Source organism: Heloderma suspectum, chromosome 17 (genome assembly GCF_057233095.1).
Source record: "Heloderma suspectum isolate Gila_16-S chromosome 17, 16-S_ref, whole genome shotgun sequence".
Taxonomy (NCBI): domain Eukaryota; kingdom Metazoa; phylum Chordata; class Lepidosauria; order Squamata; family Helodermatidae; genus Heloderma; species Heloderma suspectum.
Genome location: NC_139474.1, coordinates 8,449,360 through 8,681,340, shown reverse-complemented (window position 1 = coordinate 8,681,340; position 231,981 = coordinate 8,449,360). Strand labels below are relative to the sequence as shown.

The 231,981-nt window shown below is 50.2% G+C and overlaps 4 protein-coding genes across 23 annotated transcripts; 2 read left to right on the top strand and 2 right to left on the bottom strand.

Annotated features, from left to right (window-relative positions):
* The first annotated feature begins 9,308 nt into the window (after window positions 1-9,308).
* On the top strand, window positions 9,309-20,610 carry RCOR2 (REST corepressor 2). Its single transcript, XM_084823832.1, has 12 exons — window positions 9,309-10,186; window positions 12,875-12,931; window positions 13,647-13,727; window positions 14,702-14,754; window positions 15,288-15,449; window positions 16,507-16,631; window positions 17,361-17,430; window positions 18,014-18,229; window positions 18,416-18,493; window positions 18,634-18,691; window positions 19,122-19,360; window positions 19,457-20,610. The coding sequence occupies exons 1-12, from the start codon at window positions 10,072-10,074 to the stop codon at window positions 19,793-19,795; spliced, it is 1,593 nt and encodes a 530-aa protein (XP_084679958.1). The 5' UTR covers window positions 9,309-10,071; the 3' UTR covers window positions 19,796-20,610.
* An 891-nt stretch (window positions 20,611-21,501) lies between these two features.
* On the bottom strand, window positions 21,502-156,115 carry MARK2 (microtubule affinity regulating kinase 2). Of its 16 annotated transcripts, none has more exons than XM_084823822.1 (20): window positions 155,569-156,109; window positions 68,079-68,279; window positions 67,281-67,460; window positions 60,977-61,030; window positions 56,802-56,850; window positions 56,005-56,070; window positions 53,975-54,045; window positions 52,623-52,679; window positions 51,716-51,952; window positions 50,651-50,770; window positions 44,539-44,638; window positions 44,167-44,279; window positions 42,607-42,739; window positions 39,302-39,480; window positions 38,711-38,808; window positions 33,776-33,934; window positions 30,194-30,445; window positions 28,101-28,127; window positions 24,331-24,375; window positions 21,502-24,017 (listed from the first exon to the last, which is right to left on the bottom strand). In XM_084823822.1, exons 3-20 carry the CDS (start codon window positions 67,413-67,415, stop codon window positions 23,660-23,662), a joined length of 2,253 nt encoding a protein of 750 aa, XP_084679948.1. In that variant the 5' UTR covers window positions 67,416-67,460; window positions 68,079-68,279; window positions 155,569-156,109; the 3' UTR covers window positions 21,502-23,659. The 16 variants fall into 16 exon arrangements, with proteins under 16 accessions (XP_084679948.1, XP_084679949.1, XP_084679940.1 ...); XM_084823823.1 differs by having other exon boundaries at window positions 68,231-68,279; window positions 155,569-155,656; XM_084823814.1 differs by lacking the exon at window positions 68,079-68,279 and adding an exon at window positions 141,473-141,554 and having other exon boundaries at window positions 155,569-155,617.
* A 46,388-nt stretch (window positions 156,116-202,503) lies between these two features.
* LOC146334376 (dual specificity protein phosphatase 10-like) lies at window positions 202,504-209,292 on the top strand. The gene is made up of 3 exons (XM_084824363.1): window positions 202,504-203,683; window positions 205,342-205,641; window positions 206,342-209,292. The coding sequence occupies exons 1-3, from the start codon at window positions 202,504-202,506 to the stop codon at window positions 206,605-206,607; spliced, it is 1,746 nt and encodes a 581-aa protein (XP_084680489.1). The 3' UTR covers window positions 206,608-209,292.
* A 2,821-nt stretch (window positions 209,293-212,113) lies between these two features.
* Window positions 212,114-227,989, bottom strand: SPINDOC (spindlin interactor and repressor of chromatin binding). 5 transcript variants are annotated; one of them, XM_084824367.1, is made up of 9 exons: window positions 227,819-227,989; window positions 225,617-225,758; window positions 224,010-224,207; window positions 222,017-222,289; window positions 219,721-219,822; window positions 218,447-218,551; window positions 216,061-216,180; window positions 214,877-214,927; window positions 212,114-213,369 (listed from the first exon to the last, which is right to left on the bottom strand). In XM_084824367.1, exons 3-9 carry the CDS (start codon window positions 224,164-224,166, stop codon window positions 212,942-212,944), a joined length of 1,236 nt encoding a protein of 411 aa, XP_084680493.1. In that variant the 5' UTR covers window positions 224,167-224,207; window positions 225,617-225,758; window positions 227,819-227,989; the 3' UTR covers window positions 212,114-212,941. The 5 variants fall into 5 exon arrangements, with proteins under 5 accessions (XP_084680493.1, XP_084680491.1, XP_084680495.1 ...); XM_084824365.1 differs by lacking the exon at window positions 225,617-225,758; XM_084824369.1 differs by lacking the exons at window positions 218,447-218,551; window positions 219,721-219,822.
* Window positions 227,990-231,981: the final 3,992 nt, after the last annotated feature.

Below are 231,981 nucleotides of genomic sequence, written 5' to 3'. Positions count from 1 at the left end.
ACTATTTCGCTTTGCAACCTAGAAACCTGCAGCTATTGCTTTGTGAATGACAAAGCAGCTCAGGAAATGCAGGTATGGTATTCCTTCCCTGACTGCTGGTGGCAGACTGGTGGCGGGGGGGGGGGGGGAGTTCCTTGCACAGCCAGCTCATGTATCCAGTCTCCAGGGGAAAGGCCAAGGTGATGGCAGGAGGAGGGGAGGCTGCATTTCACCATGTTGGCTCCTTTCCCAGGCTGCTAGAGACAAGCCCCGGTGTCCTTCTTCCAGAGGGGAGGCACTCCCCCCCCCCAGTAAAAAAAAAAAAGAAATAACCAGCCAGAGGGAAAGGGGGCTAGTGGTTAATCTAAGCACCCCTACTTCCTAGCACTTCAGCAGCAAGCCCCAGGGAATGCCGTGCTCCCGCTCTGGGACTCTCCCATCTTCCTCCCCTGTCTGGTGTGAGCCACGGCAGCCCCCCACTTCCCCTGCTGGCGTCTCCAGGTTTGGGGCTTGTGCCAGTCAAATGCTACATCCTCTCTTGGCCAGCCTGAATGGACATGGCCAGAGGGACGGGCAGCTTGGATCTCACAGCTCTTCCCGTGCAATGGGCAGGAGGATGGCTTGGCACAGCTTGACTGAAGGCGCAGCTGCCACTGCTGAAAGCTTAACCCCTCCCGCACCAGGCCACGGGGCTTCATTTTCCCTCTGCCCTCAGGGAACAAAAGGGGCAGGCACTCTGCTACTGGGGGGGGGGGCTGCAGCTGTAGGGCCCTGTAGACGCATGAGACCCATTTGCTTGAGCAGGCAACCCTAGCTGCCTGCTCCTCTTGCCACGGATATAGCAGGGCCACACGCAGGTAAATAGCACAGGCCAGCGTCACAATCAGACTAGCTGGAGACGCAGGTAACTCCGTCCCCATCACATTGTGAATGTGCAAAGCCTTCATCCAGATGGTTTTCGGATTTGGGGGGAAAGGGGAAACTTGCTCTTCTCCATCCTCTCTGCCAGTCCAGCAAGAGCAGCCCCTTTCTTGTTTTCTTTCTCTTCTGGCAGCAGGGGAGGGGGAGGGGAAAAGTGTCTGTCTCTTTAAGACTGTCAGGTTGCAGGGAGCAGATGGCATCTGCTTCCAGTCCTTGTTCTTTGTGTGGCTGCACAAAAGAGGGAGCCTGTCTCTCCTGAATTTACCCCCCCCTTCTTTGTGTTGGGGTGGAGCTGGGTGCGGGGAGAATGCAGCTGGGGGAGGTCTGAAGCCGAGTAAGAAAGAAGGGAAGGAACCATATTGGGGAGGGGGTGTGGAGCAGATTTATTGCAAAAGTAAACTTGGATTTTCTGGACCTTTCTACACCAGAGAAGGGGGAAGCCAGGGGCTTCTTTTATGGTTAATCCAGCCCCACTGCACTGCACTAATGCAGCCTCAGACCTGCCTTTTCCCAGCCTTTAGATGATGCTGAAGTGGAAGGTTTAGTGGTTCAGCTGAAACCTGGGGACCATCCTGAGGATGGCAGGCAGGGTTAGCAAATGAAGACCTAAGCATGACGTTGAATTAAGTCATCCAACCAAACCCCAAAGTAGTGGGGTGTAGGTTTATGTAGGTGGGAAAGAACGCATCTACATATCAGGAGAGGGGTGACTATTATAAATGATAAATGGCATGCTAGTAGTTATAGGTACACTTTCCTATAGAGGTGGATCTTTCCGTCCTGGAGGATGATTGGAACAGGGTGTGTAGGTATTGTGGCTGAGAGTTGTATGTTGGGCGGACATTTGAGCATGCATGCAGAATCTTAATCTGGAGACATTAGAAGTAGAGCATAGAGATCCATACCTAGGTATGTACCTGTGTGGATGATTGCTGTGAGTATGTGGGATGCTTAGATGGGAAACAGCTGTATATGAACGGGGAGCAGCATCACCTGGGGTGGGGTGGGGTGTGATGCGACTCTGTATTCAAGGTGGGGATTGGCACAGTGCGTGGTTTATAAGCAGGAGGGTTGTGACTCTGTGTGAGGACGAAGTTTATGGGGCAGCAGCTGTGGGAGGAAATGTAGCTTGAGCCGGGTAGAGTAAGGGAGGAAGTATATGACGGCTATGTGATGGTGTCTGAACAGGGTGATGATGGGATAATAGCAGCATGTGACAATGGAGGGGGAGAGAGTGAGAGTGGTTCTTTGTGCGCACAGAGGAGGAAATGCAGGATGTGGAGTGTGACTGGACCTGGGGGAGCATGGCTGTGCTTTTTGGTGGAGGTGGGAGAGTGCGCTTGTGTGTTTCTGTGTGCGGAGGCAGGGGGAGTGTGTACGTGACCCCAACCAGGCCCTCCCTCTCCCCTCTGCTCTGGGCAGAGCTACAGGCCAGGCGCACTCCCCGGAGGGCAATCAGATCCTTTAATCTTCAGCAGGATGGAAAACGGCTGGGTCTGTTCAGAGCTCTCACTTTCCCTTGCATCAATTCCGTCCCCCTTCCTTGTCCTTTAGCTTTGATGTTCAGCTTCTCCATGGCGAAGCGGGCAGACTTGGGTATTCAGAGCCAGATCTGTATGTGAGCATGCATGTATAACACACACGCCGTACATGTACGATTAATCTGACAATGCCACAGGGAATGCAGCTCGTGCACTGCGAAGACGGGAGAGTTTGCAACACTAGTCAGCACCTACTCCATAGCCTGCGGGTGTCTCATCCCACCAGAGGGAGGGATGCGGGGCGGGCAGGCTGATGAACCGTGGGCTCCATGCTGACAGCAGACGGCCTGAATGGCCTCATATGCGGTGAAGGGACCAGGCAGGCCACTGGTTGGTATCTTCTAAATTTAGGAGCCTGATTATAGTTTGGGGCTTGGAAGGAGCAGAGGAAAATTCCCATCAAATAGAAATGGAGCTTTGGAGGAGAAGAGAGAAAGCACACGCTTGCATGAGCTCATATCACAAGAGACTTGGAGAACACATGCGTGGTGTGCGAAAGACACTGGCGCCCTCTTTTCACACACACAGAATCATTTATCACGGTCGCAGTCTGTCTCATACACGCAACACCTCTTATTGCCTGCTCTCCGTTAAACACATAGACAAGGTCTTTTCCTTGTGCAGTTACCATAGCTCAATATTCCTTCTGCTTCTGTGTTGATCCCCAAAGGAGAAAGGTGGCGATGTCTTTTAATGCAGTAATGTCTACGGGTGTCAGTAAGGAGCATACAAGCTTTGGAGCAGCACAGAACTCTTTTATCGAGCAGAATAAAGATAGGCTAAAGTAACAAAAAAATAATCATGTGTATTGCCGAAGTTTGTATCCGCTGATGCAATAAAATCTAATTTGTGTATGTCTGTGTACGTGAGCGCGCATGCACACACGCACACACTCACTGCCTCTCCTTCTCACTGTGTAGTCCCTGGCCTCAGTCAAACAAGGCAGCACTGCTGGCTTTTCCCACTTTTCATGCACTTTTGCTTTTCCCACTGGAGAAATTCGCCATTTATTGCATGATAATTCACCTCACTTCAAATCCAGGGTTGATATATGCCACACACCTGAATTTCTGCCTTTCTGACTGTTGCAGAACAGGGTCCCACTTTCCTTCTGATCACTGTCCAGTTCCTGCTGATGCACTGCGGCAGGGGCTGCTTCTTAGGCAAGCCCTGGCTGCGAGGAGGCCGGTGGCCAGATTGCACTGGCAAAAGATGTCTCACGGAGTGGCCAACTGACAGTGCTGCCCTGAGAAGGGAGGTGGCATTTCTCACACTGGAGCCAACATGGAAGCTGAACTCCGAGCTGGGCACTGAGCCAGCAGGGCTGTGCTACTGCCTGCAGCAGGAGATGCAAGCCGTCCCACCGCTCCCACGCGCAGAGATTGCGGGCCTGGTGTTAGCCTTGCTTGCTTCCCCTCCAGATCTTCTGGCCTGTCCCCACTGCAAGCAGAGCGAGTGGGTGGCGGAAGTATTGTGCTACTGCTGTCTCCCCACTGTCTTCAATGCACAGGGGCTTGCATGAGCTTTATGCATTGTCTAAGCGCAACCATCACACACCAGTAGAGCAGACTGCATACAGACAGCCCTCTGCAGCAAATCAGCTGTGCTGGGGCCTTGTCCTGATCGTCTCCATCGGTCCGAGGTCTGTGATAGAAGCGATAAAGAGGAAAACATGCATGCTTCTTGGCTGGTACTCTCAGCAGCTTGGCAACTGTCCTTGCTGGGTTAGTAGCCTGGGCTCCTGCTCCCACCCCCAGCGTGTCACTCAAATAAAGCAAAGAGGAGGGCGAGGCAGAAGTCCAGCAGGCCTGTGGTGTGTGGGAAGCAGGCAGACCAGTCCGCTGCTTTTGTGTTTGCAGCTGCGCCCTGACGCTTCAGCCTCCCTCGCTACCCGCCCTGGCATCCGAATTTTGGGCTTCCTTGCCTCTTCCAAAGAGCACTAGCCAGAAGGAAAAGGCCCCCTCCAGCTTATTGTTTCTTCTTACCCCCAACACTTTCCCCCATACAGCCATTTTTACAGACCTGTTGCTATGGGTGTGTGCGCGTGCGTGTGCGCGCGCACGCACGCAAGTGCGGCAAGTGTGCGGAAAAGAAGCAAGTGAGCAGGTGTCTGTTTAGACAATGGGCACAGTGTGGGTGGTGAGGGAAAAGCAAAAGGGAATGGGGAAGAATAAAGGTTAGGGGAGGCTGTCCCCTGTGTGTCAGGCTGTGGGCAATAGGGCGCTGAGCCACGTGCAGGTGGCACCTCTGTTTCTGTGACTCCTACGTAGGCTGAGGTAGACCTGCACATTTTGCAGGGTGTGTGTGTGTTTAGTAGGTATGGGAGAGACAGATGGTTGGAGGAACGACTGGAGGGCGGATGTGGCTCAAGAGAACTCAGATGTGCGGAGAAAGTAGGGACAGAGGCCTCTCCTGCTGTCTTTGATACACACTGTTATGGAGTACAGGCCTCTGTTTGAAGGGCTGCAAGGGGGCTGTTCTGTATTTTAAGATGGCCTCTGTTTGAAGGGCTGTCCAGTCCAAGTCTGGTCGCCTGGTCAGTCTTCCACACCATGGTGAGAGATGTGCTGTATTCCTATTAAATTATAAGGCTTATTTCTACATTTGCATCTATACATATAAATGAGCATATGCACCTGTTATGCAAATCGGTGTCCTCTTTCTCGGCGAGGCATTTCCTCTCTTTTTTTGGTGATTCATACGTGGCCACCCTATGTAGCAGGCAGGTCTCAAAATCTCAGGATGGAGGCCGAGTGAGAGAAGAGAATCATGGAACTGGTGTGTGTGTGTGTGTGTGTGTGTGTGTGAGAGAGAGAGAGAGAGAGAGAGAGAGACGGCGAGGGCGAGGGCGAGGGGGGCAGGTTGGTTGGTTAGCGACTGCCGGGAATTTTATTTCCCCAGTTTCAGTTTCTCAGTTGATCCATTTGCCTTCCAGAGGCCTGTTCTCTTTTTCATGCCTCTTGTGATGGCATGTCATTTCTGCTAGAGGATTGTATTTGTCTGCTCCTTGCTGCAGGAAGCAAAGTCCCTTCCATATTTGCCTGTATTTAAAGGATTTAGCCCTCGCCTAGCCTAAAAAATTTGTCTTCCTATCACAGCTCAGGCCTAGATATAACACCTTTTCCTCTGTTTCCTAGTGGCTACTTGCACTAGCAAATCTAAACCGCCATGAAAGCTGAAGGGACTTGTGGTGTTAGATTTGCTGTGCTGCAAGAGGAATGAGTTTCACCATGTGTGTTATGGTAATCTAGGTGTGTGTGCGAATGTGCACACACACTTTACAGTTTTGTATGTTTCAGGGCTCCACATTCACATTTTTAGCCACTTAGTCCAACTCCAGCCCATATAGTATTAAAAAAAAAACACCACACCATCTTACAGTGAGAGATGCAATCCCTGCTGACAGTTGAAAAGCCATAGATAGATCCGCCAGGTGGACTTGGGAAAATCTGATTCTCAGACTTTGATCTCCACCTGGGAATAACAGCGATGTGCCCGAATAAGCTTTGAGATTTTGTCCCTTTCGAAGACAAAACTTCCGTGCTCCTACCGCCGCTCCACTGCAGCTCCTCCAATGCCCCCCCCCCGCTAGCTCCCCCTCCTTTGTGCAGGGAAGAGAGCAGCCCCTGACGCTTCCTGGCTGGATGGGCTGCAGGTCCCTACAGTATGATCAATCAGGCAGGAACTGCTCCCCGTTCCCCCAGGCACATGGTTGTCCCCTCTTCTGGAGCCCTATCAAAACATGAATAATTCTAGCCAAGCACTACGACCGACTGAGTGGAAGATGTGAGGCCCCAATCCAGGGCGCAAATCCAGAGTAACTGCCCTCGTTTGCACAGGCGCCCAAGATAACAAAACCTGACCCCTGCATTCCATTCCGGCTAATTGACCAGGAAACAAACAGGACTCCAGCGAGGCAGGGTGGATGGCCTCAGTTCCCAGAGTCCTCCCTTCCTGCCAGCTCACCCTCTTCCCCACTGCGCTCCTCACCACCTCCACTGTACACAGCTGGAAGGCAGCCTAGGACCTCAGCTCCTTTGACATCAAAGGGCTTCAACAAAGAGTCTGCGAACAAACAGAATTCCCTACAAAAATTCTCCCCTCTGCTTCCTCCCCCTTCCAAGCAGTAGGGCCGGGGAGGATGCCATTGTTTCCCCTCTGCTTGCTCCCTCCAACCCAGCATTTCTCTGTGACAGGGCTGTGCTTTCGCACCCAGGCCCGGTTTCGTCACCTGGCATCTCTCTGTCACCCACAGCCACCCTCACCCAGCCTTTGTTTCATGGCCCTGCTCAAAATCCATGCTCCGCATGAGCCATGCGGTTTCGAATCTCCACGAGATTTTTTAGCCCTCCTGAATCATCCGTCTGGCTGCCTAGGAGGCTTGTAGCCTATCCCCGCGGTGAATCCTATTGCGAGTAAAATGACAGGAAACAGAGAGGCTGATATTTATGAAACAGAATAAGAGAACACTTGAAACAGCCAAAAGAGAAAACGGGCTTGAGCGGAAGGGGACAACAAAGTGAATTTCTGTAGAAATCAGCCGGAGTTGCTGAAGGCAGGAGCAGAGTTTTAAAACAGACAGTGCAGTCACAATCGTGTGGAAAAGGGGTAAAACTGTTAAAGGAATTTAAGGACGACTGATACAGATGGAGAAAGGTTGTGCAGGGGATATCATGGCAGACAGCGAGTAACTGGGTGGACAGCTGAGAATCCTGGAGGCACCATGTGCAGGATATGGAGAAGGGACAGAGTTAGATAAAGCTGGGTATTACGAGTTAGTCTATGGCATCATTTGAGGACACCCCCCCCCCCAAGCTCCTATTCCAGACCACATGTAATTGTTCTTCAGGAGCGTCTCCCTCTCTCTCTCTCTCTCTCTCTCTCTCTCTCTCTGTGTGTGTGTGCTCAGCTCAGGGGTTCACTGAGTGACTATTGCCATAGACATTTAAATGGGCCACTGTCCTAGATCATGCTTGCCAAAGACCCTGATCTCTTTGCTTCAAGGGGAATAAAAGGGAGTGGGGGAAGAGAATACCTTGTGTTGAGAACATTGCTATTAGATTTATATGGATATAAAAGAAATAATTTAAGGGCACAATCCTATGCACGTTTAGACAGAAATAAGTCCTATGACTCCCAGCATCCCCCAGACAGCCATGCTGCCTGGGGGATGCCAGGAGTTGTAGGATTTATTTTTGTCTAAACATGCATAGGATTGCGCCCTAAGTCTCTTATGCTGCACTCTTAAACGCTCTTACCTAGATGTAAGCCTTACTGAAAATAACGGGGCTTGTTGCTGAGTAGACACGCATGGGATTGCACTGTTCAATATGCTGCTGCCATTCAGTTTAATCCTGAATGTATCCAGGAACAAGATGGGGCCTTGCTAATCTTCCCCCTCCCTGACATGCTGAAATTTGAAATGTCACCCCTGCAAGGCATCCCTTGGAAAGACTGGTCTGAATACAAGTGGCTCCCTCATCTTTTGTATTTTCCCTGTACATCCAGTTAATATTACTCATCCTACAGTAGAGAAGGTTACCAACTTGGTTATATTTTAAAATTGCTCTTTTTCACTCGTGGGTTTTAGGAATGGTTTCTTGATATCTTTTTTCACCGTTATTCTCTGTGTGCGTGCGCGTGCAGAGAGGGAGAGAGAGAATGGACAAACACCACAAATGACACGTGTCCTTTCAACTTTGTGGCCAGGCTGACGTTCCATCCTTCTCCATGAGGAGGGCCACTGGGCAGAATCCGGGCAGAAGCAGCCCAGCTGCGAGGAAAGGTGCAGCAACGGGGCGTTAGGCAGCTGGTTTTGCTGCAGCAGACAGGGAGATGTTTTGATCTGACTTGCCGTGCCGAGCACATGGCCGCTGGAAATTCTCTTGCACAAGCTCCACTGAAATGAGTGGGAGCTCCTCCACAGCGCACAGCTCCCATTTGTGTCCATGAGATTGGCACCAGATAACTTCCTTCTGGATTAATTGTATCCCGGGGGGGGGGGGGTGCGAGATCGAGACTGAGAGAGAGAGAGAGAGAGAGAGAGAGAGAGAGAGAAAGAGAGAGCCATTTGGATTTTCTGCCTCAGGTACCAAAACACCCAGAGTTCAGATTTAAGATCTCCTATAAAAAGCAGCTCAGTCAATATGGGGAGGGAACAGGTCAAGCCGATATGGGGTGTGGGCTTCTCTTCCTCTCTCTCTCTCTCCCTCTCTCTCTCTCCCTCCCTCCCTCTCTCTCTCTCTGTCTCCCCCTCTCTTTGGAGCAGTTTCCCCTTTATCAACAACGAATGCTCCGCACAGCAAACACAAAAGGACAGCCAGCTGAAATTTTGGGGATGTTAGATGACTTTATACTGGGGGACGGGGACGGCGGGGGGAGATGCCGCTTTTGCGCTGCCACCCAACCGCCTCTTCCTTCTGGATGAGGGACAAAGTGAGAGAAGCAAGCGCGGAGCAGAAGCGATGGAGGGGGAAGACACATCTCCCCACGTGTCTCCTGCTGGGGACGGAGCATCAGCATCTCTCGGCGCCTTCTCTCCCTTCGCTCCAGGGGGGCTCCCTCCATCCTTCGCCCTCCCGAAGCAGCGGGGATCGCGTCGTGTTATCCCCCCGTGCTTTCAGGGCAGGGCAGGGCTGGCGCTCCCCCCCCCCGACCTTTCCCTCCCCACCCAGCACATCTGGCCTCCGCCCGCCCCTTTCTGCGCGCCTCTTGCCCCCGCGTGCCTCCTCTGGCCAGATGTGCGAGCAGGCGGAAGGGTCTGCGGGGAGGTGCTGAGGCGGGGGACTGGAACTACTTTCTCACAGCAGCAGCAGCAGCAGCAGCCGCCGCCGCGGGAGGGAGAGCGGCTCCAGACTCATTGTGCGAGAGGGAGGGAGGGAGGCGGCGGCGAGCGCCTGCGAACAATCCCGCTCCTGCAACTTTTCCTCGAAGCGCCGCGCAGGCACTGAGCGCGGCCGCCCTCCTGTGCCTTCCCCGCCCGGCCGGGGAGAGAGACGGGGGCTCCGGGTGGATCTCCCCTTTTGCACAAGTCACTGCCTCTCCGGGGAGGGGGAGGGCTGGCCTTTCGGGGGGCGCCCGGGGCAGATTTCTGGGGGCGAAAGCCTCCTTCCCCGCAGGCCCCCTTGGGGCGTGGAAGGCGATGCTCCCCGCTCCCCCGTCTCCTCCTTTCAGAGCGGAGCCCTCCGGGACCCGGGCTGGAGAAGCCGCCTAGTCTGGGAGTCGCCGCTCCGGGCTCCCGCGCCCCGCATCCCCCCCGGCGCGCCTCCCCCTCGGCGTCGGCCGGCGGAGTCCCCTCTCGCTCTCCATGCCCGTCACAAGGAAGTTCGCGGCAACTTCGGAGCGCGGGAGGCAACCGCGGAGAGGGGGAGCGAAGCCGGCGCCCTGCCCTCCGCCCCTGCGCCCGGAATCCGCCATTCAGGCGACGGTCCCCGCGATGGATGTGGCGGAGGGCACCGGCCGCCGCCACTCCGCGCGCTAGAGCTGGACGCCGGGGCAGAGGGCGGGCGGGCGGCGCGCCTGCGAGACGCGCGTCTCGGGCAGCGGGCACCGCGGCCTCCCGAGAGGGGCGCCACAGCGGGGAGGGCCACGCACCCCCTCCTCCGGCCCGGCGGTCCTCCGGGGCCGCGAGATGCCTTCCGTGATGGAAAAATCAGGGATCCTGTCCCGAAACCGGGCCAAGTCGGCCGCCAACAGCAACCACCAGAACTCGGAAGATGACAGCAGCGAAGAGGAGCATTCCCACGGTAAGCCAAGCCGGGCTGTCCTGCTGCGCGCGCGCGAGGAGTTGCTACAAGCGGCTGTCTCTCGGGACTTCACTGCGGTCGAGAGGGTGGGGGGCTCGAGCCAACGAACGTGCGGGTGGAAGGCCCACGACGCCCCAGTCCAAAAGAGGGTCGAGAGCGCACAGCGCTGCGCGGCCGTGAGACAAAGCGTCCGGCGGCGGGGACCCTCTTGGAGCTGGACGCGAGGCCGCCGGGCTCGTGCCACCAGCGGCCCCAGCTTGCCTCTTTCCAACAGGCCCCCCTTGAGCTCACCTTGCCCTCTGCTGGCCACAGAGTGAGAGCTGGGTGGAGGAGAACAAGGGCTGGTGGAACAAATGCCCCCAGGGCGGGGGCGGCGAGGAGAAACCTGAGCCCACGAGGGTCGTGCGCACAGGGGCTTCTCCAGCACCACCGTTCGAAAGCAGCACAGGGGCACAGCGGATAGAAAACGTACCTGTTGGGGGAACGTTTCAGAAAGTGGCTTTGTAAAGCAACGGAAGTGGGGGGGGGGTGAAGGACAAGAGAAAGAGAGAATGAGACTTGGCATCATTCAAAGGAAGAGTTGACGGCCGCCCTGGGTGATGGGGCATGATGCCTCAAAAGATGAACTGGGGGATCGGGAGTAGGCCTGGGTGGGTTAAGGTGTTCCCAAAGACCATTCTGATGTGATGTTGTTAGATGCATTACTCAAAGGTCAGCCCAAGCTGATGTCCCACCACTTGGGATCTTTGAATAAAACAATGAGATCGTGCCAGAGCATCTTGGCTAGGAGAGGCCCTTTCCCCCCTTAACCCTTTCCAGTTCCTTCTCACTTTAGTGATTATCCTTCTGTCTTACAGCCAACATTTGACCTTTTTTGCCTAGTCAGCCCCCAAAGCACAATGAAGCCCAGGGCTCCCCTTTCCCTTCTGTTCACTGCCTCCGCCAGGTCAACAAAGGCCTGGAATTAGGAAGTTGGCTGTGGTTTGCGCTCATGGCTTCATTGTCCCCAGAACCCTCCTGTCATCTCTGTCTCCACTCTGAACTCTGTTATGGCTTGCTGCACACCTCTGGCTTTGTTGGTCTTCCTCTCTCTTCCGATGTACGAGGAGAGAGCACCCCCCCCCCAGTCCCTAGGGGCTGTGCCAAGGAAGCCCCAAAGGACTCCACGCTTCCACAGCTGCAGCGGAGCATCTGCACTTTTGGAGGGATTGATTGGGCTGGATGGGAGACTCTTCTGCCCATCTGCGACTGCCTATGGAGAGGCATGCAAGTAAATCACCCTCTAGCCACCTCTTTCTCCTGGCTCCTCGAAACACACACCTGGGACAGAAGGTACTTCATTGTGCCACCCACGGCGCATACCCTGGTGGCATACCAACAATGACCAGCCGGCCATCAGGAGTTTTTGCTGTAACCTTCTTGGGCTGCTGGAGACGCCTCCTGACTTCTCCGATTCTCCCTCCTACATGGTCCTGCTTGGGTGACGGGGCACTGGGCACATGGTCCCAAGCTACTGCCATCTGTCTCTCCAAAGTGACACCCCACCCTTTAAAGATTCTGCCAGCAAACGCCCCCCGGCCATCTGACACCCCCCTGACTGTCCCTGTCAGACACACTTCATCTCTTGGGGGGGAGGGATAGATGGCACCCCCTAGACATAGCGAGAGCGCGGTGCCTATTTCTAGGTCTCCATCGCCAATCCCACGGCCATCCGAGAATCCTGCCGCCACCAAGAATACTGGTCTGCAGGGCATGCTGTGGATGAATCCCAGGATGGATACTATGGGAGCCTTTTGGCACACGCCCGGCCCCCAGTCCAGCGTGTGTTCCTTGGCCCTTGTGCCAGAAAGCGAAAGCTCAGGGGCTCCTTGGCATGACGTTGGCTAAACGTTTCCAGATTTTGCCTACTGCTCAGCAGCTGTTTGGTAGGTTCAGTGGTTTTTCCTTTTTTTTTTTTTTAGGAACAGGAGCTGAGGAAGGATGGGGGGGGCGCTGTCCAAACACAGTGCAAATGGTGCCTTTGCTGCCTGGGAAGGTTTCTCGGCACTATCTTTGCTCTTGCTGTTTCCCTGCTGGATTCCCCAGGAGCTCTGCCTCTCTAGAGCCTTCTCCTCCAGGGGTGGGATGCCCCGGCTGTTCACATGGAGAGTCTCCCTGCTCAGTTCGGGGAGGCTCCTACTTCTGGATCACCTCTTTAGACTGGGGCCCCTTGTCAAGTCACCACCCCCACCTTTGGGGATGAAGTGGGGCAGCAGTAGAGGAAATGTTAGGAACCCACAAACTGTGCCACAACCTCTCGAGCAGAACAAAAACTACTGAGCACGACAGCTGGCTTTGAGGACAGGGTGCTCCTGCTGGGCCTTCTGGCCCAGAACATGCATCTGCCCCTAGCCATGGAGGTGTCCCCCACTCCTGTACTGGGCCACTAAACTATTGCACTGGTACATCCACATCTCTTGAGGATTTCGGTTGGCATTCAGGGCAATTCGGGCAAGCAGGAACAGCCTCTAGTGATCCATTACTTTGTTAAGGTGCCAAAGCATAGCTTGGAATAGGGGGTGGCCCAACTCTTCTCTCTTAAGGGCTTGCAACTCCAGCTGCTTTGGGAGCTGGCCTTTGCCCTCCCTAGCCACCGGTACCCACAGCAGCAGCAGTTCCTTCAAGCTCGTCTTTTTCGTTCCCTTGCAGACAGCATGATTCGTGTGGGAGCGGATTACCAAGCTGTGATCCCAGAGTGCAAGCCAGGTAAAGGGGTGGGGGAGAGAGATGTATACAAGTGTAGATTATAGGAGGGGGTTAAGCCATAAAGCGATGACGATTCCAGCTCCTTCAAGTGCGGGCTCTTGCTTAACGGGCCTGAAGGATTAGTATCCCTTACGAGTCCTCTTCTTCCCAAGTAGAACCTGTCCACTTGCCCCCAAGGTGTGGTGGGACAACATGCCCCACCTTCCTCCGCACCAGGTGGCTTCCCTGACCCTCTCACACCGGGCAGCAGCCTGAAAGGTTACGGCAGCCGCTCTCTTCTAAGATGGAATCCGTGGTGTTTCCTGCTGCCACCACCCTGGCATCCTACAACTGCTAGTTTTGGGACTTGGGGGCACCCCCCCTCGGCTTCTGGGTGGGCAGAACTGCCCCCACTGGCTGGCCAAGTGGGATGGGAGGGGTCTTCTGAAAGGGCAGATCATGCAGGTGTGGACAGGGAGGGGGTGGAGTTGATCACCAGTCAGGAAAATGATGCTGCTGGGCAGATGGAAAGCGGTCAGAACTAGAATAGCAGGAGCTGCCGCCTGGGGCGAGAGGGAGCTGGGGGGGGTTATGTTCGTGTGTATACCCTTGCTGGCTTCCACCCTGGTGCACTCCCCTCGCCGGCTTGGTTTGGGGGCACCATGTGGCAGACCAGGAGGGGATAGGGCTCAAGGGACACGTGCTGATTGCCCTTGTTATCCTCTTTGCCATTCAGAGAGCCCAGCCCGCTACAGCAACAAGGAGTTGAAAGGGATGCTCGTTTGGTCTCCGAATCATTGCGTCTCCGATGCCAAGTGTGAGTTGCACCTCCCCCCCCCCCGTTATTGTGTAGAGAGCAGGAAGGCAGGGTCAGATCAATGGCTGTCTGGTCCCCGGGCACTCCTGTGCAGCTATCCCCCTCAGGCCACATTGCCCTTCAGACGCTCCCAGCATCCTTCCCCCGCTGGGCTGGATACTGAACCAGCTCCAGAAGCAACCAAGAACCAGCCTTGCTAAAAGAGGAGTGGGGGTGGGGAAATGCATTCCAGCTGGCAGCAGAGCGCCTGATTGACAGCTCCCCCTTCCCCCCCCCAGGACTCCTAGAAGCAATTACCGTGTGACTGGTATGCTGCCTCCGGCTCCTGGGTTATTAATGTGGCTGGTGCAGGCAGCCTAGGGGGTAGGGGGTGGGAATTGCGCCGTGCCTGTGCCGAAGCAGAGAGAGGCCCAAAGCTGGGGTTCAGCTCCCCTGGTAGCGCTGTTGCTGTTGAGGAGGGGAGCAAAAGAGGGCGCGCAGGCAATGGTCACCCAGACGCCTTTGTCATCAAGGGGGCGACATTGTTCTAGCACATTACATGCGCATAATATCCACTGAAGCGGCAGGGTTTCCACATTTCTGTGGCATCTCCCCCCTCCATCCCAAACCTGGATTCACGTGGGCCCTGCTATCAAAGATCTTCAGGCGCTTGGTCTTGGGCAGTCGTCCCAGAGCACAGCCCTCCTGTGTGCCGGACGCCCAGACGCAACTCTGCTCCTGCCTTCCTGACGAGGGCACTCCACCTGCAGAGCGCCCAGGTCCTCTCGTGTCCTCGCTCCCAGGAGCAGCTCCCCACTAAGAGCCGCGCAGGTGCTTGCGGGTGTCACGGGAGAGGAATGGGTCGCTCCCATGCGTGCCTGGTAGGCCAGCCGGCCAGCCACCCAGGGGAAGAAATGTCGGAAGCGGCATCTGTATTCATTTGATCTTGCTTTCCCTTCCCCCAGCACCTGATGTTTGCCTCTTTCTCCCTCTAGTGGACAAATACATCGCCATGGCCAAGGAGAAGCACGGCTACAACATCGAACAGGTAAGATGCAAAACCCGACTCCTTGTTTTCTAGTCTGCGCAACATTTCTTTGACAGGGTAATCCGAACCCTAAAAATTCTGCAAGAGCAGAGCCAGTGACACAAATGAGGCGACATTATTTGGTTTATTGGACGCTTCGCTCCATTCGGCATCAGGTGGGGGCCTGCAAAACCTTACTGGAGGCAATGCTACCCCCTCTCAACGTAGGTCCCCTCCTCAGAGCAAAGTCATGAGATAACACAGCATCAGAGGAGAGTTCCATTGACAAACAGAACGGGGCCAAGGGGAGAGTCAGGGAGCAGGAAAGCCGGCTTTCCTTGGGCGGCATTCGGCCTTTCGAGGCAATCTCTCTTTCTCCAACCCATTTGCCGTCACTGTCTTCATCTCTAGGGTCATCTGCACAACAAGGGCTAGAAACGTTCATTTAACAGAAGGGTCACCGCTTCAGGCTTCCGAGAGCCATATTTTCATGGCTTGTGGCCACATGCCAGCGCTGTCGCTGTCACTCCTGTGCCCCCCCCTTTCCCCAACAGGCTCTGGGGATGCTGCTGTGGCACAAGCATGATGTGGAGAAGTCCCTGGCTGACTTGGCCAACTTCACGCCATTCCCCGATGAATGGACGGTGGAGGACAAGGTCCTCTTTGAGCAAGCCTTCAGCTTCCACGGCAAGAGCTTTGCTCGGATTCAGCAGATGGTACGTGTCCCGCTCTCCCTGGTCGGATGGTGGGGTATCTTTGGGGCCCAAGGAATGAACCTGCCCTCTTCCTTAGTGGCCGTCGGCACTTTAGAGTACTTGTCACACGGGGCTGGTGTCAAGGCTGGTCCTGTTAGTCCCCTGCCAAGGCCCATGCCCCAGCACAGAGTCCGCCGGCTCTTCCCGGCCCTGCCGCTCCGTCTCCTTCTCGCCACTGCCTGTTTGCCTGGCCACCGAGCGAGCAGGCAGCGATGGAAGTGAGGAGTGGCAGCTGCCTCCATTCACCTCGCCCTCTTGGTAGTGGCGCAGGCTGGGCTGAGAGGAGGGGGAAATAAGTAGTGGTAGCAGCCAGGAGGAAGTGAGGCCACGCAGGGGGGCCTGTTCATGGTGCCTTGTCCAAGCACCCCCCAAACTGGCTATGTGACTGTACTGAAGTTGTCGCGTAGATATTACAGGACTTGATTTCAGAGTTTGCTCTTCGAGGAGTCCTGGGCTGGCTACACCATTATTTCCCACCTTTCCGTAAAAAAACCTCTTTTACCTCTGAGTGGGGAGACAGCCGCTGAATATACGTAGAGCGGTGGTGGGATTTGGACTAGGCCCCCATTTCTGTCCTCCTGTTCAGACACGTCGCTGTGTTCTGGCATCTCATGTCACACACTGGGTGTATGCCAGACCCAGGGCCAGGATCCTGCTCCGAAACGACAGAACGAGAGCTGGTGTGGTGTACTGGCGAGAGTGTTGGACTAGGAGTCAGGAGACCCGGGTTCTAGTCCCCACTCGGCCATGAAGCTCCCTGGGTGACATTGGGTCAGTCGCAGACTCTCAGCCCGACCTACCTCACAGGGTGGTTGTCGTGAGGATAAAACGGAGAGGAGGAGGATTATGTAAGCTGCCTCGGGTTCCTTAAGGAGGGGGAAAGGCGGGATAGAAATGCAATAAACAAATAATCAACACCGCTCCTAATTGCCCAATGACATACCTGTTAGAACCACCTTGAACCACACAGAATTCCGTTTGGGGCGCTCTTCTTCCACTCACCGGTCCTCCTCCGCAGCTTCCTGACAAGCTGATCCCCAGCCTGGTGAAGTATTACTACTCCTGGAAGAAAACAAGGAGCAGGACCAGCGTGATGGACCGGCAAGCCCGGAAGTTGGTCAGCAAGAAGGAAAAGGATGACAGGTCAGAGATGGAGAGTGTATGTGTGTCGGATGGTTGGGCTTTAGCTCCACGGTGGAAGGAAAGGGTTTGCAGCAGAGGCGGCTGCAGGGCTCCGGGGCCAGGCTTGCTACGGAACGCTTTTGCCTTTGAGACCACTTTGACTTCCACCAATTAATGGAGCAGCATAAATTAACCACTGGTTCCTTTGTTGAGGCAGGGGTCCCTCAGCCACATAGCCTGTCGAGATTTGCCCAGGAAGCCATGGACAGATCGGGTACCTACCATTCCAGGCCCAGGCAAAGTGCCATGGCCTGGAAGTGAATACCTTGCGTGGCAGATGCAAAAGCTGGGTGGACGCTGAAAACCCCAGGGCTCCGTGGGGCTCTGCTTTGGAGCTGACACTATGTTGCTTACAAGCACATCGCAAAGCTCCCTCTTGCAACTGAAGCCGCCTGTTGCCCGGGGAAAGGTGGGCACGACGACGGCCAGCTTGTGTTTCTGGGAGAGGTTACATGAGCTGGTGAGGCCCAAGCAGGCCTCGGTGAACAGCAGCACTCAAAGCAGGAGCCCCTTTCTCCTAAGAGGTGCTCAAAGCAAGCCTGGGAATAGCCCAGCAGTTCAGGGAACGCTCCTTGGGGAAAGAGGGCATAAAAAATACCACTTTGGAGAAACCAGAAGAAGACCCCAGGATGGGAAGCTCTCCAGGAGTGAGCAGAGTCGCTTCTAACAGCTACTACATTTCCCCTACAGTAACGATGAGCTGGAGGAAGGACGGCAGGCTAGCGAGGGTGAATTTGATGCCCTGGATCCCAAGAAGGAGGTAAGGGGCAATGGCTCAGCAACAAGCCTAAATTGAGGGTAGGCAAGGTAAGCCGGGAGCGACGTGGTTCCGGTACCGTCACTGACTAGAGGGGACGGGCAGCCGGGCCTGGAGATAAAACACGAGTTACGTTCAAGTCACTGGAACCAGCGCCATGATGTGGTAGAAGTCTGAAATCTCTCTGATTTTAGCATTCTGACAAATCTTAGCCTTCATTGTAAAAAAAAAAACAACAGTAAAGGTTCTGGCCTTTGCCTTGGTGTGGGGGGGCTTTTGCACACAGGGCACTTCCCGGGGGGAGACACCACTCGCAAGCAGCATGTCACCCCTGAGAACTGTGCCTGGATGACCGTATGCCGAGGAGACTGGGTGGGAGAGGACCGACCCCGGCGTCAGCCTCGGGGACAAGGCGTTACCGCTGCTGGGACCATGAGTGTAACTCCTCAGGGAAGGAGCACAAAAGGAGCATGGAAGCATGTTGCAAGAGCGGGAGATCCCGGGACAGCAACACTGGGTCAGTAAGGGTCGTGGAAATTTGAGGGGGACCCCATCCAGTTCCCTCTGGCATGCTCTCTCTCCCCAGCCTAGTTATCCGAAGCCACTGAACAGCAAGCCAGGGCCTGTGAAGAAGGAGGTGCAACTCTCGCAGTATCGACACCACCCGCTGCGTGCCCGTCGGCGCCCCCCCAAGGGCATGTACCTGAGCCAGGAGGATATCACCGGCCTGTCTGCCAGCCCGGACATGGCTGTCCTCACTTTGCGCCACTTGGACTCTCAGTTGGTTTCCCTCAAGCGGCAGGTAGCAAACCCTAATGCTTCCCCGGGCTTGTACCTGATCTCAGTGCGAACCAAGCAGTGAGCCTGGCTTTGGGGGCAATGGCCTTTCATCTTCCAGAGAATTGGGGCTCCCTCACCTTCCTGTCCCAGGCGGAGGGGACGGGCAGGAACACGCATCTCCTGACCTTTCAGCCTCTGTCTACGCTAGGTGCAGAGCATCAAGCAGATCAACAGCAGCATGAAGCAGGTGTTAGAAGGCGGGATAGACAAACTGCGCCCGCTCGAGGTGAGCGTGCATGGAGGCAGGCAAGTGCCGCACCACAGGCGTGAGCGGGGAGGGGCGGGCCAGCCTCCTTTCTCCAGCAGTGGCTTCCAGATTCCCGGGATGCATGTGCGGCTCAAACCGCACCCCCCCTTCTCTTGCAGACAAACATCAAGTTCAACTCGCGCTGGACGACAGATGAACAGCTGCTGGCTGTGCAGGGTGAGATTTCGGGGTCCAGCGAGGGAACGGCTGGGTGGTGTCACCTCATAGCATGGAGGGAGCAGGTGGGAGTCCACACAGAGGAAGCGGTGGCAGGCCGTCTCCCCCTTTAGCCCTGCAGGGCTAAATGTCACCTGGGAGACAGCTGGGCAGTTGATTAACCAGGAGGACGGACGGGTTCTTCCCCTCCGTTTCATCAGAGGACACTGTCCTCCCGGGAATGAGAGCCGGGGTACGGGTCACGTGCCCAATGACGGTGCTGCGGCAAATGGCACGACCAGTCCCCTGCTGTGTAGATTTGGCCCTCGGACACGCTACGGAAGCCACTCGTGTCGTGCTGCAGCTGTGTGGGGTGGGGAACGTGCCAAAGGGTGCCGTCGGCAGTGCGCTGCTGGACGAAATGACATCCCCCTCTGTTCCCGCCGCCCAGCCATCCGGAAATACGGCAAAGACTTCCAGGCCATTGCAGAGGTGATCGGCAATAAGACCGTAGCCCAGGTGAAGACTTTCTTCGTCAGCTACAGGCGCCGTTTCAACCTGGAGGAGGTGCTCCAGGAATGGGAAGCCGAACAGGAGGGTGTGGGCCCGGCTGCCCCCCAGGGCAGCTCCCCTTCCCAGGACCACAAGAGCTCCAGTGCTTCATTAGCGAGCAGCGAAGAAGAAGATGAGGTGAGGGGCTGGGCGGGTGGGCGGGCCAATGCCGCCCCGAAACAGAGCTCCTGTGCTCCTGGAGACCACTGACAGCCGCTTATTCTGTCGCTGCAGGTACAGATCACCGCGGTGTCACGTTCCTCCCAGGAGCAGCCGCCGCCGCCGCCGCCCCCCCCGCCGCCACTGCCCGCTTCCCCCCGGCCCCCGCCAGCTGCCCTCTCCCAGCCACCCCCCTTGCTGAGGCCCACGCTCCCCACGGCCCCCACACTGCACCGCCAGCCCCCCCCTCTGCAGCAGGGGCGCTTCCTTCAGCCCAGACTGTCGCTCAACCAGCCGCCGCCCCCGCTTGTCCGGCCGGCCACCTCGCGGCAGGCGCCCCGTGGAGGCCAGCATCCGCCCTCGCTGCTTAGTGGGACAGGAGAGCCCCCTCCCCCCAACTCCGGCTCCCTCTGAGGAGGGGCTGTGGCCGACTTCCTTGGCCATCCGTGAGCCTCGCGACACACCAGTCACAGCTGGGATTGGTACGACCCACCCCACCTCACCCCCAGCACAGAGATGTGGGTTTGCTGTGGTGGTGATGGAAAGCGGAGGAGGGGGGAAGAGAAAGGGACCTCGTGCTCCCACCGTCATCTGGCCCAGTTCAGGTAACTTCCAGAAAGCTGGCACTGAGTCCCAGTACCCTGGGGTGTGTTTGTTTTCTTGGGGGGTGGGGAGGGAAAAGAAGCGAAGAGGTAGGATTAGTAGCTCGGGGTGGGGATGGATGACGTTTACACTTTTGCAGGATCAGTTGTGTCAGTGCCTGTGTGAATGGGGGCTGGGGGGCGGGAGGATGCCAGGTGGCTGAGCTGGGCCACAGCTTGAAGCACTGCGGGGGTGGGGGACGGGGGAGAATGGCAAAGAGGCATTTACACCGGATCAGACTGGAGCGGCAACTTGCTCCCAAGCAAGCAGGCCCATCTCTCTGTGCAGCTGTGGCTTTGCGGCACCCCACCCGCTTCCAGGGGAGGGGGCCTGCAAGGCCTACCCGGAGACTTGGAAGGGGGTGAGGAGGAACGAGGAAGAGCTGGATTTGCTCTGCATGTGCCGCCTCCTTTGGCGCATGCGTGGGCAGGGGCCAGTGCCGGCCAGGCTCCCGGAGGCGAAGGATGGGTCGGTCTTCTGGGCACTCCCCCCCCCGAGGACCCCCCCCCCCCGTTGCTGGGAGTCTCAGCAGGGTTTTTTGTTCTGTTCTGTTCATGGAGCATTTTCAATAAAGGTATTTTGTTACGAACGGCTGGTCTTTCCACCCCGTGCCTGGCTCAGGAGCGAACCGGGAGACGGCGGATCGTGTGGGAGCTGTGCGGCAGTCAGAGTTGCCAAGTCAAGGCAGGAGAAGATAAAACTTGTGTTCTAGAGTAGCGCTGTCATTTCTCAAGGGGCACGGCGACGCCGCCTCTCCCTCTGCCTTTGAAAAAGAGGCCCGGCACTCGTGCTTTGCTCCTTTGGCTTTCATAAGAACGGAAGAGGAGGATTAGGCAGGCCGCGTGGTCAGCGGCGAGGGGAAGGTCTTCCCCTCCCCACCACATGCGTGCTGCCGAGAGATGTCACGCCCTCTCCTGTCACGGAGACGCCTCTGCCCACCAGACAGCCAGAGGAGGGCAGAAAGGCACCGCTCGAGCAGCAGCGTTCCCAGGTACTGACATGGCTGCCTGCCCCCGCCTGGCCCCACCCCACACGCAGCGATTGGAGGGAGCTCCTCACGGGACACCGGGACTCTCCGCGTGCAAACCCTGCAGCAGGACACAACGTGGCCAGCACACCACCCCCCTTACCCGGTTCCTTTGCCAGCTGCTGCAATATCACGGCACAGAGCGAACCAACACCAGCAAATGGGGAATGGGATTAGCTTGCCAGATGGAAGGGGACAGCCAGGCCCCTGGAAATGCCGCATCCCGGCCTGGCTTTACATCGCCGCCACAAACAGCACAGTTCCTCACCAGCTGGGCTCGGGACCAAACGTCCCCCGCTGAGCCACCCGTCTCTCGCTCTCGAGACGAGGCGAGGCACGTGCTCCTGCCAGTCCCACTCAGCCCTGGTCCCCACAGTTCGCAGCCTTCGGGGAGCGGGATCCCCCCCGCATGAAGTACGAGGGGGGAAAAACAGGAAGTCAAGGCCAGGGTGGTGCTTTCTGGAAAGTTTTAATCTAGAACCTGTAAAACTACATCAAACGGCAGCGTCCCTAGAGGGAGGGAGGAAGGGAAGGGGGTCGAACAAAAAAGGGACATGATTTTTCTTTAAAAAAAGGCATTTTGTGATCAGAATTAAACAAAAATAAAATAACCACTCACAAAACCGAGGTATCAGTACAGTTATATACAAGCCAGATTTGTGTGTGTGATGGTGGCAGGGTTAAAGGAGCTCAGCACAAACCGGGGTGGGGGAAGCCCAACCACCCCAATAAGGATTGAAAATACATTCTCGAGTGGTGATATGACAGTGAAAGAAACCCAGCTTAGGGGAGGTGGAGGTGGGAGGGAACAAGAGAGGTAACTGTAGCGCGGGTCCCATTTTTCTCTTGAGCTCTGGAAAGAGGAAGGAAGAAGTTGACCTTTCCAATGGCGGAGGGGAGAGTTTTGAAGAGGGAGGGGAGAGTTTTGAAGAGGGAGGGGAGAGTTTTGAAGAGGGAGGGGAGAGTTTTGAAGAGGGAGGGAAAGGCTGTGCTCCTGCTTTTGTGGGTGCAGAACTTAAGGTCCCCCATCGTCTGTCACAGAGGGCACAGTGGTGAGCAGCGGCGGAAAGCTGCAAGCGCTATATGTGGCCGGCGGGGTGGAGAAGCTGACGGGGTCTCCAAAAGTCCCTATGACGGAGCCCTTCAGCCTGTACCCGAACGGCAGCAGGGTCTCTCGCCCGTATTCTTGAACCATGGAAGCCCTGGGGTGAAACGCACCCCTGGTCAGATGGCGATGCTCGTGTGCAACTGCCAACGCCACTCTTGGGTACAGAGAAAAATGAACCTAGCGGGTGGAGGAGGCCAAGGCCCGGCGTGCGCCAGAGCATCCCGGTCACGAAGAACCACGCAGACCGTTACCTCAGCCTGAGAAATGCTGAGCATCCGAGTCTAACAGATAAACAGGGCGCCGGCAGGGCTGAAGGGGCAGCTGTCTAAGCACGACCCTGGCCGAGCTGCCAAGCCCATGACTGGGAAGGCGGCTCAGGCGGACAGGAGCCCGGTCTGCGAACAAAGCCCCCCCACCCCCCAGAAGCCCTTGCTGCTGCAACCTCCCCTGACCACCTGGCGCTCTCAGAATCTGAGAGGAAGAGAACAGGAGCAGCTGAAGAAACAGACGGACAGAGATGCAGACGCCCGCTAGACTTTGCTCTCCCGAGGCGGGAAGTAGCCCCTTGCGTGGCTGGGATCCCCCCTTTTCACGTGGCCTCAGGGAGAGGAAGGTTCGAGGGCCTTGGCGGAAGGAGTCGGGAGAAAAGCAGACTGGCGGAACGCGCCCGCTCGCCCGCATCGAAACGCAGGCTCTGGAGCTGGACGGCTTGCGACAGCCAAACGCCAGGCCTCGACCGCAGCCAGGAGCGGGAACGGCTCCAGAAGTGAGGAGTGGAACGAGCAAGAGCAGGGTGGGGACTAGAGGACAACCCCGAAGCTCCCGGCCTTGACCTCCCGCTGCTGGCCTGGCGAGGGGAACCGGGGGGGGGGGGAGACCATTGCTGCAGTAATGCCCATAGGAAAGCCTGACTCCCGCTTCTCCCCTGCCCAAGCACGGCCCCTGCGATTTGAGGCCCAGGACCCTAAAACCACCATCAGACACCGGCTCCAGGGAGGGGAAGGGGAGGGTGCATGTGGGAGGCGACTGGCATTTCGCGGAGGGGGAAGCTCTGGCAGAGGGGAGGGGGGGTCACTTTTTTCCTCTTTGCTTTTTGCTGTGTTTGGTAAAATTTAAAACCCTGTCTCATGTGCAACAACAACAAAAAAAGGAAAGTACCATGGTCACCACGGAGACCAAAAGGGATGCCCCCAACACAGTCACTATAGAGACCAACAGCCCTTGGTACGCTCCCACTACTGTTGCCACGGAGACCGGCTGGGTGGCTGCCAACCACTACCCCACGCACTTCATCTCCATGGAGATCTGGCAGCGGGGGGGGGGGGAGGGAGGGATGGAGAGGGGGATGTCCCCAAACATGGATCACCACCCCTCTTCCCTGCCCCGATCTCCTTCGTCCTGCACCAGGGTATCAAAAAATAAACCCTTCCAGAGTTAAATTGCAGCTTTACTCCTAGACCCCACCCCATGCGCGTGCAGGCCGGCCCCCCCGGGGGGCCTGTTAAAGCTTCAGTTCGTTGGCGATTTTGGAGGCAATGTTCTTGAAGGCCATGGAGGTGCCGGATATCCGCTTGAAGCGGACGCCGTTCAGGGAAAGGCGTGGGAGCTTGCACACTTCCATCTCCCACTGCACAAAGGCCTCGTGGCCCGGCGCTCCGTGCATGCACAGAAGCATGTACTTCTCCTGCAGCTCGCACTGGCAGTTGTTAGCGTCCAGTACTTTCCGGATCTCCTTCATCATCTCGTTGGGCTCCATGGAGCTCGTCGTCTTCATGCTCCAGGTGAAGCGCAGCGAGCGTGGCTTGGCCTCCCGGTTCTCGTCCCGCTCCTTATCCCCGCTGCTGCCCACCATGTGAGGCCTGAGAGGGGAGGGGGAAAAGAGAAGGGACAGTGAGGGGAGAAGGGCCCACCCGCCCCTCCGGTTGGCACCAGCGCCCAGCCCTGCCCAGCCCTGCCCAGCCAGCCACCAAGAGCTAGAGAGGGAGAGAGAGAGGCAGGTGGTGGTGGTGGTGGGGAGACGTCGTTTCCGGGAGCAGCGGAAGAGACAGAGGCACACAGATGAGACGGAGAGGAGGTGCCAGAGAGCAGCCTGGCCCTGCTGAAGAAACAGACAAGGACGGAGCAGAGTCTTTCCCAGAGGCCGGGCAGCCCCTGGCCCCGGCTGCATCTCACCTGAGCGTCTCCACGCGGTCTTTGCTTTCAGGCTCATGCAGGGTCCTCAAAAAACAGAGCAGGAGACAAGATGTCAGGCACCCTCGTGTTAGTGAATCCTATACCTGCTCTCCTTCTCTCGGGGGGGGGGGGGCAGGGGCATGGATCTCCAGTGGGGGCTCCCTCAAGACACTCCAGGGCTGGCCAAGGCATCACTGGGGCCGATGCCAAGCCAACAGGTCCTTGGCATGCAGTGCTCCGTTTGGCATGCAGTTTGCCGACACAGCGATGGGGAGAAGGGAGATGCGGCCGGCGTTCTGTCTCCTATTTGGGATGCCAAACGGCACGTCTCCCCAGTCCCTCGCCACAAGCAGAAGCCACATCCAAGCAAGGGAGGGGGGGAGGAGGCGGAGGAGATGGCGCTATCATGTAGTGGGCGAAGAGAGTGAGCTGTGAACCAAGACATCCCCGGTTCAAATCTCACGTCAGCCGGGAACTCCCAAGATGGCCTTAAAGTGAGCCTCTAGTCTCTCTCAGCCCCCATCTGCCACAGTACCACTGGCCTGCCCTACAGGGTTATTGCAGGGATGACCACGCTAATGGACACGAACACTGAAAAGTGCTTCGGAAATGCTGCAGTCATTGCAACAGAAGGTGGTGCTTCAGAAGCTCTCCCTGTGACTCAGTTCTTGAACTCCCTCCCCCCACACACACACCTAAAAATACGCTGTTCCAGTTCTGCCCACCCTCTTTAAAGCTTCCTTCGTATGTATGCCCATTACAGCCGACAGATGAGACAAGGCAGAAGGCACTGCACAAGTGCGACAAGCAGGGCTTCTCCTAGGGTGGCCCCTTTGTTTTCCCAGGTGTCCTAAGGACTGTCCCGATGGAATGCTTTTGGGACGTTTAGTGCATGGGAATGTTACAAGTCAAGTTCTGAGGGTTTCATAGTGCGACCCGTTGGGTTTTCAATGTGCAAAGAACAGTTTGAGAGCCAAAGGAAGTCTCTAGACATTTAAAGACGCGACTACTCCGCAGAGCTCTTCCAGGCTTTGATGCCAGGTGAAGACGTCCTTTTGAGTTGCCCAGGCCTTCTAGATTTCTGTTTAAATGCTAGCTGATCCAGGTGTTTGGCCTTGACTTTTATTTGCTTTGTTTAAGTGCTGCTGTTCTTTGTTACTAGCAAGTCCAGGAACCCTTCCTGGGGTGGAAGAGTGGGGTAACAATATCCAAATAGATCAATGTTCCAGCTATTCATAGCCATCACTACATCACATGCACTGCAGTGACTCCTGCTCAGATGAGGGGAAGAGGAGGTGAGCTGGGACAGACTCTTCCTCACAAGCCCACTCCCTGTTCACGGGGACCAACATCAGGCCAGAGGAAGGGCGGCCATTCCGCTACCCCACAATCCTTCACAGCAGCCACCTCCTCACTTTACTGTAGCACAGAGTTGGGAGGGGTCCTGTCTAGCACAACCCCTCCGTCCCCCAAGACCCTTTGCTGCGGCTCCCCCCCCCCCCGCAAGCCAAGTGGCTCCACTCTACTAGGGCAAGGCATGTGCTGCTGCTACGAGGGAGGGGGGAGGCCCCCAAAGCACCTCCAGCCAATTCGAACAGGTGGGGAAAATTCTTTCCTGGCCCCCAAAAGAAAGACATTTATTACAGGCAGAGAATTAAAAAAGAAAGAAAACCAGAAGTTTGAACGAGGAACGTTGGGAGTCTTGAAACACAGCAGGACCAAAGTGGGAAGGGCCACAGCTCAGCCGGAGCATGCCAGCTTTGCACCCAGAAGGTCCTGGGTTCGATCCCCGGTATCTCCAGGTAGGGCTGGGGAAGATCCCCAGCCTGAAACCCGGAGAGGGTTCTGAAGGGGTTGCACTCTCCCCCCCCCCCCCCCGGATCAGGTTCGTAGCTTGGGGGTGCTCCCGGACCCAGAACTGTCACGTGAGGCTCAGGTGGGATGGGGGCAGGGAGCCCCTTTTATCAGCTTAGGCTGATATACCAACTACGCCCTTATCTGGACAGAGGTAGCCTAGCTGCAGTGATCCGTGCTTTGGTAACCTCTCATCTGGATTACTGCCATGTGTTACACATGGGGCTGCCTTTGAAAAGGGTCTGGAAACTTCAGCTGGTCCAAAACAGGGCAGCGAGATTGTTAACAGGGACTGGCCAACGTGACTATCTTATGCCAGTACTTTTCCAGCTGCATTGGCTGCCATTCCATGTCTGGGGTGGATTCCAAGTGCTGATATTAACATTCAAAGCCCTAAATGGCTTGGCGCAGGTTATCTGAAGGACCGCCTCCTCCCATATGTACCCGCCCAGACCCCAAGATCATCTTCGGGGTTCCTTCTTCAAGAGCCCCTGCCAAAGGAAGTGAGGTGGGTGGCTACCATGAAGAGGGCCTTCTCAGCGGTGGCACCCCGCCTGTAGAATGAGCTTCCCAAAGAGGCTCACCTGGCACTTACATTGTCCTCTTTCAGGCGCCAGGTAAAGACCTTTTTATTTTCCCAGGCGTTTTAGCATTACGGTCTTTTAACTTTGCTGTTTTAAATCTGTTAAAAGGTAAAGGTGTCCCCAACCAGTCGTGTCCGACTCTAGGGTGCGGTGCTCATCCCCGTTTCTAAGCCGAAGAGCCAGCGCTGTCCGAAGACGCTTCCGTGGTCATGTGGCCGGCAGGACTGAACACCAAGGTTTAAATCTGTTACCGTATTTTAATTCTCTGCATTGCTGCTAGGTTTTATTCTGGTGGTACTTCATACTGTAGTTTTAAGCTTTTATATTTTATACTTTGTCATTTTAATTTTTGTGAACTGCCCAGAGAGCTTCGGCTATTGGGCAGTATAGAAACATAATAGACAGACAGATAAATGAAGTAAGAGCTGCTGCCAGTCAGGGCAGACATAGCTGTGCTAGATGGACCAAGGGTCTGACTTGGCATAAGGCAGCTTCCTCAGTATGAAGCAGCTTGGATCCTGCAGTGCGTTCCCTGACCCCTGGGATACTGCAAGCTCCATCTAAATCACAAGCAAAGTTCAAGGCACAAGCTGTCCACACATGTTGTACGTTTGTCTCCATGGCCATGAGGACTAGCGACCTCCCCCTGCTTAAAAAAGAAGACGACCCCCAGTATAACAAAAACAATAGCTAGTATCCTCCAGATGGTGCTCAGAACATCCGAGAGGCTAACACCCCGCTCTTCGGGGCCATGCAGATTCCTTGGCACTGCCCCCACCCCACCAGGCCCACCCTGAACCCTCAAGGCAGCTGCAAGCAAGAGAGCCCAGCTCCTCCTATCCGCCACCGTGCAGGGAGAAATGGGATTAGTTGGATTGCTGGGGGGGGGGGGAGAAGAAAAGAGAGAGGAAGGTTTTTGGTTAAAGATCAGAGGCACAGCCTGGGGAGCCAAGGAAGATGGAGATCACCTTTAGAGAGACAGCGTTCCCACATGGGGGAGGCCCTGCGTCAGGAGTACTGTGCAGCCCCTTCCGCCCTCCCTGTCGCTTCCCCCGCTGCCCGGCTTCCCTATCGCGTCCCAGGCCAGTCAATTTGCGGGCATTCAAGAGAGGCATGAGCCACGGAGGTCCCCCCTCTCCCCCGCAGGCAGAGAGCTAACAGGACCCCTGCTGTCCCTTTAAGTGTGCCCTCACGCTCACACACAGACACCATTAGCAGCCACAAGGCACAGGAGGGAGAGGAGAGGAGAGAGGAAGAAGCTGGCAGGGAGGGGGTTAGTTTTGCACAGGAGGAGGAGGAGGACAGAACAAAACCAAAGTGATGAACGCCTACCTTCTGGCAAACCTGAAAGACAGATTTCTAAAAGGGGAAAAAACGGGAAAAAAACGGTGGGTGGGTGGGTGGGTGGGTGGGTGTGAGCGAGGGTGAAAATGAATGAGCGCCGGGAGTACCAGCCGCGCAGGAGCAGACAGGTGCCCAACCTCCCTCCCGAAGTTGGGGTTGGGGGGCACGGAGCAAAACGCCTCCGCAGGCGGCCCCTCTCCCGAAGCTGGGGATGCGAGCCCCCTCTGTTGCTCCCAGACAGAGACAGGCAGACGGGGGGCTCCCCCCTGGCCAGTTGCTCCTGGAACGTCGTGGGAGGGGGAAGCAAGGGCCCCCAGGCGCTCAGGAGGCACCTCGCCCCCACGCCCGCTACGGTCTAAGCCTTCCCACAGAGCTGTGAACAGAAGGGGGGCAGGTGAAACATTTACAGCGAAGATAGAAGGGGTGGGGGTGGGGACAGGAAGTGCTGGGCTGTACAGAACGGCTTCCCTGCCTCAGACCCCCGCCCCACCTTGGGAAGAGAAAAGGCGTTCGAAGGAAGCGAGGTCCCCATCCCCCCTCGGGGCTGCAAGGGAACAAGGAAAGCCTTGTTAAGGGATAACACCCTCCCCCCGGAAAAAGAGCTGCCTTGAGGGACAGGTTGTTTTGGCCCCCAGCTGAAAAAACTGCCTGGCTGGATCCCTGGAAACGATTTGCCTGCGTTCAGAGGGCAGCTCCTCCTCCCAGCCTGCAGAAACACGTCACTTGGCAGCACCTGGGAGCTACTTTGGGGCTCAAAAGACCTCTAGGAAATGAGCTAGGGGGCCTGACGGCCACGCTGGAGCCTCTGCTAACGCCCAGCTCCCCGAAAGGCGGGCCGAGGCCACGCGTCCCTCGCAAGCCTCTGCTTCACTGCCCCACCCGGCCCCAGCTCCCGTTTCCACAGGCCTGGCCCTCCGGATGTTGTTGGGCCGCAGCTTGGAGGATCCCAGGAAGCGGCCTCATGCGAAGTCAGACCATGGCTCCACCCAGCCCAGTACTGTCGACACAGACTGGCAGCAGCTCTGCAGGGGTCCAGGCAGGGATGTTTCCAGCCCGACCTGGAGATAACCGGAGACTGAACCAGGGACCTTCTGCCGGCGGAGCAGGGGCTCTGAGCTCCTGCTGGGCAGCAACACCGGAGGGCCACGCGCTCCCCATCCCTGCCACCGGTTATGCACAGGAATCACGGTAGCTGGGGCTGGGGGCCACCAGCAACCACCAGCCAGGGTTACATGGGAAGGGGAGGGAGAGGTAGGCCTGAACCGCTCCCGTTAAAAGGCTCTGTGGGATGCCCTTTGGAGCTGCAAGCAGCGCCCGGGATCCCCTGGGAAGAGCACATGGCTGCAGTTCAAAGGCCTGACGCATGGCGCTGCTCTCGGGTGGGCCAAGGCACTCCCGGTGGGCCTCGAGCGCGGGTGCTGCTCCTGCGCCCCCCTGCCTGACAGAAGGCCACCCTCAACCTCACACCCAGTCCCCTCGCCTATTGGGAGCCCCCCCTGCCAGGGAAAGGGGCCTCTTCTCTGCCCCTTGACTTCCAGGAAGATGCTGGCAGGCTGGGAAGAGGTGTGTCATCGCACCGGCTGGCTGCCGCAGCAGAAGCACTGCTCCCCGAACCTCGCCGTGAGGCTGGTCCTCCCTAACCCCTCCGAGTGCCGTTCGGAAAGGACCCGTTTGTAGAGACCGCTCACACTCCTGCCCCCAGCTGGCGTGCGCAAGACGGCGGGAGGTGGGAAGAGGCAGGGTGGGGGAAGAGACACGAGGACTGTGGGCTGCGGTTATGATGACAGCGCTGGTGGTGGAAGAGGGCGCTTATGCGGGGAGGGGGGACAGCAGTGCACCACACACACTCAGACACACGACAGTGAGCAAGCATGCGGTGTCCCTGTGGAAAGAGGATGCTGGCTGCCCCCACCCCTCCGAACTGCACCACAGAACGCACAGTCCTGGAATCGCTGCCAATGAGCCACGAATGCCTGCGGGACAAGGCTCGAGGGGGCTCGCTTGCCCCCCGCCCCCATGGGCACTGCCAGAGTGCACAGGGGGTGCGCCCCAGCCCCACACGCACATGCCCTCCCGCTCACCTGCGTACGAACTTGGAGGTGAACTTGCTGAAGAGGCTCCCCGAGGCACCCCTCCTGCCTTGGCTGTTCCCGGAGGGCGAGGCGGGCGTGAGGCCGTAAGAGTGGTTCTGCTGGTCCCGAACCTGCCGGAGCTGCCCAGCGTGGAAGGTGCTGCGGCTGGGGACGCCCCGCGGGAAGTTGGTGAGCTCCGGGAGGGCGCTGCTGATGTTGTGCGCTGAGGGGGAGGCGACAGGGACCCTCTGGGGGGCAGTGCTGCGGGGAGGGAAAGGACCAGAGGTCAGGGAACAAGCCCAGGAGCAGGCCAAGCCAGGAGGCAAACCAGAGGATCCCTGGGCAAGCCGGCCCTTAATCGGCCACCTTTAAACAGTGACGGCCTCCGGCCCCCGGAGGATCCTGGGAGTTGTCATCCGATGGGGAAGTGCAAGAGTGTGAGCCAATGAAGGGACTCCTGGATCCCCAGGGGGCCTTGGGGAAAACCAGGAAGGTTCAACTGGGTTGCAAGCCCACCGAAGTCTGCAGTCTCATGTTGCCATCTCCCCACAAGGCTGCGGGTGGAACAGAAACCCTGGCCTAGAAGGGGATAGCAGAATCAAGCATTCTTATGCTCCCCCTCTTGACACAAAGCACACTCTGCAAATCCCTGGTCGGCAGCAACGATGCGGCCACGTTCTGGACGGAGGAATGGCTGAAGAGCCAGGAGTCTTGGCTCCTATATCATCTCGCTCCCGCACCAGGTGGGACGCAGGCAAGAGGCTTTGCGATCCCTCCCTCCTCCGTGTGAAGAGGAGCTCTCTGCCTTTAAAGCCTCGGGCCACGTTCAACATCACTCTCCCCCAGGGTGGGCTGGTCTTACGGCGAAGGCACCTCAAAGCCTCCTGGTCCACTGACTCCCTCAGAGACACAGCAGCTAGAAGCAGCCTCTCACGCCAAGGGTTCGTGAGGAAGACCCTGCAAGTTACAACACTGGCAGTCTTCAAACGGAGCCCGAAACAACTGGGGAACAGCTCGTTCGCTAGCGGAATTCTCTCCACCTTCACCGACAGCACAGACTGACGCCGGGCAGGTGAATAATCCCCCCACTGTTTGTCTCTGCCCAACGCACCAGAAGGAACAGTGCCTGCCACTGCGAAATCCTCCTCTGCTGTTTCCTCCCGGTACCTAACGCCAGCTCCTCTAGCCTTGGGCAGTGAAGTCAGTGGGAGCCTTTCTGGGGCTTGCGCTTAAGGGGGCAATGTGGGGAGAGGGGTGGGCCTCTTCCCTCCCCAGTAAGTTCAGTGGCTCCCGACATGCGCAGAGAGGAGCGGAGGCTGGCGCTGCCCACGTACAGAGCCGCTTCTTTCCTGCCTTGCTTCTCTCACTCCAGCGGTCTGGCTCTCTGCTTGTCTCCTGGGGTCTTCTCCACCTCCTCCTTCCCGTTTTTATCCAGTACTGGCCAGCCTTCCCTCCCATCATCTCCTTCGCCCCCTTCCCCTCCCAGATGAATCCCCTCATGGCGATTAACACACGCCTTGAGTGTGCGCTGGCTGGCGCTGCTATTCATTTGGGCCGCCACTGCTTGCAGCTGCCCTGGCATAGCCAATCTCCTTGAGCCCAGCCTTTGGGTGGGTGGGGGGCGCCCTGGCAACATCGTGAGGGGTCTGATGGATGCTGGGTAAGAGATGGCGAGCCCCACCGATCCCTCACACCCTGGAATCCTGGTTTATTAAGCCACAATGGCGTTGTTGCTGTTGAAGTGTAGGTTGCTGTGTTGTGTGAACCTAGGCATCCTAACAACCCATGGTTTGTTAACCACAAACAACCCACAAAGACAACCCATGGTTTGTTCTTGGGTTGTGAACTGTGGGTTGTTTGTGGGTAACAAACCACGGTTTGTTAGCGCGGCTGGGTTCACGCAGCACAACCACCTCTGGTTCAACGACAAGCCACGCTCAACCTTGGGTATGCACTGTCGTGTTGTGTGAACCCAGCCAAACTGAATGAGCCAGAGGCTTGGGCATGTAGCTTGTTTCACTCCCTCTTTGCTCCTCCCTTCATGTGAACAGGCAAACAAACCAGGCAGGGATAGCTTACTCCGACATCTGAACCCAGAATTATGGGGTTTTGTGCCCAGATAAGCTAGGATTCAAAAGCCAGTTTTAAACCATGGTTTGTTGTTGGTTTATGAATCTTGTCTTGTTCAGGCATAATAAGCCATAATTCTGAGCTCAGATGTCACAGAAGTTATCTCTGCCTTGTTTGTTTAGGAACACAGGAAGCTGCCTTATATGAAGTCAGATCCTTGGTCCATCTAGCCCAGTATTGTTGACACTGACTGGCAGCGGCTCTAAGGTCTCAAGCAGGAGACCTACCTGGAGATGCTGGGGATTGAACCTGGGACCTTCTGCCTGCAAAGCAGGGGCTCTCCCACTGAGCCTCAGGTCACCCCCGCCAACCTGCTCATGCAAAAGGAGAAGTTCCCGGGCTGCACACACAACCACACAGCCAGTTCACGTTGTGGTTTCCAGGATTCTTGGCTTAAAGTGACATGTGAAAGTGGCCTGGGTTTTGGATTTTTGAACGCACTTCAGCTGCTCACTCCTCTGTGGGAAGCCAAGACCACAGCCTGACCGGAGTGAGCATCAGGGGAGAATTTGAATTGTTGTTGCTGTTTACACTGGAGAGGAGGGGGTCCAAGCCCCCTTTGCCAGAAGCCCAGCCTGTGCAGCAGAAAGGAACTGAGCTGCATAAAGAAGTGTGTGGCGGGGAGACCTCTGGGGACGGGTGGCTATGCTGTAGGCCAACGGGAAGCTGCCCGCTGCCTGTCTGTGACACGCAGGACAACGAGACACTGAGCTCGTGCTCTGGCTCCCTTCAGGCCAGTCAGAACGCCACCTTCTCAAGCAGGGACGGGGAGCTTCGGAGAGTCCGGGGCCACTTTCAGCCTCCGGATCTCCCCACGGCCACACGCCTGCTGCTGCTTCTGCGACACCAAATTTGGAGGCAGCGTTGAAAAAAAATTGGCGGTTTGCTGCCATATTTCAGCAGGAAACCACTACGGAGCACTAAAAGGGTCAAATTTAGCTTGTTGCGAAGCTCAGTGTAACCCTTTTACCGGTCTGTAATGGCTGCAGAGCATTAGAAAGGTCAAAGTTAGCTTTAGAAGAAGGTAACGTTGACCCTTTTAGCATCCCATGGAACCAAAACTGCCTTTGGAAAAAAAAAAAGCAGCTGCTTTTTCCCAGCAGGGGTGGCACTAGAAGGCATGGAGAGCCACATGCAGCCCACGGGCTGCCCACCCCTGAGTGAAGCCCTAAGGCAAGCCCAGATGGCTGCTACTCTACCTGATGCCCCCTCCCCTGCGTTGATGCAGCGCTCAGGCTGCTGGGAAGAGAACGAAAAGATTCTCTTCACATCCCTCAAGGCATCTTGAGCCCGGCCGGGTAGCTGCTTCCCTCCACTTACCTCCAGGCCCTGAGCGAGCGCGCTGGGGAAAGCCGAAAGAGAGGGGAGCGATCTGGGTGCGGGGGGGGGGGGGGAGGCCAAATCGAGATGTCAGGGGGGCAGTTGGGGGAGGACATAAGGCAGGCACAGCTGCCCACTTGCCTGGGTCGCTGTGCCTCACAGTTACTGTCGGAAGGGGGCAGCGTGGGCTTGGAGGGGTGCACCGAGGCAGACATGGATTTCTGGTGCTGTCGCGGGCGCGCGGAGCTCACGGCGGCGGAAGCTGAAGCAGTGGAAGCCCTGGAGCCTGGAGTGGTTAGGCTATGGGGGGAGAAAAAAACAAGCAGGGGGAAGCAGAAGTTGAAAAAGGGAGGGGGGAATGGGAAGACAAGGGGGGGGGTCGGCTGTATCCGTGGCTGACCCCAATCAGACCTCCCTGTCCCTGCAGCCCTTTCGGAGGCACCATCCCACCCTGCTCAACCCTTGATTCTGACTTCTGCCATCGTAATTGCCAGAACTGCCCTTCCATATTCGGGGGAGATTTCTCAGAGAGTGTTCTCTCTCCCTCCCGTTCTTGGGTGGATCAATCCCAAACTCCTGGACTCAGAAGCCCATGCAGCATCTGCCCGGACTCCCCTGCTCGTCAATGTGGCAGATGCAGGGCAGCCCTGGCTGTGCAACAGGGTGGAGGGTGCCGAGCACTCCCGGCAGGCGACCCAGCGTTGCTGCTGCAGTGCAAACCCCGGCTCCGTCCCATCCCTGTGCCAAGCACGATCTCTTCCCGGAGGTGTTGGAAGCCCAGAACTGTGAACATGGCTAGTCCTCCTTGCCAATTCATCTATGTTAAACCATCGACGACACCTTTATTTTATTTATTTAGAAGATCTATATCCCACTTTTTTACCTGGAGTCCTCAAATTGGTCCACCACATTCCTAAGGGGTACATTAAAAAAAATCCAATACAACCAAACTGCCTAACTGGAGCAGGTCTGGGTCTGTCTCCTGCTCTTTCTCCATCTGACACTTTTCTCCCAGACAAGAAAAAATCCCTGGAACAAGTATTTCTATTCTCCACACATCCCTGCCTGTGACTATCCATGATTGTCTGTCCATTTTTCCTCCCAATGACTTCTGGGAGAAGGGACGTATCAAAGGGACATATCATTTTCTCTCCCTTCCCACCCCAATTCATTCAAACTTACATCTCTCTGGTAACCCTCCCGGCAGTACGGCCAGATTGGAACTTGGGGGCGGGGGAGGCAGGAGCTATTCCACCTTCTATTTTGGATCTGGCAGGTGCTATCAAATGGCCACCTTTCATTCAGTGGCTCATACCGTATCCATATGCTGGTCCTTCTTCAACAAAGCTGAACTCCTTGGAAACATTTCAAGCAGAAAGGAGGGCGGGCTGGGGATCTCCCCTCCCCAATCCCTCCCGCCACGGATACAGCCGCTAGCAGGTACATGGACGTCCCAAGGGAAGCAAATATACAATATACAACCTGGTATATGTGTATATGGGGCAGGCGCAACCTTGATGCGAGGGTGGGAATGAATGTGGATGGAGGTGCATGGAGGAGCAAGGCTGTTCGAAGCCCTGGAAGAGCCCTGTGGGGGTGGTCGGGGGAAAAGAAAAACGGCCATGCGTGTGTGCGTGCGCGCATGTAATGGATGAGAAATGGAACCGCTCCTTTCTAGCTGTATCGGAAGTCGCAAAAGGCAAAGCGGGGAGAGCCGCAGAGCCCTGCCTTTAACCCCTTGCCCCCATGGCACAGGCAGGAGAGGGAGTGAGCAGGACAGACGTTTCTCTCCATTCCTCCTCTGCCAATCCACTTGGTTTCCGAGCAGGCTTTTGAAGGGAGGGAGCGCTGGCCCTCAATTCTGTCCCTCCTCCGCCAGCCTGTTTGGCAGAAGGGCTTTTTTTCCTCCCCGTTCCTTGTCTGCTATAAGGCACCTGGGCTGTTCACACAACACACTAACCCTCACTCAGTGGTTGAGTGTTGTGGTTAGCATGTTGTCTGAACCCAGGACGTTTTCCGCAGGGTGGCTTGTTACCCAGGCAGTGTGGCTTGTTAACCACCCTGAACATCCCAACAACAAACCATGGGTTCTCAAGGCGGCTTGTTCGAGAAAAATAAGCCACACTGCGTGGTTAACAAGCCACCCTGTGGAAAACGCACTGCATTCAGACAACACGCGAACCCACGGTTCAACAAACAACCCATACTCGACCACTGAGTGTGGGTTAGCATGTTGTGCAAACCCAGCCCAACAGCCTGCATTTCCATGGTGGCTTCTCCTCTGTGGCCAGCACAGGAACAGAGGCTACTAGCCTCTTAGCAGGTTAATAAGAAAAAAAATGGTGGGCTAGCAACTTTTGTGGGCTTCTTTACAAGGCTGGCCTAAGGTCCTGAGCGGTGCTTGTGTATGGGGTTGGCTGAGAAACACTGGACTGGCCCTAAAAGCAGAAGGCCCATCATTCAGGCTGTGCCTGGCTCAAAAGGTTGCATTTTGGGGGGACAAGAAGGGTGTTGGTTCTTAACTAGGGATGTATGGATTGTGTAAAATCTGCTCTGCCCATGTTTCATGGATTGTCAGAAGCCTTTTGTTTTGTTGTCCAAACACCGATGGAATCAGATTTTTGTTTGTTTCCAAATTTGCGCAAATCCCCCCCAAATGCAAATTTTCACGCTTTAGCATATGGGGGAAGTGCACATTTTTTACTGGGTTTTTTTATTTTGCGTATTTTTCTATAATGAAATTTGAGCAAAATTCGGGAAAGTTAGAAAACGGTCCGCAGGTCCACAGAATCTGCCCGACATGGGGAAAGCCAGTCCACTGGGAATCTATGAATTGGATTCATGAAAATCCAAACTCATTTGGTTCCATTGCGGATTTCGGCGGCATCCCTATTCCTAACTCAGGCTGAATTCTCACTGAGGTGATCGACCTGTGCCTGGGCTGTACCGCTACAAAATGAAGGCAGGGGCTGGCATCAGGGAGAAGGCTAGGCTAGCAATGCTTCTTTCCTGATGTGCTAGATTTCTTCATGCAATGAGGAGCCTTTTGGGGCACCGCCATGGAGGAGCATTCGATTCCATAAGCCTTCCTCTCCTGCACGTTGTACAAGCCCAGACTCAGGTTGACTGCGTTAGTGAGAACTAGACCTGAGTTGCATCCTGAAAAAAGAAAAGCAGCAGCAGCAGTGATCCAGCCTGAACTCACTTTACTTCTGTTCTGAACGTACTTCCTAGCCCTTTCCGCAAACCACTCTGGGAATTATTCAGGAAGTGAAGTATCTCGCTTCCTGCATTGGCGTGATGCAAAGGGACGAGTCAGGGACAGGGTGAGTGCCGCGGACCAAAGAGGAGCATGCACCTCCACGAGTACCTCTCTTTTAATGAGCCAATGGATGCTGGGAGGTTAAGCAGTCACCATGCCTTAGCTCGGGGTTTCCCAACCTGGCACCCTCCAATGTGTTGGGCTACGACATAGCTGGCTGGGGGATGCTGGGAGTTGTAGCCCAACACATCCGGAGGGCGCCAGGTTGGGGAAGGCTGCCTCAGCCTGTAAAGTAACTTGGCACAAAGGCAGCTGCTTCTTCTCGTCTACGAGCGCCCTGAGCTGCGTGGCACGGAATACCCCGCGCTGATAAAGCCCCAGAGGGGCTTGCAAGGCAGCTGAGGGCTCCGTGGGGAGAACGGCAGCAGGGATGGAGGGCTCTGCAGGGGCACGCTGGGGGGAAGGTTAGCTGCCACCCGGCAAGGCTACGGGCCCGGATTTTGAGAACGTAGCTGCTCCAGGACATGCAATCCAGAGCAGCTCTCCACTGTTACTCATAGAATGTTCTTTAGGCATGGTTCCGCCTCACCACAAACAGAGAGGCAGCCCCATCCTTCGTGCGTGACATCTGGGGAAACGAGAACGGCTTTGCCCGGGCGGGGGGCGGGGGGCCTTCTGGGGACACAGCAGGCCCGGGGACCCAGGTCCGTGATCCAAGACGATCTACTCGACTGCCAGGTCTTAGGCCAGCATGACAGGCATGGCTGGCCCACAAAAGTCCTGGGAGCAATCGTCCGAGGAGGGCACTCGGAGCTCTTTGCGAAGGGAGCGTCCTGCCCCTCTCCGGCCTGGGCACCACTGTCAAATCAGCAGTGCATTCTTAAGAGTCTGAGGGCCACATGGGCTTGGGAAAAGAAAGAAGGCAGGGGAAATTGAAGAGGGGTGGGCGCGGGCGCGCATGCGGCTTGCTCGTTTTGTTTCATGTAGTCCAGCCTGGCCTAGACACAGATATGGTGAAGAAGAGCTGATCTTCAAGCAGGGGCTGGACACTGAGTACCCATTTGGGATGCTCTAGCTCTGGATATCCTGTTTTGAACATAGGGACTGCAAGGAGCCCACGCCCCTCTGTCTCCACGATTGCATCACTTCAGACGACAGGCAGAGGGGATGGCTTGGTTGAATGGTCCTGAGGGTGACAAAGCTACCTGCACCTAGAGAAGGGGCTGGGTCTTGCACCGTCTCCCACATACTAGCTTTCTGAATGCAGGGATTCTCTCCCCTCCGAACATTCACTGCAGTTTCGAGCGGAACATTCCAGGGACAGTAAAACTGCTTGTCTCCACCAGGCCTGAGTCCCACACAAGCCAAGAACAGCTTGTGAGTCGACAGAGCTCAGACTCCTGTGGGTCATTTAGGCCTAAGGAGAAGCTGGAATACAGTCCCAGGATGAGAAAGGGCCAATTCTTACAAAACCACTTTAAAAAGCCCAGCATGTAGATCGTCACATTCAACCATCTACACTTCGCTGCAGCTGTGAAGCAGCCTGAGAAGTCTGACATCTATTTCCTCTTCCTTCCCCACCCCTTTTTCCTTGTGTGTTGTGACTTTTTAGATTGTAAGCCTGTGGGGCAGGGACTGTCTTGTTTTACTGATTATATGTATGCCACTCCGGGACCCTTTTTTGACTGAGGAGCCAGATATAAATACTTTAATAAAATAAAGTAAGTATTCAGATTCACCCCACCCTAACAAACCTGTAAATGTACCCCTATTACCAAGCTGCTCATCCCCCCACTCCACCCCCCTCACCTTACCTATCTTTGCCATTCTGGATGGAGTTCTGGCCCAAGCTGGTGCGGTCCAGCATAGGTGAATTGCGGCTCCGGTTTGTGCTGGTTGAGAGGACGCTGTTCTGCAGGGGACAGAAAGACCGAGTGAGTGGGGCCCCTTCGTTGCCCCCTCCCCAGATAATGGTAAGAGGGAGCACAGCAGGCTTTCTCCACTCTGGTGCTTCCAGATGTGTGGGGTACCATTCCCAGAATCCCCCCAGCCAGCACTGTTGCAGTCCAACACATCTGGAGGGTACCAGGGCAGAGAACGTTGGAGTAACAGCTCCAAACATTTGCTTCTGCAAAGAGACGACATGGGCTGGCCGGGTCACTGCCTTGGGTCCCCCCCAAAGCCAGAAGGTGGACTTCCAGCCCGCACCCCCCCTTTCTCTCTGCTGAGTCCTGGACTCCTTTTCCATCTTAGAGCCGCCCGCTTGGTTTCCATCCCACACTTCAGCACACGCGCCCTCTTCTGTCCCCAAAGCCCCTCTCCCTGCAGCTGGCTGAGAGTGCTGTATCCAGGAGGAGGGCAACATCCAGCCACCCCCCCCCCCCCGGCAGCAAGAAGGGACTGACTGTGGAAGGCGTGGGGGTGCTCCTCTTCCTCTCAAGGCCTGGCAGGGGGCTGGCGGGCACTTTGGCAGTGCTGCCAGCCTTGGGGCGCCCAGCCTCCCGCTCCTCGTCGGGCCGCTTGTTCTCCGCGTTGGCTGCCTGCGTTTTCTTGGCGTACGAGCTGGAGGTTGGGATGGTTGGTACTGCGGCAGGAAGGGGATTTCAAAAAGAGAGGGTCAGTGTCGCAAAGTCTAGTTTGGGAAGGGGTACACAAGGTCCAATTTGTGCCCACTGGGCAAGATCCCAGTTTCATGGCTGCAGAGAGAAGGGAGGGAACAACAGAGTCCTTTTGGGAGTTGCTGAAGAGTTCCCTGTCGCCCCAAGTGCTGGGGGGGGGCAGGGAGAACAACAGACATCAGGCATTTTAAAAGAATCTGCACGGCTACAGTCACATGCTGGGCAGAGCAGGAGGCAAAATACAAGGTTGGTTTTTTTTAATGAGTATGTTTCTAGCCCTCATTGCAAGAAGAAGGGGAAGTGTACAGGGTTCCACTTGAGACTAGCAAGGTCAGAAAGCAGGGCTTCCAGTCCTTGGGGCAGGCAAACAAATCCATCTGCGACACACTCCTTGTGCCTCCCCTCGTTCTGATAGTTGTCTGGACTCTACACTTGTACTGGGCCCTCACAGCTCATGCCTCTACACTGCCCCTCCCGACCCCAAATTCTGAAAGCAAATCCAGGCTCTGGTCTCACCTTCCTCAATTTGGCAAGCAAATCCTCCCTGTATCCCAAATGCCTTTGCGGAGCTATAAGACTGGTATGTAGAGCAACTGGGTTTCTTTACTGCTCTTGCCCACCGTCTCTATAGCCTGGCGAAACAATCCACGAAGAACCCACGGTTCTGGTTTTGCATGTACTGGCAACCCATGGTTTAAACAACCCAGAGTTCACAACCCAACAACAAACCATAGGGTTTCTTTCTGGGTTGTTCGCAGTTAACAAACCATGGCTTGTTAGTGCAGCCACGTTCACACATCACGACAACCCAGAACTCAACAACACATACCATGGGCTAGTGGCCATTAAACACGGGCCACATTTGGATGTAACAATAAACCAGAATTGCGGAGGATTCTGGCTTCGCATTCATGAGCAGTGTGGTGGTACATGTTGCCCATCACCCCTGCTTGGCTCCTCCCATCTGCAGGTGTAGCTAAACTAACAAGCAGGAAACGTTTCCCATTTCATCCATACCTGGTTTGTCCCTCTCAACCAGGGTTTGAAGTTGGTTTGCCAGGAGCAACAAGCCAGGGCCAGGGTTCAGGTCTAACAGAAGCTTTTGCTTCCTTGTTAGTTTTTGATTTGTTTAGCTGCTGCCGCTGGCAGCGGGAGGCAGTCCGGCAGCATGCTGGTGCACGCAGCTTGCAAACCGTAAGCCAGAATCCTCAGCGGTTCTGGCTTATCATCGTTATAGCCGAATGCAGCCACTGCATTAATTAACACACTGACCATTGAGCACAATCGCTGGACATCACAGAGTATGAGTACAGAGGGACATGATCGACAGGTATGCTGCATTTCGCCTAGTCACTGCACACTGACTCCATGGAGAACTCCTCTGCTGGCTGGAAATGATGGGAGTTGCAGTCCCACACATCTGGAAGGCACTGGGTTAGGAAAGGCCTGGCCAAAGGATTTGGGGCTTTTTAGCTGAGGGGGGAAAATACAACTGAAGGGGGGCATGGTAGAGCTTTATAAAACGAAGCACAGGGTAGACAGAATTCTGGACAGACCAAAGAAATTACTTCACACAAATTAACTTGCGTTGTCTCGTTACCACAAGACGTGGTGATGGAAGAGGGCGTAGGCAGCTTAGAAAAGGGATTAGTCAGAATTCATGGGAGATTGGTTGGTTTGGCATCAATGGCTATTGGCCAGGACAGCTAAGTAGAACCTTCATATTCAGAGGCAGTATACCTCTGAACACCAGGAGCTGGGGAGCAACAGCAGAAAGAGGGCAACTGCCGTTGTGCCCTCCTTGCGTGCTCATTGGAGTCATCTGACTGGCCACCGTGTGCAAGCATGACGCGGGACTAGGATGGACCTCAGTTATGATCCAGGAGGGGTCCTTATGTTCAAATGAGGTTGGAGAATTTATAGGCACAAAAGCAGGAGAGCATCTCAAATAGGCTCCGGAATGGAGAGAAATGTCTCAGGTTGCTGGAGGACAGATTCTGTTCGTGGAAAGCTCAGCGTGTTTTGGCCTTCTCAGAAAGACTTCTCTAATAGACAGAATATACATTACAGCCTTCCAAACACTTTTTCCAAGTCACCAGGGAATTGTAGGAGGAGACGTTTGTTGTAGGAATTTCTCTGCGCATTTTTATAAGTAAGTAAGTAAGTATGCACAGGCCTATCTGCAGTATGTTATATGTTTTTCAATGCTAAAATGTACGCACAGGCCTACTTGCAACATGCAATGATATATATGTTTTACAATGTGAAGAAATTTATACTGTAGTAATGTGTTGTCCTATATTACTTTTACAGCCAGTGTAGTGTAGTGGTGAGAGTGACGGACTGGGAGCTGGGAGAGCCGAGTTCTAGTCCCCACTCAGCCATGGAAGCTCACTGGGTGACTTTGGACCAGTTACAGACTCTCAGCCCAACCTACCTCACAGGGTTGTTGTTGTGAGGATAAAACGAAGAGGAGGAGGATAATGTAAGCCACCTTGGGTTCCTTGCAAGAGGAAAAAAGGCAGGATATAAATGCAACGAATAAATAAATAAAGAAGGCCTTAAAATAAATATAGGCCGAAATATGTTGGGCATTTTACAGATAAAATCTTTTCTCCAGCTTCCTGAGATATTTCTCCATTTCTGGGTGGAGAATATATAGAACGTTTGACTGTCAGATTCTTCTACATATTGATTGCAGAGACTTTGCACATTCACTGGTCAGTGTGTGGAACACTCACGTCATCCAACCTTAACCGGAGGTTACACATCTTGACCGGGCAATGGGCACATGTCCCCTAATGAGACACCCGTTCTCTGCGACGCTCGGTGAATGTGCAAAATGGCCAGTTGCGATGCACATTCTCCTTCCGAATTAGATCAGCCAGGGGTAGGCAAGCGGATGACTTCCAGAGGGTTTGGACCACAACTCCCAGAATCCCTGACCATTGGCCATCCTGACTAGGCCTTATGAGAGGCACAGCCCAAGACACCAGGTTGCCTACCTTGGGCGTAAACCCTTTTTTTTGCCTCCACGGCAGTACCACCACCCCCGCCACAAGAAGAGGTGTGGTAGAGACGAAGAGACTCACCCTGGTCACTTAAGCGGCGTTGCTTGGGGTTGGCCGATACACTGCGTTGTACCTTCTGTGATGGGGAGGGGGCGGTGCTGTTGGTGTGTTCGGGCTGCGTCCGGGGCTTCGGGGTGACGCTGTCGTTGTCAAGCTGGAAGAGAGCGGGAAGAAGAGCGTAAAGAGAGGTGCCTCTGCCGCTGGGTGTTGCTCCGGGCAGGAATGCCCAAATCCGTTCGTTGCACTTTGCGTTTCGCCCAAGCGCAAGTTCATTCCGTCCGGTTCCTGCATCCCTTTGCGATACACACAAATACGCATAAGTTATCACACAAATACGCATAAGTTATATTAATCTTCTCGTGAAGCAGCCTTCCCCAACCCGGTCCCCTCCAGACGTCTTCGACTGCAACTCCCATCATTCCCAGCCAGTATGCTGGCTGGGAATGATGGGAGTTCCAGTCGAACACATCTGGAGGGGACCGGGTTGGGGAAGGCTGCCTTACGAGAAGATGGGAATGTCCCCTGTGAACAAAGAAACAGGCTTCTCTCTGAAGCAGACGAGGCACTACGGTGGGGTGATCGGTAATTCTGGCCGAGTTCTGCTTTGAGCTCTGCTCAAGCCTGGCACCAGACAACCCTGGATTGTGCGACCTGAATAAAAGTGTGCCAGTGTGTACTTGCTTCCCATAATTGATGTGGCTTCTGATGGTCTAGGACGTGGGGCGCAGCACTAAATCCCCCTGACTGGCCTTTGAACAATCTCATTCATGCCCCCCCACCTCTGGCTCCCTTTTATTCGGTGTATTTCATAGCCCACCTTTCCTCTGAGGAGTCCAAGGTGATGTCACGGTTTCCCCCCAGCCCCTGCTGCATTTTGCCTGCACATCTGACCCAGGGTCATCCAGTCAGCTTCACAGCCAAGTGGGAATCTGAACCTGGGTTTCCCCAGTCCTCATCCAGCACTCTGACACAGGGCTGGGAGCCTCTGCTGCCTTTGGCCTTGTTTCAAGAGCCCCTCTGCAAAGGATCGGTTCAGACCTCTGGCGAGACTGACCAGTCCCTCCGCCCTGCCCCACCAGCAGCCTGCTGAGTGGAGAGAGAGGGAGGGAGAGAACGAAAGAAAGAAAAAGCAATGGTCTGTTCGCTTTTGGCTCTTGCCTTGCCCTCTGCTGGCTTTGTCCCCTGACAAATGACCCCCGAGGGAATGCAGCCCTCAACAGGAAAAAGGCTCCCCACCCATGCTCTCTTGACTACGCCAGTCGTAAGCTGTATGAAACTCTGACAGCGAGGAGGCACCAGGGAAGGGAGGCACCCGGCTGCCATTTCCAGAGGCACAACTTGGAATCTTGCTCACAGCACACAAAATGGGCTTGGGAGCCTCACAACAATGCTGTTCCACAGATGGAGCTTCAAAGGGAAACAACGGAGCCCCGCATACCACAAGGAAAGCGCTGTGACCGACAGTATCAGCTGGGCCTCCTGTGGCCTCGGCATCCAAAGGACAGGATTCCCCCACCAAATTACAGTGTAATAACTCAGCAAACCACATGCGCGCACACCCCCAATAGCCAAAGCACCCACCTCTGAGCTTTTGTATCCTAGCAGCAGATATGTAGCCATGACATCGTTATACTTCTGGCTGACTAATGAGTCCTGGATTTCCTCCCGGGTATATCCCATGGATATCATGAGCTCTGCAGGACAACACAAGGGAGTATGCACACACGGGGAAAGGAGAGACACGGTCAGAGCGCCTTGAAGGACGAATAAATACATACAATCAAGTTAATAAAACAGAGGTGTACAGAGGGAGGGTGGTGCTGGGAGGCAGAGCGAGCTCTGTGGGTCTGTGTGGCAGGAAAGACATCCAAGCCACTGCCCAGGAGGTTCCTGAGCAACACCCGGCCATCCAAACAGGACCACCCAATCACCCCGCCTGCCCTGGTGCCATACCTGTCCGCCGGGGGTCCTTGTAGTCGGGCAGAGGTTCCATGTAAGGCTTCAGTTCGTCGTCCTCGTGCCCCACATTCATCCAGCGATCTTTCATGATTTGCTAAGGGGAGGAGGTGAAGGGGAAACAGTGAGCCGACATGTGGGGTGCGGCAAGGTTGGGGCAAGGCAGCAGAGTACTCTTTTAAACATTTCTGCTAGGATGCTCCTAGTGCAGCCGGAAAGGTTTCACCTTTTAAAACTGGAACCACTTGTGCATTTTAAACAGGCCTGCGTTCATCTTTTCTTACCCTTCACAGGAAGCCCTGACTGCGGTAAGGTTCATAGAATCATAGAACAGTGGGTTGGAAGGGGCCTACAAGACTATTGAGTCCAACCCCCTGCTCAACGCAGGAATCCAGGTCAAAGCATCCCTGACAGATGGCCTTGTCTTGAATGCCTCTAGTGTGGGAGAGCCCACCACCTCCCTAGGGAATGGGTTCCATTGTCGTATTGCTCTAACAATCAGGAAGTTTTGCCTGATGTTCAGCCGGAATCTGGCTTCCTGTCACTTGAGCCCATTATTCCGTGTCCTGCGCTCAGGGATGATCGAGAAGAGATCCTTCCCTTCCTCTCTGTGACAGCCTTTGAAGTACTTGAAGGGCGCTATCATATCTCCCCTCAGTCTTCTCTTCTCAAGGCTAAACATGCCCAGTTCTCTCCGTCTCTCCTCACAGGGCTCTGTATCCAGTCCCCTGATCATCCATGTTGCCCTCCTCTGAACCCTCTCCAGCTTGTCCGCATCCTTCTTAAAGTGTGGTGCCCAGAAATGGACCCAGTACACCAGATGAGGCCTAACCAGTGCTGAGTAGAGGGGAACTAGTACTTCCCGGGATTTGGAAGCTATGCTTCTATTAATGCAGCCCCAAATAGCATTGGCCTTTTTTGCAGCCCCATCACATTGTTGGCTCATATTCAGCTTGTGATCGATAACAATTCCAAGATCCTTGGTTACGACAGAGGTCTGTGACATATGAAGCTGGCCTGATACTGAGTCAAACCAATGATCTATCCATTTAATGTATACATGGATATTCTGCCTTTTAATCATTACTCCCAGGGCAGGTCACAAATAAGAACAGGACAGACGGGCAACTGCAGCCCATGCATCTAAACCTCACGTCCAGATTGCTGTTATGCGCTTCGTGTGGGGCTGCCCTCGTGGAAGCTGCCACTGGTGCAGAACGTGGCAGCCAGGATGCTGAGTGGCGCGCCTGGCCATGGACATGTTACACTAGTGTTCAGGCAATGGCACTGGCTACCTATGGGCTGCTGAGCCAAGTGCAAGGTCTTGCTGCTGGCATATAAAGCTCTGGACTAGGGATGTCGGAGAATTTCTCCACGAATCTCCGGGAGGCCGAATGCCAACGTATTCAGCCCCCCGAAATTGGTGGAGAAACGGTCCTCCACCCCCCCGCCCCCGCCCTGGGATGGGACTTACCTTGCGCGAATGTCCCTGGCGCTGGCGGCTCCCGGTGGCGGTTCGGCGGCCAGTCTTCCGACCGGCTGCCGCCGCCGCCATTTCCCAGTAAAACAACAACAACAACAACAAATGTGATAGGCTGTGTAAAGATTTACGTAGCCTATCGCGGCTAGATTTTCAAAAAAATCCTTACGTAGCCTATCACGGCTGACTTTGGGGGGGGGGGGGAGCGCGTATGCAAATGGTGGCGCCCATGGGCGCCGCCATTTGCGTTCCTTATTTGGGCATGTGTAGTCTACGTAAACATTTACGTAGACTACAGCGAAAATAAGAGCAACGCAAATAGCCCAAATAAGGGCAACGCAAATGTTTACGTAGACTACACGTGCCCAAATAAGGAACGCAAATGGCGGCGCCCATGGGCGCCACCATTTGCGTACGCTTTTTTTTTTTCCAAAGTCAGCCGTGATAGGCTACGTAAGGATTTACGTAGCCTATCACGGCTGACTGCAGGGACGCAAACGGCGGCGGCTACAGCCGCCGCCATTTGCGTCCCGGCAGGAGATGAGATTCACGGCCGGAGGGACGGGGAGCCTCCCCCCTGGCCAGAATTTCGGCGGGGAGGGATGGGGCGCCTCCCCCCCACCACGAAGCAAGCTGCGGGATAAGGTAAGGGACTTTCGTCCATCCCTACTCTGGACAGCTTGGGACTAGGTTCCCCGGCAGATCGCCCTCCCCAAGACAGACCTGTGCGATCCTGACATGCACTGGAGGAGGTTGTTGCTGACTGTACCACAGCCTGCAGACTGCCATCTTGCAGCAGCCAGGGAGTGGGGCCTTCTCCACAGTGGCACCCAATTTATGGAATGGACTCCCCCTGGTATCCGGAAGGCTCCAAGTATAAGAGTTTTTAAGCGCCATTTGAAGACCCATTTCTGATACTGAGGCCTTCCCTGAGTGAGTGTTCTGCCCAGTTGGTTTGTTGGGAGTTATGGTGTCGCAGTGGTTAATTGGTTTTAATGTTCTTATTAATATTTATATAAACATTTTAGTATTATGTATTTTAATTGTTTTAATGCATATCACGATGTATTTTAATGTTTTTAATTTTCCTATAAACCACTTAGATATATTTTTAAACATCGACAATGGTATAGAAATCTATTAAATAACTAGCTAAATTTAAAACACTACAATAATCAATCAATAAAACAGGAGAATGAAAACAGTGTTAAAACAAATCAAATGATAAGAATGTAAGAAGAGCTCTGGTGGACCAAGGGTCCCTCTAGTCCAGCATTCTGTTCACACAGCAGCCAACCAGCTGTCCACAGGAAACCCACAAGCAGGAGATGAGTGCAACCTCACCCCCCCACCCCCCATGTGCCCCAGCAACTGGTGCATGAAGGCAGACTGCCTCTGATAATGGAGGTAGCAGATAGGCATCAGGACTAGTAGCCACTGACAGTATTATCCTCCATGTTAAACTCTCATCAGACGTTAAATGCCTGGGAAATTAGATGGTCTTTGCCCAGTGGCAAAAAAAACCCCTTCATGTGGGTGCCAGGTGAGCTTCCTCACTACGAGAATTCTGTAAGCGGGACACCACAACCGACAGCAGGGGCACCCGGTGTCAGGGTGGAAAATGAGCCAACAGAACCTCAGAGCAGTTCTGATTCTGAGGAGGATCAGCAATCCGTGGGAGAGGAGCCAGCTCATCCCTCATAGGCACAGCAGCTGGCAGAGATTCCTCCTGCCGGCACTCCTGAGATAGATAGTGACCCTAGCAGTGAGAGAGTGCGGGAGGGGGGCTTGCTAGATGCTCAACACAGACACAAGGACTGACGAGCGATGGAGGGCGTGGAAAGGAGGCGTAGCGCCCGTTCGGCGTGCAAGCAATGGCCGCATCCCGTGGACCCAAGGGAAAGAGGAAGGATCTCTCCCTAGCCCATAAGTTCAGGGTCTTCAAGTGATTCTCCTTCAAACGGGGATCAACTGCCTACCCGGAGCACAGGCTACTCTGCTGTTCATTGCTTAGTCGCTGGTGATTAGCATCTGAAAAAGTCATTAAGTTGTAAAAGGATTAAAGCCTTGAAAAGAATCCTTTCGTCTGTGTCTTGAGTTGGCTACTGCAGTGTACTGAAAGAGGCCGCTAGGGTACTCCTGACACCCGGGGAAGGGCCTCTGAAGATGATCTTAACACACAGGCAAGAGGCTCCAGGGTCAGACGCCCCTTTGGGTTCCCAGTATTGTGCATTCCCCACTAGCAGCATCCCTCCAGGGCCTCAGATGGGACTCTGCACTGCTGACCCAAGACCCGTTTTTAACTGGAGGTGCGGGGGATCGGATCCGGGACTTTTGGTACGCAAAGCATGTCCACTGCTACTAAGCTATACAGACAGGGGGCAGCGATGACCCCAAAGGCAGCCTCCCTCCGAGGGATGTGCACCGTTGATCGGAAACCCCAGCTCGCTGTAATGGTGCGCCAAGGTCCTCTTGCAGCTGCCGTAGGATATTCCTTTCCTCTCCTAGCCCCCAGCCCACCCCCCCACATCATCCCTCAACATTTCAAGGAGAACCTTGTGTGTGTGTGTGCTGCACATCTCCTCCCCTGCTGGAGCATAAGCTGAAAGCACCCCAGCCACTCTTTTCCGCCCTTCCCTTTCCAAATCTCAGGGGACTCAACATCCGTAAAGCCTAAAATTGTTCCTGGAGGGCAGAGAACAGCAGGGGCTGTGGAGTTCCAACGCCAGAGGCCAAGCAGCTTCCCTCCTCAATTCAAGAGGGGGCCAAAGGGGCTGCTTAATTACCTGTCTACGCAGAAAAGGCAATTTCGGATGGCAGGGGCACTGCAGCCCAGCCAGACAAAGGCGGGAGCCAACAAACTGCGAAATGAGCCGGGACCTATCCACACGAGAATTGAGGCTGGAAGAATGTCTGTTGGGTTTTTCTCAAAATAAAAAGAAAAAGAAGACACACAGCATGCAAGAATAGGGCTTTCCCCTTGGCAAAGCTCTCACAAACTGGATGTGCCCTCTAAAAAATGAAGAAGGCGTTGATGAGATTCTATAGCCAATCGTTTTTAAGAAGATGCAGTTAGGAGCACAAGCCGTGGTTAGTGATGTGACTGGTCAAAACACACAACCGACATCAAACATTTTGAAAGGGTCCATTCACACATTATGTTTTTAGTGAGGAGACAAACGTATCTGGAAGGAGAGGGAGAGACAGACAGACAGACAGACAGCATGCGTGTGGCTGCGGATTGGCTGAGGATTCCTGCCATGCTCAGTTGGAAAACGACGTTTGCTGCCTGTTAACATGGAGGAAGCCCCCTCCCCAAATCATCAAGCACTCCAATCGCTGATTTATTAGGACTGTAACAAAGAGAGAAGCTGACAGCAATTTTTTAAGAAGTTGATTATGAAATTAGATTATGTAGAATTGCGATCAATTGTTATTTAACACGTTGTACAAATATAAATCTAGGCAAATGAAATGTGCATGAATTCAAGTGATTGAGCAGTTCTTGGCTTTCATCCCAGGGAACCAAACCATTACAAACCTTTTAAAAAATGAAATATCTCACGTGCGCGTGCACGCACACACACCCAACTATAAAAGCAAGAAATCTGCTAAGGGTGCAATCTTAGGCATGTTTAGACAGAAAAAAGTGCTACAATTCCCAGCATTCCTCAGCCAGCATGGCTGACTGGGGAATGCTGGGAGCTGTCGCACTTTTTTCTGTCTAAACATGTCTAAGATTGCGCCCTAACTGACTTTGGCTATTATTAGATTTCAGGCCAAGGGAGCGTGTGCATGTCGAGGGGTGGGGGGAGACCCTAACTCCTGCAGGGCTGGCAAGAAAATAGCCCTTACTCCTGCCTTTTCTATTTGATGACACTGTAACGCAAAAGCAGAGAGAGGCTGCTACCTAAGGAAGACATTCTTGGCTTCAAGGAATATTTGACCATGGCAATATTATAGGCAGTGAACTGACCACATGCAACCAGCGAATCAACCAGAGTCCCCTGCCCTAAGAGAGAGTGTCTCTTAAACACTGCCTGAGCAAGAAGCAAGCCTTCACACACTTCCTAACAGATGAGAGAGGAGGAGGTTCACACTGAGGGGCCTAGCGAAGGCAAGTGATTGAAGATAATGGTAGAAGAGCCTCTGCTTCACCTGCAGATGGTCTCGGGTTCAATCCTCAGCAGCTCCAGGTAGGGCTGGGAAAGTCTCCATTCTGAAACCCTAGTGAGGGGTAGTTAATACTGAACTAGATAGACCAATGATCCAGCTGAGTAGAGGGCACCTTCCTATATTCCTATATAAACCACGCTTTTATTGAGAACCATGAGGACTGGAGCCTTACTTTAGTTTTAGAGGAGGCCCGTAGCTCAGTGGTAGAGCACCCGCTTTGCATGCAAAAGGTCCTAGGTTCAATCCACAGTGCCTCCAGGTAAGGCTGGAAAAGATCCCCTGTGGGAAATCCTGGAGAGCTGCTGCTGCTGCCAGTCCAAGTAAACAGTACTGGACAAGATGGGCCAATTGGCACTCTTGGCGTAAGGCTGCTTCATAAGGCATTGGGCAGGAGCCCCAAACGGAGAGTGGTGTGTGAGTGCATTCTGGTGTGACAGCGGCTGCAAGGCTCACCTCTAAAGTGCCTCTCTTGCTAGGGTTCAGAATGAGGAATTTTTTCAGCAGGTTCTCACAGTCCGTGGACATGTAGAAGGGGATCCGGTACTTCCCCCTCAAGACCCGTTCGCGCAGCTCCTTCAGGAGGAAAGGGGAAAGAGGGCAGAGGATAGGCAATCATTCCGTGTGCTCCTTTGCTGTGAACAGCCCACAGGGCTTTGGCTGTTGGGCGGTACAGAAATGTAATAAATAAAACATAATAAAATTAAGACTGCAGTGGGATATGCCACCCCCACCCCAACCCTGGCCAGCCCAACGCTTGCTCGCTCAGGAGTGCTGGAAAGCACCGTTGATCGGAAACCCCAGCTCACCGTGATGGTGCGCCAAGGTCCTCCTGCAGCTGCCGTAGGATATTCCTTTCCTCTCCTAGCTCCCAGCCCCCAGCTCCCCCCCCCCGCATCATCCCTCAATATTTCAAGGAATGTCATCCAGCTCAGGAATGCTGGAAAGCCTTGCTATGGAAGAAGACAGATTGGCTTCTCCCTCTTGGAAGAGCTACCCCTGAAACTCAATGGTTCCAGGGCATAGTCTGAAGGCACATGAAGCAGCCACAGTGCTGAAGCTAAGCAGGTCTGGGTCTGGTCAGTGCTTGGAGGGGAGACCGCCTGAGAACCACAAGTAGCCACCTTGAGTTCCACAGTGGAAGAAAGGGGGGATAAATAAATTGTGCTTGCAAGCCCTTAAAAGAGGGGTGGGAAACCTCAGGCTCATGCCCTCTGGGGCTACCCAGAGAGTCATACCCCTTTCCCCCATAACAGCTGATTGTTTGCTGGCTTCCTGGCTTTTGTGAAGCCCCCCCAGCCAGGTGGAAATGCCTCTCCTAAGGCTTAACTTCCAGGCAATAAGAGCTTTCAGCTGAACTATGCTCGCATTTCGGCCCCTGTCCCTTGTGGCTTTGGCCCTTGCCTACCACTGGAAGGCAGCCCCCGAGAACCTTCCCCAGAATTGGATTTGGCCCTCGGGCTGAAAGAGGTTTCAAAGGAGGTCAGCCATGCTCCCTGCCCTCCACACCCCCCGTCCTACCTTGAGGTTCTGCCCATCGAAGGGCAGCGAGCCGCTGACCAGTGTGTAAAGAATGACCCCAAGGCTCCAGACGTCCACCTCGGGGCCGTCGTACTTCTTGCCCTGGAAAAGCTCGGGGGCGGCGTACGGAGGGCTCCCGCAGAACGTGTCCAGCTTGTTGCCAAACGTGAACTCGTTGCTGAAGCCGAAGTCTGCAATTTTAATGTTCATGTCGGCGTCTAAGAGCAGGTTCTCTGCCTGGGAAGGAGGGGAAAGGCGGTTTCAGAAGGGGCAAACCGATGCCCAGTGACGCCTCGGTATCCGTCTCCAACGGGCTCGTGAGGTTTGGCTGGGAACCAGGACACATTAAACGATGGGTCCAAACCTAGCTTAGCCTGCGTCCCACCTCCTGAAGTCTGTAACACTGTGGGTATGGTGTGGATGGAGCAGGAGAAACTGGTGCCACAGTCTACACCCCTTTGCTGCCATATTCCGCTTTGTTTCAAAAAACCGATGAGATACTTGGACTTTACGACTTTGATGCTTGAAAAAAGAGAGTGGCCTCAAGCTAAGAGATGCATTTTAATAACTAACAATGAACGGAAGGCCCCTTGAGATGCCTTTGGGGGAAACAGTGTCCACTGACCCAAGCCAGGAAGGACAAGCGTTGAGCACAGCACGGTGATGCCTCAAGCAGGATCATGCTCCAGGCCCGGTGTCCCAATCCGGCCCTAAGTGTCCCCCAGGGTTTCGAGCTTTTTGCAGCAGTCATGAGGACCGGATGCATGGGCCCTTCCCCATTCTGACTCCAAATGAAGACGAACCTTGCCTCCCAATTCCGAATTCTGCATTTGCGCAGCGCAAGCCCAGGTGGGCAGATTTCACATGCTCTTGTCCAGAAGCACCTTCTTTAATCGCTTATACTCACCTTCAAGTCTCTATGTACAATGAATTTTTGGTGACAGTACTGCACAGCAGAAACTATCTGGAAGAAGAGAGGACAAAGAGGGTTGTGAGGGCATTTCCGTGCTAAGACGACCGAGCGACTGCATGACCTGCTCCATATGGCCCCATACGGTATCCTCTAGACACAGCTCGCAGTCACGTGAGCTCCGTTTCCGCAATGTGGCCCTGGGACTATCAGTGAACGATGCAACTATTCAGGGGGTGGGGTGGGCAATTGCCTGGAACTTTGCCATAGAATCGGCACCGAGGAGGCTTAGACCCACATCCATCAGGCCTGTTGGTACTGTTGCACCATTTACACAGAGCTCCTGGTCCTGTGCGGGTTTGCTGTGGAAAAGCAGTTCCTATGAAGTCTGAGGGTTCATTCAAGGCAATCTATTTATTTACTTATTTATTACATTTTTAGAGTGCCCAATAGCAGAAGCTCTCTGAGTGGTTCACAATCTAGGCAGGCAGGGGTCACGTGTTACGGCACAGGGCCATCTAGCCTCAAAGGAGAGGGTTGTTTCCTCCCTCACACTCATCATGGTTCCAACATTCACACTTTGAGCTTAGTTTTTCAGCGCCCCACCTGCCATTTAAGTCTTTTCTTTTTTACATAACACATAATTAATTTCATTTTGTTGCCATATGATGTGGTCCTGGCCACTAGCCAAGATGGCTTAAAAAAGTTAGAGAACTTTGTGGATAAGGAGAGTCTGTCAACACTTGGGCAGATGGAACTGCCATATACAGTTGCAGTAGACCTCTGCACCCCAAATGCTGAGATGAAATGGGGAAGTCCACCACCTCTAAGACCTCCTCTCAGAGGTGTCCGGCCAGCAGCTCTTGGGAACCAAATACTGGGGACCCAGCAGAGTCTGTCTTATGTTCTGTACCCCCCACATCACTCCCAGATTCATCTGCATGCCATGGCAGGTCAGCACAGAAGGATAATATTTTCTTTGGAGCTGTACTTTCTTCATTGGCTGCCTGGGGTGAACACCTTCCCTTCCCTTCCCATCTTTCACCCAGCTTCTAAATGTTCACCAAGCATCACTCCCACAGTTACAAAGCTAAGGGCTAGGACCTTGATTTTTGTTTCAAATGAAATTGTCAAGATGCTGAATTCTACCAATAGTAAAATTTGCACTTCTGCTCCATGCCTGTCTGTCTGTCTGTCTGTCTGTCTGCCTCTCTCTCTCTCTCTCTCTCTCTCACACACACACACACACACACACACACAGAGCCATCAACGCCCCACTTTCCAAAGGCTGCTGGGGACCCTGTAACAAACTGTAGTTCATCACGGGCCAAGGGCAGCATGGCACCAACCTGTCGGAATTTCGCTCGCGCTTCCTTCTCTTTCATTCTTCCATGGGCTACTAAATAGTCGAACACCTCACCTGCAGGAGGTGCAAAAGAAAAGCAAGCTTAGTACTTGAGAGCTGGGCTGCCAGTCTGACAACAGGGTGGGGGTGGGCGGAATGTTATCGGATCCCCATTATGTTTGCTGCTGGAACAGAATCTAACCAGACACCTGGGGTAAGGAGGTGAAACTTTGCCCTCCCCGTTTTGCTGCCATTAAGAACAAATAATATTGGAGCAGATCCCATTTTGGCTGGGGGCGATGTCTGAAGGAATAGAGAGTTCAACCCAGCTCTGCCTGCTTGTCAGAGGCCTCAAGAACCATTCTCATCAGAGCACCTGCTTTGCCCGCAGAAGTCCCAGGTTCAATCTTGAGCACTGTCAGTTAAAAAACAATCCGGATAGGTGATAGGGCTCCTTCTTTGCTGGAGACCCAGGTGTGCTGCTGCTACTCAGAGCAGAGAATACTGGGCTAAATGTGATGTAAGGCCGCTTCTTGGGTTAAAATCTGTCTCCCAGCCAGCTGCTACAACTATGTTTTAAAAGACAGCAACACTCTGGGAACCGCTGTCTCCGGACACTGGCCACATTTGGAACAGGATGCATTTCATCCATCTGCTGCAATTGTTTCGGAGCCATCAGTAACAGCAATGGAGTTTCTAAAGGCCTTTGTGATTCCTGATAGATCGCGTGACATTCAGATGAAACTGGCAAGATTGCCTCCCGGAGAAAAGCCCGTCGTCAAGAGTTACAGAAAAAGAAAGGCGAAATGGAGCACCAACAGAAAAAAAAAGAGAGAGAGAAGAAAATCCCAACATATCAGTTTAAAACTCCTTATTTGGATCACCTATTGTAAACTGCTTGGACTCTCACTGAGAAAAGTAAAGAATGAACCTTCTAAAACGGGTGGGTCACATGTGCCTCCCCCCATGGCCATTTTTGTTAGCCCCCCCCGCTGAATTTTCTGTGGCAGCAAACCTGCCCCCCCCCCCAATTTTGGGAGGAAATAAGGGGCACGCTCCCTATGCACCTTGCTTGCTCCCTTCCAAAATCACCACTTCCCCACCACCACCATGGCAATTCCAGCAGCGACAGGGGTATGGGCCCTGCTGGGTTCCAGGGAGGGCGGCAATGAGGGCCCCCCCCCCGTTCTAAAACAAACAAATGAATAAATCAAATCAAATCAAATCTGGGGAAGGGCGTATAAGGTATTCATAAGATTTAAGTACTGGCTTTTTGTTTAAATACTACACAAAATGGTGTTCGACACTAAGATGGAACACTTTGCTGACTGCCAGATATTTCGGGGAGCAGAGTGGAGTGGAACCAACACGGAGAATTGCTGCCAGTTTTGTAGACAGTCCTGGGCTAAGATGGGCCACGGATCTGACTCAGTGTATAAGTAGTATGACATAGGCCATACAGCCCACCTGCCTCTCCCAAATTATTTTACAATCCAGACAGAGAACCAGCTGTGGTCCCTGCCTACCAAGTCATGTCCCCTGGAGATACATAACCTCCTGTACATCTTTTTCAGCCTCTGGAGTCAAAAGGGGAGAGCTGGCAGCGGGTCAAGGAATAAGCCGGCTCTCTCATTTATATCCCATCCTTCGCCCAAAGAGATCAGGGCGGCCCACCCTCCATTTTATCCTCTGAATAATGCTGTGAGGCAGGTTAGGCTGACAAAGAGAGTGACTGGCTGAAGGTCACCCTGTGAGCTTCATGGCTGACTAAGGACTTCAGCCTTGTGTCCTTATAATCTAACACTTAAGCCAAGGGTGGGGAGCCTGTGACCATCCAGATATTGTTGGAATACAACTCCCACCAGGCATAACAATTGGCCATGCTGGCTAGGGCTGATGGGAGTTGTAGTCCAACAACACATCTGGAGGATCACAAGGTACCACAAGCTTTAACCAAATGCACCAGGCCGGATCTCTGAATAAGGATCCTTCTCCCAACGTGTCTTTCAAACCGTCTTCTGAACAAACACTTACCCCCACTGGCATACTCCATGACGAGGTACAGTGTATTGTCTGTCTCTATGACTTCAAATAATTTAACTGCAAAGCAAGAGGGCAGAAGACTTAAGGGTAGGAAAGGCGACGGCAGATTAGACAAATTAAAAAAGGTGTGGACTAAATGAAAGCCCTCTCCTCCGAGCAATGAAACTGACTGGCAGTCAGATCAGGACAAAGAGGACGCTCTCCTTCATATTCGTGGGTAATTAATTTGTGGAATTCACGGCCACATGATGAGCAACGGTGGCCACCAGCTCAAAGGCTTTCAGTTAATAACTTCACTGCTTTGGCTGTATTTTTACTGTTTTAACGTTTTGATATTTCCACTGTTGTATTCACTATTTGATTGATATGCTGTCTTTTATGAACTGCTCCGAGGGCATCTGCTGGTTGGGTAGCACGTGCATTTAATTAATAAATACATTACCACAGGAGAACCGACGCCACAGGGCGGCCTTCCCCACCCTGGGGCCCTGCAGATGTGTTGGACCACAATCCCATAATCCCCAGCAATGGCCATGCGGGATGGAGATGATGGGAGTTGTAATCCAACATATCTAGTGAGCCCTGGGTTGGGGGAAAGCTACCACAGGGATTCTGAATGGTCGTTCTGGAAATGAAGCGCCCTAAGAGATGTGTGTGTGGGGGGAGAATGCTGTTTGAGAAGCGTTAGGCACATTCTCGAAGGGCAGGGACCCTCCTCATGTCTGGAGTATGCAACATTTATATTTGGTAGCAAATGGGACGAGGAGAACTGGGGTGTGAGCTCTCACCTATATTGGGATGATTCAAAACCTTCATTATTCGCACTTCCCGGAAGAGCTGGAGAAACAGAAGAACAGAAAACAGCAGGGTCAATGTGGATGGAGCGACAGAGGCTCAGATGGCCACACTCGCTCACCTTGAAGACATCGGGGGCTACTGCTCTGCAGGGGCTCCGTGCACTTTCTACCAGGGAGTGGTTGACTAATCCGGCTTTGCGGGAAGTAGCTAGATGCGACGACCCTTTGGAAGTCCATCCTACACTGTGGCTATAAACTGCCGAACAGCACGTTCTCCGACACCTCAGGCTGGGTCCGAACCTGCTCTGCCCAACCCCCACATCTTTGTTCTCACTGGATTAGGCATTTTTAAGGATAATGCGTTACAGTAATCCGTTGATTAAAAAAAGGCAATCCGATTGCCTGTAATGAGCAAGGGTAATAAGCTGTTAATAAGTGAGCCAAGGGACAGCTGGGTGATGTGAGTGTGCACATGCACATGCGCACCCCCCCCTCCCCCCAGCCTGGGCTTCAGCCGAAAGAGACAAGGGGTCAGGTTCAAACCCACCACCACCAGGTAAATAGGGAGAAACACTATTGTTCTTTTCCAGAATTACTTCCCGATGAACCTTTCCTGCAGAAATCGGGGGGGGGGGGGAGGGCTTTCGCTCAGGACCTGGCTGGAGCACACTGGGCTCTCGGTTGCGCAGCCCTAAAAGGCAAGTCCCCGTGGGTGCATCATCTCTTTAGCACAAGGAACAGATGCTTGGGCTGATGCAGAAGGGGAAATCCACAGCTGTCCCTTCCCCAGGCCTAGCAGCAGCTGTTCAGGCAAATCCCCTTGCTGCTGGCGGGGGGTGGGGGGGCGCAGCAGGGAGAAGAAGAGGACACAGAACTCAGATCCTGCTTTGGCCCAGGGGCCAGAGACAGATGGCTATTCCAGATACTGCTGCTGTATTCCCCCCCCCCCCACCAGCATTCATAAACCATGTGCCTAGATGCTGTATGCATATGCAGGTGTAGGAAGGGGCAAGGTGATGGTGAGTTCAGAAGGGGAAAACTCTGGCCTAGAGACAGCGACAGTGACCTTGCTCCAAATGCAGTTCTGTGGCTGGTCGGCCACTGTGTGAACAGAACGCTGGATTAGATGGACCCTGGGTCTGACCCAGCAGGGCTCTTCCTACATCCATATTTTATTGCTAGGATAGCGTATTCAGCAAAACTAAGGCCCAGATAATCGTCTGAAGGCTTAATCCATGAGAAGGTGGACACGACCAGGATGGGAGATGGCTCGGTATATACGGGGCTGAATTCTTTAGAATGAGACACAAACATAACTAACTCCCTCCTCCGACATACCTCCCCCGCCACCCAGTCCCCACGTTAATGACTTAAACTGTACGAGTCGGTCTTCGTATGAAATGATGTCTGTACTCATCTTAACGTCTGTTCCCAGAGGCAACCTTTAGCATCACCATCCCTGAGACCTAATGCCAGCTCTACCCCCAATGCTCCCCCCCACCCCCCCCGGCCCCATGCTGGTGTGAGCAGTCACAACAACGCCTTTCACAACACCTCCCTCTCTCCGGAGCGGCACTGTGGGGAGGACTGAAGTGTTTGCGAGATGATTGCTAACCAGCGAGAGGTTAACCGCAGGAAGGAGGCCTGAACTGTTTCAAGCGAGCCCACACCGGCACAAGCAGGAATGGCCTCCTGGGCAGTGACCCTCTCTCCCAAGTGCACTGTGCCTGCCAGTTCCCCATCCATCATCCTGAGGGGGGAAGGCAGGCAGCGTGCAAGCTGTGGGGATGGGGCGGGGGGAGGGAAGAAGAGAAAACCATTGCAGCTGACTTGGGGAGAGAGGGGAAGGGATTCATCCTTGCAGCAACATTCCAGCCTTGCGTGGAGGAGACCATGTGATCGCAACGCCCACACGGTCGAGGCGCCTGTGGTGGGAACAGCAGAAGGAACATTTGGGAGGCAATATGGGGACGGCTACCTTGCTACTGACGAACGGCACATTTTACAGCTCAAAATAATACTTGGTTTTAAAGCTGCAGTGCCTCAGCCCTCAGTAACGTGTCTCTCTCCCCTGTGCTGGCTCGGAGAGGGAGAAGGAACTATTTGCTTAAAGCCGCCTTCCCCAACCCGCTGCCCCCTCCAGATGTTAGAGGCAGGAAACAAATGAGAAGAAGCTTGAGGCTGTGTGAGAGAGATAAATGTTGCAGGGTAAGGGAGACTTAGGCTGCAATCCTATGCATGTTTAGACAGAAAAAAGTCCTACAACTCCCAGCATTCCCCAGTCAGCCATGCTACACCAAGCACAGAAGCAGTCCACCCCCAACCTGGGCCACTTGCTCTGGTTCACAGTGGTTGTGTATCCCCATAAGGACTAGAAACTTTGTTTTTTAAAAAAGCAGAAATCCTCAGAACGATGACATTTTACATTGGAAAGCCGTGCTCTGCAGTTTACAATGCATCTGCCACGGGGATCCTCAAGTATCTGACTAACATCCAGAGGTCTTCTCCTCAGTGGGACACTTGCAAGTGTTGGAATCAGCGTGTAATACCCATGATTATGTTGCTAGCAGAGATTGGGAGCAAACCTCCGGCCTTCCAGAGTCCCCCCCTCCCCTCCCCGTTATCTTCTCCATGGCTCCTTCTTTTTTTCCAGCTTTTTTTTTTTCAATTTTTCATTTTTCAATTCTAGCAGGTGGGGCCGTGCTCCAGACTCTTTTCAGCTGTTGCAAGATCCGGCCCCTTGCGGGAAGGCCGAGCTTCCTTTGCCGAACCAGCCAAGGGAGCCCTGTGTGCCGTCAAGCAGCCTCTGAAGCAGAACCAAACTGTACTCGAGATAAGCAGTTACAAGCCGGTCTGCCAAGGGGGAGGAGAGGTCAACCCAGCTTCAACCACCAGCATGCAGGAGGCAACGCCTGCAGACTCCCGGAAGCAGAGGCACGTCAGGCAATCTGCCCTGGAGAGGGAGCGAGGGGAGCTTCTGCTTGGAGCCAGAGTGTTGCTGCAGCAATGGAAAGCCCAGCTGGCTCACTTGGGCTTTTGTTCACTGCTGCCACCGCCGAGCTAAGCTGCGTGGGGCTGGCTGGTCGTGTCAGGCTCGGAATCAAACAGGACCCAAGTCCAACAGGCTCTGTGGTCATGTTTCAGGCTCTGGCAGCGGCTGACAGGCACGCTGCCAGTGGGTTGTGCACCACTGTGGGGACGGGGAGAGGCTGCTGCTGGGTCTCAACCAGAGACATAGGCTGACTGACCCTGGTGCGAGGCTGGGGGATTATATGGATGAGCTACTGAGCGGAGCAGTTGCGAAGAGGATGCAGATGGAGAGGAAGCGGGGGGAAGAAAGATCAGCCTGTGCTGGCTAATGGCCTGTTGTCTGGCCTTCCATCCTACAAGGCTGTGCAGTTTCCCCCAACAGGCAGAGCGGAGAGATGTACAAGGCACTGCACCTTTGCTGAGGACAGGGTTAAACACTTTGATAGAGGGCGTTAGTGTCAGGGGCTTCCTGGGCGATAGAGAGAAAGACTACCTGGGTGTGGGTGCAAGGTTGGCAGCCATTGGTTTGGGAGATCCACCGATTACGGAGGCAGCTGTAAAACAGGCTCGGTAGCAAGTCGGAACGCTTTGCAGCATACCGGGGAGGGGAGGAGGGGGACAAAGGAGGACAGGAGCTGAAGGCGAGGGAAGCAGAATTAAGTAGGGCTGGGTGGCTGGGAAAAGAGTGAGGGAATCCCAGGTTGTCAGCAGGTCACCAGTTCTAAGGCTGGCTGCTTCCCAGAGGCAGGACATTATGCAGAGCTCCAAGCTTTGCAAGACCTTTTCCTTCACATTGTCCCTTCATTTCTCTCCTGATTATTCCAACTGAGCCCTCCTCCCTAGGCTCTGCTTGCCCAGCTTCTCAGCCAATGGCAGCCAAGGCCCCCACTGTTCTGCCCCTCTGTGACATCAGGGAAACTCAGCCAATCACTGCTAGAGAGACTTCACTGAACACTCCCAGCTTTACACCCCTCTGTATTTACAAATAAAGACAAGCTCCCACCCCCCCAGCATGCAGGACAAGGCAAGCCACTTGGCAAGGCAAACGCAAGAAGATTACGAAAGCGTTCTAGACAATTTAAAAGAGGGTTCCTCTAGCAAACTTGCACAGTCAGAACAACCTGCACCCTCCTTACCTTCTGTAAGCTGGAGGAGTTCAGCTGCGTCTTGTCGATTATTTTCACAGCCACCTGAATGGACACACAGAAATGGTAATGTTAGTAGGCTTGCCTGTCAACTGAAGCAAAGGATGGATAAAGCTGACATGGACAATTGCTAGTGCTCGACGGTAGAACACTCTGTCCCTGTTAAGCTAAGCTGTAACCCTGTGCCGCAAACACCTGTGCATTTTCTAGCATGTCTTGCTGTTAGCAAAAAGAAGTTTAAAAACGACATATCGTGGGAAGCCCATTTCTGGACACAAGGTGTAGTGTAATGTTACAGGTGAACCAGAGTGCTGCAGGGGTTAGAGTGTTGGATTGAGGAGACTCCGGTTCTAGTCCCCACTTGGCCATGAAGCACACTGGGTGACTTTGGGGCAGTCACTGACGCTCAGCCTAGCCTACCTCATAGGCTTGTTGTGAGGATAAAATGGAGAGGAAAAGTAGGAACATGTACACCGCCTTGGGCTCAACGGAGGAAAGGAAGGATATAAATGTAACCAACAAGCCATATTAGCATTAACAGCAGACCTTCGTTTATGATTATTTTTTAATGTTGGTGGCAGCTTTAGTTCCCACCAAGCCCACCTCACCTCACCTCACCACCACCTGGGCTTGGTTGTGTGATGAGAACAAGAGCAGGGCTGAAGTGTTATAGGCCCCACAGACATTATCGCCTGTCCTCCCTCTGAGAGTGTGTGTAACTGGCCCAAGAAAATTCAGTGGGGTTCATGTGGGGGAAGATTTGAACCCAGGTCTCTCTGGTCCTGGTCCAAGCACTCTAGCGACCACATCACAATGCCTCCTAGCACTCAGACGGACCTTCTCCCAAATGTGCAAAGTGACTGCACATACATTACCCCCTCAAGAATACGAACAGCAGCCCTTCGGGACAACTGTTCCAGTGTCGGAGAAAACAGCAGCTTACCTAAGGCTGTGGCTCAGTGGCAGAACACACGCTTGGCATGCAGGAGGCCCCAGGTTCGATAACCCAGGAGGCTGGAAAACCTCCTGCCCAAAACCTTGGAGAGCCACTGCCAGTCAGCGTCGACAAGACTGGGCTAGACAGACCCAGGGTCCGACTCAGTCTAAGGCACCTTGCCATGTTGTTCCACCTCATGGGCTTGAGGTGGTCAAGGCAAGATTTCAGCCAGGGACTCATGGCTCAGCTCCTCAGCCATGACCCCACACAGGCAGTTCCATCTGCGAAGGAAATCTCTTGCAATGCATGCCTACTTCCCAGCCTGACAGAGAGAGGAGGTGCGTGGTGCATTTCGCTGCAGTTTCCCCAGACACTGTGCTAATAAGACACTCTAGGAGACGTATTCTCTGAGTGGGTGAATGTTCAAAAGCTCCCCATTACACCACTTGCTAAATGGCTGCCTGCACGGCTACCGCTCTCTAGACAGGCCATCACAGGGATGGGCAATCAGCAGGCACAGTGCTGGGTCCTCGGCCTCCTGGACGAAGTTTCTGGGTTGGCCAAGCTGGCTACAACATCAAGGAGCTTGCTTGCACATGCAGGAAAGGGAGCACAGTTTCAGAACCTGCCAGCATCACCGCTGGGAGCTTTAGAAGCTGTGCTGCAGAGCCAAAGTTATAATATCCTCCCAGCTCAACAACCCCCAGGTCCTGCCAAATGCTGGACTAGACGGACCTAGCGTCAGCCAGATGGGCCTCTGCAGTGAGAAAAAAAAAAAGCCCATCAAACCAATGTAACCAGCACTCACAACCAGAGTTCCTGGTGGCTGGTAACAGGACAAACCAATATACGGGACCCGGTGACAGCCTGGGGAGAAAAGGAGAGCGCGCCCCCTGCTCCAAATGTCACAAGAAGCTGCCTGAGTCTGCGATAAGTGCAGTCGTGGGGTTTGTTTGTCTTCTTTTAAAAGAAGAAAACCCCAGCCAACAACCCACAAAATGAGTGATGGAAGCAGGCCAGCTGCAGCGCCAGTCAACCAGAACACAGCTGGTAATTGCATCTCTCGTCAACTGGCAGGGAATGACTGCAACGAGGGGAGGCCTTGAACTGGTACCAATGCTCCAGTTTCCCTGGCTAGCGGAAGGATGGGGCTGCTCACACCCCCATGCCTGAAGAATTCTAATCCTGTTCCATGGAAACCCTAATCCTGCACCAATGCTTCTGGGCGGAAAAAAAACAAAGTATTTCAGCAAAGTTAGCTGATTAGGCATGGTTTGCTGCAAAAACCAGATTTTCAAACGTCTTTACAGAATTCTGGACCTCCCGTGGCAAAACAGCAGCACAGTGGTAGGAAGGAGGGACACAGGTTTGTGGGGAGCTTTAAGGATGCGTAGGTAGGAAAATGGGATGGGAGGATGCACAAGAGTAACGGGCATTACAAATTACAGAAATGGCAGTCTCTTGCAGCCACGGCCCTGGGTGTCTTTAAAAAGGTACGTCCACAAATGCTGAGGACTAGAAGCTGGGTCTCTAAGCGATTCTGGCAAACACCCTATCTGTATGAAAATTCTGCAAGAACGGCTGTCCAGGAAGGATCTTCAGGGCTTTATGATTAGACATGACAAACCTTACTATGGAAAGCCCTGATCAGCAACCAGGTTTGTTTCGAGAGCTGCTGTAAGACGGGAATGAGGAGTAGGTGGGCTTGCACTCCACTCCCACACAACAGTTAGAGGAACTGAATTGGGGGTCGGGGATCAAGCCCTCCGGGGCTCAAACTGGGAAGCCCTGACCCTCAGGTATCAGCTCCATGCTTATGGTGCCATCAAGACAGATTGCTGCAAAACAGAATGCTGACTGGGGTATGCTGGGAGTTCTAGTCCAACACATCTGGAGGGCACCAGGTTGGGGAAGGCTGCTTTAGGCCAACAGGCAACCTGCAGACAAGACCCCCTAGTCCCTGTCTATCCACGCAAAATAAACAGGTCATGTGAGATGGTGAGAGTGGACTGTACCACAGGTAGGTATCCCACTTTTAAAAAGCTTCCTCCATGTAAAAAGCTTCCTTCCAGAAGAAGAAGAGCACAGCAAGGAGAACCGTCCGAGCCAGCCCTCGGTCTGCTCTGCTGATTCTCAACCTGCAGGGAGACCCACCACCACCACCACATGGGGAGCATTTTCAAGTGATATCCCTCACCAGCCATTTGAAATGGTACTGTTCATTCTGCCATCTTTAGCATTCCGCCACCTCATTCTGCAGAATACGTAGACCGAGCCAGGCCGTCATAAGCGCACCGGTGCCTGCCTCATCCCGAGTCAGGCCCCTGGTCCATCTAACTTAGTATTAAACGCCAGTCTTCAACCTGGCACTCTCCAACTGTGTTGGACTGCAACTCCCATCAAGTCCAATGCATCTGGAGGGCACCAGGTTGGGAGAAGACTGGTCTGCACTGACTCTCCAGGGTCTTTCACAGCCCCACTTAGTGATGCCGGGACGTGGACCCAGGGCCTTTGGCACACCAAGCATGTGCTCTCCCACTGAGCTATGGCCTCTCCACAATGATCAGGAGGAGCCAACCACGTCCCGTTTCCTCCTATGCACACCCCAGGGCCTCGAGCTCAGCTTAAGCAATGGATTGGCCAGTGGAGCCATTCTGCTCCTCCTCCAAGCCTCTCTGGCCTCTCGTGGTCCGCCGCCCTTCCTTCCTGCTGATAGCACTGCATCACTGAGCGCCTGTCATGGCGAGAAAGGTGCCGGTCTGCCCCTCATCACGTTATGCACAAAAGCTCAGACATGGGGAAAAGGTCTACCCTCCTCTTCACACACACCCTTCCACACCTGAGGCTCTGACTCACTGGAGACCTCAGAGCAGTGTGGGACTTTATTTAGCAGGGGAAGAATAAACAAGGTGGGCAGGCCAGCCTCAGCTAAGTCAGCCCTGCTCTTCAGCAACAAGAGGCATTTCCCTCAAGGATCCTCATCAGGAAACTGTCTAGGCATATGTTTTAGCTGTGCTTGCTTACAAGCTTCCAGAATGCTGACCAACCTCATTGGTCTGCAAGCAACAAAAGGGTCCTGGAAGCTCAGTGCCTCAGAGGGCAGCGGACTCAACGCTGCCGAGGGCTGCAGATTCTCTCCTCTCTGTCCAGCACAGTCAGGAGGAGATGGCAGAGAGAACATCTGAAACGCAGCCTGGGTGCAACGGCACCACCATCAGCCACCATCTGCTCGGGGAGACAATAGAGAGAGCGCCAAAAACGGGCTCTTGGCAGGCTTTGCAAATGTAAGATTTGGCATTTTTTTAAACTGCGTGTTTGTTCCTCAGGATTAGCACTGGAAAAGGAGTGATGTGTGCGTTGGGAAATATGTTCAAACAGTGGCACCGTGAAGGCTGGACTTTGGAGCGCTACGTCCAGGCCCCCGTAGCCTGCGGGACCTTGAACGACCACCAGAGATAACGGAAGATTATGATGGGGGCAGGGTGGGGGGAAGGATGGCACAGTGGCAAACAAGCCCAGCATCAGGACCTGGGAATACCAGGGCTGGCACTAGCTACAACCCCCCACAACCCCCCCTTTTAAACATGGGGTAAGTGGAGTTGGGCAAAATGAACCATCAGCCAAAGTTCCTCCAGCTGCCCATCTTCATTTGCACAGAAACAAATGTTTTAAAATGTGTTGTTTTTTGGTAATGTTGGCAGGGGGGGGAGAGAAGGGGCAACCCAGGTGGTGTAGAGGGGAGGCCTTGGGGGCAACTTGCCCAGGGCCCCCTCAATCCTGGCAGCAATGTTGCATTCAAAGCACTTCTCTAACAGAAGGGAGGGTGACATAGTGGACCCAGCATGCCGAGGTCTCTAGTGGAAAATCAATACAAATGTCTCCAGCACAGTGATGCTGGTCTGGTTCAAGCATTATACATTTCTGTACATCTTTGGGAGGTGAGGTAAGATGTTCTCATTTGGGCATGCACTTATGTGACCAGAGATAAAGGTTTATTTTAGCAGCACACTGCTGCGACAAACTACTAAAATGTGGTGTGTGGTTGTTTTTTAAAGCCATAAGTAATAAGAGTATGCAAGTAATTAAAAAAAAAATGATGCAATGTTCTGGCTTCAATGCCAAGAACCGCAACAACATTTCTACCCATGGAACAGGGTTCTCTTGTGACCTATGCCTGTTGTGGCTCCCCAACTCCACCCCAATGCTGGTCCTGAGGGTCAGGAGTCACCCCGGGTTTGAAGCACGGAGGGATGTGGGCTGACTGTTGGAGCAACAGCAAAACTGCTCAAGGGGCTCTTGGGATCCAGGCCGTGTTTACAAAGGTCATCTGCCCAGAGCCTTTGCAGCTATGAAGGGTTACAAATCAACGCATAAAAGACTCATCTGCCTTGCCCCTTTACATGACTTCCAGTGAGTGCTGCTGTACTGGAGCGGCCAAGGGCACGAGATACCACACTTGAGAACTCACCCCAGCCATCAACTCACTATTTTATTTATTTGTAAAATGTATATCCTGCCCTCATCATACGTGATCTCAGGGCAGGTCACAACAATCACCAGGTGGTCTTTAGTCAAGCCACCGCTTTTCAGCCTCATCTACTACCCAGCTTTGCAGTCTGTAACATGGGGCGAATGCTAATCAGCTACCTTGCAGGTTTGTTCAACGGACTGAGATAATGTCAGTGAAGCTTTTCCAGCACTCGAAGGGTGCTACAAAAATGCAAATTATTACTAATTTGCAAACCTGAAAATCTTGGATTCTGTGTGTGTATTATAAAGATGGTTGTGGGATTCTTTGTAAAGGCAGGTTACTAGCCCTCAAGGTTATAGAGATATGGTGAACTTACAAGGCTCCAGTGTTTCTGCCTTGCCCCTTCTTCTCGGCCTCAATTTGTACTTTTTGCCAACTCACTCCCACTCCAAACTCTGTGCCAACCCTAACGGACCTAAACCTTAGGAGAGGCAGTCCAACCTTTCAGAATGGGGGGGGGGGGGGGAGAGAACGACTGCACAAAAGATGGGAAGCCACCAAACGCTTGGGGGGGGGGGCATGGCCTTCTGGGAAACCCCAGAGGGCTGGATTTGGCTCCCAGGGCCTCAGTTTCTGCACACACCTGCTCTATGAGAACCATGCCCCAAAGGAAATGCGTAGAAGAAGTTGCGCTTAAGTCTGCATCGCTGATATAGATCACAATATCCAGCTTTTCCTGTTGAGGAATTGGTTTGTCCCGCTTTTTAAGCCCTGAATACACACCGCCTGTCCTGCATTCACTTGGCAACCAGACTCTCTCCCGCCACACCCGCTGCTGGCCTAGCCGACTGTCCCATCGTTCCTCCCTTCCCTCAGGATTCTCTCACCTCTTTCCCCGTCAGGACATGCCGCGCCAACTTGACCTTGGCAAAGTTGCCCTTGCCAATCGTCTTCAACAGGCGGTAGTTCCCGATATGCGGCTGCTCGTCAGCGGAGGTAGCTGGGGCGCGGCCTCGTAGCATGTTGGACTTTGTGCTGGGCTTGGACTCTGGATGTCCCAAGGCCGGCTGCAAAGATGTTAGAAAAGAAGAAAGATATGTTGTGATTGTGATTTCTGGACTGTTCAAGTAGTTCCATGCAATGACAACCACCCCTTTTCGTGCCACCATCTAGCGCAAAAGTGATGGAGCATTAACCAGTTTCTGGCAACCAATGCTTAAACAGCAGCCATTCAATAACACCACAAGAATTACCAGTCTACAAGCCTACACCCATGAAGATCTGCTCATTTATTATGAATGTGTTATTACATTTATAACACGCCTTTTTCCCCTCTTCCAAGGATCCCAAGGTGGCTTATGTGCTCCTCCTCCTCTCCATTCTATCCGCACAACAACCCTGTGGGTTAGTCTAAGAGTCAGTGACTGGCCCCAAAGTCACCCAGTGAGCTTCGTGGCCAAGTGGAGACCAAAACCCAGGTTTCCAAAGTCCCAGTCTGATCCTAACCACACCACACTGGCTTAGTCTGCATAACGCATACCATGCTGCAGAACTGACCGAAACACTTAATTTTGAAAACTCACGAAGTAGACACAGACCTGCCTGCCATCATCCTACAGAACCTCCCTGCACCCTCTGGCAACAAAGCTCCCTGCAGTATCTTTAATGGGTTAACCAGCACTCACCGTGACATCCCAACACCAAACATCCAGCCAAAGCAAAATCCAGGATGCTACCAGAAAGGAGTAGCACAACTGTTGCACATGTCAGCTGTTTACTAGCCCAGAGTGAGCATCCCTTTGTGGATTACATCTCAAAACGGCTGTTTCCAACTCACCCTCAAGTAGATACAGGCTGACTAAAGGATGCAGGATCTTACTTACAGACTGTAAGGAAAAATAAAGGGCAAAGCATGCTTAGGAATACAAGTGATGCCACATCTAGTTGTTATTTCAATCTGCAGCTGATGCCACATCCTCTAAGGCAACGCCACTGTCTGCTTAACCCTGCTTATCACAGTCATCCAGCCATTATTATTCCCATTTCACACATAGGTAAATTAAGGCAGAGAGATTGCAATCTGGTTCAGGCCATTCAGAGTCCATGGCTGGGAGCTAGAAGGATCTGAGGCATGAATCCTCTTTTGGACTATATGTCATTTATGTTGCATATTCAATAACAGAAGTGAAAGAGAGGGGTGGTGGTGGTGGCAAACAGGTCCCTGCCCAGAGGAGCTTACAAGCAAAATTCCCTTCATTCCCTTCTATTCCTCTTACCAGCCCTCTCCCCCACTTCCAAATCTCTCCTCAAAGCCTACAACTCCCAAGCCCCAGTCCCCTTATCTCTGGAAGCCCTACACAGCCACACCCTTGGCCCTGCCCCCTTTAAGACACTTGCACAAACATTTCCACACTTTTAGCAAAAAGCCATAGATCTGCTTCTTTGAAAGAACAGCTTTTTATAAAACAACAAGCTAGCACTAATAGAAGATAGATACTTCGATCACACACAATGGCAATTCATGGGTTGTTTCACCCATGAATTGGCAGGGCTGTGCCAGAGGAAGTGAGCATGCTGTTTCATGTGTGCTCGCCACTTCCTCTTTGCATCCACTTTCATCAACAACCCATGCAATGGGTGAACTGGCAAATATGGGATGAACAACCCAGAGCTTTAACCCAACAATAAACCATGGGTTCGAACTCTGGGCTTTTGTCCCTCAACAATCCAGAGTTTCAGGCTCGCTGCTTCATAGCCCCAATAACCCTTGGGGCGTCATTACATGAGAACTGGGCCAGTGAGCTTAAGGAAGGAGCTGAATAATCACTAGTTTGAAACAAGCAGCACTTTATGTGAGTGTGCTCAGTTCTTTCAATCTCGTTCTGCCCAGTGTAAGGCCATTGGTGCAGGGCATTTGTTTGCCTTCTCCCAAGCAAAGAAGACGGTATTTTGTTTGCACCCTACCAACATGCATGAAGTAGTGGCAATATGATAGTGACTGAAGGTGACGGCGCAGGTAGAGGACTTGCCCAGACCTGACAGTATGCAGGCTGATGGAGGGCAGCATCTCACTACAGTCCTGGCTTCAGCTATTCTTTTTGTTTTTGTCAGTGGTTGTCCTAGGGCAACTGACCCTGGCTTAAAAAGTGCCCAGCTGAACCATCCTGCACTCTCCTTTTCACCAGATTTTCAACCCATTAAGTCATGCGCATTGAAATGCCAAGATGCAAATGTCTGCATCCCAGAGTAGGGTTTTGAGTTTTGTGCAGTGAGCCTGCAGATATACAGAACACAGGCAGGCCTGGGAAAGCTTTCTGCTCTGGAACCGTGCCCCACACTTGGCTAGCTCTTCAAGGACACCGTGGGCTGTTGCTCTCCTGGGTACACCACAACAGCTGAGCCACTGTTCCAAAAGGTACCCAAGAGGAGCAGAAGCAAACGCTGCATCCCTCATTTATAATTTACACCCGGGATGGGTACAGAAAGATGAAAAAGGAACACTATAAGCACTGACGAAAGATGGATCAGATCAAATCTTAACTCCTGAGAACGTTACTTGACTGCTTTGTTCGGCCGTAGTCCCAGGGGAGTATCCCATAGGTGGCCTGTCATTACTTGAGTTATCCTATGGGGCATCTGGTGGGATCTCAAGCTAAAACAGGGCTCTGTGAGGTGAACAGCAGAGTGGGAGCCACACAAATAGATGCTGGATGGTGAAAATAGAAGGTGAGGCTGACCTTAACTGGGGTCCATCTAATCTGGCATCCTGTTTCCCACAGTGTCCAACCAAATGCCTCTGGAAAACCCAAGAGCAGGACAGGACAACAACAGCCGTCTCCCACTGTTGCGCCCCAGCAACTGTTATTCAGGGGCATGATCCTGGTGGTAGTATGTAGCTATCGTGACTAGGGGCCATTGGACTGGTTTGCATGTCACAACAACCCACAATTATTATTTTTTAATTATCCTGAACAAGCCCAATTGCTCCCACTGCAACTGGGACTGTCTAAACAGCCTATGGACCTTCCGTCCACGGTCTGGTTAGTGTTACACACAAAGCAGGAACTCTAGCTTACCTCTCTCCCAACACTCCAAAAAAAGAACTCAACAACAAACCACGGGTTCTTTCTCTGGCTTCTCAGGAAGAAACAAGCCAGAGTTACTGCTTTGCACATAACACTAATCAAAACACAGATGAAAGGTCCAGGGTTGTTTACTCGCTCCCACATGTAGCAGGAGGAACAGGGCACGTTCACAATAAACCACAATTTATACAAAATTGTGGGCTGTCGTGACATGCTAACTACGTCATATCCTCCATGAATATCCTCCCTTAAATAAAACTATTGAGTCAAAAAGGCCACTTTAAAAAGGGAGAACAGAGCAACACAACTCCACAGCATTAAATCAATTTAAAAACACAATGGCTGGATTTGCACAAAATGCTATGCTAGAATTGTTCAGAATCCTGGCTTATCATTTTGTACAAACGTGGCCAGTATATTGGAATACAAATTCACAGAATTAAAACTGCCATATAAATTAATAAAAGGCCTTTGACAGAATTGGATTTTTTCCCCAATTTCCTGAATTTGCACAAATTCACACTTGCACAAATGCGCAAATCCACCAAAATGCCCATTTTCATGCTTTAGCCTATGGGGGAAATGCGCTTTTCGGCTGGTGTTTTTTATCTTATGTATCTTTCTAAGACTAAATTTGCTTAAAATTCCAGAAAGTTTTTAAAAACAGTCTGCAAGTCCACGGAATCCATGTGGCTCAGGAGAAGACGGTCCGTTGTGGAATCTGCAGGTTGGATTCATAGAAATCCAAACTCATCTGATTCTGTTGCGGATATCTCTGACACCCCTTCCTGCCAATGGAGTGCCAGTGGAAGAAGCGCAAGACGTGGTGATGATCACCAGTCTGGACAGCTTTAAAGGGGGATTAGACAAAGTCATGGAAGAGAAGGCTATCAATAGCTAGTCATGATGGCCATATGCTACCTCCAGTATCAGAGGCAGCCGAGCAGGTGGGTGCTCTTGTGCTCATTTTATTTTATTTATTATTTATTATTAAATTTATTAATCGCCCATCTGGCTGGGTCACCCAGCCACTCTGGGCGATGTACAACATACAATAAAAACAGTTTAAAAATTTTATTGTTTTAAAATATATATAAAATATATATAAAATTCTACAATAAAAACATTTTCTAAAATACCCTTGTTGTTGTTGTTGTTCAGTCGTGTCCGACTATTCGTGACCCCATGGACCACAGCAGGCCTTCCTGTCCTGCGCACTCTCCCGGAGTGTGCTCAGGTTCATATTCATTGCATCGGTGATGCTATCTAGCCATCTCATCCTCTGCCGTCCCCTTCTCCTTTTGCCTTCAGTCTTTCCCCGGCATCAGGGTCTTTTCCAGAGAGTTTTCTCTTCGCATTAGGTGGCCAAAATATTGGAGCTTCAGCTTCAGTATCTGTCCTTCCAATGAGCACTCAGGGTTGATTTCCTTTCGGATGGACTGATTTGACCTCCTTGCAGTCCAGGGGACTCGTAAGAGTCTTCTCCAGCACCACAGTTTGAAAGCATCAATTCTTCGGCACTCAGCCTTCCTTATAGTCCAGCTCTCACAGCCATACGTTGCTACTGGGAAAACCATAGCTTTGATTAGACGGACCTTTGTCAGCAAGGTGATGTCTCTGCTTCTTACTATGCTGTCTAGGTTTGCCATAGCTTTCCTCCCAGGGAGCAAGCGTCTTTTAATTTCATGGCTACAGTCACCGTCTGCGGTGATCTTGGAGCCCAAGAAAGTAAAATCTGTCACTGCTTCCATTTCTTCCCCTTCTATATGCCAGGAAGTGATAGGGCAAGATGCCATGATCTTAGTTTTTTTAATGTTGAGTTTCAAACCAGCTTTTGCACTCTCCACTTTCACCCTCAACAAGAGGCTCTTTAGCTCCTCTTCGCTTTCTGCCATTAGGGTGGTATCGTCTGCATATCGGAGGTTGTTGATAATTCTCCCAGCACTCTTAATTCCGACCTCTGATTCATCCAACCCGGCATTTCTCATGATGTACTCTGCATATAAGTTAAATAAGCAGGGTGACAATATGCAGCCTTGTCGTACTCCTTTCCCAATTTTGAACCACTCGGTTGTTCCATGTCCGGTTCTTACTGTTGCTTCTTGACCCTCGTACAGGTTTCTCAGGAGACAGGTAAGGTGGTCTGGTACTTCCATCTCTTTCAGAATTTGCCACAGTTTGTTGTGATCCACACAATCAAAGGTTTTAGTGTAGTCAATGAAGCAGAAATGGACGTTTTTCTGGAATTCTCTTGCTTTCTCCATGATGCAGCGAATGTTGGCAATTTGATCTCTAGTTCCTCTGCCTCTTCGAAACCCAGCTTGTACTTCCGGTAGTTCTCGGTTCGCATACTGCTGAAGCCTAGCTTGTAGGATTTTGAGCATCACCTTGCTGGCATGTAAAATGAGCGCAATTGTGCGGTAGTTTGAACACTCTTTGGCATTGCCCTTCTTTGGAATTGGAATGTAAACTGACCTTTTCCAGTCTTGTGGCCACTGTTGAGTGTTCCAAATTTGTTGGCATATTGAATGCAGCACTTTAACAGCATCATCTTTTAGGATTTTAAATAGCTCAGCTGGAATACTGTCATCTCCGCTAGCTTTGTTGTTACTAATGCTTCCTAAGGCCCACTTGACTTCACTCTCGAGGATGTCCGGCTCAAGTTCAGTGACCGCACTATCATGGCTGTCAAGGACATTACTATCATGGCTATCAAGGACATTTAGATCTTTCCTGTATAGTTCTTCTGTGTATTCTTTCCACCTCTTCTTAATCTCATCTGCTTCTGTGAGGTCCCTGCCTTCTTTGTCCTTTATCATGACCGTCTTTGCACAAAACGTTCCCTTGAGATCTCCGATTTTCTTGAAGAGATCTCTAGTCTTTCCCATTCTGTTGTTTTCCTCGATTTCTTGGCATTGTTCATTTAAGAAGGCCTTCTTGTCTCTCCTTGCTATTCTCTGGAACTCTGCATTCAGTTGGATATATCTTCCCCTTTCTCCCTTGCTTTTTGCTTCCCTTCTTTCCTCAGCTACTTGTAAAGCCTCATCAGACAGCCACTTGGCTTTCTTGCATTTCTTTTTCTTTGGGATGGATTGAGTTGCTGCCTCCTGGACAATGTTACGGACCTCTGTCCATAGTTCCTCAGGCACTCTGTCTATCAGGTCTAACCCCTCAAATCTATTCCTCACCTCCACTGTATATTCATAAGGGATATAATTTAGGTCATACCTGAATGGTTTAGTGGTTTTCCCTACGTTCTTCAATTTCAGCCGAAATTTTGCAAGAAGCAGCTCATGATCTGAGCCACAGTCAGCTCCAGGTCTTGTTTTGACTGACTGTATGGAGCTTCTCCATCTTTGGCTGCAAAGGACATAATCAATCTGATTTCGATATTGACCATCTGGTGATGTCCATGTGTAGAGTCGTCTCTTGTGCTGTTGGAAAAGAGTGTTTGCTATGATCAGCGTGTTCTCTTGGCAAAACTCTATTAGCTTTTGTCCTGCTTCATTTTGTACACCAATGCCATGCCTGCCTGTTATCCCGGTGATTTCTTGACTTCCTACTTTAGCATTCCAATCCCCTATGATGAAGAGGACATCTTTTTTTGGTGTTAGTTCTAGAAGGTGTTGGAGGTCTTCATAGAACCGATCAACCTCAGCTTCTTCGGCCTCAGTGGTTGGGGCATAGACTTGAATTACTGTGATGTTGAATGGTTTGCCTTGGATTCGTACTGAGATCATTCTATCATTTTTAAGATTGTACCCCAGTACTGCCTTTCCCACCCTTATGTTGACTATGAGTGCTACTCCATTTCTTCTAAGGGATTCTTGCCCACAATAGTAGATATGATGGTCACCTGAATTAAATTCGCCCATTCCTGTCCATTTTAGTTCGCTGATTCCCAAGATGTCGATGTTCAATCTTGCCATCTCATGTTTGACCACCTCCAGCTTACCTTGATTCATTGATCTAACATTCCAGGTTCCTAAACAATATTGTTCTTTACAGCATCGGATTTTCTTTTCACCACCAGACACATCCACAGCTGAGTGTCCTTTCGGCTTTGGCCCAGCTGCTTCACTCTTTCTGGCGCTACTTGGAAATACCCTCTGCTCTTCCCCAGTAGTATATTGGACACCTTCCGACCTGAGGGGCTCATCTTCCGGCATCATCGCTTTTAGCCTTGTGATACGTTCCATGGGGTTTTCTTGGCAAGAATACTGGAGTGGGTTGCCATTTCCTTCTCCAGTGGACCACATTTTGTCAGAACTCTCTGCCATGACCTGTCCGTCTTGGGTGGCCCTGCACGGCATAGCTTATGGCTTCACTGAGTTACGCAAGCCCCTTCGCCACAACAAGGCAGTGATCCATGAAGGGGCAGTGATCCATGAAGGGGCAAATACCCTAACCCACCCCAAATGCCTGCCTGAACAACAACGTTTTTAATGCATGATGGAAGCTCATTAAAGAGGGGGCATGACGGAGTTCCCTAGGGAGGGAGTTCCACAGAGTGGGGGCCACCACAGAAAAGGCCCTCTCCCTCGTCCCCACCAGTCTAGCTGTCCTGGCTGATGGGACAGAGAGAAGGCCATCCGAGGCTGATCTTGTTAAGCGGCCTGTCTGGTGCTGCTGGAGGCGCTCCTTAATGTCTTGCTTGTAGGATCCCTACAGGCATCTGGTTGGCCACTGTGTAAATAGAATGCTGGACTAGATAGGCCTTTGGTCTGATCCAGCATGACTGTTCTTATGTTCTTAAAGTAGGAGCCAGGCGGACCTCTCTGGGAAGGGCATCCCACAGCCTGCGGGTTGGGGCGCTGCTGAAAAGGCCCTTTCATGCATGGCCATCCCCTATACTTCATTGGCCAGGGTACTCAGAGAAGGATCTCAAAGGATTACAGAAGTGACCAGAAAGAAGATGCAATCCTTCAGGTAATGAGATCCCAAGGCATGAAGGGCTTTCTAAGGTCAAACCCAGCACATTAGGCTTGGAAATGGATCAGGAGCCGATGAAGATGATAAAAGTAACGGCATAATACATTCCCAACATTTGGTCCCAGTTACAGAATCATAGAATAGTAGGGTTGGAAGGGGCCTACAAGGCCATCGAGCCCAACCCCCTGCTCAATGCAGGAATCCAAGTCAGAGCATCCCCGACAGATGGCTGTCCAGCCTCGTCTTGAATGCCTCCAGTGTGGGAGAGCCCACCACCTCCCTAGGTAATTGGTTCCATTGTCGTATTGCTCTAACAGTCAGGAAATTTTTCCTGATGTTCAGCCGGAATCTGGCTTCCTGTAAGTTAGTACACTAGCAGCCATATTTCTGTACCAACTGGACTGCTATCATAGGCACCCCAAATACAACACTTTGCAGTAACCCAAATGAGAGGTTACCAGGGCTGGATCACTGAAGCCAGGGTAACTCTGTCCAGATAGGATGGTATGCCAGCTATGACCCAAAACTGGCAGAAGGCACTCTGAGCCCCTTGTGCCTCTAGTGACAAAGATGGATCGATGAGCACCCTCAAACTATGAACCAGGTACTTTAGGAGGAGCACAACCAACTCCAGAACAGGTTGAACACCACTCACGTAATCAGATAAACACCCCCTAACAGCATCTCCAACTCGTCTAGACTAAGCTGGAGTTTATTGGCCCTCATCCAATCCATTACTGTGGCTAGGCGCAGATTTAGTTCCCCCACTGCCTTACTTGGGTTCAATGAAAAAGAGGGACCGAGTTGGGTGCCATCTGCATTCTGACGACACTTGACTTCAGATCCCTGGATGACCTCACTCAGCAGTTCCATGTAGATGTTAAACAGCATGGGGGATAAGATAGAACTCTGGCGACCCTGAATCGCAAGTGCCATAGATTCGAGCAGAAACCCTCCAGTACTACATTCTGGAAGCAGCAATCCAAGTACGAGTGGAAGCGTGAAAGAGAAGTGCCGCCCACACCCAGCACAGCCAGCCAGCAGGATACCACAGCTGATGGTATCAAAAGCCACTGAGAGATCCAGGAGAACCAATGGGATCACATTTGCCCTCTCTCGCCCGCAGGGAATGTCATCCAACAGGGCAATCAAACCAGTTTCAGTGCCAAAACCAGGCCTGAACCCCAACTGAAACAAATCTAGAAAATCAGTTTCATCCAAGAGTGTCATCCAAGTTACCTGGCAACCACTCACTTGAGTAACTTGCCTTGGAGACGTTAGCCACTGGCCTATAGTCATTAGGCAAATAAAACCAAACCGGAAATATATCCCAACACAAAACCAAGAAGTGTTAAACCAATCACGATAAGCACACTGGTGAAGATAAATAATATAAAAAATCTTCTATTATTTTATCTATACAAACTAAAAACCATACATTCAAAGACAATAGAGGAGAATATAATTCAGGTGTGCAATAATATCCTGCAATACTAAGAATAACCTGTACTAGAAATGACCAAACGTGTTTTGACCTAAGGTCTTCTTCAGTGGTCTAGTATATAAAAATGGTCTAGTATGTAAAAAGGTTTATGAAATATAAATATAGGCTTGTATACACACAGACACGTTTCAGTCCTAGCAATAAAACATTCAAATATTTTATGGGTAAAGCACTCACCAATTCAGTCACAAATTCATGGACCTTGCCAAATCCAAAATAATGTATACACATGTAGCAAAAAACTGAAAAGGAGCCTTAAGCTCCACTATGAATATCTAGTTCTGGAAAAGGCAAGGAACTGCAGTAGCCCTGAAAACTGAATGCTGATCAAATTTGCAGATGACACAAAATTGGGAGGGATAGCTAATACTTTGGAAGACAGAAACAAAATTCAAAGTGATCTGGATAGACTGGAGTGCTGGGCAGAAAACAACAGAATGGCATTTAATAGGGACAAATGCCAAGTTCTGCACCTAGGAAAAAGAAACCAAATGCACAGTTACAAGATGGGGGATACGTGGCTCAACCACACTACGAGCGAGAAGGATCTTGGAATTGTCGTCGATCACAAGCTGAATATGAGCCAACAATGTGATGTGGCTGCAAAAAAGGCAAATGCTATTTTGGGCTGCATTCATAGAAGCATCGCTTCCAAATCCCGGGAAGTACTAGTTCCCCTCTACTCAGCACTGGTTAGGCCTCATCTGGAGTACTGTGTCCAGTTCTGGGCACCACACTTTAAGAAGGATGCAGACAAGCTGGAGAGGGTTCAAAGGAGGGCAACAAAGATGATCAGGGGACTGGAAACAAAGCCCTATGAAGAGAGACTGAAAGAACTGGGCATGTTTAGCCTTGAGAAGAGAAGACTGAGGGGAGATATGATAGCACTCTTCAAGTACTTGAAAGGTTGTCACAGAGAAGAAGGCCAGGATCTCTTCTTGATCATCCCAGAGTGCAGGACACGGAATAATGGGCTCAAGTTACAGGAAGCCAGATTCCGACTGAACATCAGGAAAAACTTCCTGAGTGTCAGAGCAATACGGCAATGGAACCAATTACCTGGGGAGGTAGTGGGCTCTCCCACACTGGAGGCCTTCAAGACGAGGCTGGACAGCCATTTGTCAGGGATGCTCTGACTTGGATTCCTGCATTGAGCAGGGGGTTGGACTCGATGGCCTTGTAGGCCCCTTCCAACCCTACTATTCTATGATTCTATGAAAACAATTCCTTACCACAGAATTCGCTACCTCCTGAATCCAGCCAACCATCCCCTGCTAAATGCAATGAGCCAGGAGGGGCAAGGGTCGAGCATGCATGTCGTTGATTGGAGTTGTCCAAGCGGTCTGCATCCACAGGTCCGACAGTGCCCTAGATGCCTCCACTAACTGATCTGTGTTAATTGTAGAGTCCAAATCATGGCAGATATGAGCCATTTTGTCCTTGAAGCATCTTGCAAACGTGTCACAATGTGCTGCCGAATGTTCCACAATATCTCCTTCTGGATCAGATTTCAAAAGACCCCAAACTTCTCAGAAAAGCTCCACTGGACGACAGTGTGTGGATGCAATGGTGTCGGGAGAATTTTTTTTTTTTTTTGCTACTGTCACAGATACTGGTAGGCTTGATAATGAGCTCTTACTTGCATTTCATCTTGTGGTAGAGACTTACTCCATCTGCATTCTAGCTGTCTCTCAACCTGCTTCATTTCCCTCACCTTACAGCCAAATGGGCTCTGCTCAGCAAGAGAGAACAGTTGGGAGCTATCATGTCAACCACTTGGATCATTCCCTACATTCCAGAGGAACCAATCATTCAACAGAAGCACCAGTTATACCTGCTGGAATATTCCCTAGAGCCCTCCAGAAATCCATTAGCCTCTGGGGCTGGACTATTCTAGTAGGTCCCTCACCCTTGCAGAGGGGAACAATTGCTGTAAGCCTAAACCTTAAAAGGAAGTGATCTGACCAAAGCAAAGGAACATACATAAAAACACTCAGATCATCGCCCTCCTGCCCAGTAGAGAAAACCAAACTGAGAGTGTGTCCTGCTGCAAGCATTGGGCCATCCACACATTGGGACAGCCCCATGGTTGTCGTGATGACCATGAGATCTTGAGTTACCCCATACATGGCTTCAGCATGGACATCGAGGGTGCCCAACACCAAACTTGAGACCACCTCCATCAGCTCAGGCAGGGAAACTGATGGGCAACAAGGTGCCTGGTACACCAGCAGAATCCCCAATCTGCCCCGAGCACCTAACACAAGATACAAACTTTCCAGATTGGCACTCAAATGGACAGGAAGCCTGGAAAGGGAGGCAGAAATCCTACATAGCACAGCAACCCCCCACCTCCCAGCCCATAAGTCAATTCTGATGCTGAACCAAGTACTCAGGAGGGCAGAGCTGGGAGAGACTGCCACACTTTTGTGGTGCGTTAAAGACCAAGAAATACACTGTGGCACAATCTTCTGCAGACCAGAACCCCCTTTTTTCAGATATATCTAGGTGAGCCTCTCTTCCACAGTCACTTATGCCACCATACATGTGGTAGTCTTTAAGGTGCCATGATTTCTGGAATTTGTCCCTTCTGAGCTTCTCAGGGGGAATACAAATGAGGTCTAGAAGGGGGAGCTTGGGGAAGGTGGTTCCAGTGGAGTAGTTTCAAACTTGGTTGCTCGGAACCTTATCAGGTGTTCCCTCAATGAGAACAAGCGGGTACTGGCAAGTAAGATGCCTGGGAGGCAGTTGCCCATTGTTACCAATCTTCCCCCATGATACGCGGCAGCAGGAAAAGTTTTGGGTGTGTTCCGAGTTGCGCTCTTGGGTCATACAAGTTAATATGAGCTGACCTACTTATGTGCTGTGGCATATGCCTGAACTTTCTATAAGACAGTGGGATTCTGTGGCACATCAGCAGGTGTTCTACAGCAGATGGGTTGATGCAGAAAGGATTCGCAGAAGATAGGAAGTTTCAAAACTACTAGGATGCCAAATCCCACTCCGTCCAACCTCTCGCTACCAGCCACGGCCAAATTAATTTGAAGCTCCTGCACTGACTAATTCGCCATTTGGCACGTGGAGAGTCACCTTAGAAGACTGCACATATGAGGTACCCGTTACTCCCGAATACCAGCTGCTGATACTTTCTGAGGAAAGAATGATTTAAAAACTCTCTCTCTCTCTCATTAAAATCCTGGGACCAGTAACCTTTGCAGCTGCAAATCTCAGGTTCCACTCCAGGAAGTTGGTGTGCTTCTGAGGACTGAAATGCTGTACCCATCTGCTTTAGATCTGTAACAGAAACCTGGAAATGCAACAGGACCTGCTTAATCCTGTGGGAGGAACCCGAGCGACTGTTTTCTTCACAGAACTCTTGATTCATCTTTAAAAAAAAGATTGCTAAATGCAGAATAGGTACAGAACTGCGCCTGAAACATGTATGCCAAAAGCCTAACAAAGAAAGACAGTTTTAAGGAGGTGCACTTGATGGCTAGGGGTCAAATGACAACCCAGCATCACCCCAGCTCCCACAAATGCACCCCCGCGGCCCCCCCCCCCCACACTGCTGCTTCCTGAACTGCTCAGTTTTCCCAGGCCACTAACACCCTAGTCAATCAGTGTGAATCTTTAACTCCCAGAATAGTATGCTCCCAGATTACTAGGCAACAGCAGCTCTTCCCATATCGGCTTCCCCCGAATGCATTGTGCCTTGTGGAGCATATCTAGGTGTGTTAGGGAATGCCGATCTGTCAAAATAGAGATGAATATGAAAAGGGAACCCTATGGCTGGGACTACACCTCCCCTCCCCCTGCCACAAGCCACCATGCCTCTTTCTTGTGGCGATAACCCTCACCTCCCTCACGTGGGTGGAGGTGGTTTAAATGAGTACATTTGTCAGCACTACAGATTTCTACCAAGCCTCTCCTCTGAATGTTGATGACAGCGGTTGCACTTTCCGAGTTGCACATTAAACCCTCTGAAGCACCCCAGTTCAGGAAATAAACTCCCAAATTGTGTGGAACGTGGGCTCTAGAGGCCAAGTCTGTTTAAACAAGGAGCAGAGTATGGGTTAGGTGCTTACTCTCCCCTCCCCGCCCCAAATTGGCAGCAAGAGAACAGCACAAGCAGGAAATGCAAGACTGCTCTTACAGCAAGAATGGCATCCATGCAAACCCACGAATATCCTATTTCACTTACAGCTGCGAGCCTGATTTACACCAGCCTGATTTACACCGTTGGAGGCAAGCTCTGCCATTAATTCTTGTTAACAAAAGGTTTCCAGAAACCGGCCCTGAAGGTTAACACACAAGATGCTGACAAGGAACTATCCTGCCTGCCAAGCTGCATTAAAACCACAGTGTAAACTCTGTGGCAAAGACTCACCAGGAGCAAACCAGGTTCCCACAAAGCGGCACCAGAGTTTATCTGGAGGAACTGACCACTCATAACCTGGAGCTGTGTGGTGACAATGACAGACTCAATAGTTTTAGGAAGAAACAAGAGGACACTGCCTGGCACTCTGATGACTTGGGCCTGGGTCTCACTATACCAGAGCTGTTTCCACTTCAGACTACAGGTGGGGGGCTCCCATGACTTAATGGCTCCTCCACTCAAATACATTTCCCTGCACACAGAAAAACAGTACGTCAGGGAAATCTGTTCTAGCCTAGCCTTCTCCCTGATATGCTAGTGTTCTGTGTGCAAGGAAATTTATTTGTATGGATGAGTCGTTCTGTCATGTGTGCCCCCGCCCCACTCCCCAGCTACAGTCAAAAGTGGGACAGCCTAGGCACGGCTTTAAGACCGCAGTGAGAGCTAGGCCATGATCAGGAAAGGAAGTTGAGATCTTTATGACCCACCTAACAAGCTCAGACCATTCCTCGTAATGGCAGAGGAGCAGAAAGGCCTAAGTCAGATGCATTACTATGTTCAAAATAATCTCTTCTTCAACCAGCCAGCAATGTGTTGCTTTTTTTAAAATGCTGCACTCTCCCAATTTTTATGCCACAAAGATGGATGTCATATGCTTCCACTAGGGTCTCAATCTTTGAATCAGCCAGTTAAATTTAATGAAAAAGTCAGCTGATTAATCAGTAACATAAAATTTTACAATCAGTTGGCCTACATGTCAAGGGCACCCTTTTCTCAGGCTATTTTGGTTCTGGTATGTTCCTGTTATAAAGAATGAAGGGGGGGGGGAGAGAACAACATTTTCTTCTTAAAATAAATAAAATAAAGAGTGACAGCTTGTGTTTATTAAATCATAACTTGCCCATTACACATCCTTTACTGAAGGATAGTTCTCAAAAAGACACCTATATTCAGGTTTTGGTAACATGCAACTTAATCAATTCATCCATTAAAAACTTAGATTAGTCAACCCAAAAAGGTATTTAGCAAAAAACGAAAGAAAAAAGATCAAATTCCTGATGTTATGTGGTTAAATCACCTAAAATAAACTGAAAGTAAAGGTAGTCTAGGCTACCCATTGTACGATAGTTTCATTTTAACCAGCCCATAGGAGACAGCCAGAAAGGAAGAAACTCCACACAGCCACATCCAAATTATGCATAGTCAATTCCTCATTGTTTTTAGGCATGTGCCCTTAGATACCTTGATCTGCAGTGAGAAAGAAGAGAAGGACACTTGCCCCATAGAATTTTCAAGAGGGGCACTCGTGTCCTTCTCTAGGCCCCCTGCTAGAAACCTAGCTCTCTACCTCCTTCTAGAAACTAGACAAGAATACCAGATCTTTATACCACCAACTCATCTAAAGATCCCATTTTGGATCTTTCAAGACAAGAGACTTACTACTCCCATTGTCACAGGCACGCTGTATCTATTCCCTCTGCTCATGAAACACCGTCTCCTCTGCCACCTCGCGTAGCAGCGCCCCTGCCTGCCACAGTATCTTCAGCTCCGGCGTGCCCGTTGCCAGCCAAAGGTTGTCTGTAGCTCATCGATCCAGCACTGCTCCAAGGGAGGCCAAGGAAGAACAAAGAGAGAGAAGACCAGGCCCTATTGTCTATTGTCCGTGCTGCGAAGGAACAGATATGCCAAAATCCAAAATTACTGCAAACAAGTCTGCGTGAAGAGGTGCCCTGTGGAACTCCAAGGGATCCGTTCCCGGGACAGGAGGAGTCAGCACGTTATGCTTTCATTCGTCAACCCAAAGTGAAAACTTCCCCAAAGAGCAAAGTACAGCTACAGCCCCAAGCCAGTGTGGCGCTTCCTCATCCAACCAGTGCCCAGTCTCCGCCTCCGATACCTGAGCAAGGCAACACCTTTCGCAATTTCCCCAGTCACTGAGCCAGGGAACACCTGGGCTGTTTGGCAAGTCCTCAGAGCCTGTTTTCAAGTTGCGGGCGTTGGGGGAGAGAAATATCCCCTTCTTATACATATAAAACCCTTCTCACACACACAAACCTTCTTCAGATTTAAAGCAGAGATAGCAGGCTATTCTAGGGTCCAATCCAGAATCTACTCAAAGAACTCTGCCTTGCTTTGGCCTCCTCCACCCCCAGACACCAAGGTAGGAAAGAAACCTGCACTTCACTCAGTGGGAGGGGACAGAAAGAGAAAGAGGGAGGGAGGGAGGGAGTGTAACAGCAACGTCATGTTTCTCCCCCACAGGAAGTTGCCTGCCCCACCCAAACAAGCGGCAGGCAGGGCTTTGGAAAGAGACATGGAAGGGAAGAAAAACACTTCTGGGGGAAAGAAAAAGAAAGAAAGGATGACGTTACCCCTTTGACCTGCCATCAGATGATCTGGAGCTCTGACAAGCCAAACTGTTGGCTGAGCCCTGATAAGTTCCCAAGGCAGGTTTTTTGTTTTATGTTTGTTTTTGTAAAGAGGCTGCCAGTTTGAAAGCGGTGGAAGGGAGTGAAAGCATATCAGCCACTCTGAATGGGGAAAAGTAGAGCAAGCAGATTCTAGGCAAGGCTGGGTGTGCTCCGAAATAGCGAGAGAGTCAGAATTCCTCACCAAGGAAAACTGGATCCTGCAACTGGCATAAATCATACCAATTCACATGAATTCTCAAATCCAGCCTAATTTATCCTGTCATAGTTTTTCCCTTGCACATTTTATTCTGTTTCTGTTAGTGTGTGTGTGTGTGGGGGGGGGGCTGTTTAGGGCTCTCAGAGCCCTGGAAAGTTTCTTTAGCCATTTCTCTGATTTCACTAGCCATTGCTCATGTCCTTGCAAGCACAGATACACAGCCATAAGGATTAGATGCTTTAAAAACAACACTGCAAAAGCTGAAATTCCCATGAAGCTGAATCTTGTGGCCAGAACGACAATTGCACAACTTCCCTGTGTTCCCACAAAATTGCAGTAGAAATGCCGACCGGCTCCTAGGCCACCTTTTTCAACTGTGCACAGCCACCAAGGGAGTCCAATTCACTGTATAAGTGATTTGCACAATATTTCATGCCTTATAGCTGCACTTGCTTGATCACCTGTGGCGACTAACTATTGCCTCCAGGTGGCCAGGCACAGCACCCACCTCTGCAGTGCATGAGCTCAGGGTATAGGTACAGCTGCTAAGGTATTCAAGCACAGTATCATCAGCTGGAGACTTACAGAGGCTCCTGGCAAAAAGACAGGTAAGGCCCAGATCAGCGGGAAGGCAACTGTGGAGTTTCTGACTTCCCAGTACCAGAAACACACCTGGCTTCTGGCTTCGATGTACATAGTCACTCGGTAGAGGAGCCATTTCTGGATACTGCATTTTCAACATGATGCATAGCTGCTGCTGCTGTTAAACAGGCCACACTACTGCAACAGGGTATTGCAACTTATGGCGGGAACAGCACAGCCAGACACGCTGCAGAATTAATCCAGACTTCAAGCTTGTTCTCCACCCCCGCACCACTGCCACAGGGATTGACTTTCTACTCCATTTTAGATGCCAGCTTCTCAGCAGCCAGGAGCACCAGGTGCCGTGACTGCACCAATTCATTCACATGGTGTTAACAACATTTGGGAGGGGTGCATCTCTTAATTTTAAGATCTCAAAAGCCACGCAAAATTTTATACACAAAGCTGTCTCAGACTAATGGCCTAACGCAGTGTGTGCATATTAAGCTGAGATATGCACAAGCCTTTCCCATACATCCAGGAAGTACCTAATTAACGATCGTTTCCTGTTTCATCTGAACCATGGAAATATAGTATAGTCAAGGGCGTCAGAACAAGTCAGGATCTTAAAGTCTAAACGCAGCACAAAAAAATTGGCTTTGAAGTTGGTTTAAGTCTTAAACCAATTTCAAAAGAGGTTCTTTTATGCTATCTTTAGACTCTTGTCCTCATAGTTGCAGAAACCAACCAAACAAAACCAACCAAACAAAAAATGCAAAGGAAATGCTAAAGATGTAAAGAAGAAGAAGGCCAAGTTTACCATGTCTCTCTAGGAATTTCAGAGTCCACAGATCAGCTTTTCAAAACCAGGTGTCTTCTAGATGTGTTGGACTATATAATAATAATAATAATAATAATAATAATAATATCAATATTTACATACCGCTCCTCAATGAACAAATCCCGAAGTGGTTTACAAAGGAATACAAACAATATACACAGAAGTATTATATTAGAGGGTGGCTCAAAGATAGCTCATAGCTGGGGTTAATCAAAGTAAACAGATATTTTTTCAGTAAATGCCTAAAACATGCCAGTTTTGAAGCCTGGAGCACCTCAGAGGGGAGATAAATCCACTACAACTCCCATCATCTCCAGCCAGCATGGCCAACACATCTGGAAGGCACCAGATTGGGGAAGGCTGCCACAGTGTGCTTTTAAAAAAAACCAAAACCAAAAATGGCTGTCTGAACATTTAACAGTCAGGGTAGGAATGAGAATGGTGCATGATAGGAAATGTCATAGGCAACCCCTTTAGCACCTTCCTGTCATGTTCATGAAAGTGCATGTATATTAAAGTGTGCAAGCAGCCCCAAGGCGGGGCTGCCCAGGGGAGGAAGCTGACCCAGCCTGAAGTTTGTACGGATGGAGCTCTTCTTCGCTGAAACTCCTCAAAGGCTGGGAATTTGTAAGTGCAGTTCCTAGGCTGTCTGGAGAAAGCCTCCTGCGGGCATGATATGCAGAGCCCCGGGTCATCCCCAGACCAGCATCTTCTCTAACAAGGCTCCACTGGAAAGACACTTAAATACCTCTGTCAATAATTTAGATGGCTGCTGTGAACAACAGGCATTCCAACACCAGCCCTAACTGTGCCTATATACATGTAGGAACACAGAGGCTGCCTTATACTGAGCCAGACCATTCGTCCATCTAGCGCAGTGGTGTCAAGACTGACTGACAGCAGCTCTCAGACAGGACTATCCCCCTGCCCAAACAGAGATGCTAGGGACTGGAACCGGGACCTTCTGCACGCAGAGCATGTGCTGTGCTATGGAGCCATGGGCCTTCCCCATAACTGCAACATCACTACATCTGCTCACATTTCATACCTTGCCTCCTCATCTCCCCTACCCCCATCCTCTGTTGTCTTTCCAGCCATCCAAGACTATACACTCCTTAGGAGCAGTGGCCTGTGTTGCTTGGCTTGCTAGATCCTGTAAAGTACATTGATGGCAGAAATTATAATCACCACCTCAGAGCTCCACACTAGGGTGCTAAGGCCTACTTGCACTGCGGCCACAGCATCCAGGGCTCAAATCCGCCCTTCTTTCACTGCAGTCTTGGAAGCGCTCTGCTCCATTCCATCAGGCCTACTCTGCAGTTTCATAGCCCTGGTTCACACACAAAGCTAATCCATGGGTTAATTAAACCATGGGTTGTTGAATTCTGGGTTGCCATAATGTATGAAACCAGCTGCACTAACCACGAACAACCCAGAAAGAGAAACCATGGTTTGTTATTGGATTGTGAACTCTGGGTTGTTTAAACCATGGGGTGTCATTATGTGTGAACCCAGGACCGCGGATTGTTCATGGATTGTTTTGCCAGGCTTAAGAGACAGTGGGCAAGAGTAGTAAAACAACAACAACAACCCAGCTGCTCTACATGCCAGTACTACAGCTCTGTAAAGGCATTTGGGATACATGCAGGGAGCAGGCAAAGGAGTCAGGCAATGTACAACCCAAGGATTGAGAAACCAAACCGTGTTTTGTTCAATCGTCTGCTGTACTGGGTAGGGGGTAACAAACCCTGGGTTAACCATGGCTTAAATAAACCACAGGTTAAATAAACCACGAATCACTGTTTTGTTCAAACCAGGCCATAGACATTCAATGAGGAGTACTTTAGCTATAGCCGCAGCACAAGGCAAGCATCCTCTGGCTCATTCACAGGCTCCGTCCCCTCTGTCCCCATGAAAAACAACAACATCTGCCACACTCCACCCATGGATATGGTCCCTTCACTGCCCATTAGACTTGCAAATGGGCCTGATAAAATTAGTATGTCGCTCCTTGGGCTTCTGCAGTAGCATCCAGGGATTTCCTAGCTCTATAAATCCTAGTGTGTTGTTTTGTTCAGCAACTCCACCTTTTATCTCATTTCTGCAGCCCTCCCCATGAAAACCTGGTGGTGGTGAACAGCATTCCGCGCACACCTTCTAGTTCCAGTCAAGAGTTACCTCCTCCCACCTTTTCTGTTTTCGACAGGACTCAGAACATAGGCACACAGGGAGGTTGGCGCCTGGTCCATCAGGCTTGTTCTGATGTTAAGGTACTCACAAGGGTGGATGTTTCTGGCTTGTCTGTTTGCCACCATTCTATGCAAATGCTGGTGCCCAACACACAACAGCTGGGGAGCCTTGCCAGCTGCTGTTTAACCCTGTTTAACCATTTCTAGGCTGTTATTTTCCTACTAAAATTAGTATCTCCAAAGATGCTTACAGAAGGTAAAAACAAGCAGACATGGAGACAGTAAGCACTTGAGATCTTTCAAATTTAAGAACAGAGATCAATAAAACTTAGCCAAAAAATCCTAATAGCAAGATAATGAAAGCTATAAAAAGCCACTAAAAACCACTAAAAGCTCCAGCAAATGGTTAACCTCTGGAAAAGTAGAAGACCACATTAGCTCACCCCATCAGGACCAGCCCACAGATTTACAAAGTTCTTGCAATAATGATGTCCGAGTGTTTGCCAAGTGGGTAAGGTGAGTAGCAAGCAGGGTGCTCAGGTTGTGCGCTTTGATCCGCTTGGGCTCTGCATCTATGGATTTTATTTTTTTATTTATATCCCCCCATATATAATATGGGGGGATATAAATATATTTATTTATATTTATATCTCCCCCCCCCTTGCAAGGAACCTGAGGCGGCTTACATGGTCCTCCTCCTCTCCATTTTATCCTCACAACAACCCTGCGAGGTAGGTTAGGCTGAGTCAGCGATTGGCCCAAAGTCACTCCGTGAGCTTTATAGCCGAGTGGGGACTAGAACCCAGATCTCTCGAGTTCCAGTCCAACACTCTCAATCACTACACCACACTGGCACTCATTTGCATTACACACACACATATGCACGGATGGATGCCTGGGCCTCAGTTCTCACTTGTTTCAAGCTTAGTCCACAATGTTAAATGCTAAGAATCCCTGAGTGGGGAAGCCGGTTCAATACATTCACAGCACTAACCTGTTTCCATGAACCTTTATCACAACATTTTCTCCCTTTTTAACCCCTACCCCCCAGAGTGGGGTTTTAAAAGCAAACCGACTCTCAAGGAATCTCTCCCCACCTCTCCTACTCACTCCCCCCGCCCCTCTTATATGAATAAGCTGTCTGGCACTGATCTGCAAGCCCTGCACCAGATGGTGGTGGTACAGACAAGGCTTGCTTTGCTGCAGGTGGGGCCAGGCTCAATCAACTCACCTCTCTCAGGGTCACCTGAGGATCTCTGCAACCTCCAGGTCTACCCAAAAGCAAATTCTATTCAGCAAAGCCAATATAGAAGTAGGTTTTGTGTCCTCAGGACCACATTTTCTCTGGGTAAACAATAATCACCACAAAATATCCCAGGAGTCATTCACCTCATTCAGCAATTAAAGGCTAAGAACAGCCTGCAGACATCTAGAGGAGGAGATGTAGGGCCACAACCCTAACCCACAATTATCCCACACTGCAGAATGACCCTTCTTTGCATTTTATTTGGGCCAGAATGCAACACCAATGTTACATTCTCATCTCTGTTGGGGGGGGGCGGGGCGGTAAGCTGTCTGGCCATGCTGGTTGGGGATGATTGGCACTGTAGTCCAAATGATATGGAGGGTGCCAAGGTGCCTACCTCTGGTCTAGGTTCACCGGCTCCCACCATCATCTCACACCAGGGGCAAGGAATTACCATGGTGGCAGCGTGCACATGCATCCCACCAAAAGCAAGCTGATGTTAGCGGCAGCCTGCAACTACAACACTCACACCAGGTTTTCATACAAAACCATGCTTCAAGAGCATGAAAGAAAACCGGGTTTTGAACCAGAGCAGTGTCTCTGGGGCTTCTTTAATGGGTCATGTATTCTGCAGCAGCCAGAAGCTATACAGTCACAGAATTTAGCTACAGCTAGCGCAGAATAGACCCTGGGGATACATACCTATGGTGTGCCTTAAGGTCCTGCCCCCATAGGAATAAACACAATTCTATCTGGATTCCTCCCTTCAATTGGCCTTGTCCTTTTAAAAAAAGGTAACATCACCGAAATCTCTCCCCGACACACACACACAGTCACCTTATCATGCACACCTGACACAAGCAAAAAAAATCCCTCACTTCCTGAATATTTCCTCCAGTGTTTTAGTTATAAAAAAAATATTCTTTTTTTTTTGCCCTAACCCTTCCTCCAAGGAGTTTTACAGTGGCATCCACAGATTTCCTTGTCATCCCCATTCTATCCTCATAGCCACCATATGAGGTACGTTATGGCTCAGCGGGGATTTGAATGGATCCACAAAGGGACCCCTGCCTACCCTCACGTTTATCTACACCTCCCTAAATGCCAAAGGTCCTTTGAAGGAGAGACTATCCAGACAGGTAAGAAGCAAATGAAAAAAATAAAATAAAGGGAGGACTCGCCTGACCACCTCCATGGTTAAGTTGTGTGAAGGGTGGGCTTGTTCACTACCTTGCCTAACTGTTGCCTTAAGAAGTCCTCTCCCCGCACTCCTTGGATGCCTTTCACTTTGAGCTGCATCACCTTAGAGAAAGTTCCACCCCCTTTAGTGCAACTCTTCCGGTCTCCTGCCAGAACGTGTTAGTCCGGTTCCTCCGCAGAACAACTCCAGTTATGTTTGCATCGCCCCAGCAGTATGTTTGTTCTGAATAAACACCCGCCGAAGAGTTAACAAAGGGAGATAAAGCTATTTCCCCCTGGAAAAGGAGGCCACAGAGAAGAGACTCGCTTCACTTGAAGTCACTCCTTACATAGGGGGTGGGGGGAGGGAATTAAGACACAACAATAAACCCACCCACCAGAAAGGCAAGTAAGGCTGCCAGCCAGGCTGCAGTTGATTCATCTCACTAACTGAAAATGTCTAGGGCTGCAACATCTGCCTGGGTAGGGCAGAATGATTAAATCTATGCTGGAAATAGGTTTCAGCATGACATAATGATTCGAGTATCAAACTAGCTCTGAGGGAGGCCAAGGCTCATATCCCCAATTCAGTCATGAAGCTCACTGGGTGATTAGGGGCTGGTCACTGTAGCTACCTCGCAGGGTTGAGATGAGGACAAATTGGAGAAGGGGAGAACCATGTTGGAGGTGTTTAAGCGGATGTTGGATGGCCGCCTCTCAGATATGCTGTACTATGGATTTCCTGCATTGGCAAGGAGTTGGATTAGATTACCATTTGAGGTCCCTTCAAACTCTATGATTCTATGTGAGCTGCTTTGAGCTCCGCAGAGGAAAGGAGGGATATACATGTAATAAAATCAAGTGGCTCATCTAGGACCCCTTGCTCAGGTCACAGTGGAGGTGGGATTCCAACTGAAGACTTGCACGCTCATCACTTAGCCCTTATGCTACCACTGTACATGTTCGAGAGCAGCCAGAAGCATCTTCTGATGCACAAATAACCTCAGGATTCTTAACATAACCTTTCAAGCTTTAGGAACTCTGTGCATTTTTTTAACAAGCTTTGTAGCGGTTAGTGTGTAGGACTATGACTAGGGAGACGCAAGTTCAAATCCCCACTCAGCCAGGAAACTCCCTGGGTGACTGTGGACCAGTCACTAACTCTCAGCCTAATTTACATAACAGGATTGTTTGTGGGGATAAAATGGAGGGGAGAAGAACCATGTGTGCCACCCTGAGCGATATGGAGGGGGTGGGTGGGATAAAATTGCCATAAATAAAATGCATTCAAACAGCTTTATTTCTGCAGCACCAACACTGGGCCCTGTTTAGATGATCAAGATCTAGGCTTAATAAGATGAGATCTGCATGAGCATCAGGCACACGGCTTCTTTGCTCCCCACTCTGTGTGAGCGAGCAAACAAGCTACAGTTAACTATAGCTTCCTGTTATGTCCAAAATGGGAAAGTATAATGAATGGCTTCCAAACTAGCTAGAATATGAAGCCATGGTTTAAAACTTGGTTTCTGGATCCTAGCTTGTTTGGAAGCCCTTAGCCACAATTCCCCAGTCTGGATGCCACAGGAAGCTATGGTTAACATTGTTTCCTGGATCGTTTTGTCACTCATGTAAGGGAGAAGCAAAGCTGCTGCATGGAGGTACTTGAAGCTTGTGGTTATCATGGCTTAATAAGACCTCCAAACATGTAAGGCACTATACAGAGGAAGTCTCCAAATGCACATAGCACTTTTACAGAGCACACGTGCCTGCCCTCTTGAGAAGATTTTAGATGGAGAAGCTCACCATCTAAAATCTGACACAGTGGATTGAATGACCGCTGTCTGAGTTCTAGCCACTGAAAGCCCAGAGATCCCCACAACTGAAGCAGGGAAGTACTTTGTCTGGCCACACTAATTCTCAAAGACACATCCTGCTTCTTGTAAGCAGAACTGTTGAAGTACAAGACAGTTCCTCCTCTTCAGGAGTTGAGGGGAAGGAGTGGGGAGTTATATAGTGGCTCAGTCCACGGGCTGCTAGAACCCAGATCAAAAGCAAGGAGGTTGGCCTCTGAGCTTCTGAACATTTCCATGTGAGGTATGAGGTAGAAAGGCAGCCTTCCCCAACTGGTGCCCCCCAGAAGTAGTCCAAGACATGTGGAGGGCACCAGCTTGGAGAAAGGTTGCAGTAAGATGTTCTAAACACGGTCTGAAGCTATTTCAATTCCTACAACAATATTTGAGGCACTTCAGATGAGGGGAAGCATGGATGTAGCCCCAGATTCCATCCAATTAAGGAATTTCAGGTTATATGGCTGACAAAGTCCTCGCAGAGACCCTGGATCTATCTTAATTGTCTTTCAAGGACCTGATGGAGATCTCTCACAAAACAATTCCTGAGTTCTTAATATAAACAGTGGTGTGCATTGGAAGACTTGGGCCTGCAAAAGGTGGTGGTGGTGTCCCCAAGTAACTTTTTTAAAATCCTAATTTCGCTGATGCTACTGCCATCAAACAAAGCCCCAAAGCTGGAATTCAGACTAGGAATATATTGCATGACTCCCCCCCCCCCTCCAACCCTCCCAAATCAAGTACTGAGTCTCATCACATTCATTCTTACAGCCACCATCTTAGATAAGCCACTAATTCTCCCAGATGAAATACAGAGGCTGAGAGACCAACATAACTAAACCTACTCATCAAGTCCACAACAAAGCTGGATTTGAATCCAGACCCAACACACTACTCACTGGACCTTACTAGTCTTGAAGAGTTTCTCTTCTCTGCTTGGAAGCTAGCTCCCTCTACTGCCAACAGATCTAGCTACACACTTTTGCAGGCTTCTCTACTGCTGGGATAGCGGGTAGCCTGTGGAAGATCATGTCTTCTTTCTATAATATTTTCATCTCTTATCTAGGCCCTAATTGGCACAAGGCTAGTCAAAGTCTGCCTCGCACGTACACGCGCGCGCGCGCACACACACACACGCACGCACACTTCTGCCTCAAGTGTTTTCCTTTGGAGAGAGATCACCAAGGACAACTGGCACCGTGCTTAAGCAACATGGCCGCACGCTCAGCTCCAAACAAGGGCTCCCAGTCCCAGCGCATTTCGATCCGAACTTCCTGTTTCCTACTGAGTCTAGCCATCTGGAAGGCGACGAATGCCAAACAGCCCTGGTGCCATAGAGACGAGAGTACAGAGTGACTGCCCTATCTGTGCCTGAGACATGCCACCCAAACGGCAGCTTTCAAAGGAGAAGAGGAAACAAGTGCTTTTATCTCTCTGGCTTCCTCAGTTCTGCAGCTCCAAATTAATGCCCAGCTCAGTCTGAACAGACACCTTTTTACTGCCCCCTTGGAGATTGGAGGAGGAATCAGAAGGCTGCTGGGAAGAGAGACTATTATGATAATGCTTTTTGTGAGCTAAACCAGAAGGTGCTCACAGCAAAAGCTGCCACCCCCATTCACAGCAGGACAAGAGGGGATGAGGCAGGGAGAGAGACAGTCCCATGTGGCTCCACTAGTTTCCATTTCCATTTTTAAAGTCAGTCTGGGCTTCAGCATACGATAGATCAAAAGTCAGTGAGATGATAAATTGTTTCCTATCGAAACACTCACGCACACACACACACACACACACACACACACAGTTTGTTCATCAGCCCAGCCTGTTGACAAAGCCTCCTGTGCTGGAGAATAAAATCAACTTTAAACATCAGTTGGGAGAACTCATAAATGAGCTCAGGCAAGTCCACACACATCCTGGGCAACTGATGAAGACCAGATTTTGGCTCACACATGTAGCAACCTGTGGCTGCTATTGGCACCAAGGAGGAACCAGGGTCTGGGAGAGGTGAGAACACGGCGTCCAGCAACAGTTGCATCCTGGCGGTGGTCTTGTCAAGTCACGCTCCAGCTGACATCTAACTGGCAGTTGTAGCTCTCGCCTTGACAGGCGAAGTGAGTGTGTGACCACAGTCAAGCTGCACCAACTGCTAAACTTGGAGAGCGTGGACCTGCCAGCTGTTTTGGAGGACCAGTTTTCCACTGAAAGATGCAAGCGATTTATTTTGAAGTTGGTGAAGACCAGGAGATGGAAAAATCAGTTGCAAGAGACCAATTTGTGTAACATACAATACACCGTTAAACTGAAAAGCGAGTGGATAAAAAACAACACACACACCCCAAATGTCTGATTAAGGAACTGAACGCAACGTGTGAATGTGGCCTTGACCTAGATGGCTGCGACTTCCTTTCCTCCTGGCTACTATGAACGCAATACAAATTCTCCAACAAATCACTTCCTGTACTGAAAAAGAGATATTTGTGTGCCTTAGCCCTAAATCTGACCTGACGTACAAGACAGCCGGAGTTAACTCAAGCAGGGAAATGTTGCAAAATTCTCACTGTAAGCTTCGTTGTACAGAAAACTAACATTCCTGCTACTAGAAGCTGATGTTTGTTGAATGCATTTATACCCTGACTGTCCTCCAAGGAGCTCGAGGTTGCGTATCTGGTGGTATACATGGTTTCCCACCACCACCACATTTTATCCTCACAACAAACCTGTGAGGTAGATTAGGCTAAAACAGCATACTTGGCCAAAGTCATCCAGTGAGCTTAGAGCACAGATCACACACACATCATTTCACCTACCCCTGAAAATACTGAACCAGGTTTTTAGAGAATGCCTTAATTCTACTCCAAAACCTTCTGGCAAGTCACACACAGGCTTAGTTGATGTGATGCTCCAAAACCATGGCTGGGAGACCACAAACAAGCCACTGGCTCCCCTCCCTCCCTCTCACTCTATCTCTCACACACACACACACAGCTTCCCACCTGGTTTCCTGTCTAGCTCTGATCTTAGTTTGATGACATCTGAATTGGCAAAATTATGCCACATGCTTGCCCTTCAAAGTGGGATCATAAACCCACTTCAAACCATAGCTCACAATTCAGTTTGGGAAGGGCAAATACTAACCATAGACCTGGTTCACACAACCCTACAAGCCAGAGCATGGCTGGAGTATGGGTTGTTGTTGAATTGTGGGTTGTTCTATTGTGTGAAACCAGATGCGCTAATAAACCATGGTTTGTTAACCGCAAACAACCCACAGTTCACAGCCCAACAAACCATGGGCTCTCTCTGTGGGTTGTTTGTAGTTAACAAGCTATGGGTTGTTAGTGCAGCTGGGTTCAGACAACACAACAACCCATGATTCAACGTTGACCCACACTCAACCCATATTCTGGCTTGTAGTGTTGTGTGAACCCAGCAATCGTTTGCCAGTTTGGTTGCTATGACAAACAACCGTCAGCACAAAGCAGGAAATGGAGAACAAAGCTCTGTGCAAGAGTGGATGAGGGAACTCATGAGCTTTGTAATGTTAACTATAGTTTGGAGTATCATCTGAACTGAGTGGCCCCCTACACACACACTGCAGCTAGATATCAATTTTTCACTATCATTTCCAGAGGAGGATAAAAACTTGCAACATGCCTGTGACTCACAGGGACTGGTGCTCTTTCCTAAGCGTGCAATTATAGAAACAAAGGTGCCTGCAGCTGAACTGGGATTTAAAATGCCAGTGGTTCAACGCAATTATGCACTAGGACCAAGCAGCTATGGGAAGCGGGCAGGTGTGGGCATTAAGATTCAGTCATCATCTCTTGACCAGAGGTTCTGGGAATCTGAACCATGGTCTTCAGAAACTGCTATGAGTTTAGAAAATGCTTCATGCAAACTGCTCTTTCCTCACCAGAAGTCATTTTAAAACAGACGGAATAGAGAAATATCTTCAAGATTTAGACCTGTTTAACAGCCATTTCCTGGAAAGCCTGGGAATCAGAGGGGTTTTTTGTGATGGGGCTGGGATTGAGGATCTCTTAACTGAATTCTCAGCACCCTCATTGAACTACAGCTCAAGACAATTATCGTGGATGCTGTAACACAGCCTTCCCTGAGCTGGTGCCCTCCAGATGTTTTTGACAACGGCCAGCATTCCTGACCATTGGCCATGCTGGCTGGGGCTGGTGGGAGATGAAGTCCAAAACATCTGGAGGGCACCTGGTTGGGGAAAGCTGCTGTGGCAGTTAAAATGGGCGTAACACGGATGCAACTTTATAGTGTAAGTATGTCCCAGCGGAGCATAATTACAATCACTACATTGTCTTGGAGAGCTGCTGAATTAGATCCCATCCCTAAGCCTTCCATCAGTTTACCACAGAAGAGGCAGTGTACATCCTTCCTACTCTTTCTCCTTACGGTAGATGCTCCCAGGGTATGAAGAGTAGTCAGTGAGTCAGTTGCTGGCAAAGAGTTCTGGGGAAAACAGAGGCAACATCTGCAGTTACCAATGACAAACCTGCCGAAGTGGATCCCCTTGCTAGGAAGGAACTGTAAACTAAGCGTGTAAGGGAGCAATCCTATGGTCCCTAGACAGTGTCTTGGGGGCCATAGCATATTTCAGATTTCTGGATTCGATGCTGGGGACAGCACTCCAACCTCAGATCCAGGAATCTGCGCCCCAAGACCCTGCAGCCAGCACAGAAAAAACCGTGCCGGCTGCCTCTCCAAGGTCAGAAACTCAACCTTGGAGAGGGGGTAAAGGGGGCGTTCCGGTGGGCGGGGAGGTGAGGAGACTTGAGAGGCCAGGATATGAGCTATCCTGAGGTCTGTCCAGCCTCCTTCCCTCCCCCTCTGGAGGCACCCCAGCTAGATGGGCAAAAAACCCCACCTAGTGAAAATGCAGAGCGGGAGGAGCAGCAGAGGCAACAATCACCTCTGCAGCTCCTCCCACTCTGCAGTGGATGACCATACGCCTCCAAGTTTAGGACAGGATAGGGCTGCACCTTAAATTTAGGAGTCATAACTCCTAAACTATTAGCCAGAAGTGGCTAATGTTTGCCCCTGCTCAGGCATGACCCAGAAGCAGCTTATGAAGTTCGCATGTCCCCTGCCCACTATCCTGCAGCCCCAAACGCTAGCCATACAAAGCCCTAAACAACTCAGGACCAGGATACCAAGCAGACCGACTTCCCCTATATATAGCCAGCCAGCCAGCCTTTAAGATCTTCAGAGGCGGCCTTGCTGGTCGTTCTGCGACCAACAGAATGTTGCCACGTAATATCTCAAAGGCGGGCCTCCTTGGTGGCAGCACCCACCCTCTGGAACACCCTCCCCTGTGTTGTTTGGGAGGCAGAAACTGTGGTTGCTCTAAATACCTCCTGAAAGTGCACTTCTTCACCCAGGCTTTCTCTGGCTTGTAATTAATTGCAATTAATCATATTCGGCTCCATCTTACCATTCTACTTGTACGGTTTTTTATTGTTATTGTAGCTGATGTTGTTTTTAATAGTGTATTTTAAATAGTTTATTACTTATACGTAAACCGCTTAGAGATATTATTATATTAAGCAGTATATAAGTAGAATGAATGAATGAATGAACGAATGAAGCCTAGCCAGACACCCCTCTGGAGTTCGACATGAACTCCCTTTTCCCTCGCTGCCAATTATGGAAAGGTCCCAAACTCCTGTTGGCAAAAGCTCTGTCTCTTCAGCCGTTTAAGCTGACAGTAGCAGCACTGGTTCCCTATTCTGCGAAAAAAAACAACGCCACCAAGTTGCGTCAAAGGAGATTCCATGCTGCATCATATGGGGTGTTTTCCCAGGGCAGAATTCTTAGATCCCTGTCTGTGAGCAACTGAAATATTTAGCATCACCAGCCGGGGAGCTGAGGGTGCGCATGTCGAAAGAAAGGAATCCTTAGCCTAGGTTTAAACAACATGTGAAATCAAGTGGGTACAGCGCACCAGCCATGCACTGTGGCCTCCCATGTGCTTGAAGAAGCACTTTGTGCTTGAAGTCCTGAGCAGGCTGCCCAAACAGGAGATGTAAGAAGCTCCCAGGGGCTGTGTGCAGCTTCAGGGTGGTGGACATTGCAGACGACTGCCTTAGGTTAACCAGGAATACTGCCCCACTCTTGGCAGGTTCCGGCCTGAATGCGCACTGAAAGGATCAACCTATGGGTTGCACCACTTCACACTGCTTGTAAGTAAGGGTGCCTCACATGGCTGTGTGCTCCTCCATACAAAACAAACAAATCCCAGCCGCTAGAAAACGAGCATGTCAGGGAGGAGGCTAAGCTCGGACTCCCACCTCTCCGTTTTTCAAAAAGAGAACCAGCCTACGGGGGCAAAATGCTCCTGAGCGTGTGTAGATTGCTTTATGCTTATTTGACTGGATACTGTAAAACAGCCTTCCCCAGCCTGGTGCCCTTCAGATGTGTTGGACTATAACTCCAATATGCTGGCTGGGGGTGCTGGGAGTTGTAGTCCAACGCATCTGGAGGGCACTAGGTTGGGGAAGGCTGCTGTGGAACCTGAAGTCCTACCCTCACCCTCTCAGCCAGCCTGCTAGGTCCCACAGGGGCTGCATCGCCTGAACAGTGGCTTGGGATTTGATGGCAGGCAGGCATTCAACTGTTAGGGAGAGGGCGCAGAGTGGTAGGCGGCAGTATTGCAACTGAAACTCTCCCCATGACCTGAGTTCAATCCCAGCAGAAGCTGGGTCCCAGGTAGCTGGGTCCCAGGTCAACTCAGCCTTCCATCCTTCCGAGGTCGGTAAAATGAATACCCAGCTTGCTGAGGGAAAGGTAGCCACGACTGGGGAAGGCAATGGCAAACCACCCCGATATAGTCTGCCACAAAAACGCCAGCGTAAGTGGTGTCCCTCTAGGGGTCAGTAATGACCCAATGCTTGCACAGGCGGAACCTGGACTCTACCAAGGGCTTGCTGCTTTGTCTGTACACAACTAGGTAGCTAACAACTGCTGTACATATGCTGCTAGTGTACACATTTTATTGTGATAGCCAAAGTTCATGACAAAAGGAGTTTCACATTAATATATCTATCTATCTACCCACCCACCCACCCATCCATGGAAATTAAAAAAGAGAAACAGATATACAGTACAGTGTGAACCATAGTCCCCAAGGTGCTAGTATAGTTTGCAATTATTTATCTGATTGTACTGTTCTTACTGGGCTGAACGTTGTCTGCAATTAGTTCCTGGGTTTTCTTTAGTCAATTGTATTTTTATGTTCTATGGTTTTAAACTTGTATTGATTTTATGTTCTGAATTTATATGTTGGAGGCCATCTTGGGAGAGTCTGGCCCTAAAAGGCAGCCTACAATTATTTTAAATAAACAAATGTACGCTGCAGAAAATGGTGCCGGCCACCTCCGTGGAACTCTCTGTGAGAGCAGAACTACAAGACAGGCAGGTGTAGCACAAAGCTCTCACACTGCATGCATGTGCAACATGCTACAAATGCAGCCACAACCCCATGAGATGCCGGAGTCCAGGCATGTGCATGCTACGACATGGCACAGCACATGCAGTAGCCCAAAACTGCTCAATTAGAACTTCTTCCGGTTTTGCATCCTCCAATTTTGGCGAGTGGCCAAGAGAATAAAAACCTGGGTAGATGGCAACCCAGTCCTGCTCCAGGGTACTTCCAGACCAGGCTTTTATATCATACAATCGCCCTGCCTCATTCATGGAATTCGACATTCTCTTTTATTTGTAATTCTTGTGTTTTTCCCACTGCTTCTTCCATTTTATTTTTCTTCCCACAAGCAATCCATTACGGAGGAAAAGGCAGAACAGTTGCATAATGCCATTTGATTGGTAGAGCTAGGAAGTGTCTGTCCGGAGGCGCCTCTAGTCCAAAGGATGCTTTGTATATGTTTGTCTCGTGCTTCCTTCCAGAACCTCATGCACTATGAACAATATGATCACCCAGGTAGCACATGGCCAGCATGGGAAGCCAGTGGCGGTGGGGCTTAAATTGGGGGCTGGAGAAAGCATAAGCTTTCTGTAAACTGCCCCCAGTGCTATTAAGCTGACACCGTCACCCAATAAAATGGATGGCTGCCACTTACACAAGGGCATTCTTGGGCAAGGGCAATAGCTCTTTAGTGCAGTATGAACACTGCATGCAGAAAGTCCCAAATGTAATCCCCAGCATCTCCAGGAAGGGCAGGAAAAACTCCTGATTGAAATCCTGGAGAACAGCTGCCAAACAGTGTCAACAATGCCAAGCTAGATGGATGGTCTGACTCAGTATAGAGCAGCTTCCTATGTTCCTATATAGATCAGATCATTTGATTGGTCAATTGACTGGCATTCCCATCGCAGCACTAAACTCTGTCCTATTTCAGAGCTCGCTTGAAAAGAGAAATCCTACATAAATCCTGCTCCTTGGACAACAATATGATCACCCAGGAACGCTAAGAAAGACTAATAAACTTGGTTTTCAAGGTTCACCTTCCTTCCTTCCTAACAGGATAATGCAAGTAAACCACACCTCCTTCCTTGTTTTTCTTTTATTTCCAACAATCCGGCAAGAGAGATAATGAGTAATTCCATTTTACAGATGGGAAACAAAGGTTATTTATTATTTTCCTATGGCTTCCAGAACCTGAATGGCTCTACACTGGAAGATATAACCGTATTCCCATGCCAGAGCTTCCTGTCGGCTGAACCACCACCAGTGGGAATTAAATGCTGGTCATTAATTGTTTAGAATTAACCGATTTACTATGATTGACAGAGGTTAAAGTAAAACTTGTTGACAATGGACAGTAATTGATAGTTTTTTTTCAATACTGAAGAGCTAAACAACTAAAAGTTAATAACGAGGTTGAATTTATGTTGAATTCATGATAATATGGCAGCGTTATCAGTGATAATATACGAATGGGGCTTATATCCTGTGATGCTTTGTATAAACAGTTGTATTTTATCTGCCATTTCTCAGCTATGTATTAACTTCTATGGATTTTTTTTCTTTTAAAGAAAATAAATACAGTAAAATGTTTAATTAAAGAGGAAGATGGGTAACAAAAGGCCAAACCGCTTTAAGGCAGTATTGTCCCCCAAAAGACTGGCCAAATTTGACTTGAGACAGTGACACTATAGTGCACACTACAGTACACACCTAACATCTCTGCCCCCGGGTGCCTTGGTGTGATTTTATTTACATTCCTGTGGTGCTGGAGGAAAATTCTGAGAGTGCTTTGGACTGCAAGAAGATCAAACCAGTCCATACTCCAGGAAATAAAGCCAGACTGCTCACTTGAGGGAAGGATCTTAAAGGCAAAACTGAAGTACTTTGGCCACATAATGAGAAGACAGGATACCCTGGAGAAGATGGTAGGGAAAGTGGAAGGCAAAAGGAAGAGGGGCCGACCAAGGGCAAGGTGGATGGATGATATTCTGGAGGTGACAGACTTGACCTTGGGGGAGCTGGGGGTGACGACGGCCGACAGGAAGCTCTGGCGTGGGCTGGCCCATGAAGTCACGAAGAGTCGGAAGTGACTGACCGAATAAACAACAACAACATCCCCAAAATTAGACTCTCAGCAATTATAATCAAAAACTACCACCATTAAAAATAAAACCAAGAACAGTAGTAATAATAAATAAAACCAGTGCCCTACTGTGAGGCTCGACTGAATAACACTGTTTTCAGTTGTGCCTAAAGGCACAAAGAGGGAAGCAGCCAGCAGAACCCCACACACACACAGCTGGTACACCCCCACCAAGAAGGCCCTACCTTGCATCCCCACCAAATACTCCCTAGGTAACTGATGGGCAGACTTTAGGCTTGCGGGATCCACTTGTTTTTTTACTGGAAGCCTAAGACCCACCAACCAGAGCCAGGGGAAAAACAATGGCTCAGGTGGGCAGATATGCGCTAAGAATTTAGGAACAGGTTGCTTCTGAGCAGATGCTTGGGCCAGGAATTGGCTCATAAGTCCTTTCTCACAAAAAGGCCCTTCCTGGATTCCCCCTAAGCATTCTCTCTCAGTAGCCTAATTGGGGTGGGGGGGATTTTTAGTTGTGGCCACTGTTAGAAAATTTGGAGTCAGAAATCCTTGCTGATCTACTGCAGATCACCCCAGAGGTCTACCAATAAATCCTGATCGACTTTCTGCACACCCTTGCCTTAGGTCAATGGGTAGGCAATCTGGTGCCCTCCGATGTTTTGGACTACAAATTCCATCAGCCCCAGCCAGCATGGACAATGGCCAGGGATTATGGGAGTTGCAATCCAAAACACCTGGGGGGCAGCAGGTTACCTGCCCCTGCCTTAGATGGTGGTGGGACACAGAGCAGGTCCCCCTCTGAAGACAGCAGTTTGCAGGACAGTTCAGATGGGAGTTTTTTCCCTTGCCTACTGAGCCAGTGGAGCAAGAAGTAGCAAGGATTATGAAATGCAGGCTGCAATGGAGGCCTGACTCTGTGCCACAGCCAGGCCCACGTTTCCTCCTCCTCCTCCTCCTCCTGGCCTAAACATGCCACAAGCCTCTGCAGTCTGCACTAAAAGTACTGCTTGCAGGTAAAGTATGCCTCAGTGAATCCTAGGACTGACTGAAATTTGATGTCATGTTAAAGCCCACCAGCTTCGTACTGACTTACTCTAAGCTCAATCATCATGTTCTTGTGGAAGGATAATCTATAAAAGGGGGAGCAGTGAGCATGTGCACACACTTCACGACAGGAGAAACAAACCTCCAGGCTTCTGCTCACTACCTTCACTGGGGATTAACAGACCACTAAGAGATACTCCCAGGAAGCGTCTTGTATGCCACTCAACTGAAAAGAGTCCCTTTGTTGTCATCCACTGTAGCAAATTTGATTTATTAGGACAAGAGATGTGCCCCTGAGTCACACATTAGTCCGAAAGCCAGTTGTGATGTCCTGTACATTCTGGATGTTATTGTTTTCAGCAAGGAAAAAAGGGACTCCACGCATCTTGTGGCGCTTAACCAGGTAAAGGGCAGCAATGTGGGAAAACACGTACCCTTTGCCCGACTTTTGGCCATGACGGTTGCTATTATCCTTTGAAATGCAAGGAAGGGCATGCAACGGGAAACAAACGTATTGTGGGGTGGAAAAGTTTTTTAAAAATCACCATCTGCAAAAGACCTCACCTTCAGAGGTAAGATAGGGGAGATGATCAGGATGAGCTTGTTTTATTTGTTTGTTTCATTTATATCCTACCTTCCCTTCAAGGAACTCAAGGTGGTATGATCCTCCTCCTCTCCATTTTATCTTCACAATAACCCTGAGAGTCGGTGACTGGCCCAACGTCACTCAGTGAGTTTCATGGCCAAGCAGGGATTAGAGTCTGGATTTCCCAAGTCCCAGCCCAACGCTCTAACCATGACACCACAGTGGAAACCCATGGCCTGCATGAGGCCTCCGACTTCTCCTGATGTGGCTCTTAACTTTGGAGAGAAGACCCCTATGAAAGCACAAGTTCCTGTGAGATCTTTCTGCTGGAGCAGGTAGACAAAAATACATTGAAAGGTGCAGATACCATGAGATTTGCACTTATAAAGGATGTCCTGTGGGGGTGGGGGGTGGGGATCTGGCCCACCCACTGCTCACTCTGGCCCCACCCGCTCTGCCACCCCCTGATACATTTCTGTGGCGGGAATGCCTTGACGTTGAAAAGGTTGCCCACTCCTGTCCCAGCTCAATTGATCATGACGAACGTAAGAAATGAATAAAACAGGAAAGGCAGGAAACAGAACAAAACGCAGCCCAACCTTCCTCCTTAAATGGCTGGAGGAAGAAAATCCCTTCTGGATAAATCAGTAGTTTGGAATAAACTGGATTACTGTTCAAGACAGGAGTTAAGGATGGCTGTGAGGAAGGGACCCAGCAAAGGCAGGCTAACGCAGAAGATGGAGATTCTTCTATGCAGGAGAAAACCAACACAACTGCACCCATTCAGCACAGAGAGAGAGAAAGATGTGCTACATTTGCATCTGAGAAACAACACAAGCTAAAAATAGGGAGCTAAGAATATGAACTTTTACTCAGTATCCATCCTAGCATTTGGCATATGTTCTCAGAATTCCCCCCTCCTTGTTTCCCACTTGTGTGGTTAGTTTTAAGCTTCCTCTGGTAAACTTCATTCCACCTCTCTTCTTTTTTCTGTCTCTCTCTTTCCCTCCCACTGGGATTTTTCTCTGCATTAAGCAGCAATTCTCTGCAGTGCCCACAGAGAGCGCAGAACATTCCCCCTTCGTTCATGGCACGCACAAGGAGTAAAGTCTGGAGGGAATGCCATACAATCCAGGCGAGGAGGAGAGGAAGGGTGCAGGAGGCAGTGTGCAAACCAGCAATGCAACCAAGAAGAGGGAGGGCAGCATGATTCAATTGAGCTTTGCTCTTCTGACAGGTGGGGCTGCCTTAAGAAGTAGAAAGGTGTCCCCCCACATGTATTTTCTGTTCCTATTCCATTGGCAGGGGCTTAGGTCCAGGAGGGTTCTATGGACAGGGCCAGAGAACACAACCCTGCAATTTTTGATTTTATTTTTCCATGAGTGTTCTCTGCCATTCACACCGGCAGCAGAAGGGGCTTACAAACTAAAATGTCACCACATATGTTTCAATGAAGACCGCAAAACAGCTGCAGTGAAACAGCAAGAACTGCACTTGAAATTCCAACTGGCTGCAATTGGAACGGCAAACAAAACCACGTTCCTTGAATCACTACTGCCCATCTTCCCTTGCTGCCCTTGTGCGCAGAAATCCCTCCCAGAACACATCAGTGGTGCCTCTCTTGCTCTGTCCCCATCACCTTCAAATCCCTCCTGAAAAGCACCTCTTTTGTTTAACCTGTTAGCCCCGAGTTTAACTCCTTAAGGACCACCACCTTCTTCCACATGTGCCCACCCCCAGTTCAAATCTCAGCCCTTGCTCCAGGTGTCATTCCCGGGTGAAGTTCAACAGCATTCGTCAGAAGCAAGGCCTTTTTGGTACTGGTGTCAACTCTACGCAATGCCCAAAGAGCTCCACCAAGCCCCAGCCAAAACAACGCTCTATTTCTAAATGCATGTGGTTAGCTGGCTCTTTTATTAGCATGGATTAGGTTACTGTTGCTGTGACTTTTGTCTTTCATTCTCTTCTGAAAAGGGGCTATCTCCTCTTTTGCTGATTGTGCTGTATTCTACATTTTGTATTTTGCATTGTTTTTATTGTGGCATCTTTTTAATTGTAAGCATCCATTTATCTTGGATGAAGAAAAGGGGGTAAGGGTATACCTTATTCAACCAAGTAAAAAGCTCACACCTGCGACTGAAACAATGCTTAAATCAGCATTCTCCCATCTGGCACTCTCCAGATGTCTTGGCCTACAGTTTAATTATACAGGTATTTATAGGCCGCCTTTTCCGACATAGCCCTTACCAATTTGTCTCTTGTTTATGCTCCCCTCTCCTCACTGTCTCCTCCACTGCCATATTTTACAATGTAAGCTCCTAAGGACTGAGACTCTTACCACCAAAACCTGAAGCTGTCACTGGGGCTCCTAAGCCAACCAGTCAATATGAAAGGGGTTTTATGAAGGTAGAAAGTTCAGAAAAAACAATATCTCAGTGGCAGAGCACATGATTTACATGCAGAAGAGCCGCTCCCAGTCAGACAGTATTGAGCTAGATGGACCAATGATCTGATTTGGTATAAGGCAGTTTCCTCTGAAAACCACTGAGACAGATGAGCAATGCTTTCAAAGGATGTCAAGAATACCCTAATCACACCAACTGGTGAGACTGAAAACCAAAATCTTGATCATGGTGGGGGGTTTTAATTTTATTTTTACAAATGTGTGTACAGCTGCTGAATTTGTGACTGCAATACTGACCTGGGACTGAAGAGCAGGAGGCAAGCACACTCTGACATCTGCCCTCAGCCAGGGGACCTAAGGCTGCCCCCTTGCCTCCCAGAACAGCAACAAGGCAAGACGGAGACCAACCTGGCCCTATCCGTCGGCCAGGGGGCTCACTTCCCCCCTCGGTGCCAGAAAGAACACTTGGCTCCCACTGCTACTTGCCCTGGGCCCACAGAAGCAAGGGGAAAGAGCGCTCTGGCTCCTTCTGTCAGCCAAGGGAACAAGAACCACCAGCTGCTATTCAAGCACCAGCACCACCAAAGGACGATCTGCCTGGCCTGAGCTGGTTATAAATGCCTGCTTATGGCTCACCACTTGAATTGATCTCCCTTCTCTACCCTTTTCCTCCACTCCCCTTCCCCTGTAAGTCTTGTCTTTTTAGTGTGTAAGCCTGGGGGCTGGGCCTGTCTTATTTTACTGATGTGAGCAGCTTTGGGAGAAAATAATTGTCTAAAAGCAGAACAACGTGAACAAAAAGAACAACAACAGCCTCAAACCCAAGTCCTTGATCCGCACAAGAAATGCGCACAAGATATCTTGCGTTAGAAACACAAATGCAAAATCAATGAAGGGATCCCTTGTTTCAGATTTGATATTAACAATAAGAAGAAATTGGGTTTACCATACCAAGATCAGCTAGGCAAGTTAAGAAACTGCCATACACACTGATGCTGCTATATTATAATCATAGTTACTCATGGAGCATGGAGCTTCCCAGCCCAGCAAGTGTGAATTAGCTGCTGAATTACAAGAACCCATCGGGCAATATAGTACAGACCAGAACCCCGCAGGCCATTGAGATCCGGTAAAATAATCACAAGGGTCAATTATTAATAAAAAATAATACATCCTCCAGCTGCATTAACAATCCACTTAAAAGCTTGCAAAATGACTCCCTGGAGAAAGGATATTGAGAAAGTTGCTTCACTGGATAAGGACACAAGAACTCACACTCCCAAAGAGAAGATATTATAATCTACATGCACTGGGCATTTCATATCTTGCTATTCAAGTCTTCTAAAGAAATATTCCAAAATCCATTATCACAGCAATACTTTACTAGGCCAAGTCAAAAGCCATGAAATACTTTGCAAGTTTTCAAGTTCCCCAGAACTCTTCATCAAGCAAAATGGTAAACAAAAGGGAGGGGGTGAATGATGTTCAAGTCATGGAGCCCGCATTTGGTTACAGTCTTAAGATGGAAAAATGGGAAGAGGCTGCAGACATTCAAATTAGGCTCTTCCAGATACACAATGGTTTCAGGTTGCACTTGGGACCCCCTTCTTCTGGACCGTACCCACTTGTTGCCTTTTTCACACTCTTTGGAATGCAACCACGGGCACTGGAGGAACTTGAGCGCAACTTTATACATTCAGTGAACATCAGTTCCTCAGTACATGCCTGTTCAGACTTCAGAGCACGACAAAGGGCTTCCTGAGTAGGAAAAGATATATATAATAAAGTAGCTCTCCTTCCAGATACTGATTTTTCCAGACTTGTACAAGACAGCTTCAGGTGCAGACAGCCCAGGGGTGAGGCAAGTGAGTTGCCTGGTTTCTGTTTGGAGGTGTGCACCACATGCAGTACACCTACAAGCCTGTACAGAAATGCAGCTCTGTCACCCCCCAGCTGTAGTTGTATTTCTGGCTGTACTTGTTCTAACAAACCTTCTCTGCTATTTTTTGGAATCAGCCGGGACAGACCTCTGTCTGTCCTCCCGCATTTCATTTCAGGTGACAGGAAGGTGTCAGCACCTCCTCGGAATTATGAACAACAAAAACAACACTATCATCCACTGACAAGGGGTTTTACAGCAGGGGTGGGGAACCTTTTTTCTATGGTCAGTAACACCTGGGAAGGACCAGCTGGGGCTCCAGTTAGAGGAGACAGAGCCAGAAGTGGGCAGAGCCACCCCCTTTCTCTCTCCCCCCTGAAGTGGGCAGAGCCACCCGCTTTCTCTCACCTCCCACTCAGAAGTAAGCAGAGCCACCCCTTTTCGCTCTACCCTCCATCCAAGAAGTGGGCAGAGCCACCCCTTTTCGCTCTCTTCCCTGCCCAGAAGTGAGCAAAGCCGCCCCTTTTCTCTCTTCCCACCCGCCAAGACAGCACCAGCCCCTGCTCAGGCTCCCCCACCCTGCTCAGATGAGGATGCCCTTTGAAAATGAGGTCTGATCAGATGCGTACTACTTTCAAAATGATCTTCTCTCCCACATTGAAAGGGATGCCTTTTGAGACCACAAATCCTGATTAGGATGACATGGCCTACATTCCCCACTACGGGTTTACAGACCAACAAACAAGAAACCAGGCACCTGCCCCCAGGAGCTTACAATCTAAATTTCAACATAGGTGGAAGCAAGCAACAGGTGGGGGTGGGGGAGAAAAAAGACAGGCAGAAGTAACAGGGGAAGAATGTGTTTTCAGTTCAGTTGCATGTACTTCAGCATACTTTCTGTAGACGGTGCAAACTACAAAATAAGAGTTTCTTTGCAGAAAATATGGTTTTAAGAAGGGATTTAAAAGTATAAAGAGAGGTAGCACCACAAAGGTGTTGTGGGAGAAGGCTCCAGGTGTGGAGAATGGACTCATTTAATGGGAATGGAGTCAGAATGGAGTCCTCAGAATGGAGTCATTTAAGATACCAGGAGATGCTCGAGGGGCGGGGGCAAAGGTAATGTTTATTCCATAACTCTATAGTACTGTTCAGATTCATATTCAAAACCAACTAATATGGATTAGTTACCTTTTACTTAACACTCTTTAAGCACCCTGCTGTACTCACAATCAGCAGGATAAAGGGCTTGATTCCCCACCCCATGTTAACCTCTGCCTGCAATTCTGAGGACAGAACAAGGAGATGGTTGTAATTCCAGAACAGGTAACATCCTTGTAGATTCACCGTGTGCATACATACAGTGCAAAGGGGGGGGGGTCCAGTTCACATGATCATAGGGTGGTTAACAAGCCACTGTTAATCACCCTGCACATGTTGGCGGCTTCCCGTGTCATCTGAACCCGGTGAGGGTGGCTTGTTGGGGTGGCTAACAAACCCCACAGAAGCCATGGCCTGTTGTAGGGTTGTGAACAACACGAGAAGCTGCGGCAGGGGTTTGAATTGGCAACTTGGTGCCTGTAGGTGCCACAACGCACTATGGCCAATAACCCACGGTGGGCTGCGGTGATTGTGCAAACCACATCAGAGAGAGAGTTTAAGATGTCGGGTGGCTCCCCCTGCCAGGCTCGCCAAGGAGAAAGACAGACACAAGCCACTCAGCAAAAACATGACACCTCTGAAATTTGGCTGCAGGATACAGAAAATCTGTCGGGATAGTTTACCTTTGGGAGAGCGGATTAAGCAGAGACAACTGTCTGGAATCTGTTGACTCACCCTGCATAATCAGTACCTCTTTGCCCAGGGCTCTGCCAGCATAGGATAAGGAAGGCATTCCCTCCCCTCACCCCCAGCAAAAAGTCCCTATTTGTGCAAATCTCTCTTCCATTCCTCTGTGTTGAATGAACAGCCTCCCCCCACCCCATACACACACACACACACACACACACTCTGAAGTCTTCAACAAAGCAAGCTGCATCTCCACAGCAACACAGGAGGATGCAAGAAGCCCTTAGATGAACTTTAAAGCAACACTACAGCATCCAAGGTGGGACTTTCCTACTTATTTTTTTCCCTTCAAAATCCACGTGCATCAAAAACAGAAAACCGGTGTAGCATAGCCGCTTTAGAACAAGAGTCTGGAAGTCCCTGTTTACAAACCTCACCTCAGCCACAAAGTCACTGGCTCAGTTAGGATGCAATGCCAAACCACAGTCTGACATTATGTGGACAAGCCTAGAAGGCGCCTCAGGCATGCACACTTGGCTTAACTAGTACTCTCCAGGCTACAGCAAGCCATCATTTTCCATTACATATGAAGCAGCAAACTACAGTTTGTGCTTGCCCTGCAAATGAAGGTCTTGCACATCAGGGTCAAGCCGTGATTTGCAGTGCGAGTGCAAGCCATAGTTTGTCAGTGTGGATGCAATGGCAAACTGTGGCTTGCTGAAAATCAGGAAGAAACTAATTCTTCTGAGTGTGCGAAAGGAGGAGGAAGTGTGTGAGCCAGACGCTCCTTCAAAGCATCTTCCCATGGCACCAAACCATGTTTTGTAATTTAGCCACTTCGGTAACCTTAGGCAAGCCACTATTCAAGTAACATACATATGCAACATATACGAAGCTGCCTTATACAGAGCCGGACCATTGGTTGGTCCATCTATCCCAGTACTGCCTAATCTCACTGGCAGGGGATCTGCAGGGACTTTCCCATAACATGCCACCAGATCCTATTTCACTGGGGATACTAGAGACTGAACCCAGAACCATCTGCATCCAAAGCACAGGCTCTACCACTGAGCTACGGCCCGGCCCAAACGGTATTGACCTGCTGTTGAAACGATTACTGATAAAATGTACATTAACTGCAACAAACGCTTGATGCCTGCCCTATAACTGCAGAAAGCATTATTGTTGGAATATTTTGGATGGCCCCTGAAGTTTTATGTGAGCTCTTCCCACGCTTTGCTGTCCTTCAGGACTCTCGTTGTCCTTTTTGACTCAAACGCTTTTGCCCTTGTGACTTTATCCTCTGTTGCCAGCAGCCTGGTAATTTGCCCACAAGGCCCAACCCATTTGGTTTGAGAATAGTCATAGAGGCCTCTGGTGTTTTCACACAAACCCAGATGTTCTGAATGCTTTTCAAGAGGGAAAACCCCAGCCAGGCACCAGTTGAAGCTATTATAATTATAGCTGTGTATACCGTTACTCTGGGGTTAAGTAGTTCTGCATAGAAGCTGGCAAGACACCAGTACCATAGAAATTGCCAGCTGAGGAGGAGGAAGAGAGAGGGAAAAGATGGACAACTTTCTATGCACCACAAGATTAACTGCACACCAGGCCGCTTGCCAGCTCTGCAGTTCTCCCTTGGATAGTCGCAAACAGATAGAGCAGTAGCCCTGAGCCAGCTCACTCTCTCTGGCCCATCTGAGAATGTTGCTTCCCCAATCACAGATTGTCACTAGTAGGGTGGTAAAATTAACCAAGCCTTTCAAACAGGTCTATGAAAGTGACTAGTCCACACATTTTTACTAGATTGCCTTGCCAACCATGCCTACGCCAATCATTGTGGCTGTAAAGAGAACCAGCTTTCATGAAGCTTCCTTGCCTGAAAATTATTCTTGCTGGAAACCATTCTGGTTGCCTGGAAGCGATTCTTGCTCACCTCAGGTGAGTAGGCTACAGACTACTTACAAGTCTGAGCTGTCACCTATGAATGCTTTTTTATTTGGTTCAATTTCTATTTTGCCTTTTCCAGGAAGAACAGATAAAAAGATGCAAACAATTCAAAATACCCCACTGAAGTTATCCCATGCCTACTTAACCCTGACAGTTGAATGCCAGCACAAATAAAGGAAGTTTTACAACTCTCCGAGAAAGCATTTTGATCAGCCTGTAGGAGTGGGGTGGGGTGGCCTACCGCGATCTGATCCTGTGCGCCCTTGCTGTCTGAACTTGGGGGCCACCAAGGAGGTACTCTCTGCCTAAGGTAAACACGATCAGCAAATGGCACAACTGTACAGCATCAAAGAAAAACTGAGAAGCAGCACAATTAAAGCAGACACATTACTGATCCAAAAGGGAACCCTGCAAGCCAAGAATCTGAGTTCCACAAGATGACCGCAATGAGCAGAATTCCACACGAATGCTGCGAATGCTGCCAAATGATCCAATAAAATCAAATCCAACCAGTGAGGCAAAAGACAGCTTAGGCAAGGCTATCACACCCATGCCAGGTCAGATCATTACGCCTAACTGCTCAGCTGCACAACAGTAAAGAAGGGAAGAGAGTAGGGGCCGTTGAACTGGCCCTAAAATCCATAGGGAGCAATGAGAGCCTGTGAAGAGCATCTCAACCGCCAACGAGAAGTTCTCAGCCCCTCTCAATCGAACACCTACCTTCATCTTCTGCAACTTACCTTTGCAACTATGAGAGCAAGAAATGTGTTTCTTTAGATCAGGGCTGGGCAACTCATGGCCCTCCAGATGTTTCGGCCTACAATTCCCATCACCCCTCACCATTAGCTACAAGTAACGGAAGCTGTCGGTCAAAAAATCTGGAGGGCCACAAGTTGCCCACCCCTGCTTTAAATGAATGTTGGAATTCTCCAGGAAGACAGTCACAACACAACCGTGGTGACAAAACTATTAAGAGTCCCTGTGTCAAAAGCAGGTGCCATCAGCCCACTAAATTCTGGACTTTAAAGTAGAAGCCTTTGGCTTTGGAGGACCAGATTAACAGCCAGTGGTTTAAAATGCCCCACCCCCCGAAAGCTCAGTGGCAGAGCACATGCCTAAGAGGCCCCAGCTCCAAAACCTGGCACCTCCACGTAGAAGAATCAGGTAGCAAGTGGCGGGAAAGACCTCTGCCCGAAATGTTGGAGAGCTGCCTGCCACCAGGCAGAATAGACTGAGCTACATGGACTGCCAGTCTGATCTGGTACCAGGGCAGCTTCCAATGGTCGTATATAGCCCTTAAATGTACAAATATAACATAGAGCTAACCCTGGAACACACGTCCAGCCTCGTCCTGCCCAGCTGTGCCTTCTTGCAGCTTTGCCAAGAGGTCTCCCTGCAGGCGGAAGCATCTTTGGTGCAGTGCGGACGCCGAACACCCTGGGCTGTTTCGAAAGCATCCCTGCTCACCCTTCTTGCTGTGAAGTGAAGCCAAGAGGGGTTTGTGCTGCAGTTCCAGGTCCTCGCTCTCTCCGCAGAGCCAAGCACAGCCAGGAAACAGGCCAAAAAACAAAAAAACACAGCCCCCCCAAAGTCGCGCAGCACGGTGGGCCAGGGAATAGATTCAGTGGTTTCCAGTTGTTTATAGCTCTCAGGAACAGCAGGCTCATTAGTTCCTATTAACACTCTCAGGCATGGAACCATAACCGCCCCATCTGCCTTCTGGGGGGAAAAACGAACGCATCCCACAGTATCTGGGACCAGAAGGCAGGCGCTCCTCCGTGCTGCACAGAACAGGAGCAACACCTGGAAGGTGCCTGCACAGCAATTAGTACCAAGGGACTCAAGCAAGCGAGTCAAGCCGTATGCCACTGAGGTTTTCAACTGGTTGTACAGCTTTTCACTACTAGCACAGGGCAGCAGCAAGAGAATGAACTGGGGAAATCCTGGTTCAAGTCTCACCTCTGCTAGCAATTTGCTAGGCAGCCTGGGCAAGCTGTTAGCTCTCAGCTTTGGGATGTACGAAACCCCTACCTTCCATCCCGGGGGGGGGGGGTCCATTCCTCCCCCCAGAATCCTTGTGGGCCAGCTCCGCTCCATGGTGATTCCGTGGAGCCGCCGGCCGGCTCTGTATAGCCAGCGATCTGGCCACCATTGCCGCGCCATATTGCTGAGGAAGGAACCTGGATGCAAATGGCGTCCACTACGCCATTCGCGGCCGTAAAGCTCTTAGTTGAGCCCATAAATGGCTGTATTTAGCTTAAACTAAGGGCTTTACGGCTGCAAATGACATCCACTACGCCATTTGCGTCTGTGGTTTTTCATGCAATAGGCAATGGCGGCCGTATCGGTGAGTATATGAAGCCGGCCGCGGAGAGGAGCCAGCTTCAAAGTGGATTCCCGGGGGGGGGGGGCGGAGGTGTGTGCCCCGTTCCACTGTGGACTCTGGAGGCCAGATTCCTTTGAATCTGGCCTCATTGGGGTCCACAGCGGATTTCTCTGACATCTCTAGCTTCCACCTCCACCCATTTGCAACATTGGGATAAAATTGGCCTGCATTGCAGACCTGTTGTAAGGATCTACATCCACACATAAGCCAGAATTATGGACAATCCTGGCTTGCTGTTCATGAGCAAGTGTGCTTGTGTCTGCTGACCTACTGCTCCTGCCTAGCTCTTCCTGGCAGTGGGCATGGATACAGGAAACAGAAACTGCCAGGAAGAAAAAGCTTAGTGTTGCATTCATGCCAGACTCCTGGTTTGTCCTTCCCCTAGCAAGCCAGAGTCTGATGCCAGGTATTGAAGTTGGCTTACAATTCCTGGCTTGTTTGGGAGCAGCAAGCCAGGAGTCCTGGTTCAGACAATAATGCTAAATGTTTTCTTCCCTGGTGAGTTTCCAGTTACTGTAGCCATTCCCTGCTGGTAAGAGAAGCCAAATGGGAGCAACGGGAGCATGCACCAACCAGAACACTTGCTTGTGAATGACAAGCCAGGATCCTTTGCAATTCTGGCTTACTGTTTTGTGTGAATGCAACCAGTGTACGTGAGGCCTTCTGAAAGCTCTATACCGTAATGTAAATTATGCAGATTGCTAAAAGTTAAATCAAATGTGCATCCGCCAACGTCAGCAGATAACGCCCCTCACCTACAACTTCCACAGCCTCAAAAGCCATCTGTACGTTATTCAGTCACATTTCGGCGGCAATCTCCAGCCTTCCGCCAGGACGCCTTTAAACTAGCCAACAGATTTGCTCTATCTCAAAGCCTGCCACCACTGCTTTACTCGAAGATAAGGGCCACTCGTGAGCAGAATAAGTATGTTATGGGGAAGTTGTTTACAAGGCAAGGGAATTAAACAGTTCTCACAAGGGAGAGATCGGGGGGGGGGTGGAGAGCAAATCCACCTTCAACCTTTGGGAATACTCAGATTTCTGCCCTCCCACCAGCTCACAATCGTCACCTAAGGCACCTCTGCTACAAAACCCTCCTGACTAATATGTGTGAGTGACCTTCGAGTCCCTGACAGGTCTGAGCTGCTCTTTGTGCTAAGGGCAGTAGAAAAAGTCATTGAGAAACAAAACATTCACTGGAGATTATTTGGTTAGGAGAAAGGAACACTAGCCAAGCATCAGAGGTTAAAAACTCAAGGGGGGGGGGCAGCATTAGCCCACTCGTGATTTAGCCATTGTCCCTACGACAATGGTTAAGCTCATGCAATTCAGCTTTCTTTTTAAAAAGGATGTCTCTAGCCCTCATGGTTATGGAGAAACTTCTGAAGCATACTAGCTGAAGCCTCAGAAACAGCCCAAGTCCTGCATGAATGTTTCAAATTCCTAAGTGCCAACAGCAATTTCTTGTAGGTGCCCAGGCAGCCATAAGCCTGGAAGGCTTCCAACTTTGCTCTCCGTCTTCAGTAGCCTGCATGGCTCATCATTCCTCTTCCACAGCTACCATTTCCACCACCTCCAGGGCACTGTTAATTGTCCTTTCTAGTCACACACGCTCCCCTCCTTCTAGGCTCAGCCCTATTGTCCTCCTCAACTCCGTTTCAAGCTGTTCCCTGGAAGACTGCCAGAAAGAAAAAGCATCAATGCCCAGGGGCTTCCTCCCCCCCAAACCTTATACCAGTGACGAGCAGGGCCAGATTAAATTTCACATGCAAACACACCACTCCTATACCCTCGAGGGTATACAGATGGGCTCCTTCCTTCTTGGGTCAGGCATGACAGCGAGTCACAGCACTTGATGTGAAGCATTCGCGTGTGAGGAACTCCCAATGTTTCCAGAGCAAGAAGACACAGAAGTGACGGGGGTGGCGGTGACGAAGCTGTATTGCAGTGGTTTTCAAACTTCCTACCTTTTCACATCAACCCATCTGGGCAGGCAGTCTGCAGAAGATTCTGGTGCATGTTTCAGGGCATGTGCTCTGTTCATGCTGGTTTCTGGCCAGGTGTGTGGGACCTGGTCACCCTATGTGAACCGAGAACACACACTAGGACGACTGTCCCTCCCTTCCTGGTCTTCCCACTGAGGAACATGATTTTCCCAAAACACAGTTTGAGGACACTGCCACACTCAACCATATTCAACACATACCTTGTAGGGAGGGGCAAAGAGCAGCACACAGCTATACCGTAAAGCTAAAAATCCAAACTCAAACATGACACAGAACAGGGGAAGCTGCCTTATACCAGACTCAAACTATTGCTGCATCTAGTTCAGTATTCTTTATCCACCAGTGGTGGCTCTCCAGGGTTTCAGACAGGAGTCTATCCCAGCCTGACCTGGAGAAGATGAGAATTAAGCCTGGGACTTTTTACATGGAAAGCATGTGCTCTGCCACTGAGACACGCCCCTTCCCGCCTGCTCTGGGATCTGTTTTTCCCTATAGCATATGGTAAGGAACTGTAAGTGAGCACCGGAGGGATATTTGTAAGTCCTCAGGGCACGTACCCTGCAGCTTCCGAAGTTTTGTGACACTTTGCTTTAAAACACGCCAGACAGGGAGCCATAACGTTTTCCCGAATTTGTGGCCAAATGCCGAAATGAAAGCAGCAACTAGGTAGCCAACCAGACATAAAAAAAAGTAGCTTATCGTGCACAGGCTGATGAGTAGTGCTGTATTTCAGACGTGCTGTGATATTTTGGTCTTATACTGCAGAACCACAGAGAAGATCTAGCTAGCCAGACAGACAGTCCACCCACCAGACAGACGACCTGCTAATATTCACTGGGATCTGAATTTACCATTTTACGCAGATTTCTAATATGAGTGTGAGCAAACATCTTCAAGCATTGTGAACAAACACTGTTTTCTAGAAGTCCTTGGAGAAACTTTGAGTTCTCCAATAAAAAAAAAAAACTAGGCAGGGAATCTGAAATCACAGACACCCAACCTTCCTGCCACCCCCGCCCCTCATCAAACATATAAGGCAGAGTGGCACAGCCAATGAGGGAGATCAGGATTCACATTCCACCTCTGCCACAGGTTCATTCTGGATGAGTCTGGACAAGACACATACACTCAGCCTCAGTTCTCCATCTGTAAAGTGACCTATTTCACAGTGCTACATGTGAAAACTGCAGCAATTTGGGTTTCTTTTTCATTTGCTTCCTCATTTTGCAGTGTTTTGGCATTCTTCTTACAGCCACGATGATTAGGAACACACTTTTTAAAAGAAGAGAGTAGGAAAGCTGAAAGCATCTGCTTTCTAAAAAGATCACCTGTGAGCTACTGGGGGTATCGGTGTGGAGGGAGCCATTTCAGGAACCATCAGTGGCCCATACAAAGCTCATTCTGGTCTTTAAAAAAGTCAAATTGTTCAAAACGTTTAAACAAAAGTACTTTTACAGCCCTCCTGGTTTTCCGCTATGCTGAGGAGGATGCAGGCGACAACGTGTTTGTAGATTATTCAACGACACCAAAATAAACCCCAGGCACCTCTGTTTTTCTGGCCACGCTGTTGTACGCATGCCATCATTAAAAATAGCTGAGGTATAAAAGGAACCATTAATAGCAAGACTGCTCAGACGCATACATTAGACAGCTCCAGCTTCTTCATTTAGAGATTTGTATACAAGATTCCAGGGTTCATTCAAGCTTTTCCCGAACAGGTTTGTCTTCTACAATTCCACTCAAGAGTCTGATGCCTGGACCAGAATCTGAACTCCTGATATCCACAGCTTTCACTTTAATTGATTTTGTTATTTTATTTTTTTGCAAAAAGTAGCAAGTTTGTAGTCCTCAGTGTTCTGTAGATATTTGAAAACTTGCAGAGTCTGCCTGCCACCCCCAAATCCCAGCACTGTTCTGAAGCAGAGTTTTTGAGCCCAAAGCCAACTGTCTACCCCTCCCACATACACACACAGCTATACACCACTATCGCCTCTGTCCACTTGTTTGCACCCCGCTTATGCCAAGGTACTCTTCACCACAATTCTAAAGCTCATAAACACCACTCTACATATTAGGTTCTGAATAAAATGGTGGAAAACGAGCACATTTATGACAAAGAGAGAAAAGAAAACCAAGCTGGAAGAATGTTGACTACTACGCAGGGACTTAATAACTGATCTTCAACCCAGGATCTTTCCAGTTAGAGAATATGAATTGTTACTGCCTCCAAGTGCAGGAAATCCTGGCTAACAGTATGGTTTGTTACAGATCCAAGACAGAACGCCACTACCCTGGTTTTACTGGGCTTCCAAGGAAAAGCTTCTAATAGCTTCTATCCTGTAAGACTTTACCTGGGCAGGTAAAGTCTTACAGGATAGCAGAAGGGGAATTATTTAAACAAATGGAAAGGGGAAGAGAAACACGAGCACACGCAGTCTCCATCAAGCCCAGGTAAACACTGCCAACTGGGCTTACTCCCAATGAACGGAGACACACCTTGCCACTTCGCTCTGCAGCTCCCCGGAGGAATGAGGAGAATGACAAGTGCAATTTAAGATGCCACACAGGATTTTAAAAAGCCGCCCATAAGAGTGGGACCGTCGCCCCTCCCCTCCTCTCAAGTACTCACTAGCCCATTAATTCTCTTCCATATCGCAGCCGTCATGAGGGAGCCGTTAGAAAAGGTTAGCTGCTGCTTCTCACCAGCCAGCAATCCCTGTTTGTCCTATTCCTTGAGAGGGAACCAAAAGGTTACTTCCCTGTGTACGGCACTGGCTCCACCTCTTCCTCCCTCCCTCCAAAAGTAGCTGGAGGGAGGTACAGGGTGGATGAGGGGGAGGAGGGAGAGAGGGGAGAGATCTGTTCGCATTTTAGAGAATGCTTCCTGCTGTTTGGCAGCATACCTCTTACTCAGATGTGCTGTGAGAAATCTGGAGAACATGCAAAGCTGCACACAGGAAAACTGAAACCTGTAACAGTACTCTCCCCCTGCGTCCCACCCCCATCCCAAGCTCAGCCCTGGGGGGGGGGGGAGGGCTGGCATGCTTCAAGAAACATAACATACCTTGTCACAAATAATGCAGCGAGACACCGCTGCAGCTGGGAAAGATCACGAGAAGCTGACATAGCAGTGGTATGACAGGATGCGGGAGAAGTTTAGCAGGGCTGAGCGTGCAAAAGAAACATAATTATGCAAAAAAAAAGAGAAGGAAAAAAGAGCAGAGTCTTGTTTCAGAGAGGCAAAACAAGCAGGGGAAAATGAAAAGCTTGGTCATCCAGTCCATCTGTCTCCTCCTCCATATATTAAACCACATCTGGTTTGGTGTAGTGGCTACAAGACTGGGCAATGAATCAGGATGCCCCTGGTTTGAATCTCATCTCTGCCATAAACTCGCAAGGAGGCGTCAGGCAAGCTGCTAGTCTATCAGCCTCAGTCATCCTACTGAGGTCCCAGGATTGAAAGGCAGCACAGAAATGTACTAAAGAAAACAAGCCAAGTCACCTATGGTGAGTAAAAATAGTCTCCAGGTGAGCTGGGAAGGACGTTTTTATAAATTCGATGAATATTCGTTTCTCCCTACACACAGGCTTTTGATAGGACACAAGTTACTAACATAGGCTAACTGTCCATGTATTTCTTTTATTCCCCCGCCCCCCAGTTTTTAATGGACATTCACAATGCTGTATTTTTCATACCTGGAAATTGCCTTTTCCCTTGTTTTGTTTATTATTTATTTATTAATAATACTTACATTCCAGTTTATAAAATCCCTAAGCGGTTTAACTAAGCTATTCTTGCCTTTTAGTGTCTCCTTTTCATTTAATATGTTATTATAATAAAATATATAGATATGATAAATATACAATTAAATAAAAATGTTCACTGGCAATTATCTTTTTTGCCAAGGTATTTATATAATATCTAAGGCTTTATGCAATATTTAAAATATCAGAACATTTCCATACGGTTTAAGCTGGTGCCAGTACTTCATGAAGGGCTCTGAGGTTTCAAGGATTATTTCCCTGTTTTTGAGCCCATCCCATCATTTTTATAGTAAGTTTATTTGTACAGTAATACCCATTGCCTTGGGGCACCTCCAGTCCAGGTACCCTCCATACCCACTTCCCGGTGTCTTTGTACAGAGCACTATAATGTGAAAGGAATTTAGAGCAGGGGTGAGGGGGGTAGAGAAAATACTGCCATAGGGCGATAGCTTGTACCAGACCTCTCCTTCCTCTTTGTCTATGGTTCTTTGCTGGGTTGAAGAGAGTCAGTTAAAACATGTATTATCCAAGCTGGAGAAAGAGCATTCTTTACAGATCAGCTTAAACAGCTGGTGGTAGAAGGAGAGAAAAGAATAAGTGTGTGTGTGGCAGAGGAAACCACCCTGACCACTTGACTCCAGTTTAATTCCTCAAGCTGCTGTCAAATTCTAGATGGCAACTAACAGCTCTTCATATGCACAGAGGCCACGTCAGTGACTCCTTACACAGAGTGCTGCATTTCCATCGAGGCGGCCCAAACCTACCTACCTACCTATTTATTTAATATTTATATATGCCGCCCTTCAGCAAAGCTTCCAGGGCAGTTTGCAAACACAAGATTAAAAAGAAAATCAAAACAAAATATAAAAAATAACAGCATGTTAAATACATTTTTAAAAGCCTGGGAGAATAAAAACATCTTTGCCTGGTGAACCAGTGTAGTGGTTACAGCGTTAGACTGGGACTCGGAGATCTAGGTTCAAGTCCCCACTCGGCGACTTTGGGCCAGTCACTGACTCTCAGGCTAACCTACCTCAGAGGGTTGTTGTGAGGCATTTCCATGAAGAGGAAATTCTGCAAGTGGGGTCCCACTGCTGAGAAGGCTCTCTCTGGTTGCTGGCTACCTTACCTCGAATGTTTGAGGCACTTGGAGGAGAGCCTGTGAAAGTGACCTCAACGCACAGGCAAGTTCGTATGGGAGATGGCATTCCCCTTTAGGTACACGGCTCCTAAGCCATATAGGTATAAAAGGTAAATGCCAGCACTTTGAGTTGTGCTTGGAAACAGACTGGAAGCCAGTAAGGCTTTTCAATGCCAGACGCAATTCAAGAGCTTGTCCCAAGCCATCCAGTTCTCTGGTGCAAACATTTAAAAACAAAAAAGGAGAGTGGGGAAAGGGAGAGGAGGCAGAGGGCCTCTCCACCAGCCAGAACGTTCCACACTCCATCCTCCCTGCTGGTCTCTCCTGAGCACAAGGAGAGCAGTTTGGAAGGTATAGTCTGGGGCCTACCGTCTCCTGTGTGACCTGTCTAGGTGCTAGAGCCAGGCTTCACCAGAGCTTGCTGGCAAACAGGAAGACCTATGCCAGACATGTGAGGCAAGCAGATTTGGGTGGGTGGGGTTTAACCTATCATGACAATTCCAAGCTAAGCCATTGAGCCTGGAAAGCCACAGCAATGGTGGGGCAACACAGTTTCCTGGATTGTAATCTAGTGCCAGGAAGAGGATGAAAAGTAAGGCTCGAACACCGCCTCCCTGGTCCAACTATATCGTAAAAATGGGGTGGGATGGCTTGAAAAAAAGGTTTCCAATCCCTCAGAACCAACTTACTCACAAGACTTTTTTTTTTTTTTCAAAAGTTAGACGTTCTTAAGGTTTGGGATCCAGTTTTTTAGGGACCCAGGGTGCCCAGGCGTCTGGGATGTGACAAGGGAATTCATATAGTCCTCACCTTCACATTTCAGAATTTATCCTGGGGTACTGTGCTTCCAAGCACCTCCCTGGACCCATGCTCACACAAGTATTCCAGGAAGTTGCACCTTTCTCTCTCTCGTGCTCTGTCAACGATCCTTTTACTGGCCATTTCGAGAAAGGGCCTCCCTAGAAGCAGAGGTTACAGCAGATCCCACTACGGAAGCTACCAGCAGTGTTGCTGGTGGGCGAGTGCCGAGCCTTAGATTCGTTGGCTGGTCTTCAAAGCTTGTACCGTGTAATCCGAGACTGAACTCATTGCCCTCCTTCTGCCCTCTTGCATCGTCTCTATTAAAAAACATGCTGAAGACAACCTCTTGCAGAGGGCTCAGACCTTCCACTCAATTTCTGCCCCCCCCCAACAGCAAAAAACATCTCTGCTCAAAAGGGGAGCAGGGCCAACATACTGCTACAATGCAGTATGCTTTGCTGATGAAGCGGGGGCAATTCAGAAGTACTGGTTGCCATGCCCCTCCTTCAGGAAGCCAGAGTGAAAGTTTTGGCTCCCAGCTAGACAGCTGCTAACTAGAAAAACCACTACTTTGAAGAAAAGGCAATTTGGGTGGGGTGGATGCAGAAAGAGACCAATAAGCAGTCACCGAAGGGGAAACATTTCAGCCTGCCCATCCTAAGGTCCAAATGTAGCACAGCTCAAGGAGGAGCCTCCAAAACCTAGCCACATTAAGTACCGCTCTGCTGATCGATCTGAACACGGTAACACAGGAAACTGCCTCATACTCAGTCAAACCACTTGTCTATCTAGCACAGTGCTGTTGACACTGACTGGCTCTGTGGGGTTTCAGGAAAGAATTTCTCCAGCCATATCGGGAGATGTCCGGGATTGAAGTTGGGACCTTCTTCATGCAAAGCAGGTGCTCTACCACTGAGCCACATCTCAGGCTGAAGAGAGAGTACCCCAAACTCATTGTATTTGAAATAGAGAGAATGTGGTGTCATGGGTAGAGTACTGGACTTGGAGCAGGGGTCTGTGTGTCACTTTCAAAGCCCACTCAGCCATGATGTCCATTGAGTGACCTTGGGCCCGTCTGTCTCTCCCCGCCCCGCCCCCATAGCCTACCTCAGAGGGTTACTGTGAAGGGGAATGATACAGGTATGCCACCTCAAGGTCCATGGAGGAAGGACAGAATAATCATAAATGGAAGTATATGAAAAATACAGGGCTCAACTTGACAAGAGTTAAAGCTTCCGAGAAGTCTTTCCACCCAGGGACCCAGCAAAATGAAGCTATTTACAGAACGACTGGGAACCAGCAGCTGCAACGGCAGCTCTGTTTTTCTACAAAGTCACCTCACAGAGATATAAAATGGGTTTCACAGTGTTATTTTGCTTAGCTCTGTATATCATCCCTTCATTTCTATCTTTTTTTTTTTTAAAAGAGGACTAAGGATTGGTTATTACTAGGACTGCTGCCCAATTAAAGAAACCTTAGTCAGTTAATTGCCCAATACATAGAATGACTCATTAAAATCTGCATACAAGAAAAAAAAAAACCTTTGAAGGGAAAAGCCAACTTTTTAAGGGCAGGTGCCCATGCATTGGAACAGGGATCTTCTTGGAAGAGGCATTACTCCCCAAAGGAGAAAGGGAGAAAAGAGAGGGGATGCTTCTAAGCGGCCTTTGCTATCTGATGATTTTTCTAAGGACTTTTATTTTAAAGGTTTTTTTAAAAAAAAATCTGCAGCCCAATTAAGCAGGGCTCCTTTTTAGTCATTTTTTTTTAAATAGGAAACTGTCTTCTAACAGGTCAGATGACTTGCTTGTCTACTGTCTGCTTCAGGGGTTGGGAGACCAAATCTGGCTCCTCAGTGTTCCCAAATGGCCATGCTCCCTCCCCCTGGCCCCGCCCCCTTCCCCAAACCATTGATCCTTTGACAGTTTCCCAGCATTTGTGCTGCTTCCCCCTTTTTCTAAAAGGTTAAAATGCCTCTCCTAAGGCTTAGTTACTGGCTGTAAGAGCTCTAAGCTAAAACAGGCTGGTATTTTTTGTGTTTTGGCCCTGCCCCTTTTGCCTTTGGCCCTGCCCACCACTGCAATGCAGCTCCCAAGAGCTTCTCTGAAATTGAATTCAGTCCCACCCCTTGACTAGTCTAGCAGCAGCAATCCAGGGTCAGGCAAAGGGGGTGCAGCCGTCTTCCCCATCACCTGCTACCAGATCACGTGTGTGTTTTTAACTGGAGATGCCAAGGGCTGAACCTGAGCCCTTCTACGCTAAAGACTTGTGCTCTCACATCAAGGTAGGGTCCCCAGTTAGTATCTCAAGGTGAATTACTTACAAGCTCCTGCCCACAGGACAAGGCAGCTCCACTCCCTTTCCTGGTCTCCTGAGGCCACAATGTGGTTTGACCAACCCTCCTAGCTTGGTTCCATCTGGCCCCAGACCCATCTGCCTGGGATGGGTCAGTTGTGGAGACACAGGAACATAAGAAGCTCAGATTGCTGGTCCATCCAGCTCATTACTCTCAACTGGCAGAACCTCTTGAGGGTTTCAGACAGGAGTCTTTCCCAGCCCTGTCTAGTAATGCCAGGGACTGAGTCTGGGACTTTCTGCATGCAAAGCAGGTGCTCTACCGCTGAGCTACATCCCTGCCCCAAAGAGGCTGACAGGACCTGGCTAGTGAGTGTTTCAGGTAAGAGTACCTCCCCGACACTTATCCTCCTGGCAGCAGCTGCTCCCTCTTCTCGGATCCCATCCCAAGGTGCGCGCTCATGGGAAAGAATTCACACGCTCTCATGTCTGAAGCTGCCTTCATGAGTGCACTCATGTGCACTCATTACTGCGACAGTGGCTGAGTAGCCAAGCGAGAAATTGGCCACCGATGAAAGACTAGCATTCAGCTGGATCCAAAACCCACGGACCGTGGAATCTCTCCTCTACAGCAGGTCTAAACTAACATAGCTAAGCTAGGAAGATGGTGTTAATGCCAATTACCACTGCTGAGAGGAAGCAGGCTTACTGTAGCTCTTGCATTTCAAGGCCTTTTGACCCCAGTGTTTACAATTTTTCCTCTCCGGACCCATGCATGTGCGTGTCTCTCTGCCAACTAAGGATAACATTTCATGTATCTGATGAAACGGGCTCTAGTCCACAAAAGCTTCTGCTACAATACGCTAGGCTGCCACAGGACTCCTGGTTACTTTTAGATGAATTCAACCAATTCTGTGCCCCTATATTCAGACACACACACCCCGGCCCACACACACAGAGGCACATCACAACTCCCCAGGCCCAGGTTGTTAGAAACCTTCTGCAGTATTTCACTTCATTCTCTCTCTCTCTCTCTCTCTCTCTCTCTCTCTCACACACACACACACACACACACACAGAAGAGTCTGGGTGTAGGCTGTCGTGGGAGGCTGAGTAGGGGAGACCCCAGCAACAGCACTGTACATGGATGCAGGGGCATCCACAAATGTTGAGAGTGAGCACTATGCATTTTATTTGCTTAAATTCACTTTAAACACAAGTTTGGTAACTGCTTAGTCTATGCTTGGGGATACTACCAGAATGAAGGAAGATCTGTTGCTAGTTTGCAGAACACGGGTAGCCAACCTGTTGCATGCATACTCAAGCCACGAAGTAAGAGTGAGTGAGAGAGAGACAGAGAGAGACAGAGAGAGACAGAGAGAGACAGAGAGAGTGCGTGTGTGTGAGTGAGAGACACACAGAGAGAGAGAGAGAGAGAGAGAGAGAGAGAGAGTGCAGCACACCTGTAGGAGCAGAATGGCCTTAGAAATACCCCTGCCTATACCTCAAAACACTTTGCTGCCATTCCTCGGGCACAACTGAGTACTACCAAAATTCATACCAAGGCGTGGGGTGGGGTGGGGTGGGGAGGTATATGGCTGCATGTGTAGATGCAGTATGTTCTCAAGCGCTCCAATCACATGTGTTTTAGACTGAATGACTGCCCAGCACCTGAGAGCCAGTGTGGTGTAGTGGCGAGACTGTTGGACTAGGAGTCAGGAGACCCAGGTTCTAGTCTCCACTCAGCCATGAAGCTCACTGGGTGACTTTGGGCCAGTCTCAGACTCTCAGCCCAGCCTACCTCACAGGGCTGTTGTTGTGAGGATAAAATGGAGAGGAGGAGGATTATGTACACTGCCTTGGGTTCCTTGAGGAGGAAAAAAGGTGGGATAGAAATGTAATAAATAAATAAACAATAAATAATTCATGGTTTGTTTAAATGTATTTATGTATTTAAAATCATTTCTAGGCCGCATTTGATGGTAGAGCTCATACAAGTACTATATAAATTTAAATTAATGTAATACTTGACCATATTTAATCAGTAATTTGGCCACGTCTATTTCCTTTTTGGACAGGTGCCAAATAGTCAAACCTTAATATAATTCTTTTGTAAATACCCGCTCAACTCTCTCTGAACCTACAGTTCTTTCAAGCATCTGTCTCCCCCTCCCGCCGCTTCCTTTTCTGATATTGCTTAATCAGTTTCACTACAATGTCCCACTGTCCGGTGCACAATGGAGTCAGCTCAGGCAGTAGCGAGAGAATCTGCTCTTCCATTTGATGCAAGCTCTGCTTTCTAGCACACTGTAAAGCTACATCATGAAAAGGGCGGGGGAAGCCACCTCCATTAAAACATAAGCTACTGAAAATGCTGAAGAGGAGAAGCAGGAGAGGAAGAAGCATAAGAGCAACAGGGGCTGGAAGGAGGGTGCAGAAAACCCTACCACCCCAAGTCACGAGCACCTGGGGCTGGTGAAGGTATTACTGTTCCAACGGCGGGGAGAAGAAATAGTTTACATCTCACCTTTCCAGAAGGATCAAAGCAGCTCACATTCAAACTTTGCACAATACCCTGTGTTAAAGATGTGCTACACAGATGTGTTACCACAGCCTGGTGCTTGTCAGATGTGTTGGACTACAACTCCCACCATCCCCAGCCAGCATGACCATAGGCCTGGCATGCCACTCTGAAAGCCACGAGGGAAATCATTCCCTATTCCCGGGGCCAATACAAAGAGAAAACCCTGTCCCTCGCCACAGACACCCTCACTTCACGACCTGAAGCTGGACCAGGCTCCTCAAGACTAGCTTCGGCAGGTGGGTGGGCTCATATGGAAAAAGACCATTTCAAAAGCAGCCTTTCCCAACCTGAGGCTCCCCAGATGTTTTGGACTACAACCCCCAGCGTTCCTGACCACTGGCCAGCATGGCTGAGACTGCTGGGGGTTGCCGTCCAAAGCATCTGGAGGGCGCCAGGCTGGGGAAGGCTATTCTAAAGGTATGTAGGACCCAGGCTACGGAGACTTTACGGAAGTTCAGGCCAACCCCTTGAAATGCACTCAGAATCCTACTGATCATCTGCACTTCAATGCCAATTCTAGCTGGTAGGACACTATAGTGGATGCCCTTTGGACACTCAGCTGGTTTGTGTAAAAGTCGCAACATAGGAAGCGGCCTTATACCGACTGGTCCGTCTCTCCTGGTCTTGTCTGTATACTGGTCAGCGGCTCTCTAGGCTTTTCAGACAAAGGTCTTCCCAGCCCTACATGGAAATGGCAGGACAGAACCTGGGACTTTCTGCAGGCAGAGCAGGTACTCTTCACTGAGACAGAATTGCATCAGGGCCCGCCCAACACTGAAAAGTGGCCCAATACAAGGGCACCTGTGCTCATGCTGAAGCTATGACTCTGAGCCCCAAAGACTGCTCAAGCTGCGAGACTGTTCTGAGACACCAAATCCACACACCTGGTCTTGAAAACCCAGCTCTAACCCAACAGAAGCATCTTAACTTCCACGAACAGTCAGAAGTATTTCATTTTAACGCCATCCTCTCTCTCCCTCTCTTTTAATAAACAGGTGTCACATCATGCTACAGAGGGAGAACTAGAATCACTCAGCTGGCATAACCGTTTGCTTTAAAAGTACGATGTTCCTCTCCTGAACCAACTTCAGTATGGTACATCAATACTATAATGAAGCTGTCACCACAACATACCTGGCAGTCTCCAACATTTACTGCTACTGCTGTTTTGACAGGACATGGTGTTTAATTTAGCTGCAGGGGACGGAGAGGATATGCACAACATGGAAGGGGGATTTTAGAGGACATATCCAAATTGCACTATTGACAGAACATGGTAGTGCAACCAGCCCTCTCCCCTTGGGCTAGGGGAAGGAGTCTGGTGGTGACAATGCTTGGTCGTGTCCACCACGTTTCTAGCTGCACAGACATGATGCTGTGTGAGAGTGAATAATCATTTATGTTGTTGTTGTTCAGTCGTTCAGTCGTCTCCGACTCTTCGTGACCCCATGGTCACGCCAGGCCTTCCTGTCCTGCGCTCTCTCCCGGAGCGTGCTCAAGTTCATATTCATTGCATCCGTGATGCTATCTAGCCATCTCATCCTCTGCCGTCCCCTTCTCCTTTGGCCTTCAGTCTTTCCCAGCATCAGGGTCTTTTCCAGAGAGTTTTCTCTTCGCATTAGGTGGCCAAAATATTGGAGCTTCAGCTTCAGTATCTGTCCTTCCAATGAGCACTCAGGGTTGATTTCCTTTAGGATGGACTGATTTGACCTCCTTGCAGTCCAGGGGACTTGTAAGAGTCTTCTCCAGCACCACAGTTCGAAAGCATCAATTCTTCGGCGCTCAGCCTTCCTTATAGTCCAGCTCTCACAGCCATACGTTACTACTGGGAAAACCATAGCTTTGATTAGACGGACCTTTGTCGGCAAGGTGATGTCTCTGCTTCTTACTATGCTGTCTAGGTTGGCCATAGCTTTCCTCCCAAGGAGCAAGCGTCTTTTAATTTCATGGCTACAGTCACCGTCTGCGGTGATCTTGGAGCCCAAGAAAGCAAAATCTGTCACTGCTTCCATTTCTTCCCTTTCTATATGCCAGGACGTGATGGGGCCAGATGCCATGATCTTCGTTTTTTTAATGTGGAGTTTCAAACCAGCTTTTGCACTCTCCTCTTTCACCCTCAACAAGAGGCTCTTGAGATCCTCTTCGCTTTCTGCCATTAGGGTGGTATCGTCTGCATATCGGAGGTTGTTGATAATTCTCCCAGCACTCTTAATTCCGACCTCTGATTCATCCAACCCGGCATTTCTCATGATGTACTCTGCATATAAGTTAAATAAGCAGGGTGACAATATGCAGCCTTGTCGTACTCCTTTCCCAATTTTGAACCATTCGGTTGTTCCATGTCTGGTTCTTACTGTTGCTTCTTGACCCTCGTACAGGTTTCTCAGGAGACAGGTAAGGTGGTCTGGTACTCCCATCACTTTAAGAATTTGCCACAGTTTGTTGTGATCCACACAATCAAAGGCTTGAGCGTAGTCAATGAAGCAGAAATAGACGTTTTTCTGGAATTCTCTTGCTTTCTCCATGATCCAGCGAATGTGGGCGATTTGATCTCTAGTTCCTCTGCCTCTTCGAAACCCAGCTTGTACTTCCGGTACTTCTCGGTTCGCATACTGCTGAAGCCTAGCTTGTAGGATTTTGAGCATCACCTTGCTGGCATGTGAAATGAGCGCAATTGTGCGGCAGTTTGAACACTCTTTGGCGTTGCCCTTCTTTGGAATTGGAATGTAAACTGACCTTTTCCAGTCTTGTGGCCACTGTTGAGTGTTCCAGATTTGTTGGCATATTGAATGCAGCACTTCAACAGCATCATCTTTTAGGATTTTAAATAGCTCGGCTGGAATACTGTCATCTCCGCTAGCTTTGTTGTTACTAATGCTTCCTAAGGCCCACTTGACTTCACTCTCGAGGATGTCCGGCTCAAGTTCAGTGACCGCACTATCATGGCTATCAGGGACATTCAGATCTTTCCTGTATAGTTCTTCTGTGTATTCTTGCCACCTCTTCTTAATCTCATCTGCCTCTGTTAGGTCCCTGCCTTCTTTGTCCTTTATCATGCCCGTCTTTGCACAAAACGTTCCCTTGAGATCTCCAATTTTCTTGAAGAGATCTCTAGTCTTTCCCATTCTGTTGTTTTCCTCGATTTCTTGGCATTGTTCATTTAAGAAGGCCTTCTTGTCTCTCCTTGCTATTCTCTGGAACTCTGCATTCAGTTGGGTATATCTTCCCCTTTCTCCCTTGCTTTTCGCTTCCCTTCTTTCGTGAGCTACTTGTAAAGCCTCATCAGACAGCCACTTGGCTTTCTTGCATTTCTTTTTCTTTGGGACGGATTTCGTTGCTGCCTCCTGAACAATGTTACGGACCTCCGTCCATAGTTCCTCAGGCACTCTGTCTATCAGGTCTAATCCCTTACATCTATTCCTCACCTCCACTGTATATTCATCAGGGATATGATTTAGGTCATAGCTGAACGGTTTAGTGGTTTTCCCTACGTTCTTCAATTTCAGCCAAAATTTTGCAAGAAGCAGCTCATGATCTGAGCCACAGTCAGCTCCAGGTCTTGTTTTGACTGACTGTATGGAGCTTCTCCATCTTTGGCTGCAAAGGACATAATCAATCTGATTTCGATATTGACCATCTGGTGACGTCCATGTGTAGAGTCGCCTCTTGTGCTGTTGGAAAAGAGTGTTTGCTATGATCAGCATGTTCTCTTGGCAAAACTCTATTAGCTTTTGTCCTGCTTCATTTTGTACACCAAGGCCATGCCTGCCTGTTATCCCGGTGATTTCTTGACTTCCTACTTTAGCATTCCAATCTCCTATGATGAAGAGGACATCTTTTTTTGGTGTTAGTTCTAGAAGGTGTTGTAGGTCTTCATAGAACCGATCAACCTCAGCTTCTTCAGCCTCAGTGGTTGGGGCATAGACTTGAATTACTGTGATGTTGAATGGTTTGCCTTGGATTCGTACTGAGATCATTCTATCATTTTTAAGATTGTACCCCAGTACTGCTTTTCCCACCCTTTTGTTGACTATGAGTGCTACTCCATTTCTTCTAAGGGATTCTTGCCCACAATAGTAGATATGATGGTCACCTGAATTAAATTCGCCCATGCTTGTCCATTTTAGTTCGCTGATTCCCAAGATGTCGATGTTCAATCTTGCCATCTCATGTTTGACCACCTCCAGCTTACTTTGATTCATTGATCTGACATTCCAGGTTCCTAAACAATATTGTTCTTTACAGCATCGGATTTTCTTTTCACCACCAGACACATCCACAGCTGAGTGTCCTTTCGGGTTTGGCCCAGCTGCTTCACTCTTTCTGGCGCTACTTGGAAATACCCTCTGCTCTTCCCCAGTAGCATATTGGACACCTTCCGACCTGAGGGGCTCATCTTCCGGCGTCATCTCTTTTAGCCTTGTGATACGTTCCATGGGGTTTTCTTGGCAAGAATACTGGAGTGGGTTGCCATTTCCTTCTCCAGTGGACCACATTTTGTCAGAACTCTCTGCCATGACCTGTCCGTCTTGGGTGGCCCTGCACGGCATAGCTTATGGCTTCACTGAGTTACGCAAGCCCCTTCGCCACAACAAGGCAGTGATCCATGAAGGGATCATTTATACAACACTGCTAAAACATAAGGTGCTTTATAACAGCTCTGGACATTATTATACTCATTTTTATAGACAAGAAAGTTAGGGTTTAAGGCCCAGTAGAGATGTAATGTTTCCTGGTTGCTTACTGTGATTAGAGGAGTGCCCTTCAGACTCATGCTTCTCTCTCCCACCCTTCCTGAGTGTCAGAGCAATACGGCAATGGAACCAATTACCTGGGGAGGTGGTGGGCTCTCCCACACTGGAGGCCTTCAAGACGAGGCTGGACAGCCATTTGTCAGGGATGCTCTGACTTGGATTCCTGCATTGAGCAGGGGGTTGGACTCGATGGCCTTGTAGGCCCCTTCCAACCCTACTATTCTATGATTCTATGATTCTCAAGCTCACGTTTTTGTCCTCTCCGCTCCCTTCCTAGTAGTATCTTTGATTAGCCTTAAGCCTGCATGAAGCTGAATGTGAGCCATAGTTTACCATAAACTAGAGCAGCCTTCCCCAACCCAGTGCTTTCCAGAGGTGGTGGACTGCAAGCATGGCTGGCTGGGAGTTGTGGTCCAACATTATCCGGAAGACACTGGCTTGGGGAAGGCTGGAGTTTGAATCTGGTTTAAATCAAGTTACCATTCAACCTCATGGAGACGTAATGCAGTGAGCCACTAAGGGTCCCAGGTTCAAATTCCAGGTTCTGCCATGCTGAGAATGGCTACAGTTTTTTGAGGGTTTAGAAAAGGTACCTGCAGGCTCACCCAAGACATGCTCCCTTTGGTCTTTGCCTATGGCAGGGGTAGGTAACCTTTTTGCCTGGGGGCCACACACAGTGCCAGGGAACGGGTTGGGGCCACACGGGCATACAGCTGTTTGCCAGGCTGCCGGGAGCCTGACAGTGCTGGGGCTGTGGGTAGAATCATCCCCCAGGTGCCCTCATCCCTGGCAGTAGTGCCCAACGGGGCAATGTCGAGAGGGGTGGCGCCGGGCAGCCTCCAAGGGCCGTATGTGGCCTGTGGAGCTGTTGGTGCCCTGGTCCTGCTGGCTGAGAGGAAACTGAGCCTGTACCTTTGGGGAGGGGGAGGAAGCTTGCACTTCAGACAGCAGTTCAAAGCCCAGCAACACCTCTGCCTGAGGTGAAGCTGGGGCTGTCCCTTTAAACAGAGAAGGCCCCTCACTTGACAGTAATCGCAGATGCTTCACATGCAGAAGGTCCCAGGTTCAATCCCTGACTTCTCTAGTTTAAAGTCTTGGGTCGCAGGGCTGGGAAAGATGTCCATCCAAGACTGGAGAGTCATTGCCTATCCTAGCACACGCTACTGTGCTGGGGAAAGGCCATAGCTCAGTGGCAGAGTGTATGCTCTGCATGCAGAAGAAACCCAGATCCAACAGTTGGCACCACCAGTTTAAAGCATTTTAGGCAGCAAAACTGGGGGGCTGGAGGGGGAGACCAACTGTGTGACTGGATGTAAAGAAGTTTCATATACTCATATGAAAGTGGCAGAATGCCCCCTCTTCTGGTATGCAAGAAGACCCTCCTGCTTGTCAAGCAGAGACGCTGATGCCCAAAAAAATGCTACTGTGGCACTGAGGCAGGAGGTGCAGCTCGTCAGATGGTTTAAAGCTTCCGAGGAACAAGCTTCGAGTGAAATTGCTTTCTGCAGCAAGCAAGAGAAAAACAACAGGGAGCATGTTATTAGGGCACTCATCCACTGAAGCAAGGAACCATAAGGGGTTTACTGAGCCTATTTGCTAAGAGAGGGCCAGTCCAGCATCTAATCAGTTAGCATCCACTTCTCCGTGAAGGCATGATCAGAGTAATTAAGGTAAAGATTTTTTTTTCTTCCCTTCCTAGGGAATACATGCTGTATTGAAGCATGACCAGGCAGAACTGGTTAAAAGGAGGCATTCATTAAAAAATAGCTCAGCAACATGTTGTCTTTCCACAGGTTGTACAGTCAAAAACACATCCATGCAGAGAACTAACCTGGCTTAGGGATACAAGTGAATTTGGTGGCCACCTCCTCCACAATGAATATCTAATGGACCAGTATAGGAAGGTAGGACCAGAAAACATACGAACGAAGTGGATGTAATTCTGGTATTTAATTCCCTCCCACCGACCCCCAATCTTGCCTGTGCAATAAGTATCAACAAGGAGTTGAAAAAGCACATTGCTAGTAGCAGATAGCACGTTCAAAAGAGGTATTATGGCTAAGTAATACACCATGCTGGGTCACTAGAACTAACCATCGCTCCTAGTTGGATGCAAGACTTCTTGAAGCAGCACAGAGTGTTTCCTGGTTTGCACAATCCTTCAGATAGTTCTGGGGTTGCAAACAGCAATTGGAGGAGACCCAAGCCACAGAAGCTGTACTGGCTCTGTTGCCAAAATCAGCAGGCAGCTGGAAAAAAGAAAGGCCAAAGTTCTAGGGGCAGGTACAAAAGCATCAATATAAGGAGAAAATGTGTCTAGGGGGCAAATCTGGAGCGGGGCAGGGGGGAGAAAAAGAGGCTAAAGGCAGACAAGGTTCCGAGGCCAGGAGTGGAGGATGCAGAATGTGAAAGCAGATAAAACTGCAAAACGGGAGGAGAAAAGTAGATCCAGATGGAACCCAGGCAAAGGATTAGGAAAAAGCAGCCTGCTGGGTCTCTGCTGACAACGTCTTGCATTGTCTAATCGACAAGTATAATTGTCAGTTAGACTTTCCTTTGGGTGGTTAGTGTCACAATGCTTTTTTCAGGATACTACTCAGATGCAGCCAATCAGGTGCTCATTCAGCTGAGAGAGAGAACAACTTCTAAAGGCAACAGCTTGTAACTTCGACTAGCATGTTGCTGACTTCTCATTAAAACACTGGGAGACAGCAACTTCTTCAGCCTATTGTACAGCTAGTGACCTGCTTACAAATTAGCTTCTGGGCCCAGCAAGTTGCTGTTTCTTACCTTACAAAGCCCTTCACAGCTGAGGGTTTGCATAACACCTTGGCCCGTGAGCTCCATTCACTTCTGGTACTCAAAACAGGGCACAGAATTCTTTAAGTCGGTCTTTTGCATCAGACTCCGGTTAGTGGATCTCGGTAGATCCCACAAACCTGAAGTTTGCCAACCCCTGGTTTATGATATTGTCATCTGCAATTATGCTTTACAGTTATTGTTGCTGAAAGCCATTTAAGCTAATTAGCCTCTCATCAATTAAGAAACTGCAAGTGCTGATAAAGTGTCTTTCAGTGACCGGCTCTCTCAAGCGGGTGGGGCAGCTGCTCAGGAAACAGCCTAACCTCACTCTGAAGCCCACATTAAGGGTGCCCTTGCAGTAACAGAGGAAGCAGTATGTTGAAAGAGGATGTTGCCTCGCTTTTGCGAAAGGCTCTTGTGCCAATTCTATATTTGGATTTCTTCACACCTCTAGGATCTTACAAATTAGGAGCTGCTTCAACGTACCAGGCCAGCACTGTCCTTTTCAGTGGTTCCTGGGGAATTTGTTTTGGAATAACCTGAAGGATATTCAACTAATTAAGATTACATCCCAGCAACTATAAATCCAATTTTTAATACACTCTACTACATAAAAGTGCTCTAATCTAGCTCAAAATTCTTCATCCTTAGAGAGCATGAGAGTCCATCAGATCTTCCCCCTCAACCGGAAGATGGTACCTCCTTCTTGATGTCAGCATTAGATGGTAGACAGCCAAAACAGATCCAGACCAAGTACCGGTAGGATCAGGACAACATTGCCAAGGAAGTAACAGGAACCATGGGCAGAAGTGCAAGGCATCACACAAAAAAGGCAACCGACTACAGGGTTCTTCACCTGAGGTATCGTTCTCAGCAGAGCGGGAGGCAATCAACAGGCAGAGGAACAAACAGTGGGCCAGTTCGGATGTCACAACAGCCCACCATGGGTTAATTAACCTTCAAGGGGCTGCAGTGGGTGCCATCTGCCATTATGCAACCCCCAACCAGGAACGCACAACCCCCAACCTAGGGTTGCCATGGCTTGGCATGTCATGCGAACACAACTGAGGCGGGTTTTTCAAGGGTTAAACGAATGGACCATGGGTATGCAAAGGTTGTTTTAAACAAGGAGTACTTCATCATAGCTTTACAATAACATGACATCAAAACCTCACATACATGCAAGCACGTCAAAGCAAATACAATACTATTTATTATTTAAGACATTTTTACTCCACATGAAGAGAGACTGAAAGAACTGGGCATGTTTAGCCTTGAGAAGAGAAGACTTGGGGGGAGATATGATCGTGCTCTTCAAGTACTTGAAAGGTTGTCACAGAAAGGAAGGCCAGGATCTCTTCTCGATCATCCCAGAGTGCAGGACACGGAATAATGGGCTCAAGTTACAGGAAGCCAGATTCCAGCTGAACATCAGGAAAAACTTCCTGACTGTTAGAGCAACACAACAATGGAATCGATGACCTAGGGAGGTGGGGGGCTCTCCCATACTGGAGGCATTCAAGACGAGGCTGGACAGCCATCTGTCAAGGATGCTCTGACTTGGATTCCTGCACTGAGCAGGGGGCTGGACTCGATGGCCTTGTAGGTCCCTTCCAACCCTACTATTCTATGATTCTACATTTTCTTTCAGAAAAGAGGAATCACTCAAAGCAGCTTCCAAATCACCACCACCACAACACAGTAAAATGATATCAAAATATCGTGCATAAATTACTGGGCTGTCTTCATGTAATACCTCAGTAAACCTGTAGGCCTGCAACATTTTCCATATTTCGTGTTCTGATATCACTTTATAGGAATTTTTTTTTTTAAATAAAGAATCCAGTGGCATCTTAAAAACTAAGGAATGTATAATGCCAGAAGCTTCTGTGGCCCAGTGCCTGCTCCATCAGATGCATGAAGCATTTGTCTGCTGCTCTGAAGTGTTTTTAGATCCTTATGCTACTGTCTGTTGTATTTTAAGACTGTTGCCCTTGTCATTTTCTTTGCTTTTAGGGTTTTCATTTTGTACACTGTTTTGTATGATTTTCTTTCAGAAAAGCTTAATGATAATCAAAATATTTAATTGGCAAATACCAGTACAGACAGAAGAGGGGATGGGGGTTGTTACTATAAAGCAAAGTAGAAAGCCCCAGCAACGTAAGAGAGAGATGTGTCACCCCACTGTCCAGAGAAGGTTTCATTTTATTTATAAATAAATCTATCCTGCTCTTCAACCCCAAAGGGTTTCTTAGCCCAGCTAATTAAAGCCACCAATCAATACTAAAAATAACAGATTAACAGTGTACATCCACATCCAAAGGGAGAAAGTTCCTTCCTGTCGTGAACTAGCCACATCCAGTTTGTAGGAAACCCAAGTCTGAAAGTGTTTGTGAATTCGAACCCAGCAGCTTGATGCTGGGGTCTCCTTTTGGAACTTCCTTGTTGGCGTATGGCAACTTTCAGCTCTCTGCAGAGAAAGTCCAAGGAGATCTGAGAAGTTCCCCCACTGGTTACTAAGCATCATCATTTCTTTCTCCCCAATGGTCTGATTTGTGCCAGTTTTGTTCTCTCACACAGACAGTCCGGTTTGGGCGTAGGTGTAAAAAGACAAGGCACGTCTCATATTGGAAGATGTGCAGCTGAACAAGCCCCTGCTAGGCATTTGCTGTGATATTATATGTATGTGATGCTTTGATGTCACTTCACAAGGAAGATGCACTGAATAGACCCTTGCTGGCCTATTTGTAAGAGCTACTCTTCTGTCAATCTTTTCATTTTTACAACCTCTCTTCTGGTGGGAGTACCTCAGGCCCGGGGAGTACCTCAGGCCCGGGGAGTACCTCAGGCCCGGGGAGTACCTCAGGCCCGGGGAGTACCTCAGGCCCGGGGAGTACCTCAGGCCCGGGGAGTACCTCAGGCCCGGGGACCAACTCCAGCCACCCTGGGGTTCCCAGAGAGCCCCATGCGCTCCCCCCAAAACACTGATTTTGGTGGTTTCCTGGCTTTTGTGCTGTTTTTTTCCCCACTCTAAAAGGTTGAAATACCTCTCGTAAGTTACTGGAACTTACTTAGTTATTGGAAGTAATAGCTTTAAGCTAAAATATGCGTGCGTGCGTGCGTGCGGCCCCACCCACCCCTGGCATGTGGCCCCCAAGAGTTTTGCCAAAACTGATTTCAGCCCTCAGACTGAAAGAGGTTTCCCATGCCTGCTCTGCATTTACAGCCAGGCCAGGAAGAACCAATGGGCTGAGGGTTGAGCCACGCAGGAGCCCTGATACCACTTTCTTCCCTCCCCTTTGAAGCCTCAAGGCTCTCGCCAGCATGCAGACTCCGTTCAAGTCCCAGATGATCCTGACACAACCTTTTCCTGACCCTCCGCTCATTGCACAGAGTTGCACAGCACCGACAGCCCCATTCTGAGGCGGGGTCATAGTGCAGTGGTAGAGCATCTGCTTTGCATGCAGAAGGTCCCAGATCCAATCCCCGGCATCTCCAGTAAAAGGAATAGGTAAGAGGCAACGGGAAAGACCTCTGCCCGAGACCCCAAAGGGATATTGCCCATCAGGAGAAGATAATACTGGTCTAGACAGACAAATCTTCCTAGCTGGTATAAGGCAGCTTCCTACACTACACATTTTCACAAAAGCAACTCTTCCCTGCAGCCCCACATTACTGCAGAATCACGGCCCCACAGCTCAGAAAATGTGTACAGTTCTTCTACTTAAAACAGAAATCTGTTCTGAAAATACGTTCCTGTTAACACAGGTGTTCCTGCCAGAAGCCCCACAGGCCTTTTTAAAAAAAAATCCAGGTATCCCAGGACTGCAAGATGACCAGAAAGGGAAACTGGAAAGAGGAAGGGAGAGTGAGTAATTTCTGCTTGAATATGCCAAGCTGAGGCTAAGTGCAAAAAAGAAAAAAAAAAGCACAACAAAAAAGTAGGCTGCCCACTTAGATGCTTAAAATTCTTGCAGCTTTGAACAAGTTCACTAATGCCACAGGTGAGACCGCTTAGTTAGATGCAGCCACTGGAAGTACCTGACATCTTCTGGACATGGCCTGCAGAGATGCTGATTAAATTGTCCACCCAGACAAGCCTCTGTGAGCCAGAGCAAAAGAACCATTTGGATCTGGGAGGGAAGTTACCTACAGAGCTAGCTACGTCCCAGGTCATAAGAGCATGAGCCATGCTGGATCAGACCAAGGGTCCATCTAGTCCAGTGTTCTGTTCACACAGTGGCCAACCAGCTGTCTACCAAGAAATCACAAGCAGGACACAAGTGCAACAGCACCCTCCTGCCCATGTTCCCCCGCAACTGGTGTATACAGGCATACTGCCTCTGGTACTGGAGGTAGCACATAGCCATCAGGACTAGTAGCCATTGATAGACTTCTCCTCCAGGAATTTGTTTAACCCGCTGGTCACTCAAGTGCCTAGGAACTGGACTTCAGAATTTCAAATGTTTTTCTAGCTTCCACCATCAAGACATCCTCCCCTGCCTCACACAGGCCTTCTGCTAACTCTCTTCCACCCTAGATATTAAGCCCACATCAACAAGACTATGTGGCACAAGAGAAAAGGTCGCCCGCTCAGCTCAAGGAATAGTTTGGTAAAACAACGTGAAAAGGGCTACATCAATTATCAGTAATCAGCATTCATCTCTGCAGGCGATACCAAGAGGATGCCAGGTTCTTCCAGTGGCTACACTCACACCAGCTTTCCTCAACCTGGTGCCCTCCAGATAGTTTGGACTGCAACTCCCACCACCATAGGTCATGCTGGCTGGGGCTGATGGGAGCTATAGTCCAAAAATTCTGGAGGGCTTCCTGGCCCAAGATAAGATTCTTCCCTGATACTAAGTTGGGAAAGAGAAGTCTCTGAGCTTCTTTGAATATAATTAAGACAACACAAAAAGGATTTGGTTAGCAAAGTTCACTCTCATTCTAGGCAAGATGCCAAGCATCAGTGGAAAAGGAAAGAGGTCAGGGCACTGTTTTCTGGTTGCAGGAACTGGTGGAAAGAAGGGGAGGAGGACTAGATCCTGAGAAACAGAGCAGGTCCAATGCCCAAACAGATGCTGAATTATTACTCTAAGCGCCTTTCCAAAATTCACTTGACCCAAAGACATGAGTGTCAGAAGATACCAGGGCAAGGATCCTTGGTCTTCCTCGACAACATGTTCTACTGCTGGCAAGAAGAGTTCACTTTGCACTGTTGCAACATTGAAGTTAACACAGATATCCAGATATTATTTCTACCTGCTCTCATTATTGAGGGGTCAATCTAAGACTGTCTGACAAATCCCATTAGACCCACTCTCTATACTCTCAGATGTGGACAACTGGGATTCAGAATAAAGGAAAAGATCAAACAGCAGGCAATGGATCTTGACAAACCAGTGTTTCATCCTGGAGTAAGTGCTTGTGTAAATACACACCATGGACATTACTAAACGAATGCAGAACTGAGTTAACAATCTACAATCACAACTGAGAGCCCGACTAGCAGAGTGGCTAAGAGTTGAACTAGGAAGTCCCCAGCTCTTATCTCCTGTCTGCCAAGGGTGGCATTAGGCAAACCATTTTTCTCTCAAACTCCTTGTCTACAATAATACTGGCCTACACTACAAGGCTGTTGTAAGGATTACAGCACTCTTTCGATCAGAGCTGAATGGCTGCCATTTTAAATTTCCCACAAATGCTGCAGCACACCCCAAATAGTATCACTCTGGAGCATCATGGGAAATTTAAAATGGCTCTGATGTCAGCCCCAGGGGCTACTAGATATTCGCTACAAACAGACCAAGGTGCAACAAACACTTGGATTCTACTTTCCCATTTTCATAAGACAATTCCTGTTGACCTAAGCAAGAGCTATTCAGTAGGGAGTAGCTGTCCCCAAATGATCCATATTTGAAAATATCCAAGGTGCCTGCGCCCCTTCATGGATCACTGCCTTGTTGTGGCGAAGGGGCTTGCATAACTCAGTGAAGCCATAAGCTATGCCGTGCAGGGCCACCCAAGACGGACAGGTCATGGCAGAGAGTTCTGACAAAATGTGGTCCACTGGAGAAGGAAATGGCAACCCACTCCAGTATTCTTGCCAAGAAAACCCCATGGAACATATCACAAGGCTAAAAGAGATGATGCCGGAAGATGAGCCCCTCAGGTCGGAAGGTGTCCAATATACTACTGGGGAAGAGCAGAGGGTATTCCCAGGTAGCGCCAGAAGGACACTCAGCTGTGGATGTGTCTGGTGGTGAAAAGAAAATCCGATGCTGTAAAGAACAATATTGTTTAGGAACCTGGAATGTCAGATCAATGAATCAAGGTAAGCTGGAGGTGGTCAAACATGAGATGGCAAGATTGAACATCGACATCTTGGGAACCAGCGAACTAAAATGGACAGGCATGGGCGAATTTAATTCAAGTGACCATCATATCTACTACTGTGGGCAAGAATCCCTTAAAAGAAATGGAGTAGCACTCATAGTCAACAAAAGGGTGGGAAAAGCAGTACTGGGGTACAATATCAAAAACGATAGAATGATCTCAGTACGAATCCAAAGCAAACCATTCAACATTACGGTAATTCAAGTCTATGCCCCAACCACTGAGGTCCAAGAAGCTGAGGTTGATCAGTTCTATGAAGACCTACAACACCTTCTGGAACTAACACCAAAAAAAGATGTCCTCTTCATCATAGGGGATTGGAATGCTAAAGTAGGAAGTCAAGAAATCACCGGGATAACAGGCAAGCATGGCCTTGGTGTACAAAATGAAGCAGGACAAAGGCTAATAGAGTTTTGCCAAGAGAACACGCTGATCATAGCAAACACTCTTTTCCAACAGCACAAGAGGCGACTCTACACTTGGACATCACCAGATGGTCAATATCGAAATCAGATTGATTATGTCCTTTGCAGCCAAAGATGGAGAAGCTCCATACAGTCAGTCAAAACAAGACCTGGAGCTGACTGTGGCTCAGATCATGAGCTGCTTCTTGCAAAATTTCGGCTTAAATTGAAGAACATAGGGAAAACCACTAAACCATTCAGGTATGACGTAAATCATATCTCTTATGAATATACAGTGGAGGTGAGAAATAGATTTCAGGGATTAGACCTGATAGACAGAGTGCCTGAGGAACTATGGACGGAGGTCCATAACATTGTTCAGGAGGCAGCAACTCAATCCATCCCAAAGAAAAAGAAATGCAAGAAAGCAAAGTCTGATGAGGCTTTACAAGTAGCTGAGGAAAGAAGGGAAGCGAAAAGCAAGGGAGAAAGGGGAAGATATATCCAACTGAATGCGGAGTTCCAGAGAATAGCAAGGAGAGACAAGAAGGCCTTCTTAAATGAACAATGCCAAGAAATCGAGGAAAACAATAGAATGGGAAAGACTAGAGATCTCTTCAAGAAAATTGGAGATCTCAAGGGAACGTTTTGTGCAAAGACGGGCATGATAAAGGACAAAGAAGGCAGGGACCTAACAGAAGCAGATGAGATTAAGAAGAGGTGGCAAGAATACACAGAAGAACTATACAGGAAAGATCTGAATGTCCCTGATAGCCATGATAGTAATGTCCCTGATAGCCATGATAGTAATGTCCTTGATAGCCATGATAGTGCGGTCACTGAACTTGAGCCGGACATCCTAGAGAGTGAAGTCAAGTGGGCCTTAGGAAGCATTACTAACTACAAAGCTAGCGGAGATGACAGTATTCCAGCTGACCTATTTAAAATCCTAAAAGATGATGCTGTTAAAGTGCTGCACTCAATATGCCAACAAATTTGGAACATTCAACAGTAGGGATGTCAGAGAATTCCGCCACGGATCTCGGTGAGGCCGAATGCCAGTGCATTCCGCCCCCTGAACTCCGTGGCGGAATGACCTGCCACCCCCCCCGTGGATCCCCCCTGGGATGAGACTTACCTGTGGCAGATCTTCTGGGCGGCGGCTGCTCCGGCAGCGGCGGCTGCTCTTCCGACTGGCTGCCGCCGCTGCCATTTCTAGGCTTGTAAAAAAAAAGAAAAAAAAAGACGTGATAGGCTACATAAAGATTTACGTAGCCTATCATGGCTAGGTTTTTAAAAAACACACACACACACGACGTGATAGGCTACGTAAATCTTTACGTAGCCTATCATGGTTGGGTGGGTTTTAAAAAAAAAACCGCGTACGCAAATGGCGGTGGCTACAGCTGCCGCCATTTGCGTTCCTTATTTTTGCCATCTTAATCTACGTAAATATTTAAGTAGACTATGACGGCGAAAATAAAGGGGAACGCAAATAGCGTAGCGGGCACTATTTGCGTCCCTTTTTGATTCGCTGTTTTAGCCTACGTACGTAGGCTAAAACGGTGAATCAAAAAGGGACGCAAATAGCGCCCGCTACGCTATTTGCGTTCCCCTTTATTTTCGCCGTCATAGTCTACTTAAATATTTACGTAGATTAAGACGACAAAAATAAGGAACGCAAATGGCAGTGGCCGTAGCCGCCGCCATTTGCGTACGCGGTTGTTGTTGTTTTTTTACCCAGAGCCCTCCGCGGCCGGAAATCTGGCTGCGGACAGCTCTGGCCTGGCTAGGCCTGGCTGGCTGCTCCATGGAGCTGCTGCGGAGCACAGCCGGCTGCGGAGGATTCCTGGAGGGAGGAACGGAGCGCCTCCCCCCCCAGCAAGGATTCCGGGGGGAGGGACGGAACGCCTCCCCCCCCCATCTACATAACCCACGAAAGGTAAGTGACTTTCATACATCCCTACTCAACAGTGGCCACAAGACTGGAAAAGGTCAGTTTACATTCCAATCCCAAAGAAGGGCAATGCCAAAGAGTGTTCAAACCACCGCACAACTGCGCTCATTTCACATGCCAGCAAGGTGATGCTCAAAATCCTACAAGCTAGGCTTCAGCAGTATGCAAACCGAGAACTACCAGAAGTACAAGCTGGGTTTCGAAGAGGCAGAGGAACTAGAGATCAAATCGCCCACATTCGTTGGATCATGGAGAAAGCAAGAGAATTCCAGAAAAACGTCTATTTCTGCTTCATTGACTACACAAAACCCTTTGATTGTGTGGATCACAACAAACTGTGGCAAATTCTTAAAGTGATCAGAGTACCAGACCACTTGACCTGTCTCCTGAGAAACCTGTACGAGGGTCAAGAAGCAACAGTAAGAACCAGACATGGAACAACCAATTGGTTCAAAATTGGGAAAGGCACGACAAGGCTGCATATTGTCACCCTGCTTATTTAACTTATATGCAGAGTACATCATGAGAAACGCTGGGTTGGATGAATCACAGGTCGGAATTAAGATTGCTGGGAGAATTATCAACAACCTCAGATACGCAGACGATACCACTCTAATGGTAGAAAGCAAAGAGGATCTAAAGAGCCTCTTCTTGAGGGTGAAAGTGGAGAGTGCAAAAGCTGGTTTGAAATTCAACATTAAAAAAACGAAGATCATGGCATCCGGCCCCATCACTTCCTGGCATATAGAAGGGGGAGAAATAGAAGCAGTGACAGAATTTATTTTCTTGGGCTCCAAGATCACCGCAGACGGTGACTGTAGCCATGAAATTAAAAGACGCTTGCTCCTTGGGAGGAAAGCTATGGCCAACCTAGACAGCATAGTAAGAAGCAGAGACATCACCTTGCCGACAAAGGTCCGTCTAATCAAAGCTATGGTTTTCCCAGTAGCAACGTATGGCTGTGAGAGCTGGACTATAAGGAAGGCTGAGCGCCGAAGAATTGATGCCTTCGAACTGTGGTGCTGGAGAAGATTCTCACGAGTCCCCTGGACTGCAAGGAGGTCAGATCAGTCCATCCTAAAGGAAATCAGCCCTGAGTGCTCATTGGAAGGACAGATACTGAAGCTGAAGCTGAAATATTTTGGCCACCTAATGCGAAGAGAAAACTCCCTGGAAAAGACTCTGATGCTGGGAAAGACTGAAGGCAAAAGGAGAAGGGGACAGCAGAGGATGAGATGGCTAGATAGTATCACCGATGCAATGAATACGGGCTTGAGCACACTCCGGGAGAGAGCGCAGGACAGGAAGGCCTGGTGTGCTGTGGTCCACGGGGTCACGAAGAGTCGGGCACGACTGGACGACTGAACAACAAGGTGCCTGCGACTGCTTAACTGGAAGGAAGGGTGCTCTTGTTTCTAGACAACAATTCTACTAGATGCATTTTTTTGACTTGGAGACTGCCACGTAGGATCATTTTAAACGAGAACTAAAATAATGACTATACCCTTATTGTGGAGGAGCAAACCGTATTACATCAGGTGACTGCAATTTTAGCTGCCTCATGAACACATCAAACAGTATGGCTCCAGCCACATCAACTTCTCAGGCGTGGCAGTTAATATAAAGCAGAACCTGGAACGTGAAGGTGTATCTCCAGGCAAGAACTAATTCCCACACAGCAAAGAGGGGAGCTTTATTTCAATTTCTTAGCATTAGACTTTCAACAGCAACAGAACCTGCAGCAATTCACTGTACCTGAAGGCACGTGAATCCACACACATGCCCTCGCACAAAGTTCAGTAGCTAGTGAAAATGGGTTTGCCAGACTGAAACTGTAACAGAACACTGCGTGCCCTGAGTGAACCTTAAGATGGATAATGCACAGGGGAGATTTAAAAAAAAAATGGAAAAAAGCACAGAGAGAACACTCAAGCCTCCCATTGAGGTAGTTTTAATTAAAAATAGATTTACACACAAAGGGTACTTTGCCGCCTCCCCCCACCCCCACCTAAGTCCTGGATTGCTCAACCTGGTGCTTTTTTCCTCCTGTGCATTTTGCATTTCTGGCTTTAAAAAAAACCCTCAGCACTCTGGAAATCGGTGCCATTCACCTTGTAAACGCATCTCTATCCGTAGCTATAAAACCCATCATTCCAGCTCACAGGCAGCGTCCCCTCCATTTACATTTCCTGCAACTGCCTCGCCCATTTGCAGCCTTGGCTATAAAGCCGCTATCATCCCATAACCGTAGTCCCACTGCTCTGGCCGTATGGTGAACAGGATGCCACTGTAGGAGACGTGGTGGCACAGTAACCATCACTTCCCTGCTCAGCTGGTGCTGACAGATGGGATGGCTGTCTATGCATGTAGAGATGCCACATGGGATGTTCTTACATAGTAACCCAGTGTTCATTTGTCTTCACCCCTCCTTGAATACACTGGCCTTAAACTGTCAGGGTGGGACCTATAAATGAGCCACAAATGTCTTAGGATGGCCTGCTGTTTTTGTGGCCAACGTAACATAAGCTGCTTTCACATCAAGGAACTGAGGCATATGCTCCAGGGAGAGCTTTTGGTGGGTCCTTTTTAGTAAGAGCGTTTTAGAACTTTGCAATAACATCTAACTTCTACGTTAAGTAGGAATGATAACAGATCCCTCTTTGTAGGTATATTAGGACAGCTGTCCCCACCATCCAAATTTGGCCTCCGGAATACCTCTACTGATAGAAAACATTGGTCCGCAATATGCCAAGTGCTCCAGTTTGGCTGAAAAGTTTGGTATCACAGCAGTTCTAGTTTCTAAACCAACAAAACAGTTGCAATCCCACTGTTGGCAATGTGGTTTTTTTTAAGGCACACAGGACGGGCAGATGTGAAAAACAAGCCATCAATGCCTTAAGAACATTTCAGTGAGAGAGTTCATGTGAAAAACTAAGCAATGAAAAAAGGAGATACCTCTACAATAATTTCCAAGATCACTGTGCTTCAAGCCACTGGATTTACAAAGCACCATCTTCCTTGGATACTGGGTGGCAAAGAAGCAACAAAATGTACTTGCTGCACAATTGCAGCTCAGGCTTTCCACCAGTGGGTATTTAATGTACTTGTTACAGAAAGTTCCCCATCTATCAAGCGTAGCCTGCAAGATGGACATGCAGGGTTTTCTCTCTCTCTTCCCCAGAGCAGTATGTGGCCCCAGAAAAACAAAGAGCGCACACATCATTATCAGAACTAGTCTGACCAGTTTGGCAAGGAAGAACTATAACCCTCCTCCTCCTCCACCCTCCCGTTGAAAAGCAAAGGGTGGGTTAAGAACCCCCCTTCAACAGGGTCTGAATAAAAGACAGGACACCCATGGTATAGAGCCCCTGCAGTTCACCCCGCCACACTTGGGCACAGTCCCTCATCACGCAGAGGAATCAGAGTAAATGGGGGACACCGAGGAGCAGCTAGCTGCCATCCATAAGTCAATCCCGTTTGTATCTGCCATTACATTTTTCTAATACAAAGTGTGAAAAGCAGTAAGTGAGAGGGAAGGCGAGGGAGCAATCATCTCAAAAAATACCAACGAAAGACCCCACCACCACAAAAAAAAGGATCCTAGCAAGAATGCAAACATTCAAAAGCTGAGACGTGTCAAGCAACCTGTCCTACATGGGTAGGAGTACGGGAGGCAAGCTGCCTTCATGAGAATGACTCCTCGCTTTGCTGCCGAGGGGGTCGTGACCCTCCTTGGCCTTGTCAATCACCCTGCCATTCAACTTCTAGGCTGGTTATCTTGGGCTAGGCCTGTTTTACCAGTGGATCCCTAGCGAACCTGGATCCAAACAGAAGCACTGCAGTAAAAGCCCCTTCTCTACGTCTGCTTTGACCCCGCAGCACAAAAGTTGGAGCAGAGGCAGCAGAGAGCGGCAAGGGCCTTAAATCTCACCTCCTTGGCATCACTGGGCTGAGCTGTCACACCAGCAACTGTCTGCCCAAGTCTCAAGGTAGAGGGGTGATAGTTCTCCGCGCAACATCCTTGTAAGTCAGGTCTTTTCTCTTCCTCATTCTGCTTGGGAAACAGGGGTGTGTAGTCAGACAGGGTAGGACAGAATCGTTGGGGAAATGTTGTTTAAATAGATTAGTGCTAAACTTTTGGAAGCTCTCAGGGTGGAAGTCAGTCATCAAATTCTAAGAGTATTTAAGTTCATATCTTCTTATGTCAGTCAGCATAGATGCATACACAATATAGCTTGCTCTCCCTCCAGAGTGCTTAGAGCAGGACAGTGTCACACGCAGGAAGCCCACATGGCCAGACACACTTAGCATCAGCTGCAAAAGTGCATCAGGGTCCCTCGAAGCATTCTCAGGGCACGATGCCTAAGGCTCCCTTTCTCACCACACGGCACCGAAGGGCAGCCAACTGCCCACAGACAGACACAGCGACCTCTTCGCCCCATAGGAAGTTTCCTCCCTTTCCATGCTGCTGGGTGAGAAAGGGAGTCCCTTCCTCACTACACAGCATGGAAAAGCTGTAATCACAGATCAGCATGGCCCTGGGAGGGCGGGGCGGGGGGGATGACAAGCAAGGAAGAAGGTGCTGCTGGGATAGAAGGAATGTTTTATGTTACCTACGCTGCTTTCTTCTCCCACAGGAACACACACATCTTTTGCAATATGCCTTCGCTATGTCCCTTAGAACAATCCCACCCCTCAAGGAAGTGACAGGGCCCAGACCAAAAGCACAGTGGGGCCAAGTTGGAGAGATGATGGTATAAGGGTCAACTGGGAAAGGGATCAAAGGCTCTTAAGCCACATTTCAAGGTTTCACTGAGCAGGAGAAGGATCCAGCCAAACAAGGTAGAACACAGACATGTTTATCTGAAAAGTTGCAGCTACATCAAAAGCATCAGGATAATTGAATGAGTGGACCAGTTCTCCCTTGGGGACACAGTCTCCAATAAAAAGGGAATTTTGTATGATTACATTATATAACAGGATTTAAGCTGCATGTACACAAGCATTCAATCCAGGCAAAGGAGTAGCTCTCCCCCCACCTTTCTTTTAGAAAGCCTGGATTCTTGAACAAACCATTTATTATTTGATACACAACTGGGAAGATTTACCAAAAGGTGCTCATGAAAAGCAACAACATTTTATTCAAAGCATAAAACTGAAGAAAGGGGAACTTCCCCCGCAAGTTAAAGCTTGACTGGGGGTGGGATAGACCCACACTCTTCAGGAAACAACAAAAAAAGAAATCCGAATTCCAGTTGTCCAACTCAGTTACCTGTAACAGCTGCACTTTAATCATTTTTCTCCAGCCTCAACTATTTTAAACTGAAGCAGTGAAGGAAAGAAAAGGGGGGAGTACGTCTTATCAGTCATGGTTAAATGTCAGCCAAATTTAGTTATTTGGAAGAAACTGTTGAGAATAGCGAATGAGAGGAGTAATGTTGCTTTACAAACCAAAGTGTGGTATGCACTTCTCTTTCTTCAAACCCACCTTTGGTTTAAAATCATGGATGAAATGAAGGGCCAGAAGGGTTCAGAAGAAACAGTACCAGGCCCCAGATTCAAACCTGCTCCCCCCCACAACTCCTTCCTGCAACACCCCTAACATAAGGGATGCTAGAGATATATTTAGTCCACTATTACACTTGTCTCATTTCCATGCGACCCGTCCTTTTCAGGCCTTGTTGCTAAGACACACGTATGTGCTTGCATATAAAAAGGAAGAGGAGAGCCCCAAATCCTAAGTTACAGGCTTCCTGGCTCCTAGGTGCATAGGGAGGGTGACCATTCTCCCTTGGGAATGGGGGGAAAGAGGAAGCAGAATGGAAGGCAGCTGCAGGAGGCATCACCGCTGGCTCTTAGGGTCTGAAGAGACTCACCGGAGGAGAGGACAGCAAAGCCAGCGGGTGGAGGCTCATTGAGGTGGAATTCAGGCCCTGCCAGGCCCGTCTCTCGCAGCTGGTGTTTTCGAGTAACCACCCCTACCTATCCCTGCTACCTTTCCCCTGTAATCTGTTCGGCACGTCACAAGGGCGCTCACAGCCTTTGCAGAACCGGAACAGCTGCACCCTGCCTCGCCCCACCCTTCAACTACCTTCTCAAAAGAGAGAGCCTCCCCCCGCATGTAAGAAACAGCAACAACGGAGAGTCGACTGACGCTCAATACAGCAAAGAGTTGCCCTCAATTACCACTTAACCTGCTGGACAACAGACTCAAGCAGGCATCAGCTCTTCCGGGCAAAACCCCACTCCCCCGTACGTAAGGTCCAAAACAGCTTTTTCTTCCTCTGATCAATTATTGTTATTAATATATTATGCATATGCTCCCTTTTCTAAGTGATTTCCCAAGGAGGGTCAAAATCAAAACCTTACCAATAAAGTCAAAATGTAGTGGCAGCAAAATAAAACCGTGTAAATAAAGAGTAGACCAAGAGGGAGCCTAGAGAAACCCTTAGTGGCAAATACATGATGAGTAAGAAGTGAAGCAGCCTGAAGGACTTCCCAAGGGCTACTTTGTTGCTTACTGGGAAAGGGAGAAAAGTCCCTGCCCCAAGAAGCTTACAATCTACATTCCAATGGTGGGGAAGACATGGAGGCAAAATGGAGAGGGAATCTTAATGGCAGATGAAAGTGAGCAAATGCAGCAATGCAACCTTTATTTGTTAAACTTATATCGTGAGCCTATTCCAGGGAGCTCAGAGCATAACAAATGTTTCTTCTTCACCCCATTTTATCACCCACAACATCACTGTGAGATAAGTTAGGTCAAATGTGACTGAGCCAGTGAGCTTCACATCTGGGTTGGTGTTTGTAGCCCATGCCTCCCCAGTCCAACATTCTAATCACTACATCATATTGGCTCTCAATTTAGTCCAGCCTTGGATTTAACTTGGATTCCATGCAAAAGAGTGAGTGGGCTGTTGGAGGAAAGATGGATCTCTCCATACCTTTTCCATCAGTCCACTTGATTTCTGCGCTGGCTGCAAAGAGAGGGATTCTTATCCCTCAGCTCTGCCCCTCCTTCACCAGCCTGCCCGAAAAAAGGCCAAAAAGAAAAGTTAACTTGCCTGCTAAGAGGGCTAATAGTCTGCATTTCCATGCTGGCTTCCTCTTCACTATGGCCAGCATGGGAACACATGGTACTAGTCTCTCAGCAGGCGAGTAAAAAAAATTAGCAAGCTAGTAACTTTTGTGGGCTTATTTACAAGTCTGATTTCAGCTTGGCTTCAGTAGGTGAAGCACAATAAGCAGCTGAAACAATGGCTTCATGGAGAAGGTGTGTTCTGTGAAGGGATCTGAAGTGGGAGAAAAGAGAAATGTGGCACCATGTCAGTGGTCAGGAAGAGAACTCAAGGATCACCATGGGTGCATGGGAATGTGGTAGTCAGTTTGTGTCAGTTAATCCACCGCAAGTAAGATCATGTACTATTAACTTAGGAAGTCACTTTCTAAGCTAAAGGGAGATATCTGAACTGACTAAGGCAGCATGCCCAATGGGCTAGCAAAGCAAAGGGCATCTTGTGGACAAAAAGGACAAGGTAGTCATATCCCAGCCTTCTTACAAGGCCAAAAAACTGCCTGAAAGTAAAGAGAAGGGGCAGCGAGCACAGGCAGCACACAGCAGGATAGTGCATCCAAGCAGACTCTAAACAGGCCAGCAAGATGCACCATAGGATGGGGTCCCTGGATTTCAATCACCCTGGCAGCATCAGGGCACAAAGGAGCATTGAGTTGCTTTAGTGGGTTTCAGCCATTGCTAAACCAAAAATAGGAAAGAAAGAGTTTCTGACCCACCAAATGTAAGTCACACTGGATTTGCTGGTCCAAGATGTTTCAGGGTCTGCACTGTACAATCCAAACAGCAAGCACACATAGGTATGTAGGAACATAAACCACTGGTCCATCTAGCCCACCATTGTCTACACCAGAGTGAGACATCTTTGGTCCTCCAAATGTTGTTGGACTCCAACTCCCATCTAGCCCAGACAGTATGGCCAATGGTGAAGGATGATGGGAGCGTTGTATTTCAACAACATCTGGAGGACCATGTTCTCTGCCTCTGGTCTACACAGACTGGAGGTGGCTCTCCAGGATTTCAGATAGGGGTCTTTCCCAACCCTACCTGGAGATGCCGGAGACTGAACCTGGGATCTTCTACATGCAAAGCAGGTGCTCTACCACTGAGCCACATCTTTTTGCCTCTTCCTCCATGATTCACAGCCAATTAACATGGAGCACAGTCCAGATGGAAATTCTTCTGGGAAAGCTTTATTTCAAAGAGGCTTGCCCAGGGGAACTTTCCTGTGGACTGTGCCACCTAAGTCGATCCATCTCCCACTCCGCTGTCCCCTTAACAGCCACTGATCAACCATCCCCCCTGGTAGGGCTATCCTGGGAGTCAACTGCCAAGAAGGAGCTGAGCCACATATATTTTCTAAAGAAGGCAATTTTTAGCCTCTGGCTACAGCCCACTTATTGTTGATGCACTCTTCCCCCTGCCAGCCCAGCCAAAGAATAAGTTGCCCCACCAACACCATTAAGAGATTGCAGAAGCAGCAAAGAGCAGCCCACAAGAACAGGAAGCTGTTGAAGCCGAAGAGAGAAAGAGAACCAGAGAGAAAGAGAACCGCATACCAGGGATGAATGAGACAAAAAGGGTGGGAAGCAGTTTTTCTTCTCGGCTCTGAGCAAGTGCTGGTTCCGTGGGCAGTCAAGCAACGTAAGTAGGAGGAAGGCAGCAGTGTGCACAGATGATTTTTCCTTGCATACAGTGTTGACAGGAAGCAAAGAAGTATCTATTCCTTGGGTCTAGGTGGCCTCACTCTCCCTACTATCATAGCTCACTAGGGGAAAGGGGGTTGTTATGCGGCTTCTTCACCTGTCTGAAGATCTGTTATTTATTCCAGCCTTCCCCAACCTGGTGCCCTCCAGATATGTTGGACTACAACTCCTAGTGGCCATGCTGACTGGGGATGATGGAAGAATTAGTCCAGCACATCTAGAAGGTGCCTGGTTAGGGAAGGCTGGACTATACAATGTATGTTTCTTACATTTTTAATCTCTCCTTTACTCCTAGTAGATAAGAGAGTGTGACTGGCCCTCGAAGTCATCCACTGAGTTCGTGGCACAGCAAGGAACTGAACTTGGGTCTTGCCTCCCCACTGCCCAGGCCTAGTTCATCATTCTAACCACCAGACCACACAACAGAACTGCACCAATTAGTCACTTGTATATTTGGCCTTACAACCCCAGCAGGTTGTTCAGAGTGGTGTGCAAACTTCAACATACAAAGATGGATCAACATCTAAAATAGAAATAGCTGAAAATCTAGGAAGGTACAATTCATAGCATCGTCTTTTTTGAAGATTTATACCCCAGCTTTCAATTAAACAAGTCTTGAGGCTTATAAGCAACAGGTAATAACACAAAAAAACCCAGCACATACACACACTGGGCTGGTTTGCACAACACTGTGTGGCCACCATTTCGCATATCCAACCCTGCTCGGGGGTTGTCATGTTGTGCAAACCTGGCAAAGATAGGTTATGCAAGGGTTAAACAATGCCCGCATAACCCTAGAACAGACCATAGTTCACTTGACAGACAACCCTCTAGCAGGGGTTTGACATGCAAAGGGGTGCCGAGGCTCATTATGAGTTAAATAACCCACAAGGAGCTGTCGTGTGAACCAGGTCACACATTTATACTCTCCTTCTCTCTCTCTCTCTCTCACGCCAGTAGCCTGTAGTCCTCTGCCTGATGGATGGGGCCAGAAAAGGCTTCCCTTCAATTCTGCAGGCTTAAGGCAACTGGCAGTTAAAGCCAAGCATTCTTTCTGGCCACCATCTCAACCCACTTCACCAAAGGCCTTCTGACATAGGCAGGTCTTAACTAGCCTCTGAAAAGCTAATGGAGAATGGATATGACAGGCTTCCCCAAAGAGGGAACTCCACAGATGCAGCGCCATCACCAAAACTGTCAAGCTCCTCAAAGCTTAACTACAGAAGGCTACAATGCAGAATCCCCTCCGATGACAGGAGCATATGGAAAGTTCACACATGAAATAAAACAAGGGATAAGACAGAAGCATTCATAAAAGGCCGACTATTATCGTCTTCCTTTGTATCTGTTCAGCATCCCGCACAGAAGTAAAAGCTCTCTACCAGCATGGCGTCCTCTCGGACACACTGCAAATGTTTGGTTCACCCAAAGAACACACACACACACACACTAAAGCAAACATGCAAAGCCAGCCCATGTGCACTTGCTCCAAGCCTCTTATTCCTGGCGATAAGTAAAGGCCAGAAAAAGAAAATCGAGCTTGTAAGCCATCGGCATCCAATTTCAGGGCAACAGGTAGAATCAACACCTGGGACTTTTCTAACACTGACATTAGTTCTATTAGGAAGTCATCAAGCCACCCTTTCCTAACCTTGGGTCCCTAGATGTTGCTGGATTACAACTTCCACCTAACACTGCCAATAGTCAGGGATGATGGAAGCTGTAGCCCAACACTACCCAGGGACCCATGGTTGGGAAAGGCTGCCTTAAGAAATCAGACTCTTGATCCATCAAGCCCAGTGCTGTCTACTCAGACTGGCAGTGGCTCGCCAAGGCCTCAGGCAGAGAAGGGCCTTCACCAACTCTGCTACCTGAGGCTACTTAACTGGGGGTGCTAAGGGCTGAACCTGCGGCCTGGCATGTGTGCATGGACAAAGGGGTCACACAACGTTCGAGGGCACGGTCTGAGAGCACAAGGTACAGCGATCTTGCAGAAGCTAAGCAGGTATGGGCCTGGTCAGCACCTAGATGGGAGACCCCCTTGGGAACCCTACGGACACCACCTTGAGTTGAGAGTGTGAGCTGGGAAATCCCAGGTTGACACTACACCTCACCCACAAACTCAGCCTTGCCAAAGCCACTGTTCCATCAGCCTCCACCCTACAACTGTAATATGGGAATAAGAAGAGTGTCCTATTTTACATTGTAAGGATTAGATGGAGCACTTTTGACACTTATGGGCTGTTTAGTCCACTAAAAACAGATCAAGTAGGAAAGTAGAAATCATCCAGACAAGACACCTCATGAAGTAAGGTCCCCAAGGGCGTATCAGCTGGGGCAGGGGCAAGTTAAGACATAGCTTTTAACTTTTGGACAGCCTTCCCCAAACTGGTTCCCTTCATATTTTTTTGGACTACAATTCCCAGCATTCCTGACCACTGGCCATGCTGACCAGGGCTGATGGGAGTTGAACTCCAAAACATCTGGAGGGCACCAGATTGAGGAAGGCTGCTGTAGGATAAATCCTCTAAAAGGGCTTAACTGTAACAGGTATACCTCCACGGAGGAGATAGTAACCTTCTCTCCCCTTCATCCACAACATATGGCCAATTCAATATTCAGACACAATAGCCACGGAAGCCATGCATTCCCTCACAATAGCCATGTGTTCCCTCACAAGGGCTGTGTCCAGAAAACAGTGTCCCTGTACTGTGCAACCAAGATGAAGCAATAGTTAAGAGTGCAGTTTGGGTGAGAGTAAATCCCATACACACTCAGTATACATGTTGGCATATCAGAAGATATCAGCTCTCTCAGCTCAAATCCAGGGGGAAGCATAAAGACAAGAGTGGTGCCCCCCACCACACAGAGTGCTTGTCTGGGATGGATGGGGGGACTGGAGAGGAAGGGGGATATTGCCCTGTGGTCCTCCACACAATATGCAGTTGGCACCGCAGAGAACCCCACAGCATCAGCTCTTACCAGATGAAAGTAATAGTGATAGATTACTCAACAACATTATCTCCTATGTAAAAGATTACACAGACACACAAGGTCCAGCTCCCTTTTCAATCTCCTCTCCCTCCCATTCCTCAACTGCCCCTTCCACTCCAACAAGCAAGTCACCCACTCTCCAGATACGCCTAGAAAGGGAAGACCACAGGGAGTGGGGGGAGTCCTCCCACAGAGTGCAGTTCCTCTCAGTGTCAACCCCATTCTCTCCCTCTTCTGAGGCATTCCTCAGAAAGAGAGAGAAGAGATGACAGTAGGATTTCCCACACTCACCTTCAACTTCACCTTTCCACAACTTCACCCCAGTGTCTGTTTGGTTCTTCCCAAATCACCTACCAAAGCGACATCTACCATATGCCATGTCCTAAACAGGCAGCAGTGAAAAGAGATACCCACCCAAATGTCACCTTCTTCCCAAGTTCCTGGACTTTCCTGGACAAATTCCCCAACCCCATCACCTACAACCTGTTCACGGCTACTGCCGCCACCACCACCCTGAAAAACCCACAGGTCTACCTTTAGAGGATTCCCTGTCAGGTCTTCTCTCTCCCTTGCCATAAGTTCACTTTGGGTAGTCACTCTGTTGGCTGTTTTACTGCCCTACTCCTGTGCCTTTTAACAGGAACCTGACACACAGAGAAAGTCCCCCCCCCCCCCCCGCATAGAGACGAAGCAATGGCCTTCTCTCGGCCTTCTCTTGAAAAAAGCATGACAACCCCTCATGGAAAACAGCTGCAAGAAGGCTTCTTTTAAGCACTGCACGGAAAAGAGAACTGAGCCAAATGCAACTGAATACCCCCGCCCCAATCTTTGGAGCACTACTATAATAGGGAAAGGTTACAATTGCCCCTTTTCCTGCACCTGACAAAACATAGGAGCATCACAGGTTAAGCTTTACCCTGGCATCGGCACAAAGTGACTGAACAATCTGCTGCATTTCTGCATGCCTCAGAAGGCTGCTCTTTAAAAGACACAGGAGCAGAGAGAGTTGGGGAGTGGGGAAGGTGGCAACTCTAAGCTTTTCCCATCATTCTGCTGCAGAGATTGGGGGGGGGATGTTTGAAGGAGAAGAGAATCACATCTGCCTAGCTAGATTCTCCCTTCCATGCTACTCTTAAAGAGACAGGATCCCTCTAGCTTACCATGCAGGATTGCCACCTGTGCGTGCTGTGGATGTTGTTTTTAACTGGCCCTGCTCCAGTTCTGCCTTTCAACAGCAGTAGATGGAGAGCTCCCCCCCCCCCTCCATCACCACCCATCCCTTTATCTCTATGACAGGACGGAAAAGGATTCCCCCTACGAAATGTACTGCATGCATTGGGCTGATGCTTAAAAGCCACAGAAGACGTGTGCACACACACAGTTGGCAACCCAGACTCAGCTCTTCCTCAGTATCGCATATTCCCTTACAGGGGGATTAAAGGTGCCCCAGATTTGCCCTCTCTCCCCCCCCCCCATGCACAGCAGCTCCCATCCTGCCCTCTTACCTGCTCCGTGTTCTCAGTCAGGGTGGGCAGGGGGCTCCGGCCGCTGTTCGACATGGCTCCCCTTGGCAGGGCCTGAGGGGGTGTCCCCCCAGCTGCTCAACTCCTTCCCCGCCTCCTCCCTGACCCAGCTGGAAGGGGTCAGGTTCTTCTTCCTCCTCCTCCTCTTCTTCCTCCTCCTCCTCCTCACGGCGAGGGGGGCGGCCAGGCCACCAGCATGGGGGAAAGGGGGGGCTCACTGGGTTGTCGGGAAGCACCAGCACAGACCCTGCATGAAGGGGTCCCCGCTCCGCCGGGCTTGGGTGAGGGGTGCTCGGCTTGACGGATCACGCGAGGCCGGGGATAAGACGCTGGGACAAGGCCGCACCGGTCGGAAACCCCCAAGTGGGGAAACCCCGGGGCCCGAAGCGAGTCTGGGGCTGGTTCGAGGCCCGCGAGCCCCACCGCGCCTCCAGAGCCCGCCTCGGACACCGTCTCCCCTCCGCTGCCGATGCCCGAGCTTCCCTTCGCCGCCCCTCAGCTTCGCACAGCGCCGGCTCCCAACATGGCCGCCTCCGCCGGGCTTCGGGAAGTTCCGCCGAGCTTCCGGAAATAGCCGAAAGCGGCCTTAACAACAGCCGCGGCTTTGCACGCCTCGTCGTCGCCATCCACCCCGCTTCGCCGGGTCGGCGGAAAGACCCGAAGGCGAAGCCGACTCAGCTTCCCACGGTGCGCGGAAACAGCCGAAGAAGCCGGCCGAGAGTCGATTGGTTGGACGGAGGGAAAGGCGTGGCCTCTGCGGGAAAGGGGGCGTGGCTAAAGCTTTCTATCGCTCTGGGGTTGGAGAGAAAGTCACTGTGGGAGAAGAAGGGAAAAAACATAGCGGCAACATCCGGAAACGGGGGGGGGGGGGAGGCTCCGAGAAGTTCGGAAATAGACGGAAACAGCCGAACGCGCTTCGGCTTGCAATGTGCGAAAATAGCCGAACGGGGTCTGCTCGGAATGGACGGAAACAACCGAATGAGTTGTTCTGTGCTTCGCTGATCCCTGGTCAAACAGTGGCAAGTTTTGCACACAACACCTGCCTGAGTTGCTCCATGTGCCGGAATTTTCTACCTCGACCCCTTGTCGGGTTGACAAATCCCAGACGGGGGTTAGTCTGTTGTAACCTGTAACAACCCAAAATTCATTTTGGACTTAATCTAGAGCAGGGGTTTCATTCCCACCGCAGCTGCTAAATTAATATTGCCAAATTAGGAAGATCATATTATCAGCCATTACTTCCCTTGGAAATTGGAACCCTCGGAGGCCTCCCCAAGAGGATGTGTGTTTGACCCCTGCAAAATTTATTCCAGTCTCGCTGATCCAGATTTTTTGAACTGTTTTTGCTCTGGTTTTTTTTAATCGTTGGTGGCCTTGACTGCAATGTATTAATGCCGCTGTCTTATGTTTAATGTATTCGTTATGAGTTTTATATTTTACTTTTAGATTGATTATGACATTTTAAAAATGTATTTATGCTATATATTTTCACCTGCTTTGTGGAGGCTGCCTGGAAAAGTGAAATATAGCTACTTACGGCTGCAATCCTGTATCCGCTTATCCGGGAGTAAATCTCACGGAACTCAATGGGACTTAATTGTATTCATTTATTTACTACATTTATATCCCACCTAGAATCATTGTTGTTGTTCAGTCGTTAAGTCGTGTCCGACTCTTCGTGACCCCATGGACCATAGCACGCCAGGCCTTCCTGTCCTGCGCTCTCTCCCGGAGTGTGCTCAAGTTCATATTCATTGCATCGGTGATGCTATCTGACCATCTCCTCCTCTGCCGTCCCCTTCTCCTTTTGCCTTCAGTCTTTCCCAGCATCAGGGTCTTTTCCAGGGAGTTTTCTCTTCGCATTAGGTGGCCAAAATATTTCAGCTTCAGCTTCAGTATCTGTCCTTCCAAAGAGCAGTCAGGGCTGATTTCCTTTAGGATGGACTGATCTGACCTCCTTGCAGTCCAGGGGACTCGTAAGAGTCTTCTCCAGCACCACAGTTCGAAAGCATCAATTCTTCGGCGCTCAGCCTTCCTTATAGTCCAGCTCTCACAGCCATACATTGCTACTGGGAAAACCATAGCTTTGATTAGACGGACCTTTGTCGGCAAGGTGATGTCTCTGCTTCTTACTGTGCTGTCTAGGTTTGCCATAGCTTTCCTCCCAAGGAGCAAGTGTCTTTTAATTTCATGGCTACAGTCACCGTCTGCGGTGATCTTGGAGCCCAAGAAAATAAATTCTGTCACTGCTTCCATTTCTTCCCCTTCTATATGCCAGGAAGTGATGGGGCCAGATGCCATGATCTTCGTTTTTGTAATGTTTTCAAACCAGCTTTTGCACTCTCCACTTTCACCCTCAACAAGAGGCTCTTTAGATCCTCTTCGCTTTCTGCCATTAGGGTGGTATCGTCTGCATATCTCAGGTTGTTGATAATTCTCCCGGCAATCTTAATTCCGACCTCTGATTCATCCAACCCGGCGTTTCTCATGAAGTACTCTGCATATAAGTTAAATAAGAAGGACGACAATATGCAGCCTTGTCATACTCCTTTCCCAATTTTGAACCAATCGGTTGTTCCATATCTGGTTCTTACTGTTGCTTCTTGACCCTCATACAGGTTTCTCAGGAGACAGGTAAGGTGGTCTGGTATTCCCACCTCTTTAAGAATTTGCCACAGTTTGTTGTGATCCACACAATCAAAGGCTTTAACATAGTTGATGAAGCAGAAATAGACGTTTTACCTAGAATCATAGAATCATAGAACAGTAGGGTTGGAAGGGGCCTACAAGGCCATTGAGTCCAACCCCCTGCTCAGTGCAGGAACTTTTCCCCCAGGAGCCCAAGGCAGCATACAAGTTCCTTCCCATGTCCCTTTTATCTTGAGTAGACATGTATAGCATCACACCACTGTTGTTGTTGTTTATTCGGTCAGTCACTTCCGACTCTTCGTGGCTTCATGGACCAGCCCACGCCAGAGCTTCCTGTCGGCCGTAGCCACCCCCAGCTCCCCCAAGGTCGAGTCTGTCACCTCCAGAATATCATCCATCCATCTTGCCCTTGGTCAGCCCCTCTTCCTTTTGCCCTCCACTTTCCCTAGCATCAGCATCTTCTCCAGGGTATCCTGTCTTCTCATTATGTGGCCAAAGTACTTCAGTTTTGCCTTTAAGATCCTTCCCTCAAGTGAGCAGTCTGGCTTTATTTCCTGGAGTATGGACTGGTTTGATCTTCTTGCAGTCCAAGGCACTCTCAGAATTTTCCTCCAGCATCACAGTTCAAAAGCATCTATCTTCCTTCGCTCAGCCTTCCTTATGGTCCAGCTCTCGTAGCCATAGGTTACTACGGGGAATACCATTACTTTAACTATGCGGACATTTGTTGTCAGTGTGATGTCTCTGCTCTTCACTATTTTATCAAGATTTGTCATTGCCCTCCTCCCAAGAAGTAAACGTCTTCTGATTTCCTGGCTGCAGTCAGCGTCTGCAGTAATCTTTGCAACTAGAAAGACAAAGTCTGTCACTGCCTCCACGTTTTCTCCCTCTATTTGCCAGTTATCAATCAAGCTGGTTGCCATAATCTTGTTTTTTTTGAGGTTTAACTGCAACCCAGCTTTTGCACTTTCTTCTTTCACCTTCGTCATAAGATTCCTCAGCTCCTCCTCACTTTCAGCCACCAATATTTGGGCTCCTTGCGAGAGGAAGAAAGGCAGGGTATAAATGCAATAAATAAATAAATAAATAAAATCAAAGTGGTATCATCTGCATATCTGAGATTGTTAATGTTTCTTCCAGCAATTTTAACTCCAGCCTTGGCTTCATCAAGCCCAGCACGTCGCATGATGTGTTCTGCGTACAGGTTGAATAGGTAGGGTGAGAGTATACAACCCTGCCGTACTCCTTTCCCAATCTTAAACCACTCCGTTGTTCCATGGTCTGTTTTTACCGTTGCTTCTTGGTCGTTATACAGATTTCTCAGGAGGCAGACAAGATGACTTGGTATCCCCATACCACCAAGCACTTGCCACAATTTGTTATGATCCACACAATCAAAGGCTTTAGAATAGTCAATAAAACAGAAATAGATGTTTTTCTGAAACTCCCTGGCTTTCTCCATTATCCAGCGGATACTGGCAATTTGGTCTCTAGTTCCTCTGCCTTTTCGAAACCCAGCTTGTACATCTAGCAATTCTCGTTCCATGAATTGCTGGAGTCTACCTTGCAAGATCTTGAGCATTACCTTACTGGCATGTGAAATCAGTGCCACTGTTCGATAGTTTCAACATTCTTTGGTGCTTCCCTTTTTTGGTATGGGGATATAAGTTGATTTTTTCCAATCTGGTGGCCATTCTTGTGTTTTCCAAATTTGCTGGCATATGGCATGCATCACCTTGACAGCATCATCTTGCAAGATTTTAAACAGTTCAGCTGGGATACCGTCATCTCCTGCTGCCTTGTTATTAGCAATGCTTCTTAAGGCCCATTCAGCCTCACTCTTCAGGATGTCTGGCTCTAGCTCACTGACCACACCGTCAAATCTATCCCCAATATTGTTATCCTTCCTATACAGATCTTCCGTATATTCTTGCCACCTTTTCTTGATCTCTTCTGCTTCTGTTAGGTCCTTGCCATCTTTGTTTTTGATCATACCCATTTTTGCCTGGAATTTACCTCCGATGTTTCTAATTTTCTGGAAGAAGTCTCTTGTCCTTCCTATTCTATTATCTTCTTCCGCTTCCGCACATTGCTTGTTTAAAAATAATTCCTTATCTCTTCTGGCTAACCTCTGGAATTTTGCATTTAATTGGGCATATCTCCCCCTATCACTGTTGCCTTTTGCTTTCCTTCTTTCTTGGGCTGCTTCCAGTGTCTCAGCAGACAGCCATCTTGCCTTTGTGGTTTTCTTTTTCTTTGGGACGTTTTTTGTTGCCGCCTCCTGGACAATGTTGCAAACTTCTGTCCATAGTTCTTCCGGGACCCTGTCTACTAAATCTAGTTCCTTAAATCTATTCTTCACCTCCACTGCATATTCATTAGGAATATTAGTGAGCTCATATCTAACTGATCTGTAGGTCTTCCCTATTCTCTTTAGCCTGATTCTAAATTGTGCAATAAGAAGTTCGTGATCTGAACTACAATCAGCTCCAGGTCTTGTTTTTACTGACTGCATAGATGTCCACCACCTTTGGCTACAAAGGATGTAGTCAATCTGATTTCAGTGTCGACCGTCTGGTGAAGTCCATGTATAAAGTCGTCTCTTAGGTTGTTGGAAGAGAGTGTTTGTTATGCACAGTGAGTTGTGTTGGCAAAATTCTATCAGCCTATGTCCCGCTTCATTTTGTTCTCCCAGACCATGCTTGCCTGTAATTCCAGGTGTCGTTTGACTACCCACCTTAGCATTCCAGTCTCCTGTAATGAAAATAACATCTTTTTTTGGCGTACTATCCAGTAGGTGCTGCAGATCCTCATAGAACTGATCTACTTCTGCTTTTTCAACATCTGTGGTTGGGGCGTATATTTGGATCACTGTGATGTTAAATGGCTTACCCTGAATTCGAATTGAGATGATTCTGTCATTTTTTGGATTGTATCCAAGCACTGCTTTAGCCACTGTATTATTAATTATGAAGGCTACTCCATTTCTTCTGTGGTCCTCTTGTCCACAGTAGTAGATCTGGTGGTCATTTGATGTGAAGTGGCCCACTCCAGTCCATTTCAGTTCACTGACACCCAAAATGTCTATATTTAAGCTTGACATCTCCCCAGTAACCACATCCAATTTGCCCTGGCTCATAGATCTTACATTCCAGGTTCCTATGGTGTGTTGATCTTTAGAACATCGGATTCGTCATTCACCATCAGCACCATCAGCTGCTAGCCGTCCTTTCGGCTTTGAGCTAGCTGAGTCATCACATCTAGGGCTAGTTGAACTTATCCTCTGTTCCTCCCCAGTAGCATTTTGACCATCTTCCGACCTGGGAGTCCCATCTTCCGATGGTATACCGACATATCTCTGGTTGTACTGATCCATTTAGTTTTCAAGGCAAGAATACTGGGGTGGGTTGCCGTTTCCTTCCCCAGGGATCGTATTTAGTCTGACCTCTCTGCCATGACCTTCCCGTCTTGGTCCCTTCACGGTTTAGCTCATGATGTCACTGAGGTGCTCAAGCTCCAGCACCACGACAAGGTAACAATCTCCTTTGCTGGAGCAAAGGCATCACACCAGAAGTTTAAAAAAATCAATATGCTTGTTTTAATTGGGAAATGCACGGAAAGAGTAAAATAAGTCTTCCGCTGCAATCCTATACGCACTTACCTGAAAGTAAACCCCAATGAACTCAATGGGACTTACTTCTGAGTAGACATTTATAGGATTGCACCATAAATAAATACATTCAAAGTGCTGGTATTAATCTTTAAAGCCCTGAACGGCTTGGGGCCAGGTTACCTAGAGGATCCTCTCCTCCCATATATACCTACCCAGATCTTAAGAACATCTCCAGAGGCCCTCTTCTAGGTACCCCCACCAAATGAGGTGAGGTGGGTGTCTTCTAAGGAGAGGGGCTTTTCAGTGGTAGCACCCCAGTTCCAGTGGTGTCACTCCAGTGAGTCTCACCGGGCCCCTACGTTGTGCTCCTTTCAGCACCAGGTCAAGATCTTGTTATTTTCCCAAGCTTTTCGTGATTTAAAAGCCTGTTCTAGTGCTTTTTAGTCTTTGGAGATGCTTGTTCCTGGTTTTATCTTGGTGCTGTTTTAACTTTTTAATTTTATGTTTGTTTTGTATTACAGTTTATGGTTTTAATTCCCCACCCCCACCCCCGCACACTGCCCAGAGAACTGATTGGTATAAAAATGCTGTGAATAAAATAAGGGCGCAATCATATGCATATTTAGACAGAAAAAAGTCCTATAACTCCCAGCATCCCCCAGCCAGCTATACTGGCTGGGGAATGCTGGTAGTTGTAGGACTTTTTTTCTGTCTAAACATGCATAGGATTGCACCCTAAAATATTAAAATAAACAGTGAATGCATACTATGTTTCTCTTGTATACCTTTCATAAGAAACTGGCTTAGGCCATGTTAGACTATTTGTTCAGCTAATTCAGTATTGTCTGTTCTGTTTGTCAGCAGCGATCCATGGTGTCTGGCTGAGATCTTTTCTATCACAGGCTTCCTTTTTTCCAGGAGATGCCTGGGATTGAATCCGCAACCTTCTGTATGCAAACCTGTGCTCTAACACCCATCCATGGTCCCTCGTCAGTGAACACAGAGGGACTTACTTCTGAGTAAACATGCACATCTAAAATATGATCATTATGCTCTTTCACATACATTAACACAAATGTGGTTTGGGGGTTTGATCAATATGATCATTATGCTCTTTCATTATGCTCTTTCTTAAGCTCGCTCTTGCAAAAATCAAGCAGGTGTATATATTTATACAGTTTAATATCCCAGCCTTCAGCTCCAATGAGAGCTCTCAGGATGGCTTGCAACAGAAAAACAAGCATATCAAATGATACATTAACAGTGCAATCTTATGCACATTTACTCAAAAGAAATTCCCTACATGGTATTCTTCAATGGTTCTTACTCCCTAGTGCATGTTTAAGACTGCAGCCTAAAAAATCATATTACAATCATACATTTTAAGAAAGACCAGACCGAAAGGAATAGCAGCAAAATGTCAACAAAAGCAGAAAGAAACATTACAAAGTTTGATAGCATTTGGGGGCGGGGGGAATTGGAAATTGCTACTTGTTAGCATCCGCTACGTAGAGTGCGAGTTCTACCAGGATGGAGTCCTATGAGGAACGGTTGAAAGAGCTGGATATGTTTTGCCTGGAGAACAGAAGATTAAGGGGAGACGTGATAGCTGTTTCCAAATATGTGAAGCCCTGTTTTGCAGAAAATTGGAGCACACTTGTTCTCTGTTCCTCCAGAGGGCAGCACTAGAACCCATGGGTGGAAACTGCAGGGAAGTAGATTTCGGCTAAACATTAGAACACTTCCTAAAGATACGAGCTGTTTGACAGTGGAACAGATGCTTCGGGAAGTGTTGAACTCTCCTTTGCTGGAGATATCTGAGCAGAGGCTAGACAGCTATCTGTCATGGGGTGAAAGTTTGAGACCTACAGAGGCAAAGGGGGAAAGGGTCAGGCTTGGAGGCCTGGAATTTTCTGATGGGAGGAGCTAACCCTAAGAGGAGTCGTTTCATTTCTACGGTTAAGTGTCAGTTTCATTTCTTCTCTTAAGTTTAATTTCTTCAGGTTTGAAGCAGTACTTTCGGTTTTGCTGGGAGGAGGGTATAAAAAAAGAGTGAGAGAGCCAGTAAGAGCAGAGACAGCCAGAGCCTGATGTGAGAGCAGAGGCTGAAGAGTGAGCACGAAGAAGCAGCCTAGAGAAGTCTAAGGACAGCTAGGGTAAAGGAACTTGTGCTTTGCAACCTGTGTTTTCTTTTGATGCCTTTTGTATCACTCAGATCTATTGTATAAATACCTTTACCTGTAATTAGTTTGCTTTAAATCTACTAGTAAACTGTTGTGGTTAAACACTGTGTCTAGAGTGTCAGTTACCCCACCTCTACAGCCTAAACCCCACATTACTGGGAAGGGGACATTTAAAAGAAGGAAGGTGAGACTCTTAAGGAGGCAAGAGATCCTTAAGGGGTTGCTCAGGGGGTCCAGGTCATAAGTGGAACCTTGACACATGGATGCTGCACCAAACAGGGGGTGGACTAGATGACTTCCAAGACCCCTTCCAACTCTATAATTCTATTATATATCTCCCATCCTGCTCCCAAAGGAGCTCAGCATGGTATAGATGCCCCACCATTTAAAAAAAAAAACACCCATTCCCAGCTATAATGAAGCTTTAAGTGTTTGTAACTGCATTTATCTCTTTAGTCTTGTCTCTCCACCCTTTCCCTCTGCACTTGTCCTTATAATCTCTTTCTGACTGTAAGCTCCTTGCAAGCAGGGACCTGTGTGTTTTTTGCCCGTGTAACACAATAAGGCGTGATGGACGTTGCAATAGCACTGTATAATTAATCTTTCTTATTTATTTATTTATTGCATTTATATCCCACCTTTTTTCCTCTTGCAAGGAACCCAAGGCGGCGTACTTAATCCTCCTCCTCTCCGTTTTATCCTCGCAACAACAACCCTGTGAGGTGGGTTGGGCTGAGAGTCTGTGACTGGCTCAAAGTCACCCAGTGAGCTTCCATGGCCGAGTGGGGACTAGAACCCGGATCTCCCGGCTCCCAGTCCAGCACTCTCACCACTACACCATACCGGCTCTGAGATTAGCTGAGATACAATCGCTAGCCCAAAGTCACTTGCAGCGCAATGCAGTGCATGTGTCTTCCCTGCGTGCCGCCTGCCATCCTGACTGAAAGGCGAGCGGCATGTGAAGGGAAATCCCTGTTGTTATCTCCAATAAGTGATCAGAAATAACCATGGGGATTCCGTTCCCCATAGAGAAGCAGCGGAGCCTGGGGAGGGGCCTACAAGGGAAACGTCCATGGGCCATTTGGCACTTGTGCCGAAGGTTCCCCATCCCTGGTGTATAGCATTGTAGGCCTGGTAAGTTTTGTTGGCTGAATGGAGATCTGAATCCAGTCCTCAGGGCCTCACATCCTAGCCATTAGACCACACTAGCTCTCTTGTGCTTGACTGGAGCCAAAAGAGTAAGGGCGCAATCCTATTGAAACAGACGTCAGCCTCCAAACTCAGAGGCTGATGCCTATCCAACGCAGGGGGGCTGGAGCACGGAGGGAATTCTCTCCTTCGTGCTCTAGCCGCCCTGCATTTGTGGCAGCCACATCTTCAGGATGGGCCCCAGAGACCTGATAGGACGCTCCTCCCTCCCCGCCCCCGGGACCACCCTCTTTTCGCCCTCTATGCGCTCCGTTTACAAGCACAGAGACAGTGCGGAAAGAACTGCGCCCGCTACAAGGGGGAAGGGAGCACAGTTTCTGGAGACCGGAAAATCCTATGGCTGTCTAGACAGCATATAGAGGCCATAGGATTGCTCTCCCCATGTGTTTTGAGCCAGACTGATTATCCAGCACGCTTAGTTGGTTGCTCATACTTTTTGGCTAGAGTACCACCGCTTCCTTAGTTTCAGGCTAGGAAACTCGGATGTATTTTCTACCAGTCACAACCTGTAACCGCCCAGAGAGCTTCGGTTATTGGGCGGTATAGAAATGAAATGAAATGAAATGAAATGAAATGAATAAATAAATAAATAAATAAATAAATACCTGGGCCAGTGGGCCTTTTCAGCATAAGGGCGCAATCCTATGCATATTTAGACAGAAAAAAGTCCTACAAGTCCTGGCATTCCCCAGCCAGCATGGGACTTTTTTGGGTAGGGCTTTTCCTCTTGTCTAAACATGCATAGCGTTGTGCCCTGTGCCACTATTTACTTGGGCCAAAATAATGGTTAGAAAAGGCTGAATGTCCACAATGAAAAGAGAGAGAGCGCAATGGTTAGAGGGTTGGACTGGGACACGGGTAATCCAGTTTCTAGTCTCCACTCAGCCATGAAGCTCACTGGAGGACTTTGGGCCAGGCAGTGACTCTCAGCCTAGCCGACCTCACAGGGCTGTTGTGAGGATAAAATGGAGAGGAGGAGGGCCATGTAAGCTGCCTCGGTTCCTTGCAAGAGGATAAAAGGGAAGATATAAATGTAATACTACTACTACTACTACTACTACTAAAATGATAGATTGTAACACACACATCCACAACTGTAAAATGCTCTAATCTTTTGGTTCAAAGAGAAAAAAACCAGGTGTGGTTGTCGACAGATGGGCTTTTCTTGAAACTAGCACGAAGCTGCCTCATAGCAGGTCAGATACTGTGTCTGTCTGGCCCCAAATTGCCTATTCTGACAGGCAGCGCCGCTTCACGGTCCCTGCTTGGGAGAAGTCTTCTTCAGCGCTTGCTACCTGAGCTGTCAAACTGGGGAGGCTGGGGATGGACCCTTCAAGCGACAGTCCTCGAGGCCTGTCAGCATCTGGCTTGCTCAAGTCCGCTTGTCTTGAGCCCCCGCTGACCAGAAGCGTCACCTGCAAGGTGTTGGAGACAGACTGACCATCAAGCGCGCCTGCTTGTCAAAATCTTTCCCCCAGACAGCCACCAACCTCGTAGGGCTCCAGGAGAGACAGCAGCCCTAGTTCCCTATGCTGATTTCCCTGCCTCTGGCCCAGAGGGGTGGACAGAAAAATCCACGCACACAGTCAGGATTTGCAGTAATGTTGGGTTACCCCCCCTCCTTGTTTTCATTCTTAATATTCTGATTATTATGCTCTTTGCCTCTCCCTTATCGCGCTACTCCAGGGGTCAGGAACCTCAGCCTGGGGGTCAGGATCCAGCCTCCCCGGGGTTGCCCAGATGGCCACGCCCCTCCCACTGGCTCCGCCCCCTCCCCCACCTGTCATTTTATTTGTTTCCTGGCTTTTGTGCCGTTTTTTCCCTACTCTAAAAGGTCGAAATGCCTCTCCTAAGGCTTTGCTCCCAGCAGTAACACTTTTCAGCTGCAACATGCTGTTGTTTGTTAATGTTTGGCCCTGTCCCTTTCTCTTTGGCCCTGCCCACCAGTGGAACGTGGACCCTCCTGAGAGCTTCTCTGGCGCTGAATTCTGAAAGAGGTCCACCACCTGGCGCTACACGAAGTGACCTCCTAGTCCTTCCACACACAGATCCACTCCTAGTTACCCAGAAGCTTACTTCATTTCAGCAGTGTGATTTGGGCCCCTTCCGCTCAGCTTATAAGAAGAGTCCTGCTGGATCAGGCCAAGGGCCCATCTAGTCCAGCTTTCTGTTCACACAGTGGCTGACCAGCTGCCCACTGGAAACCCACAAGCAGGGCATGAGCGCAACAGCACCCTCCCACCCATGTTCCCCAGCAGCTGGTGCACATAGGCTCACTGCCTCTGGTACTGGAGGTAACACAGAGCCATCAAGACTAGTAGCCATTGATAGCCTCCTCCTCCAAGACTTTGTCTAACTCCCTTCTGAAGCCATCCAAATGGGTGGCCATCACTACATCGTGTAGAAATGAATCCCCTAGCTTGATTCTGTGCTGTGTGAAGAAGCTCCTTCCTTTTATCTCTCCTGAATCTCCCGCCAATCATGGGAGATTCATGGGATGAACCTACCGGGTTCTAGTATTATGAGAGAGCGAGAAAAAGGTCTCCCTCTCCACTTGTTTCCATACCATGCATTATTTTGCACACCTCTGTCACGTCTCCCTTGACCCTCCTTTTTTTTCCAGCTAAACAATCCCAGCTGTTGCAACCTTTCCTCATAGGGGAGATGCTCTAGCCCCCGGATCATTGTAGTTGCCCTTTGCTGCACTGACAGCTGCTCAACTGGGTGACACCCCAGGGTTTCTGCAGGCTGCATATCGTCGTCGTCGTCATCATCTCTATACTGCCCCATAGCCGAAGCTCTCTGGCCAGTTTACAGAAGATAAAACACTAAAATGCAAAGTTTAAAAGCCATTTACATGAAAGCACACAGACAATATACACAAACAACATGTAAACTAAAGCCAACTTTGAAGGGTCAGTCATAACTAAAGACACATCCAGGACCGATTGAAACTCATCATGTGCTGCCAAATGCCTGGGAAAAGAGATAGGTCTTAACCTGGTGCCGAAATGATAACCATGGTGCCAGGCGAGCCTCATCAGGGAACTCGTGCCACAGATAGGGGCCACCGCTGAGAAGGCCCTGTCCCTAGTTGCCGCCTTCCGAGCTTAGAGGGAGTTGTCCGCATGTGATGTAGGGAGAGAGGGGAGTCATTCTGCCATTATTGCTAGACAACTGGAAGTCAGAAACCCTTGCTGATCTACTGGAAATCACCCGGAGATCTACCAGTAGATCCAGGTCTACCTTTTGCCAATCTCTACCCTACTGCAACCAGCTCCAGTGGTTCTGGAGGGCCCTTGGGCTAGACCCCCTCAGCGGGCCTTTGTAAGTCTACCTTCTCACCGCCATGGTCACCAGCTGGTCTTTCCCCAGATCTTCCTTATTTGTGGCCAGAAAAGATCCATAAAATGTAGTGGCTGAAACAGCCTGTCACCACCATTACCAAGCTGGCTATGGATGATGGGACTTGTAGTCCAGCACATCCAGAGAGTGCCAAATTGGGAAAGGCTGGCTTGTGCCATAATACAGCCTTTTCCCAACCAGGTGCCCCACCATGTGTTTTGGATCACAACTGCCATCTGCCCCAGCCAGAATGGTCAATGGTCATGGATGATGGCTGTTGAAGTCCAAAACATTTGGATGGTGCCGGATTGGAGAAGGCTGCCATTATAAATCTGTTAGTCTTTAGGGTGAAGGAAGGGCCAGCGCAAGAGGCAGGTGAACAAACAGGGTGAAATGGCGAAGAGGGGAGCAAGTCCAGGGGGCTCTTGTCAGTGGGCCCCTGCTGGGGTGTGGGCCGTCAGCAAGTGCCCGACGGTGCCTACTCTTGATGCCGACCCTGACTGAGCTTAAACACGTGCAACTGAAATACATGTTTACCTCTGCTTCCGCTTCCTTCTCCTTCCTCTGCTGTTTCCCCGTGTCAAACGTCAAACTGTAAGCTCTTTGGGGCAGGGGCCTGTCCTCTTGGACTCCGTAAAGCACCACGTGCCGCCGATGGCGCTCTGGGGGCTCCTTCACATGGAGCTTTTATCCTGCTATTGAGATTGCTGACTCACAGAAGTTTGCGGATCCTTTTCATTACATCATTAACCTCCAGGGTACATCCAGAGGTACTTCCCGGTTTTCCCGTCTCGGATAGATACGGAACTAATGAACCATTTTTTAAACGCGGAATGTAACGTGATTAAAACAGCCACTGGATGGGGCTGTTTCACTGAGGTCTATGGAACACTGAGAATTAAAAGCTTCCCCTCTCAGCAATCACGCGGTCAGTCTGGGAGCCCACGATACATGCGGAACGGCTCCAGAACGGGAGGAGTGCGCGGGGTTTCTTGAGTGTAAAGCCAGCCTGGATATGCAAACAAACCGTACGCACGTTGCAAAGAACCAAACAAGACAGGAAGCTGAATGCAGTATTTTTAATTCAACCGGGCGTGCGACCGACTGCCAGCAGCCGCAAGTTGATGAACCCGGAAGGAGCTCGCCTGCGGTTCTTCCAAAGTCCAACCACGACCCAAAGCCTGCTCAGGCACATGCCGTGTAGCGGCTGGGCGGAAGTCATGCAGCTCTGGCTCTTGTCTCTGCTTCGATGTCCGACCACCTGGAAAGCCTGCCTTGAGAAAGATGGGACGTAGGCGTGATAAGCAAGTCAAATCCCCATGAAGCGCATTGATAAGCAAGTCAAATCCCCATGAAGCGCACTGTGTAAGCACCATGTGGTCTGCTTTCTAGACAGGACAAACAGGTCAGTCCCTCAGGAAATGAAGAAATAGGCAGATCCGGCGTCAGAAAAGGCAACCTTCAGAAAGCGGTAAAACAGCTTTCCCCAACTTGCTGCCTTCCAGAAGTTTTGGACTTCAACTCCCATCAGCCTCAGCCAGCTGGGGAAGGCCTCAATAGAATGTTTCAACTGGCTATGCTTTTTTCTGTCTAAACATGCATAAGATTGTACCCTACGGAACCTAGGAAGCTGCTTTATACTGAGTCAGACCTTGGGTCCATCTAGCCCAGTATTGTCGGCACTGACTGGCAGCAGAGGCTCTCCGGGGTTTCAGGCAGGAGTTTTTCCTGCCCCACCTGGAGACTGATTGATTAACTGATTTTATTTACAACATTTGTATACCGCTGCCCATCCAAACAGATTCCAGAGCGGTGAACACAGGAAGTACAATAGTAAAAATAGCTAAAAGATTCAAACACCGTATTAAAATTATTAAAAACAGAATGCGGATAAAAACTGTGGCTGGTCATTTACGGAATGCTCCCTGGAACAGAACTGTTTTCAGGTGGCACTGGAAACAACTCGGTGTTGGTGCCTGCCTGACCTCCAGGGGCAGGGAATGCCAAAGAAAGGGGGCCACCACATTGAAGGTTCTTCTTCTGGTAGACTCCAAACGGGCCATATTTCTGTTACAAATTATTAGGCTTAGTTACAGAAGGTTTGGGGGCTAAGGGGCTGATCCTAAATGGGTGAGTTTCGAAGAAAGGTTTGAACTGGAAAGATAGCCAGTATCCTATAGGGTCTGCTCACAAGACAGTTCCGTTCAGCAAAGGTCTTTTGTCATGCCAATTGCAAGCTTACTGTCCACATGTTCAATGCATTTTATTGTGTCTGCAGTCATCCCGGCTGGGGAATTAGTGTTAGATTTCCCCTTATTTAGTCAACTTTTGTCCCCTATAAGGGAACATGATATTAAGTGACTAGTGGTCTCATACTCACTCTCTCTCTCTCTCTCTCACACACACACACACACACACACACACTTTCTTTCCCCTTTCTTTCCATTCTTCTCCAACTTGGTGTCCCCTTGATGTGTTGGACTACAATTCCCACCACCCCTGGACATTGGCCATGTGGGCTGAGGCTGATGGGAGTTGTAGTCAAACACATCTGGAAGGTACTAGGTGGTGACAGCCTGTTTCTGCAATGGGTTTTTATAGCTTTCTTGGGCCAAAAATAAGTTCTGGAAATAAAACAACACAGTAGTAGAAGGCCAAAAACTGGATGGAAACAATTTAACAATGACATTGCATAGATTTCCCATTAAAAGCGAATGAGCAAAGGATGGCGATTCCAGCCCAAAGCACAAGTGTGAAGGCATCTAACTTGACTCTGTCTTTGTGTCCCACATCTCAAGGCTTATTAATTCTCATTTTAAATAGCTGTTGCCCCTAATTTTAGAGCAGGATGTTTGAGGATTACGCAGAGTAGACCCACAGCAAAAGAATATTTTGCAGTGCCCATATGCTGCAACCATTTAAAACACCCTTCTTCAACCTGGTGCCCTCGAGATGTGTTGGACAGCTCCCACCTAACTGGGGATGATGGGGGATTTAGTCCAACGCATCTGGAGGGAACCAGGTCGGGCAAGGCTGGATTAACATAACGTGAAGACAGCAAACACCCAAAGATAGCTAGTCTGACATGTCTGACATGCCTAGATTTATTACATTATTTTATTAGGTAGGTTAATGCCACGTTTTGGAGGAGCCCTCCCATAAAAGCCGGTCCTCATGAGCACCAACAAAGACACCTTCCCCGCATGCGTGCCGTGCTTCCAGAGAAGGCTTCTGTTGCATGAGGCCCAGCCTCATCCACAGACAACGTTGTCTTCTGCTCACAGACCTCCCACGCAGGGCTGGCTTCCAATGGGTCCCCTCCCTCAGGGAGTCTGCCTTCTCCCCACCATGGTCCCCAGCTGCTGCTCTTCCTCCTTGCTTGCTTGCTTGCCGGGGCATCTCCTGCTCCTCCTCACCAGCACCGTGGTCTGGGCCGGAGCGAGAGGCAGGGGAAGAAGCAGGCTGCCATGGCGAAGAGGAGAAGCAACTCCAGGGGGCTCTTGCCAGTGGGCCCCTGCTGGGGCGCGGGCCCCCGGCAGCTGCCCAACCACGCCGACCCTAGCGTGAGAAATTCCAAGGAGCAGCGACCTTGCCTTGCCTTTTGGCTGGGATGCTGAAATGCAGAGCGGTGCGGAAAACCTTCGCTCAGCCCTCCACGACCCCGACATCCACACCTTCTCCTTTCCGTTCCCGCAGAAGGAACTCTCACACGAGAGCCGCTAACAAGGCAGGTGGGAAGTTATGCAGTGAAAACCTCGGCGTTAGCTGTGAGGATGAGAGGAACATGCCAGTTGAGGCAGACGTCCCTGGGAGGCAAGGTGGGACGCAGGAGATGCCAACTGGAAATGGTCTTCTGGTGCATAAACTGGGATGGGGTCAAATTTGCAGTTATGCCCTGCCCCCTGGTGGGCAATAGGAGGCACTGCAGTTGGGCTGGTGCCATTAACGGTTCCAGCCTATGCTTATTCACTCAGAGGTAATGAAATTAAAAGACGCTCGTTCCTTGGGAGGAAAGCTATGGCACACCTAGACAGCATAGCAAGAAGCAGAGACATCACCTTGCCGACAAAGGTCCGTCTAATCAAAGCTATGGTTTTCCCAGTAGCAATGTATGGCTGTGAGAGCTGGACTATAAGGAAGGCTGAGCGCCGAAGAATTGATGCTTTCGAACTGTGGTGCTGGAGAAGACTCTTACGAGTGCCCTGGACTGCAAGGAGGTCCAATCAGTCCATCCTAAAGGAAATCAACCCTGACTGCTCATTGGAAGGACAGATACTGAAGCTGAAGCTCCAATATTTTGGCCACCTAATGCGAAGAGAAAACTCTCTGGAAAAGACCCTGATGCTGGGAAAGACTGAAGGCAAAAGGAGAAGGGGACAGCAGAGGATGAGATGGCTAGATAGCATCACCAGTGCAATGAATATGAACTTGAGCACACTCCGGGAGAGAGCGCAGGACAGGAAGGCCTGGTGTGCTATGGTCCACGGGGTCACGAAGGGTCGGGCACGACTGAACGACTGAACAACAACAACGGGGCTTCACTCCCAAGTAAGCGACCCAGGATCTCAGCCTTCACGTTATTACTTGGGCATGATTAACTCAATTCCAGAAATCCAGACTGATTAATTTTTCAGCTTGTTTTGTGTCTGGTATTGCCTTTTAAATTGTTGTAAAGCTGCTAGCTTCTGTTTGGCTATTACATTTATTTCTTTATACTGCAGTTTTAAACTTTTTCTATTGTATTTTATCATCTTGTATTTTGTGGTTTTCGCTGTTGTTAAGTGCCCAGAGAGCTTTGGCTGTTGGGTGATATAAAAATTGTATGAAATGAATAAATAACATAATTGAATATATTTGCATATGAATAAAGCAATGGCTCTATAGCAAACAGCCCTCATCCTAAATCCAGAAGCCCCCTGCAAGTGATCAGTCCAGATCTCTGACAAGAGTGATCTGTCCCCACCACAGGAGCCCACTGGGCAAGGAGAAAGAAGGGGAGGAGGTGAGAAGGACAGCAAAGGGAGTGTTGGAAAGAGAAGGAGAGAAAATTGGTGGCTCCACCCACTTTGGGGTTTGGCCCCACCCACAACTGCCATGCAGCTCCCAGAAGATTAAGAACATAAGTACATCAGAGCTCTGCTGGATCAGATCAGGGTCCATCTAGTCCAGCATTCTGTTCACACAGTGGCCAACCAGCGGCCAACGGGAAACCCACCCACGGGACAGGAGTGCAACAGCATCCTTCCACCCAAGTTCCCCAGCAACTGGTGTGCATAGCCATACTGCCTCTGATACTGGAGGGAGCACATAGCCATCAGGACTAGTAGCCATTGATAGCCTTCTCCTCTGGGAATTTGTCTAACTCCTTTTTAAAGCCATCCAAATTGGTGGCCATGGCTACCTCTTGCAGTACCAAATTCCACAGTTTGACTTTGCGCTGCGTGAAGAAGCCCTTCCTTTAATCTGTCCTGAATCTCCCACCAATCAGCTTCATGGTTGGCTTCTAGTATCCCAACTATTGGGCTCTAGTATTATGAGAGGGTGCGAAGAGAAAACTCCCTGGAAAAGACCCTGATGCTGGGAAAGATTGAAGGCAAAAGGAGAAGGGGACGGCAGAGGATGAGGTGGATGGATAGCATCACCGATGCAATGAACATGAACTTGAGCACACTCCGGGAGAGATCTGAGGACAGGAAGGCCTGGTGAGCTGTGGTCCATGGGGTCACGAAGAGTCAGACATGACTGAACAACAACATTATGAGAGGGAGAAGAATGTCTCCCTATCCACTGTCTATCATGTCCCCCCTCACTGTTTTTCGAAGCTAAACAGTCCCAGCTGTTGTAACCTTCTCTCATAGGGGAGATGCTCCAGCCCCTTGATCATTTTAGTTTCCCTTTTCTGCACTTTTTCCAGCTCTACAATATCCGTTTTAGGTGCAGTGGCCAGAACTGCACACAGAATTCCAAGTGTGGTCACACCATAGATTTATATAAGGGCAGCATGAACTTGGCAGTTTTATCCTCAACTCCTTTCCTAATTATGCCTAACATGGATTTTGCCTTTTTTACAGCGGCTGCACACTGGGACGACATTTTGATCAAGCTGTCCACCACAACCTCCAGATCTCTTTCTCAGTCAGTCACTGCTAGCTCACATCCTATCAGTTTATACTTGAAGTTGGGATGTTTTGCCCCAATGCGCATCGCTTTACACTTACTTACATTGAATTGCGTTTGCCAGCTCAGAGAGATTCTTTTGGAGCTCCTCACAATCCCTTTTTATTTTCACCACCCTAAATAATTTGTCGTCATCTGCGAACTTGGCCGCTTCACTGCTCGCTCCTAATTCCCAAGGGAATGCAACCCTCAAATGAAAAAACAACAACCCTACATCTGCCCTATAGAAATGTGGGAAGCTGCCTTACACAAGGTCAAATTATTTGTCCATCTAGAGCAGAGGTGGGGAACCTGGGGCCCAAGAGCCACACCCCCTTCCTTTAGCCCCACCCCCTGCCCCAATCATTGATATGAACTGTACACAAATCTGAGCTTTTTCAAGGTACCGGCCAGCCATACTCCATTCCAGACTGCTCCATTAACCCTCCTCCATAGTCCCACCTCTGCAACAAACATATCTACTGAATATGCTCAGGCCATCGGCGTCCTGTACTGACTGAGGATGTGTAGCCCATGGGGCAGGGGGATGCCAAATATAGTAATGAGAAGAATGTTAAGAAGAGAAAGGAACCCCATCGTCCAATGGAGGGTAGCCAGAAATCTACATCTCACCCTGTCTCTAGTGGTGGCAGGCAGTGTGGTGTAGTGGTTAGAGTGCTGGAATGGGACACGAGAGATGCGGGTTCAACTCCCCACTCGGCCATGATGCTCACTGGGTGACAAAATGGAGAGGAGGGCAAAGACCACGTAAGCCATCTTGGGTTCCTTGCAAGAGGAAAAAGGGCAGCATAGAAATATAATAATTTTAAAATGATTCACACCCATAAACTCACCCCTTGTAGCCAACCAGGTTGCTGTCAGCTGTTGCCCACAGCACAATGGCTTTGTTGTGTAGCGAAGGGGCCATAGCTGAATGGCAGAGCACAGGCCTTGTACGCACATGGCACTGATTATCTTTAGTTTGAAACAGGGGTGAGGAACCTGCGGCCCTCTGGAAGTAGTTCAAGTACAATGCCAGTCATTCCTGGCCATTGGCCATGCTGGCTGGGGACGCCTAACGGTAGGGCCAGCCCTCGGTCTGACTCAGCTTCACATAACACGCCAGCAGATGCAACTGACTCCCGTTCGGGACTCTAACCATTCTGTGCAGTGTTCAGCAAGCAAATCACAGAATCTGCTTCCCACTGAAGAATCTGAGTGCCTAGAAATTTACAGTCTGAGAATGTCATTATTCATGTAAAAAAAGGAAATAAAAACTGGGGTGGGTGGGCATTGGTGGGGTAAATGAGGAAGCTTTTATTCTGTCTGGATTTGCAATCCTGACCTATAATCTTGTATTTATTGCCGCTATTGATCCACCGATTTTTGAGTTGTGCACAGTAGTTGTATTGTTTAAAAAAAAAAAGTTTTTGATTTGAATATGTTCCTTTTCAGTTCAGAGATCCTTGGAACAAAAAAAAGCAATAATAATAACGTCTCCCAAAGTTACCAGTGTTTGTCTGTTGCGGCCAACACGGCAAAAAGCTGCAGGAGCTTATGCGGTAATACATTCCTTTGTTTTTAAGGTGCCATAAGACTCCCGTTGGTTTTGCGGCAACAGACCGAAACAGCTACCCCCCTGGAAATACATGAGCACGTGGCATCGCACGCCGCCAGGTGGCAGGCTTTTTTGTGTGTGGAAGGATCGTACATCAAACAATATCTCACTGCAGTGGTTTTGCAAACTGTGTTCCAAGACATAGGACGGTAGGGGTAGGGGTGTGTGTGTGTGTGTGTGTGTGAGAGAGAGAGAGAGAGTGAGTGAGAGAGATCATGGGTGGCATCAAGGATAGGCATGATTGGGCATGTGCCAAGGGCCCACACCCCAGCCCGGGCCCACTGACAAGAGCGCCTGGAATTGCTCCTCCTCTTCACCACTGCAATTGCTTGTTTGCGTCCTCTCGCTCCGACCGGGACAACGGTGGTGGTTAGAAAGAGGAGCCGGAGATGCCACGGCCGGCTTGCTGCCTGGCTCTCCGCCTGTCCAGCAAGCAAGTGGTGGCCATGATGAGGAAGAGGAGGAGGAGCTGCTGGTGACAATGGCGTTGAGGAGGCAGACTCGCTGAGGAAGGGGCCCAGTGAGGGTGCCTTGCCCAAGGGCACCAAGACCTGGAGGTGGAGATGTGCGCGTGATCACTGAAGACTTTCTGTCAATAGTGGACAAGCTTTGCAAAACACAGCTTGCCCACCCTGTGCCAAAATCCCCTTGCAACACGACTTCACCCCCCTGGGGAACTGCTCGGAGATGTCCTGGGGTGTCTCTTCAGGTCTCACAGGCCCAACAGGTCTGGCCAGAGCTAGGCATGGACTGCAGACCGTGCACCCCAGGATGTGGCTGGACAGAATTCAGGCTTGCGGGATCTCCTTCGCTAGCTAGCGCCCCGAGACCCACCACGTAGAACCTGTTGCAAAAGATGTACACCTGAAGAATTCCGAGCCCTGGGGCTGGGACACAGGACCAGCTTCGAGGGTGGGCATGGTCGGGCACATGTCGAGGGCCCACGCCCCAGCGGGGGCCCCACTGACAATAGCCCTCTGGGCTTGCTCCTTCTCTTCAGCATTGCAACTTGCGTGTTCGCCTGCCTCTCGCTCTGGCCCAGACGACGGTGGCGGTGAGGAGGAGGTGCAGGAGATGCCGCGGCCTCCTTGTGCCCCGGCTCTCTGCCTGTCTAGCCAGCAAGTGGCAGCCATGAGGAGGAAGAGGAGGGGGAGCAATCGCAGCTGGCGACCATGGCAGGGAGAAGGCGACTCACTGAGGGAGCGGCCCCATGGGAAGCCAGCCCTGCACGGGAGGGTTACGAGCAGAAGACAACACTGTCCGTGGATGAGGCTGGGCGATCGTGCAATAAAATGCATAATCATAATTAAGGTAATTAATTATTATTAATTACATCTCCATACCGCCCCATAGCCGAAGCTCTCTGAGCGTTTTACGAAGATTAAAAAAACATTAAAAATACATTATACAAACTGTAGAACCATTCAAATAAAAACATATAAACAGAGAGCACACACAGAGACAACATGTATCTGAAAACAATTCTAAACAGTCAGCCATAAGACAAATCCAGGATCTGATTAAAAACTCATAGTACGCTGCCAAATGCCTGAGCGAAGGGAAAGGTCTTAACCTGGTGCCGAGAACATACAATGGTGGTGCCAGGCGGGCCTCGTTGGGGAGATCATTCCAGAATCGGGGGGCCGCCACTGAGAAGGCCTTCCCCCCTAAGTTGCTGTCTTCCAAGCTTCCCTCGGAAGAGGCACCCAGAGGAGGCCCTTAGATGCTGAGTATGGTGTATGGGCCGGTTATTACACACAGACCCACACACACCTTCACCTAGCACCAAAAAAAGTTAATAGAGATCACCTATCTCATTGGGCCAGCTTTCCCAAACTGGGTTCTCTCCTGACGTTCAGGACTACAACCCCCATCACCCCCAGCCACACAGGGTCCTGCCGGCTAAGGATGATGGAAGTTGTAGCGGAACACTTCTAGAGGGCCCCAGTTAGGGGAAGCCTGGCCTCAGTGAGTCTTCCCCAGACTGTTGCTCTTCAAATGTGTTGGACTATAATTCCAGTTGTCCCCAACTATTTGGCCTTGCTGACTGGGGATGATGGGAGTTGCCGTCCAACACATCTAGAGGGAACAGGGTTTGGGAGGAGGCTCATCTGATATACCAGGTGTGGGCAATTTGTGGCCCTCGAGATGCTGTTGGACTACAACTCCCATAATCCCTCTCACTGCTGGCTATGCTGGCTGGGGCTGCTGAGCCAGCAATTCATCACCATCCGGAGACCAGAAGTGACTCACCCCTGTTGTATATGTGTGGTGAACTCATTCTCCAAGAGTGGGTCCTTACGTAGCCAAAATAGCACCATCCCCACATGAGACAGACGGTTCAGCAGACTTGAAGTCTGCATAAAGACCCCCCCCAAAACCCTTTAGCCCAAAAGCCTTAAAAACACACCCCAAAAACCAGCCCGATGAGGACGTGCCGTGGGCACAAAACGCTGACAGACTGTTGGGGTGGGGAAACAGAAAAACCAAGGCGCAGCATGGAACGGAGTATACTGGAGGCGGTTATGCATGGCTGGCTGGATCCCTGAACAGGAGCACGGCCCCATTTCGTGGGGAAACCCAGGAGCAGGGCCGGCGTCAAGAGTCGGCATGCTGGGGCACCTGCTGAGGGCCCACCCCCCAGCAGGGGCCCACTGACAAGAGCCCCCCGGAGTTGCTCCTTCTCCTCTTCCCCCTTAAAACCAGCTTGCTCGCCTGCCTCTCGCTCTGGTCCAGACAACAGAGGTGGTGAGAAGGAGGAGGAGAAGATGCCGCGGCCTGCCTGCTTGCTCCCTGGCTCTCTGCCTGCCAAGCACGCAAGAGGAGAGGAGGCGAAGGAAGAGCAGCTGGGACCATGGTGGTGAGGAGGCGGCTCGCGGAGGGAGGGGGCCCACTGGAAGCCTGCCCTGCATGGGACGGCTATGAGCAGACCACGACACCGGCCAGGGAGGAGGCTGGGCGACCATGCCGCAGAAGCCGTGCCTGGAAGCACCCCTACGTATTCAAATCCCGATGGCTGAATTCTATGCTTGCCTTGCCAAACCATCAGCAGGATTCCAGAGGCCGAGCAGCCGGCGTTTAAAAAAAGAAAGAAAGAAACTGGATCGCCCTCTTCACCAAAACAAAATGTATTTCGGTTGCCGCCCCCGTCTGGTGGTTAACAACGAAAGAAAGAACCGGGGAGTGCCCAAGCCACCCTCCTCCCGCCCTCCTGCCTAAAGAAATGCAGAGGTGCACAGCTTGGGGTGAGCGCAATGCCTTCCCATTGGCCGGCAGTGACATCATCCTCCCAGGCCTTGGGGGAAAGAGGCAGGCGGGGACATGACATGTGGGCGCAGGATGCCAGCTGGGGCTGGGAGTCCCAAGGGAGAGACCCACGCAGCCCCCAACAGGCTTTTGTTATCAGGTTTTGGAGGCGCCCATGTATGGCTACGCATGCGCAAAACGTACACGCGACGTCCCCAAAGTGGACTGATTTCATTTCATTTATTACACACATTGACGGATGTTTAAAATTAAATTTGCTAGAGGAAAGAGCGATTTTATATATTTAAGCAAACAATGTGAGATGGTTTTAATTTGGAGCATTGCTCTGAGCCTGCTTCTACAGAAAAAACATGTTGTGAATTAATAATACAATGCCAAGATGGAGCATTAAACTATCTCTTCATAAGAACGCAAGAACTGTGCTTGACCCGTCCAACAGTCCATCTCAGCCTACCATATGCCCCCAGATGTGTTGGACTACAACTCCTGGCATCCCCAAACACACCTGGAGGGCCCCAGGTTGGGCAATGCTTGACTATATTCTGAAGCCACACAGCCCACTCCCTATTTAGCTATCTGTATTTATGTTCTGGCTGTTGTGTAATGAAACGTTGCCTTCTTAAGCCCACTCCCTAAACAAATAAAATTAAAAGAAAATAAATCTTAGTAACGGGACTTATTTATTTTGTTTAATGGATTTAATTCCATAATATGCTGCTTAACAAAGGAATTTGCCAAAGCAGGGGACAATTGAGAGGCAGTGTGGTGTAGTGGTGAGAGTGTTGGGCCGGGAGATCCGGGTTCTAGTCCCCACTCAGCCATGGAAGCTCACTGGGTGACTTTGGGCCAGTCACAGACTCTCAGCCCAACCTACCTCACAGGGTTGTTGTTGTGGGGATAAAATGGAGAGGAGGAGGATAATGTAAGCTGCCTTGGGTTCCTTGCAAAAGGAAAAAGGCGGGATATACATGCAATAAATAAATAATACGAAAACACAGTTATGAACACAGTGAAACACAAAATAAAAATAGCATGTGGTCAATTTCAAACAAACATGTGTATCTAAAGATGCTATCCTATGCATGTTTAGACAGAAATCGGTCCTACAACTCCCAGCATGCCCGAGCCAGCTATCCTGGCTCAGGTATGCTGGGAGTTGTAGGACTTATTTCTGTCTAAACATGCATAGGATTGCGCCCTAAAAGACTAACCAACAGTATTGTATTTTAGTCTTTTAAATATTTGTACTTTATATTTTTAACTGTTCTATGGCACTGTACTCTTTCAATTTAATATTTAGCAGTCTGCCCAGAGAACGATAGTTATTGGGCGGATTAGAAATGTAAGGAAATTAGAGGTGGAATCTTATGCATGTTTAGACAGAACAGTCCTGCAACTCTCAGCATTCCCCAGCCAGCATGGCTGGCTGAGGAATGCTGGGAGTTGTAGGGCTTTTTTCTGTCTAAACATGCTTAGGGTTGCACCCTAAGTCAACAAACATTAAGCTGGAAAACGCTTAGGAGAAAAGAAATATTTTTATCATGCACCTAAATGGAACCAGTTACCTAGGGCGGTGGGGGTCTCTCCCACACTGGAGGCATTCAAGATGAGGCTGGACAGCCACCTGCCAGGGAAGCTCTGACTTGGATTCCTGCATTGAGCAGGGGGTTGGACTTGATAGTCTTGTAGGTCCCTTCCAGCCCTACTATTCTATGATTCCACAATACTGGGCAGATGCAGCTGAATCACTACATTTCACACCAGCTGCAGCTTCCGAACCAGTCTCAAGGGGAAGCCCCACAAAGAACACATTGCAGTAGTCCAGCCTTGAGGTTACTAACGTATGGACCACTGGGGCAAGGTTATCACTATCCAGGAAGGGCTGTAGCTGGGGTAGCAGCCGAAGTTGGTAAAAGGCGCCCCCAGAGAGAAGACTGCCGCTTAATTTCTTACAGAATTTATAATAATGCCTCCCAAAGCGACATACAATGATATGCATAAAATACAGAATGAGAGGGTTCAAAACAAGCCCAGATCTATTTAATTTGTTAAAGTAGAACAAAGAAACTCCCTCTCCTGCCCCCTCACACACACACACACAGGCCCAAGGGGACAAAACTGTCTCAGTTTGCATGTGAAACAGCGACAGAGACAAGCCAACATCCTGAGGGAGAGAGCTGCACAGTCCCAGGACACACACCGAAGGCCCCATAGAATCATAGAACAGTAGGGTCGGAAGGGGCCTACAAGGCCATCGAGTCCAGCCCCCTGCTCAATGCAGGAATCCAATTTTGAACAGAAGCCAGCCTGGCATCAACAGAGACTGGTACCTGCAGCCGGGCCTCGTAAGCCAGACCTTTGAGGGGAGGCTCATACTGGGGAATGCTCTCCTGAAGCAACCCGTAAAGCAGGGGGGGCAATGTGCAGCTCTCGGCTTGATTTCCAACGCCCTGTGCAAACGCTCACGCTTGGATCTCTTGCAAGAGCAGTCTGCCCTTATCCTAGCAGCCTCTTGAGTGGCAAGGAAGGGAGGAGAGAACAGGGGTAGCAGAGAAAGAGAGAAAAGAAAAGGGGATGGCAGAAAGAGAAACGGGGATGGAGGAAAGAGTGCGTGAGAGAAAAGGGAGGGTGGCAAAAAGAGAGAGAAAAGAAAAGAGGGTGCCAGAAAAAGAACACGAGAGAAAGGGGGTGCCAGAGAGCAAAAAGGAAAGGGGAAGCCCACAAGAATGTGAGATAAAGCGTGTGTAGCAGAAACAGAGAGAACAGGAAAAGGGGGGCAGAAAGAAAGAGAAACAGGAGTTGCCCTACCTACCTTTAGTTCTGGCCTCACCCATCAGCGCTTTGGCCTGGCACACCACCAGCCTTCAGCCACAGTTTACCCTGAAGACATCACATCCTGTTTACAGTGATGCTGACACCGAGTTCCAGCACTCCAGACAAGGTCAAGTCCAAAAGCAAGGTCAGTAGGCATTCCAAAGTCAAGCACAAAGGCATCCCCTAAAGACCACAGAAATACATCAGGAAGCTGATACTCTGACATCCTTCTAACACGCGGTGCCTGGTACTGAAGGCTTTGAAAACCTGAGGCTTCAGAGCCCCACCCAGAGCACAGCTGCAGGCCATTAGTGCCACCTGAGGAAAGGTTTACTCACGAGCAGGGCCTTGCTCACAAATATACCTTTACTCACGAGGAGTCTTTATTCCTCAGCTGGTCATGTCTGCAGCTGGCTGAGCCTTGACCTCTAGGCACCTGTGCTCTGCAGGGCTAGGTGGCTACTCAGCCTCTGCCTCTGAGTCCAAGACAGGACTAGCTTGAGGGTCAGGGTTGATGGCTGTCTCCCTCTAGGGCTCAGGGCCTCCCTGATCCGCCTCAAAGCCCCCAGACACAGGCTGCTCTTCTGCGATCCGTGGCTCAGTGGGGGTGGCTCTAGATCATCCTTTGAAGAGAAGTCCTCCAGAGAGGACATGGAAACGTTGCCCCACCTTTGGATCCTGGTAAACATGAGCATCTTGAATTGGGCCATTAAAACATGCCGGTAATCAATGGAACTGGTGCAATATGATTCCTGTAGTTCGTGCTGGTCAAAAGGCAGGTTTTTATAACATCTTGCCTGACAAAGAGACCTGGCAGTGGCAAAAGCAGGCACATTTTTGGGCACTCTTTGTATAAAGGTACATGACTAAAGGTACACTAATATGGATTTCTTAATTTTACTTGTGGGTCTTTGAGTCTTTCTTCCTACTTGAGTCGAGTGTTTCTTCAGCGCTGGCAGTGGGACAACATCCTCCCCCCACCCCTGCCCCCAAAGCAGCAGGCTAACTTAGGGGTGCGGAGCAAGCTGCATTGCCCACGGTTTTCTTCTCCGACATCTTGCTGCCACCTCCCAGAATCTGCCGCCTGAGGCAAGTGCCTCACCTTGCCTTATGGTAGGGCCGGTCCTGAGAGGAAAGACATGTTAATTGTATGCACAATTGAAGTCATTACCCGTGGCCATGTAAGGTGCCCCTCCAAAAGGACCAGCTGGGGTCTGAAATTACCTAGCTGCACAACTGCTGATTCTACCAAAGGCAGTTTCCATATGCCATTGAGGAGGGACTATAGCACAGTGGTAAAGCCCCTGCTTTGCATGTAGAAGGGCCCAAGTTCAATTCTTGGCATCTCCAGGCAGGATCGGGAAAGAATCCTGTTTGAAATATGGGAGAGCTTCTACCAGTCAGGCTAGACAAGACTGAGCTAAGGTGAACCAATTGTCTAACTCCATATAAATATTGGTCAGTTCTGAAGAGCAGGTGGTCGTCATGGCAGCCCCGCTCCCAAAAAGAGTCCAAACATTCAGGCCGCTGTGTTGATCCAGATCAACAAACCACTTCTAGCCGTTTTCACCAGGACTTTTGTCAAGCGAACGGCTCGTAGTTGAGAATGGCCTTCTTGGTAGCGGCACCCACCCTTTGCAAAACCCTCCCCCGCCCGCAGCTCGGAGGCAGAAAACGTGGGATCTTTTAAAGGCCTCCTGAAAACACACTTCTTCACCCAGGCCTTCCCTGGGCTGCAATTAAATCAATCACGCCGCCTCATCTTATGGCTCCAGTGTTGCTTTTATTGTAACTGGAAGGGTTTTTCATGTTGTGCTTTTCACATTGCGTTTTCAATGTGATTTTCATCTTTATTGTGAACCGCTGAGGGACTTATTATATTTAGCGGTCTATCAGTGTCACAAATAAATAAATGACATAAATTAACCGCCCATCGGAGACCAAGTCACAGCAAAATACTTGCGTTACAACAGGGATAGGTCACGACGACGTATTGTTGCTGGGAAAATCCGTCTATTGCGAGGACTGCAGCTATGCTCAGAGGGAACAAGGAAATGGCAGCTGTTAATTGGAAAGTCCTGCTGCTTCCAGCCAGTGGGGTGGTGGGCACAGGACTCACAGGGCCTCAGCAGTGGCAGTTTGGGGTTAGTTGGGTAATGGCTTCACTTGTGCACACTGTGATGTCATCTGCCATCCTCACCCACCCCAGACATCCCCGTTTCCTCTGAGCTTAGTCGCAATACAGGGAATAGCCGAGGGAAAAGGAATTCTCACAGCCGTGATATATTGCTCCCTGTCGTAAGGCCAAGTATTTGGGGGTGGTTTGGTCTTGCATCTTGAAAGGGCAACGAAGACCCAAAGCGGCTTGGCTGTAATGACAGTGTGTGTGTGAGAGAGACAGAGACAAAGAAAACCACTGGGTCAACAACCTTGTGCTTGGTTAAACCGGCTCATCTGGAACTACGAAACATCATGGACAAAAACCAGCCTCTCCTAGGTCCTCCTCCTCGATGCTGGGGTGTGTGTATGTGTGTGAATGAGAGAGATTTGATTTGATTTATTACATTTATACGGCCGGCCATCAATAAATATTCTCTGGCCGGCGTACAGATCAAGACGACCTCAATAAAACGTTAAAAACACAAACGGCAAACGGAGAACAGCGACAGGACCTAAAAACGCCACCTTAAAAGACAAAGACACTTTCCGAACCGCAGGGAATGCTGAGATTTGGTTCGGGCATATCTTAGGCATGCTGAGACTAAGCTGGGATTTGGCGGGGTGACGTACCAGCGTTGGGAAGGGAGCTGAGCTGGATTTTCCCTTCGCCTACATCCTTGCTATTTGGAAGCTGAAACTACTGGAGACAACTCGCAATGAGCAAAAGGGGATTTCTCTCTCTCTCTCTCTCTCTCTCTCTGTCATTGTGTGCGTGCGAGTGGGCATGGAAGGCAACATTCCAACGCAGAGATTATTAGGACAGGAAGGGAGCAAAAATCCAAACTGCTGGTATTGTAATGGTGCCTGACACATCTATGGTTCAGCCAGCCACGCACGAAAGACTGTGCAAAGCTCTGCGTCTCCGCAGAGAGCTGGAAAAGGTGCAGAAAGGGGCAGTTGAGATGAGCAAAGAATGCTATGTTGGGGGGGGGGGTAATTGAGTGGGGGGTGGGAAAGGGAAGACAACTAACAGAGGGGACATGACAGAGGTTTATCAAATTATGCCTGGAGTGGAGAGAGAGCAGGAGGAGACAGAAGCAGAGAGAGAACGTTTCTCTCTCTCTCTCTCCTATAGTACTAGAACCTGTGGTCACAAACTGATTGGCGACGGAATCAGGACAAACCAGAGAGACCGCATGTTCACGCAGCACATTGTTAGTGGATGGAATTTGTGTGCGCCTCCACGATACACACCTGGGATGATACGGCAGGATGTGGCGAAACGACTGCCGGCTTTCCAAAGGGATTAGATGAAGCCACGGAGGACGTGGACCTGTCCACGGCTGCCACGTGGCCCTCTCCCTGGTGTGCCTCTGTGCACCCTCTGCTGAGAAGCAACACCGGACGGACGTTGCTCCTTTCGTGCCGTGTTGGTGAAGGTCCTAGTAGAGGCGAGTTAGGTCCACCTGGGGACGCATGACTGGATGGACTTTGGGGCCTACCTGGCAGGGCTCTCATGAGGAAGGGCAAGCGGGAAAAGGAAGGGTTAATTCCCAGGCAGTGACCATCACAGTAGGACTTTGGGGCAGAGGTCTAGGGCCCTCTCAGCAGGAAGAGCAGGAGGGGCTCCCAATGCAACAGCACATGCTGAAGTACCAATCTAAAGAGCTTGCCCTACTCTCCGATGCCCCGAAAGTCTATTTGAAGTCAGTGAAGTACCATCCAAAGGCCCATCCCCGGATTAGACCAGAATCTAAAGTGACCTCATTTTCTTAGGCATCAGCCAGAAGCTGCCTGGGGTTGAGAAGTGCGCAAGCGCCAGGCCAAAGGGCAGAGTGACAATAGCATGACACACACCTGGGATGACACAAACAACCCCAGTGACCAACGGACACACTCATCCATCCCTGTGGGCAGCGACAGAGGCGCCTGCTGGCTGAGTCACACTGCAAGCAGTGTTTGTTGTGCAAAGGAAGGCAAAAGTCACCAGACCCAAGACAAAGAAAGTATGAAAGAGCCACACGGTGCATCCTTCTCCCCACCCTACCCCTCCAAATTATAGTTCTAAAATTGTATATTTTAATGCAGCTTGTTTTAGTGTTTTGGATCGACTCACGTCTAATTGCTTTGTGTGTGAGTAAAAGCAATTGTTCTAAAGTGCGTGCACACACCCCTCCTTCCTTTTTAGACGATGCCCTGCATCTGTCATGCGAGGCATGGCTTCAGGCCCAATTCAGACATGCAAGGGACTCAAGTGTTAGAGCTTCACCTGGATTGTACCATTTCAGGCCACAGGGGAGGAGTTTGCATGCTTCAGTGCTGCTCATGAAAATGTCCACGCACTTACAAAAACAGCATTCCAAGGAGCCTAGGCTGAATGCCTGTCCCTGACCTGCTAGCTTTCTACATGCAGAGATATTTTTGTTTTAAAGCCACATGGATTCAAATATGACAAATCCCCCCTGAAGTGGTATAGTGCAGGAAAAGCTTCTACTGCATGTATGAATCGGGACTCAGAAGAGGCATTTTGTCCAGTGAGAAAGTGAAGGGAGAAACGCTTCTAAGATGTCACCAGCCGTCCAAAGTTTTTGTTAAATATGTGTATTAAAACCAATGTAAATGGTTTTAAAAGAAAATCTGGTGCCTGATTGATTAGGGACACCTTTTAAAACTGGTAAAACGGTTTTAATTCTAATTAACCTAACCGATTGGTCAACTAAACATCTCAATCTTGTTTGTTTCTTTGATTGACTGAAATGTAAGACAAGAATAAAGATGAGTAAGGGGATCTGAAGAAGTGGCAAAAGTTTGTAAAGTTAATATGAAGGTGTTGTAAGATCCAAAGAGGATAAGGGGGAAAAAAAATCTACATATGCAAGAGTAACTTTTAATATAAATGACCAGATATAGAGACTAAATCTTAGGAATTAGAAGAGTTTGGACACCATGTTAATAGTATACATGACACAATTAAATTTGAGGTTACGTACGACTGGTACAAGGTGAATTTTCTGGATGTGGAGGTAAGGAGAAAGTGAAGACTACCTTTTGGGTTTGAAACATGTTCGGGCTATTGATACTTCTTTATTTGTATATATCATGTCAATATGCTATCAGGATCATTAATGTTATTTACCACTCACTGATTACTAATAAACATAGTTTAGCCTATATACTGGGTCATTTATATTCAATGTTATTCTTGTGTATATAGGTATATTTCCTGCCCCCCCCCCCCATGTTTTTGGTTCTGTTGTTCAGGAGGCAGCAACGAAATCCATCCCAAAGAAAAAGAAATGCAAGAAAGCCAAGTGGCTGTCTGATGAGGCTTTACAAGTAGCTGAGGAAAGAAGGGAAGCGAAAAGCAAGGGAGAAAGGGGAAGATATACCCAACTGAATGCAGAGTTCCAGAGAATAGCAAGGAGAGACAAGAAGGCCTTCTTAAATGAACAATGCCAAGAAATCCAGGAAAACAACAGAATGGGAAAGACTAGAGATCTCTTCAAGAAAATTGGAGATCTCAAGGGAACGTTTTGTGCAAAGACGGGCATGATAAAGGACAAAGAAGGCAGGGACCTAACAGAAGCAGATGAGATTAAGAAGAGGTGGCAAGAATACACAGAAGAACTATACAGAAAAAATCTGAATGTCCCTGATAGCCATGATAGTGCGGTCACTGAACTTGAGCCGGACATCCTCGAGAGTGAAGTCAAGTGGGCCTTAGGAAGCATTACTAACAACAAAGCTAGCGGAGATGACAGTATTCCAGCCGAGCTATTTAAAATCCTAAAAGATGATGCTGTTAAAGTGCTGCATTCAATATGCCAACAAATCTGGAACACTCAGCAGTGGCCACAAGACTGGAAAAGGTCAGTTTACATTCCAATTCCAAAGAAGGGCAACGCCAAAGAGTGTTCAAACTACCGCACAATTGCGCTCATTTCACATGCCAGCAAGGTGATGCTCAAAATCCTACACGCTAGGCTTCAGCAGTATGCGAACCGAGAACTACCGGAAGTACAAGCTGGGTTTCGAAGAGGCAGAGGAACTAGAGATCAAATCGCCAACATTCGCTGCATCATGGAGAAAGCAAGAGAATTCCAGAAAAACGTCTATTTCTGCTTCATTGACTACGCTCAAGCCTTTGATTGTGTGGATCACAACAAACTGTGGCAAATTCTTAAAGTGATGGGAGTACCAGACCACCTTACCTGTCTCCTGAGAAACCTGTACGAGGGTCAAGAAGCAACAGTAAGAACCAGACATGGAACAACCGATTGGTTCCAAATTGGGAAAGGAGTACGACAAGGCTGCATATTGTCACCCTGCTTATTTAACTTATATGCAGAGTACATCATGAGAAATGCTGGGTTGGATGAATCAGAGGTCGGAATTAAGATTGCCGGGAGAATTATCAACAACCTCCGATATGCAGACGATACCACCCTAATGGCAGAAAGCGAAGAGGATCTAAAGAGCCTCTTGTTGAGGGTGAAAGAGGAGAGTGCAAAAGCTGGTTTGAAACTCAACATTAAAAAAACGAAGATCATGGCATCTGGCCCCATCACTTCCTGGCATATAGAAGGGGAAGAAATGGAAGCAGTGACAGATTTTACTTTCTTGGGCTCCAAGATCACCGCAGACGGTGACTGTAGCCATGAAATTAAAAGACGCTTGCTCCTTGGGAGGAAAGCTATGGCCAACCTAGACAGCATAGTAAGAAGCAGAGACATCACCTTGCCGACAAAGGTCCGTCTAATCAAAGCTATGGTTTTCCCAGTAGTAATGTATGGCTGTGAGAGCTGGACTATAAGGAAGGCTGAGCGCCGAAGAATTGATGCTTTCGAACTGTGGTGCTGGAGAAGACTCTTACGAGTCCCCTGGACTGCAAGGAGGTCAAATCAGTCCATCCTAAAGGAAATCAACCCTGAGTGCTCATTGGAAGGACAGATACTGAAGCTGAAGCTGAAATATTTTGGCCACCTAATGCGAAGAGAAAACTCCCTGGAAAAGACGCTGATGCTGGGAAAGACTGAAGGCCAAATGAGAAGGGGACGGCAGAGGATGAGATGGCTAGATAGCATCACGGATGCAATGAATATGAACTTGAGCACGCTCCGGGAGAGAGCGCAGGACAGGAAGGCCTGGCGTGCTGTGGTCCACGGGGTCACGAAGAGTTGGACACGACTGAACGACTGAACAACAACAATTTTTTTCATCCTGTCATAAGGTCTGATCAGGTCATACTCCAAGGAGTTTTAATGTTCTGTTTCAAGGTTTTGATCACAGGGACCAAAAAACAAAAACAAAGGACCCCGTCTCAAACTAAAACCTGGCACAATTCCCCATCTTTTTGGACGTATTTGCTTTTAGACAAACCTTTTCTCATTTTTAAAAGGCGTTTAAGGGCGCAATCCTATTGGGATAGGCAGCTGCCTCCGAGCTCGGAGGTGACCTCCTATCCAACGTAGGGCAGGAGCGGCGCAGAGGGGAACTTCCTCTCCGCGCTTCAGCCACCCTGCATTTGTGGCTAGACAGCAGATTTTGGCGCGGGAAGGTGGAGCGAGGGGGGGTCAGACGTCGGATGACGCATAGGAAGCGTTGGAAAGGCACGTCTGCCCTCCCTGCCCTGGCCTGCCCCCAGGAAAGCCCCGTTTCCGCTGCTCCGTGCTCCTCTCACGAGCGTGGAGCACGGGGCCGTTCCAAGCTGCCTATGAGGCAGCGTGGGACGGGGGGAACGTTGGTTCTCAGGGAACCTGGCTGGCGGCCATAGGATTGTGCCCGAAATGAATAAGAAAATATTTGTCTGAAAGCAGATGATGTGATAGGAAAGATAGGAAATTTGCACCAGCAGCATAAACCGCAGCCTGGTGATTTTTCTATCAGGACCCCGATGTGGCAGGAAAGGTTAACTGCTGTTCTGTGGGATTTCCATTCTTGATCTTGACACTACAGGAACCTCGCCACTGGGAGCTATAAAGCCAAAACAGATACATGAATTACAATAATTCCTGCCCAAAAGAATTGGGAGCACAGGCAGGCAAGAGGAGGAGAGACTGATCGCGAAGATAACAGAAGTTGGTTTTAGATGTGAAGCAAGGTGGAAAGGGAAGAAATGGGTAACCAAAATGATTAAAGGGCTCGAGCAACTCCCCTATAAGCAAAAGTTTAAATGTCTGGGACTGTTTAGCTTAGAAAAAAAGGTGAGCCAGGGGAGACATGATAGAGGTGTACAGAATTATGCATGGTGTGGAGAATGTGGAGAGGGAGACCTTTTTCTGCCTCTGTCATAATCCTAGAACCCAATGGGGTCATCCCATGAAGCTGAATGGTGGGAGATTCAGGACAGAACAAGGGAAGGACGTCTTCACACAGTGCAGAGTTAACTATGGAATTCGCCACCCCAAGACGTAGTGAAGGCCACCAATTTGGATGGCTTTAAAAGAGGGTTGGACAAATTCCTGGAGGAGAAGGCTATCAATGGCTTCTAGTCCTGTTAGCGGAATGCTACCTCCAGAATCAGAGGCAGTCTGCCTCTGTACCCCAGTTGCTGGGGAACATGGGCGGGAGGGTGCTGTTGCACTCCTGTCCTGCTTGTGGGCTTGTTGGCCACTGTGTTGAACTAGATAGAACTTGACAGGCCCTTGGTCTGATTCAGTACGGCTCTGCTTACGTTCTTATGTGCTGGGTGCGTTTGTGGCCGCCTTAGCCAGAAGGTTTGAAAAGGCAAGGCCCTCTCACGTGACGCTAGAGCCCAATGGGGTCACCCAACAAAGCTGAATGGCGGGAGATTCGGGACAGAAAAGGAAGGACTTCTTCACATGACGCGCTTAACCTGTGGAATTCACTGCCACAGGATGTTTTGACTGCCACCAACTTGTATGTCTTTAAAAGGGGATTAGACAAGTTCATGGAAGATTTTTAAAGGGGATTCTATCTGTCAAGGGGATGATATCGCTGGTTGTTATGGGGCTGCAATAAAGCACTACCCAGATTCTTAACGCACACGGCTGTGTTTATTTATTTGTAATTTAACCTTGAACACATATCCCAATAGCAAGAGATGGGGACACTTCCACTTAAGTCTTGCTGCCCTTGCAAAGGTGGACGCTTTTCCTAGCATGATGAGAAAATGAAACTAGCTCCTTACCTGGTTAAAGTTCTGTTCTTTTTTTGCACGGAAAAAATAGTGTAACAACCACATTGTCTCACTCCCCCCACATATTATTATTTATTACAATAACTTTAATCAGGTCCTGGACTGTCTTTGTTTGAGTGTTTAAAAATTGTTTTTAGTGTGCTCTTCGTTCACATGTTTTTATGCAAACGGTTTTGTACTTTGTATAATGTATTTTTAATGGTTTTTCATTTTTGGGAACCACGCAGAGAACTTCAGTTATGGGGCGGTCTAGAAACATAACAAATGAATGAAATGAAATCACTCATTACTGTTAATAATAATAAAATAAATAATGAAATAAATAATATTCTGTGGGGGGAAATTCCCCTTCCATAGAAAATATTATAGTATATGGAGAGAATATTATTTCCCCTGCAATTTATGAATTGCAGTGAATAAATGCATTGGTCTAAGTAACAGTTAAAATAAAATAGTTAAAATAAATAAACGTGAATTTAAAATAAATAAATTGGTCTAAGTAATAGTTAAAATAAAATAAATAGTTAAAGTAAAATAAATGAAATAAAAGTGAATTTAAAATAAATGCATTGGTCTAAGTAATAGTTAAAATAAAATACAATAAAAAGTTAAATAAAATAAAAGTGAATTTAAAATAAATGCATCGGTCTAAGTAATAGTTAAAATAAAATGAAATAGTTAAAATAAAATAAATAAACATGAATTTAAAATAAATGCATCGGTCTAAGTAATAGTTAAAATAAAATGAAATAAATAGTTAAAATAAAATCAATGAAATAAAAGTGAATTTAAAATAAGTGCATCAGTCTAAGTAACAGTAACAGTTAAAATCAATGAAATAAAAGTGAATTTAAAATAAATGCATTGGTCTAAGTAATAGTTAAAATAAAACAAAATAGTTAAAATAAAATAAATAAAAGTGAATTTGAAATAAATGCACCGGTCTGAGTAATAGTGAAAATTAAACAAAAGTTATAATAAATAAAAGTGAATTTAAAATAAATGCATCGGCCTGAGTAATAGTTAAAATACAGTAATTGGATTATTATTATTATTATTATTAATAATAATAATAATAATACACTTCAATATAAGAACAGGCTAATCCTAATGTGTCCGGCTGCCGCTGACAAGCGCAGGGCCAGAAGCGAAATAAGCCCCTCGGCCAGCTCGGTGCCCCCCCCGCGCCCCCCCCACATCAGCCCGTTTCACAATGAATGGAGGCGCCTGTCCGGGTCACGTGCCGCCCTCCCGCGTCACATTCTCCGGGAGAGCCGGGCCGGCTTGCGATTGGCTGCCGATGATGTCACCCTACAACCCCGCTCCCCCCCCGGCTCGCCTCCCCGGCTCGCATCAGAAGCGCCGCTCCAGCCCCGGAGCCGAGGGAGGGAGCCGGGGCCGCCGCCAGAAGAAGAAGAAAAGCGGGGCAACAAAGGAGGAGGGGGGGGGGCTGCTGGAAGGACCCCCCCATAACTAATCGCCCAGAACTGCCCGGGCGCTGCGAAGGTGTCAGAAGTCAGGAGCAAGGAACCAGATCGCTGCCTAACTGCAAGCGTCACCTTTGCCCCCCCCACTCATCCCCCCCCCCGGCACCCGCAGCCCCCTCATGGATTGCAGCTTTGCGGTGTGATGCAGGTGGGTGTCCCATTCTGGAGCAGAGCTTGGGGTCCGCTTTTGTGTCTTTGCAAGGGGGGGTGCTCTTGCAATTGTAAACACCTTGAAGCCTTTAATGGGGGGGGGGCTGCGCGCATGGGTGGCGATGCTGGAAAGATGGTTGCGCGTGTATGCATGGCACGGGTTTATTTGGGGCTCAGACAGAGAGAAAGCGCGAGAGATCGCCAAAGAGGAGATGTGTCCCCCCCCCCAAACAGCCCCCCCCCCCAACAAGGCATTGCTGGGTTTGGAGGGGGGTAACAGAGAGATGTGTGCGTGTGTGTGCCTTTGCAATGCAAGGGGACAGGGGTGGGATGCAGCTTGGCATGTTTGGGGGGCTGTTTTAGATTTTGGGGGTCAAACCAGGCTGGGAAGAGAAAGACGGAAGGGGTGCGATGGTTGTGTGTGCGTGTGGAAGAGACTAGACCTTGCATCCCCCCCCCCCCCCAAGGTAGCAATAAAGAGCGGGCGTTTGTTTGTGGTGGCTGTCGCCTCGGTTTGTTGTGACAGATCGTCCTTTTGGGGTGTGTGGGAGGTGCGAGGTGACAAGGAGTGAAGAGCATGGAGGTGGCAATGGAGTGGGGGTGTCCAGGAATAGAAGGAAAAATCGGTGTCCCCCCCTCCCTGGTAGGTATCATCAACACAAGAGGTTAAAAGAGGAGATCGGAGATTCCCAACTTCTCCCCTTATAGGCACCTTTGGGTGTCCTGACTGCTACGATGACATTTGGGGTTATTTTAAGTCGGTGATGCCATGGCAGTTATGGGGACACCTACAGATGGGTTTTATATAGAGATGGGTGCAAACCACGGATGGATTTTTAGGCACACATTTACACACATCCCCCGGCCTCCCATGCAGGGGCTGGCACGCAAATGCACCTTCGTGCAAAACACAGGTGCGCAGAAACGCACAGGGATGCACCCCCACGCGCAGGGAGCCAACACCGGATGCCCTCAGGAAGTGGATTTGAAAAGGAAAATGGACGCACAATATCTGCACTTGAATAGCGCAGCCTTTCCCAACCTGGGGCCCTCCCGGTGTGTGGGACTACAACTCCCATAGCTGGGGATAATGGGAGCTGTAATCCCACACCGCGGGAGGGCCCCAAGTTGGGGAAGGCTGACATAGTACAAGATTCACACACAGGCATGGGGGTCACATTTGCGCACACATGGCAACGGGATGTATGTATTTGTGGCTACATTTATATCCCGCCTGTTCTTCTCTCCATTTTATTCTCACAACAACCCTATGGGGTAGACTAGGTTGAGAGTCAGCGACTGGCCCAAAAGTCACCCAGTGAGCTTCATGGCTGAGTGGGGATTCGAACCCAGGTCTCCTGCATCCAACGCTCTAACCACTACACCATACTGGTGCATGCTGCTCTATAGAGTTTACTACACCCAGCAGCATGTAAGCAAATGGCATCCTGTGGGAGATGCATGCAATTTATTATTTTTTAAAAGGACAGTGTATATCTTGCTTTAAAAAACAAATAACAAAGTAAGAGCTAGCAGAGTGGTCGCACTATCGGATTGAGTCAGACATCCGTCAGTCATCCAGCTTGAAACTAGTACGCACTGGCGAGCCATTTTCTCTCTGCCTCAGTTTTCTGCCCTGCAATATGGGCCTAATAATGCCGAACTACCTGACGGGTTATTGGAAGGACGATGAGATAATGTGCGTCAAATACTTTGAAAGTTCCAAAGCCTGATAGAAATGTGCTGAGGATTATAATTATTATCAAAGTGGATTACAAAAAGTCAGAAAATTCTATATGTATAATATTCTGGGACTGTGTATATACACTCCTTGCATTCAAAATGGGCTCCTGCACGGGGCAGACCGTGGGAACCGCGCCCATGTGGCATTTTGGCGGACATATACACGCAATGCACATTTTCTCTCTTAAATTTACTATGCAAGAGCACAGGAAATAAGCGAGAATCAAGTGTTTCAAACCCCAAACGTACGTGGACTTAAAACTCGGTATCAAACAGCACATCGAAATGTGACAAATATATAACCCAGCAGTAGGTATATCTCAGGAAGGGCCAGATAGTTCAGTTGGTAGGGCACCTGTTTTCCATGCAGAAGGTTTGATCCCCTGCAACTCCAGGTAGGGATGGAAAAACCACTGCCTGAAACCCGGAGAGCTGCTGGTACTCGGCTAGATGGACCAATAGCCTGGCTCAGTATCCTTAAAGGTAAAGGTGTCCCCAACCAGTCGTGTTCGACTCTAGGGTGCGGTGCTCATCTCCATTTCCAAGCCGAAGAGCCAGCGCTGTCCGAAGACGCTTCCATGGTCATGTGGCCGGCATGACTGAACACCGAGGTGCGCGGAACGCTGTCACCTTTCCCGCCGAGGCGGTGCCTGTTTATCTACTTGCAATTTCTTGCTTTCGAACTGCTAGGCTGGCAGGAGCTGGGACTGAAGGCGGGAGCTCGCTCCGTCACGCGGCACTCGGGTCTCGAACTGCTGTCCTGCCGACCTTCCGGTCTGCGGTTCAGCGTCTTAACCGCTAAGGATAATTGTGAAGCGTCTCGGCTTCTTTAGCTCTCGAGGTGCATCGTCAAACCTGTGTCTTTTTGCCTGAAGACGTTTTCCTCCGTCAGCCCTGGAGATTGCTGCTGCCCCTGGTCTAGATCCTTGCTTCCTTCTAGTGAGTTAACTCTGAAGGGCCTGTTCACACATGCTCGAGAGGAGTGCAAGTGTCAGGGGACACGTGCGTGACAAGGCCACCGGCAGCACATCGCCTCGCACGTCCGGCTTTGCCGAGGGACCCTGCTTGTGCATATACTACTGGTCTTCGACTCTTGGGCGATGGAGGGTCGCACGTGCACGTGTGCATCCAGGCCTCTGCCCTGGCCCAGGGGAGGCAGAATCACGGCTGGGAAATATGGGGAGGGAAAACTCAGGGGTCCTGCAAGCTCCCTGGGTGTGTGTGGCTGAGCGGGTTGCTGTGGGAACCGGTGTGTGAAAGGCAGCGCTGTTTTGGGGAAGATGACCCAGGAATATCAAGGGTGGCCTCCTGGCATTAGTTGCGTTTGGCCGAGAGGACTGGGGCTGGAGGCAAAAATAATTGCAGGCTCCTTGCCCCAGGTAGAAAAGCCAACGCTGACAGTGCAGGGGCACTCAGATTCTTCTCTGTTAACTTGGGCTAAGCACACGCATCTGAAACCACCACATATCGCTTCTGGGTTGGCCCTCCCCTCCCCTCCCCTCCCCGTCCTCTGTTTTGAGTTTTAGACTGGAGGCTCCTTGGGGCCGTGCCCTGGCCTTTTGCCCTGGCCTCTTGCGTGGATTCTGCTAAGGCCATGCTTGGTGATGGTGCAATGATGATGATGCAAGGCAGCAAGGGAAAGGGGCTGTGTGCACTTGGGGGGAAATGTGCTCTTTGGGGGCTGGCCCCCAGGCCCCCTTCTGTTCTACAGGTTTGAGAAACTTGGAGGGTGTGAGTGTAAGGGGCCTTTGCTAGTGTGGTGGAGCATCTGCATGGCATAGAGAAATTCCCAGTTCCCACCCCCAGCATTGATGTAAGGCAGGTTTTCCTAAAGGCCCATGTAGATCTTCTCAAGAGTCCTTCAACACCCTCTGTAGGGTTGGCCAGGAGTATTATGCCCATTTTACAGACAGGAGGACTGAGGCAAAGAGGGAGGGAGGGAGGGAGGCTTGTTAGTTCACAGCAACTGCGAGCTTTGAAGCGTGAATCAGCGTGTGCCTTTGTGGTGGGGCTGGCCTTCAAGTGACCCCAAGTCCGAGACAAAACTGGAGCTTTGGGTTCCTGGCTTTCGCACTCCGCGTTCACTAGTCCAGCCCGACCCCATGGCTCCTGCTTTCGTTCCATATGCCACAGCTGCCAATGCCAGTTAGAACTCTGCATTTCACCTGTGAACGTGGTTTGGAAGCTTGCGGGAGAGGAGATCCACCCTCTCCCATTGCTTTATACGTCCTTTCAGACTCACAACCTGAGCGATGAAAGCAACTTTCCCCATCTTAGCCCCCCCCATGGACTATAACTCCCATCACCTCCATCAGGCAGAGTTGGGAGTTGTACTCCAACATACCTGGAGAGCACCAGAATGGGAAAGCCTGGATTAAAGGGCATTAAAGGGATGGAAAAGTAACCCTCCGTGAGGGTGCACCTTTAGGCCTAAGGGCCTGTGGAAACTCCCCCCTCCTTGGCCTCTCTCGCACTCTCTTCCTCTTTTCTCCTCTGCTCCCTTTCCACACCACCCACCAAGCAACACAGCACATCTAGGGCCAAGCGGTGAGCTCATGGATGGGGTGAAACCCGAGGAGACAGATGCCCTCATTGGGCACTGCCAGGCTATGAGCTCAGGGTGGTATTTTTAGAGGCACTGTGCAAATTCACTTGGTGAAGGGGAGAGTGGAACAGCAGCCCAAAAAGAAAACAGGCAGGCTACAGGGTGACCGTGTGCATCAGGGTGAGTGGAAGGTTTTTTTGAGGGGGGAGGTTAAAGACCCTGTGCATTTTGAGAAAATGCTCTGAATTGAGGCTGAAAGAGTGTGCGAACAAGGAGATCTTTACGAGGTTGTACAGGGGCGTAAGTTATCTCCTGCAGACGTTAGTGAAGTTCCGCTGAGCACGCACACACACACACGCACACACACACACTCTCACACAGGAGCGAGCGCATGCCCTCGTGTGCAACACAAGTTGGGAACGAGGGACTCTAGCATGTAGCCGTTTTGCCATCTTCAGCACGCCTCTCCTTGCGACAATCCTGTGAGGTAGGAGAGGCTGAAGAATAGCAATTTGCCAAATGCAAACCAGTTGAGCTTCAGAGCAGATCTGGTGGCAGTGGGGGTGGGTGGGATCTAAACCGTTACTGGTATGTTTTCATAACCATGGGTGTTAAGTGTGCATAAGCAAGGCACAAAGTGTGCAGAGGCACACATACCACACTGCAGGCTTGCACGTCTATAAATAGTGTATTTGTGTGCGCATGAGAAAGGGAGATACCTCATGCGTGCCCTTGCTATACTGTATATGTGCTATGAGGCATTGTGGCAAGTATACAAACATGGTGCTTTGCACAAGGCAGTGTAACCCTTTGTACGCATGCACAAAGAAACCATATTGGGTGTACTTGTGAATTATGACGTTGCTGTTGTTGTTAACATAAGAGCCCTGCTGGATCAGACCAAGGGTCCATCCAGTCCAGCCTTGTGTTCACAGAGCACTCAACCAGCTGCCCATGGGAAACCCACAAGCAGGAAAGGAGTGCAACAGCGCCCTCCCGCCCATGTTCCCCAGCAACTGGTGCACAGAGGCATACCGCCTCCAATACTGGAGGCGACATACAGCCATTGTGACTAGTAGCCATTGATAGCCTTCTCTAGGAATTAATCCATTCCCCTTTTCAAGCTATCCAAATTGGTGGCCATCACCACATCTCACGATAGCAAATTCCACAGTTTATGCGCTGTGTGAAGACGCCCTTCCTTTTACCTGTCCTGAATCTCCCACCCATCAGCTTCAAGGGAGGACCCCTTTGGGTTCGAGTGTTATGGGAAAGGGAGAAAAATGTCTCCCACCTCCCCATGCATAATTGCGTACACCTCTACCACGTCTCCCCTCACTCACCTTTTTCCCAAGCTAAACAGCCCCAGACGTTGTACCTGTTCCTCATAGGGGAGTTGCTCCAGCCCCTTGATCATTTTAGTTGCCCTTTTGTTGCCCTGTTAACAGCACTAAGAATTCGGATGTTTCCCGAGCGAGACACAGAGAAATCCCTGTCCCTCAAGTGGCTGTCAGTCTGGACCCTAGGGGGAAAATAGGAGTTCACGCATCGTGCTATCAGCAATTTCTTATTCAGAACCTGATGTTCTTGGTGAGGAGGAGCTCTTTGTACACCTTAATTCTTTATCACTTCAACATGGGGAGGCTGGGAAGAGAGAGGGCCCCCCCATCTAGATCTCATTGGAGATAATAGGGAAGCGGGGAAAAGAGCGTTGCTTCTGCCGCCGTGCAAGGTGGGGGCCTCCGTGGTTTCTCAGGTGGCTGCAGCTCAAGAAGTCTCCAGTTGAGAATCCTCCTCTGCCAGGAGGCAAGCCACTCTTTCAAGCAGCCTCACCTGCAAAATGGTGATAATAATATTCCAAGCGACCTTGCAGGATTATTGTAAACGTTGCAAGGCCGTGCACGTGCAGCACGTTGTGAGCTTGCAGGTGCTCAGCAAACGCATAAGAAGCTGCGAAAGGGGCCGTAGCTCGGCGGTTGAGCACCTGTCTGACTTGCACGGGGACCACTCCAGATTCAGTCCCCTGGCAGCTCCAGTTTTTTGTTAAAAAGAGTCGAGTAGCAGCGGGTGATGGAGAAGACCTCGTCCTGCCCCAAATCCCGCCAGTTGGAGGAGAAAGCACTGGGGTAGAAGACAGACCATTTAGTCTGACTGGATCCAAAGCGGTCTCCTCGGTTCCTAAATGACCAGGGGAAGCGAGGAGAGTAGAGAACACAATGGTGAAAGGTGGGCAAACCATCGCAGAACAGAAATGCCGGCGAGTCCTAAATCTGTCTTCAAGTGGTTGCATTGGGTTTAGGCCGCGACCGGCTCACATCCTGCCTACAAGTGCATTTTTTGCGCATATCTCCGCAAGCAAAATGGCTCGAGCAGCATCCCCCGACCCGGCTCCCTCCAGATGTGTCTGGCTACAACTCCCATCACCCCCAATGGCTGTGCTGGCTGGGGATAATGGGACTCGCAGGCCACACACATCTGGAGAAGGCCGGGGCACATCTGGAGGATGCTGAGAGAATCTCTCTGTGTGGGGGGACGACGGCCACAAGAGTCTTTCCTTCCCCCCACCCCATAAGCACTGTGGTTGCTGTCGCCCCCGATCCCCCCTTGCTTGCGGTCTACACGCCTGATGGAAAGAGTGGTGCTGTCGCCCCACGTTAGCATCGTGGGGCTGCGGCTCCTTGGCAGAAAACCCCTGGGGAGACGAGGCAAGGAAGGGTTGTTGGGTGGGTTTTATTGCATCGGCTGAGCGTGTGGGCAGGAATGGAGCAAAGCAGAAGGTGGGGTATTTTTCTGTTTGAGGGATGCAGAAGAGCAAAATGCATGAAGCCAAGAGCTGGAGGAAAGGGGGAGAGATTTGGATGGAGATGTTCCAGTGGGTACAGAGAAAGAGAGAGAAAGAGAATGTGGGTCACAAGGAAGAGAGAAAGACAACAGGGTGCTGGAGAAACGGAGGCAGAGAAGCAGGGCTGGGCTTATTTCCCACCAAGCCTGCCCCATAGGAAGTGGCTGAGTGTTTTCAAGCAGCCTAACACTCCAAGCCCCCGGTAGCTGTTCTGCTGTCTCTGCCCTGCAACCCCCTGCCCCGTGCAGCTCCAGCTGCTATTGATGATGATCATATTTATATCCCACCTTTTTCCTTCTTGCAAGGAACCCAAGGCGGCTTACATAGTCCTCCATTTTATCCTCACAACAACCCTGTGAGGCAGGCTATTTTAAAAAATCTTATTTGCAGCACAATGGTAACAGCAACAAAGGGTGTGCATATGGAATTCATGTCATGAAAACCTTGTGACGTAAGCTAGGCTGAGGGTCAGTGACTGGCTGAAAGTCCCCCAGGGAGCTTCGTGGCCTAGTGGGGGACTCGAACCCGGGACCTCCTGAGTCCCAGACCGACGTTCTAACCACTTCACTGCACAGGCTACGGCTTTGCGCCCCCATAATGCGAAAAGGCCATAGATGAGTGTCGTTTCGCATGTGCAACCCCCCAAAAAAACCCTCACTGCTTTTTTGTGAAGGGGGTGTCATTTTGGCAGGATTGTTTTTCGTCCTTCCTTGGCACAAAGCTGAAGAAGAGATGAGCGCCTTTGACTCTCCCTCCAAGACACTGCAGGAAAATGTGGAAAGAGGGACTGTGTTTTTCTTGATATCACAGCTTTAATGGGGACGGGGGTGGCGGGGGAATGCGTCAATTTTCCCGTCCTCCTCCAGCAACGCACACCATGTTGCAAAGATCTGGGGTGGGGAAGCGGACACGTTTGTCTTCTGTCAGGAAGCGCTTTTGCTCAGTCTGACCCAATTTCTACCCAGAATATTTTTGGAAGGCATTTTTAAAAAGCGGGGGTGGAGTAAGGGCTTTGGGTGGTCGTTTCTTCGAGCTCGTTGACTTGGTGTGCTCCTTCTTTTGCTTGTTTGTTTTCACCACACATGAAATTGGCCACTGCTTCATCGCAGTGCATAAAGAATGGGATGTCACAGGCCTTAGAAGAGTGTGCAGGATACGCGCACACACATAAATAGGAGGATACATATGTAAAAAAAGAGGTGAGGGGGAGAGAAAAGCAGGTCACTCACACACGGTCCCGCAGAGAGGCCAACTCAACTCCAGTCCCCGCTTTGGCCAACGGATGAACGTTTCTCATCCTCGGTTTTCCCCATCTGCAAAATGGGAGTAAAAAAGCGACCTGGCGTTATTCCTTCTCCGAGGGCAAATGCAGGATGGCACATGTGAAGCACGAATGAATTAATTTGTGAAATGTATTTCCGGCGTTTCCACCAAAGAGTGCTCCGGGTTGCCCCGCCTCTGGTTTGAGCCCCGCCTCGCTTCTCAGGGTAGGGCCGCTGGCGGGAGCCCTTCCCTCGAAAATCTCCATGTAAGCAAAAAGCTGCCTGGTTGTACTCCTCGAAGGGGGTCGGGCAAGTTTCCCCAACCTGGTGCCCTCCAGAGGAACTGGGTTACGAGTCCCTTTGTTGCTAGCTAGCCCGGTGGGATGAGGATGATAGGACCTGTAGTCCCAGCACATCTGGAAAGCCAGATTTGGGAAGGCTGGTGTAGGGTGATGCAGGAGCAGGGGACTTGTAGGCCAGGGGGTGGGCAGAAGACAGTAGATCTCCAGATGTTTTGGACTTCAGCTCCCAGCATCCCTGAACATTGACCATGCTGGCAGGGGCTTCTGGGAGTTGAAGTCTGAAACATCTGGAGATCTACCTTCGGCCCATCCATGTTTTGGGCACTCCCATGCGCGCGCGCACCTCGATCCCTGCTCTTCTGACTTCTCTTTTCCCCTCTGTCTCCCGTCCGTCTTGCAGTGCACTTTTCCCAATGCCTCCCTCGCCGCTGGAAGAACGGATCGGCGTGCTACAGAGACCCAAGACGTTGGCCTTGCGCCTCAACCACAGCTTCACGCACGGCGGCGGCGAGAAGCGGCCGCCGCCCCCACCTCTGGTCCGCAGACCTCCCGGCCAGGCCCCGCCGGCTCCCAAGGGGTCTTGCGAAGAGGGCCGCCGGGGCAGCGTCCTCCAACCCAATCATTCCCATGCCATCGACATCAAGCTGACAGCGGGGGCCTCGCAGGGCCGGGCCCCGGAGAGGAGCCTCTCCCTGCAGCTGGATCTTAAGCCGGGGGAGAAAAATGGGGGGCCAGGCTCCCACCTGAAGGTCTCCCTGCCCCAAGCCAAGCTCAAGAAGCGGAGCTTCAAGGAGAACTCCAAGCCGCCGGCGGACGCCTCCGCCAGCGCCTCCTGCCTCCCCAGCCCCGCCAGGCAGCCTCCGGAATGCGGCGGCCGGGGGTGCTGGCGGCTGCTGCGCTGCGCCGAGGCCGGCCCCAAGCCCGGCCCCCACTCCTGGGCCTGCCACTCCTGCCGCTCCAGCTTGTGCTCCCTGAGCTGCTCCAGCCGCAGCCCGCCCTCCGTCAAGAAGCTGGGCTGCCTGCCTTGCGCCCCGGCGGCCCTCCGCTCCCTGGCCTGCCTGGCCTGCAGCCCCTCGGCCAAGTCAGCCAGCTCCTCCTGCAGCTTCTGCAGCAGCGACCCCATCGTGGCCTACGACCCCCGGGGGGGCTCGTCCCCGGCCCCCAGCGGCGGGGACAGCGATGATGACTGCAGCGTCCGCGCCATCTGGCCTGACGAGCTCGCCAAGAAGATGACCAGGCCCCGGGCCCAGCCGCAGCCATCCCCCTTGATCCTGGACTGCCGCAACCTGGTGGAGTACACGAAGAGCCAGCTGCAGGGGGCCATGCGCTTTGGGGCGGCCGAGGCCGCGGGCCGCCGCCGGCGGCTGCAGCAGGGCAAGCTGGCCGTGCTCGACTTCCTCTACTCCCGGGGGGCCTGCGACGGCAGGGACTCCTCGTTGCAGCGCCTCTGGTCCAAGGAAGCCGGCGGCTGTGCCGGCCTGGAGACTCAGCCCCACAGCCCCCCCCAGCCCCGCAAAATGCAGCCCTCGCAGAATCTGCACCTGGTGTTGGACCTGCTCCCCGAGGATGGGCAGGAGGTGCCGGGCAGGACAGGTAAGCAGGGGGGTGGTTGCTGCGGAGGACGGGGTACTTCGAGGGGCCAAATCATACGCATCAAGGGCTTGTGCAAACCGCGCTCTCACATGAGACAGTTCAGGTGGCTTTGGGGAAGGATGAGAGCAAGGGTGCAGAACCCCCCAGCCTAATCTGGCCGGCAGAGCAACCTGGGGTCAACTGTTATTGCTGCTGTTATCTCTGATCTCAGCTCGGAGATAACATTGGATGGTGGAGGATTAAGCTGGTGCCGCTGGAGAAGGGCTGAAATGTGCAACAGGGTGTGTGCGTGTGATGATGTGAGCGGGCATGGCCGCACGCACCATCATCCAGCCCACGGAGGGCCTGGTGGGGAGGCAGTCCACAACCCCCCTGCTGTAAAACTGTTCTGCAGCCTTGCATTAGGCAGAACTTTTGTGCGAGGATAGCTCTGCCCTCAACCAGTATAGCTAAATGGAACCGCTGAGGTATACCTTCAAATACCAGATGCGAAGGACTAGAAACAGAGGGGAGCTGCTGCCTTCACACTTTCCTTTAAGCTCCTTCGAGGCTTCTAGTTGGCTGTTGAAGACAGAGAACTGGGTTTTCGTTTCATCTTTGTCGGTTGCTATGGGAGAGGGAGTGAGGGCGGAGGTGGGGAGAATCCATATTATAGGTCCCAGCGTGCTTCCCCTTTGCTGATTGGGTTTGTATTCTAAAGGTTTGAGAACCTTGGAGGGTGGGGGGTGTTTCATATTTCTCTCGCCTCCCTTTGGTGACCTCATCCCAGCTGGACCACCAGATGGCAAGATGCGAGGGGAGGGGGTTGGGAAGAAGAGGGGGAAGGGGAGGGGGGTCCTGTGTACGACTCTGATTTCAGTGTAGCCCCCGCCACCCCGCACCTGCTCAGTGCCTTTTGAACCGGAATGAACTCTGTCCAGCTGGTAACATGACATCATTTCTCTGACCTTCTTTCACACTTGTGTCACCCCCAAGTCCCCCCCCGCTCCACTATAGAGGGCGAGCAGCGTCCTTTTACCCAGCAGATGTTTCAGGGCAGGAAGAGAGCGTGCGCGAGAGAGGGTATCTCTGCCCCGCCTGCCCCACACAACACTTGCAAGCCGTAAAGAAAACTTTCCAAGTTGTCTGGTTGACAACATTTCTAGGGGAGAAGGCCGGGGGTCGGGGAGTTTATGCTAGCAGTCTGAACAAGTCCAGTATCTTACTGAAATTGTTTTTAACCATTTACATTATGTTTTAAATATTACATTTTATTTTTTAATCCTGTCTTTTATCTGTGAATTATTGTGAACCGCCCAGAGAGCTTCGGCTATGGGGCGGTATAGAAATTACTATTATTATTATTATTATTATTATTGTTAATGTATTAATATTAATTGTTATTATTATTATTATTAATTTATAATAATATATTTCTATACTGCCCCACAGCCGAAGCTCTCTGGGCAGTTTACCAAGGTTAAAAACATTAGAAATACAATATGCAAAATTTAGAAACATCAAAAACACGGAAAGAGACGCTATACGCAGAGACACCATCTATCTGGGAACAGCTTTGAGCAATTGGCCAAACTGTAAAAAACCGAAATATATGCTAATGTATGCTTCACTTCCCCGCCCCGTGGACTCACCTCTCTTGCGGTGTGCTTTGACCGCAGGTAGCCTGAGGGGCTCGGAGGTTGCCGACCGGCCTGACGACCTGGGCCCCCCGCTCACGCCCGACCTGGAGAACGCTGAACTGAGCCCCATCCTGCCCTTCCTGTTCCTGGGCAACGAAAGAGACGCGCAGGACCTCGAGCGGCTGCTGAGCCTGAACGTGGGCCACGTCCTCAACGTCACCACCCACCTGCCCCTCTACCACGCCGACAGCGGGCGCCTCCGCTACAAGCGCCTGCCGGCCACCGACAACAACCGCCAGGACCTGCGCCAGTACTTTGAGGAGGCCTTCGAATTCATCGGTACGGGGGCAACCCGGGGCAAACAGCGGCGGGGGTAGTTTCTCACCTTTTGTGCATGTTCCCCCCCCTTCTAAAAGGTTGAAAGGCCTCTTCTGAGGCTTAGTTACTGGCAGGAGGAGCTTGAAGCAGGGCCGGCCCCACCATTAGGCAGAGTGAGGCAGTCGTCTCAGGCGGCAGATGCTGGGAGGTGGCAGCCAGGGGTGAAGGAAAGAGCCTGCCCGATGGCCCCCTAAGCGAGCCTTTAGGTGTAGGAGAGGAGGATGCTGTGTTGAGGAGAGATTCAACTACCAGCCCAATCAACGTTTATACATGGAATGAGAAGTGGGCGCCATTTTGGTCTTCGCCTCAGGCGGCAAAATCGGGCAGCCCTGGCTTGAAGTTACAATATACTGCTCTTTGGGGGCATTTTTTGTCCCATCCCTTTTGCCTTTGGCTCCGCCCACCATGAATGCGGCCCAAAGAGCTTCGCTGAGATTGAATTTGGCTCTTGGGCTGAAAGAGTTACGACGCGCAGGAAGCGTTTGTTTTGGGTTCCCTTTTGGTCCTCCCTCCCACTAATGGCGCTCTCGCGCTCACCCTCCCACTAACGGCGCTCTCGCGCTCTCCCTCCCGCTAACGGCGCTCTCCCTCCCGCTAACGGCGCTCTCGTGCTCTCCCTCCCGCTAACGGCGCTCTTGCGCTCTCCCTCCCTCTGCTACAGAAGAGGCACACCAGAGCGGCAAAGGAGTCCTGATCCACTGCCAAGCAGGCGTCTCGCGCTCGGCCACCATCGTCATCGCCTACCTGATGAAGCACACCCTCATGACCATGGGCGATGCCTACAAATATGTCAAGGGGCGGCGGCCCATCATCTCGCCCAACCTCAACTTCATGGGACAGCTGCTGGAATTCGAAACGGACCTCAACGCAGGCGTCACGCCCCGCATCCTCACCCCCAAGCTGGCGGGGGTGGAGACCGAGGTCTGAACAAGATGGTGGGGGCGGGGGGGGCTCCATCAATCTCAGGGTTGGGAAGAGGTGGGGGGGTCGTGCAATAAGGGACCGATGGACGGCAGGGGCAGCTCAAGCATTGTGCGGAGAGTAGTAAGGGGGGAGTGCGGTGACTTCTTAGCCGCTTTACGACCCCCACCTTAAAACACACACGCACGCATGCACCCCCGACGGATCATTTTCCGGATGCCTTTCTGCACCTGCCTGCTCGCCACTGTCGAAACCGATGAGGCATCTCGTTTCCACATCAATGTCGGCTTCTCCGAACTTTCGTACCTTGGCGTCAGAGCGGGGTGGGAATCGAGAGGGGACTGGGGCTGTGTGCTTGCGTGATCTCGCCGGGTTTAACTTATTGGGGAGGGGAGCGTGTGTGTGCGTGCGTGTTCGGCGGCTACTTTCTTCTCCCCGTTTGGATGCAGATGCTGATTTTTACTTCCTTCTCCACCATGACTGGAGAAGGGACTTGGGAGCGGGGTGGGGGCGACCCACGCATTTACTGGTGTGCTTGTGTGCGCGTAATGGGAGGGGGCGCATTGCGGGTGAGACCCCCCCCCTCCCCCGAAGTTATCAGATTTTAATGCTCAGGATCACAGAATCTCTGGATAGAAATTCTGGTGTAAGTGGAAAGGTAGGGAGGGCAATTTTCAACTCCTCTCCCACTGTTTCCGGGTGGGGGGCACCCTCTTCTGCCCCCCCATTTATTTATTTGAACTGTACTGCTGGTTAGCCACTCTTCTGGCCACCAACCTGTTACCTGGACTGAATCTTAAAATGGAGGTTGTGTAGGGACTGGGAATAGGGACATAGTTTAGGCTTTTCTCTCCCCCCGTACCTTGCCCACCCTCCCTTCCCATTCTCAGGGTAATAATATAACAGGAATGGTCTTCCATGAAAGGGTTCATATTTAAGACAATGGGGCAGGGATGTTAAAAACTTTTGGGGAAACTGGAGGCAGGGGAAGGAGAGGGGAAGGATCACCATAGAACAGCCTTCTCCAACCTGGATTGGGATTATGGGAGTTGTAGTCCAACACATATGGAGTACACCAGGCTGGGGGAAACTGCCTCTCCTAAGATATACCTTGGGTTTCCCCAGGAATGGAGAAACTGGGGTGTGCTATTGCTTTTTTTCTAATTTATCTTGAGATGCAATATATACATATATATTTTTGTTGTTGTCGGCCGCTTTTCACGCGTTTCCTTCTCCTCACTTTCCGCAAGAGCGAGGGAGGGGTGGGTTCCCTCATTTCAGTGGTCTTCCAGGCATCCCCAGTGTTTTTGCACTTGAGGAATTTGAACCCATCACCAGCAAGGGCCTGCAGAGGGTGGAGGATGTGTGTGTGTGATAAATGTAGCAGCACGTGCCCCCTCCAGCCATCTGTTCTCCAGTGAAATCATTAACCAGCCCACATATTTGGGGGGGGGGGGGTGTCTCTCGCCTTGTAGCATCAGCCAATAATTTCTTCATTGTCACTATATAATGGGAGAAGTTACTCTAATCCAGGGTTGGCAACCTGATGCCCTCTAGATGTTTTGGACTAGAACTCCCATTATTGCTGACTATTGGCCTTGCTGTCCAGGGCTAATGGGAGTTGTAGTCCAAACCACCTGGAAGGCTCCACGTTGCCTACCAGGATCTCTTCTTGATCATCCCAGAGTGCAGGACACGGAATAATGGGCTCAAGTTACAGGAAGCCAGATTCCAGCTGAACATCAGGAAAAACCTCCTGACTGTAAGAGCACTACGACAATGGAACCAATTCCCTAGGGAGGCGGTGGGCTCTCCCACACTGGAGGCCTTCAAGACGAGACTGGACAGCCATCTGTCAGGGATGCTCTGACTTGGATTCCTGCATTGAGCAGGGGGTTGGACTTGATGGTCTTGTAGGCCCCTTCCAACCCTACTATTCTGTAATTCTATGATACCCCTAATCCTTTCTACCTCCAAATTCCCCCAGCATTTTAATCAGCAAGATTTGTCATCAACTAAGCATCAAGACGACCTAGAAATGATTATAGCAAGCTGGCTGGTGCTCCCAAGAAGTCACACTACTCTCCCCCCACCCCTCTCCAGCAGACTGTCTGCTTGTCAGTGAGCAATTATTGTTTCAAGTATCTTTGGTCAGACAGCATGAATATGGCCCCTGATTAATCAGGGGCTACTTCGGAAAAGACCAGCGATCCAAAACGCCACAAAAAGATGCATGTTTGAACACCTCCCTTGTGGGGGAAAAGTGGTGCCGAAACTCGGGAAACTGAAATCAGAAATACTCGAGAAAGCGAGATAATCCAATGCAAAAAAATTGAAATTTGAGGCTGATCTGCACACACGCACACGTTGCCCACTCAGCATCTTCACGCTCACCACTTTTGGCCTCTGCTGCCAAGTTACATTGTCCCATGACTGAACAAGCTGTGATGCATTATCTGCCTGCCCCACCCGTTAGTGAGTGCAATGTCTCCTCCTCTTCCCTTTGAAGATTTTTTGTACTTAAAATAGTGCCCCCTTCCACCCATCAGGCAGGCAGGAAGGAGATGTGGTCAGAGACGATCGGGGTTTCCCCTCTCCCTGCTGTTTCTCTTTGGATCTTGTCTTTGTTATTTATTGGGCCCAAGTGTAAGGCCCCCGCCGTAATTTATTAAACGTGATCTTTCTCTTTTGTAAAAAGACTCTGTCTCTCTTGGGGCTGGGACAGCGGAGGGAAGGAGACCCAGACCTTTCCCCAAAAGCTTCACTCAGCCCTGGAGTGGTAACACCTCCCCATGGAAGCAGCCTTGCACAGAAAGCCACCAAGTTTCTAGCTCTCAACAATATACAGTAGCTTAGTCAACAGGCAGCCATGTCTCTCAGTTGTTCGCAGCCGGAAAAGGGCCACCCCAGTTTTCACAAAGCCTGCGCAAAGGGCTGGATGCACCTGATCTCGTCTGAACTTGTTAGCTAAACAGTCAGCCCTGGTTAGTCCTTGGATGGGAGACGGCCTGGGAAACAGGCTTCCTGCAGTGAGCAGGGGGTTGGGCTCGATGGTCTTGTAGGCCCCTTCCAACCCTAGGATTCTAGGATATGATGCTCCATGTGGTAGGCTGGAGGTTCATCTCAACTCGCCCCAGGCGAGTCAGTATTTCCAGGCCTGCCTTGAACACCTGCAACGCACAATCTGGAGCAGAGTCTCTTGCAGCAGGTGTGCCGCCTGTGGATCGGGGCTCCTGAACCAGCTCTGGTAGAGTTTACAACATTTACCCTGGATTAAGAAAGTTCTTCAGTAGTTTCGCCACCATACTCACTGTGGTAGAACCAGCAGCTGCGATGGTAAACTCTTCACGAAAGTCACATTCATCCAAGATACGGTTGAGGTTCCCGTGGTTGTTAGAACATCGTGATACTTGGTCCAAGATCTCCGCACACATCCAAGAATCGAGACTCTCTCAGGGCGAAGGGTGCCCCCTAACGGCAGCCAAGAAGAACCGCGTCGCAAACCGAGAAAAGGGGAGAAGGGAGACAAGAGTGTTGTTTTGGTTTGATTATGGCTGCGCTGCCGTTCCTCTTCCAGGGCCAGAAGGGCAGGAAATCCATTTTTATAAAGGACAACTAAATAAAAGGGTGACCTAGCGGATCAGGACTGGCGGATCAGCTCCCAAACCAGCGGTTCCACTTTCGGCGGGCCTGCGAATCTGTCCTGGCTTTCAGTCAGGGCCAGCCAGAACTCGGAAGGAGCTATCCAAGGCGCTGGGGCCATTTTGGGGATAGGCTTCAGCACTTTGGGTAGCTCCTTCACAGTCCTGGCTGGTTCTGACCGAAAGCCAGAACGGATTCGCAGGCCCGCCGAGATTGGGGGCCCCAGCCTCCACTGCTCCAAGGCAGTTCTGCAGTGGCGTTGTCAGGGTAGGACTTTTGGGCAAACGCACAGGCTCCCATGCAGCAGAATGAGGAGGGCCCCCCAAATGCAGCAGGCCCAGCGTACCACGCTTCGAAGGAAGTGACGTAATACGCATCATCCAAAGAGCATTCCCTGCCCCCACACACTCCTGACGCCATTAGGTCCAAAATTACCTACCTACCTGCACCGCTGTGCTTCTGCTCTGCAACAGGTGGCTTCCAGACAGGTTCACGATTCTGTAGTCCTCATCCCTTTCCTTCGCTCTATGGCTGCCTCCTCCTACTCCATCAGCTTGGCAGATGTACTGGTTATCCGGCCAAGGGATTGGCCCTGCCCACCAAGGGAGACCTACCATGAAGCGACCCTCCAGAAGTTGTGGCCTGTAACTCCTCACTGTTGGCTATGCTGGCTAGGGCAGGTGGGGATTGTAGGCCTAAACAGCTGGAGGATCAAGAGTCGCCCATCCTGGCCCTTCGGACCCAATCCTTTCCCCTGTAGCGTGGACCCCAGCCTGCAGAACGTATGAAGAGCTCTGCTGGATCAGACCAAGGGTCCATCTAGTCCAGCATTGTGTTCACACAATGGCCAACCAGCTGCCCATGGGAAACCCACAAGCAGGGCATGAGCACAACAGCAGCCTCCCACCCATGTTCCCCAGCAATGTTCCCCTGGTGTACTGCCTCCGATACTGGAGGCAGCATAGAGCCATCAGGACTAATAGCCATTGGTACCCTGCTCCTCCAGGAATTTGTCTAACCCTCTTTTAAAGCCATTCAAATCGGTGGCGATCACTACATCCTGTGGCAGTGAATTCCATAGTTCTAACTGTGCTGTGCGAAGAAGCCCTTCCTTTTATCTGTCTTGAATCTCCCACCAATCAGTTTCACGGGAAGACCCCATTGGGTCCTAGTATTATGAGGGAGAAAAATGCTTTGCCATTCTCCCCCGCCCCGACCAAAGGAGAGTGCAGTTCTCCAGAACAGGTAGAGATTCAACAGGCGCTGCCAACCTCACGCTAGGTGAAAGTTACACTTGTTGAACTGACGCGTGTGACGTGGGTGATGAAGGCAAAGATTCTCTATACAAGGTGGGGCGGGGGAGCGCGCTGAGCACTCACACCGGGCTGCCCACTGTAGTTCACCCCTCAGATATGCTCCCTTTCTGGGGTGGTGGGCTCATTTGGAATTTTGAGTGTCGGGGGTGCTTTCACAAAACGGCTGCCACGGAGGGGGGACTTGCCCATCCATAAACTGGCTCCCGTGGTGGGCAGGGCCAGTCACAAAAAGGCTCATTTCCCAGAAGGCAAACTGGTGAGACTGAAGGAAAAATAACGTGCCCAAGAACCTAAGTGCAGGACAGAGGTGGGCTCTGAGCCCCAAAACACAAAACCACTCTGTTGAGCCTGAATAACGATGGTGCCGGAGGGCACCCCTTTGCTGTGCAGCATGCCGTCTCCCCGGAGCAAATGTTTCAAAAATCTGAAGGCAGACGAGCACCGCAATGGAGACCCCAGCACGACAATGTGGTGCTTGGTCTCTCCCACTGTGTGAAGGAGGATGGTGCCTAAAAGCACAGAATGAAAAAGAAGCAAAGGAGACTCAGAGAGCTGCAGTAGATCATAAAAATAATTTATTGTCTCTTCGTATCATTCATTGTCTCTTGGTATCATTCAGCTGTGTGAAGCTCCGGCCCAGGTACTCGCTCCATCTCCAAGCCCGCTCACCCCCCGTCCTCGGGCACAGCCCCCTGCCACAGGTGCGAGTATCGCGCCCTGTCCATTCCAGCGTCGGTCAATTGGTAGGGGAAAAGACACCATTGCCAACGGAGGCATCGCACTGGCTGCTCTGCTGGCACCGTTGGAACCGATCAATTACAAGAGAATCCCCAAAGGCGGTTCTGAGCAGCCCCGGCTCCCAGCATGCTTTTCTTCTGTGATCTCCGGGGAGACACGGAGGCGACGCTCCGGGAGCCAGGGAAGAGAGCCGGCTGCAACGTATTCTCCCGTTCAAAAAAGAAGACAAAGAATTCTCCCCTACAACAGGGGAAGGGAGGCAGCGGCAGCTTCTCCCCAGAGCCTTTCAGTGCCCTCATTCCCCAGGGTCGCAGGTGTGCGGGGAAGGGAGAAGCCGGGGCAGCCTCCTTCCGCATGATAGCAGCAAAAACCGGCAAGAGAAACCGGCGCCCCGTGGGCAGGGAGCGCAAGGGCTTGAGGGGAGCGCAAGGGGGCCTGGAATCTCTGACCACGTCGCTCCCCTGCCCGCCTGCCCGCCCAACTGCAGCATACACAGGGCGGTCGGCCCTCTCCCTCGCACCCCCGGCAACACCTTTCCCGCCGCAGTGCCCGGGGGACTCCGACGGCCAGGGAAGCTGGGAGCTGCAGCCCCGGGGCATCCGGAGGGCGCCAGGGGGGAGGGCGGGCGGGCAGCGGCTGCACCCTCACTGCCGAGGGCCCGGGGCAGAGGGCTGGCTCCGGCTCTCCCAGACTTCCCGGATGGTGCGGCGGACCTCCCGGGGCAGGTGGAGTGTCTCGGCGTGGCACTGGAGGATGTGGCGCTTGACGGCGGCCAGGCGCAGGCGCCGGAGGGGGCACTCGCACACCATGCAGACCAGCCGGCCGGCGCCAGCATCGAAGTCCATGAGGAAGCGAGCCCGCCAGGTGGGGTTGAAGCTTTTGGCCAGGAGGGCGGCGGCCTCCTCCCCTGCTGCTGGAGTGCCCCGCTGGCCCGGCCTGGCGCCGCCGCCGCCCTCGGCGTTGCGTGCAGCCGAGCGGCCCAGGGGGCGAGGGGCGGCGTCCCGGCTTGGGCAGAGGTGGCGTGGGGAGTCCGTGGAGTGAAGCCGCAGCAGGGACACGGAGCAGTCGCGACCTGGGCCGGGGAGAGAGGCAGTGCGTCCGTTAGGGGAGCGAGCCGCTACGGCAGCGGGTCCCCAGAGGCGGGGGGACCGTGGCCTCGAGCATCCCTGGCCGCGGGCCAGGCTGACTGGGGTGCTGGGATTTGCGGTCCGACAGCAACTGGCGCCTGCTGCAGGTCTCGGAGGGCCCTCAGGCAAGAGACCCCCAAAAGGCCCCCTCCCTCCGTAAGTCCCCTTCTCCTCGCCGCCGTCACCAGCTCTCTGGCTCCTCTTCCTCTTTCCCATCATGGCTGCCGCTTGCTTGCTTGGCAGGCAGAGAGCCAGGGGGCAAGCGGGCTGCGGCATCTCCTGCTCCTCCTCCTCCCCACCACTGTCGTCTGGGCCGGAGCGAGAGGCAGGGGGACAAGCAGGCTGCCTGGGCGAAGAGGAGGAGGAGCAACTCCAGGGGCTCTCATCAGGGGACCCTGCTGGGGTGTGGGCCCTCGGCCGATGCCTGCCCATGCCGACCCTTGGCGCTGGCCCTGTCACCTGAGGACTCAAGGTGGGCAACCACTGTATGAGGCGGTAAGAGCAGCTGGCTGGCTCAGACTAGCCACCATTGTGTTTCCCAGTGTCGGCCCTTTCGTTGCCTCTGGGAAGCCTACAGGCAGGGCAATAACGCAATAGCGTCTCACTGCAGACACACCATAGCGATTGTTATTGAAAGGCAGATGGCCTCTGAACCCAGACGTTCCATTTAGCCACAATGGCTACTAGCCGTCGATAGGCCATTCCTCCACAGGTTTACCCAAGCCTACTTACTGTAAACCCATCTAAACCAGCGGCCAAAATAAACTCTACTTTGGTAGACAAGCCGGATAAATAATTCAGGGTTTGTCGTTTGCTTGTTTCTCAAACTGACTAGTTTCGTCGTGAACTGTGATTCCTGGTTTGCACGTAACGACAAGCCAAGAATTTTGCAAAGTGAACCTGAGTGCCGCTTTATTCCTCTCCCCAGCTGCATGAGAGGAAGAGGAGGGACAGCGCACAGGTGCAACGCTTTGTTCAGGCTTTCTGCTCATCCACATAGCCCTAAAACCTTGTTTAGCATTATCTGCAAACCCTCTCACTGTCTGTGTAATTCAGCTATTTTTCCTAAAATGATGAGGACTAGAAACTTTTAACAGTTTAGAAAAAATACATCCACAAGTCCTGAGCAAGCTTTTGTGCCAAAATTCAGATCCCGTATGAAGTGACACATCCAGAGAGGATGAATCTCCGATCCTTGCAGTGGAAATAAGCTGTTTCTCTCAGGACTCCTGATCCCAACAAGCAAATGTAGTTACCACTGGAATGGGTAGGAAGAGGAGAAGCGAGGAGTACGGCTTTGCTGTGTGATGAGACACAGCTCTATTTGGGGGTGGTAGGCGTGGAAAGATGCCTCTCCCCGCTAGCTGGGGCGTATCTACAACCCACTCCGTTAAGCAGATATAAACTTATCTCTGACAAAGAGGGAGAGAGTGAGTGGGTTACAAGGCTTACCAACTGTTCTCTTCCTTGTACTTGGTTTAGCTCCAGTGTCCTGGGGTGGTTCTGTAACCCAAAAAAAACCAACAAAAAAACATTGGCCTGGTTTGCACACGACACTAACCCAAGGTTCTTTGTCCGACTCGGGATTTGTCTGACAGACGATCGAACAAACCACGGTTTGTTTTCTCAATCCCTGGGTTGTTTGCTTCCCACCTCATTTGCCAGCCCCCTCCCTGCATCCCAAATGCCTCTGTGCTGCAGGAATACTGGCATGTAGAACTACTGGTGTCTTTTTACCACTCTTTCCCACTGCCTCTGTGGCCTGGCAAAACAACCGATGACCACCCACGCTCCTGGGTTCGCATGTAATGCCAACCTATGGTTTAAACAACCTGGAGTTCACAACCCAACAACAAACCACAGGTTCTCTTTCTGGGTTGTTCGTGGTTAACAAACCATGGTTTGTTAGTGTAGCCACATTCACACATCACAACTCAAACAATGGGTTAGTGTTATGTGCAAACCAGGCCGCTGAAGGCATCACTGTGGAACTTGCACCATCCCATCCCTCCCATGCAAACCGTTAGTGGCCCTAATTTCACACCTGGGACTTTAAGAAGACCCCTGAAGCCTTGGAGGACAGCAGCTTCCAAGCAACTGCCAGGACACCGAGTGGATACGCAACTGCGTTTGGGAATAGAGGTTTGTGGAGCGGAGGACTTAATGGGGCAAGATTTCTTTAAGCAGCTACAAAACAGTATACTAGGGTTGGCTACAATAGAACCACATCCCACAGAGAGAGCCAGTGTGGTGTAGCAGTTAGAGTACTGGACTGGGAGCTGGGAGATCCAGGTTCTAGTCCCCACTTGGCCATGAAGCTCACTGGGTGAGTCTGGGCCAGTCGCTGCCTCTCCGCCTAACCCACCTCACAGGGCTGTTGTGAGGATAAAATGGAGAGGAGGAGGTCTATGTAAGCCACGTAGGGTTCCTTGCGAGAGGAAAAAAGGTGGGATATCAATGTAATAATAATAACGACAACGACGATGACGACGAGAGCTAAAGGTACTGAAAATGGTGGGGAGGCTAAGAAGCAGCTGAAGCTGTATTTTGAATGGTTCTGAGAGCTTGATGGTTGAGAAACAAGATCTTATGAACAAAACACACACACGTCCCTGCCCTTCTGAAGCAGAACCTACCTGGCTGAGTCCGGCAATACAGTTTTAAGGCAAAGCCAGCTGGAAAGGTGCCATCGGTGAAGATCCGGATCTCAGCAGGGGCTGAACCTGGGACCCCGCACTCAGAGAGCCATTCCTTCCCTAGGAAGCAAAGCACGCGTAAGAAGCGAAGCAGAAGGCCGCTGAATCTCGAGAATCCAGGACTCAGAGTTGGAAGGGAACTCAAAGGCCATCAAGTCCAACCCCCCGCCGACGCAGACAACCTGTTCCTATAGCATCCCTGACAGGTGGCCACGGAGCTTTTTCCCTACCTGGGACTAAAGTAACCCCTTTGAATTCGGCACCACTCCCTTGCCCACGCAATTCTACAGCTGAACGATCCCAAATATCTTACGGTATTAATGAATGATTCAAAGACTCACCAGATGTCCACACCCCCATAAGATACTTAACAAACAGCCCCCCCCCCCCCCCCCGGTTTACAAATAAAAAAGGTTAAGGCTACGCTGTTTTCAAGCACGTGCCCAAAGGCAGGGAACTTGTGAGCTGAGGCACACCCTCCCTAAGAAGGCAGAAAGGGCAAGTGAAATTCTCGTTCTCCCAAAGCAGGTAAGCCATGGGGGCAGGATGGAGAATACGATATACACAGGCGATGGTGGAGATGTTGGAAACAGATGACAAGCAACGTAGGGCCGCCTACCCACCTCTCTCTTTTCTGAGTAGTCTCCCCGAACTTCGTGCCATCCAGATTGGTCAGACTGCAACTCCCATCATTGCCAGCCAGCATGGGAGTTGCAGTCCAACACATCTGGAGGGCTCCAGGTTGGGAAGTCTGTTTTAGAGCATCCTCTTTTCCAGAGTGAGGATAGTAGACAGGAACATTGGAAGCTGCCTTGCACCGAGTCAGACCCTGGGTCCAGTACTGGGTCCAGCCCAGGACTGTCGACACTGACTGGCAGCAGGTCTCCAGGGTTTCAGGCAGGATTCTCTCCTCACCCTACCTGGAGAAGCCGGGGATCGAACCTGCGATCTTCTGCATGCCAAGCATGTGCTCTATCACACTGAGCTATGGCCCCTCCTGATGCGATCCATCAAAGGAACTCCAAAACAGGCGCAGTGCCTTAAATAGACTATCTTAAACCAAATGAGGAGACAATGAATGAATCTTGAATACCTAACCAAGAGGTCTGTAGACTCCAGAATTAGCTCTCAGTGCATCTATTTATTGAACATCAGATCTATGATGTGGGGAACTAACATCGAGGATGCTTTCTTACGTAGTCAGCACTGTGTGATCAAAGACAGAACCAGCACCTAATACAATGGCATTACAGAATATTGTGGTAACAGCAAGACACAGTCTCGTAATTTTCTCCCAGTTATAACTTCTGGCAAGTGGGGGAGGGGGAGAACCCTCTGCCAAAGTGTGTACAGGGGAAATTGTTCTGAACCTCAGGCAGATTGCCATGGCTTGATCCAGAACCTTGAGGACTAGAGACTTGGCCGGGGGGAGTGCAAGAAGGGCAGAAAAATAGGGGCGAAGGCACAGGAAACAAGGGCGTGTGTTCTCTGTGTAGAGATGTGAAGGCCCGGAAAAAAAACGGAAAAATTGGGAAGAAATCCAGCTTTTTCTGGGTTTTTTCTCCCAAGGACCGTTTTTGCTTCCCCCCCGAAAAATTGAACAGCTTTCAGTTATGAAATATTTTCTTGTAGAGTTTAAGACATGGTGTTTATATATTGTTCCCCAGCCTTTACCACCCCACAAACGATTTCTAAAACTTTAATAAGAACACTTTCATAGAAAGACTAGAGATGTAAAATGTCTGGAAATAACGAAGCCATGGGAAAAATGTTTTTTTAATCCTCTCTGTAAGATTCCCAGCATAGTTATTCCTGCCATTCCTGATTTCCATTCCAACACGAAGTACTGCCTATTTTGCCAAAATTTTCATTTGTGCCAAGCAAACCCAAGTTCAGTCATCTGCGTATATTATGCAAATCAAGCAAATCTATATGCCCATCCCCTTTGCATCATCAACTCTACGACATTTTTTCTGCCTCCGATAGCTTTGGGGAAGAGCTACACAGGCATCAAATCTCCCACCCTCGATGGCTGGAAAACCTTATTCAGCAACCCCCTCAGGCTTCTGAGACCACCACACTTCAATGGTACACTTCTCTTTGCAATCATAAGGACTAGAAACTTGATTTTCAAGGGCAGGGGGAGGCAGGCAAAATACTCTTAGGATGTTCAGTTCCGCAGCTCTCGGGAGCCTCCATAGGACTGCCTGGCATGCACGGCTGTGCAGGAGGGGAAGGGAGGGCGGAGGAGACTTAAGGGGAGATGGTCCCACAGCTCAAATGTTGCCACATTGTGAGCACAAGCCCCCTCATAGCCCTGTGCTACCTGTGGCCTTGATGGGCTGGCTGCTCCTCGTGTCTTTGGCACCGCCCGAGCTGTGCCTCCTCTGCTGGCCTTGCGATCGCCGCTTGGGGTCTAAGCGGGCCACCTCTGCCAAAAAGAGAGAAGACCGCAGGGTCAAACAGATCCATGGGTGAGACCAGCTGTCTTCAGCTTGAGGGTAGGGGTCTCGCCCCCCCACCTAAAGTGGGTTGCAGCTGCGGCACAAGCACCCGTTTTTGTTGCTGTTGTTGTTTTAGAAGGGAGAAAAAAAATGGAGACACAGAGCGGCTAGACACAGAGGAGGGCAGCAGGGCTCCTGGGAACCTTTAACCACTGTGCTGAGGAACGGATTTCAGCCGGTGGCAGCTTCTCCCATCCCTATGAGACAAGTGCCAGGACTCCTCCTTCTGCAAACTGTGGCCCTCCAGATGTCGTTGGTTTACAACTCCCATCAGCCACAGCCAGCATAAGAACATCAGAAGAGCCCTGCTGGATCGGACCAAGGGTCCATCTAGCCCAGCATTCTGTTCACACATTGGCCGACCGGGAAACGCACAAGCAGGGCAGGAGTGCAACAGCACCCTCCTGCCCATGTTCCCTAGCAACTGGTGTACAGAGGCATACTGCCTCTGAAACTGGAGGTAGCATATCGCCATGAGGGCTAGTAGCCATGGATAGCCTTCTCCTCCAGGAATTTGTCTAACTTCCTTTTAAAGCTATCCAAATTGGTGGCCATCACTACATCATTGTGGTTTGACTATGTGCTGTGTGAAGACGTATTTCCTTGTATCTCCCCTGAATCTCCCATCAGTCAGCTTCATGGGATGACCCCACTGGGTTCTAGTATTATGAAAGAGGGAGAAAAAATCCATGGTGAGGGATCATGGGAGTTGTAGGCCAAAACGTCTGGAAGGCCACAAGTTGCCCACTCCTCTTTGGCACCTGCGGTGGGCACAACGTTGATCTCCAGATGTTTTGGACGTCAAATCCCAGCATTCCTGACCGCTGGCCATGCTGGCAGGGGCTTCTGGGAATTGATGTCCCCAAACATCTGGAGCTTGACGTTCTGCCCACTCTTGTTGTCTACGAGAGTCTCAGATACAGGAGTGCTGCTGGTCTCCTTGGCATCAGGTCGCCCTCAATAGACAAGGACAAAGGCACGGTCGAAACATTAGGAGCGGGTGCCACGTTGCCCGCTGGGGTCATGAGCGGGTCACAGGTCAGGAAATGAGGGCCTGGGGGCGATGACCCTGGCCGCCTCCAGTGCCAGCACTCACCACAGCGTGCTCCCAGGTGCCCGCGTTTCCGGCTCGCCGGGCGCTCCTCTGAGTCGAGGAGCACTTCGATCTCGGCAGGCCGCTTGCTCTCCCTGGGGCTGCCTGGCGTGGGAAGTTTCAGAAACGGAATCAAAAGCTGAGCACGGGGTGGCGTTTGTTCAACGACCGCGCTGTGCAAGCGCAGAAAACAGTCGTCGGGCGCAGGACACAGCCTCCCAAAGATCTTGGCTTTTATTTTTTACTTATTTTATTTACTCTCCCCCTCAAGTGCCAGTTTTTGGTAGAAAGGCAGGGTACAAATAAAATAAATAAATACATCAATATATGTTTTAAAAGGCAAGTTTCTAGCTCTCATGGATGCAAATCTATGCTCCAAAGGACGTGCACAATGCCAGGTGGAACCTTGGAAGCCAGAGTTGGGGCTGAGCAAGGGTTTCAGTGGCCAGGGGCCAATCCCCCAACACCTTCCCCAGCTGATTGCTTTCCCCCATGACTAACAGAAACAGATATACACAAATCCACTCCAGGAGCTGACGATCATGTGCTTTTGACGACGGCTAACGCACTTTCTTGTTTACGTCGGCTTTTCCCAGCCATGACCTTTCTAAAGGTTGCTGTGCTTTTATAATGATGTATTGTTTTATCATTTGTTGCAAACTGCTTCAGGATTTTAAGAATAGGAAGCGGTATGTAAATATTTTTGTATTTAAATATAAATACATTTCTGTAGATTTTGGGGGCATGAATATACATTGATTGATTTATACATTTATAAACAAACAAATGTATATTTATTTATTTATAGATGACTAAATAAATGTCTAAATAAACAAATGTATATTTATTTATAAATGTATAAATAAATGTATAAACCAATCAATGTATAAATGTATATTTATTTATAAATCAATCATGGATATTTATTTATACATACATTCATTCATTCATTTATTTATTTATACATGTACTTATCAATTTCCATGTATTTATTATAAATATTTTAAAATAAGGTTCTTGGGGCATGAATATACAGAGGTCCAGCCATGTAGTTCAAGCCAACCCATGCCGCCTAACATACTCGCATCCAATCTGCCTTGCCTCCCGTCTGTTGCATGCTTCCCAGGGAAGGGGTGGAGAACCTCAAGTCTGGGGGCTGAATCTGGCCCAGCTGTGGCCTCTATGCAGCCCACCGGAACTCCCCAGAGGTCCACTCCTCTTTCCCCTGGCCCCATGCCCTTTCCCCCAACTGTGGAGAATTTGGCACATTTCCAGCTTTTGTGTAGTTTTTTCCCCCATCCTGAAACACTGAAATGTTTTTTCTGAAAGCTCAGTTGCTGACAGTAAGAGTTTCAGCTAAAATATGCCCCACCCCTTTTGTCTTTGGCCCTGCCCACCCCTGGAATGCAGCCCCCAAGAGCTTCTCTGAAATGGCAGACAGCTCCTGGGCTGAAAAAGGTTCCCCATCCCTGTGCTAGCGTAGAGATGGGCATACTTGTGGGGTCTACTTTACTTTTTTTGCTAGGACTCTTAAGATCCACCACTTGGAGCCAGGTGTGAAGTAGTCGGGGGGGGGGGGAGCAGCCAGATGCAAAATGGTGGCTCAGAGGACTCAGTTACCTGCTGCACACTGAGATAACCTGCATGTACGAATACAAGCAACTACAGATTAGGGATTCTAACAGCAAACTCTCAAACCATCAGCAGAGCTGTACAAAGCCCTGGTTAAAGGCAACCAGTTAATGCTTACACTTTACAAGGGCAGCCACAATGGAGATTTTCCTGTTCCGTTTCTTTGTTTTACTTGAAATTTTGCTCGCTATGGATTGGGAGTCAGAAACCCTTCCCAACCGATTGCAAATCACCCAAGAGATCGATCAGGAGATCCTGACGTGCTTTCTGCCTGCCCCTGTTCCAGGACCCCCACCCAAGCGCTTCTGTCATCCGTCTTGAACACCACCACTTCCCAAATTCCCCAACGTTTGCCAGCATCGAACCTCCCCTTCTCACCCCATCTCTAGGGAAGTTTGGGTGCAGGAGAGGGAGAATGGGAAGGCGTATACCATGGAAGATTGTGGAGAGCCTTCCCTGACCTAGTGCCCTCCAAATCTGTCGCACTACAACTCCCAGCGTCCCCAGCCAGCACGGAGGGCACCAGGTTGAGGGCGGCGGCTTTAAGCACTCCTTTGATACCAGAGTGTTGCAAGAAAGAAAAGAACAAAGTACTCCCAAAATGCGTTTCTTTGGCAGTGTGGCTCAGACTAAATCGGGCAGGGTGCGAGAAGAGAAATGGGCTTACCTCCAGGACAGGGCTGTGGCTGTGGTGTGGGAAGCACCGCCCCTTCGCTCCAGGCCTCCAGGATGTTGCGCTTCTCTTCCAGGCTGAACTCCAGCGAGTGGGCATGATGCTGCTGGATGTGCTTGCGGGCGGCCGCAGGGCCCGAGGCGCTCAGGAGCCCGCCGCAAACCATACACACTGCCTGGCTGCGGCCTGAGCTCTCCGCGATCAGGTACTCCTGCCTCCAGGAGCTGCCAGGCTCTTCCGGGCCAACCCCGGCTACCAGGCGCTCCCCTGGGGTGACAATGGGAAGATGCATGCATGGAGGACGAGTCTGACCACAGAGTTGGGGGCAGTTCTGTATCCCCGACTCCTGACCCACCCCCACCCCACCTTTAGGAGGTTGGCCTGGTGCTGTCCCTGGGCAGTTTTCCCCCTATTCTAAAAAGGTAGAAATGCCTCTCCTAAGGCTTAGTGAAGGGCAGTGATAGGCTTTAAGATGAAATATGCTGGTATCTTATTGGCCCTGCCCTGCTTTGCCTTGGGCCCTGCCCACCACTGGACTATGAACCCGAGAATCGTATTTGGCTTGCTGAAGGAGGTTCTGAACCTGTGTTTTGGGGGCTGGGGAAATCTGCCTTGTCCACCCAAGCTTTTGAGCATGGCTAATCCTCCGTCGGCAGTGATGAACAGCATTTATTAGCATTTCATTGGTTAAGTGCTGGAGGCCGCGTGTTCCGATATTTCTGACTCCTTTCCGTTTTGGTATTCATTCCAAAATGCTTGCATCCTGCCCCTTGATGTGTCACGGTATTGGGAGATGCCGCGGGGAGGAACTCGGAGGGTTCTGCTGGGCAGCCCACCTGGCGGGATGGAAACAAAGCCAGGCCCCACATACCACGGGACTGTTGGCGCCACCGTGTGGATGGCCCAAAGCAAACCCAGCAGTATTTAAACCTAGCCCAGTCTTCTCCAACCTGGTACCCTACAGATATTTTGGACTTCAGCTCCCATCAGCCCCCACTGGCGTGACCAATGGGTAGGAATTCTGGGAGCTGTAGTCCAAAACAGCTGCTGGGCACCAGGTTGGGGAAGGCGGTCTTAGCTAGAAAGAGAGGAGTGGGAAAAGCATCTGGCTGACAGAAAGGAGCATGCTTCTCTCCTCTTCCCGGCAGCGGTGAATAGGGAAGTCACTGCAGGGCCCACCGAGAAGTTCTACATCGCAGCTGCACCTGTTCAGTTGGCCGCAACGTCTCTTAGTACAAAATACCAGCAGTTGTTTTTTTACTGATTGTTCATAAGACCGCGTAACCTGCTTTGAATGCCATCCATTAATACCACCACCTTGATTTCCCCCAGAAATGCAAGGAAGCCCTGCTCCCCAACCCCCTTCTATTTCGATCCCCCACCCCCCGCCCAAGCCAGAACAGAAGAGAGGAGCAGGTTTGACTCCAGTTTCCCCCTCCCCTGCCTTCATGCGCAAAGCCAGGAACAGAACACAGCAGGCCACGCTATCCAGTTCGAGCGAGTCCTTTGCTGTCCCCAACTCCCCTTCAGGGATCTGGAGGAAGAGCCTAGGAGACCTGATTTGCCAAGTCTCGCTGGTTTAATAGCGGTTGAGGCAGCAAGGCTGTCAAATCAGGTCTTCTGGATGCCTCGGCCAGAGCCCAGGGGGGACCAGGGCTGCATTCCTACACACAGATATCCTGGAATAAACCACGCTGAATTCAATGTCCCTTACATGCACAGAAGCTCTGCCCCCCTCTGCCCCCGATTTCCCTCCTGCATGCAGAAAACTGAGAACACAACCCAGGACCCCCCTTCACCCCAAAGCTTGGCTCCTCTCTGACAGTCCTCAATGCTTTAACCACTATCCCCTGCAACCTCCTTCAGAACTAATTACCTGGGTACTCTTCTCTAGCTCCCAGTGCCCCCCCCTTTTCAAAAGCTGCTTTTGAAAATCCAAAATCCAATCCAAGCGTCCCACGGTTCGGCCACAGGACACTGTCCCTACCTCTGCCCACGGGTTCCGCAGGGGCCCCATCTTGCTTGACCGGGGCACGGACTGGCAGTGGCTGAACCGCGGCCTCCTTCTCTTTCTCCTCGAAGCGTAAAACGGAGGACGAGACCTCGATGTAGTCCACCAGTGGAGCTTCTGCCTTCAACGCCATGAGCGTTTTCGGGGTGGCGGAGCGGGCACACCAGAGCCCAGCTGTGGAAGAATCAGAAAGATTTCTTCACACAAAAGGAGCGGGGGGTGGGCAGAAATGCCCTCAATTCTGTCATCGTCTTCTTTTCCTTGCCAGGAAGAAACACACACACACACAAAAATTTTAAGAACATAGGAAGCCGCCTTATACCAGGTCAGACTCTACAGGGTCTTAGGCAGAGACAGGTTTCTCCCACCAGCTGCTACTTTTACACTGCAGATGCCCAGGAATGGAACCCGGGACCTTCTGCAAGCAAAGCAGGGGCTCCACATGGGAGCAGACTGAACAGGGCATGGCAGGCACAGCAAGAGATGTGCATTCCAGCACACAGAGATGAGCCCAGAGAAGGGCCTTGCCGAACACGAAACTGGCTAACATGGCGTCCCCTTGTCCGTTTCAATGCAAACACACAGGCATTTTTCACACACACACACACACACACACACACAGCCTGGTACCTGATCAATCAACATTGAAAATGACCCACTCGATATTAAAATAAGCATGCTTTGCCAAACAAGTGGGTATTTTTCAACACCAAAGGATGTGCCTGCCTGGTATTTATTTATCTGACATGCGGGCTTTCTGCTGGCGCACCAAGAAGGTTCGTAGTTCTGGAATATAATAACTGCTTGTCTTTGGATAAACCAACTTTCCCCGAACCTGGCGCCTTTCAGATAGGTCGGGCTACGACGCAGATCCATTGGGCTGGCTGGGCACATTGGGAGTTGTAGCCCGACCCATCTGAAAGGCACCAGGTTGAGGAAGGCCGGAACTGAACCAGAACAAAAAGAGGAAACCGAACAGACAGGGAAGTAAGCAAAACTAGGCCACTGAATGAGGCAGTGCTGAAATATCATTTCTGAGCAAGCCGCGGAAGAACATATTTGGAAGCCTTGAGGCCATCACAATTTTCACTTCCCCCCTTCTCCTTTACATTCCTCCACCTCAAACGTATTTACTCATCTCGGTTCACAAAGATTGCTTTGTATGCACACCATGGAAACGAGGATATGGGCAGAGATCCTAGGAACTCAAAGCATTTTAAAAATACGATTTGGATGCATGCGGGGACGTTTGCCAATGAGCTGGTGTGTCGGCTGGGGTGGAAAAAATAAGAGACCCACCTCCTTCTCTTTTTGCTGAGCATGAGTTTAAAAGGTCATGAAGAGCTGCCTTATTATTTTATAAACTTTGCTTCCTTGCTCAAGAGCCTTTTAAACAAGGAAACAAACAGGCATTCTGTGTTCAGACTTTTCCATCAGCCACTCTTGAGGACTAGAAACTTAGTCCACTTCACAGCAAATTGCTTTGACCCTGTTCCTCGGTATCCCTTGGAACGTTTACATGGCAAAAGGGACAGGGTGGCACCTTGGCACTGGACATTACATCAATTCAAATATTTTCCCACCTGCTGTAAGGACTGTATCAGAGGAAAGTCTCGGGCACTGGAACCCCTTTGGTGTTGACTAGACCAAAGAAGTGAGGGTAGCAAAGTCACTTACACCACTGGGGGACAAAAAGACTCCATTAGCTATGGGAGTTATGACGCCCTGGAGAACAATAAGAAGAGGGAAAGGGAAAATGTGTGTTTTCACCGAGGAAAGAATTCCACACGCCCGAAGTACCACCACCACTGAGGAACAGCAACTTTGCTTGAAACGTGTTCTGCATGGCAGCATAATCTGGAAGGTTCTTTTAAAAAAGCCTCCCTGCCCCAGCGTCTTCAGGGTTCACCTCTTATTTCTTCTCCTGGTTTGAAAAGGCACCACCCTCCTTGTTTTTGCTGCTGATGTTCACTCCCCCCCACCCCGCTACAAGATCCCCCCCACTTTAATTCCCAAAGCTCTACGCATGCCACGCAACTTCCAAAACCCCCCAGTCTCTACACTCCACTACATTCCTCTTTCCCACTCCCAAAGCTGCAGGGCCCTGATCACACTTCCCCACCAGGACTTCTACTCCCCCCAGGCATCGAGTCCCCAACCTTCCAAGTTTCTCTTCAAGTCCCAGGTACCTCGTTCTCCAGTGCTCCTACATCCTGGCTCTCCTCTACCAAAGAACCTAAATCCCCCCTTCCCTGTTCTCATCTCCCCTCCTCCGTCCTCTGCCCCTGCGCCATGTGCCCGTTGGACTCCTTCCTGGTTCTTAGCTAGCTACTTCGCCAGCCCCCTTTCCTAGGGACCGCCCCTCACCCACTCCAGCACACACAACTTGGGTCTCTCATCCCCCCCCCCCATTCCAACCACTGAATTTCTCTCCTGGTATTTTCATTCCCCCCCCCCCGCACTCCACACCCCCATAGCCACAGGCCAAGATACTCCTCAGCTCTTTCTCCAGCCCCCTGAATCCTCCATTCCACCCTCACGGTCCACAAAGCCATCAGCCCCCATTTTTCCTAGCATCTCCCTCCATGTGCCATTTTGATTTCAATCTAGAACTCCCTATATCATCCACCGACTACATTGGGCCCCCAATGTTCTACACCCCCAGTTCCCAACCCACTGGATCCACCCCCCCCCCACAACCAGGCCACATGTTTTCCCCTCAACTACCAGCCAATATTATCCTGAGCTCTTCCTTCCCATCAAGCAGTTACCAGCCTCTCCGAGTCGCCTCCCATGCTTACCTCCGAGCCCACATTCGGGGTCTTCTCTCAGCTTCCCCACCCCTGGAATGCAACCCACTGAATCCGCCCCCCCAATACTCCACTGACCAAAATCATCCCCCCCCCCAGCTCTTTAGATTCCTACCTGGCTCTTATCAGGTGGCCACGTGCCTGGTGCCCCTGCCCTTCTCCAGACCCACCTCTGACTCCCCTCTAACCCGCACACGCCCCCCCCCCCGTAAGCGTTGGCTCCACCCCCTCAAAAAGCCCCTCCCCTCCACACCATGTTCCATCAAGGTCCCCGCCAGGATTTGGGCAAGCCCCTCCTCATCGCGGGGGTGTGCGCTGGGAAACACACCAGCCCTCCCCTGAACCCAGGCAAGCGCGCGCGCGCGTGTGTGTGTGCATCTGTGTGTGTGCGCGCGCGTGTGTATATGTGTGTGTGACCCCTTCCCCCATCCCATATTGGGGGACGACGACACAGGAACCCCTCCCCCGTCCCAGGCACGAGTCCGCGTGTGTCAAGGGGGCAAATATCACCCCTTCCCCACCTCAGATGGGGGGGGGACACACAGCAGCCCCTCCTCCAGCCCAGAAACGAGTTTGTGCGTATGGGGGGGATATTACCCCTTCCCATCTGGAGGGGGGCACAGGAACCCCTCCCCCGACCCAGGCACGAGTCCGCGTGTGTCACGGGGGCGAATATCGCCCCTTCCCCATCCCATACTGGGGGGGGCACGCAGGAAGCCCTCCCCGTCCCAGGCACGAGTGTGAGTCTGGGGGGGCGTGGAACAGCTGCCCCTCCGCCGCCCCAGGCTGGAGGGAGAAGGGGGCCTGCGTGTGGGGGAGCCGCCCCCCACCCCAGAGGGGGTCTCGCCATCTTACGCGTGTGCAGGGCCCCCGGACCCCCCGCCAGATGCGCGCTTTGGGGGGCCAGGAGCGCCCCCTCCCAGATGCCCCCGGGCGCGTGAGGGGGCCGCCCCCCGCCGCCGGCCCCATACGTACCGCGGCCTCCCACCTGGGCCCGGAGCCGCCTCGCTCTGCGGCTGGAGCCCCCGCCGCGCACCATAGAGCTCCCCGGCTCCCCGCGAGGCAGAGCGGCCGCCCTGGGGGGCCGCTCTCCCCCTCCCCCACTCTATGGTTCCATTGTCCGAAGGACCTTTCCCCCCCTCCCTCATCCTCCCTCGGAGATGGCCACCACTTCCGGTGGGAAGCGGGCGGCCGCTCTACCCCTTGCCGTCTCCATGGTGGCGCCCCTCAGCGCCGCGGAGACGCATCCCCAGCGCCTGCCTCGGAAGTTCGGCCGCGGGCGAGGGGAGGCGGACTTGTTCCGTTTCGGGCCGGAAGTGCCTGTCACGTCCGACGCCACGCCGGCGCACGTGTCTCCCTCTACCCTTTCCTAGCTCTCTGGTTCGCGCGTCGGTTCGGCCAGCCAATGGGCCTAACCTTTCCCCGCCCCTTTGGAGGGGATGCCACCAATCCGGGCTAGGGAACCGGCGGGGGATATGGAGGAGAGCGGCTAGCGAGGCTGGGAAGGCTGCCACCTAGAGGGGAGAGGTGGGGTTGCAGGAAGAAATTGGGCCTCGGGGTGGGAGTGGGGGAGTTCGCAGCTTGCAGGGGGAAGGAGGTTCTGCATAGAGGGGGAAGGGGCCCGGGGCAAGAGCACGTGCTTTGCATGCAGAAAAATCCCAGTTTAAGAAGGATCCAAGACCATATATATATATATATATATATATATATATTAAAGGCCCAAATTCCCTGTTTCCCAAAAAGGCCCATGCTTTTTTTTTTTTTTTTTAAACAAAACCTCACAAAGTAGCGCCTGAAAGCAACAGCCTGGCTTGGCTCTGGCACCTTCCAGAGGCATTGGACTTTAAAAACCCATCATCCCCAGCTGGCTGGCTGGGGATGATGGGAATGGTGGGCCAACACCGCCAGAAACACCGGGTTGAGGAAGGCTGCCACAACCCCTGCTGCCTGCTTGGGGAAAGGTCGTGGCTCAGTGGCAGAGCTTTGCATGCAGAAGGTCCCTAGTTCGAATTCCAACATCTCCAGGAAGGGCTGGAAAAGCCTCCCTCCTGGAGAGCTGCTGCCAGGTGGCGTTGGCAGTGGTGGGCTAGGTGGCCCAGTGGGTTGACTCTTTATAAGGCAGCTCCTTATGTTCCCCCAGTAGCAGTCATCTGCAGTTTAGCTGCCTCTGAACGTGGAGCTTCCATTGAGCTGTTGATTGCCGATCTCCCTCCCGAACTTGTCTCATCTCCTTTTAAAGCTGTTGAAATGTATGGCCCTCGCCTTATCTTGTGGCCATGAATTCCCTAAATTTGTTGTGCACTGTGTGAAGGACTTCCTTTTGGCCTGTTTTGAATCTGAAGCCAATTCGGTTTTGTTGGGGAAAACTCTCAGATCTAGTCTCGGCAGGAGAGGAAGAAAATATCCGTTTTCTTCACAGTATGGATTGTATTACAAAACTGTGATCGTGTTCCTCCCACCGTCTCTGGTTGCCTAAGCTATAAATCTCCAAATGAGAAGATAGTTCGACTGCTTGATCAATTGGCTTGCCCTTTGGTGCACCTTTTCCCTCTAATATCCTTTCTGAGGTAGGAATGATGATGCCAGGAAGGACCCTTTGCTTGAGACTCTGGAGAGATGCTTGCAGGAGCCATCTAACTCTTCCTTAGCAGCCCCTTGGGTGGGGAGGAAAATGTGGGGTGGGGGATAGAAAGAGAAAAGGGTGGCAGAAACGGAGAGAAAGGGATGGGAACAGCAAAGAGAGAGAGCGAGAGAAATGGGGGTGGCAGAAAGAGGGAAAAGGGAATGTTTCCTGGTAGCCCACTGATTGGTGAGGAAGAGGGAGAGAGAAAAGGGGGTGGCAGAAATGGAGAGAGAAAGAAAAAAGCTTGGCAGAAACAGAGAAAGAAAATGGGTGGCAGAAAAGAGAGAGGGGGAAAGGGAATGTTCCCTGGCAGCCCACTGATTGGTAAGGAAGAGGGTGAGAAATGGAGGTGGCAGATACAGAGAGGAATAGAGAAAAAGGGGTGGCAGAGAGAGAGAGAAAGGGGTGACAGAAACAGAGATAGAGAGAGAAAAGGGGAGTTGTAGAAAGAGAGGGAGAGGGAAAAGTGTGACCCCCACCCACCTTTGGCTGCTGGTATGTGGCCCCTGACAGATAACCTCCCCTCCAAAGAATATGGCCTTCGAGTCTTCGACACAAAATTTGTTCCCCACCCCCGCTTTTGGCAACACGGGACTAGATGGACCAGTGATCTGACTTGGGATTGGGCAACTCCCTAGGCTGACACGCTTGTCTACTATCCCAGTGCCTTTGCACTCACAGGCCTAGAGACGAAGGCGGGAGCAGGCGCACTTCAGGGAGCAGGGCCATAGCTCCGTGCTATCGTGAGTGCTTTGGGCGTGCAGGACGTCCCCACAATTTGAAGGCCTGGGAAAGAAACTCTGTTGGCCTGAAACCCTGGGGCAAACTTGCCCAACTTGGCCCCCACCAGATGTGTTGGACTACAACTCCCAGAAACCCACAGCCAATGGATTTTGGAAGTTGTGTTGCTTTCAGCATAATATGAGCTGGCCATAAATATAACAAAGCAGCATTTCGACTAATCTGACAACCTTTGAAAAATATTTAAAAGAACAACACATTTGTTTTATTTTTTCACCATGCTTTTTCTAAGAGTACATGGGGTTCTAATTGTCCTTACTCTTTTTTCTTCTTTAAAAAAGTCATTGGTATTTGCATCTTTTTTTTTTTAATGCCGTTTGTTAGCCTTTTACGCTTTTTCATTTTCCATGTTCAAATATGCTTTTAAATTGAAATTGTTTTCAGAGGTTGTTTTGAATAATGTACATGGCTTTGCATAATCTTGGAACAGAAAGGTTGTATAAAGTTTTATAAATATTGTGTTCGTGAACTTCAAAGTTGCTCTAAGTTTGCTTAGGACTTTTTTTTTTTAATCAATGTTTTAAAGCAAATATATTTGTCCTTCGGTTTCTCTTAATATAGAGGCAGATGGACAAGTAGTGGGTATAAGGCAGGCTCCTATGTTCCTGTTTAGAACTGCCAAACGTTATCCAGAACCATTGAACTGGAATCTTACTTTCTTTTTTAGCGGAAAGGCCGTTGCTCAGTGGGAGATGTTCCTAAAACAGTCATGCAATTTCTCCCCAAACATGCTCAGCTACAAATTCAACCAACGTAACAAGGATGCATTGGGTGTGTTGATTGCTAGATCATTTCAGCCCCTGCTCCAGACTCTCCATATACCAGTCAACCCCACTAAGGTTGCCAACTTGTTACCGGCTACTGCTCTTCTGCCTTTAATGGAAGCTCTGTCAGCAGCCATTAGCCAGCGATTGTGCTGATCTCCAGGCGGTGAGAGATTACCTGTGAGACAGCCACGTAGCTGCAGATTTCTGCAGAACAAATTGCTGCTAAGAGGGCAAGAGCAGGCCAGGATGGAATTTTCTGCTCAGTTGGCAACCCTAGACTCCATTCCCCTGGATCAGCCGCTCTCTGCCCTTAACAATATTCTGAGATTGTGGGTTCTAAAGTGAGTTGACCCCCCCTCTCCCCTGAGTGGGCTCATGCGTTTGACAGCTGCAGGACAGGCAGAAATGCAGAGGGAAATCCCTGTCCCTTAGGCTCTGCATCTCACCTGTTGAATTTCTGCACATTGCCCAGCTGTCAGAGAGAAAAGAAGAAAAACCTAGTCCTCCCAAACTATAGGTAGGAAGCTCCTTAGTGGACTGATCCCCCCTCCCCGCATGCATTCATAATTCTCTAGTTTTAAAAAAATGTTTAGGAATGTGTTTTTGCTGCATCCTCAGCAAAGTAAAAAACCATTGGCTCGAACTGAAGGGGAGAAGAGATTGCTGGAGGTCCAGGGGTCCCACTGTGCCCCTCCCTAAGAATCCCCCATTCCCTGGAGTGGGGGAGAGGATAGGGAGTTAGGACCCTGTGTACAGCAGTGGTGGTCCCAGGGTCCGGCTTTGGGGCAGAGGTGCAGGGCCCCACTCCGCAGAACGGGCAGGAGGGCCCCCAAAGGCAGCACTCCCTCCATTTGGGGCGTAAGGAAGGAAGGCAGAAGTAAGACACACACACATCTGCAGCAGCTTTCCCCCAATCTGGTGCCCTCCAGCTGCTTTGGGGACTACAA

What these genes read in the sequence shown, in the direction of transcription:
- RCOR2 (XM_084823832.1), top strand. Translation starts at nt 10,072, where the DNA reads ATGCCTTCCGTGATGGAAAAATCAGGGATCCTGTCCCGAAACCGGGCC. An exon ending in ACGGCTACAACATCGAACAG is followed by an intron (nt 14,755 to 15,287) that starts GTAAGATGCAAA and finishes TTTCCCCAACAG; the next exon opens with GCTCTGGGGATGCTGCTGTG. An exon ending in ACAAACTGCGCCCGCTCGAG is followed by an intron (nt 18,494 to 18,633) that starts GTGAGCGTGCAT and finishes CTTCTCTTGCAG; the next exon opens with ACAAACATCAAGTTCAACTC.
- SPINDOC (XM_084824365.1), bottom strand. Translation starts at nt 227,882, where the DNA reads ATGGTGCGCGGCGGGGGCTCCAGCCGCAGAGCGAGGCGGCTCCGGGCC. An exon ending in GCCACAGCCCTGTCCTGGAG is followed by an intron (nt 219,823 to 222,016) that starts GTAAGCCCATTT and finishes TTCCCACGCCAG; the next exon opens with GCAGCCCCAGGGAGAGCAAG. An exon ending in GTATTGCCGGACTCAGCCAG is followed by an intron (nt 214,928 to 216,060) that starts GTAGGTTCTGCT and finishes TTTGGGTTACAG; the next exon opens with AACCACCCCAGGACACTGGA.
- LOC146334376 (XM_084824363.1), top strand. Translation starts at nt 202,504, where the DNA reads ATGCCTCCCTCGCCGCTGGAAGAACGGATCGGCGTGCTACAGAGACCC. An exon ending in GGAGGTGCCGGGCAGGACAG is followed by an intron (nt 203,684 to 205,341) that starts GTAAGCAGGGGG and finishes CTTTGACCGCAG; the next exon opens with GTAGCCTGAGGGGCTCGGAG. An exon ending in GGAGGCCTTCGAATTCATCG is followed by an intron (nt 205,642 to 206,341) that starts GTACGGGGGCAA and finishes CCTCTGCTACAG; the next exon opens with AAGAGGCACACCAGAGCGGC.
- MARK2 (XM_084823814.1), bottom strand. Translation starts at nt 141,547, where the DNA reads ATGGCAGCGGCGGCAGCCAGTCGGAAGAGCAGCCGCCGCTGCCGGAGC. An exon ending in TTTGAATCATCCCAATATAG is followed by an intron (nt 56,071 to 56,801) that starts GTGAGAGCTCAC and finishes CTTGCTTTGCAG; the next exon opens with TTAAATTATTTGAAGTCATA. An exon ending in CGCGAGCGAAATTCCGACAG is followed by an intron (nt 52,680 to 53,974) that starts GTTGGTGCCATG and finishes CTCTTCTTCCAG; the next exon opens with ATAGTTTCTGCTGTGCAGTA.